Source organism: Ursus americanus, chromosome 2 (assembly GCF_024610735.1).
Source record: "Ursus americanus isolate L20-20 chromosome 2, mUrsAme1.1.p, whole genome shotgun sequence".
Lineage (NCBI taxonomy): Eukaryota > Metazoa > Chordata > Mammalia > Carnivora > Ursidae > Ursus > Ursus americanus.
In genome coordinates this window covers 4152953-4368207 of record NC_142128.1, presented here as the reverse complement: position 1 = coordinate 4368207, position 215255 = coordinate 4152953, and the positions used below count along the sequence as shown (strand labels likewise).

The 215255-nt window shown below is 46.4% G+C and overlaps 2 protein-coding genes and 1 long non-coding RNA gene across 6 annotated transcripts; 1 reads left to right on the top strand and 2 right to left on the bottom strand.

Moving 5' to 3' along the window:
• The first annotated feature begins 34420 nt into the window (after positions 1 to 34420).
• On the top strand, positions 34421 to 179158 carry RNF216 (ring finger protein 216). 4 transcript variants are annotated; one of them, XM_045813391.2, is made up of 17 exons: positions 34421 to 34582; positions 50662 to 50797; positions 56786 to 56919; positions 65219 to 65905; positions 66814 to 66890; positions 74770 to 74872; positions 76473 to 76637; positions 83905 to 84019; positions 87703 to 87842; positions 91834 to 91884; positions 92806 to 92943; positions 94518 to 94666; positions 95163 to 95241; positions 152619 to 152716; positions 161305 to 161527; positions 175451 to 175520; positions 176133 to 179158. In XM_045813391.2, the coding sequence occupies exons 2-17, from the start codon at positions 50731 to 50733 to the stop codon at positions 176450 to 176452; spliced, it is 2616 nt and encodes an 871-aa protein (XP_045669347.1). In that variant the 5' UTR covers positions 34421 to 34582; positions 50662 to 50730; the 3' UTR covers positions 176453 to 179158. The 4 variants fall into 4 exon arrangements, with proteins under 4 accessions (XP_045669347.1, XP_045669346.2, XP_045669349.2 ...); XM_045813390.2 differs by having other exon boundaries at positions 65048 to 65905; XM_087867099.1 differs by lacking the exon at positions 34421 to 34582 and adding an exon at positions 38608 to 39400 and having other exon boundaries at positions 65048 to 65905.
• On the bottom strand, positions 116963 to 123512 carry LOC148110458 (uncharacterized). The gene is made up of 3 exons (XR_015726690.1): positions 122346 to 123512; positions 121594 to 121668; positions 116963 to 119518 (listed from the first exon to the last, which is right to left on the bottom strand). It is a non-coding gene; the product is annotated as an uncharacterized LOC148110458 (long non-coding RNA).
• A 10361-nt stretch (positions 179159 to 189519) lies between the features above and the next one.
• On the bottom strand, positions 189520 to 199186 carry FSCN1 (fascin actin-bundling protein 1). The gene is made up of 5 exons (XM_045813360.2): positions 198218 to 199186; positions 191919 to 192075; positions 191702 to 191823; positions 191346 to 191513; positions 189520 to 190905 (listed from the first exon to the last, which is right to left on the bottom strand). Exons 1-5 carry the CDS (start codon positions 199047 to 199049, stop codon positions 190703 to 190705), a joined length of 1482 nt encoding a protein of 493 aa, XP_045669316.1. The 5' UTR covers positions 199050 to 199186; the 3' UTR covers positions 189520 to 190702.
• Positions 199187 to 215255: the final 16069 nt, after the last annotated feature.

The following is a 215255-nucleotide window of genomic DNA, read 5'->3' as shown; positions in this document are numbered from 1 at the left end:
TGAGATACTGAATATACAAATGGGCAATGGCCAGACCACGTACCGAGATAGGACTCTGACCTACCACCACCGCAACCTTCCCAGAAACCAGCTCCCCTGCCCGCAGGGAACAGCGCCGGAAGCCAGATCGCCATCTCCAGCAACAATCCAGGGAGCTGAACAATCACTTCTGTAACAGTCAGCCCCAGATAACCAGGACTTCATCAGTAACTGAGCTTTCCTAATGTTCGTCCTCACTTCTGACTCAGGACCAGCCAGAGAAAAAGTCGAATAGACACCCCTAACCCATCACACAGGATGCCTCACTTCCATTTAGTCCTCTAGCCTCCAGCCTTCTCCTGCAGCCAGCCTCCAGTGAAGGCGTATAGGAAGCCCTCCTTTTGTCCCCACTGTAAAACTTTCCCGTTCCCCTGCCTGCCTTTGAGCTTCTGCCAAAACGCAAGGAACAGTGACGGAGTCCTTTAACATAGCAAGCTCTGAATAAATAGCCTTTGCCTGTTCTCATTTCGTTTGTGTTTATTTTCAGAGATGTAATTAATTGTCAATATTTTTTCGTAGATTCTGTTTATCCTGGTCAGCTACTCTTTTTGTGTGGTATTCCCCTCATCCTTTGCTGTTAAACATTTATTATTCAAAATTCACCAAGAGAAAGTAAAGGAATTTAAAGGTTAAAACGATGCTTTTTATATGCAGGTAGCATTTATACTGCTAAAGTTATTAAAACATAATGCTTTGGGATATCCTATGTTATAAAATAGTGCCGAGACATTGTGCTGATTTTACAAAGTTGCTGGAACTGCCTACAGAGTTTGAACAACTAAGTATGATATTGGTCTAAAAGAGATATTCTTTACGACATACATGTATTGTGTGTGAGAGAGAGTTCGGGGCAATGAACTTTATCATGTGACTTTTAAAAAAATCTATTAAAAGGATATAAGTTGACATTTTAACTATTAATATATTCAAATAGTAAGTTTCTTAATGAATTCATTTTACATTATTGGATACAGCCTATGAGAACTTTTAAAATATACTGTTAGATTCACTTCATGCTCTTTTTGAAAAAAAAAAAAGTAATCCTATTGTTTTGTAACAAGAGGTTGCTTCTACTTTTGTTTCTACTTCCTATGTCAGTTTTGGGCATGGGATTTGAGTCCTTTGCAGATTCAGCAAAGCTTTATAGCTTTATAGCTTTTGTTCTAGAGAAAGTTACAAACAGTAGAAATTATCCTGCTAAAAAAACATTCAGAAAGATTCATTTGTGAAACTTCTGAGTGTGGAAACTTTTACAGGATAATTCTCTTGGTGTTTCATATCTTTTGTTCTTTTCTTCCTGTTAAACTGACTTTCGTAATCTAGATTTTTTTCCAAATTGTTCTTTAATTCAGTATTTTCAATTTTTTTTACTAAGTTTTTTTTTTTAATTAAGCCTATTACTTTAAATAACTTCAAGTGTCCGGATCTATTTTTTGAGAGTTTTCCCCGAATTGGTATCTTTCTTATATTGATTAGCACAACCAGAAATTTATCACTTATTTTCTTCCCCAAAGACAAGGCTTTGTCTCATACACCCCTCTGGGCAGCTCCAAGGGAGTTAGAAAATTGTGCTCCTTCTAGATTACTCCTCTGCGCTCCCAAGATGGCCAACCCCACACCCCTCCGTCACCCGGCAGTAAGAAGGAAAAGAGAGTGCATAGAATGAGCTCTCTCCTAGGGCACAACCCAAAGGAGACCCAAGTCACTTCTGCACACTTCCCGTTGGACAGGTCTCCATCATATGACCACTCCTATCTACAGAGAAGACTGGGAAATGAAGTCTTTATTCCGGGAGGGCAATGTTCCCAGCTAAAAATTGAGGATTTATTACTTTATTGGGAGATGATGAGCAGTGTCTGCCACTGGAGATAAGAGAGCTCGCAGGATGTCACGGAGAATGCCAGCCAGGGATCGAGGCAGATTGTGATATTAACCACGAGCCTCCCCCCCCACCTCATCCAGTTGGACTGTAGATAGTGTTGAATTTTATTTATTTTCTCCATTTCACCAGAGGACAAAATTTAGTCTTCCAGGGATGGGATTGAAAATGATAAGCAGTAATAGCGAGCCAGATATGCTGGATAGAGCTGGAGACAAGGGGATCTAACTGCTCTGATTATAGATTTTCATGTTTTTCAATTTATTTGAAGCGCATAAGAAATGTATGGTGTAACAAACCAAACAATACAAATAGAGAGAGCTAACACCCCTGCCCCTGTATTCCCAAATAACAAATGTAAACAGCCTAGTGCGTACTCTTCCATACAGTTCTCCCGCCTCTATGTAATCATATAAAATCATACAAAGGCCATTCACAGTTAGTATGGTCATTAACACGTTTGGGCTTAAATCTCTCATCTTGCTATTTGGTTTCTGTTTGTCCTATTTGCTCTTTATTCTCCTTTCTGTATTTCCCTGCCGTTTTTTAGATTGAAAAATTTTTTTTCTTTTTATGATTCCTGCCTTAGACTGTCGGGCTGTTAGAACAGAATGCCCTAGACAGGGTGTCTTATAAGCAGCAGACAATCATTTCTCACAGTTTTGGAGTCTGGGAAGTCCAAGATCAAGGTGGCAGCAGATTCAATGTCTGGGGAGGACCTGCTTCCAGGTTTATAGACTCAGGTCTTCTCACTGTGCCCTCATGTGGTGGGAAGAGGGAGGGAGCTGTCTGGGGTCTCTTTTCTAAGGCACAGATTCCACTGATGAGGGCTCCACACTCATGACCTCCCAAAGGCCTTGCCTCCTAATACAAAATCACGTTGGGGGTTAGGTTTCAACATAGGATTTTGGGCGGTGGGGATGGGAGGGGACACACATTCAGTCTAGAGTATAGAGGCCACTCTTTGGCAACAGGCTTGAGCAATGGAAACCTGAGTAAGGCACAAGGGCCCACAGCGACCACCGAGCTGAACGCAAACAGCCCCAACAGATGACCCTTCTCAAAATCGCCGTAGGCCCTAACTCACCAATGGGGTACTTGGGAGCGGGCATAGGCACCCCAAAAGGGAAATTCCGTATGTTCCCAAACCTCCTCACTTCCCCCTTAACTCTAGCCACCCCTCCTCCACCCCGGCCACCACGTCCTGGCAGACAGCCTCCCCTCTGCTGTCCTGCCTGCTGCTCCCTTGCAGTGTGTTCAGGAAACATCTTTCTCTTTTGTTCTGCCTCAGGTAAATCCTTCCACCACCCACGCCAGCGGCCCCCACCTGATCGGGTCACCCCACATAGACCAATTACACTTTACCTCTTTTGTTGGCTCATTAGCTGTAACTGTTTTTTTTTTTTTTTTTAAGTGGTTGCTTTCGATTCACAGTATGCATTTTAACTTCTCATGAGTGACCTTCCAGTGATATTCTAGGACAAACTATCTAGCGCTCTCTGGCACTCTGTCCTGAGACCTCTAACTACTTTGGTCTCCCTGGGCTCCTCAACTCAGGGACTTCACCCAGGTTACTCTTTTTATACCTAACCCTGAAAACTCTCGCAAAGCGGGGGCAATCGTGGGGTTCCCTCATTGATTCCTCACCCTCAGGAAAGACTGTTCACTGCCTGGTGTCCAATGTCTCCCAAATAATTGTTTCACATATTTTTGTTAGGTTTTGTTGTTTTTTTTCGGATGGAAGGGTAAATCCGGTTTCTGTTACACTATCTTCACCGGAAACAGAAGTTTAGCTTCATTTTTAAAAGATATTTTCACTGGATATAGAATGATAGGTCAACAGAGTTTGGTTTTTTACTGTCAGCGCTTAAAAAACGTCTGAATTCACTTTATTCTGACTTGCTGGATTTATTCTTCTGCAAAGAAATTGCCTTTATTTTTTTTCTCAGTGTAATATTTTTGCAGTTCCATATTAAGAATTTTAGAAAAGAAACAGAAAACTAAACCCAAAGAAATTAGAAGGACAATGGTCATAAGACTGGGTAATAAACTGATAAAATAAAAAATAAATGAAAATAAAGGGGGGGCATGACTTGCATTGTTTGATAATTTCCATGGGTAAATCCTTCCTCCCTGGCTGATCTCAACCACCAACTTATTGTCGACTGACTTGCAAAACTCTTGAAAATGTAAAAGCCATGGGACACCTGGGTGGCTCAGTTGGTTAAGCATCTACCTTGAGCTCAGGTCATGATCCCAGGGTCCTGGGGTCAAGTCCCACGTCAGACTCCCTGCTCTGCAGGGACTCTGCTTCTCCCTCTGCCTCTGCCGCTCCCCCTGCTTGTGCTCACTGTCTCTCTCTTTCATTCTGATTGATAAATAAATAAAATCTTTTTAAAAATAATAATAAAGCAAGCTGGCATGAGCTAGATCCAGCACCCCACGTCCTAGACAGTGGGTATTTTGGAATCTCCTATTTTCCTGGAGTCTTAAACGATTCCTGCTGTCTCGGGCCATGTTCCTAATATGCTGGGATAAGCCCTGGTTACCCCTGTGAGCTTCCTCCTCCGTCCTCACCTCCTGCCCCACCCCCTTCTCCCTGCACTCCCCTCCCCGCCCACCAGTCCACAGCTGCTTCTCCATCCTGAAGTGCTGGCTCCGTCTCCATGAGCACGGCACTTGAGGCGCTTTCTGGAATGATGAGGCTGCACGGCCTGCCTTTGCACAGCTGCTGACTGAACACATCCAGCCTCTGAGAAAAGCCTGGAAAGCCTCCCATGGCTGCAGAGAGAGCTCTCCCAACAGTGTGGGTGGAGGCCACTGCAACTCATGGTCTCTCACTCCGCTGCACTCAGGGGCATTCCGCAAGTCCTCATTTGCCCTGCTCTGTCACATTTCCCACACCAGTCTTTCCAGTGTTCCGTATCTGTTCGTGCCCGCCCATCGTCATCGGACCTTACTTTTCCGTGATGCTCAGGAAAATCACCCATTACCTAATCCGAAAGACCTCATGGTGAGAAACAGACCTGTGTCACTTTGAGAAGATAAAGAGTATCTTTGTGATTTTCTGGGTGCCTAGCTGGCTCAGTCAGTAGAGCGTGTGACTCTTGATCTTGGGGTCGTGAGTTCAAGCCCCATGTTGGGTGTGGAGATTACTTTAAAAATAAAATAAATTGAAAAAAATAAAGTATGGAGCATCTTCACTATTTTAGAATGAGGAAGATGATTTCCTAAGGAAAACACAAGAATCATTAACTACAAAGGAATAGATGGGTAAGATTGCGTCAAGAGTAAGGACACCATAAAGAGGATGAATGAACTAACCATGGCATAGGAGAGAAGATATCTATTATATGTATAACTCACAAAGACTCACCCGAATAACTGAGAATTCCTAAAAATCATTAAGGAAAAAAAAAAAGGAAATGATGCCATGGGAAAAAGAAATGATTAAAAAAAAAAAACCAGAACAAAACCTGAACAGATATTTTCCAGAAGAGAACACCCAAATGGGCATTTCAGGATACAAAGAGATGCTCAACATTAGTAATGATCAAGGAAGAGCAAACTACAAACCACCAGGTTGACACGGGCAGCACCAAGGATAAGCAAGGGCTGCAAAACCACTGGAACACTCATTACTGGTGAGCGCGGATATTAATACAACCACACGGGGCAACGCTTTGGTATGCTGTAGTAAAGATGAGTGTGAATGGGGCGCCTGGGTGGCACAGCGGTTAAGCGCCTGCCTTCAGCTCAGGGCGTGATCCCAGCGTTATGGGATCGAGCCCCACATCAGGCTCCTCCACTGGGAGCCTGCTTCTTCCTCTCCCACTCCCCCTGCTTGTGTTCCCTCTCTCACTGGCTGTCTCTGTCTCTGTCAAATAAATAAATAAAATCTTAAAAAAAAAAAAAAGATGAGTGTGAATGTACACTGTTCTCCAGTAATCTTACCTTTAGGTACATACTGATGAGTGAGTTTTCCAACCTTGGCACTATTGACATTTGGGGCCAAATAATTCTTTGTTGTAGGGGGGGCTGTCCTGTGCATTGCAGGATGTTAGCAGCACCCAGATGCCAGAAGCACCCTCCACATTTATGACTACCAAAAATGTCTCCAGACATTGTCAAATGTCCCTGGAGTGTGTGGGGGAGGGGCAGGGAGGAAAAAGTGTCCCAAATGGAGAACCACTAGTTTAATACAATGAACTAGCCTATGCAAATTGGCCAAGGAGTTATAGCCTCATCACACCAGAGACTTAAATCATGAGAAACTTGAGTCTAGGGTATGTGGCTTGCTAGATAGAATATGTCTTCTTTTTTCCATAGCTGAAGCCTGGGCCATCTTCCATGGGAACTGATGGGGTTCCCACCTTCAGCACCTCCATTTGGGAGCTGGACTTGGAATCCCTAATGCAACTATACAAAAGGGTTTGTTGCTCGTTCCTGTGGGAAATACTGCCCCCGACAGCAGCTCCAGATCTCAGGTTCAGCATCAAACCTCTTTCCAAATATGGCAACTCACCCCAATGAAAAGGTAGCCCCATGCTTTTGCTAGACAACCCATAACAATATAACAAACAGCCAATGACAGCACAGTTAAAATAACACAAAGCCCACGCTAGAAAAAGTCCCAGATTTCAGGATTATGAACTCCTGATATCATCAAGCTTCAGCTGAGGAATTAATATCCCCTACTGAAATCTCCTCCTTCTTAGTAAAATTTAAATAACCTAATTTCTTAACCCTGATTTTAAAAATTCTGCATAGCCCCACCTATGTGGGTCTCGGGTACCTAAATAGAATCTGACATCCTTCTTTAAAGTCTGCACTGTCTTCCATTGAAACTAATGCTTCCTTCAGCATCTCCAAGGTGGATCAATTCTCCGCCGAGGCTATTGCGGTCCCACTTTTCCAAGATCCCGACAAGCCAACTGTATATCTAGAAATACCACAGCAGATTAAGAAGCTTAGAAGTTGCCACCATAGCCTAACAACAAGTTAAAAACTGAGCAAACTAAAAAATCAACAACTCTACTTAGATCCATCAGTGACGTGAGGTCACAGGGCACGCCACTGGCCCCCAAACTGAAGATACACAAGAGCAGGCAGATTCTAAGAATCACAACTTACCGGAGCAGAAACCTCCACATCAGCCAGTCCAGGTTAAGAAAACCTGAACTGTAGTGGATGAATTGCTGGAGGCTCAGTGTCAAGAAGCCCAAGAGTTCAAACCTTGAGTGGGGCACAACTTTCATGATGTTTACCTCAGGAGTTCCACCCGGTGCTCACAGTGAATATGGGAGGAAAATGGCCTCATGCTTCTTGCAGGGGGGAGGGAAATGTAACCATTTTGAAATACACCAGAGCATTCTGGTCTTCTTAACAAGGCTGCCCTCAGGAGAAACTAGTTAACCGGAGCCTAACCTACTGGGGTTTTATCAGAGCCTAATTGAAGGAGGAAGGGAAATACTCATCTCCAGCCCACTCGAGCTATACTATCCCACCCAACAGGGGGAGACAGACTGAGCAGCATCTGAGAGGCTCACAGTCCAGAGGCACAGGCTGGCTAAAAACCTGAGACCTAATCATTGGACTGTAAGTGCGTCCCCTCCCTGACACCTTCCCACCAAATTGCTAAAGGCTCATTGCAGCGGAATGTTTACCAGGTGTGTCATATCTAGCAATCAAGACAAAATTACAAGGCATACTAAAAGGCAAAAAAAAAAAAAAAAAGTTTGAAGAGATCAAGAATCCAGTAAGGCAGAAAGGTTGGCTTATCAGACCAAAAAAATTTAAAAACTGTGATTAATATGGTAGGGACTTTAATGGAAAGAGCAGACAAGATGTAAGAACAGATGAATAATGTAGGCAGGGCGATGGAAGTTCTCAGAAAGAATAAAAAGGAAATATTAGAAATCAAAATCGCCACAAATGAAATAAAGAATGACTTTGATGGGCTTATAGGTAGACTGGAACTGCTGAGCTTGAGGACATCTCAGTAGAAATCTCAAAAATTTAAAAACAAAGCAAAAAAAAAAAAAAGAAAGAAAAAGAAAAAAGAAAAACCAGAATGGAATATTCAAGAACTGTGTATATAAAAATGATGTAACATATATGTCATGGAAATATTAGGAGGAGAAGAAAGAAAGAAAGGAACAGAAGGAATATTTGAAACAAAAATGAGAATTTCCCAAAATTTACGTCACACACCAAACCTCAGATCCAGGAAGCCCAGAAAACACCAAACAGGATAAATGCCAAAACAGACAAAAACAAACAAATAAAAAACAAAAAACTATATCTAGGCATATTATATTCAAACTTCAGAAAATTAAGATAAAGAAAAAATCCTGAAAGAAGCCAGAGGAAAGAGTCAGCTTACCTATAGAGGAACAAAGATAAGAATTAATCTGACTTCTCAGAAACCATGCAAGCAAGAAGAGGATAGAGGAAAATATTTGAAGTGTTAAAAGAAAAATAACCCACCAATTTAAAATTGTGTAACCTGCAAAATTATGCTTCAAAGGTGAAAGAGAAATAAAGACTCTCTCAGACAAACAAAACTGAGGGATTTATTGTGAATCCACCCACCCTGCACCCATATGCCATTAGATAATCACAAATTAAAACAATGACAAGATACACAACGGTCTCATATCTCTGAGAATGGTCAAAATCCAACACTGAGAACACCAAATACTGGTCAGGGGATGTGGAACGATAGGAATTCTCATTCACTGCCGGTGGGAATGCAAAACAGTGCAGCTGCTTTGGAAGACTGTTAGGCAGTCTCTTATAAAACTGAACATAGTCCTACTGTATGATCCAGCAATCACGCCCTTTGGTATCTACCCAATAGAGTTGAATACTTATGTCCATGTGGAACCTTGATTTTTATAGCAGTTTTTATTCATAATTGCCAAAACCTGAAAGCAATCAAGATGTTCTTCCATAGGTGAATGTATACATAAGCTGTGGTCCATCCAGACAGTGGGAAAGTATTCAGTGCTAAAAGAGAAATGAGCTATGAAGCCATGAAAAGACATGGAAGGACCTTAAATGCCTACAACCAAGTGAAGGGAGCCTGAAAAGGCTGCATAGGGTATGATTCCAACTATGTGACATTCTGGAGAAGGCGAAACTATGGAGACAGTAAAAGATGAGCACTTGCTAGAGGTTAGGAGGGAAGGAGGGATGAATAGGTGGAGCACAGAGGATTTTTAAGGCAGTGAAACGATTCTCTGTGATACTATGGTGGTAGATATATGTCATTATACATTCAGTCGAACCCATAGAACGTATAACACCAAGCGTGAACCCTAATGTAAGCTATAGACTTTGGGTGATTCTGATGTGTCGCTGTGGCTTCATTGATTGTCACGTGTGTAGCACTGTGATACAGAAAGGCGATAGTAGGGGAGACTACGATTACATATAGACTACTAGTATATGCGTGTGTGGGAACAGAGCATATATAGGAACTCCCTACACATCCCATTCAAGAGGCTGTGAACCTAAAACTGCTCTTTAGAAATTTCATCAATTAGGGGCACCTGGGTGGCTCAGTCGTTAAGGGTCTGCCTTCGGCTCAGGTCATGATCCCAGCGTTCTGGGGTCGAGCCCCTCATCGGGCGCCATGCCCAGCAGGAAGCCTGCTTCTTCCTCTCCCACTCCCCCTGCTTGTGTTCCCTCTCTCGCTGCCTCTCTCTCTGTCAAATAAATAAATAAAATCTTTAAAATAAATAAATAAAATAAAATAAAAATTTCATCAATTAAAAAAAAAAGTTGCAGGATACCTGGATGGCTCATTCAATGAAGCATCTGCCTTCGGCTCAGGTCATGATCCCAAGGTCCTGGGATCGAGCCCCAGGTCAGACTCTGTGCTCAGCAGAGAGCCTGCTTCTCCATCTCCTGCTTCCCCTGTTTGTGCTGTCTCTCTCTCTGTCAAATAATAAATAAAATCTTTCAAAAAATAATTTTTTATAAAAGGATGACTTTGAGAAAAAAAAAAAAACCACAGCACAAGCCCCCCACCCACACAATCAAGAAAATGCCAGCAAAGTGACCGTCATCACAGCAGCTTAAAATCTGACAGCCAGGGACACCTGGGTAGTGCAGTCGATTGAGTGTCGGACTCTTGATCTCGGCTCAGGTCATGATCTCGGGGTCATGAGATCAGCGGGGAGTCTGCTTGAGATTCTCTCCCTCTCCTTCTGCTCCTCCCCCATCTCTGAAATAAATAAATAAATCTTACAAAAATAAAATAAAAATAAAATCTGACATCCAAATCCCCTTTTGTAGGTCAAACAGTGTCCCATGAGCCTGCCCCGCCATGTCACGCACCAGCATTCCTGATTCACATGCACGGATTCCTTCCTGAGCACCGGCTGCTGGACCAATGGTCTCCACGCAGGGTTTGTTGGATTCTCACTAGGACCTGCGAGACAGGTATGGCTAGACTCTCCGATTTACAAATGAGGATCCTGAGGTTTAGAGGGAATGAAATGACTTGTGCAAACTCACATAGTTAGAAGCCAAGATTAAAAAGTCAGCCTTTCTGAATTCACAGCCAGCACGCTGAAGGACGGTGCTCTACAGTTTACACCTGGATTTTCACCCGTGACCCAGAGCAGAAGGGTAGGAGAGTAGATAGAGCAGGAGCAAAACGGAAAACTTTCTTGGGTTCCTCTTCAAGATACCGGTCATCTAGGATTTCTAACCTACGAACTTAAAACTCATTTGAGGAAAATACACCTTTGAAAGGTTAATGGTGACCAGGCTTCCCCCATAAGCATGTGGGAAGGAGCCGGGGTTGGGGGCAACACCCACGCACGTATTTATCAATAATGCTCCTTGAAAAATTAACAAATGTGTAACAGTGCCTACTTTCTCCTGCTTAATGTTCTTTCCCATATAAACTAGGCCTTTCAGTCTCTGTTCCCACTTTAACTCGTTCTCTGCACCTGAATGACACTGAGTTGCGTGTGGATTTAATCTAGGAGCACCTCCCTGGTACACGCAGGGTGCCTTCAGTTAAATCTGGTGAGTCTCCATCAGAAAGGACAAAGGGGAACTAGCTACCAAAACAGGGATATTTTGCAAAATGGTAAGACACTAGTTTATTTTGCACAACTCTATGCAAATAAATTAGAAACCCCAGAACCCTATGCAAAGATTAGGAAACCTACAAGAAATTTATGGTTTTCTAGAAAAATGCCATTTATCAAAGTTGACCCCACTGGAGACAGAAAGCCTGAATAGATCAATTACCAAAGAAGAAACAGAGGAAAATAATTGAAAAGCACTTGGTCCACATTGTTTCTTAATAGAGAAATTATACCAAACCTTTAATTAAAAATAATTTTTTTAAGTAGGCTCTAGGCCCAATGTGGGGCTCGAACTCACAATCCCAAGATCAAGAGTCACACGTGCTACCTACTGAGCCACCCAGGCGCCCCTACACCAAACCTTTAAAGATCGCATGATTCCAATTGTTCTCAAGCCTTTTCAGAACATAGAAAAAGTAGGAAAATTTCCAAAATATTTCTATGAAGCAAGTATGTCGTTTACGCCAAATGCTAACAAAGATTACACACCAGAGAGAAACTTTCAGACCCACTTTGTTTCCGAAATAGTCTAAAATCTTAACTAAAATATTAGTAAACAGAATCCTATTTTAAAAGACATTGGGAGCTCCTGGTTGGGTGGCTCAGTCAGCTAAGCATCTGTTCAGGTCATGATTCCAGGGTCCTGGGATGAAGCCACATGTCGGGCTCCTTATCTCTATCTCTATCTCTCTCTCAAATAAATAAATACAATATTTTTAAAAAGGAGCATTTTGTAAAAGAAGCAAGTATTAAAACCAGCATGCAAAAATCTATATAAACATAAGTCATTCAAAAGATATATTGGAAGAGGGGCGCCTGGGTGGCGCAGTAGTTGAGCATCTGCCTTTGGCTCAGGGCATGATCCCGGTGCTCTGGGATCAAGCCCCACATCAGGCTCCTGTGCTAGGAGCCTGCTTCTTCCTCTCCCACTCCCCCTGCTTGTGTTCTCTCTCTCGCTGGCTGTCTCCCTCTGTCAAATAAATAAATAAAATCTTTAATAAAAAAAGATATATTGGAAGAAAAAAGATATAATGGAAGAGATGACCCTAATGGTGATAAAAAAAAAAAGAAAACATAAGAATAATCTTAAAAAGAAATATCTAAAATTCATATAAGAAGCTTGTAAAAACACTTCTGAAAGGCAAAAGGGGAGCTTAAATGAATGAAAAGTTGTGTCATATTCCTGGATAGGATCATCATGAAGATGTCAGTCCTCCCTAGGTTAATCTATAAATTTAACAAGATCTCAAAAAAAAAAAAAATACCATTAGTTTTCTTCCCCTGGAATTAAAAGCAAGGAGATTATAATTTGTACAAGAAGAAATAAGAATGGCCACATAGTGCTTGAAATACAGCCAGATTCCAAGTTTATTCGAACATATATACAGCCTTAGTCATTAAAATGAGACACTGGCCTAGTCACAGGCAGAAGGGCACAGAAACAGAAGAGAAAATCCAGAAGCAGAGCCAACTACAGATGCAAAACAAAGTATAAGAGACACCATTTCCAATCAGTGAGGGGGATAGAGGACTTTTCAACATGAAAAGCTGGGACAGCTGGCTGTCCTAATGGAATTAGATATAATTAGATCCATTCCTCACACGATACACCCAATAGATTTCAAATGAATCAGAGATTTCAATGTCAAACAAAAAACGAAACCATATGAATATTAGAAGAAAACATGAGGAAATTTCTATGTAGCTGGGAATGAAGAAAACTTTCCTATAAATATGACTCAAAATCCAGACACAATAATGGGAAAGATTAGTAAATTTGACCAAATGAAAATAGAAAACATTTACAAAGCTTGAGATACCACGGCCAGGGTAGAAAGGCAAATGATGAACCAGGGAAAATATTTGTGATACAGATCATAAAAAAAGAGTTGCTCTGCCTAACACGGAAAGAGATCCTAAAAATTAGAGAAGAAGAAGACAAAAACCCTATCTAAACATGGGTACTAGATAGGAACAGTTCACAGAAAAAAAAAAGTAAGTTCCCTTAGACATATGAAAAATTGCTCAACCTCATTCATTATAAGGGAGATGTGAGGGGAGGCCATTTCTCACCTGTTGGATTGACAAAAACCCATGTTTGCCAACACATTAAAAAAATATTTATTGATTATCTTTGGAAGATATTAGAAGACCAAGTCATTATTTTTTAGAACGGGTATATATAGGAGGAGAAATTATCTTCTCATTCCTATATAAATAGTACCCTTGGGTAACCAGATAACTGATGGGGGTAATCTGTAAATTCAGAACTGTTCAAATCATACTAGTTATCATTTTTGTAATCCCTAATGAACCCTTAGGTAATGATCACCAACCACTGCTGACATCTTTAAAAAACAAAACAAAACAAAACAAAAAATGAGAAAGCCAGATGTTCCGTTCATCTATATGGTCATAAGCTACATCAGCTGTGAGTAGTCCTGAAAACAAACTACAAACCAAACCCCCCCCAAAAAAAATCCTGGCCAACCCTGTGGCTCTAACTAGTCACATTACAGGAAAAACAAGGAGCAGCAGAAATATGTGTCAGGATGACCCCACGATGAGACAATCCACAAAATCCAGGCTGTGGGAAATTCCACAGTTTCTTTAACACTTACATTCACTTCTCCACTGCCTTCCTCTCCTCCTCCGAATTTTTATTATGGCGCTTTTCACTTCACAGTTGGTACGCCGAGGCTCAGAGAGCTTTGGCACCCAATACTTGGAGATGTTGGAGAAACAAAAGAAGGACTTGGTCCGATCATACAAGATCGGAAGTGGCAGAGCTAGAATGCGACTTGACCACCTTGTTCTAAAATAGTCCCCCCTGACACACACACACACACACACACACACACACACACACACACACCTGATTCGTTTCTTGATTCCCCCCCAACACGGAAGCCACGGAGACTCCTGAGTGCCTCAGAGCTACAAGCATTTTACGTTGCGCCCACTGTTTTCAGGTTGGGCAGCCTCTGGTCCACTCTGCTGCAGAGCTCCTCCTCTCCTTGCTGCAGACTTCCAGCGTGCTTTGTCCCCTCATGGGGGGCCCTGAGCTTCGGTAGCCCCATTGTGCACCTGGGTCAAACGGCAGCCCAGAGAGTTTAGTGTTCGGTGAATTAGTGACCAGATGGGGACTAGAACCGTGCTCCCCTAACTCCTACTCCAACGCTATGCCCTCCCCACAGACACCTTGCCCCATGGTCTGGAAGGTTCTGACACCTTCTGGAGCACTCGAGCCTTCTGGGTCCCGCCGGCAGCTAGCATGATACCAACAGGCCCCTGTGAAATGGCAGTCACCGACTCATTCCCCGGCACTAGCTTTCTGAAGACACCTGCCACCAGGCCATCCACGGTTCTGGCTGTCACCGGGGACCACCCAGGTCAGCCAGCAGGTGGAATTTTTCATTGCCTGCAAAACCTCCCACAGAGCTGATATTCCCTTCTCTCTCTCTCGGCACCTGAGGCCCCACGCTTATTTTGTCCCGTGGCTAATATCTATGACAAAGCCGGCCCTGAGAGAGAGGGTGCAGATGCCCTTGATTACCTCGGCAAGAGAACATGCCGTGCGCGTGAATCATGTAATCCCATCCCCATGGCAACAGAGAAGAACAGACTCACGATCCTTTGGGGCCCAGTGGCAATAACACCCACTTTAGTCCAACCCCTTAGATTAAACCAGAAAAACAACTCCCCCCCAAAATGTCATTTACTGTTCAGATAGCCTTCATGTTCTTGTTCATAGTCTTTGGATTGTTTTTAATATGAAGTGTTGATTCAGAGAGGATAAGCCTGTGAGTGTCCATTTTGGCTGCTGATCTGGGGGCTGATTTCAAATCCAAAGCTTCGTCCCACAGTCTGAGGAACAAAGGAGCGTGGTCTGATTGATGGAGGCAGACCGAGTCTGCCAGAGAAGAATGGAGATACCCTGATACCGAAGACCACAGAGCCGAGGCAAGAATTTCTCGTTCATCTATCTCTTGATGCGTCTTCCTACGGAAGACGGCATCGTCCTTCTGCCATCGAGGTTAGTGTGCAGGGAATGACCTTCCCTTTTATCAGCTGGAGGTGCCGATAGTAATGGGAAAATATTTCTCTGCAGTCAGAACACCTTGGACTCCTGGCCTCAAGGCAGCTCTCCAGGTCAGGGGATGAGTCAATCTGAAACGTAAACAGGGGATCTGGGGAGGTGACACCTCCCCTTGGTATCTGTTCTGCCTCGTCCATGCATCTGGACCTCGTTCAGTACCAAGAACTCGGGAGGGGGCCGGTGTCTCTGGGCCCTGTGAGGAGCCCGCTGTCGGCTGAGATTTACAGAGCAGGGAGCATGGGAGGTTGTCATTTGAAGGATGCATGCGTCCCCTCCAGGCACCCAGGCAGGCGAGTGCCAAATGGGAGGGACAGGGTCTTATTCGCTGCTGTATCCACAGTGGTTAGCCCAATTGCTGGCATGTATTAGGCATTGGGGGAAAATGTTTTTGTGTGACAGGAGCCTGGGGATAGGTTGGTTTCCAGTCTTCCCGCTCCTAAAGAAGTGAACAAAACCAATGAGGATAGTGGGGGAGAGGGGACCCACCAACTGTGTGTTTGATACCCACAAACTTCCACATTTACATAAAGGAGGACAAAACTGCCTAACACCATAGGGATAGGATTCTGCTTTCAGTCTGGCACGCCAGGAGCTTGGAAAGTGGTATTCCATCCTAACAAGTAAAAAGCTGAATGAACTGGGGCGCCTGGGTGGCTCAGTCGTTAAGCGTCTGCCTTTAGCTCAGGGCGCGGTCCCAGCGTTATGGGATCGAGCCCCACATCAGGCTCCTCCGCTGGGAGCCTGCTTCTTCCTCTCCCACTCCCCCTGCTTGTGTTCTCTCTCTCTGGCTGTCTCTCTCTGTTAAATAAATAAATAAAATCTTTTAAAATGAATAAATAAATGAATGAATAAATAAATATTTTTTTAAAAAGCTGAACAAACTGAAAACAACAAGTTTTCTTAGGCCCATGAGAGAAGTGAGGTCATAGGGTAGGCTACTGCCCCCCAAATCAGACAGACACACAGGCGAATGGGGAGAAAGAATAGAGTTCACCCCAGCAGAAACCCACAAGCAGGGATGTTGGAATCATCAGATCGGGAATTTACAAGGACCGTGATTCATGCGCTAAGGTTTCTAATGGATAGAGTAGACAGCTTATATTACTCAAGACAGTGCAGTATGGCCGAATAAAAGACTAGTTATTATACATTTTTATCTCCTACTGTTGAGAAGGAGCATTTGATAGGCCTCTCCAGATTTGGGAGACAAGCACATCACTCATGAGGACAGTGCTATAATTTGTTTTTTAGGTGACTCAGAAGGCCGACATTTATGAGTGCTGCCTCAGTAAGAGAGAGCTCTGTCGCAGGTCCAGGCTGGGGTCCAAAGGCCCTACTGCCTGAGCCTTTGACCTATGTGACAGGTCATGGCCCATGGTGCTCCGTATACCCACGGTGGGCGCCATGATGCTAGAGATGGCAATGGTGTGTGGAGCCTCTAGCAAGCCCCGATGGAAAAGCCGCAGCCCAGATACTTAGGATCTCTGCTATCTTCAGCACATTCATAATTCAAAGGCAGCTCTGTGCATGCTACCGGCTCCTAGCAGAGACTAAGCCCTTGACCACAGGGCATCAAGTGAGTAGAAGACCAGAGCTGCCCATCAGGAGTTGTGCATGACCAGACCCACCAAGGGATAAAATTGGGTGGGCAAAGCCACAGTCCATTCTAGGATGGAAATGCTATTTTCTAGCATTAGGCCTGAGCAGGTCAACATCGCAAAAATAAGCTACATGTATAAGGAAGCCAGACTGACTCCCACGTCACCTACTTTTGTTGCAGCAATGCCCGTTGCTCAACTCATCTATGGCCTAACTGGCGGATCACTTAAAGTGGATGATGGAGGGGGAAACACTAAGCCTGGGTCACTGTTGATGCCATTTGAAAAAGGACCACCGCCCCACTGCTGTGTTGTTCAGGGGTGACCCTGAAATCAAGCAGGGATGGGAACTCCACCGAGTGAGCGGTGTTTTGGGCAGTGCATTTGCTGGTAATGGGGTGTGCAAGGAGCAGTGAGCAGAGGTAAGCATTTACACGGACCCCTGGGAAACAGCAAATGGCTCGTCTGGTCAAACAGGAGCCTGAGGGAAGTAAGTTCATTTTATGCTATATGACTATTCCCTTAATTAAAAAAAAAAATGGATAGGTCTGCAAGCCAAGGGGTAGAAGTAGAAGAGACCGGGGACCCGCTTGCAGATTTGTGCTTTCTGTCGCAACAGTTTTAGACTCTGCTGGACTCTAGGTCCTGGCTCCTGGGAGCTGGGGTGTAGAGGTGTTTATACCAGGGTACGTAGTGAGGATCCACTTAATCAAAAGGTACAACTGCCACCTGGTCATTTGGGGCTCCGTATGCCAACAGACCAGCAGGCAAAGAAAGGACTTCCTTCGCTGGCAGGGACCCTAGGCCCTGATGACCCTGAGACATAGTTACTGATGTGTGTTGGGAGCAGGAAAGAGTGTATGCACTGGTTCACCTCTTTGGGCTTCTATGCGGAGCGATAATCAGGAAGCAGCAATAACAAAGGCCTGACAAGGGTGTGGTAACCAGGGCTCGGACCTCTCTGGAAGGAGAGTTACCCTACCCAGCAATTAACGTTCACCAACAGACGTGCTGGCTGGAGATGAGGGATGGGGTGGAAGAAGAGGGAGGCTACAGATGTCAAAACACCCATTGCAGTCATAGAGATAGTAGTCTATCCCAATAATCCCATTTTAAGCCTTTTTTTTTTTTAATAAGGTCATGACCAGCTACCACTTTGAAGAATCAGTGACAGGATCAAGTGTGACCTGAAGGACGAGCTGTCTGTGCTTCACCAGCGACACATCGACATCCCCTTCTGTGCTCTAAAGGCTGCGTGCCGTCAACAACCTGCAACTCTCCGCCTCCCAGCCATTCTACTGGCTTCTGGAGGGAACGCGGCTAGACCACGCAGGAGAGAAGATGCTGGAGATGCTGGAAAGAAAATGCCCCTGGAAGCAGCTGGTGCACAAAGACAGGTGGTGAGCTGGTGAATAAAACTCCCAGCCTCTTCTTCCTTCAGGCGGGCTAACTTTGAGATGCATTCTGCGTCGTCTCCCAGAAGTCCCTGATGGGGTGAAGCTCCGGGGGTAATTGGCTTGAGAGCACGCTCTTTAGCCTTCCTTCCTGTCCCACCTCCCCACTTCCCGGTGGGCATTACTTCAGATCACATCCCAGGGGCGCCGGGCTGCCTCAGTGGGTTGGGCATCTGCCTTTAGCTCAGGTCATGATCTCAGGGTCTCGGGCTCTCTGCTCAGCGAGGAGCCTGCTTCTCCCTTTCCCTCTGCCTGCTGCTCCCCCTGCTTGTGCTCTCTCTCTCACTATCTCTCACTATCTCTCTCTCTCTGTCTGTTAAATGAATAAACAAAATCTTTTAAAAAGGGACTCCTGGATGGCTCAGTCTTTAAGTGTCTGCCTTCAGCTCAGGTCATGATCCCAGCGTTCTGGGATCAAGCCCCGCATCGGGCTCCCTGCTCGGTGGGAAGCCTGCTACTCCCTCTTCCTCTGCCCCTGCTTGTGTGCTCTCTCTCTCTCTCTCTCTCTGTCAAATAAATAAATAAAATCTTTAAAAAAAAATCTTTAAAAAGAAATCACATTCCAAAAATGCCACTGGCACTCCAATCCTTGTCTCGGGGTCTTTGAGAAGAACACAAACCAAGATAGCATGTTCTCTAAATTTTCCGGTTTACTTATACATATGTATGAATACCTATAATTTATATATTATAATTAAATAGTATACATTATATTGTTATTATAATATAAATATATAAACTATATATAAAATCATAGATATACATAGATATAGGAATATTAATATATATATAAACTTATAGATGTACATAAACATATATAAAAACATATGTATATAAACTTCTATTGGGCTATAGTTCATTTGCACCTAAACTCTTCTTTTCTTTTTTTTTTTTAAAAAGATTTTATTTATTTATTCGACAGAGATAGAGACAGCCAGCGAGAGAGGGAACACAAGCAGGGGGAGTGGGAGAGGAAGAAGCAGGCTCATAGCGGAGGAGCCTGATGTGGGGCTCGATCCCATAATGCCGGGATCACGCCCTGAGCCGAAGGCAGAAGCTTAACCGCTGTGCCACCCAGGCGCCCCGTAAACTCTTCTTTTCTTGATCAGAGTTATGTTCATCTTAATTTTTTTTTCCAAAAAAATCAGTTTCAAAGAACCTTTTTTTCTTCTGGTATCTCTATGATTGATCCCTGAGTTGACCCTATCTTTATTATTTTTTCTTCTTGCTGCTTTGGGTTTGCCTCTAGAGTTCATCATTTAGCTGTTTTTGTTTCCTCGTACATGTGTTTAAACAACTGTCATTATGTAATTGTCTGCGGTGTTGCGCAAACGTTGACCTGAAGTGGCTTTTATTCCCATTCTGTTCTAAATATTGCTCGATTTCCTTTGGAGTTGCCATCATAATTCTTGAATTTCAGATCCAGAAATGGAGGCCACTTTAATGATCTCAGCCCCAGAAATTCTACTTGGTTAATGATGGCCACCAAGAAGGTTATGGTGGAGTTAGCTCAAGCCTCACCTGAGGCAGCAATGGGAAAATTCACACAGAGCAGGAACATGGCTCAGACTTTATTGAATGGCAAGTGAGAGAAAGATCTGGAAATGAGCTAAACAGTTGGGAGGTCAGTCATTGCCTTGAAGGAAGACCACCTGATGATTTAATGGTGCTAGTAAGAGTTTAACAACTGGGGCACCTGGGTGGCTCAGTCGGTTGAACATCCAATTTTTGGTTTTGGCTGGGGTTGTGATGTCCGGGTCATGGGATTGAGCCCTGCATCAGGCTCCGTGCTGGGTGTGGAGCCTACTTAAGATTTTCGCCGTCCCTCTCCCTCTGCGCCTTCTCCCATCTAAAAAAAAAAAAAAAAAAAAAAAAAAAACACCTTCTCAAAGCAGAAGGATAGGGAGTGATAGTGGGCCCTTCTAGAAATCTATGGGGAAGGGAGTCTATGCAGGGTATCCCAATACAGCCTTTCAATTGACGTGAATTAGATGTGTGATTTTCCTGAGCATCATGGAAAAGTAAGGTCAGATGACGATGGGTGGGCACGAACAGATACGGAACACTGGAAAGACTGGTGTGGGAAATGTGACAGAGCAGTGACAGAGGACAAATGAGGACTTTGTGGAATGCCCCTGAGCGCAGCGGAGTGAGAGACCATGAGTTGCAGTGGCCTCCACCCACACTGTTGGGAGAGCTCTCTCTGCAGCCACGGGAGGCTTTCCAGGCTTTTCTCAGAGGCTGGATGTGTTCAGTCAGCAGCTGTGCAAAGGCAGGCCGTGCAGCCTCATCATTCCAGAGAGCGCCTCAAGTGCCGTGCTCATGGAGACGGAGCCAGCACTTCAGGATGGAGAAGCAGCTGTGGACTGGTGGGGAGCGGGGAGAAGAGGGAGGGGCAGGAGGTGAGGACGGAGGTTACCCACAGGGTAACCAGGGCTTATCCCAGCATATTAGGAATATGGCCTGAGATAGCAGGAATCGTTTAAGACTCCAGGAGAATAGGAGATTCCAAAATACCCACTGTCTAGGCCATGGGGTGCTGAATCCAGCTCACACCAGCTTGCACGAGTTGGCTTTTACTATTTTTTTTAAAAGATTGATTGATTTGTCAGAATGAGAGAGAGAGAGAGAGCACAAGCAGGGGGAGCGGCAGAGGCAGAGGGAGAAGCAGACTCCCCACTGAGCAGGGAACCCGACATGGGACTCAATCCCAGGACCCCAGGATCATGACCTGAGCTGAAGGCAGACGCTTAACCAAACAAGCCACCCAGGCGTTCCATGGCTTTTACATTTTTAAGAGTTTTGCAGGTCGGTCGACAACAAGTTGGTGGTTGAGATCAGCCATGGAGGAAGGATTTACCCATAGAAATCATCAAACAATGTAAGTCATGTCCCCCTCCCCGCCCCCGCCCCGCCACCGGACGGCAGGTTGTTAAACATTTCCCAGCAAACCACTATGCTCTGGTACAAAGTTGGCCCCGGAAAAAGAGGAAGTGTGAACGTGTCAGGAAAAGATCCACATCTGATCGTAGCTGGAGAAAGCCCCCTCTGTCATGTGCCTATCACAGCTGGGGAGAGCCCAGAACACATTGAGGGCGGTGACCGGGGGGCTACGCCCAGTGGGAGCACACGTGTGTGCCTGCCCCACACTAGCTCCCGTGATCCAGCCAACCCTGCTGAAAGAGTAAGCGTCCAGGAAGCAATAAAACACAATGCGGAGTGCGCCCCTAGGGGAAACCCTGGAGATCCCGGATGAAAAGGGCTGCGTGCGTGCTCACAGAACAAACTTCGCTTCCATGACCCAGCCTTGGGCATTACCAGCTTGGCCCATCCCTACAACACGAGCCTGCCAGAAAATTTAAGAAATCAGCCCTCTGCTGAAGCGTTGATACTGGCCCTGAATCTTCTTGGGTCCAATGACTTAACTAACCTTGTCATTGGCATTAGGACCCCAGGCTCCCCGCCCCCTGCCCCCAATCTTGTTGATTTCATGAGCAATCTCCAATAAGAATCCCCCAACTCTGGCTTTGGGGGTGAATACGTCTCTCCCTTAACCCCGGACCGGCATCCCAGCCAACGCATCCTCAGATCACCAAGACAGGCAAGGGATTGTGCTGTCACAGGGGAGGCATTCAGTCGTTCTTCCAGGAATCTAGTTTCAGAGTTCAACCTCCCTTCCTTGACAACATTTTTAAGATGACCACTGTGCAGCGTCCCTTCTGTGGCATTCTGCTGGTCTCCAGGCCAGCCCAGATCCAGGGACAAAGTCACCCCACAAATTGCATGGACATGCAATTCATGGGGGTGGGGGGTGTCGTTATTCTAACAACCTGCTACAGCCCTTGATTTCCATTTCCATAGCTGAGCCCACTCTTGGAGAAACTCCCCAGGTTCCAGTATCCTCGATCTGGCTCAGGACCTGGCGTTGTCCTCAACTTCCGCTCTGGCTGAGCGCTGTTAGCCAGCGGGACCCAGAATTTTAATGATGGCCTTTCCCCCAGGTAACTGGAAAAAAAAATTAACTGGAAATAAATCCTTTTTGTAGTTAAAATTTTACTTTCATAAAATGTGGTGCAGCACGATTTCTCAAACTTACTTGCTTCCTAAGCCCTTTACCCAAATTTTGAGACCCCAAAGCCCTATCGTGTTTACCGTATTAGGAATTGAAACTGAGAGTTCTTTAAATGTTGACTTAATCAATTCATTTAGCAATAACAATGATGAACTCATACAAAACAACAAAAAATAATAATGAACTCATTGCAGAGTAACATAAATTTTTATTGCTATGGAAAATAACTGTATTTTCCTGAATAACCCCCGTCCCCAAAAAAAGTATTAGTGAGGAGAATGGCATTGTTTTGTATTTTCTCAAATCTCTTTAATGTCAGATTTCGTAGGAAGCAGCTGTATTCTCATACCTCCTTCTGCATTCAGTCTGTTGCAATATGTTGTTTTAGTTGAAGTGTGTGAAGAAATTATGGCCTTACACATGTATATATGATCAGAAAGGAAAGGAGTGTTTTAACAGCCACGTCAAATAATTGTGTATATTCTTCTTTGGTATCTTACTAAAACTTGACAAGTGGTAAAGTTTCTTACAGGTTAATTGCAGAGTGCCTGGCTGGCTCAGTTGGTAGAGCATATGACTCTTGCTCTTGGGATCATGAGTTCAAGCCCCACGTTGGGAGTAGAAGTTACTTTAAAAAAAAAAAAAAAGGCTAACTGCAGCAAGTAATCTAAAACCATATCCACATACATAAATCTTTTGGTTTATCTCGCATTTTGCAATGGATCTCTTACATATGCATGATTTTGTCATATCAGGCTTTGCTCATTTAGGAAATATTTGTTCACTGAGTTATGCAGCTTTCCCAAATGTTGACACATTTCATAAAGTAGAAGAGAATCACATTCGTTAATACCGCCACCCATCTCATCAAAACATTTTTTTTAAGTATTGGGAAACTGTCAAGCTCATGGTGGCAGATACAAATGTTCTAAAATTCTAATTTTCTCTTGGAAGCTCGAGTTTTATTGCTGGCAATAAATACACGGTTATTTTCTTTCACTCGTTTTCGAGAAAAAGTCTGCCAAGTACTCAAGTCTGAAGAATCATACTTTGTTGGCCAGTTGTTCTTAAAAGATGGTGTTCCATTAAAAAAAAAGGGGGGGGCGGGTGGCCAGTGCAGCTCATGACAAATGATTGTGCAAAGGCTTTTCTTCAAGACAACCACTGTTTTTTTTTTTTAGTACATGCATCACTATCTTTATAAACGAAGTTTTTCCCATGGGAGCACTTCTCATCGTTTCTTTTGATTAGTACTGCCAGTTGCCTGTATTGGTACCATCACAAGTACACACACTGGGCAACTTAGGCAACAGAAATGTATTTTCTTACAGTTCGGGAGGCTGGGAAGGCCAAGATCAAGGTGTTGGCACATTTGGTTTCTTCCGAGGCCTCTACCCTTGGCTTGAGATGGCCACCTTCCCTCTGCGTCTTCTCTTCACACCGTCTTCCCTCTGTATGTGTCCGTGTCCTGATCTCTTCAGTCATCGTGGATTATGGCCCACCTTGATGACATCATTTTCACTTAACTACCTCTCTAAAGATCCCATCTCCCAATACGGTCACGTTCTGAGGTCCTAGAAAATTAGGATGTCAACATATGAATATTTGGGGGACACAACTCAGCCCATAACATCATCCTACTAAGAACTTGACACTAAGCTTATTATCAGAGATGATGTACCGTGTTTACCTTCTGAAGTCTAACACAGGATGTCTGTCGCCTATATTAAATTCAAACCAGAACATGAAGGAAATCACTTCTGCACCTCTCAGGGGCCTTGTTGGCTCTCAAGGTGAATAGGGTGATGGTGATAGCTCTGCAGAGTTTCTCAGGGGCAGGCAGAGAGCATGGGAGTCACTGGTGTACTGTCGTTCTCTGGAGTAGGCGGTTTGGTGTTCTAGGCAGCAAGCCCCTCACGTGGGCCTCTTCCTGTCTAGGTACTTTGAGTGCCAACAAGAAGGCTTTTGTCTTTCGGAGTTCTGTATCCACTTCCTCTCCTGCTTACCCATGGCCAGTGAGCAGGAAGAGTCCCAAGATCACTGTCGGGATGCCAATCTTCATGGCCTTTCTTTGAGAGATGGTCCCTCCATCTGGTGCTACATGTAAAGATTGCTTCTTTGGTTCTCAATCCTTTTCTTCCCCCGGTCTTGAGCCCCATGATAATCTCGAGTTTGGATTTCCGGTGGGTGGTCTCTGATGGCTGGATCTCAGGGCAATACTGAGCCTCACATCCCCTGGTGACGTCAGCTAATTTGGGGCTTGAGTGTGGCCTGGCATTATTCCAAGGTGGTGACTGAAAGATAGCCGGCATCGTCTGCCCTGGAGGGGGGTACGGGACCAGACCTCACGTACTGGGATCATTTTGATGGATCTGGGGACGTGCTCGGCAGCTTCTTTGCTTTTTGGATTGCAACCAGCAAGTCCTGATCAGATCTTACTCGGGCATCTCTTTGAGACTTTGAGTGGTTTACAGCTTCTCTATGGATGCTATCTTTACCAAATTTATTCAACAAATATTTACTGAGTGGCTTCTATGTGCTAGGCACTGGGCACTGGAGGAAGAGTGGGGAGCAGAGAAGAAAGAAAGAAAAAGAAAGAACCCAGCCCAGCACCTGTCCTCATTCAGTGTGCTACAGTGGAGGAGAGAGCATTACTCAAACAATAACTAATCACTAACCCGTACGTAATAACAAATGGTAAATGAGCTATAAAAGAATGTTTCAAAGGGAAAACTGATCTGTCAGAGAAGGTTTCCATGAGAAAAATAGCATTTGATCTAATAACTGAATGATGAACAGGTAAGGCGTAGGCACTCAATACACATTTGTAGGGTCTAAATCTTCCCCTCGAAGCTTCCTTTGTAAAAGTGTCGTTGTGAAAAGAGATAGAAAAAGAAGCAAGAGCAATGGGGCGTGGAGTGTGGGTTGCAGGAGAAATCATCTGGAAATCGGAAGACCTTCTGGGTTTCAGATCAGAATCAGACATTAATAGTCTGTGTGACCTTGGGCATGTCACTCACCCTCTGTTTTCCCCCGATTTATAATACTTTGAGATTATACTGGCTCCGGCTTTTCCGAAGCAGACACATCTGCCACTAATGCTAGGCAAAATCATTGTAACTGGTACATGTTTGCATGTTAATAGCTCTTTATTTTAGGGGTGCCTTGGTGGCTCAGTCCTTAAGCATCTGCCTTCGGCTCAGAGCGTGATCCCGACGTTCTGGGATCGAGCCCCACATCAGGCTCCTATGCTGGGAGCCTGCTTCTTCCTCTCCCACTCCCCCTGCTTGTGTTCCCTCTCTCGCTGTCTGTCTGTCTCTCTGTCAAATAAATAAATAAAAATAAAATCTTTTTAAAAATAGCTATTTATTTTAATATGAATACAAGCAATATAAGTACAACCTAAAACCCATGATTTCAAAAAACAGTATTGCTCAGGAGAAGAGTAAGGTAAATAGCACTAAGACTTCCACTTCCTAAGTTGGTGAGTCATCTTCCCACAGCAAACAATTGGAAAACTGGAGAGATACATATATACACACATACATGAAACAGCAGTTTTCAGACATTGGGAGCATGCAGTGCAGGACTGGGTACCCAAGAGTAGGATAACAAATGAGCTGAGCCCTATAACCACCCCAGCTTCTGCCTGGAAGCAATTTCCGGACCCGAGAGGCATGAGGAGGGGAAATCTAATCAGAATCCAGGCGCCTTATTGAGTGGAGGAGATAGAGATCAGAACTCAGAGACTCATGCAGCTAGAAATCAGAAAGCATGATTTTAGAAAGGGCAGAATCGTGGAGTTCATATTATATGTGGAGGTAAGAGCACAAAAGATGGAGGGAGAGATGGTAGTATATCCTTGTAAGGGTCTCAGATTAAGCGTAAAGAGGTATGATGTTCGAAGAGGGGCTGTGATAAGGTCAGCGTGCATGTTATGAACCTCGGTGAAATCATTAAAATAGTAATATGAGCAAGACCAGCTAATAAGCCAATTATAAGGGAGAAAATGGAAATTTCAAAATTGCTCAATTAAATCCAAAAGAAGGCAGGAAAAAGGAAGCAGAGGGTCAAATAGAGAACAAACACAAGACCGTCTAGATAGATTTAGACCCAATCGTTCCAAGAATTATATTAAATTAAAATGATCTGAGCACTTCCATTAAGTGACAGAGATTGTGAGACTGGATAAAAACGCAAGACCCAACTATATGCTGTCAACAAACCTACAGTTCTAGTTGGAGTTTTCAAGACTCGACTCTCACTAACTGCAAGAACAAGAGGGTGGAAAATCAGTAAGGATGTAGATCTTCACATTGACCCAGTTGACATGCATGGAATGTTCCACCGAAGGCTAGCAGGATACACATTCTTTCCACATGTACATGGGAAATGCACCAAAAGTTCCCCAGCCATGTGACGAGTCTTAATGAATTTTTAAAAGTTGGACAGAATACAGAGCATGTTCTCTAGCCACAAAGAAATTAAATTAGAAATCAATGAGAGGGATGCCCGGGTGGCTCAGTCAGTTAAGCATCTGCCTTCCGCTCATGATCCCAGAGGGGCCTGGTTTGGAGTCCCGCATCAGACTCCCTGCTCAGCAGAGTCTCCTGCACCTCCTGCTTGTGCCCTCTCTTTCTCTCTCTCTCCCTGACAAATAAATGAATAAATTTTTTTTAAAAGAGCATATATTGATGAGGGCATTCTTTTCTTCCCTGCAATGCCAGCTGTCCTCTGTCAGGTTTCCACTTATGCATGGATTTGTTTCTGGTCTCTCTGATCTATTCCACTGGTCTGTTCCTCTATTATTGCCACACTGTCTTACTCACTGTGTATTTATAAGTCTTGAAATCCAGTGGAGTAAGTCCTCTTACCTTATTCTGCATCAGAAGTGTCTTGACCTTCTTTTTTTTTGCTCTTCACATTATTGTATAAATTTTGTAATCGGCTTCACCAATTCCTCCCAAATCCTGTAGGGATTTAGTTTGGAATTACACTGTATCTAAAGGTCAATTTTGGGGAAAACTGATCTTTAGAATATTGGATAATCCTTTACTTGAACATAGTATGTTCCATTTATTATACCACTAATAATGCTTATAAGTACTGTTTATCAGAGGTTTTGGTGCTTGCTTTATGATCTAGTTTTCATAAATTAGTTTTCATAAATATGTATTTGAAAAGAATATCTCTTCCTCTGCTGTATGCAATATTCTGTATATGTTCGTTAGATCAAGCTTGTTAATTATGTTGCCCCCAAAAAAGAAAGAAAATGAAAAGGCAAGAGAGTGAGAGAAAATATACACAATACTAAGGACTCATATCCAAAATATAAAAAGAATTCTTACAACTCATTATAAGAAGACAAACAACTCAATTTAAATAATGAGTCAAGGGGCCCGTGGCTGGCTCTGTTGGTGCAACGTGCAACTCTTGCTCTCGGGGCTGTGGGTTCGAGCCTCAGGTTGAGTATAAAGATTACTTAAAAATAAAATCTTTTTAGGGGGCACCTGGGCAGCTCAGTCAGTTGAGCGCCTGACTCTTGATTTTTGCTCAGGTCATGATCTCAGGGTCATGAGATTGAGCCCCACGTGGAGTCTGCTTGAGATCCTCTCTCTCCCTCTGCCCCTGCCCCTGCTCTCTCTCTTCCTCCTTCTCTCTCTCAAATGAATAAATCTTTTTAGAAAATCCAATCTTTTTTAAAAAAATAATAGCCCCCCCCAAAAAAGCCCAAAAACTTCACAAAAGAAGGTGTAAAAAGGCCAGTAAGCACAAGAAAAGATGCACCACACAATTAGCCATCCGGGGAAACTCAAATTAAAAACCACACCAATACACCACCGTACATCCATTACAATGGCTGGAATTAAAGACTGTGATGAGAATAAGGAGCATCTGGAACTCTCTTCCTTGCCACTGGAAAAGTAAAATGGTACAACCAGTTTGGAAAACAGTTGGACGCTTAACACATGACTCAGCAATTCCACACCCAGAGAAAGGAAAACACATATTCACCCCAAAAATCATGTACATTAATGTTCCCAACAGCTTTATACAAAATAGCCCCAAACCGGAAACAACTCAATGCCCATCCATGGGTGCATGAATAAACAAACCGTATGCAATGGAATTCCACTCAGCAACAGAAGGAATAAACTATTGACACATATAAACGACACAGAGGAACGTAAAAAGCACATGCCGACATAGCCTTGTCCGATGAAAACTACAAAACATTCCTGAGAGACATAACCAAATGAAAACACATTCCATATTCATGGACTAGAAGCACTAATACTGTGAAGATGTCAATATCACCCAAAGACATTTACAGATTCGATGCAATCTCTATCAAAATCCCAGTGACGCTTTTTTAAAGAGACAGAAAAACCCATCCTAAAATTTATATGGAATCCCAATGGACCCTAAATAGCCGAAGCAATTTTGAGAAAGAAAAACAAAGCCCAGAGGAGTCACACTTCCTAATTTCTTCTTTTTTTTAAGTTTTTATTTATTTAATTTGAGAGAGAAGAGTGTGTGTGAGAGAGTGAGGAGGGGCAGAGGGAGAAAGAATCTGAAGCAGACTCCACGCTGAGCACAGAGACCAGTACGGCACTCGATCCGATCCCATGACCGCAAGATCATGACCTGAGCTGACACCCAGAGTTGGATGCTTAACCAGCTGAGCCACCCAGGCACCGCCACACTTCCTAATTTCAAAATTCACTACAAAGCTACAGTTCTCAAAACCGTGTGGTCCTGGCATAAAGACAGACATAGACCAATGGGATAAAGGTCCAGAAATAAGTTCTCAAATATATGGTCAAATGATTTTTTTACAAGGATATCAAAACCACTTAATGGGGGAAAGGAGTCTTTTCAACAAATGGTGCTGGGCAAAGTGCATATCCACATGCAAATTTAAAAAAAATGAATTACCTAATTCCATATATGAAAATGAACTAAAAATGGATCAACCTAAATGTAAGATCAAAAATCATAAAATTAGGAGAAAACATAGAGCAAAAACTTCATGACATTGGATTTGGCAGTGATTTCTCGGCTATGACACCAAAGGTACAGGCAACAAAAGAAAAAACTGACAAATAGGGCTTCATGAAAATTTAAAAATTGTGTGCATCAAAGACAATATCAACGGGAAAAAAAAAGGCAACCCACAGAATAGGAGAAACTGTGGAAATCATATATCTGAAAAAGGATTAATATTTAGGATATATAGAGAACTTCTGAAACTCAACAACCAATAAACAAACAAATCCACACAAAAATGGCCAAAAGATTGAATGGACATTTCTCCAAAGAAAATATACAGATGGTCAATAAGCACATGAAGAAATGCTAAAGATCATCAGCCATTAGGGAAATGTAAATCAGAACTACGAAAAGATATCATCTCACACTCATTAAGATGGCTACTATCAAAAACCAGAAAATCATGAGTATGGGCCAGAGTGTGGAGAAATTGGGACCCTTGTACACAGTCCATGAAAATGTCAAATGGTGGAAAACAACATGACGTTTCCTCAAAAATTAAAAATAGAATTACCGTATGATCCAGCAATCCTACTCTGGGTATATGCTCAGAAGAATTGAAAGCAGGATCTTAAAGAGATCATTGGACACCCATGTCCACAGCAGCATTATTCACAATAGCTAAAACATGAAAGCAACCGAGTGTCCATTGACAATGAAAGCATAAACAAAATGTGGTAATGCACATAATGAAATATTATTCCACCTTAAAAAGGAAGGACATTCTGACATATGCTGCAATGTGGATGAACATTGAGAATGTTACGCTAAGGGACGTAAGCCAGGCACAGACAGATACTGCAGGGTTCCACTTACGTAAGGTACTTAGAGCCATCATAATCATAGTGACAGAAATCAGAATGGTGGTGGCCAGAGGTTGGGGAGGTATCGGTCAATGGGTAGAGAATTTCAGTTTTGCAAAATGAAAAATGTTATGGACACGGATGGTGATGATGGTTGCACAACATATGTTAGGAATTTATTTAACACCACTGAGGGGTACTCTTAAAAATGGTGAAGCTTTAATATTTTGTTATGTGTGTTTTACCACAATAAAAATAATTGAGAAAATAAACATATGTTGAGCAAAAGAAACCAGACATGAAAGTACATGCTTTATGATCTCATTTATCTGAAACTACAGAAAAAGCAATTCTGATCTAAAGTGGCAGAAAGCAGATAAGTGGTTGCCTAGCACCAGGGTTGGAGGTGGTGGGTCGACCATCACAGGTCGAGGAAAGAGCACCACAGAATATTTTGGGGTGATGGGAATGATCTCTATCTTGATGGTGGTAGTGGTTATACGCGCAGGCATATAAATCTGTCAAAACGCAGAAATGTGCACTTAAACTGGGTGCATTGTAATGCATTTAAATCATCCTGCAATAACAGTGATTAAAAAAAAAAAGCAATGTGCTAGAATAGCAGGAAATTACTGCTTCTGCAAGCAGATAGAGTTCAGGAATAATTTCCTCCGTGGCCAGACTAGCACAGCTTCATCTAGATAAAACTGACGGCAATCCTTACAGCCCTCGGGAACAAAGTGATGATGATGGAAATGGCGGTCCTCTATGATTATGGACAATTTTACAGGTGGCAGGCACATTCAACTAATTGTAACCACAAAATGAAACAAAGGTAGCAGTCTTGTGATGACTCACAGAGGTGTATGGGTTATACCCCAGCTTTCTGGAATGCTCAGAGCGCTCGTAGGTTTCACACCTTCTGCCATGTCTGCGTGGAAGCCTAGCCAGGAGACACGATACGAGTTTCCATGGATGGAATTCACATGCTTCTTCCCGGGAAAACAGCAAAGCATCGCTTCTTGACAATAGTTTTGTCTGCAGGCAGATATCTTCTGCCCTTTTGGATTGTTTGGTGCTGCTTAACATGACAAGAAGGAAAAAAGTGACCCCTCTTATTGACACTGGATTTCATTTTTCCTTAAACTAAAAACAGGGAGGGAGAATCCCTTTGCTTCCGGCTGATCACAAACGATGCCATCCTTCTCTCTCTCTTTTTTTAATTAAATTAATTTTTTTACTTTTTAAAAAAGATTTTATTTATTTATTTGCCAGATTTATTTGCTCCATCTTTTTTTTTTTTTAAGATTTTATTTATTTGTCAGAGAGAGAAAGCACGTGCACAAGCAGGGGGAGCGGCAGGCAGAGTGAGAAGCAGGCTCCCTGCTGAGCAAGGAGCCGATGCAGAAGGGGATCCTGACCTGAACCAAATGCAGACACTCAACCAACTGAGCCAGCCAGGCATCCCTGTTTTTTGTTTGTTTGTTTGTTTGTTTTATTTTTTTTTTTAGGTATACTCTACACCCAACGAGGGCTCAAACTCACGACCCCGAGATTGAGTCGCATGCCTTACTGATGAAGCCAGCCAGGTGCCCCTAATTTTTTTAATCAATCCCAGGACCCTGGGATCACAACCTGAGCAAAGGCAGACGCTTAACCCACTGACACTGAGCCACCCAGGCATCCCTATCATGGACTCTATTTTTATGGTCACTTTCTGCTTATTGAAAGTGAGACTTGTTTTCTATTTATAGAGTGATAGAAGGCTTCCTTTAAAAAATAAATATATTTTGATGAAAAATGAATCCATCTAAAGGACAAAATATTACGTATGAGTAATAGGTGGCTTAGGCAAGCAAATATTGTGGTATTGCTATATTGCTCATATGTTTGAGGTTTGTTAAAGACTGTCCCCTTTCCTGCTCTGCTGCCTTGTGGTTCAATGAGAGGGCAGGTGTGGGCTCATCTGTGGCATCCTGATAAGATGGAACAGTGCCAGGGACACCTGGGTGGCTCAGTCGGTGAAGCGTCTGCCTTTGGCTCAGGCCATGATGCCAGGGCCCTGGGATGGAATCCTGCATCGGGCTCTCTGCTAGGTGGGGAGTCTGCTTCTCCCTCTGCCTCTGCCACTCCCCCTGCTTGTGCACGTGCTCTCTCTCTCTGACAAATAAATAAAATCTTAAAAAAAAAAAAAGATGGAGCAGGGCCAGCAAATCAGCAACAACAATGACAATTAACTGAATCTTCAGAAGCATGTGCCATCAGACCATACCAGCCCCTTCCCTGTGCAACTGGTCTTTCCTTCTCATTCATTGAAGATTTTAGGACCTGTCTTATTCCATGCCCTGCCCCCATTTCTGACATCTTTCTTGATGATTTAATATCCTTTTAAATAATCTATCTACACCAAGGCCTTAGTTTCTTGATCCCTCCCCTTGGATGATGTACATCTCCTCTCCACCTCAGCCACTCTCATAGTCTCACCATGGGCTTCATCATTACCAACAAGTGCATCATCTCCAAAATCTCGGTGTCGAGCATACCCCTCTTTGACCCCCTCCTATGTCTCCAGCTCCTTTCTTTCCCCTGCGTCTAAGCAGGTTGCTGGAGAAAGACCCACATCCTTGCTGCCTGGCCTTACTTTAAATTTCTGATCACAGAACTCCACTACTGCATTCGGCTGGTCATTTTGCTCTCTGCTCTCTCCTTCACAAAACTCCCAGATCTTCTCCTGACCTCACTCTCAGCTAACGTCCCTCCTCGTTTCCATGAGGTTCAGTTCCATCATATTGCGTCTCTGAGCAGCATTTGGCAACGCTGATCATTACCTTCTTGTCGAAAGACTTTCTTTCTTTGGCCTTTGAGATACCGTAACTCTCCTGGTTTTCCTCCTCAGCATCCTCCTCTAGATTCCAAATGGTTAAGTGACCCTGAACTCCATCCTCAGCTTTCCTCTACCCCTATCTACTGGCATGAGTGTAGCCAGTCCCATGGCTTTACACATTATCTCTATCTCCGTGATCCCCAGTTTAAATTCCTAGCCTGAGTTATCCTGATTTTCAGAAGCTGCAGACTCAAATATCCAACTGCCTATTGACGTCTCTACTTGAAGGTATAGTTGGCAATTTCACGTGTCCAAAACATGTTCACTTCTCCCTACTCTGACCAAACTCTGTCCCTCCCAATTTCCCCCCATATTTGTGACTGAAACCACCATTCACCCAGTTGCACATGCCAAAAACCTTGCGGTTACCCTTGATTCCTTTCCCTCTCACCTCACATCCGATCCATCTGCAAATCTCTCTATTCCACCTGAAAAAAAAAAATCCCTAATCTGATCATTTCTCCCCACTTCCTTCCTGACCATACTGGTTAAAGTCACCATCGAGTATCATTTAGACTCCTGAAATCTCTTCCCAACTAGCGTTACTGCTTCTACTCTAGCTCTCTAGGACCAGAGTCCTCTTTGGAAAAATCAACCCACGCCCCCACTCCCAATTCTCTAGTAGTTTCCCATCACAGAATAAAATCCATATTCCTTATTAAGACCTCCTCTGTTTTGGCCCCCCCCCATTCCCTGGCCCACCCCCATTCCCTACCACTCTTTGTCTCACTCACTGCACTGCAGGAACGCAGTTAACACGAACACACCAGGCATATCACCACTGCTTGAAGTGTTCTTCCTCTGGGTGGTCGCCATAGCTCACCTCCTCATGTCATTCCGTTTTCTGCTCAAATGTCCCCTCTTCAGAAGACTCCCTGACCACATTGGCATCCCCATCTACCCCTTCCTCTGCTTTATTTCTCCTGTGGGGTTTTTTTTTTTTTTTCTTCCCCTTAACACTTCCTGCCTCAGCCAGTATTTCGTCTGTTAGTGAGTTCACTAGTTGGTTATATACTTACCCACTAAAACATAGCTTTGGGAGAACAGGGACCCTCCATACCGTTGTATCCCCGATTCCTAGAACAGTGCCTGGCACACAAGAAGCTCTCCAAAAATATGTGTTGAATGAATGACTTGCCAAAGGCAAGGGGTGCAAGTAAGTGCATATCCAGTAGATTTCATAGGCACCTGCTCCTCCCCAACATCCCCCCACACCTCTCCTTTCATCTCTAGGGAGACGGCGACACTTCCTGGGGTTGGGGGAACGGCACCTCAGTTTCCTTCGTCCTCCCACCTCGTGGGGGAGTCAAGACTAAGTGGGCGGTGAGCGGACAGAGGTCCTTCTCTATGGTCTTACTCCCCAGGCCCCTCCTCCCTAGCACCCGGCGTGCCTCTATGGTTCTTCCTGTCATTAGTCGGGAGGGGGCGCTGTGCGCAGGCGCGGGGTGAAGCCGCGGCGGGGCCGGAAGGAGTGCAGCGGCAGCCTCGGCGGCGGCGGCGACGAAGCTGTCGGCGGCGGCTCCTGGTGACTAAAAGCCGTGGCGACAGAGGCCGCCGAGCCCGCCTGGCGAGCCCGCGAGCTGAGTGGCGAGTAAGTGTCGGCCGCGGGGCGCACCCGGCTCCTCGGCAGGCCGCGTGAGGCGAGTGGCGTCTCAGCCCGGCGCCTCCATTAAGCCCCGGGGTGGGGGCGGGGGCCACGGCTGTGAGGGGCGGCGGGGCCGCAGAGTCTGGGGCGCGGGCCTGGCCCGGCGGCCGCCCGAACGCGAGCGGGCCCGGGGCCACGCGGGGCGCCGCCAAGCGCCGGGCGGCGCGAGCAGCGGGGCCGGCGGCGAGGCGGGAGCCACAAAGGCGCAGGCGGCCGGCGGACCCTCCCCCGCGCCCGCCACTTCGGGAAGTTTCGCGGGCCGGTCCCTCGGCCTGCTGCGCGAGGGCGAAAGCGCCAAAAGACCGATTTTCCCCGGCGGGAGCTCGCGGGAGGCGGCGTCGGTGGAGCCGAGCGCGGCCTGGAGCGCGCGGGCGGCGATGCACTGTGACTCTGAACTCCGGCGCCCCCGGCCAAGGGGCGCCGGGCCTCAGTCCCCAACCCTCCAGACTCGGGTCAGGAGGGCTGTCTCCTCGAGAAAGCCGACGACTCCCACCCAGCCCTCGTGAGGACATCCAAGTGCGTCAAAACCCTCTGCAGCGCGGGGAACGCGAACCCGACAAACGTGCCTGGAGCGCCGCGCAGTGAACGAGACTGGCGTTCCCGCGTGGGATGTGGCTGGAGACTGCGTGGAACGATTGTCTCAAAACTTTGGGCCACTTCAGTCCTGTGCGAGACCCCTCTCTCCCCGAGTGCCTGCGGGGTCCAGTGTAAACCAGCCAGGGGCCTGTAAATAACTTGAATACGTTGTGATAAGTGCCTGGGTATGGCTGGTTCTAGGTACTTTGCTAATGCAGAGAGATTTATTTACCCTTCTGGGAGCTGGGAAGGGACAGGGAAGATTTTAGGACCGACCTCAATTTTAGGACGCTTGCCTGAAGAAAGACTGCCAAGAAACAGCCTTGCTTTGTTGTGTTTATTGTATAGGTAATTTATTGGGCCTGGAGGTAGGGAGTGATGTGAATCTGAGGAAATAGCTGGAGAACCTGGGGCCAGATTTGGGATCTCCCCCGTAAACCTAAATAGAGGCTAGGGGGAAGCAAGTAAAAAAGCCGCCTTCCAGCCTCTGTGGAGGAATCTAATAAAGGAAGTTGAAATATGAGTCAGGGAGACAAAGTTTATGAAATAAGGTAGAGGAGAGCGCCTGTGTTTGCTAACTCTGATGGCTTCTATTTAATCAGTGTTTGTTATATTCTAGGCTGTGTTAGGGTCTTTTTCAGACCTTATAACTAATTCTCATAGATGGCAGTGTTATTTTATCTTCATTGTCAGTAAGACAAAACATGATGCTAGTAACTGTGTACTGATAGTGTTCTAAGTATTTTTTATGTATTAACTCCCTTAGTTGTCAATGATAGGGGTTCTGTTATCCTTATTTTAAAAAGGAAGAAAACAAGGTACTGAAAAATAACTTATGTAGTCAGAAAGCTTGTAAGGGTCAGAGCTGGGACTTGAACTCAGTTTGGTTCCATAGTTTATGCTCCTAATTATTTTGCTGTACCTGCGAATGATATTTCTTGGAAAAGTTCTGGAGTATTTACTTGGTGCCAGGCAGTATGCTGTGTCCTGTGGTTATGGGAATGAATAAGATGCGGGGTCCCACATCCTTAGAACTTGTTTTGCAGAGGAGATAGCTATTTAACATAGCTTCCTGAGTAATTGTAGATTATTATCGTGCCAAGTACTCTGAAGGATTGAGATATGTTGTGTGAATGAACAGTGGGGGTGGTCAGGAAAGGTTTTTCTGAGGAGGTGATATTTAAGATGAGAAACTCAAGGATGAATGGAGTTAATTTGGTCAGAGGCAGTGAAAAATAATCAGCCAGCTAGAGGGAAGAGGAAGGAGCATGGCATGTTGAAGGGACTGAGCCATGCTCCCTGCTTAATTGTGAATGGGGGAGAGGTGTAAAGTGAGTCTAGCTAGGTCAGCAAGGGTTCTATGAGGCAACGTTTCACAGGCCATGAGATTTTGGTTCTACCATGAGATTTTATGATTAAAAAAACAAACCTCCGTGCTGTATGAAAATATGTCAGAAAGTAGGACCTGTAGGCACTATTAGGATAGAAGGAGCAGTGTATCATGAGTTCACAGAGGATTCACCTGTAAAAAGATCGTTGAAAACATTGATTTTTTCCCCCTTGTGGATGAGGATGTGCTTACTTATTCCACTTTCTGAACCAGTTTTCATTTGACATTTGAGGAGCATCTTAAGGTTATATGTTAAACTCTTTAGCCTACCCAGTGAAGATTTCGAGTTTAATTATTGGTTTAAAATCTTTCCTATTGTAGAAAGACACTGATAAGAGGATTTTTAGAGTTCTTTCAAACTCTGCTTAAACTCCAGACTAATTGTCCACATAATTCTGTCTGTAATTATGGATGCTTTTTTATCTTAGTTCTTTCATTTTGTCTACATATTAAAATACACACACATCGCATTCTCTTATTCTGAACTCATCACTCGCCTTGTTCTTAACAGTATCGCCATCCTCCAGTCACCCAACATCTAGGTGTCCTCAACATCTAGGTCAACTTTGACTCCTCCTCCTTGCCTCATGGCTCTTCACATACAAAAATCCCATTGAATCTAACTGTAGTTGGCATCTTGTATCTTTTTCCTCTCCCTGCTTATTATCTCTAGTTCATACTTCACTGCCTCTTGTTTCCTGGGTTTTCTGCTACCAGATGTTTTTTTACAGTCTTACGCATTGCAGTTAGGTTGATTTTCCTAAAGTACAAGTCTCTGTATTGCTTCTTATTGGTTAGAAAATAAAATTTGAGCTGTACTTCAGTTATCCATAGATACATAGAGCAGGCCACCCCCAAACTTAGTAACTTAATATGACAATTTTGTTGACAATTTTATGAGTCAGGAGATTGAGAAGAACTAATCTGGGCTGTTTTTTTCTGATCCACATGCTGCTAACAGAGGTAGTAGGGCTGGAGGTTCCACTTCCAAAATGCGTTTTCACTGCCATGCCTTCTCAGGGACTGCTGGGAGGCTGGGCTCAGCTACATTTTCTTTCTCCAGGTAGTGTCAGGGCTTTCCATGTGATCTCTCCATCAGGAGTCAGATTTCTTAGTGGTGATTCTGGGTTCCAGGAGCCCTGGGTGGAAGCTGCTTAAAGTTACTCTCTTAAAGGCAAAGTTTGGAGCTAGCACAGCATTCAGTTTGGCTTAAACACAGCTATCTGGGCTAAGCTTCCCTGACTACCTGCCCTCTCCCAACTGGAATAGTGTCTTTATTGTGCTAATTCTTTATATTTTATAGTGTACTTAATTGTGTGCAGAGTTTCTCTCACTAATTGTACTCCCAAATTTTTTGAGGCAAATTTTTTGATCCATGTTGGATTTTCTATGTATGTATTTCCCATGATGTGTAACACAATTTTTTTTAAGGTTTTATTTATTTGAAAGAGAACACAAGCCCGGGGCGGGGGGGCAGGGAGCAGCAGACTCCCCACTGAGTGCAGAGCCTGATGGATCCCAGGACCCCCGGATCATGACCTGAGCCAAAGTCAGACCCTCAACCAACTGAGCCACCCAGGCGCCCCACAACTGTTTTATACCACGTGGCAAGACCACAATAAATATCTGCTGAACTCTTTAATGTATTTTAATTTTAAATAATAATGTAGGGGCACCTGGGTGGCTTAGTCAGTTACGCGTCCAACTCAGTTTCAGCTCTGGTCTTGATCTCAGGGTCCTGAGTTCAAGCTCCATGTTGGGCTGCACGCTGGGCATGGAGCCTACTTAAAAAACAAAATAGTAGGGGCGCCTGGGTGGCGCAGTCATTAAGCGTCTGCCTTCAGCTCAGGGCGTGATCCCAGCGGTCCAGGATCGAGCCCCACATCAGGCTCCTCTGCTGGGAGCCTGCTTCTTCCTCTCCCACTCCCCCTGCTTGTATTCCCCCTCTCGCTGGCTGTCTCTCTCTGTCAAATAAATAAATAAAATCTTAAAAAATAATAATAATATAAATAATTTCAGTTCAGTATAGAAAAATCAGGAAATATAACAAAGCAAAAAGTATAACTACTTTAAACTTATTATTTAGAAATGACCATTAACTTTTTGTTGTGTTGATTTATTATTGATTAAACCTTAGTATAGGCTTACAACGAATGGATATCCAAATAATGGTTAAGATGAGGAGCTAGGATTTGAATGAAGAGCAATAGTCACTTATAGTCACTCAGAAAAAGATGTTGGGAAGCAGTGTTGTGGAGTGGTATGACGTGCGCACGTCAGCTTCTTCCAGCTTGTGCCTGGCTCTGCTTTGCCCACCTTTCCCTGGAATATTCAAAGAGATTAACTCATTAAATTGAAAACATCTTTTATTACCCCAAGATCAGTGTTGCAGAAGTGACAGACATATTTATGGAGATTACTCTGGAAAGCAGGAACACCACAAAACCCCAGGACCATGCAGTATTCTGTCAGGAGCACGTGGAAGGAAAAATGGAGATAATAACACAAATAGAAGGATGAGAAGAAATTTATAACTGAAGAAAATCCTGATAAACTGATTGTTGTCACTTAAGCCATGATACCTGGCTCTGGCTATATATAGCTCTGATGAACAGCTCCAGTTTCTGAGGGATGAAGATGTTTTTGGAGCCACTCATTCATTCAGCAACTGTGCAGGACACAGGAAGTACAGCTGTGAATAAGATATAGTCAAGGGCATATGGAGAACACAATTCAACTGTGAACTTTCTCATGTGTTGATATATCCATCCAAGGAAGAGAAGGGGATTTAAAAAAAGGTAATGAGGACAGTTGTAGGAGGTAGAAGAGAATATAGAATTGTCCCCTCATTTTTCTTAAGTTTTTACAATATAGTACTACATACGATTTAAGGAAGCGATAAAATGTATGCTAGTTTTCCTTTCTAATTTGGAAGCGTTATCTGATATATTGACTATAGAGTATTATAGTCACAAATGTACATGTGATAATTTTTACGTAAAAGGAAGAGGCAAGAACTAGTTTCTGTTAGGTAGCATTTCCCATTTCTGGATTCCACATTTGTTTAGCTATTTTCTTCAGCTGTCTGATGAAGAAGCTACAGCCAGAGGAAAAATGAAGTTTCTTATAGAAGGAAGTAAAAGTTTAACGGTGAGTAGTTATAGTAAAATTAGCAAAAAGTAACCTGGAAGAGGAAAATAAAGCCCTCCCCCCACATTTGGCTGTATTGTCAACTTACTAATAAACACTGTACATCTACTGTGTACTTTTGATAACAAGCTCCTGTTTTGGTGGCATTTACCATTTACAGAGTGGCTTCTCATATTCCAACACAGCCTTACAAGGTAAGAATAGCAGTTTCCATTTCATAGGGAATAATAGTAGTCATAATGTGACATGCACTATGGTACATACTTTATATTTAATTCAGTTAATTTTAAAACTATTCTCATTTTACAAATAAACTAAGTCCAAGAGATTAGGCAATTTATGCAGTCACTGATTACTAAATGGTGAAACCAGGGTTTGTGCTTAGGTAGTTTGATCTGAAGCCCAGATGAGAGGAGTGAATGTCAGGGATTGAATGACCTTTAGTCATTCACTAGAAGCTAGTCTGGAGTAGAAATCCCCTTGTCAGACTCCTTTTCTCACTGAAGCTTGGAGCCATTGTATATACCACTCACTCATGAAGAATCTTGCTTTTAAAGCACCAGTAGTAATCTGTTGAACTATAAGCTTGACATGCTAACTAAATTAAGTAAATGTAAAATGAATCACACTTCCTTTTGACTTCCAGTATAAAATTGAAAGAACCTTGTTGTGGTAAAAGAAGGAACAAGAAATGTGTCTAGTGGAATTATGTTCAAAATACGTTTTAAAAATTGTATTTGAAAGAAAAGTTTTGAGTACAGTTCAAATTTGACATTAGAGCTCTTTCTACCGTGCTATTTATAAATGATGTTATTCATTATTGTTATTTCAAGTGAGATTTGTAATTTTTAAAAATCGAGATACCTTTGTCCAGTTATAGATACCAGAAAGTTTTACTATAAAACTTAAATTAGTCTTAACACACAATTTAGTATTCTCTAAGTTGGAAAAATGCTGATGTTCCTTGACTTTTAACTCCTCATAGACATTACATGAGAAGCCAGAGTCTGGGGTCTACTTTCTCTAAGGCATGTGGTTTTTCCCAGGAAGGCAAAGAAAATTGAGATTTTCTTAGAACCAAAAACATTGGTTCTTAGTTATTATCATCAGAATAAACAAGAAAATGGTTCAAGAGTCAAAGTACTACTGTTTCACAGAGGCAGCCACTTCTTTTCTCTTAGGATGGCTTTTGTTCCCCTTACTTTCCCATTTTGAATCAGAGTACACACAAAGAAGTTTGACCCCAAACTAAGTTTAGGCCTATGCAGCTTCATCTTAAGTCATTCAAGGTATATTCTCTTACGTTTGGATTCCTTCACTCAACCATTATGTATGGCTTAATAAATTATTACAAGATGCTTATATCCACCACCCAGTTTAAGAAGTAGACCATCTCTAAGCCCCATCCATGTATCCTATCCTGATCATAACTCATTCCTTCCCCCTAAAATTAACTATTAGTCTGACTTTTATAATCATTTTCTCGTATTTCTTTATCACCTAAGAATACATCCCGAGATATTGTAATCTCATTTAAAATTTTTGATACGTTTTTTAAACCTAAGTCTCCTCTTCCATTCCTTTTCATTTTTCCTTATAATTTATCTGTTGTTGAACCTGAATCATTTAACCTGTAGTTTCCCAGAGCTTAGCTAGGTGTTTGTCAGACTTCTAAAAAATTATTCCCATATAGAGCCTTTTTAAACATTTTTTTCTAATCCTCCCTCATTAAATACTAAGGAATAAGATTTTGCTGGATGGGACTGAATTTTGGATGGTCACAAACGACTTGTATCTTAAGGTCTTTTCACACACTTGCAAAAGCACTCCCATTGAGAGTACATGATCTGGGTTGCATACTTATGGTGCGATTCAGAAATTTAATTTTTCCTCTAGCCTCTATTCTCAAAAACTGTGGCTGGGTCCAGATCCTTGTCCAAACTCTGGTTCCATCTCTTTCACAAGACTATAGATAGCAGAAGGCGCTTAGTTCATGTCTCTATGACGTTAGCAGCTGCCAGTGATATCCAAGGTCTAGATCCAGTAATTCATTGAGGATTGCAAGTGATACTTTAACTGGATTTTTAAAATTAATACTGGAATATTTTTTTAAGGTTTTATTTATTTATTTGACAGAGAGACCGCTAGCAAGAGAGGGAACACAAGCAGGAGGGAGTGGGAGAGGAAGAAGCAGGCTTCCAGCAGGGGAGCCCGATGTGGGGCTGGATCCCAGAACGCCAGTATCACGCCCTGAGCCAAAGGCAGACGCTTAACGACTGAGCCACCCAGGCGCCCCAATACTGGAATATTTTTATAAAGAAATCATTTTCTTGTCTACTATTTGGTTATCCAGTGACATATAGTTCATATAGAAAAGGCAAGAAAGTATCTGATTCTTCGCCTTTATTTTACCTACTTATTTATTTATGTATTTATAGAGGAGAGACAATCTTAAGTAGGCTCCACACCCAGCACGGAGCCCAGCATGGGGCTTGATCTCACAACCCTGAAATCCTGACCTGAGCCGAAATTGAGAGGGACACTTAACTGACTGAGCCACCGGGGCACCCCTGTTTTACCAGTTTTAAAGATAATGCATTGGTTGATATCCTTTGAAAATGACCTTTTTAAAAATAATTATGAGCATTTTCATTTGTGTGTTTTCTTAAAAGAGATTCATCCCATATTATCTTCCTTGGAGCTCAAAATATCCTGTGTTTGGCCAGTGGAAGCCTCTTCAGGATTTTTTTTTCTGAGTTATTCTGACAGAACCCAGTCTTTGATAAGTAGTTTTTGATCGCTTCCTTGATATCTGATATGACAAGGTGTTGTAGGCTCATTTTGTAAGATTCTTGCCTCCAGAATTGGAATTAGTAATTTCTCCAAAAACGCCCTGGTTTCTTTTGGTGGGAAATAGTATTTCAAGACCATAATATAGACACTATGCATGTTCATTGCTTCCGTATTATAAATAAAATTCCTTTTTTTTTTTTACACTGAAATTCTTGATTCTCGGGGGCACAGGGATTAGTAGAATTAGAATATTCCATAACTGTTAATCTTTTTAACTTGTTAAACACAAAAGTGTCAGAATGAAAGTCTTAGAATGTCACAACCATTATGATTACATGACTTTAAAATTTTGCATATGCTTCCTTTCCCCATAATTTTTATAATTGTACTGTATACGTAATTTTAGTTCTCCTTTATTATTTTTTTTAAAAAAGATTTTATTTATTTGTTTGACAGAGACAGCCAGCAAGAGAGGGAACACAAGCAGGGGGAGTGGGAGAGGAAGAAGCAGGCTCCCAGCGGGGCAGGGAGCCCGATGTAGGGCTCCATCCCAGGACTCCAGGATCACGCCCTGAGCGGAAGGCAGATGCTTAATGACTGAGCCACCCAGGAGCCCCTTAGTTCTCCTTTAATCTTTGTGCTATAAGTAATTACATATGTAATGTTTACTGCCAGTCTTTGTGTTGGTGTCTTTAGTCATTTTGGTTGCCTGAAGTTTATTTTTCTGTCAAATTCCATCCTGTAAAAACAAACAATAATCCATAAGTTCTTGTATGTTGATAAATTTGTTTGTGCTCCTTTTCTTTGAAATTATTTTTGCTGGTTACAAAATCTCTGGCTCATATTTTTTTAAAAAGTATCTTATACCATTTTCTAATGGCATAAAGCATCCCTATTAAAGTCTGTTAATAATCTAATTTTCTTTCTTTTCAGTGTCTCAGGCCCAGGTCCTAAAAGGATTTCTTTTCTTTAAAGTGTGTGTGTCTTGGTAGTTGTCATTTGGGGTGGTTTTTGTTTTGGTTTTTTTTGGGGTTTTTTTGTTTTTTGTCTTTTTAGATACTTAACTGCATTTTTTTGGAAAGATAGTCTTTACATTTTTATTTTAGGAAAAAAAAATTTTCTGTCACAATTTTTAGCATTCTCTTCCCTTTCAATTTATTCAAGAGCTGCTGTTTGTTATGTTGGACAGTCTTTGTCTTGAATATTTGTTCCTTTATCTCTTTATTTTTCTTTTTTTTTAAAGATTTTATTTATTTATTTGACAGAGATAGAGACAGCCAGCGAGAGAGGGAACACAAGCAAGGGGAGTGGGAGAGGAAGAAGCAGGCTCCTAGCGGAGGAGCCTGATGTGGGGCTCGATCCCAGAACGCCGGGATCACGCCCTGAGCCGAAGGCAGGCGCTTGACCGCTGTGCCACCCAGGCGCCCCTATCTCTTTATTTTTCTATTTAAAATTTTCCTCGGGACGCCTGGGTGGCTCATTCGTTAAGCATCTGCCTTTGGCTCAGGGCATGCCTGGGATTGAGCCCCCATCAGGCTCCCTGCTCCGTCGGGAAGCCTGCTTCTTCCTCTCCCACTCCTCCTGCTTGTGTTCCCTCTCTGGCTGTCTCTCTGGCTGTCAAATAAATAAATAAAATCTTTAAAAATAAAAAAAATAAAAAAGTAAAATTTTCCTCCTTTTACCTTTCAGGTCTCTTAAGCAGTATGTGTTGTGTTGTATTTACGGTTGTGTTCCTTCTAATTTAGTCCTCACTCCTGAAACTTTTTAAATTTTTATTTCTTTCCTAAGATCTTTCATTCCTTTTCTGAGTTTTCTAGTTCTGATTTATAGTGTTGTTTTGTGTCTTGTAGTATTTTCTTAGTGTCCTTTAAGTTGTTAAATCTTTCTGGCATTTTTTCATTGTTCTAGGGATGTTGTTTTGCTGCTGCTTTTTCTTATAACTGTATAGGAGTTCTGACATCAGTTCTTTTCTTTACTCATTTTTATTTTTATTTTTCAGCAGAAACTTTGCAAGCCATAATCTGCTCATTTTTAATGAAATTAGTTTTCTTGGACTTTGAAGGAGGGTAGTTTAGGATAGCTTTTCTAACTTCACAGAACTCCCTTTTCATGCAGTGTTCAAAATATGACAGCTGCGTTTTGAGATTTCCTGGCTTTGTCCTCTATTGTTATGTAGACCTGCCTTCTCTTTCCTTTCTTTCTTTATTTTTTTTTTTAAGATTTTATTTATTTATTTGACAGAGAGACAGCCGGTGAGAGAGGGAACACAGGCAGGGGGAGTGGGAGAGGAAGAAGCAGGCTCCCAGCGGAGGAGCCTGATGTGGGGCTCGATCCCAGGGCTCTGGGATCACGCCCTGAGCTGAAGGCAGACGCTTAATGACTGAGCCACCCAGGCGCCCTGTCCTTTGTCTTTGTCTCTGTCTTACTCAGTTTCATTCTTCCCACTTTTTCATCTCCCCGTTGTGGGGCCCTGTCCTGCAAGGGCGCCCTGCTAGGTCAGGTTTGAAACTTCATGGGTCCTAGACTGCTTCATTCTCAGATCTTAACTTGAGTTCCTTGCACTCACCTGCTATTGAACTGAGCAAGCCCCTTCCTGGTGTTTCGCAGCTTTCTCAGATTGGCCTGTGTGCTTTTCAGTGAATACCTGTTGGTTGGTTGGGGGTTGTCCTCTTCTCAGGTCTGAATGATTCCCTGTGATTTCTGAGGCACAAATGGTACTTCAGAGATCTCGTGGCACTTGATGATTTGTCCTCAAGGGTTCGTATTTGGGACTTTGTAGTGATTGTTTCTTAGGTTTTTTTCTAATTTGGAATTTTTTTGTTTTTAGATGAGAATTTGGGTACATTCAAAAACTATGGTGCTGCTGTCTTCCCAGAATTCCTTGTGGTTTCATTTTACGTTCCTCTGATGTCTCATAATGTTGGGCACTTTTTCATTTGTTAACTGGCCTTTTGGGTTTCCTCAGGGTACTCAACATTGGGAGTTCAAATCTTTTAGCCCACTTTTCTTCCTTTAAGTTGTCTGGTTTGTTTGTGTGTCTTTCAGTTACCATGTAAGCATTCTTTATATTTGTTGGATAGGAGCCTTTATTATATATATTGCAAATTCCTTCTCCCAGTGGCTTGCCTTTTCACTCTTAATAATTTCTTTTGTGTATAGAAGTTTTTATTTTTAATGTACAATATTTCAGTCTTTTCTGTTATGGGTAGTACTTTCTATATCCTATTTAAGCTATCTTTCCCAACCCCAAGTTTGTGAAGGTATTTTTTTAGGGTATCTTAAAGTCGTTTTTGTCTAAGGCATGAGAAAGAGACCTAGTTCCTCATTCTTCTTGCCCCCCCATACAGCTTTCTAGTACAGCATCGTACAGTAAAAACATGTTTTCTACTGCTCTGTAATGCCACTTTTGTCATAAATCAGACATCCATGTTATGAATGAATCTGTTTCTGGACTCTGTTCCTTTGGTCTGTTTTTCTCTTCTTTTGCTATACCATGTGGTCTTAATTACTGTAGCTCTGTATTAATAAGACTTGCTTTCTGATAGTGTAAATTTTCCACCTTTTGTTTTTCTTTATGAATGCCTTGGTTATTCTTGGCTCTTTGCATTTTCCTGTAGATTTTAGAATCATCTAGTATATATCCACTTTTTAAAATCTGATTAAGGCTATATTAAATCTGTAGATCAATTTGGGAGGAATTGACATCTTTACAAAATTGAGCCCATGAATGTGGTATGTTTCTCTCTATTCATTAGTGTTCTTTGGTTTCTCTCAGTTCTTTGGTTTCTATAAAGAGGTCTGGCACATCTTTCATTGCATTTATTCCTTGGTATATGATAGTTTTTGATGCTACTCTAAGGAGTATCCTTTCAAAATACTATTTTCTAATTGTTTCTTAGTAGTGTGGTGTTCCTTTTTTTTATATTGGCCTTGTATCCAGAGACTTTGTTATTCATTCCACTTACTCATTACAGTGGTATTCCTATGTACAGTCATGTATACAAATATGTATAATTTTGTTGTTATCTTTCAGTATTTTACTGGTTTATTTTATTTTTTTTAAATTTTTTAAGTAAGCTCCATGACCAACGTGGGGCTTGAACTCAAGACCCCAAGATCGAGATCAAGAGTCGGACACTTAAGCGACTGAGCCACCCAGGTGCCCTTGTTGTTTTTTATCTTTTGATAATCCATCTGGAATTGATGTTTATGTGTAGTATAAGGAGTGAATCAAGGCTCATTTTCTTCCTATATAGATACCCACTTGGCCCAGGAATGTATATTGGAAGACCATTCTTCCCACTGCATTGCAGTAGCACCTTTGTTTTTATATGGATGACCAAATGTATATGGGTCTGTTTCTGAGCCCTCTATTGTACTTTCCTGTCTGTCTTTGCATCAGTATACAATCTTATCATCTGCAGATAATGCCACTTTAATTTCTTCCTTTCAGCTTGATATTTTATTTCTCTTTATTGTCCTACTCCACTTGCTACAACCTCCACTACAGTTAGACAAGAAATGGTGAAAACTCTCCTCAATTTCAGGGAGAAAGCTTTTCAGTGTTTTACTATTATGTGTGAGGTTTGCTCTAGTGTTTTTAAAATGTCTTTAACTTGATGAAGGAAGTCTTTTCTAATAACCAATAGGCTGAGAGATTTTAATCATGAACGGGTGTTAAAATTTTAATGCTTTTTCCCCCCAACCTACTGCAATGATTATATAGTTTTTTCTTTATTCCAGTTATGTAACTTACTTTGCTTTGGTTATGATTTTGTGTCTGTGTTCCTGAGAGATATTGGTCTCTCTTGTGCTGTTCTTACAAGCTTTTAGTATCAAAATTATGCAGACCTCATAAAATGATTCAGAAATAATGTTTGTTCTTTTTCTGTTCTCTGAATTTTTTAAATATTAATTACATTTCTTCCTCAGATATTTAGAAGACTTTACTGGTTTCAGGGCTTTTACAGTATTCTTTGTGGGAAAGTTATTAATTACTGATTCAGTTTCCTTATTTGGTAGAGTTCTGTTCCGATTTAAAATTTTCTTTGTTCAGGAGCACCTGGCTGGCTCAGTTCACAAAGCATGTGACTCTTGATCTCAGGGTCGTGAGTTTGAGCCCTACGGTGGGTGTAGAGATTACTTAAGTAAGTAATTTATAAATAAATGAATGAATGAACAAATAAATTTTCTTTGTTCAGCTGTGATAAATTGTATTTCAAGGAGTTTGTCCATTCACAATTTCAAATTAATTGGCATAAAATTATTCATAATATTCCTTTTATATTGTAGAATCTTTTACATTCCTGGTAATGGTTATTTGTGTTTTCTCCCATTTTTCCTTGATCAATTATGATATTTGTCAGTGTTTTTAATCTTTTTAGAGAAACAACTTTTTGTTTGGACTTTTCACTGTATGTTTGTATCTGTTTTGTTGATTTCTGTTGTTAATGATTGCAATGATTGCCTTCTATTTTTCTGGTTTGATTTACTGTGCTTTTTCTAGCTTCTTGAGATCGAGGCTTCGAGCATTGATTTCTTGGTCCTTTTTCTTCTCTAAAATAGCATTTGGATGTATAAATTGCCCCCTAAATACTGCCTTAACTCCAGCCTACAACTTTTGATGTATTTTGTTTTGATTAGCGTTTGGTTCATCAAGTCAAAATACAGGAGTTTCTGATTTTCATCATAATTTCTTCTTTAACCCGTGAGTTGTTTAGTTTGCTTAATTTCCGATATTTAGAAATTTCCTGGTTATCTTTTTTTTTACTGACTGTTGTTAGCTAACAATATACTGTATGATTTCAAGCCCATGAGACGCTTATGACTCAGGATACAATCCGTTTTGTAAATGTTCCTTATATACTTGAAAAGAGTATGTGTTCTACAGTTGTTAGGTGGAGTGGTCCATAAATGTCATTGAGGTCAAGTGGTTTGATAGTGCTATTCAGGTCTTCTGTCCAGCTATAAATGTGGATTTGTGTTACTTCTTTAAGGTCTGTCAGTTTCAGGTATACGTATTTTGAAGCTATGTTATTAGATTCCTAATATACATTTAGTATTATCATATCTTCTGTGAGTTGACCCTCTTAACTGGAAGAAATCTCCCTACTCATCTCTAATACTACTTATGTCAATTTTGTCTGATACTAGTCTATTCATAGACTTTTTTATGGGTTTTATTGTACCCCTTCTGCCCCCCCCAAAAAAGGAAAAGATTAAATAGTTGAAAAGAGAGCTTTAGCATAGAATTGGAGTTTATTTTTAAAAATCAGATGGACATTTTATGACTGAAAAATAAAGTATCTTATGAGTTGTTGATGTTCAGTATATTGCTTTCCATCCTTTTACTTCAAAGCTTTTTCTTATACTTAACAGCATTTATGTTGTCTGTTTATGTAATACAATTTCCAGTATGATTGTATTTAAGTTGTATGGGGTAACGACTTATGTAAATTGCAAAGTGATTACTTCAGGAAGTTTAGTTTAGTTAACATCCATCATCTCATATGGATAACCTCCCAAAAAAGAGAAAAACATTTTTTTTCCTTGTGATGAGATCTTTCAGGATTTACTCTCATAGCAACTTTCAAATACACCCTACGGCAGTGTTAATTGTAGTCCTCATGTTGTACCTTATGGCCCCATTACTTATTTATTTTATAACTGGAAGTTTGTACCTTTTGACCCTCTTTATCCAATTCTCCTACCTTTGGTAACCACATGTGATCACTTTCTAAAGTTTGGGTCTTCGAGGGTTTTGGGTTGGTTTTTTTTTTTTGGATTCCACGTGTGAGATCATATATTTGTCTTTCTCTGTCTCATTTCACGTAGTGTATAATGCCTTCATAGTTCATCCATGTTGCAAATGGCAGGATTTCCCTCTTTCTTACAGCTTAGTAGTAGTCTATTTTCTAGCATTTCTTTTTTTTTTTTTTTTTCTTTCTTTCATTTACTTAAGAGAGAACAGGGGGAGGAGCATAGGGAGAGGGACAAACAGACTCCATGCTCAGTGCAGAGCCCAGTGCAGGCTCCATGACCTGAGCTGAAACCAGGAGTCGGACACTTAACTGACTGAACCACCCAGGTGCCCTTCTATTTTCTTTACCCATTCACTGAATGAACACTTAGGCTGTGTCCATGTCTTGGCTATTGTAAATAATGCTGCAGCAAACATGGGAGTGCAGATACCTCTTCAACATTAATAATTTCTTTTCCTTTAGATATATACCCAGAAATGGAATTGCTGGATCATATGGTAGTTTTATTTATTTTTTATGTGTTGTTGTTGTTATATATATTTTTTAATATTTTATTTGAGAGAGAAAGCATTAGAGCACAAGCAGGGGGGAGAGGTAGAGGCAGAGGGAGAAGCAGACTCCCTGCTAAGCAGGGATTCCCCCCCCCCCCAATGCAGGACTTGATCACAGGACTCTGAGATCATGACCTGAGCCAAAGGCAGATACTTAACTGACTGAGCCACCCAGGTGCCCTATTTTTAATTTTTTGATGCACCCCCATACTAGTTTCCACAGAGGGAGTTTACATTCCCTCCAGTAGTGTACAATTGGAAAGTCCTTTTCTCCGTGTCCTCACCAGCATTACCTTCTTGGTGATAGTTGTTCTAACAAGTGGGAGGCCATAGCCCTTGGTTTTGATTTGCATTTCCCCGGTGATTACTGATATTGAGCACCTTCTCATGTACCTGTAGTCCATTTGAATATCCTGTTGGAAAAATGTCTGTCTAGGTCCCTTGCCCATTTTAAAATTGGATTATTTGCTTTTTGGCTATTTAGTTGTAGGAGTTGTTTATATATTTTGGATTTTAACCCCTTACCAGATACTGAGTTGCAAATATTTTCTCCCATTCCGTAGGTTGCTGTGATTGAGTTTTTAAGTGTATTTTATTATTTCTTTGTACGTTCCATCTGTTCTTTGATCCTTTCTTCCTCTTCTATTATTCTTCTCCCCCCTCCCCATCAGCTTTTTAGTTATGCATTCTTTTATTTTTCCCTTTGGTGGTGTTTTCACCATAAGCTTAGAATGCCACCTTCACCAAATATTTGGAAGAGTTTTGACAATCCTTCCTTCTTAATGTTCTTTTTTTTTTTTTCAGACCCTTTTGAACAGATAGTCACCATGTTTAGATATTAAGAAGTACATATGTGTATGTCTGCATTTGAAAATGGCAGAGGGAAACAATAATGAAGAAGTCATTCACTTGAACAACTTTCACTGCCACAGGGGACAAGGTAAGTGTTTGTTCTCACTTTCTCCCTTTCATCATTGCTTTTTCTCTTTATGGTACAGTCATAGTTTCTTTGAAATGAACCTGTTTTGCACCATGTGGAACCCAGAAACATTGCATTTTTAGACCTCAGAACATCTGGTGTAATGGACTCATCAGACTAGAATTTTGTGTCAAGTGGTGACACGTACTGGCATGAATGAAGTTTAAGAATCTTTCATCACAAGTGGAATATTAAGCTATTAATGAGCAAGCCAAAATAAGCTGTGAATGTGCAGTCACTGGATCTCAAGAGGTGAGAGTTTGGGATCTGTGGCAGTTCCATTTTTGAAGGGGAATCGGGTCTTCAAAGGAGTGCTCCTCCAGGCCTGTTTGATCTGAAAGTGCTGCTATAGCATTTTTACCCCTCATATGATGCTTAATTTATTTTTTGCCAAAAGATTCTTAACACGGAATTTTAGAACACATATTCTTTCATTGTACAGTGTTTGAAATTTGGGGAAGTTCTTGATTCAAAAAGGGAAGGGAGCCTGCATTTCTGTGACATTCCTAAATGCATATGAAATTTCCTATCAGATCCTAATTCACATTCACACTTAGGCTGAGAGGAAAAAATTCATGCTGCTGAGTAGGAAAAGTATTTTTTGCAAGTATAAATTCCATGGAAGGGGACATCTGAGTGGCTCAGTCAGTTAAGTGTCTGCTCAGGTCATGGTCTCCGGGTGCTGGGATCAAGCCCTGAGTCGGGCTCCCTGCTCATTGAGGAGTATGCTTCTCCCTCTCTCTCTCTGTCCCCTCCCTTCCCCACTTGGGGATGTGTGTGTGTGTGCTCTCTCTCACTCTCTCAAATAAATAAAATCTTTAAAAAAAAAATTTCCATAGAAGAAATTATACCATTTTTTTGGCTTTTTCCCCCAATAATATTTTGTGCTTATGAAGATGATTTTTTTTCCCAGCAGAGGGTAAATTATATACATTTGGCTTTCAGAGAGCATTTAAAATTTAGCACATTTTATTAAGCAAATAAATTGAGAAAAATAAAATGCTTAAACTATGCAAATTATGAGTGCAAAAGAAGTACTAACTTTTTAAGGATTTTATTAATAGTTTAACTTGGTAGTAAGAGAACCATAATTTATTGTGACTCAGAAAGTTTTAAATCTTAGCTGTGATTTGTATATGGGATCATTTCCAAATTTTTTGAACATATATATCAAGTTAATGTTGTAGTTGTTTTTTTTTTTTTTTTTTAAAGATTTTATTTATTTATTCGACAGAGATAGAGACAGCCAGCAAGAGAGGGAACACAAGCAGGGGGTGTGGGAGAGGAAGAAGCAGGCTCATAGCGGAGGAGCCTGATGTGGGGCTCGATCCCAGAATGCTGGGATCACGCCCTGAGCCAAAGGCAGACGCTTAACCACTGTGCCACCCAGGCGCCCCGTTGTAGTTGTTTTTTAACTGGATTTTAAATATACTTGAGCAGAGTTTCAGAACAGCTAATTCCTTTGGGGAAACTGTTCACTTTGGAGGTATATTTTTCTGTTAGACAAGTTTTGTGTATTTTGCACCCAGCATGAGTTATTTTTATCAGGCATGCAGAGTTATTTTGTTTTTATGATCTATATTAATTTTATTGTGCCAACCCCTGTAGGATTTTTTATTTTTAAATCATTTTTATTGAGGTATAATTTACTTAAATGCACACATTTTAAGCATATAGTTCAATGAGCTTTGAAAAACGAATATACCCATATAACCACCCCCTCTACTCATGATGTGGAACATTTCTGTCATCCCAGAAAGGTTCCTTTATGCCTCATTTGCAATCAGTCCTCACCCTACTCCTAGTCTAAGGAAACCACTGATCTGCTTTTTGACACTCTACAGTTTCATATAAATGGAATCATACAGCGTATACTCTTTATGCCAGAATTTTTCTGCCCAACGTAATGTTTTGAGATTCATCCATGTTGCATGTATCAATTAAATCCCTTTTATTGCTGAGTAGTATTTAATTGCAAGAATTCCGTACCTAGTAAAAATAGGCTAAAAATGAAGGTAAAATAAATAAAGGTTAAAAGTACAGGAATGAAAAAAGAGAGGTTATGCAAATAGCACAAAAAAGAGCTGGTATGTCTGTGTATTATGAGATAAAGTGGACACGTTAGAAGTATTAATAAATAAAGAGTTCATAATGACAAAGGGGTCAGTGCACTGGGGGGATAAACAGTTCTAACTTCTATATACTCAGTAACATGTTGTCAAAATATAAAGCAAAAATTGACAACTAAAAGGAGAAATGGATAAATCCACAATTATAATGCGAGATTTTAACATGTTTCTTTAACTGACAGAGAGGAAGCATATACAACATTTGTATGACTATAGAACACGATCAACAAACTTGACATAAAAGACATAAGTGGAATACTGCACCCAACGTATTTAACAAAATTGGGCATATTTTGAGCCATAAAACAAGTTCCAGGTTTCAGAGGATTGAAATCATATAGGTTATATTCTCTGATCATGTTGGAATTAAGTTGTAAATCAATTACAGAAATATAATTAGAAAATCCCTGTATGTGTGGAACACAGGAATGCATTTCAGAATGACTTAATGATTCAAAGATGAAATCACAGTGGAAATCAGAAAATACTTTGAATTGCATGATAATGAAAATACAATCTGTTGAAGCTTATGAGATGCATCTAATGTCATGTTTGAAGAAAACTGAATAAAGGAGGACTCAGCAAACTTTTAAAAGTCAGTCAGTCACCATTTTTGCCTTGCAAGTCTTGTGCTCTCTGTTGGCAGTTACTCAGCTATACCATTGTAATGTGAGGGCAGCTATAGATGATAGATAAATGAACGAGCATGGCTATGTTCCAATAAGGACTTAAAGTAGCAGGTACCATCCCACCCCACACTGCTGGTGGGAGTGTGTATTAGCACAATTGGGAAAATTGTTTGGCGTTGTCCACTAAAATTGAACATAACGCTTTCCCTATGGTTCAGCACTCCCACTTCTAGCATGTACCCAACCTAATGAATATACCAAGAGACGTGTATAAGAATGTTCAGGACAGCATTAGGGGCACGTAGGTGGCTCAATCAGTTAAGTATCCAACTCTTGATTTTGGCTCAGATCATGATCTCAGTGTCGTGGGATAAGCCCGCTTTGGGCTCCGTGCTAGGCATGGAGCCTGCTTAAGATTCTTTCTCTCCCGGGGCGCCTGGGTGGCACAGCGGTTAAGCGTTTGCCTTCGGCTCAGGGCGTGATCCCGGCGTTATGGGATCGAGCCCCACATCAGGCTCCTCCGCTATGAGCCTGCTTCTTCCTCTCCCATTCCCCCTGCTTGTGTTCCCTCTCTCGCTGACTGTCTCTATCTCTGTTGAATAAATAAATAAAATCTTTAAAAAAAAAAAAGATTCTTTCTCTCCCTCTCCTTCTGCCTCGCTCTCTTTCTCTCTCTTTAAAAAAAAAAAAAATGTGTTCAAGACAGTGTTATCCAAGACTGGAACCAACCCAAATGTTCATTGACAGAAAAAATAAATAACTTGTGATGTAGTCATACAGTGGATTACATACAGCAGAGAGCTACAGCACATGCCACAGCATGGATACATGGACCTAGTATTTACAAGAATGCCAGAAACAAATGAATGTGTACTCAAAAAACAAGCAAAACTAGTCTGTGGAGTTAGACTATTAATACGCTGCAAATGTTGTATTGACTGACCTTGGTGATGGTCACTCAGGTATGGGCCTTTTGATCAATTCATAGAGTTATACATTTGGTTCACAGACTTTGTTCCACTTTAATTTTTTAAAGGCTAATATATTTATATATGGTGTGTTGGGGGAATATCTTGTCAACCGTTGGGCTTCCACTGTGAGGTGATAGGTTTCAAGCCAGCTTTTTCACTGGGTCTCCCAAGATTGTCGGTAAGTGTTCTTTTCTTGGGCCAGTTCTTCCAGAGAGGAATGTACTGTTTCCTGCCTATGGAATCTGAGACTGTCTGCCAGCATTCTGGGAACTAAGCAGCAGAAGGCAGCTGTTCATTGTGCTGTTTCACTGGCACCCCTTTCCTCTCTTGACCCTGTGCCTGGTGTCTAGTGCCTCTGCCTTAGTGTCTCTTCATAATGGACCTCCACGGGGTGGGTTTTTTTTTGGAATAGCTCACTGAGCTTGGCAAATTCTCTCCAAAACTAGTAAAATTAGATAAAACTCTCCGGAGCTCCACTCTGCTTGCTAAATGGGGTGCTGCCCAAATCATGAATTGGTTAATAAAGCCAATTAGATCTTCCAAAAAAAACTAGACAAAATTGTCAAAAACAACCATTTAATACCTGGAAATGACCAAAGGAATATAATGATTGGGAACATTCAGGAAAATCTGGAATTCTGTCACATGAATTAAGCTAACTCTGGTTGGCTGTCTCCCCTGCAGGCTGTGGGTTTGAGACTTCTCCCCTCAAACCATCACTGTTAACCTTTTTTTTTTTTTTTTAAAGATTTTATTTATTTATTTGACAGAGATAGAGACAGCCAGCGAGAGAGGGAACACAAGCAGGGGGAGTGGGAGAGGAAGAAGCAGGCTCACAGTGGAGGAGCCCGATGTGGGGCTCGATCCCATAACGCCAGGATCACGCCCTGAGCCGAAGGCAGACGCTTAACCGCTGTGCCACCCAGGCGCCCCTGTTAACCTTTTTTTAATGTTGAGGAAGTGGATGCTTGTTGAGTTAGGTAATAGCATCATGTGGCTGGCATATGGTGGAGCGGAGACTTGAACCCAGGCGGTCTGACCTTAGATTTAACAGACTGCTGTCCCTGGCTCACCACAGCTCTGTTACAGGGTTGAAGTGAGATAATTGACTTTAGATTGCTTTTCAAATTGTTGGATGCCATAAAAATAAATGAGGCATTAGCCTTGAGAAAGATATTAGAGCTTTAATGGAGAAATTTCAACATTTATAATTGATGATGTCTCTTTTCTCATTGTGGTTTTTTTCCCCCTAACCTTTTCTCTAGGACCCTTAATGCATTTTGTCTTCATTGCCTGTTTTAACCTTTAACATTCCCATGAGCCAAGCAGGAAAAAATTAACAGTTTGTGTTATCCAGTAATTCATATTAGACATGCTCTTTTTTCAAACGAATACAAGAAGTTAGAAACTTTGAACATAATTACTATATCCAGATAGTTAACTTAACTCTAGTTATACTTAAAAGGATGGGGCACCTGGGTGGCTCAGTTGGTTAAGCGTCCGACTCTTGATTTCGGCTCAGGTTATGATCTCAGGGTTCTGAGATCGAGCCCCACATTGGGCTCCATGCTCAGCGGGGCATCTGTTTCTCTTCTCCCACTCCCTCTGCTCCTCCTGCTCAAGTGCTCCCTCACGTGTGCGTGCACACACACTCTCTCAAATCTTAAAAAAAAAAAATTAAAAAATAAAAGGAAATTAGGAAGGTTCTGTTGTTTACGGTCATAGATGTTAAATGGGTGTTTGAAACACTGAACTATATGTAAATTATATTTAAAGTTTATGCCTAAGGTGAGCAAATTGGTATTTTAAATGTTAAATGAAAATTTTACTAGTTTTGAGTGAAAGTTTTTTCAGTTTAATCAGTTGAATAAAACAATGTTTTATTCCCTGGGAGGAATAGAGATGAGGTGGGAGACCATGATTTCACTTTTTAAAAATTGGCAATCAAGATTTTACCAAGAGATTTCTCAGACCTAGTATAAAAAAAGTTGATAATGTTATCAGATTTTCTCTGGTGATCCCCAAAATGCGTTACGGCCAAGGCTCACCACGGAAACCTGGCTGTTAATACTTGGGTGCAGGTGTTAGCTTACCTAAGCTAACACACCAGTAGCCATGAACTTGGCTTTAGGCTTGACCCTTTTCGTGCCAAAATTGAATTAAAAGACTGAATGTGATCATGCTCATCTCCTGGTAACCATGTTCTCTGCTTCCTTTTAGACTGGATCAATCTCAGAGATGGACCCATCACCATATCTGACTCCTCTGATGAGGAAGGGGTTCCTATGCTGGTCACCCCGGCTCCTCAGCAACACGACGAAGAGGACCTAGATGATGATGTCATCCTGACAGAAGTGAGTTTTCTTAAACTTACCATGATGAGGCATTCTTGCAAGTTAGTGATCTGATTCTTTGGCCCTGCAGCAGTGGTTTTTGGGGCCTCTTAGGAACGCTGAGAGCACCACTTCTGTTGCACTGTGGCTCTCTGTGTGTGCTGTGGTCCTGCATCTCTGAAAACAGCCCCTTTCTACCTTGATAATGCCCCTGGAGCTTTAGATGCCGTAGGTTTGGTCTGTTTCTCGACTTCTGCACTATTGCTCTGACTATTCATGCACTAGTCTGCATGTTGCAATTACAACAACCTTATTGTGTATCTTAATATCAGGTAGTGTCATCTCCCCTTTTTACTCTACATTTTTCAGAATCATCCTGGATATTTTCGTGCTTACTTTTTTATATAAATTTTGAGCTCAGCTTTTCTGATTCCAATAGGTAGATCAATTAATTCAAAACAAATCTTACTATTAAAGAACAATTTTTTTATAATTTGGACCCTCTCTAACTTTTCTTCCATCTGGTCTAGCCTTCCTTTATATCCCTCAGCGAGAGCATTTTGAATTTTTCTTAACTATAAATGTTAAACATTTTTTGTTTAGTTTCTTCCCGGTTTTTTTATCTTTTCTGTCACTTTTGTAAGTGGTATCTTTTCTTCCACTGTACCTTATAACCTTTGTTTTTTTAAATTTAGGAGTCTTTTGGTTTTAATAGTAATTTTATATTAGTTTCACATTATCTTTATTGTCTGTAGTTGTTTTTCAGTTGACCCTATGAACTTCTCAAGGGATGGCATCTGATCTATCTGCAGATAATGATACTTGCAGTTTCTTCCTTTCCAGTTTTTATATTTGTGTTTATCTTGTTTAATTATATTAAATAATGCCTTCTCAAAAATTTTAATAGTGGTAATAGGAATGAGAAAAAAACCCACTGACATAAATGGGAATACTTGTAATGTTTCTTCGCTAAGTGAGATGGTGGCTTTTTGCTTGAGATACCTTTCTTTTTTTTAAGATTTTATTTATTTATTAGAACAAACGGGGGAGGATCAGACTCCCCCCACCCCACTCCCCCAAGCAGGGAGCCTGATGTGAGGCTCGATCCTGAGATTCTGGGATTGTGACCTCAGCCGAAGGCAGATGCTTAACCAACTTGAGCCACCCAGGCGCCTCTGAGATGCCATTTTTTTAAAGTATGTTAAAGAAGTAGACATCTACTTTAAGTTTTTGTTAGTGAATATAAAATTCTATCAAATTCCATTTCAGTATCTGTAGAGATTATCATATTTTTCTTCGATCTATTAATTTAAATTCTGTTCTTCTCTGGATCGATTCTGCTTGGTAATGGTATTATGATGTAATGGTAATATGCCCTTGGATTCCATTTGCTAAGATTTTATTTAGGGTTTTCTCCATAGATCTCATGAGTGAGATTGGCCTGTAGGTGTATGTGCGTGTGCCTGTGCTGTCTTTGACAGGGTTTTTATAAACATGATTGATTCTGATTTCGTCAAAAGAATTTAGAAGTTTTCTTTCTTCTTCTTTGCTTTGATATTACTATTTTAAATAACACTGGAGTTACCTGTTCCTTACAGATTTGGTAGAATTTACCCTACAGGCGTTTGGCCTGTTGCTTTACTTGGAGGCCAGTTCTTTGAAACTGTCTCAGCTTCCTCTATGGTAATTAACATGTCTAGATTTTCTGTCACTTTTTTTTCTTTTCTTTTTTTTTTTTTTCAAGTAAGCTTTACACCCAGCATGGAGCCCAACACAGGGCTCAAACTCAACGACAGTGAGCTCAGGACCTGAGCAGAAATCAAGAGTCAGACACTTAACCGACTGAGACACCCAGGCGTCCCCTTCTGTCGCTTCTTTTTTTTTTTTTTTTTAAGATTTATTTATTTTAGAGAGTGGGGGAGGGGCAGAGAGAGAGAATCTCAAGCCGACTCTGCGCTGAACATGGAGCCCAACGAAGGGCTCAGTCTCACAGTCCTGAGATTACAACCTGAGCCGAAACCAAGAGTTGGATGCTTAACTGACCAAGCCACCCCAGGCACCCCTTCTGTCACTTTAATATCAGTTCTGTTCACTGATATTTTCCTACAAAATAATTTCTTTAAGGTTTTTTTTGTAATGTATTTGATAAAATTAAATAAAATAACCTGTTGTTTTCTCTCTGTCCTCTGAGTCTGTGGTTCCTCCATTTTCATTTTCTATTTTGTGTACTTGTGTTTTATCCCCTTTCCCTGATTTGATGACTAACATTATCTTCCTTCCTCCCCTCTTCTTCCTGCTTCACTAAAGAAACCACTTTGAGAATCGTGTTATAGTGCTCCCGTTTGTTTTCTTCCTAATCGGTTTCTGCTTTTGTCTTGAATGCTTTCCTTCTGCTTTAGCATATTTAACATGCTTCTTTGGCATTTATGGTCCCTTTTACTGACTTCTTGAGTTATTCATTCTTCATTCTTTTATATTATTATTTTACTCATTGCCATGTAACCTGTCACCTCAAAACTTAATGGCTTAAAGCAGCTGCAGTCATTTGTTTCTGTGGATCAGGAATTTAAGAAGGGCTCAGCTGGATTGTTCTGGCTTGGGACATCTTGTGTGACTGTTGTCAGATGGTGCTGGAGCTGGGGCAGCAGGGGACCGGAGCAGCTGGAAGCCAGCAGCCATTGCTGTCTTTGGGACTTCTACATAGGATCGCTCTCCCTTTTTAACACAACTTTCTTGAGATATAATTCACATACCATACAGTTCATCCATGTAAAGTATACAGTTTGGGGCACCTGGCTGGTTCGGTCGGTTAACTCTTGATCTCAGCTCAGGTCTTGATCTCAGGGTCGTGAGTTCAAGCGCCACGCTGGGGTGCACACTGGGCGTGGAGCCTGCTTTTTTTTTAAAAAGTATATGGTTCAGTAGTTTTTCATGTATTTACAGAGTTTTCCAACCATCAGCACAATTTTAGGACATTCTCATTATCCCAAAAGGAAACCCATTATGCCCATTAACAGTGATTGCTAATCCCTAATTAGTAAACCTGATTTACTAATTGCTAATTAGTAAACCACTAATTTACTTTTGTCTGTATACATGTGCCTCTCTTATGGACATTCCGTATGAATGGGATCATACAGTATGTGATTTTATTAGTGACCGGCTTCTTTCATTCAACATAACGTTGATCTACATCTACATCTGTGATGTAGCATAAATCAGTACTTCATTCCTTTTTATTGCCAAATAATATTCCATTGTATGGATGTATCACACATTGTTTATCCATTCATCAGCTGATGGACATTTGGGATGCTTCCACTTTTTCACTGTTATGACTAATGCTGCTGTGAACATTCATGTAGCAGTTCTTGTGTGGATGTATGTTTTTTTTTTCTCTTGGTTATTGTCTTAGTCCATTCCAGCCACTATAACAAAATAACGCTGCCTGGGTAACTTATAACAACAGAAATTTATTGCTCACAGTTCTGAAGGCTGGGAAGTCCGAGATCAGGGTTCCATCATGGTTGTGTTCTGACGAAGGCCCTCTTTCTGGTTCAAAGCTAGCACCTCTCACTTGTGTCCTCACATGGTGGAAGAGGGTAGGGATCTCTCTGGAGCCTCTTCTACGAAGGCACTAATCCCATTCATGAGGGTGGGGGAGGCTGACCCAAACATTGAGACCATAGCAGTTATACCCCTAGGAACGGACTTGCTGGATTGTATGGTAACTCTGTTTTACTCTACCAGACTGTTTCCCACAGCAGCTGCACTGTCATACATTTCCACCAGCAGTGTATGAGGGTTCTGGTTTCTCCATATTCTCTCAAACAATTGTTAGTTTCATCTTTTTTATTAACAGCCATTCTTGTAGATGTGAAGTGGTATCTCATGGTTTTGATTTGCATTTCCCTACAGCTAATGATATTTAGCCTCTTTTGATGTGCTTTATTGGACATTTGCATATCTTCTTTGGAAAAATGCCTATGCAGATCGTGTGCCCATTTTTAAACAGGATTGTCTTTGTACTATTGAATCTTTATATATTCTGGGTAGTGTACCCTTATCAGATACCTGGTTTGCAGATACTTTCTCATTCTGTGAATTGTCTTTTCACTATTTGATGGTGTCCTTTGGGGCATAAAAGTTTTAAACTTTGGTGAAATTCAGTTTATTCTTTCATTGTCAGTTGTTTTTGGTGTCAGGCCTAATACATATGATCTGTTTTAAGGGCTTGTTCAGGCTTCCTCACATCACAGAGGTGCCTCAGTGCTAATATAAATTTAGCACTTTAAACTCTTCCTGGAGAAAGACTTTAGAACACTTTATAATTCTATTTATTCACCTCCCAAGTGAAATACTGTTCTTTAAATATACTTTAATTCTGTATACTTTTTTTTTTTTTTTTTTTTTTAGAGAGAGGTGGGAGAAGGGGCAGAGGGAGAGAGAGAGAGAATCTTTTTTTTTTTTTTTTTAAGATTTTATTTATTTATTTGACAGAGATAGAGACAGCCAGCAAGAGAGGGAACACAAGCAGGGGGAGTGGGAGAGGAAGAAGCAGGCTCCTAGCGGAGGAGCCTGATGTGGGGCTCGATCCCAGAATGCTGGGATCACGCCCTGAGCCGAAGGCAGACGCTTAACCGCTGTGCCACCCAGGCGCCCCTGTATACATTTTTTTTTTTAAACCCTACACAATCTTTTTTGTTTTATATGATCAGCATCCACTTCACTTCCTCCAAATATTTACCTCTTTCTGCACCTTGCAGATTATTTTTCTTCTACCTAAAGAACACTCCTTAGGATTTCCTTTACAGTAAATCTGGTCTTTTCACTGAGCGTTAAATTCTATGTGGTATTTCTTTTCTTTTAACACTAGGAACGTATTATTCCAGTGTCTTCTGGCTTTCATTTTTGTGTTGAAAAGTCAGTCTTATTTTTTCTTTTGAAAGCAATACGTGCTTTTAAGAACTTATCTCATATTTGATTTCTGAAGTCTTCCTGTGCTATACTTAGGTTTCTGTTGTGTGGGGTTTTTTAATTCATCCTGCTTACATCTTCAAAACAAATCAAGCCACTGTCCTTCCTGAACATTTGTATTTTGGTCTTCAAATATTGCTTCTTACCTCTCTCTTTCAGAACTCCACTTGCATAGTTGGTAAAACCTTTTCACTGTAGTCTTTATTACTGCTATTTTCTTACCTAATTTTCAATCATTTTGTATCTATGTCTTATTTAAGCTGCTTCCTTTTTTTTTTTTTTTTTAAGATTTTATTTATTTGTGAGAGAGAGTGCACATGTTAGGGGGAGGAGCAGAAGGAGAGGGAGAAGCAGGGAGCCAGACATGGGACTCATCTCAGGACCCGGAGATCATGACCTGAGCCGAAGGCACATGCTTAACCGACTGAGCCACCCCGGCACCCCTCACATTTATTTTTCAAACAAGGTTAGGGGACGAGCAATTTCAGATGGAGGAATTTAAACTATCCAAACTAGGATTCATTTCCAGAGAGGTCCAGCATATTTCCAGTTCAGCCTTGAGCTTGAGATTTACCAGAACCCTTCCCGATGGTGAGTTCTGAATTCCACCTTTGGTGCCTGTAGCTCCTCAGTAATGATGTCAGAGTGTTGTCTTTCCTCTTCAGTTAGGTCTGCGATAGCAAATGCAGCTATAAGAGAAAAGTACTCCAATGTGGGGCTCATTTTACTGGACGACTTCTTCCTGGTTCCTGTCCCCCTATATCTCTGAGGCCTTCAGTTAGATGTTGGATGTTGCTTTGATATTTTGACCAAGTTTTCTGCTTTTACTCAGTAGAAGGTTGTTCAAAATGATCTAGCATGTCATTGCTAGAAACAGAAGTCCACTTTTGTGTCCTTACCCACGTCCTTTCTGAATCACTGTGTGCCAGTAACTTGGTTATGTGATTGAGTATATGTTTGGATTTTGCTTTAGGGGTTCTTTTTAAAGAGAATTTTAAATTTAATAGGGGAATTGACCTTGTTTATATTAAATTATTTATTTAATCACTACATCCAAGGTAGAGCTCAAACTCATGACCCCGAGATCAAGAGGTGTACATTCCCCGGACTCCAGCAAGGAGCCCCTCATTTATATTTATTAATGTGACTGTTACAATTCGTTTTTAGTTCTCTTATAGTATTTATTTTGCTTTACATTTTTACTGCTTTTAAAAATAATCTTTCAGAGACACCTGGGTGGCTCAGTCATTTAAGCATCCGACTCTTGATTTCAGCTCAGGTCACGATTTCATGGTTGTGGGATTGAGCCGTGTCGGGCTCTACACTCAGGAGAGAGTCTGCTTGAGGTTCCCTCTCTCCTCTTCCTCTGCCTCTCTCCCCCCAGCTCATGTGCTCACATGCTCTCTCTCAAAAATAAATAAATACATCTTTTTAAGAAATAATAATCTTTCACTGTATATTCCCTGCATCTTGGAGGTTTTGTTTTTACTTACTTTGGGGCCGTGTTCTAGCTGATAATTTGAAGACTTTTTTTTTTTAATTTTTCTCTTTTTGAAAGCTTTTTATCCTTTGTTTTATTCTTTTTAGTTCTTCTTGTATTGCTTTTATAGTTTCAAATGCTGTCCTTACATGTATCAGTTGATTTATCAGCTTTAAGTGTATTTTTGGACCCCTGGGTTCTTCACTCACCTTCCAGCTTTTGATGATTACCTTATTTCTACTCAACAATGATTTAAAACATTTATATTAAAGAAATGATTATTACTTCTTTGTGTCTGTGTTTCTGTTTTGTCGTTATTTTACCCGCTGTGTAGTACTAATTTTCTCATTGTGTTATTCGTCTGCCTTTTCTTTTTTTAGAAGTTGGGTATCTTTATATAGTTTCTAGTTGGTTTTTATTACTCAACTATGAATGCAGCTGAAGTGTTCCTGGACCAGCTCTTTGTAGGCAGTTTTGGGGAAAGGCTCAGGTACCGTTGTTGGCTCCAGGAGTTTTCTCTTACCAGAGGGTATGTGTGTAGGCAGGAGGTGTTCTGCACATGGACTTACATTTATTTAGCCTTCTCTTCTTACGACCTGGCAGAGATGGCTGGTTCCAGAGAAGCCCATTTCAGAGTTTCTGTCCATCCTGTGTCACTGACAGCCTGCCCCCCCCCCCCACAGAGGTGTTTGTCCCCTTATAGTCTAAGCTCCCCTGAAACTCCTGTCAAGTAGAGTGGTAGTTCCCTTTGTTCCAAACAGGGTATTGGTCTTATCCCCCCAGGGCACATCACCATCTTTGGAAAACTTTCTGGCTTTCTGAAGCTTTTTCTTCCTTGCCTGAAATCTGTGGTGGTACTTCTATCACTGCATTTATTGGCTCCTCCTCTTAGATGTTGTGATTTGGGATTGCACATATCTGTTTGTTTCATCGAAGATTCTCAGTTCTGTGTCTCATTTCTCCCTGGATTGGGGTGATTTCAGAGAAGAGAAAGGTCAGAGGCATCTGTATTGCATTACCTTTTAACTACTCTCTTGGGCGTAAACTGTGGAATGTCTCCGATTTTTTTCTTTTTATGTTACAAGCAATGTGGCAGTGAATATCTGTAATATATGTGCCCTTTAGATACATAAGGGTTTGTAGAATAGATGTAAAAAGGTTACATTGATAGATCCTAAGGGTATACATTTTTAATTTAATCAGTAATGTCAGATTGCTCTCCTAAATTCACCCGCAGTGAATGATAGCCTGAGAGTTTTCCCACATCCTTATCAGTGTTTGATATTATCTAACTAAAAATTCTGCCAGTCTTGGGGCGGGGGTCTTTTTTTAAATTTGCATTTTGCTAATTACTAATGAAGTTTAAATTCTTTTCGTTTTTTGAACAATCCTCATTCCTTTGCTGTTTTGTCGTTCTTTCATTCTTTGCTATGCAGTTGTTTTTTAGTGGTCTCAGGTGAAATTATAATTCAAACTGTAACTCAGGTTCCAGTCTTTGAATGGTTACTTTGATTCTTAGAGTTGTGATCAAATTTCGATGTTAAGAGAAATGTTGAGAAGAATAGGTTTGGTGGGGTAGGATGTTTTGGGTTGTCTTTCTTTCCTGTCCTGTCTCCGAAGCTCAACATAAGTACACAAGGAGACATAGACCTAGGAAAGAAATTGAATTATTAAAATTTCATTTTTTCTTAGACAAATAAACCTCAGACATCACGACCCAATCTCATCAAACCAGCTGCCCAGTGGCAAGATCTCAAAAGATTGGGAGAAGAAAGGCCTAAAAAGTCTAGAGCAGCCTTTGAATCAGATAAGAACGGCTATTTTTCAGTGTGTAACAGCTCATTGTTTGATTCTGGGGCACAGGATGATTCTGAGGAGGACTACGGTGAATTTCTGGATCTTGGGCCTCCTGGAGTTTCTGAATTCATGAAGCCAAGTGGCCAAACAGAAAGAGAACCGAAACCTGGACCAAGTCATAACCAAGCAGCAAATGACATCGTCAACCCGAGATCAGAGCAGAAAATCGTTATCTTGGAAGAAGGTGGTCTTCTTTTACCAGAAGGCGATCCTCTGGACACTGAGAACCAGTCATCCGAAGATTCAGAGACCGAGCTTTTATCAAACCTTGAAGAATCAGCTACTATCCTAGATGATCAAGCCATCGGAGAAGACTGCTGGTTAGACCATCCTTACTTCCAGTCCCTAAACCAACAGCCCCGTGAGATAACAAACCAGGTTGTTCCTCAGGAGCGGCAGCCTGAAGCAGAACTGGGCCCGTTGTTGTATCAGCATGAACCCCCGGGGCTGGCTTTTCCAAGGCCGGCTTTTCCAAGACCAGAACCCCAACAGGATGGGATTCCAGGCCCCTCTTCTCCTCAGCCTGCCCATCCTCTAGGAGAGCTTGAAGACCAACAATTAGCAATAGATGATGAAGAGCCAGGGCCAGCCTTTCCACTGCAAGGATCTCAGGAGCCCAATTTGGAAAACCTTTGGGGGCAAGAAGCTACTGAGGTAGATCAAGAACTCGTTGCACTTTTAGTGAAAGAAACAGTAAGTTTTATTTTATTTACGTGAATAATTAGACACTAAATGTACTGAGTTTTCTTTTACTGCAAAATCACAGCGGGGTGGGGGTGGAGGCACTTATTTTCCTAGGGGATCTATAGCTGGATACATAGAACAGAAGAAGAAAGACTCTGAAGATAGGAAAGTTAAATCAGGATTCCATAATCTAGCCTTAACCCCCAGCAAGCCCTCTGGGATTTTAGCTGCAGATCATAGGTACCCTGGTGCTGTCATACGAGCAATCCCCCTGGTTTTAAAAGGATTTTGCATTAATTCCAATTCAAACCCATAAGGCAGCTTTATAAGATTATCTGGAGCTGCACTGTCCACATGTAGTTTCATGTGCCTGTTTAAGTGTCTTACAATTAAATAAAATTTAAAATTCCATTTCCAGTGGTACTAGTCACATTTAAAGTGCCTGATAGTCACATGGGGCTGAAGAGCTACGATACTGGAAAGCACAGAATAGAACATTTCCATCATTGTATGAGGTTCTGTTGGGTATCCCTGGTGTAGTGTGGTGCAGGGCTGTGGCTTCTGGCTCAGCTGCTCATTGCCTTTGAACAAGCTTTTAACCCTTCTTTCCCCAGATGTTTTCATGTGGCACATTAACTCATGGTAGTGCTTTACTCCTTTTTGGACTCCTTTTGCCTAGGCAGAGATGTTCAGCATTAATTGAAAGAGTGAAGAATGGCTATGGAAAGTGGCAGAGGACCAGACAATCTCTAGGTCCTTTCTAGAGTCCACAGTCTGTGTAAACACATAAGTCTAGGAACGGACCTGCTGTACAGCTCCTTTCTTGTCTTTAGTCATTTTACTTTTTGCCATCTGGTTTTTATTGCAATTTGAAGCCATTCTAGTGGATGAAAAATAATGTTTTTATTCCTTTTCAGGAAGCAAGATTTCCAGATGTTGCAAATGGCTATATTGAGGAGATAATTCATATGAAGAATTATTATGATTTGAATGTGTAAGTATGCCACATGCCTTTTGTTTTTCTTATTGTAGTGAAATATACAGAATATAAAAATCTGCCGTTTTTATCATTTTTAAGTATACAGATCAATGACATTAAGTATCTCCACGTTTTTGCATAACCATCACCGCCATCTCCAGAACATTTTCATCTTCCCAAACTGGAACTGTCCCCATTAAACGTTAACTCCTTACCCCCCACCCTCCACCCCCAGCCCCTGGGACCTACACTTCTACTTTCTGTCTCCTCGAATTTGACTACTCCGGAGACTTTATAATAGTAGAATAACACAGTATCTGTCCTTTTGTGACTGGCTTATTTCACTTAGCATTATGTTTTCTTTAATGATCCTGTTAGAAGAGTTCTGATTTTAGTCATGTACAGACTTTTCTGGGTTTTACTTAATTCTGCATGCTTATGGAATTAAGGTGTTTTGTTAATTCTGAGCATTGATACTACCTGTGTTTTGATCAGGTTGTTAAGGAGTTTTTCTTCCCTGTATTTGTAACAGAAAGTGTTCTGCAGCCACTCTGCCTGTTTGGAGAAGTGTATGGAAGTGTTTCTTTAGTGTTTATCATAAAAATGATAACAGTTTTTAAAAACTTGAAGTGTGCCAAAGAAAACAAAATAAGTCCTTTTCCTTTTATATTCTTTCCCCTCCCTCTGGTCTGCAGAGGTGAAACAGTTGTAGATTTGTGAAGAACGGAATATTGAAACTAATAAAATTTTCAGTTAATTAATACAGATCACATCCGTTGAACAGAAGAGGTAGTATACCTAAACCTCTGTGCTCAAAAGATTATGCCCAGTATTGTAGTCCTCAGGAGTGCAAGTGAGAGCTGTTCCCCACCACAGCCAAGCGGGAGGAGCCCCATTTCCCAGGTCAACAGCCAGAGGAGATGCTCTTTTCTAATTCGTAGAGACACTGTTGGTGCCACTGGCCACCCCGTCTGTCGCCCTCTATCCAAGGATAGCCACTGTGACCAGTTTTTTGTGTGTGTATGGTTTTTTTTAAAGATTTTATTTATTTTATTTTTTTTGAGAGAGAGAGAGAGATAGCGAGAGAGAGCACGAGCGGGGAGGAGAGGGAGAAGCAGACTCCCTGCTGAGCAGGGAGCCCAACGAGGGGCTCGATCCCAGGACCCTAGGATCATGATCTGAGCCAAAGGCAGTCGCTTAAACGACTGAGCCACCCAGGTGCCCCTGTGACCAGTTTTTAAACCAGAATTGAGTCAAAGTTTCATAATGTGTTTATCTCTTTAGCTTCTTAATCTAGAACAATCCCCCACTTTTTTTTTTTTTAATGTCATTGATTTCCTCCCCCCCCCCCCAGTATTTTTAACATAGGTTGAAAGATAAACAAGGAACACCCATATATCCACCACCTGGATTATTATCTGGCATTCTGCTGTAAGATCTTGTGCTTTTACTTCTTTTTGCTCTTTTTCCAAGTTACTTTAGACTTAACGTTTTTTTATAGAAGTGGTATTTTACAATCAGTTACAACCTTTTTTGTTTTTGCTACTGAATTATCCTAAGTTTGACCGATAGGAGCCTCTTAAGATGCATCTGTGTTATTTTGACATGACCCTGTGAGTCTGAGCATGTCTTGGCTTTCTAAAACACAGAGTTAACCTGGGCTTACTTTAACGTTTCTACCCTAAACGTGGAATGTGGTCATTTCTCCCAAGAAATCCAAGGTTTTGCCACTAGCATGTCATCACTAGTTTGGATGTGCATGTTTTCCTTGTGCATTTTGTAAATTTTAACTGTAAGCTCATTTCTTGGGGTTTTGACAGAAACGGTTCCTTCGGGGAGGATTCGCTTTCTTTCATCATGTGCCTAGGGGCAGTGTCGGTCTAACACTACTTTATACTTTAGATTGTTGTCTGCAAGGTTTTGGGTCATCGAGATAGTAAGAATTTAGTCTTGGATGAGGACTGGGTATAATCTTCACCAATTCTCAGAGGGCATTTTGTTTTCCTCTCCATCCACTCGTCGTCAGTATTAAGGCATGTTTCTCCTTGTGGTCTGTGAGCTTTGTCTGTGTGCCCTGTGAGGTAAGGGCTCGAGAAGATGATGATTATTATCATTATCATTATTTTCTTTTTGAATATATAAATGACTTGATGAGTGCACTCAGGAAAATCTTGCTTCTGTTTAACTTACTCCTCTGGGGTTTCACCTGCACTTAGGTTTGGACTCTGGGAACTCCTAATTTTAATTCGATGTACTTTGCAAGTTCTATTTTAATATTCAGAGTTTTTTAAACCTTTTTTATTGTGGACTATAACACACATACAGAAAAACGCACAAAATAAAGATAGCCTAACAATTTATTACGAATCAAACATTCATATAACTACTACCTAGAAATCCTCAAAAAATAGAACATTGCCACCATCTTTGAACACTGTTTAAAGATTTTGTGAAGATTTCATGTTGTCTCTATTCTTTTGTGACTGGCTTCTTTCACTCAGCATTATGTTTCTGGGGTTTACGCATGCTCTGTATAACTGTAGTTCATTCATTTTCATTGCTATGTGGTATCCCATTTGTATCAAAGTACTGTAATTTTTCCCTCTAGTTAGAATTTGAGTTGTTTGCACTTTTTGGCTTTCACAAATAATGCACCTTTGAACCATACTTCCACATGCCTCCCGAGCCCCCAGTCTTGACCAAATATGGCCTTCTTTGCCATCCTGTTGGCTACTGCTATTTTTGTTGTTGTATGTTAAGATTTTATTTATTTACTTGAGAGAGAGAGGAGTGAAAGAGAGCATAGAGGGAGAGGGAGAAGCAGACTTCCCACTGAGCAGAGAGCCCAACACAGGGCTCAGTTCCAGGACTCTGGGATCATGACCTGGGCCGAAGGCAGATGATTCACTGAATGAGCCACCCAGGCGCTCCTGGCTACTGATATTTTCAAGCAGAAATTTTTCATTTCTGAATTTTTTATCTTGTTTCTCATCTTTGGGAAGATTGGTCTGCCATTACTAAAAATGAAAGTGCCGTTTTTTTCTAAGGTTTCAAAATATTTTTTGAATATATAAATGACTTTATATTAATATAAAATAATATATAAAATAATTACATTTTTAGCTAATAAACTTTTTAGAGCATTTTTAGATTCATAGCAAAATTGAATGGAAATAGCTAGTACATTTTTACAATAAAAAGTATCTCCTAGACTTCCCCTCAATTAAAAAACAACTAAATTTATTTTTATGTAACCTTTTAGTTCTTCTTGGAATACGAACACGATTTTTTCAGAGGGTAAATGCAATGCTGGATATCTTATTTATGAAATAAGCAAAAAATATTTTCCATTTTTTCTTTATGATGTTAATGATCACCTTTAATAACAGTTTTATTGAGTTTTCCTTTTTGTTAAATACTTTGTTCATAGTTTTCACCAATGTTCTAATTTGTCTCCATATGGCACTTTGCCTTTTCTTTCTGTATACTCGCTACATGCTGAAACCCTAAAAGTTAAAATTCAGGGTTGGACATTATAAACAGATTTATGGTCGTTGAAACATATTTCCAAATAGATTTCCAGTGGAGTTGTACCAGTTTATGTTGCTGTTGGAGATGTATATGAATTGCGTTAGCAATTTCTCAGTGATAACGCAGAGTGGTGGCGTTAACTAGGCATAAAGTAGTTTACTATTTTAGTTTATTTCTTTGATAATGGGCTGCATGGCTATTTTCATATATTTGTTCTAATTCTATTTCTCTCCTATGTGAATTGTTTGCACCTTTACTCACTGAATTCTTTTGTTGTTCATGTTTTCCTGATTATGAAACACAATACTTGTTTGTTCAGTTTGGAAAATATAAACGATTAAGTATAAACCTAGCACACATAGCTACGCATACTGTAGAATATACAGAAGAATGTAGAATACTGATTTGAATAGGAAATGCCAAGTTTAAGTATTTTTTAATAATTTATAGTAAATATTAAGTAGCCCTTTAGAAATTTAGTGTACTTTAATGTTTCCCTCTCATTTTACAAATGAACATATCATTTTTCAAGTATTTGCAAGATTAATTTCTGTGAAATATCAGTAAAATGTGATCAAATTGATAGATTCTGTGACAGTTTGTTCTCTTACCTCCTGAGTTTCATACATACCCTTTTTTCTAGAGACTTTCTGATTCCATGCCTTTCACATCACTTAGATGCAAATATTCATTCTTAAACATATAAAAATTCTTGTGAAATCCAAAGAAAGGGGACTGTGCAGTAATTTTATTAAATCTTTTCAGACCTGTAGTCTTTTTTTTTTTAAGATTTTATTTATTTATTTGACAGAGAGAGAGAGAGCCAGCGAGAGAGGGAACACAAGCAGGGGGAGTGGGAGAGGAAGAAGCAGGCTCATAGCGGAGGAGCCTGATGTGGGACTCGATCCCATAAGGCCGGGATCACGCCCTGAGCCGAAGGCAGACGCTTAACGGCTGTGCCACCCAGGCGCCCCCAGACCTGTAGTCTTCTGAGTTTCCTGACGTGACTTTTGTCCCTGGGCTCTTGGGACTGAGGTGTTCATTCCCACAGCTAAGCTAAATATTGTTAATGTAGACCCAGAAGGAGGCACAAAGCAAAGTTGAGCAAGCTGGCATTGTGTGTGGCTGACTCTCGGTTACTTTATGTGTGTCTTTAAATCACCTTCAGACATAACCAGCTGGTTATCTTAGCAGGAGGGATTTATTCACCAGAGAACCTCCTGTGATGGTAATCTCTTTGAGCTGATTACTAAGACTTTTCACTCACATGTGATGAATCTTAAATTGGATCAAGGCAGCAACAACTATGTAAGGAATAAAAGCTTGGAACACCAGCCTGGCTCTTTTAGCAGGAGTGCTTTCTTGTGACCCTTCGGCTTGTCAGGTCAGATCGGGTATGAAATAATATACATAGGTGGGCAGACTTGAGTTCTGACAAGCCTCCCACTGCCTTTTCCCCCGGGCGGTAAATATTGATGTCTTCGGTTATAGTTCATTTCTATAGAAGAGAAACTTTGTATTTAATTACCTGAGCCACTGAATGTCATTTAACCTCCGGAAAGTTCTGTTGGTAAGGGTAAAGATATTAAAACAGAAATGACTTTGGGGCGCCTGGGTGGCATAGCGGTTAAGCGTCTGCCTTCGGCTCAGGGCGTGATCCCGGCGTTCCGGGATCGAGTCCCACATCAGGCTCTTCCGCTATGAGCCTGCTTCTTCCTCTCCCACTCCCCCTGCTTGTGTTCCCTCTCTCGCTGGCTGTCTCTATCTCTGTCGAATAATAAATAAAATCTTTAAAAAAAAAAAAAACAACACAAATGACTTTGACAGTTCAAAGAGAGCCTCTGGGGGCGCCTGTTTGTCTCAGTCAGTAGAGAGCCTCTGACTCTTGATCTCAGGATCGTGAGTTTGAGCCCCACGTCAGGTGTACAGATTACTTTAAAAGAAAAAAAAAGATTGCATCTTAAACAGATTTGATTGAGATTGAAACATAAATATGTAACAGAACGAGAGCCTTTGATTTCTGCCATGTGGAATTCCTTATCTTGCAGTGTTTCGGTATGTGATCTTCTTAATATTGAAAATATAAAATGAATTGGTCAGAGAAGAACCCCTAAAATATGGTTGGTTTTTTATTTTGCTTTGTTTGCTAGAAATTACAGCTACTTTTCTACCTCTGTGTCATATACTGTAATTCTGTATCATATACTTTAGAAAATAAATAAAAGTAGAAAATTTTAAACGATGAGATTTTAAAAAATAGGAGTTGTAATACTTTCTTCCAGTACCCTAGCAGATCATCTTCCGTGGACCCCATGTGGATACCACTGGCTTCACTCATGGGTAGCCATTCTCTCAAAGAAGATTCTTTACTGAGTGACCTTTTTATCTTTCCCCGAGTTCCTGATGTCTGACAGTTTATTGGGTTGTGGTAGCCACACTTATCAGAACATTACAAACAGGCATGTTTGAAATGGAGGAGCTGCTCCATGTCTGGCTTGTACTTTGTCTGGACGTGCATGTAAACAGAGTTGTTTAGACCTTGAGGCCTTTCCCCATACATCCTGGATTCTTGATGGTGGCTAATTCTCAGGTCAGCCTGCAAAGATCTGTATAACCTGCAGAAGGGGTTGCAGAAGAAGCATGCGTCTCCCAGGTTCTGTTCCCAGACACTCTGCCCCATGGGTGAGAAGGGGAGTGCTTTTTCTGTCTTCTTCCTGCTAGACCTGTCCTACTATTAAAGGTTCCACTGTTGGCACTGGACAGGAGAGACCTGGGAAGAAGGAGGGTTTCAAGAATCATGGGATGGAGTCATCCTAAGAACCTGTAGGAGCAAGGAAAGGGAGAAAGGTGGAGAGGGGAATTCCCATGGCCCTTTGCGCCAAGAAGTTTTCCTGCTACTGCAGTGGCTAGTGCTGCACACCCCCCAGGCTGTTCTTATCTCTGTGGAATCATCCCAAGAGTTCAGTATGTTGCTGTATTTGGTTGCTACAGGGTGAAGAACCTTGCTGGTTAACATTTGTTAAATCCGGACATGATACATCAGTGTGTGTTATCTTACTCTATATTCTTACCTTTAAATGTATTTCATAATAGTGAAAGGGACAAGGCTGTGGGTTTGGCATGAAGAGAGTCCATTCTTAAGCAGACGTGATCTGTTCCTTTACCCTTGCAGCTGGGCAAACTGAATGTCACTGAAATTCCTCATGGGTATTTGTATTACCAGAGGGTTACAAAAAGCATTAATGAATTAACAGAAGGTCTTTTATATTTCATCTATTTACTTAGCAAACTTTTTTTGTGTTTTTTTATTTTATTTAAATTCAGTTAATTAACATATAATGTATTGTTGGTTTCAGAGGTAGAGGTCAGTGATTCATCAGTCTTATATAATACAGAGTGCTCTTCACATCACCTGCTCTCAATGTCATCACCCAGTTACCCCCACACCCCCACCCCCTTTCCTCCAGCAACCCTCAGTTTGTTTCCTGTGATCAAGAGTCGCTTATGGTTTGTCTCCCTCTCTGATTTTCTCTTGTTTTATTTTTTCCTCTCTTCCCCTAATATCCTCTGTTTTGTTTCTTAAATTCCACATATGAGTGAGGTCATATGATAATTGTCTTTCTCTGATTGACTTATTTCACTGTGCCTAATACCCTTTAGTTCCATCCATGTAGTTGCAAATGGCAGGATTTCTTTTTTTGATGGCTGAGTAGTATTCCGGTGTGGGTGGGTGTGTGGGTGTGTACCGCATCTTCTTTATCCATTCATCTGTCTATGGACATCTGGGCTCTTTTCATAGTATGGCTGTTGTGGACATTGCTGCTATAAACATTGGGGTGTGGGTGCCCCTTCTTTTTCACTACATTTGTATCTTTGAGGTAAATACCCAGTAGTGCAGTTGCTGGGTTGTAGGGTAGCTCTATCTTCAACTTTTTAAGAAATCTCCATAGTGTTTTCCAGGATGAAGCAAACTGTTTTTAATTGCGACTGTGGATACATTTGCCACCCCTCGTTTGTTACAGTTTTTGACAAACAGTAGATAATCTCCATCTGAATTCTCCAATTCCGTATAGTTCAGCCAGTAAGAATTTCAGTGACTTCATGACATTGACACCTGACTCACAGAGAAGTGTGCATTCATTAGTATGTTTCTTGGTTTTAAAACTAGAAGCAAAAATAGAAATTAAGTATATCTGTCTTTTATTTATTTGTTTATTTGTTTCATTTTTCTGATCTACAAACATTTTAATAGGCCAATCATCACTTATGATGAGACACATTATTTTTTTAGACGTTGTATTTAAATCAGTGGCAGGTGTGGAATTTGGAAGCACTGTGAAAATAACATCATTTATTTTTGCAGACTTTGTAATTTTCTTCTGGAAAATCCAGACTATCCAAAGAGAGAAGACAGAGTCATTATCAACCCCAGTAGCAGCCTGCTTGCCAGCCAAGATGAGGCAAAGGCAAGTGTTGTGCTCTTTGTTTTGCAGTCTGCCTAGAAATGCTCTGCTTTTTTCATCTTTGTGGTAAGAAAGTGCTTCATTGGGACACATTTTTTAAAGACTAGCCAGGAAAATAGAATTTCAGAATGTACTTATGCCTTCCGTGGGTTTTCCCAACCTGAGCCACTTTGGATTCTGTATTTAACTTCTTTTGTTGTAATGCCATGGTCTCTTTCCCACAAAAAGTTAAACCCTCCATGTCTTTAGTCTTACAAAACAAGTTTTTAAAATGAAACAAGAATTGGCCAGGGTCCTTTGTATTGTTTTGGTTGTTTTGTTTTTTCAATATTTTATTATGAAAATTTTCAAACATACAGTAAAGTCAAAAGAATTTTGGGGCGCCTGGGTGGCTCAGTCGTTAAGTGTCTGCCTTTGGCTCAGGGCGTGATCCCAGAATCCTGGGATCGAGCCCCACATCAGACTCCCTGCTCCTCTGGGAGCACTGGGAGCCTGCTTCTTTCTCTCCCGCTCCCCCTGCTTGTGTTCCCTCTCTCGCTGGCTGTCTCTCTCTCTGTGTCAAATAAATAAATAAAATCTTAAAAAAAAAAAAATTTTTACACTGATCACCTATATATCTACCAGCAGTACTATTGAAAGTTAACATTTTATTATATCCACTTTGTCACATATCCATCCCTCTGTCCATCAGTGCATCTCTCTTATATTTCATTATGATGTATTTCAAAGTCACAAAAACAACACACTGTCCCATACATACATACTTTAGCATGCCTTTCATCACTTAGAGTTCAATATCTGTTTATAGTTTTTCTTTTGATGTAAGATTTATATACAACACCTACACCTCTATAGCCAAATCCTGTATTAAAAACAATTTGATTTTTTTTAATCTTTTTTTTTTTAAGATTTTATTTATTTGAGGGAGGAAGAAAGCAAGCACAAGTGGGTGGAGGGGCAGAGGGAGAAGCAGACTCCTGCTGAGCAGGGGACACCACCCTTCCCCACCCCACCCCACCCCACCCCACCCCCCGCCGACGCAGGGGCTTGATCCCAGAACCCTAGGATCATGACCTGAGCCAAAGGCAGATGTCTAACCAATTGAGCCACCCAAGTGCCCCTGATGTTTTTAAATCTTAATCATCGCTTTTATTTGTAATCCTAACTAGCATTTAATGTGTCAAGTGGTGAAAGAAAGTAGATCAGAACTGCTTATGGCTGCTTAATCCTTCTACTCCCCACACGGTCTTTCGACTGTCTGTTTTACATATTCTGTAGCAAGAGAAATGCTAGTTTTTTCTAAACGTTTTGTGGACAGAAGTTGGCTGAAAGATGGGTTTCAAATCCACAGCTATACTTTTTTACTAGTTTTGACTGGCACAAGTAGTTTCCAGACTCCAGACAGCTTATTTAACATCTCTGAACCACCAGTTTCTTCATCTCTGTACAGGACTGGTAACCTCTGTAGAATAATCATGAATACAAGTGAGATGATTCTGTTTTGTAATAAGCAGTTCGTGAAGTGTGATACCCCCTCATGGGAAATGTACTATCTGGCCTCCTAATGTTGTGCCCCTTTCTCTCTCTGTCTCTCTCGTTTCAGTTGCCTAAAATAGACTTTTTTGACTACTCTAAATTGGTTCCTCTTGACCAGCGTTGCTTCATCCAAGCTGCTGACCTCCTGATGGCCGACTTCAAAATGCTCAGCAGTCAGGACATCAAGTGGGCCCTGCATGAACTCAAAGGACACTATGCAATCACCCGAAAGGTGCTCTACTTGGTCTTCCTGGTGGGGTCACACCTCTTGACTACTTCTTCCCGTGATAACAGAATGAAGAGTTCAGCTTGCGGAAATTGGGATGGTTTATGATGGCAAAGAGCTAAGGAATTTGTCAGGGTGAAGATAAATAGACAAAGGTATTTGCTGATCAGGAGGAACTGAATGAAAAGAAATAATAGATTAGAAGCAGGGAAGTTCTGAGGGCGCCTAGCTGGTTCAGTCAGTAGAGCATGTGACTCTTGAACTCAGAGTCGTGAGTTCAAGCTCCACCTTGGGCATGGAGCCTACTTTAAAAAAAAAATGTTTCAAAAAAGCAGCAGGGAGGTTCTGGTTTGTCCATGAAGACATGGAGGGTAGTGAATATGATTGTGGAGGGCGAGATGACTAGGTGCGAAAGTTGTGTTCCAGCGTCCCTCCCTGCTTTCCTCTCCAGCTGGAGGCAGGTCTCCTAGTGAAGGTGGCCTCACCCTTAGTCTAGGCCCCTTCCCCCTTATGTGGCCAGGAAGATCCAGGCAGCTGTCAACAAACTCCTCTAATTGTAGGTTAATCTTAGGTAAAATACTCTGAGGAGAACACAGAGTTAGTGCTTTCTATTTCTGAATCTCATTCCTCATGCCAAATAGGGAATGCTGTGTTGTCACTGAAAAATGAATGAGCTTCCCCCCCCCAAAAAAAAAAAAAAAACAGTGACCGCAACTTCAGGCCCTCCTGGCATCTTCATTGCTCCAGGGCTTCCTGACACCTTTGTTGAGCTCCCAGGGAGCCCAGATGAAGCGGGAAAGGGCAGCAGCAGGAGCCAGTTCCTGTGGCCTGGGGGTGGGTTGGTCCTGTTAGCAATGTCCCTACCACTGTCCTGGGACCAGTAAAAGAAATTTGGCTAGCAGATGCTTCTCCCTGGTCGTCCCACAGCCCACTCATCATTTGGGTGGGAGGTTGTAGGGTTTTGTGGCTCACCTATTATTTATATCTTCCTTACCCCTTTCTTTGTCTTTCTGGTCTGTCATGTTTTTTTATGGTGTCTGCTGGTTTTGGTGAGTAGCTGGAAAATCTACAGCGTTTTGAAATGGGGTTGGGCTGGACCGTTTGAATGAAAGTGGGGTATTTATGGGGAAGTACTGTTTGGCAGAAGCTAAAACCTGTTGCATTCAGTTAGAACTTCTCCCTGCTGTATGCAAATGGTGCCCAGGGGTTCTGCCCTGTGGACGGTGATGCTCTTGTGGACTGGGTGTGGGAAGCATACCCAGAGATGTTTTCTAATTATGGTCATAGCACATCTTCCCTGTGCCACTCCCCAGACATGATGATAGCTTAGTCTCCTGATATATATATATGTGTGTGTGTGTGTGTGTGTGTGTGTGCGCGCGCGCGCGTGCTTGTTCATTCACTGGAGACAGTCACATTTGCCTGGATTTTTTTTCCTTTGTATTATAAACATCAAACACACATAAAATTAGAGATTGTACTATAACAAGTGCCTGCTTACCCATCACCCATCACCCAGCTTCAGTCACTGTCCGCTCCTGCCTAGTTTTGTTTCATCAACCACATGACCCACTTCTTCCCTCCCTGACTGTTTTGAAGCAAACTCCAAGAATTGTTTCATTTTCTTTAAATCCATTAACTATTTTAGGTTTACATTTAAAAGATAGATTCTTTTTTTGAAAAACAATCAAAATACCATTTTCACACCTTAAAAAGCAACATTATTAGATATCTACTCATTTTGTTCAAATTTCTCTGGATGTGTCATAAACCTTTGGTCATATTGGGGCACCTGGGTGGCACAGCGGTTAAGCGTCTGCCTTCGGCTCAGGGCGTGATCCCAGCGTGATGGGATCGAGCCCCACATCAGGCTCCTCCGCTAGGAGCCTGCTTCTTCCTCTCCCACTCCCCCTGCTTGTGTTCCCTCTCTCGCTGCCTGTCTCTATCTCTGTCAAATAAATAAATAAAATCTTTAAAAAAAAACAAAAACAGAAACCTTTGGTCATATTGAGTTCCAAGTAAGATTCTTTCTTGCAGTTCGCTGATAGTTACTTACATCTCTTAATCTCTTAAGTTCTCTTTCCTCCTCCTCCCTTTACTTTTTTTTGCTGCTCATTTGTTTAAAAAAATTGGTTGTTTATCTTACAGGTTTTGACAATCTAGCTTTTGTTGATTGTACCCTGTGGCATCATTAACTGGTTCTTTGGTGTGCTGTATTTCCTATAAATTGATAGTTACATGTAGAATCTTGATCAAACTCAGGTTTAAGTTTTGTCCCCACTTGAATTTTAGTTCCATTTCTCCCAGTTGGATCTCTGATTTTGAGCCTGTGTCTTGAACGTGCAGAGCTTCAGTTCTCTTGGTGAATAGTGCATGTTTTATGTGGCTGGTAGGAGAATTAGGTGGGATACAGTGTAGAGCAAGCCCATCACAGTGCTGTGTGAATCAGGTGTCAGTAACAAGTTCCTTCCATTTGCTAAGGAACAGTTGTCAAGCCTCTGCATTTAGAAATTTCCCAGGAGCCTGCCTTACAGTATGACCTTAAGAGTCAGTCCTTAGAGTGATACAGCAAGAGCCTCCTGTGATACAACCTCCTTAGGTTCACAGTGCTGAATTCACGCTGGAGGGGCCTGCGACCCGAGGGCCTGCTCTGTTGTTCCCAGCCTTGGTATGGAGGCCCAGGGTGCAAGAAGACTCTGCCCCCAGTGTGCGTGTGGTTGAAGATATTTTAGCTCAACTCTTCATGGACGTATCCCATGGGTAGGTTTCTTGGAGGCCACAGTGCAGCTGCAGTAATGTTTCTTTTGGTTGTTAGCTCTGTTAGGGACAAAAGTGCTCTCAAAAATGAGTAACTTTTTAAACTGGAGGGAACAGATCATCCTTAAAATTCATGACAGAAGCTACTTGTTAAAATGAATGTTGATTTTTATCAAAGTAATTTATGGCCATAACTTTAAAAATCAATTAGTGCCAAAACACTTATTTGTAATTTTTTTTTTAAAGATTTTATTTATTTATTTATTTGACAGAGAAGGCAGCAAGAGAGGGAATACAAGCGGGGAAGTGGAAGAGGGAAGGGGGAGAAGCAGGTTTCCTGTAGAGCAGGGAGGCCGATGCGGGGCTCGATCCCAGAACGCTGGGATCATGACCTGAGCCGAAGGCAAGCGCCTAACGACTGAGCCACCCAGGTGCCCCATGTGCTTATTTGTAATTTTTTAAACCACATGCTGAAGCTCCCTTCCTCACCCACTTTCTCTCTTTTCTGGACACAGCTCGACTCTTATCTGTTTTGGTTTTTTTCCTGGTACTTACCTCCACATTTATGAACACATGCTTATGCTTGATTAGTTTTAGAAATTACTTTAGTTTTCTCCTATGGTAGATGGGGCTCTAGATGTTACGCACCCATATACATTTACCTTTTCAATATACAGTTTTTGTTCAATCTGTTTTTAAAGTTTTTATCATTATGACTGGAAATGTTCACTGCTAGGGCAAGTAAGGTGTATGATAATGTCTCCTTTCTTGCGTTTTCTTTTTTTCTTGGAGTTAAAATTGGTTGCCTCCATCTTTTCTTTGCTTTTTTATTTTTGTTTCTTTGTTTTTTGATGCTGTGGCTGTTTTTTCGTGGCCGGCAACTCTAAAACACTGTTCTCATCACAGTTTGCCTGTTGTCAAACCTGTCCATCAGTCCTCAGTTCATTTTTTTCTCTTCCTCCTCCATGCCTGTGTATAGCTGTCCACTTGGGAGTTCCCTTTGCCTTTGGACAAAGCTTGATTCTCTGTGTTTTAGATCCTGACAACTTTCTCTGTCTTGGTTTACACACTCAAACTTGGCTAGTAGTTCCCCTGGGTTGAAAATTATTTCTCTGCCAAGTTTTTCCTCAATAATCCTGCCACAGATGTAACTGTCTCTTTCATTCAGACAGCATGTTGAGTGCCTACTGTGGGCCATGCACTGGGAAAATCACAGTGAACAGTGCCAAGGCCCCTTCCCTTGTGGAGCTTAATACTAGTGGACAGTGTCCTCTACTTTAATCACCCCTTAACTTCTGTTCTCTGACATGTGCTCATTCTGAGGGTCTGCACTCCCCAGCCTCCCCAGATTTCTCCCTTGTGTACTTTAATCATCACCTCCGTCTCCTTACAGGTGACAACATCTGCATTTTTGGAACTGACACCTCCACCAGGCTCCACAGAGGAGTCTGTGACCACTCCTCAGCTTTTGTTTCATCAGATACGCATTGTAGTATTTCTAGGTCATCCCTTAAAGGAGTTTTGGCCATCGTCAAGATATCCTAGCAGACTGTATCCTTGGTTCTCAGAACCAGTACCTTGAGTGGGGATTGATTTGGGAATGTGAGCAAGCTGGAGGGAGAAATGCCAGATAAGTGTAAAAGGAAAAATTATCTTCAGTATCTGTTGTTCCTGTGTTCCTCCTGGTAGGTTTTTTTGAGTACTTTGTGATAGTTTTCAGACAGACCCTGAAGACAATGGCATCTGTAGAACACAAATTAGCTTCCTTCCAAAGAGCCTTCAGTCCATCTGAGAAGATTAAAACGGTGTGACGAGTGTTACAAAAGAGCAAATAAAGGTACATGAGAGCACTAGGAAAGAAAGGAGGGTGTCATTTGAACAGGATCTTAAGGGAAAGATGTTTTCGCTAGAGAAATCTTACGTGCAGAGGCAAAAAAGAGTAACCATGTTGCCTTTGGGTAGGTGTGAATTATAACTAGCAGTTCTCGAAAGAGAAGAACTCTGATTTATAATTGTATTTGATCTATTTAACTAGATCTTTAGTTAAGATAAGGAATGGTTGTCGTAACCCCTGAAGTAAGATTTTGGAGGCTCCTTTAAGTTGTCGGCAACATTTGTTTTAAGATAAAATTTTCCTGACAAAGGGCCAGTATGGATTTTTTTCCTTCTAACTAGAAATAGTATTTAAATGGGACCAAGGTAATGACCTCATTTCATCTCCAGACAGGAGGGGAATGTGGTTGAAGACCCAGTGGGCTACCAGTTACAAGCTCTGAGTTCACATTCCTATTTCTTTAGTTGCTGATAAATGACATTTACCCTTTTAATCACCTCATTTATAAAATTCTGGTTATCATAACTTGTCCTGCCTTTTTTCCTGGGTTTTTGCAAATAGACCTGGTTCAAGGATGAAGTGTTCACCTCTAGGTAAAACTTGGTAGAAATTAGTGGTCTTGCCGCAGAGTACAAACATATGACTTTAAGATTGGGACCTAAGGGTTTGTGGGGAACACTTCGGATAGTCCGCACTCCAGAAAGAAGAAACAAAGCAAGGGAGGATGTTGATCAGGGAGATGAAGAGGTAGTAGGGTGACTTCTGTTGGCCGCCTCTTGGTGGGTTTCCCTGAACCGCTCTGTGAGGACAGGGTGATGTCAAAGAGAGGAAGGAGCCTTAGTTCTGCGACTGGCCTGAATTCGTATCCTAGCTTTAATTAATTTGACTGGGGGCAGGGTTCTTGTCTATAAGTCTTGCTTCCCTCTGCTGTGAAAGAACCCCTCCCTAAGAGGGTTGCTGTGAGAATCACATGACCTGAGGGGTTGCCAGACCCACACAGAGTGCTTCACTCACAGAGGTATATAAGCACATGGTGATTCCCTTCCTGTTCCCAAACTTGAGAGCTTTGGAAAAGAGGGGATAGAAGGTAGATGAAGATGGAAGGATGAGCTGTCCCTCTTCTCTAGCTAAAATACTTATTTTCTCTTGCTTTCATTTTACCAGAGGGACACACAGCTGTTTTCCTAAGATAAACATTCAGAGTGTGACTTACTAGCAACATTCCTGTGACACATAGATACCCCTGTAACGTTTTATTACTCACCATGAGTATGAAATGCAAACCATGCAGGTTGCCAGGGATACAGCCTGGGCTTTGGTCACCTTCTCTGTCCTCCAGAAGCCCATCGTCCACTGGAGGGGATGACATGAAACAGAGTCAAATAAGTGTATCATTACTGTTATCAGCCTTTCAAACAAAAAATGTAAGGTACTTGGAAAGAATGTAGCAGGAGGACCTAGGGTGGACCAAAAGGCTCCAGGAGGGCCTCCCTGAGCAAGAGACATTTAACCATAAACCTGAGTGTTCTATAAGTAGGAGTTCAGTAGGGGAAGTTTGAGGAGTGTCCTTTCCTGGGATGAAGAATACTGTAGAGGAGCTAATTCGGAGGGAAAGGATCATGAATTCAGCCTGGGAAGCATTGAGTTGCCAGCCTGTTCAGTGAAGCTTGTGAAACATCCAAGTACAAAGAATTCATTTGGGTGCTTGAATGGCCAAAAGAGGTGGGATCGTGAGGGTCATCAGCAGATGCAGGGTGACCTCGCCAGCCTGGATGAGGTAGGCACAGAGAGAGAGCCGAGACTGCCTGGAGGCCTCCCAGCATGTAAAGACCAAGTGGTGAAAGGGTGGCAAGGAGGAGTGGGCAGAGAGGAGGCAGGACGCCAGGAGCGGGGAGCAGTCAGTGTTATGAGTAGTGCCTAGAGACCAGGTGAGATGAGGACTGAGACCTAGGGGCTGGAGTTTGCCTCCTGTTCCCAAGTAGATAAGCTAGTGGCTTCAGTGGCCGATTGGAGGGAGTTGGGAAATGCACATAAGGGGTGATGAACAAACATGGACAGATGGCCCCTTTGACCAGTTTGGGCTGGGGTGTGGTGGCTGGTACCTGAACGGGGAAGGAGGCTAGGGGAGGAGTGATTTTTTTTTTTTTTTTTAAGATGGCAAAGATGAGCACATTGAAATGTTAATTGGAAAGATTTAAAAAAGAGAGAAGCTGAGGGTACAGAAGAAAAGGGATTATCACTGGCATAAGACTTTTGCCCTCCAATGTGCTGTACAAAAAGGGGACGCAGTGAAGCCACAAGGAATATGGGAGTATTGGTGGAAAGCGGATGGGGGAGTGTTGGCCAGAGGTATGCCATTTAGAGTCTGCCTGTAGAGTCTGACTCGCCAGCCATCTCTTCGGTGACCTACCCTCTACGTAGCCAAGGAGGGCTTGCACACTTGCTGTTTTCTTATGTTGCCCTTTGTCAGTAAGCGTTTGGTTCTGCCCTCGTAGCAGTTTATGAAAGTCAGAAATAGAAAATAACAAAACACTCCCTGTTCGTTTTGCTGCAGCCTATTTCTGGTAAGCTATGCAGGGGACCTAGCTGAAACTGAGTCAGAATGAGATTTGGGGTTGCCGGGGTTTCCTGTGTTCTTGTGTCGCGTTTACAGCAGTCACTTTTCTGTTTCTCAATTTTTAGGCCTTTTCTGATGCCATTAAAAAATGGCAGGAGCTATCGCCAGAAACCAGTGGAAAAAGAAAAAAGAGAAAAGAAATGAATCAGTATTCTTACATAGATTTCAAGTTTGAACAAGGTAATGGCCAGCCTTGAGTTTTGCTGACAGTGTGTGAAGCGGCTGTGAGGAGCCCTCTCCTTCCCACACAGCCTGTAAAGGCCGCTGTGGCAGGCCACCCTGCCAGACCAGCCCAAGGACTGACTGCATGGCCTGCTTTGGGGACACATCCGTATGTTTAGGAAGTGGCTGTGGTTGCCACCCTCCTCCTTTCTGCCTAGGGTACACCGTGACCAGAACACTGTGTGCAGTGGCAAAGAACTCACGTGGGAAAGTGTTTGGGGACACACTCAAGCTGAGGGGTGGGGGGTTGGTCTTGAAGGTTTGACAAGAATTAGCTTTATCTCTGGTAAAATTACCTAGACCAGAGATTAATTGCTCACTGCAGAGGTGTCCCTCGTGCACCTGAGAGAGTGGCTTCTGCACAGGAAAAGCCAGCAGCTCCTGAACAGCCGCTCATGTGCTGAACGGTCTGTTACTGATGACATAACTGCTGAGAGCCCTTCCAGAGACACCCCCGGGGTAAACATGTTGAATTTTACATCAAATCTGATCTGAGTTGCTTATGTCCGAGAAGAGAGCCCACTGTAACTTTTTCTGTACATTATGTCATAAATAGGAATATTTTCCTTTTGCTTTCTCTTACTTGTCTTTCTTTTAAATCTGTAGTTATATAACTTGATTTCAGGTTTGACTAAATGGAAAATCTGTGAGGTAACCATAGATTTGGAAAGTTTTTGGGGTTCTCAGCTCCTCAGGATCTAAAAGGAAACCCCTAGGCTCTGACTCCTGAGGTCCCCGAGCTAGTCTGTGGTGCAGTGCTCTCCTGCCCTGACGTTCTCACAGGTCTGCCAAAGAATGAGAAAGTGGGGGCAGTGTGTAGGTGGTTCTTCATTCAGCTAAATTTATCCAGTTTAGACTCGGCATCCCAAATACAGTCATTCCATATTTGTTTCTGTCAGTGGTCAAGAGAAAAGAAAGTATCACTTTGCAAGATGGTCCACTCCTTTGTTGGTCAACTCTGTCTTTTAGAAATTTCTTTCGAAATGGACCTTCCTGAAATTTCTTGCCATGGGTGTAGTTCTTGTCTCTCAAAAGACTTGGAATCTGTTGCTGCTTTGTCTTTCTGACTGCCCTTCTCGTGTGCCTCCTCTAGGTTGTCAGAATCTTTGAAAGTCCGGATGAGCAGAGTACTCCAGATGAGTCTGCTGTGTAGAGACAACACACAGCATTAATATTTACGGCTAACAGACACACTTAACCTTCCTTGACAGCAATTTACAAGTATAAAATAGTCTAAGAGTCCTCCATCTGTTCCAGGAATCTAATTTTTCACCTTTTTGTCCATTTTTCTACCCAAGCACCATTATTTGGGTTATACGTTGCTCAGCTCAAACAAGGAGTCGGGATTCTCCCTTCACTGTCCTTTTTATGGTTTTATGAGCTGACCAGTAGACAGTCTTCTCATGAAGAGTCTGGGTAGAATCTGGATGTAGACTAAGCATCAGTAAAAAATACAACATACCATCTCACAAGGCTGACCAAGAAAAAAGAAGATACAAATTACCAGTATCAGGAAGGAGTTTTCACCTTTTATAGGGGATCTCATCCCTCCAAACAGCCAACGCAGAATACCATGAACAACTTTACACACACAAATCTGACAACTTAAATGGACCAATTCCTCAAAAAACACAAAATACCAAGACTTACACATGTTTAAATAATTTAGATAGCCCTGTAGCTCTCAAGGAAATTGAATTCATTATTTTAAGTCTCCAAAAAAAAAACATTTCCAGCCTCATTTGGTTTCACTGGAAAATTCTTCTAAAAAAGTTTGAAAGAATTAACACTAATTCTACATAGTAGCTTCTAGAAAATAAAAGAGTAGGAAGCACTGTCCAATTCATTTTATGAAGTCAGTATTAACCCAGATAACAAAAGCAAAGACAGCACAAAAAACTACAGACCCAATATCCCTCATGAATAGACATGCAGAAATCGTTAACAAAATATCAGCGAGTAGAAGTTAGCAATATATTAAAAAAAAATATGTGCCGTGGGCAAGTTAGGTGTATTCCAGTGGTGCAAGGCTGGTTTAATATTTTGAGGAACAGTCAGTATAATCCACCGTATTAACAGGTTAAAGAAGGAGAATTACATGACCATATTAATTGATGCAGAAAAGGCGTTTAACAATATCTAACACCTATTCATGATTAAAACTCAGAAAATTACGAGCTTGAGAGGAGCTACTTCAACTTGATAACATCTACAAGAAAACTCTAAAGCTAATATTGTATTTAGTGGTGAATTCTTTCCCCCTAAATCAGAAATGGGGGAAGGATGTCTTCTGTTTACTGCTGTTCAGCATGAATTGGAAGTTATAGCTAATGAGGAAACTCCAAGGAATCTACTGAAAATACATCTTCTAGAATCATTAAATAAGTTCAGTATCATTGCAAGGTATAAGGTCAACCTACAAAAACTGATTATATGTCTACATATTGGCAATGAGTATGTGGAAATAAAGTACGGTACTATTTATAATTACTTCCCCTCCTATTAAATACTTGGTTTATATGTAACAAAACATGTATAAGACTTGTGGTAAAAACTAGGAAACACTGAAGAAAGAGACCAAAGGTAGAAGTCAGTGGAGACCTGTTTTGTGATTATGGGTGGGAAGACTCAACATCGTAAGGATGTAAATCCTCCCCAAATTGATATACAGACCTACCATAACTCTTATGAAAATCCCAGCAAAACTTTTGGGTAGCTACAGGCAAATTTATCCTAGAATTTATATGGAAAGGCAAGGTACTAGAATAGCCAAAATAATTTTTGAAGAGAATGAACTGGGAGAAGTATCAGTAGAACCAGTAGGGTAAATATTAATAAAGCCAAAAGGTTTTATGAAGAAGAGACTTTAGAGAGTGAATAAAAGATCTGCATGGAATAGACAGTTTGCTAGAAAATACAAATGACCAAATCCACAGAAAGAAAAAAGCTGAACAGGCCAATTACATGTTCTGATATTTATCATTCTGTTCTCTTTTATTCTGAATGTTACTTATTGTAGATTTAGATACTACTCTTTCAGCTTTTCTATATGAAGATTTTCAAAGTAAAAAGTTTAAAAAACGTTCATCAGACACACATGCACCTACCAGAATGGCTACAATTACAAGCTGACTGTATAGGTGATGAGGACATGGTATCACACACTGCCAGTGGAGGGAGCGTGTTTGGCACAACTGCTTTGGAAAACTGGTACTGTTTTCTTAAGCTTCAAATATGCATATCTGTGATCTAGCACTTCCACTCCTTCGTGTATGCTCTGCTGAATTACAGACACGTTCAGCAACCCTGTTCATAGTAACCCAAAACTATAAACCCAGCTGTCCTCAGTAGAATGAATAATAAAGTGTGGTATATTCACACAGTGCAATACTGCCAGGATAGGAGGGACCTTCCATTTGGAGCATAACAAGGAAAAAGAAAACATGAAAGTCAAAATATGTGCACAATAAGTTAGGGAGTGATAAGGAGCCGAATTTTCCCAAATGCAGACTCCGTTATTGGAGTCAGAAATGTACTGTTGGGGGGTATGTGGGGGACTGGGCCACAGGAGCCTGGAATGGATGCCCTGGATTCCTCAGAACAGTTGTCTCCATGACTTTGCATTGTCACATGTCTTCTAGGCGACATAAAAATAGAAAAGAGGATGTTCTTTCTGGAAAATAAGCGGCGACATTGTAGGTCATACGACCGGCGTGCCCTTCTCCCGGCTGTGCAGCAAGAGCAGGAGTTCTATGAGCAGAAAATCAAAGAAATGGCAGAGGTAGGAGGATGGGTTTGGGGTGTGTTTCTGGCATTCTGGTTTGCTCTTAGGGCTTAATATAAAACTATCTTTTAAGATTTACATTTTCTTTGAAGCAGTTGGTTTGAATAAACTAATAAACTATAAAGCCTTTAAAAAAACAAAACTGGGTTTTGTAAGGATATTGACCAAAGTTCACCGTTCCATAAATCAGATTTATGTTAGAAACTTTTAATTGGAGTTTAGTGAACATATCTATTTCACCTCGCTCAGCCTCTCATAACAGAACTGGAGAAAGATCCGCTCTTCAGTTAAATAAACTATCAAATGTGCAAGACAGCCTCAGTGTATATGTACTGGTGGGTCACTACATATGTTCTAGACCAGTAGCTTTCACATTTGACCCATGAACCCCTGGGCTCCCCGAGACTGAGATCAGATCTCTTACCCTGATGAGACGTTATTTGCCTGTTTCACTTTGTTGAATTTGTCCCGACTCAACAGCAGCAGTGGTGCCTCACTATAAATGAGGTCGGTGGCCGCAGGCTGTACTAGTAATCTCTCTCTTCACCACCACGCACTCACATTTTAAAAAGAAGTCTGTGTTATCTAAAAATGGCCTTTGATGAGGGGCGCCTGGGTGGCACAGCGGTTGGGCTTCTGCCTTCTGCTCAGGGCGTGATCCCGACGTTGTGGGATTGAGCCCCACGTCGGGCTCCTCCACTGGGAGCCTGCTTCTTCCTCTCCCACTCCCCCTGCTTGTGTTCCCTCTCTCGCTGGCAGTCTCTATCTCTGCCAAATAAATAAAATCTTTTTTAAAAAATAAATAAATAAGTAAATAAATAAATAAATAAAAATGCCTTTGATGAGAGGTGCCTGGGCAGCTCAGTTGGTTAAGCGTCTGACTCCTGATTTCAGGTCAGGTCATGATCTCAGGGTCTCGAGATTGGGCCCCACATCCAGCTCTGCACTGGGCGTGGAGCCTGCTTGAATCTCTTTCCTCTCCCCCTCCCCCCAATGCATGTGCGCACATGGTATCTCTCAAAAAATAATAAAAAATAAATAATGCCTTCGGTGAAACAGTAAAATTTCTTCATTTTATCAAATTTTGACCCTTGAACACGTTACCTTTTCACTGCTCTGTGTGACAAAATGGGAAGTCCGCACAAAGTGTTTCTGCTGCATCCTGACTGTGATGGTGTCCTGAGAAGCCCCTGTGCCTTTGAGTTGCAAGCTTCCAAATGAGGTACCTTCCCCCCACCAAAGAACACTATTTCTACTTGAAAAAATGCTGACGGATAAATTGATTGTCCAGGAGTAGGCATTGGGCAGATGTAATCTCAAAAATGAAGTGATTATTTATGGCCAGTGATAAAATTCTAGACTCAAGCAGAAATTAGAACTTTTGATCCATCTGTCACAGTTACTTCTCATCTGTTACATTATAGTCTCTCGGTGTAGCTTGCACTTCAATGGATTTGGAACACGTGTGATTTTAGCCTGTAAAACACTGATTTGTGAGTTATGTCGGTCTTCCAGATGTTGGCACATTCCATGCACAGTATCAGAACATCGCAGTCATTAATTTCTCATCGGAAAAGTGTTAAAATTTGTGTTGGCAGGATGGTTCTTTGTAGTCATTATCCTCATCCATATTGTTCCATGTCTGGCCAGTGGTGTCCCCTTCGGGTCATTGCCTCTGTCCTGGCCTCAGTCGTTCTTGACCGCACCCCTCCTTTCTGGCACGCAGGGTGACCCAGGTTCAGTCTCTGCTTTTCCTGACCTGAACCTGGAATCACCAACCTCTCCAGTGCGCCTTATTTTCCTTTAGTGGGAATTCATACTGAGACTGCTGTTTCAAATTTGGTTTACGGGGGTTTTTTACTTCTTTCATTTTATATTTGTACTTCCTTTTATGCTAAAAATCTTGATTCTTCATAATATTAATATAATGACTTATTTTCTTTATCCTTTGTTATATACTTAATATTTCCAAAACAGCAGTCCACATTATTACCAATAAGGCTACTGAATACAGTCTAAGATTTATTTATAATTTTCTTATCAGATTATATCAGATTAGGAATATGAAATCAAAATATTATAAAGTCATTTGGAATAAGTCTGTGGTTATGCCATTAAGCTGATAAACCAATGAAGTTTTGATACTATAAATGATAAACAAGTTTTCAAGTTTTAAGGTATTGGTTTTTTTGTTTTAAGATTTATTTATCTGAGGGAGAGAGTACGCAAGCAGGGGGAGGGGCCAAGGGAGAGGGAGAGAGAATCTCAAACAGACTCCCTGCTGAGCCTGACCTGGGCTCAGTCCCAAGACCCTGAGATCCTCGTGGCCTGAGCCGAAATCAAGAGTTGTACGCTTAACCAACTGAGGCACCCAGGCACCCCAGGAATTGGTTTTTTGTTTTTGTCTAATTTTGTTAATTATGTAAAATATTTTTGGTTCTGAAGTCAAAACTATAAAACAAGGAACAGAAAGATCTCCTCTCTGTCCTATCCCTTGCTCCCATGTCCCTTAACTCTCTCTGTACATAACCATTGTTTTTTTGTTTTGTTTGGGTTTTGCTTTTTGTTTTTTTAATATTTTTTTTATTTGAGAGAGAACACAAATGGTGGGGAGGGACAGAGGGAGAGGGAGTAGCAGACTCCCCACTGAGCAGAGAGCCCAACACAGGGCTCGATCCCAGGGCTCGGGAATCATGACCTGAGCTGAGTGTGTACACTTAACTGACTGAGCCACCCAGGCACCCCTTGGTTTTTGGTTTTTAGTTTTTTTTTTTAAGTTTATTTAAGTAATCTCTACCCAATGTAGGGCTCAGATTCACAACCCCAAGATCAAGAACCACATGCTCTTCCGACTGAGCCAGCCAGGTGCCCTTCTAAATATAACCGTTGTCAATAGTTTTGGTTGTCTTTCCTTACTTTTTGTAAAAGTGAATATAGGGAAGTGGGGGGTGTTGGGGTTTTTTTTGGCTTTGCCTATTTTTCTTACCTGAAAGGTAGCACACTTTTCTGCTCTTTGCTTTTATTTATTTATTTTTTTAAAGATTTTATTTTATTTATTTATTCGACAGAGATAGAGACAGCCAGCGAGAGAGGGAACACAAGCAGGGGGAGTGGGAGAGGAAGAAGCAGGCTCATAGCGGAGGGGCCTGATGTGGGGCTCAATCCCACAACGCCAGGATCACGCCCTGAGCCGAAGGCAGACGCTTAACGGCTGTGCCACCCAGGCACCCCTGCTCTTTGCTTTTAAACTTAGCAATTCATCCTGATGGTCACTCTTAAACAAACCAGAGGTTTTTCTTTCCTTTTTAAAACTGCCTAGTGTGCCATTGTCTGCAGTAGCACTGTTGATTCGGTTATTCTCCTTGATTGACATCCGAGGTTGTTTCCATTGTTTTTTGCTATTATAAATAGTGCCATGGTAAATAACCTTGAGCATACCATATTTCCTTTTTCTGCCCCGGAGTATCTTTGGGATACATTCCTAGAAGTGCAATGGATGAATCAAAGTACCTAAATACTTAGGTAACGTGTTATATACTGCCAAGTTTTGTCCATAGTGGTTGTGTTGGTTTGCATTCTCAGCAGCAGTGTGCAGGAGTGCCTGCCTGTGTCACTCTAGCCTCACCAACAAAAGATGTTCTCAAACTTGGTTTTTACCCATTCGATTGATTGTTTGCTTATGCTGTTCTTTGCTATTCAGAAGTGCTTTTATGTACTCTCTTTCCCCTTATTCCTTCTACATTTTGAGTCCAATTCAAGAAAGCTTCCCCCATATTTTCTAGTATTTGTTTGGTTTCCTTTTTTATATTTAGCTTTCTGATGCATTTTACATTTACTCTGAGGTACCTTTTTAAGGTTAGTACTAAACTGTGTAACTGAAGAGATGATTATTCGTAATAGAGTTCTTTTATGTTTATGGAAATAAATGTTAAATGTCTGTGGCATCTTTACTAAAGTTGTATCTGCATGTATTGTTTTTGTTCCTCAGCATGAAGACTTTTTGCTTGCCCTGCAGATGAATGAAGAACAGTATCAGAAGGTAGTTTGAAATCTCACTAATTGATTTATTTTGGATATTTATATGACCTGTTTCCCTTATCACTTCCTGGTGGCAAATTGGTTCCCATATAACCTCCTGTTGATCTGCTGGATTTATGGTTCAGCCAAGTTACAATTGGATGCTTGAATCATGATAGGCACTCCTAACCCCGGACTGGATCAGAATTGAAGCACAGATAACGACAGAGTTGTTTCTCTTAAAAAAAAAAACATTTCCTGGAATCCATTGAATAGATTTATAGAGGAAAATTTAGAATTTGGGGGTCAAAAAGTTAGAAGAAAGAGATACATCTAACCTCAGGACCAGGTGGCTTTTGTCTGCTATCTGCTGTCCTCCCCTCATGGCCTTTTCTAGCACGGTGGGAATGGACTGGGGGCTGGGTCTGTCTCTGCCCGTGAGAAGAGCGGGTTTCGTGGTGCTCACAGTACTGGAGGTTGCTGCTCTAGCCGGCTTCATGGTCCCTTAAGATACAGTGTGGACGGAGACACAACCCCCTCACACTCCTGCCTTCTAACAAGAAGAGCCAAATCCAACCTCAGAAGCTTTTCGGGATAACATCCCTCATGTCACTTGTCCCTGACTCTCATAGTCATATTAGCATCTGATTATAGATGTTCTACTTCTGCTGATAACATGGAACTCATGAGATGATCGCTTTATACAAAGGATGACTCCAAAGAATAAAAACCCTTGAAAATTCTCACTTATCTTTAGTTATATATTAATATTTATACTAGCACCTCAAACTGGATGTACAGAGCAGAAGACAGCTCATTGTTGTCTTACGGCTTCTAGAGGTAGCTTTTGACCTCAGCATGTGTTTGGGCATGGGGGACTGTGAAACCCAGCCGCCCCTCTGGTGCACTGTACGGCGTCTCATGCATCTCTGACGGCCCACAGGACGGCCAGCTGATTGAGTGCCGCTGCTGCTATGGGGAGTTTCCATTCGAGGAGCTTACACAATGTGCAGATGCTCACTTGTTCTGCAAAGAATGTCTCATCAGATATGCCCAAGAGGCGGTCTTTGGATCTGGAAAGGTAAGAATCATGTAATACGTACACACACAGGAAATGTTCACAGAGTATGAGACCCCATTTATAAACAAGTGTAAATGCCTCATGAAATTGCCCTTTCTGGGGTGAGGTGAAACTTTTAGGACATGCTGCTATGTGTGTGATTCCTGGACAGCCACTGGCTGGTGTGATTGTGTTGGTTGTAAGCCGAGCAGATTTCTTCTCGGGGAATGGTGCCGTTCCTCTGTGCCCCCTGCCTACTCCAGGAGCACCGACTTCTTCACTTATTGATCCTTTTTGTAATAAAAACGAAGAGATCCTTGCAGCTGTTTGAATGATACTGCGCTCTTGGAGTTTTTTAAACAAAATTTTTAAAGATTTTATAGTTGTATTAAAATGAGTAAGTATTGGGATGCCTGGCTGGTTCAGTTAGAAGAGCATGTGACTCTTTGATTTGGGGGTCATGAGTTCGAGCCCCACGTTGGGTGTAGAGGTTACTTAAAAATAAATAAGCAAACTTAAAAAAAAGACAAAGAGCTAGAAGCCTTTAAAAAAAATGAATAACTGTCCGAGGTCATATTTCTCTGTCCAAAGTTAGTGTCTATTGATACAAGCATAACATAGTATGAAAAGGAGTTTTGTTTTGTTTTGTTTTGTTTTGTTTTGTCTTAAGGAGCACTTAAAAACCAGAATTACTTTTTGTAAATGCCTGACCAATAATCAAATCATTCAGCATCAGTTATTCTAAAATCAGATGCAGTTTAGTCAAGAACGCAGTAACCGTTATGAGCAGAATGGTATGGTTGGCAGAATAATGGTCCCCCAGAGATGTCCCCGTCCTTATCCCAGAACCTGTGGATATGTTACCTTACATGGGAGAGGGGAATTAAGGTTGCTAATCGGGTGGCCTTGAAATGGAGAGTATCCTGGATTATCCAGGTGGGCCAGTGTAATCACAAGGTTCCTTAAAAATGGATGAGAGAAGCAGAAGAGGAGGTCAGACTGATGTGCTTGAGGACTCCATGTGCTGCTGATGGCTTTGAAGATGACATCCAGGGCCCACTGGAGCAACTGTCCGAGAGGCTGTCTTCCTTTCTCTTGGAAGAGTTTTAGTCCCTTGACTCCATCTGAAGGGGGTAGGATCCAGACAGAGGGTTTTCAAACAACCCCCTTGGTTTTAGGATGTATTCCTGTCAGTCCCCTCTTCTACTGCTTGCCTCCACCTTCCCTCAAGTCTAGACCTCCAACATTTTCAGGGTCTCTAGAGGAAATCAACTCACTCCTCACAAATACCTTCTTTTCAGACACTGCACCATGACCTTCCCTGTTGTTCTCTACCTTACTGTGATTCAAACTGATAGAGGCCCTCTGGTGCTATATCAAAGATGGACTTTGTGGGGTTTTATCATGCTTTCCTTGTTTTGGGCGTGGTCTCTTAACCACTGTTTATCTGCTTCCCGTTGAGGGATGCATTGAACCACTGAGGCTTTTGTTTTTCTAAAAATTTGGTTGAATTTTCTTTCTTTGTTTCCTTTTTTTTAATTTGATTGATTGATTTTATTTTGTTTATCTTTTGCCTCCTGACCTTATAATTCCAGTCAGAACTCAGCTGCATGGAAGGCAGTTGCACGTGTTCATTCCCAACCAGTGAGCTGGAGAAGGTACTTCCCCAAACCATCCTGTATAAATACTATGAGCGGAAAGCTGAAGAAGAAGTTGCCGCAGCTTATGCAGATGAGCTTGTCAGGTGAGTTCTCAGAGAGTGTCCTCTGTCACCTCATTCCCCATTATGAAGACTGCTTGAACACTTTCATCAGATGATGAAAATCTATAACAAAGCTAGATATTCCAGGTCTTCTGGCATTTTTTTCTGAGCAATTAGGGAATAATTTTATTAATGGGAAAATCCACATTTCACATTTTTACTCATATTCCTTGGTACCTCTTAATCAGTTGGCTTATAGGTACAATCATTACGCATTGGGTTGGAGGATGGAGGAAAGGTGACATGTGCAAGGAGTTCTCACAAAGGTGGGGTCTATGTTTATTGAGTGGTTTGCACTGAGGCAGGACCCAAAATGGCACCTGCATCTCCTGGTAAGAGCCAGCACAAAGGAGAGCCTCAGTCCGTGTTTTAATTAAAAATAAGAGGTATGGCTGTCCAGCTTAAAAGTCCATCTTAGTATGAACATGGAACCAATTTAATATTCTGAGTAATATTCCTTGTGCTGTTTTGATTGTAGGTGCCCCTCTTGCAGCTTTCCTGCTCTGTTGGACAGTGATGTGAAGAGGTTCAGTTGTCCCAATCCTCGCTGCCGAAAGGTAGGGAAGTAAATTTTTTTCTAGATTAATTTGAATTTTGGTGTTACAGACTACACTAATGGCCAGATATCTGCTGGTTATCTGCGTGCTAAACTGTGAGAAGGATTTGTGTGCTCTCCTTTTCATGAAAGCAAATGAAGATCAGTACTTGGTGAATCGTGGTTGACATGGTTGCAGAGATGGGGGCCACCTGTGGAATTCCAGTCACAAAGCTCTAGATTCCTGTCATGGGCCGCCTTCCCATGAGGGCAGATGTCATAATGTAAAATATGAAGGGGTAAAGGCCTGGGCATCATGGTAGCAGCAGTTCTGTCACATCTGTCACACAGTTATTATTCACTAACTGTTCTTGTAAGAACTGATTGTGTTGGGTGCCAAAGCCATCCAGTCACCTCGCTGCTAAAAATCATCTTTTTAACTAGACTCCCCTGTGAGCTAAGACTGTCTTAAAATGTGTCCGCTATTTACAAGCCACTTAGAATTTTTAAGTGCCTGGCATCAACCTAGACAAGTATGTTTTAAGCCATTGTTCTAAAATAGCATGACCAGGGCTCCTGGGTGGCTCAGTTGGTTAAGCGTCTGCCTTCGATTCAAGTCATGATCTCAGGGTCCTGGGATCAAGCCCTGCATCAGGCTCCCTGCTCAGCAGGGAGACTGCTTCTCTCTCCCTCAACCCCCCCACCTGCCTGTGCTCACTTCCCTCTCTCTTTTTCTCTCTCTCAAATAAATAAAATCTTCAAAAAGAAATTAGGAATTAAAAAAAGGAAATAGCATGACCACAGTTGAACATTATAAAATCTGTGCCTTATTGTGGGAATGAAGAAATGAAAAGTAGTCATTGAGAAAGGAGGAAAACACTCAACTAATGGACTAAATTTTATTCCTTTTGTTTTCAGCATTCACATTTCTTTGTAAAATCTCGGTGTATTCTTAGAACTTATGTGTCCATTTAATAATTTGTCCCCACCCTCAGACTGTTGCTATAACAGTTGTCCCAACAGTCTGACTCATGGAACTAAGTGGAGCCCCTGACTGCCCTGTGTGCTCCCCATGCTCCCAGCACTGGAATGCCTGGGGAGGCAGTAGCCAATGGAAGGAGCAGTAGGGGTGGGAGAAAAGCGAAGCTATTGGAATGTTGTAGGTCTGAAGATCAATAGCATCCTGAAGGCTCACAAGTTTGGTAGGGCCAGGTTATGCAGGTCTTGAACACCAGTCTAAGGTGGCAGAGGGGGGAACAACAAGGGGACTGAGATAACAGGGAGATCTCTTTGGCTGTTGTAGTCCAGATCAGAGGTGCACATCACTGCCACCTCCTGTGGAATCTCCATGAATTGCTAAGATGGAGCTGGGAACTACCATCTCCTCCGAGAATTCCAAATTAGACTCTACTGATAAAAGTGCTCACAGACTATTTGGAAGGCCAAAGAGAAAGTGAGGCCATTATTCTCCAAAGACAGTTACAGGTGGTCAGAAGGGCACACATGAGTCTGAACAGTGTCCTGTGTGTGTCTTCAGAACATCAACCTGGGATGTCAGTGAAAGTGTCCCAGTGACTTTTAAGATCTGAAGCAGAAACATCAAATATTTGGCTTTCTCTCTGTGAAAGAGATACACATACTTTGTTGAACTTGGGGGTGACCACGTAGCTTCTTTTGGTCAATGAAATGTCAGTGTGGATAAGGTCAGTCGCTTACAGAAGAAGTGGTAAAAACATGATTTGGGGTGATATCAACAAGTAGGCAGCCCCAGACCCTCCTTCCCCAGCCCCCTGCAGAAACACTGATCAATAGTACACAGACCAGTTCCCTTCGGGAGAAGTTTAGAAACCCGTTAAGAGGCTCCTGCATTCTGGACAGTGCAAAGCCAGCTACATTGAAGCCTGTAGGAAGATTCATGGAACTCACTTCCCAGGGACCCTCCCATCTGCATGTGCAGAAAACCCCTAAATCCTAGCTCCCCCCCACCCCACCCCGGGAGAGGGAAAGGGAAGACTTGAACATAATCTAGCATTCAGACTTCTTGAGCAGCTACCCAAAGGACTGGCTTTGGTCTTTCCTGACTCTAAGCACTGACAGGAAGGGGCACCAGGTTGGAGATTGCTGAGAACAAAGACAACGTTCTGTTTATTTACTTATTTTTATTTAAATAAGCTCTATGCCCAACATGGGACTTGAACTCATGAGTCATATATTCAACCAACTGAGCCACCAGGTGCCCCCAAAGGCAACATTTTAAGCTAACATATACTTGCCCACCATTGCCCTTCCCCTCAGTTTAGTGTGCAAAGAACTGGAGAAAACCCCCAACTCCTGGCTTCTTCCCTGGGCGGGAAAGAGTTGAAGTATGTGTCCGGTATTCTGGCTTTTGGGAGTACTGCCTAAAGGGCTAGTTATTGTCTCACCTGACTCAGTGCACTGACAGGACCCTGCGTACTCTAGATGCCTGCATCCCTCTGAGAGCATGAGAGCTGGGAGGCTTGCTGCTGCCCCAAAGGACCCACAGTTCAGACAAAGGCAGCGTTGATAGGGCTTGGCAGCTTCTCCCTTGGGGAGAGGAAGAGTGGAGCATGCACTTAGTGTTCTAGCGTCTTGGGGGAGGAGGTTTTTGAAGGTTTTCTCTCTTGCCCACCTCAGCACTGGTGAGACCCACCGTACTCTAGATGCCTGAGGGCTGCTGAGAACAAAAAGGATTTGGACTGCTTACAGCAGCTCCAGAGAACCTGCAGTACTATAGACAGACACCAGAGGGAGAAAGAGATTATACGCTCCTGAAAAAAGAAACTAGCAAAACTTCTCTAGCTAGGAATTTACACATGTTAAGTCCAGAGAAGACGCTTCCAAAGTAAAGGCTCCTGGAGTCTCTAGCTAGGCTGACTGGTAAAGGTGTTTCCCTGTACAAAGCCAGTGTGTATAGACGGGGAGAGGTGACTATTTCTTCAAACGTATAGATCCTGCCACAAAGCAACAAGGCACAGGAAGAAATCTGGTACAACCAAAGGAACAAAGTAGATCTCCAGAAAGGACACTAAAGAAAAGGAGGTATGTGAATTACCTGACAATTCAAAATAATCATCATAAAGATGCTCAACAAGCTCAGGAAAATGATACGTGAACAAAATGAGAATATCAGCAGAGAGAAAATATGGAGAAATTGGAGCTGAAGAATACAATAACTGATGGAAAATTTCACTAGAGGGATTCAACATCAGATTTGACCAAGCAGAAGAAAGAATCAGTGAACTCAAAGACAGGTCATTTGAAATTACCTAGTCAGAAGAACAGAAAGGAAAAAAAAGAATGAAGAATAAGGAAAGCTTGAGGCACCAATGGGAGGGACACCATCAAGTGAACCAGTGTATGTGCTATAAGAGTTTCAGGAGGAGAGGAGAGAAAGAAAAAGCTTATTTGAGAAAATAATGGCCAAAAACTTCTAAAACCTGGGAAAGGAAAATGGATATCCGGATTCAAGAAGCCAGATAGGCCCCAATTTAAATGAACCAACCCAATATCAGGGAGAGTTAATATTGTTAAAATGTCATACCTACCCAGTGCCACTTAGAGATTTAATCACAATCCCTATGAAAATCCCAACTGCTTTTTTTGAAGAAACAGAACAATCCTAAAACCCATATAGAACTGCGAAGAATCCCAAATAGCCAAAACAGTCTTGAGAAAGAACAACAAAGCTGGAGGCCTCATACTTCCTGGCTTCAAAGTATATTACAGAGTTACAGTAATCGAAACAGGATGGTACTGGCATGAAGACAGACCTACAGACCAGTGGAAGCGAACAGAGAACCCAGAAGGAAGCCCACACCTATGCGGTCATGGGCACCAAGGTTACACCATGGGAGAAAGGTCATTCTGCTTCACAAATGGTGCCAGAGAAACTGGCTGCCTGCCTGCAAACAAATGAAATTGGACATCATACACCACAAAGATCAACTCAAAGTGGATTAAAAACTGAAACATGCAATCTAAAATTCCTAGAAGAAAACACAGGAAGCTTCCTGACATTGGTCTTTGCAGTGATTTTGTGGATCTAACACTAAAAGCACAGACAACAAAAACAGAAATAGACAAATAGGACTGCATCAGACTGGAATATCCTTTACACAGCAAAGGAAACCATCAACAGTGAAAAGGTAGCTTATGGAATGGGAGAAAGTATTTGCAAATTATTTCTCTGATAAAGTGTTAATATCTGTAATACACAGGAATTCCTATAACTCAGTAACAACCAATCAGAAATAAGCCAATTTAAAAATGGGCAAAGGACTAGAATAGGCATTTCTAAAAAAGAAGACCTAGAGATAGCCAACAGGTATATGAACAGGTGCTCAGCATCACTCATCATCAGGGAAATGCAAATCAAAACCACAGTGAGGTCATTTCACATCTACTAGGATGCTCACTAACACAAAAACAGGAAAAAAAATAGTAAGTGTTGATAAGGATATGAAGAAATTGAAACGATTGTGTGTTGTTGGTGGGAATGTAAAATGGTACATCCCCTATGGAAACTAGTGTGGTATGTCCTCAAAAAATTAAAAATAGGGGTGCTTGGCCAGCTCAGTCAGTGGAGCGTGTGACTCTTGATCTCAGGGTTGTAAGTTCCAACCCCACATTAGGTGTAGAGATCACTTAAAAACATCTTGGGGCGCCTGGGTGGTTTAGTTGGTTGAGCATCCGACTCTTGATCTCAGCTCAGGTCTTGATCTCAGGGTTGTGAGTTCAAGCCCCACACTGGGCTCCACACTGGGTGTGGGGGTGGGGGTGGGAGAGGTAAATAAATAAAATCCTTTTTAAACATTAAAAAGTAAAACTACCATACAATCTAGTAATCCTTTCTGAGTATTTGTCAATTGAAAACAGGATCTTGAAGAGCTATTTGTACTCATTCATTGCATTATTGTTCACAGTAGCCAAGATATAAAAGCAACCTAAATGTGTATCCATGGATGAATGGCTAAAGGAAATGTCTGTCCACACAATGGAGCATTAGTCAGGATTTTAAAAGAAAGAGATCCCGTCATGCTACAACATGGGTGAACTTGAAAACATTATGCTAGCAAGATAAGCCTATCACAGAAAGACAAACACCGTGTGATTCCACTTACTGCACTTACAGAGAAGCAGGAAATAGAATGGTGGTTGCCAGGGGTTAGGGGAGGCGGAAACAGGGAGCTGCCATACAATGGGTGTGAAATTTCTGTCACCCAAGAAGCAAAAGTTCTCAAGATCTGCTGTATAACAGTGCATAGCTAGTTAGCAGTAGAGTACCATACACTGTAAGATTTGTTCATAGGGTAGATTTCATGTAATGTGTTTTTTTTAACACAACAAAAAAGAGCTAGTGATTTATTGTCTCTTTTCCTTCTGCCAAGGTGGACATGTAGAAATAAGTCTCTATTTTGAGCTACTGAAGTTTGAGTTTGTTCCAACAGCATAACCTAGCATGTCCTGACTGATAAAATCATGAGAACCAAACGGATGATGAGGGTGGAGAAAAGGAACAGATTTGAAAGATAATGGGGAGGGGCGCCTGGGTAGCTCAGTCGTTAAGCGTCTGCCTTCGGCTGGGGGTGTGATTCCCGGGGTCTTGGGATCGAGCCCCACATCAGGCTCCTCCGCTGGAAGCCTGCTTCTTCCTCTCCCACTCCCCCTGCTTGTGTGCCCTCTCTCGCTGCCTGTCTCTCTGTCAAATAAATAATTAAAATCTTAAAAAAAAAAAAAAAAGGTAATGGGGAGATAGGATTAGAAGGAGATATTCTGACTGTAAGGGTGGGGAGAAGTCCAGATGACTGACTTCTCTGGCTTGGGCCACTAAGTGGGTGATGATGCTATTCACATACAATTGCAAATAGAATAGAAAAAGAGAGGCGCCTGGGTGGCTCAGTTAGTTAAGCGTCCAACACTTGATTTCGGCTCAGGTTGTGATCTCGAGGTCATGAGATTCCGTCCCATGTTGGGTTCTACACTGGGCATGGAGCCTGCTTAGGATTCTCTCCCTCTCCCTCTGCCTCTTCCTTCCTCTCTCTTAAAGAATAGAAAGGGATTGCAGGAGAGAAGAAGGTCAGTTGATTCTGTTTTAGACATGTAGAGTTTTGAGGATGGAGGTGTCCAGTATGTGTATGTTTTGCTAATGCCTGCCACATAGTAGGTGCTCAGTAATTACTTAGAAAGTGACTAGGGTTGGGAACATGAGGCGAGGTCTAGGCTAGAGGAAAATTTTGTAGTTAAGAGTAAGAAGCATTGGGGCACCTGGGTGGCACAGCGGTTAAGCGTCTGCCTTCGGCTCAGGGCATGATCCCGGCCTTATGGGATCGAGCCCCACATCAGGCTCCTCTGCTGTGAGCCTGCTTCTTCCTCTCCCACTCCCCCTGCTTGTGTTCCCTCTCTCGCTGGCTGTCTCTATCTCTGTCAAATAAATTAATAAAATCTTTAAAAAAAAAAAAAGAGTAAGAAGCATTGAAAGAAGGGAGCCCTGGGGACAGGGAATGCAGCTGGGAGCACAGACAGCGTGCAGCAGGGCATCTAAGAAGTAGGTCACAGGAGTTAGTGCTGATAGCATTTTGATTTAGAATCTCATCAAATTCATAGATGAGTTTGGGGAAATTATTATCATTAAAGTGAGTCCTGATAAGTTCAAAGTATGTATGTCCATTTATTCAGATTTTTTTATGTCCCTCAGTAACGTTTTCCAGTAAAGAGAATGCATCATAAGGCATTTTCAGTAACAGTGCTTCAGAACTTGACCCTCCCTGCAGATGAGAGCATCCACGTTCTGGACACTTTCCACCATCAGGGTAAGGTCTGCAGCGTTTGGCCCACCGTGGAAAATAAAGTGAAAACTGTCTCTTGGGAACCTGATTCAGGTCCAGCAGGTTGGGAAGTTCTCGCCCTGTCCTTCAGAGGGCGGGGAGAGCTAACTTAGGTGTAAGCTGGTCCCTCCTTATGGAGGCGCTATAGAGAGTCACCACTAGGTGGCACTGATACTCCATGAGGAACGGTTTTCCTGTTAAGCATTTCAGAAGTATGTCAGTCAGCAAGACAGTGTCTCATAAACACAATTCTTTTAGGCTTAGTATGAAAGCAAACCACCACGTGCATTCAGAATTTAATATCAGAGATATCAGTGTTTTTAGAACCTGGGTTTTTGCCTTTTTCATTTAAACGAATTCTCCTCTGACATTGTTTCTTTTCAGCTAGATGGCTAAACCAACCGTTAATCCTTGAGGATTGCTAATGTTTGAGAAATGAGCCACAAACTGATTTTTGGCCTGTGTGAGACTAAGGGCATCTGTTTCCTCATTGCAGTGTCTTTGCCAGTAATCTAAACTCCGGTTAGATTTCCAGGAACTTGCCACTCTGAGATGAGGCATTTATATTAATGCATTATCTAGAGGCGGGCTTGAATGCCTGGAATCATTCTTCTAAAATCCCTGAAGAGGATAAGATACTGTATCTTTGATGAAATGGGGAGAGAGTCTTTGTTTCATTGATATGATGGAATGCTTTTGTCAAGGCCCTCAGCGCCCTCTGTGTTTGCAGATAAAGAATTCATCAGTTTGTTTTCAGCATGGTGCTTTTAGGAATGAATCGGATGTGTTTGGTATGGGACTGTGGAGTGTTAGATAAAAGGAGATTTGAAAGCGATGCTTCTGGAATATTTATTCTGAGGGTCAGAATTTCCCTGTTGAGTCTTTCTCTACTTTTCCAGAATCATAGCTTTTCTTAATAAATTCAGAGGTTTGTACGTAGAGCTTTACAGAAAGGTAGCCAGAACTACAAGGTGGAGGTTTAAGGCTATTCATGAAGTAGGTGCTAAGGGAGGGAGACCCATCAGGTGGTGAGACTTCAGTCCCAAGAACTGTGAAGGACACCTGGCTTGGTGTTCCTTAGTGAAACCAAGAGGGTGAGTGTGGCTGTACAACCACACGTCTTTTCCCAGTGTCATTTGGACTTGTTTTCCTGTGCCTTTCTCACCCTTCTTTCCTGTGTTTCTCATTTCTCTTCTCTACTCCTATTTTTCTACCGTTTCCAGGCCCCATCCTATCCTTTGTAGCATTCAATGTTATTGACTCTACAGCAGTGAAATATAACCAAAATTCACATCTGCAATGAACCAGTTTGTTGCTAAAAAACAGGCATCTGCAGCAGCCTACCGTAGCCGGAAGGCTGCGTGAAGAGAATGTGAATGAGCCTGGACCAGCTGTCAGTGCCAGGGCGGCTCCAGCTGTGACAGCGGACGCTTGGCACTTATTAGCAGCACTCTAATTTGAGGCCCAGCCAGTCAGCTGACTCCTGTGCTGAACACAGGCGTTTACATTTATCTAGATATGAATGAGGCTTGATCCTCTTGTTCCCACTTTATTCAGGGAGGATCTTTATTCAGGAAGTTATGTTGACAAGAACCGAATGTTTGGGTAACAAAAGGATTTTTTAAGTCCCAGAATGAGCGCTCATTCACTGGGTGGAAGTCCATGCTTCATAATGTAAGTCCACAAAAGAAGTGGGGTGGGGTGGGAATTCCCTCCGGGCGATTTGGCCTGCCCCGGCTCACAAGGTGAGTCACTTCCTTCAGAACTGGAGGGTTCTGGAGGGTTCTGGCAGAATAGCTTAAGACTGCAGTCTGCATAGTATGCAGGCATGTTGGGTAGGTGCCTCTCAGGGCTCTCAGCTCCCAGCGTGCCCCCCAACCACCCTAAAAAGTGGCCTCTGGTGTGTGGAGTGGAGTGACAGTATTTACCCAATGGTGAAAACCCGGAGGGAGGCCTCCCCACCTCAGACACAGTCAGAGTAGATCCCAGGCAACATCCCTGTGAGCCGCCCTCGTCTGGCAGTGTGGCCATGAGGTTTCAGGATCTAACTCTATTTTTAACTTAGTATTTTTGTCATTTTCCAGTTTTTAAAATTCTTCATAGCAAACAGCACAGTGAATGTGTTCATCATAGGCTTCTTGAGCCTTGGAAGATTTTGGTTGATAACTACACTTCGTTACTTAACATCTTCACATGTCTAACACTACGATTAGAGAACCTGGTTCTTTCTCTGTGTGCGTGTATATATATGTGTGTGTTCTCAAGAATAAAAACAACAAAAGCCAAATATTGCTTACCCCTCTTCCTATTCTGCCTTCCCAATAAAGCCACATAAATACCATATCTGCTGTTGTTTGCAGCACTTATTTAAATGGAAGTAGATACCCACCCAAGGGGAGGAAAAGTAAAATACATACATGGGGGGGCTCTTGGCAGGCTCAGTTAGTAGAGCTTACAACTCTTGATCTTGGGGTCGTAAGTTCAAGCCCCATGTCGGGTGTAGAGATTTCTCAAAAATACAAAATCTTTGAAAGTACATATACACAGGACTCCTGGGTGGCTCAGTTGGTTAGGTGTCTGCCTTCGGTTCAGGTCATGATCCCTGGGATCATGTCCTGCGTCAGGCTCCCTGCTCCACTTCTTCCTCTGCCTCTCCTCCCACTCATTCTCTCGATCCCTCTCTCTCACAAATAAATAAGTAAAATCTTTAAATATATATATACACACACGTATGTATACATAAGTATACATGTACAGGTTAAATGAAAAAGCTAATTTGAATAAAACAGTTATTTTTGTTTCCCCTTAGTCCTACAGGAGTAGTTTTTATTCCTATATTTCATCTTCTCTGTCCCCCAATACTGGGCACTGAGTAGTGAAAACAACTGCCTCTCTTTCCTGGCCTGCCTTTGAGGAGGCTGAGAGGATGGTGAGCAGGCACGGGCCTTGCTGCGGGGCGGCCTCCAGCCGGCCGGTGCAGCCCTCACACTTCTCCCCTGGAAACTCAGGTCGGCGCTGCCTCTCCAGCTGGCAAAGGAGTGCATTTCAGAGCCCAGGCTGTCCAGACAGGCTGAGCTGTTGGTGTGGACTTGGGTATTCGCCGTATTTCCTTGATTCCTTGTCCCCCAGAGAACATTCCGGTGCTTCTTTTCTCACCCAGGGAAGCTGCTCTAGATGGTTAAAATGTTGCCACCTTCCAGGAGACAAATCACAGAACTTCCTGTTCAGAATGAAGAGGCTTTTGTGTTCTCCCCGTCAGCAGTGCTTGGAACGGCCATTTGTGCTGGGCTTTATTAGTGAGTTCTGAGTTTTGCGGGTTCTTTCAAAGATTGCTGTGTAAGAAGCATTTGCTGACATGCTGCGCTAGACCCAGCACTGAGCTGGGCGCCGTGAAGCTGCAGAGAGCAAGGTGCCTGCGGCCAGTGCCTGCGCGGCAGCTCAGAAGACAGTCTGGCGTCACGGTGAAGACAAGGGATTTTGATGTTAAACCGGCTCATGCTTTCCTTCCAGCTCTTCCACTTCTTGGCTTTGTGATGTAGGGTAAATACATCTCCTCCTTGAGCCACAGTTTTGAAACCTATAAAATGAAAACAGTTGCACCTACCTCACAGATCTCTGGTGAAAAGTCAGTGGCGTGTCACTTGTGTCTCGTAAAGTGGGGGCGGAGGAGGGAACAGTCTAATGTAGGGGAAGCGCTTGCCGTGCCAGGCACGTCTCAGGTCAGGAAAAAGTAGCTGCCACACAGGGAAGGCAGAGACCGATGCCAGCAGCGCGTGCAGGTGAGGCATTCCTGGAAAGGGGGACCTTCTCCCAGATTTCTAAAATCTCCCACAAGAGTGTAGAATTCCCCTGAGGTGGGCGGATGTAAAGTCCCATCAGGGACCAAAACATGACTCCTCACATACCTTAGCTTTTCAGATCATGTACTTAGAAAACTCTTTTCTTAACTAGTCTGCCACAATGGAAAGGGGATAGATTTTTTTATTTTTTATTTATTTTTTTTTTTTTTTAAGATTTTATTTATTTATTTGACAGAGATAGAGACAGCCAGCGAGAGAGGGAACACAAGCAGGGGGAGCGAGAGAGGGAACACAAGGAGGGGGAGCGGGAGAGGAAGAAGCAGGCTCATAGCGGAGGAGCCTGATGTGGGGCTCGATCCCATAACGCCAGGATCACACCCTGAGCTGAAGGCAGACGCTTAACCGCTGTGCCACCCAGGCGCCCCGGGGATAGATTTTTTAAGCTAAATTTTGTGCTGATATGTTCTGTAAGAAATGACTGCTGTCACTTTAGCCCACATTTTTCAAGTTCAGAGAAGGACCCATGCTGCCCTGGGGAGAGCTGTGTCCTAATGAAGGCTACCTGTGGGTCTGCCCTGCGAGTCTCAGTTGCTTGGTCCGCAGCACTGCTGTGTCCCTTCTTTTGGATTTCTCATTGGTTTTTTTTTTTTTTTTTTAATCCCTTTCTCAAGGATTGGCATCTCAGGGAATAATATTTCAAGAGATGAGTATAGGAAGGACCTAGAAAAACGATAATACATTTTGCTAGAGAACTCAGTATTAGTTACAAAGTGAAGATAAAAATCCATGGTTTGTCTCCGTGACTCATGGGTTACGTTTTTTCTCTTCTTGGGAAGGTGCTGGTCTTTGAGTCTTGACCACCCCACCCACCCCCAGTGCAGCAGGCAGCCCTGGAGGCCGGGGCTGCTCAACTTTCACTGTCCTTCTGGTGAAAGGACATACCTCCTTGTCTCTCTTTTGTCTTTTGGGTTTCTACTAAGATACGTTGTCTATGGTATGTAAAGAGCCTGTGAATTTTTAACAGACTTGGATGGGCACGTTATTAAAACTGAAACTCTGACCCTGTCGCATGGTTTTTGTGGCCACGGTGAGCCATTGCTTATCAGACTCACCACAGCCTAGCCCTGTTCACAAACCATAAGGGGATCATAAGCTTTGAGTGCCTGTCCTTCTGGAAACCACACATTATTTGTTTAGTGCCTTCGTATGTTTTGTTAAAATAACTTAATGGTTTTTTTGTGTGTGCCTGGCCTCATTAAAGGAGAGATGCATTTTGATCCAAAGTCTTTAGAAATGTCACGTTAAAAACCCCTCAAGAATTGACATCTACAAAATATCTTTTTGTAGTCATTTGCCTTCTTTTTGTCTGTTCACTAATTGTGTGACCAGGTGTCAGCAGTTTAATTTAATTCGTTTTACTGGTTCTCATTGCAATGTCCTTGGAGGAGTGTGTGCGTGCATCACACGTGCATGTGTGTGCATCATGTGTGCGTGTGGTATGCACATATGCACGTGTGTGTTGGAGCGCAGAGCCTTCGTGTCCCCTCTGCGTTCTCAGCACAGAGCACTGCAGGGCTTCCACCCTTGCAGGTAGACGAGAAATTGTTGCTATGGTAATAACACAGGCATGAAAACACCCCATCTCCCTGTGGGTGTCTGTGTCAGGGAGGAGGAATGTGGGCAAGGGAAACAGGAGCAAAGAGGAATGCTTAAAGCACAGAGCGGAGCCGTCGCAGGGTAGAATTTCTGGTGCGTACTGTTGGATTCAAGGTCATTTTCCTATTGCTGTGTAGTGCGTGAGCAGTGTAAATGGCGTTTTACCATCAGTGTCCTCCCTGACTTTGAAACAAGCATACAGAGAATGAGGAGGGCCTCTTTCACCTCTCCAGTCCCCAGAGGCTGCATGGCCCTCTCCCAGACCACGATTAGAAATGCATGTCTGTATCTGTGGGCCAGTTTACCGTTCTAAGTGGGATTAACTGCCCAGACCCAAAACCCATTGCCCTTCGTCTCCACGGTAACAGGCTAAGGAGCCAGTCCTGCCATCTCTTGAAACGGAATGGCAACTGTGTGCTCTGTATCTGCACCACATACCAATGCTCCTTGAGGAAACGGGCTCAGAATGACCTTGATGACTAGGATCAGTGCTGACAAACATAAGTCCAGTCTGCTGAGGTCAGGGTAAGAAGCATGGCCACAGTTCTGGTGCCATTCTATCAGAAAGTCAGAGTAAAAGCTGTCAGAGTCCTGTGAGGTGGGGGTTTAGTACCTTAAATAGGGAGGTGTTGAGGGGCCTGTCTGTGGAGCTCTTACCAGTAGCCTCTTTTAGGGACTTTCTGCTCCTTGTCTGCTCAGTCACAGCTAGCAGGGGACATCAGGAGTCAAATCCAGGACTACCTTACTTGGTGTTAATGTGGTTTTAAGTGTGATTTGGGTAGGGTTGGCTGGTTTGAAGAGTCCTTATGTTTTGGAGATACAAACTGAAATGCTTACCAATGAAATGATACATCATCTGGGATTTGCTTTAAAATTACACTGGGCAAAAGAGGATGGGAGAGTAAGAGGGTATACAAAAAGCTGATTGGCCCTGAGTTGATAATTATGAAACCTGAGGGTTGGGTATGTGGGGACCCATCACTCATGTTTATTGCTTACCTTTTTATATATTTAAATTTTTTCTTAGGAAAAAGTTTATTTTTAAAACACCATCTGAAAAAAACCTAGTTTCACTTAACTTTTCTATATCTGTGTTCTTACCTACTTTATTGTTTGAAGGCATCTCAGTTTTGGGAACTGCAAAGACCCGTACTCAGATGTCCAGTTTTGTGGCATGGTCACCTTTTTAAGAGATGAGGGAAATTTGTTGCATAATAGGGAAATGTCAGGAGCTCTTTGTGGGAAGATGAAAGTGTGGGTCATCTTGGAGGGGGGAAGGCTTCGTGTGTGTGTGTGTGTGTGTGTGTGTGTGTGTGTGTGTGGTTTCTCTATTTGTATAAGATTCTTTTGTAGGAGTGGTCGTGACTTGGTGTTTTCCAGCTTCCCTGAGAAAAAGGACTGCAGCTACCCAGAAGGGATCCAAGATAGATCACTAAACTATACTGTAACCAGTGAAACAGGTTTTGGGAACCTGGGGCCCTGTGCCGAAGCCCTGCTGGGGGCTTTTGGACAGCTATGGATAGTCTCCTTTCTCTGGAATGACTTCCAACATATGGTGCAGCTTCAAGGCCAGAGAAGAGACCAGATGACCTTTCGAGTGTCTGTCCAATCCAGAGTCCCTGGTTTTCAGTACTGAGGGTTTTCAAACTGGTATTGGTATTTGCTTTCCAAAGAGAAATAAGCTAATCTGAGTTTCTCAGATCAAATCCCTATAGCCGCATAAGCACTTTTCAGTTTTATTTTCCATCAGAAATTCATATGAGAAAAGCGTTTTAAGTTCCCTGTACCTGAGAAGCTGATTGAGATTCTAGCCCAAAGAGAATGATGTAGACACAATTTTTTCTTCTCTTGTCTTTGACTACAGTTTGTCCTTTCCCCTTCCTCTCCCCTCTTCAGTGAGAATTTCCTGCTCCAAACATCTCCAGTTGCTACAATCCTCTTAGCTTCCAGATCCTCTCACCTCCCATAAAAGTCTCCTCTTTTCTCCCAAGGCCGGTACCCACTCTGACCTCCCCTTAGCTCTCCCAGAATGGACCTTCTCTCCAGGCAGACCCCATCCCCTGAGCCCTCTGTCACCATGGCCCTGTGTGCTGTGCAGTGCTTCCTTCTCCCCTGCCTTCTTCTTTGGACTCATTCCTTCCTAAAACTTTTGCCTTGCTGTCTTAGCTGCTCCCTCAGAATAGGCTTGTGCCAACACAGGCTGGTTGACTTTGATTGAAATTTGGTCATTAATTTAGCAGATTTTTATTGAGTATTGCTATGCCTGAAGAAATACAAAATAGGCAGTGACAGCCCTACCCTGAGAGGTCAAGGGAGGCCACCTCCCTATGCAGATGGCTAAATAGTGAGATGGTGATGGGAGCTGCTGGAGGGAGCCAGAGGTGGGAGGGGATAGTCACTGTGATTGGGCACAGTCTGGAAACACTTTGTGAAGGAGCTGGATCTTGGCCTGACAGAGTCCTAACGGGACCTGATGGGTGCCGGTAGATCCGTATTCCTGGCCAGGGAGTGACGCAGACAGAGCTGTTGAGGGGTCAGCCAGTAGCCGTGTGTGACGGAACAGGAGGAAAGTAGACTAGAAGGATGGATGGACTTCAGTTCAAAAAGGGCTTTACAAAGCAAAGGCCTGACTCTTACTCTGGACACCCCAGGGAGCTGGTACCAAGCCTGATGTAGGGAGGGTGGATCTTGTAGAGCCACAAAAGAGGGCATGGGTGGTGGGGAGAGATTAGATACGGGGGGTAGGGGGGCTGGAACATCTGGTCATTTCTGGTGACCTAGCAACTCAAGACCTGGAGATACACAGTGTTCTTGTGGTCCTTGGTTAACAAAACTTCCAGTCCCAAAGCCCATTTGTGCAGTGCTGTGGACGTTTGCTAGCACTCTCTTAAGCTTCTCCAGAAGGCTTCGGTGGAAGTGAATTGGCCTGAAGAAACACCAGTCAGAATTCTGAGGGCTGGCTGGGGGCCGGAGGGGAGAGGTGGCTGCATTCAAGAGCAGCGGTAGAGGCAGACGGTCCAGGGTTAGCAGTAGATCCCGGGCATACGTGTGCAGGAGGCCGGCTCTCCCTGCAGCATACCCCTCTGTTGGTAGAGGGGATGCTGAGGTGGAGGGGTCCACAGTGCTGGTTAAAGGAGAACCGGACATTTCACCCCTCATTTAGTGCTTGTTACTTTGCTCCAGTTCCGTCGCCAGTGGTTTTTTTTTTTTTTTTAATCTTTGAATGCTTTAAATATGGAAGAAACCATGTAACCATCACAAGTTTTTCCCCACCCATTTAAAAAAGGCTTGTTTTCCAGCTGAAAGCATGTTGGATAAGCTTAATTTCTCTCACTCAGATAAGCTTAATTTCCCTAACTCCGATGTGCATACAGAGAATTGCCTAATTCTCCTTTTGCAACATGTTTTCCCAGCTGCTGGGAGGCCTGTTTTTTTGGGGGTTTTTTGTTTGTTTGTTTTTTGGGGTTTTTTTTTTTTTCTTCTGTGAGCCTCCTGACAGAAATGCAAACAATTTAAGGCCCCCTGTACCAACTGCAGTTTATTACCCCAGGGACTTGGATATTGGTGTGTTTTCCCAGGAATGTATTTATCTGGAGTCGGTGGCGACTCCCCCATCCCTCTGAGGCTTTCGGGGGACAGGGATCGGGCTGGGCTGGGCTTCACCAACAGCTGCAGCCCCTCCTTTGAGCAAGGTCACCTCCCTGCCCAGCTCCAGTCCCACAGATTCGTTGGGCAAGGAAATGAAGCCGTTCCTGGGATGTGATCTGATTGGAACCGTGTTTTCTGGGGCACCTCTGCTTAGGTCTTCCAGCAGAACACAGACGGCCTTTTTATACCTTGTTTTGTAAAAAGTGCCTTTCCACCAAAATAAGGTTTGACACTGTTCATAAATAAACACATCCCTTTGCAGGCAAGGCGAGGAAGGAATGCATCTGGGAGCAGTTTGGCTATGGTTTGCTTTTTCCCTGCTGAATGCCTGGCGTGCACTGTCCATCCAAGGGTGGCTGAGGGGAGAACGCTCTATTCTGTTGCTGCCAAAACCACAACAAATGACAACTTTCCGTTCTGTCATCTCTCTCAGCTCCACTGCTGGGCAAGCAATTCATTTTTCTACCATAAAAGGGCAACGAAGCTTGTGTAGAGCCGTGGTGCCTTCTGCACTGCAGTGAGGAAGCAAAAGACAGCCGGGGAGAGAGCACGGCCGTGCTTTTGCGGAGCACACCTCCCGCTTAGGCCGGGCTGCAGGGTGATGGTAGCAGTCAAGAGCAGAGAGTGGGAGGCGTGCCATCTGATTGGGCAGGGTGAGGTCAGAACAGGCGTGGGTATCCTTGGCATCTCATACTCATCTAGTGGGACACATGAATGTGTGGTTCAAACCCTGTTGGGAGGAACCGCATGGAGCCTGCCCAGGTGGTTCTATTATACTGGCATCTGGTTTTCTCGGTTTATAATTGCAGGTGCTGGATTTATAAGGGGTACCTGGGAGATCATATGACCCTGACACCTTCACTGTACAGATAAAAGGAAGAGGATAAGTGCAAGGTTCATGTAGCTTGAGGAAATCCTCCAATTTCTGTCTTTCAGTTATACTTGGACTCTGAATTCCAGGATAGTTCTCTAATCTGAATATGTCCTCAGTTGTCCGTTAGTATATAGTTTGCCTCAGTTAATGGTGGGCTGTAGAGACCTGGACTAATAGAAATACAGTTCTTAATTGGTGGGATTATGTGTCAGTCAGCCAGGGCCTTCCAGAGAAAGTATTCTTTGTAGTGTTGTTAGCTATAAAATTCATGGACCCTTTAGGTGATTGTAAATAAATGTTGTTCAAAATCAGTATAGGAGTCTAAGAAAGCAAACATTTAGCTATTCTGACAACATTAGAGTGGCTGCAGAATTCCTGCCCCATATAGCCTGGTGAAGAAACCAGAATACCAACTCAGCACACATTGAGCAGGACCCCCATGCCGCAACATGGCCACCTGCACAGACCTCTGCCCTGGGTCTCTGCCTTCTCTTGGAGCGGCCACTGCCCTGGAGAGAGCAGGTTCTCAAACTGAGCCAGGAACTGTGCCCACATCTTTTTGCCTGGCTCCCTTGAAGGTTTTCCTATAAAGAACTAAGATTTGTCGTTTACACTTACCTTAACTCTTTTTTTTTTTCTTTAAGATTTTATTTATTCATTTGAGAGAGCACGTGCAAGAGCAGGGGAAGTTGTGGAGGGAGAGGGACAAGCAGACTCCCCACTGAGTGTGAAGCCCTATGCAGGGCTCTATCCCAGGACCCTGAGATGGAGTGCTTGATCCCAAGACCGTGAGATCATAACCTGAGCTGAAATCAAACGCTTAACCGACTGAGCCACCCAGGCACCCCTACACTTACCTTAACTCTTAATCGTACATCTGCTTTCATAGTGGATGCTGGACCTGAACCAAGCACATTCTTCAGGTAATAAAAACCATGTCCAAGAATCTTGCTGATCTGGAAATTTGGGAGAAAAGCAAGGGTTTTCAAGTTTAAACTTTATTACCCCAATAGTACTGGTGGTCAGAATAGATTCTCAGCTCATTGGCTCGGAATCAAAAGTTAACTCAGAAGTCATTCCTGGAAGAGAATATCACTGAGTAGAGATGGCAGAAACAAGCACAGTATGAATGATTCAATATCACATTCCTAGACCTTGTTGGAAACTGTAAGATGAGCTTAAATCTTACCATTCCAGCAAATAAAGCAATTGGGTAGGCAGTGGTAAAATGGAGCATTTACACAATTCTTTTTTAGCATGACCTGTCTAAATTCTTTTTTTCTCAATAGCAGAAAACTAAATATTTTATTAATCTATTAAAGAGCTAATTGGTATATTTTCCCCTGGTACTTCTCAAGATCTTCCCTGCCCTTGTAATAAACAGAATATCGCCCAAAAGAATTTGTCTCCACCGCCCATCTCACACAGTCTTTCCTTGTAGAAACCTTTGATTTGTTGTCAGTAGCAGCAAGAGAATTCCGTCTTAGAGAACATTTACTCTTATTAAGTGTAATTTTTGTAAGACTAATTTCTCAAGCACATAGCATTTCCTTCTTGGATGGAGCCTCTCCCTCCCCATCCATCACTGTCTACGCATGCCTGGGCGTCCTGGCCATGTGGTGACCAGCTTAGAGACATCAGCCTGCTCACTTCCTAATTTGGTCACAGTATGCTTCAGGCAGCCTTGCCAAACTTAGAAAAACACAAACACAGGGAGTAGCTTTGATATAGCAAAGGGGGATTTCCTCTTATCAAAAGACCTACAGTTCGCCTCTTGCTTCCTCTAAAAAGAGGAAGTGACACTTTGGGAGGTTATAGCTCACCCTGAAGTTCCCTCTTTAAGCCTCCTCCTCCATGCTGGCCTCTTCCCAGTTAGTTCCTGCTCTTCCTTTCTTCAGCTTTCTTAATGTTTCTCGGCATTTGCAGAGTTTAATTTTATTCTTAAGGAATTTTAAGGAGTAAGGAAATTTTCCACTTGAATGTCCATCAACGGGAAACAGGTTAAGTACGTTTTGGTGTAGCTGTACAATGGCATACACCAGGGGATGGCAACCTTTTTCTAGAAAGGGCAAGATAGACGGTTTAGGCTTTTCCAACTACATAGTCTGTGTCGCAGCTACTCCGTCTTGCCGTTGTAGCGCACACGTGACACTAGACGGTGCATGAACAAATGAACGTGGCTGTGATCCAGTAAGATTACGTTTATAAAAACAGGCAGCAGGCCAGATTTGGCCCATGAGCTCCAGTCAGTCAGCCCCTGGCATACACAATAAGATTTAAAAGGATGACATGGATCCAGTAGTGCCAACACGGAGCTGCCCCCAAGATGTTAAGTGAAAAAAGCCAGGTGTAGAACAGTGGGTCCTTATGGTGTGTTTATATTTGGGTCTCAGATGAGCAGAGGAGAGGTGTGCTGACATGTTGGGAAAATCCGTGTGGAAGGGCAGTTTCTTGCACTGGTCCCCGGGAGTAGCTTCAGGGGAGGCCCACGGAGGTGGGGGATGGGGCAGTTGTGCCTGTATTACTTTTTCAGTTCAAAAGATAGTGTATTCATTTTCATCAACCCAGTCAACTCCGAAGTTTTAAAGCAAAAGGATTTTGTTTTGTTGGTTTTAAGGGAACTTGAAAAGAAGGTAGAAATGTGATTTTTTTTAAATTGTGCTTATGTATTTTCAAGCCCATAGCCATTTCTCTTGGATCATTGTGACGGCTGACTTTACCTCCCTCAAAAAGTGTGCATGGCCTCAGATTATAAGTGAGGTGGTGGGGTTTCAGGGCAAGCGGAAAGGGCTAGAACTCGGCAGCTCCGCCTTTCTTCTCACTGGCCTTTCTGCAGGAGCCCCATCTACAGCACGTGCCCAGGAGCTGCTGGACAGTACGCAGCCAGTGAGAAAACCATGGCCCCAAAGTCAGCCCCATGGGGATAAATACAGCTTTCATTAGTTACTATTCAAGACTGCTTCCAGCTGCTTCCTTTTCCCACAGAGACTATTTCTGACTCACAAGTAAGAATGGGTTCTGATTCACCTAAGCATTACGATGACCAGTTTTAAAAATGTCTGCTCTTGGTTGTGAAACTAGCAGATAAAGTTGTTACTTTCCTAGTATGTAAAACAGCTCACTTTTGGTATGAGAGGGACAAATAAAAGCTTTAGTAGCAAATCCTTCTCTGCTTAAAAGACAGTGAAGATAGGAGCAGCTCAGGAGTCACGGATGGCGGTCGGCCTTGCTGTGTGGCCCTTCCCCCACCTACCAAGCAAATACTTCTCAAATAGCTGTTCTAATCCTTTTCCATGTATAATTTGCAGGCTTGTGTGTGGTCATTCAGTTCTTCTACGGAGCTCTTTGCAGGAATGTCGGATATTGTACCTTTTGAAATCCCCCTTGGAGCCATGGTGGTGTGGGGAATTTGCAGAGCTGCGGAAGCAGTTGTAACAACGCAGTCTTGTCTTCCATGAGGGAGGGCCTGGCTGCCAAACCCAGAGCCTGTTCCGCATCACTTGTCTTGACTTTCCTTTAAAAGCATTAAGTGGGAAGGTACCAGTTCTGCTGAACAAGCAGGCATTGCCTTTTATGAGAGAAGTCATTTAAAACATCGAAAATATGTTTGAAAGATACTCGTGTACTTTTCTCTGACCTCAATTTCATACACTAGTAACTCTCCCATGCCAGAGACTTAGCACGACACACTCCCTGCCAGGTGGCCAGAGACATGTATCCACTCCAGAGGAGAGAGTGAGCTTGATTGAGGACACTAGGAAGTTGTGCTTTGCCATACCTATTGCCCTAAAGGGAAGCTGCGCATTTCAAAAAATAGGTTTAAATCTCTCTCTTTCTCTCTCCCTCTTCCTTCCCCCCCCAAACACATATCCTCTCCTCTTCCCCTACCAACACCACCTGCACACCACCACCGCCACACCCCCGCCATTGCTCTCTCCATTACTGCTTTTAACCTTGAAACCTCTGTTGTACACTTATGCATCCATCCTTTTCCTGCTCTTGCATTATTAATGGGCCAGGAGCAATCGAGCCAGAACGCTGACATTACTAATTACTGCTTATAACCGAGAAGTAAGGAGCAGGGAGTAAAGTGGGTCACAAGACAGTGTCATAACAATAAAATACTGCTGTCGGGCAAAATTGCTTGGTGTCTGTACTCTGTCGTTCGGGGTGGAGGTGGGCTTTCACCACAAGCTGACCCGGTAGAGACCCTGCTGGTAGGAGGGGAAATGAATGCTCTTCCCAGGCTCTCGCTGTCTGTACACGGGGTTAGAGAAGGGGATTTGTTTTGTTTCTATCAGTACGTAAAAACCTCCAGAATTCTTATTCTAACCGAACAGGCTTTTGAAAACAGACTCTTTGCCCTGGTGGTGTGAGCCAGAAGGAAACGCAGCAGAGTTGTGGGGAGAGTGCAGAGGGCTGGCTTCGTCCTCTCAGGGCCATGCGCTGTGCGCCCTGTGCCTCCACCAGCCCTTCACCTCCAGGTCTGAGTCTGCTCATCTGTTAAGTCCCCTCCAGCCCAACTCGGTGAGTTAGTACGCTTCCGTGCGCTGTCTATGCTGTGGGGGACCAAGCACATGCACTTACCCGTCTCACAAAATATGGGAAGAAGAGCATCGTCAGAGGAGAAAGGTCCTGAATTTAACTCAGCCCTCAGCTAGCCAAGGCCCTTCCCGCCACCTTTCCTCTGTGGAGTGAGGATAACACCAGCCCCGCTTACTTGGAAGGGTGGTTTGGTGCTGGCAGATGTATGTAGAAGACATGGGTTGACATGCCCGACGTGAGCTGTGGTGGCAGTTTCCTTGTGGTGAGGGCAGCACCTCCTCCTACGGTCTGAGCGGTGTATATTTCAGGGAGAGGAGCATTTCACTGCGCCCCGGCCACTGACAAATCTCAGGCCTTTATTGTGACCTGGGGACCTTAGCCAAAACCCATCTGGCTTCTGAGGAACACTGACTGTGTCTTCTAGAGGAACAGGAATTAGAAAGGGACTTTAAAGATGTGAGTAACATAAAATACAAACTTCCCTGCCCCTTCACATACCACTTTCTTGAACTGTGCATATCTAGATTATTTTACTCGTGTACTGTCATGGAATTACAGTCCTGAAGCTAGATTTCTTAGCGGTGAAAAAGTTGCTTATAGAAAGTACAGGAGGAAAGGAAAACTACTTTGAAATAATATTTTCTATTTGTTTAAAAGCATGAAAGATCATTTTTAGAGGACACATAGCTTAGATTTTTCTTGAAAACAGCTTCATGAAAGAGGAATTATTGATCACTTGATAGTAGAACTGAGAGGAGGTAGATTTCTAGGTGCCCTACCTCCTGGTCTTGAGATGTTTTGTCTTTCTCTTTTCTTCTTTTCCTCCCTTTTTTTTTTGTAATACTACAAATGCGGCCATAGTTGACAGAGTATTGGGGTAAGTCACAGTTCTCAAAACTGAAAGTAAATCCTGTCGCTTTTTCCCACGTGTCACACACCAGCCAGGTGTTTGAAGCGGGCTGTGTGGAAGGGTGGGCATCCCAAGGCGGCACTGCCCTGCGGTGGGCTCTCCAGTGCACGTGCACACTGACAGCCGAGCCCCGCACCGGGAACTGCTGTCTCCTCGCCTTGTCCTCCTGTTCTGCCGCGAAGAATGGAGCCACAGCAGAATCCTACATACCCTGAGCTTTGTAGATCCATTTGATGAAAAAGGCTATTTCCTTTATTCAGTTCTTTGAACTCTTTTTCTCGGTTTCCTCGTTTAATCAACATTCGAGTTCAGAGTCTATTAAATTTTATTTTGAAAAGCACAGTGATCTGTATGGTATTGTTAACCATGGTCATTTAGGGGCTTGTATCATACTTTATCAAAAGCAGCCCTTTTTCGCCTGGGTGGCTCAGTCGTTAAGCGTCTGCCTTTGGCTCAGGTCACCATCTTAGGGGCTCTTGGCATTGAGCCCCACCTTGGGCTCCCTGCTCAGCAGGAAGTCTGCTTCTCCCTCTCCCTCTGCCTGCTGCTCCCCCTACTCGTTATCTCTCTCTCTCTCTCTCTCTCTCAAACAAATAAATAAAATTTCTTTTAAAAGAATGTGAGATAGATAAATTGAGAATTACCCAGTGCTAGAGTCACCGACAAAATTTTACATAACCCATCCCAAAAAAATAAGATTGATCTGTAGGTACTGGTCAGGAAACCTCTCCAGAAAATGCACTATAAGGTAAAAACAGCAAGGTAAAGTATGTGCAGTGTGAGTGTTTGGCCCCTTTTGTATAAATGTGAAGGGTTTATCTGTTAAGTATGTGTATTATTTTTTTCTGGAATGAAAGACTGCCGAAGGAGGCTTAAAACAAGAGGAGTGCACTTTGTCTTCATTTATGCCTGTTGTGTTTCTTAGTAGCGTGTACATGGGTGTCCTTGCTCTCACCAGTAATCTCTGTATCAACAGAGATTAAAACAAAACAAAACACCCAACAACTCCGGGACAGAAAACGGGTTTTAGCCAAACCCCTTCTCCCCCTGACATTCAGTCTGTCTGGAATGAACCAGTCAGTAGCTCCTGCTTCCATTCCTTTGTAGCTTTTGGATACGTATCTGGTATTATATACAGTTTTCACCCTACTTCAATAACTGTCTGCTTTTTATAGCTTTTTACGCTCTTCTCTCTATGTAAAAGAATTGAAAGAAGACGAATCATTGCTGGAAGTGCCCTTCAGTTTTTCACAGTTCTGTGCTTTTAACAGCAGAACGAGAGCCTGGTGTCCTCGCTGCCCAGCAGTAGGAATCCAGGACTTGGAGCAGGAATGTCTTCTGTTAAGAATACTCTCGTGACTCTTCCAGGAAAGCTTGGCAGAGCTTCATGCAGTTTCGATGTTCAAAGTTCCATCTTACTCATTTGAACTGCTTGGCTCCCTCCATCTATTAGACCTAGACTTGTATCAGGGTCCATATTGGTAACCGTGCAGAAGTGAGATTCACGAAGTAGAAACTTTTGATACTAAAATCTGTGTTGTAAGTTTTCTCCGGGAACACAGTCAATACACGGAAAACAGACTTTGCTGATTGGATGTACCCATTCCTCTGATGTTTATTTACTGCTCGAATCACCTCTCTAGTTTCATTTCCAAAAGCTAGTACCTTCCATCAAACATAAATAAACTCATCAGAACAGCTGCTTTTTTCCTCCTGGAAAACCGAAAACAACAGGATGGTAGTATGCTAATTATGGAATGACAGTAAGAATTTTGGGCATAATCTGTGTCATCTAGACAAGTTCTTCATTCTGTTAGTAACTTGGTTTCCTAATCTGTAGAATGGGTAATGGTGATGCCTGCCTGTCTCACTGGGTCGTCTGAGGTTAAAGAAAGGGATGTTTGTAAGGTTCTTAGGTGGCACCTTTAATCTTCAGAAGTTGGATATCTTCCCTCTAAGACACAATAGGTTGGGGTGACCGCAGTCTCTTCAGTGGTTGATTATCAAGGAGAAGGTTATCCCTGGAAGATGACACAAATCGATGTTTTAACAAGAAAATAAAACAGAAGAGAGGATCCCAGGACAACAGAAGCAAAGAACTTTCCCAAGACTGGGAGGGAGGTATTCCTGCCCTGTCGAGACCCAAAGGGGTAAGGACCAGGGAGAGTTAAAACTAAGTGGGGATTATCAGTGGGCAAATGATGTGGAGCCTGAAAACAGTGAAGATGTTTATCAAGGCTCATTTTTCTAAAGGTCAGGATGGCCAGAGATTGTAGCTACATTCTTTCTGCCATGTTTTTACAACGTGTACTTCACTGAATTTTTCACATAGTTTTCTACAAGATCAGTACTTAGAACGCATTATAATGCTATGAATGTAAAGAATTCACATGTTGAAAATGTTTTGCTTTTGTCCAAGCCTTCTTAACATACATATTTAATTACAAGGCGTGAGGATTAATGGGGCTTTGAATATTTAAAGCTCTTTTCCCAAGATTAATTTGATTTAATTACCCCTGAGCTCAGCGTTTCCAGCCTTGGTGACTTGCTGTTTGGATGTGTCTGTGAGAGGAGGGGGCTCAGGCATGCTTCCCTACCCAACAAGCCCCTCCCCGTTCATTTTCAGCTCCTCACTTTGTCCTTTCAGTTGGGGGAAGAAAGGGAAAGGTAGTAGAAGTTGCCTCTACAGAGCTCATCTTAGAGCTTGCTGTATTTTCAGAGTAGCAGTATTTAGTGTGCATCCCTTGGCATCCAGGACAATAAAATAACAGAACAATTTCTATAGCCCTGCTCTTCCAGAGACTTAAAAATCCTGTCTAGCACCCTGGGTCCTTCAACCCTGCTGGCCTGTGTGAGGAGGAGGAATAGGCACAGGCCGCAGCAGAGCTTGACCCCAGACAGGGGCCAGTGGAAGTCCCCTCTCCTGACATGGATCGCAGTTACCCATCTAGTTGTGAAGGCAGAGGAGGCCTGAGAGCCTGTGGGGCAAAGAGAAGGAGGTGTCTGTGTTCAAGGCGACTGTGTTCTTTCCACCTCCAGCTGCCACCCTTGTGTCCACATCTGTGGTGGATGACAATTGTGGGGGGCTTTCCTGGTTCCTGCAGCCCGGGGCCAGTCACTGAAGGCTCACTCTCTTTCTCTGTGGTCTGGCTCCCTGTAAGGGGCAGAGTGTGGAATGAGCAGCCAGGAACGAGGGTGGCGGGCTTGAGTGGATGCACAGGCGTAGCCAGCAGAAGCCGGCTTCCTCCGGTGTGCCACCCACGGCAGCAGGGGTGGGCGCTTGGGCTCAGCCTGAGCAGGTCAACAAAGTGTTGAGTGATGGCCCTTCCCTGCACAGCCTGAGCCTGGGCTTGGGGAGCAGCAGTCTGCCCCAGCAGTAGTTCCACGTTTCCTTCCTGCTACAGGAGAGTACCCTACAAAAGCTAAGGGTGTGCCTTGAGCAGTAGTTGTTTGAGAGCCCATTGGAATGGCTGTTAAGGTATCAGTAGAGGCTGCCCTGTTCCCTCCTCTCGGCAACCAGGGCACAAGCCCCAGGGCCTTGAGCAGACCTGAGAACACTACACAACTCCTGGGGGTGATCTTCGCAGCCACTGACATAAGCCATGCTTTCTTTCCAGAAACCCCAGGGGCATCACACTCCGGGAGTGGTGGCTGGTGCTTCCTGCAGCAGGTCAGGAAGAACGACGACTGGCAGTAGTTTGAGCATCAGGATGGTTTTCTTTATTATTGTTTTTGCTTTTTAATGCACAGGCTCAGCTTAGAAAGCCTAGCTAGTGGAACCCCATGTTCGGCCATCACAAATCAGTGTCACATACTGGCCAGGCTGAATTGCTTTTCTGCCCCCTTCTTCACACGTCACCGTCTGCTTTTATCTAGTCCTTATCTCAGCCACGGCCAGCCTTCTCACTATATGTAACTTGTCATATCATAATGTTACTGTTTTTCCTTAAAAGCTTCCCTTGCCCTGTCCTGTACCCCACATCCCCCCACAATAAATGTACAATTCATTGATTATCTGCTGCTGTGCTAAGCTCTTTAAAAACTATCCCCAGGCTTCATAGTAATTCTGAAAGAGATGTCATTACCCCCTTATTACCAGATGGGGATACTGAGGCTTGTGGGGTGACCCGATCAGGTGGGGGCCGCTGGCGCAGGTGGTGGAAGGATTTACCTGAGGCAGAACAAGAGAGAGAGATGTTTACTGAGCACACTGCAAGGAAGCGGTGGACAGGACAGCGGAGGGTAGGCTGTCTGCCAGGACATGGGGGGGGGGGCTAGAGTTAAGGGGGGACTGAGGAGGTATGGGAACATACGGAATTTCCCTTTTGTGGTACCTATGCCCGTTCACAAGTAGCCCCTGGGTGAGTTAGGGCCTACGGCTATTTCGAGATGGGTCGCCTGATGGGCCTGTTTGCATTCAGCCCGGTGGTTGCTGTGGGCCCTTATGCCTTACTCACGTTTCCATTATTCAAGCCTGGTTGCCTAAAAGTGGCCTCTACCTGGCTCAGAGGTAAGGTACACACCATAGACGGCAGAGCCAAGATTGAGGCCAGCACATCTGTTTAGAAGGTTCTAGTGACAGTTAAGGGTCCAACTCTTGGTTTCGGCTCAGGTCATGATCTCAGAGTCCTGAGATTAAGCCCGGAGTCAGGCTCCACGCTCAGCATGGAGTGCTTAATTAAGACTGTCTCTAATTCTCCCTCTGCCCCTTCCTGCATGCACACTCGCACTTTCTTTCTTTCTCTCTCAAATAAATAAGTAAATCTTTAAAAAATAAAGTTATGATGCCCGGGTGCCTGTGGCCAAGGTTACTTCTCCCAGAGAGCAAGGAGATAACATTGCACCTACCTTGGCCTGGCGAGGAATGTAGGAGGCCCCAGCTGTCCCTCTCATCGCTGTGTGAGAAGAGCAGCTCTCCTTTATGGGGTGCACACAGTTTCTCATTTATCTTTGCGGGGATCCTGCCAGGTACTTGCTTTCCCCATTTTTATTGATGAGGAAGCAGAGGGGGCAGGACTTGCTCAGACTCACACAGATCCTTCTGGTCCCCATCTCCCTCTTCCTGACGTGAGATGCTGTATCTTCAGCTTGTGGTCTCTCGTTTACTTTTTGCCACATGATCGTAATTGCTCCATAAGTACCGTGTCATGCCAAGCTTTTTTTTTTTTTTTTTTTTTTTTTTTCACTTAGCCTGATAGAAACACCTTCTGCGTTCTTAAACTGTTTGTAAACCTGCGTCCGACAGATGTGCTTTGGTTGAATGACATGTGCCCCGAGTCCAGGGTATAAAGTGTTTTCCACTTTTGCTGCTGCAAATAATGCAGTGCAGGGCTTTATACACAAAGCCTCTTCTTTTTTAGAATTATTCCTTAGAATAGACCCCTAGAGTAGAACTCCTGGGTCCAAGAAAATCCATTTTCTTGAGACTTCCAAAAATTCTTTCCAAAAGGGTTGCACATAGTTCTCTTTCCTCCAGTACATGCTGCTTATTTTAAAAGGAAAAGTGTCATAGTCTGTTCTTCAGCTCAGACTGGCTGCCCTTCCAGAGGGACACTGACAGCTGTGAAGGGCTACTTTGTGAAGTAGCTTTGGAGGTGTTTCCAAAGGATTTCAAAACAAAATAGGAAGTTTTAGAGTCCATGTTCGAGCAAAAGCCAGTGTGGGCCAGCCCTGAGGTACAGAATCCACGAACTTTGCAGTTGAGAAAGGGGAAAGCCCGTGCGGTTTGTCCTGGCAGCACAGCACCTCCTGTGCTCTCGGCTGTCCTCTGAGTGGACAGGCATGCTTGCTGTTTAAGTGCGGGCATCTCTTGACTGTCCCTGCCGTGAGGAGAGCAGCTGCTGGGGTGACGAAACAGTGGGAGAAGAACAAAGACAGCTGTGCCCGTGAAGCTGTGTCTTGAGAGCGTGAACATGTTCCCTCAAGGTGGTTGGTGGTGGCACAGGGAGTCTGTCACCTTCCGTCACCTTTGTAACCTTCTTTAGAAGATCCTGCATGCATACTTTGAGGCCACTGCCTTGGCTCTGAACTTGCTTTTGAGTGTGGTCTTTTCCCTTCCCACTCTGGAAGTGTTTCCCATTGGTAAACTCAGAACTGAAGTGTGGCACTTGATTGGACGCCCGGGCCCGTGAATAATGTACTCAAGCAGGCCAGTGGGCTGTCTGTGGCATGTGGGAGTTGTGACCAGTGAGGCTTGGGCCAGCTCACCAGATAAAACTGTCCCAAGTTGAGTTAACGAAATTTGTCGTTGACGTTACCCAAGTAATGTGCACAGAGAAACATTCATGATGTGGTCAGTTGGTAGACTTAGGAAGGAGGAAGACACCCACCCTTGATGCTCAGGGTCCTGTCTGACCCTTGAGGCTTTGAGAAAACCCTTGGAATAAGCTAGAAAGAGATGTGCGCTGGAATAGGGCTAGTGGTTTTCCTCCCAGAAGGGTAGAAGCTGTTGGAGACACGGTGGCAGGCCCTGGAGAGATAGTAAGAATCAAAATCTAAGCTCCTTCTGTGGTCTCAGCCAGAAATGGTGGTGGTTTCAGGACACAGGAGTGGGGGGATCTCAGGTGGAGTTGGAAGGACTAGCTAGTGGGTAGTAGTGTTCTTTAGTGTTACAGGGGAGACTAAGAACAGCTTTGTGGGGAGGCAAGGGGATCCCAGGTCGTGTTTCAGAAATTTGTAGCTAGGTGGAGCTGCAAGCTGGCTGCTTAGGGGAGCCGTCAGAGCCTGGCAATGGCAGGGATGGGGAGGGGGGGATTGCTGACTGATTTTGCCTGGGAGAGTCAGATATCGTGGAGAAGGAACTCCAGGACTGGACCTAGAAGGCTGCTGTAGGGAGGGACAGAGGAGTCGGAGAGGCTCCCAGAAAAGGATGTGGCATATTGAAAGTGTTTCCAAGGGTGGGTGGGGAGGTGACGTGGCTGGGAGGGGGACGGTCCCTGTGGGAAGTCCATCCAAGGTGGGAAACCGGCGCGACGTGATCACATTCAGTGTCTCAGAAGGATATTCTGAGAGCAGTTTGAAGGAGGGACTGGAGGTGAGAAGAGGTTGGAGGCGGGGAGAGCAGTGAGGGCAGCTCGCGGCATGAAGACAGAGTGTGCACCTCGTACAGCCTCACTGCACTGCCGCCCTCATTGCGGGACCATCTGTCACCAGCAGAAAGGCAGACATGGGCGGGCTGGCCTGTGGAGCTGGCGGGGAGCGGCTGGCTTTATCAGAGTGTGATGGGGGCTGGCTCTGGATTCTGTGTGATGTTCTAGCTGTTCCTGGGCCAGTTGTTTTTTGTTTTTTGTTTTTGTTTTTTAAGTAGGCTCCATGCCCAGCATGGAGCTTGAACTCATGACCCTGAGACAAGACCGGAGCTGAGACCAAGAGTCTGACACTTAATGGACTGAGCCACCCAGGCGTCCCCCCGGGCGAGTTCTAAAGGCACTCCTGTGGCTGTTCCCATAAGACCGGGTGTTTTAAATGCACACACAGAAATATGGTCCTTCTCTTGGTGCTTTGCTTTGCTTTTGCTTTTGCTCACTTTCTTCTTTAATTGCATCCTGCAACAGCACATTTCACTGGCGGATTCCATGACAGGAATGTTCTTTCACTTGCTTGATTTCAGTGGATTGATTTTGTGATCCATTGCCACAGCACCTAGAGCTCAGGCCTTGTCAAATAACTGATTATGTGGTGCAGACGTCAGCTCCCAGAAACACCAGGCAGGGAGGACTGCTGAGGGGCTCTCTGGTCAGCTTCCCCTCTGTCGGAAGGCCTCGCCCAACTTTCCCTGGCGTCCTCACAGCCTGTCCCTGGGAGGTGGGCCAGGCAACAGTGTTCCCTGTGCAGCTCCATTCTGGGCCTGAGAGATTGGCCCAAAGTCCCTAGGTGGTGGCAGAGCAGGCTGTCAATCTGTCGGTGGACTCGGCAGGAACAGCTCTGCCCGTGTTGAGACCCCGGCCCCTGTCTCGGTAGCAGTGTGGCATTCTGCCACCCACCTCACCCTATGCCAGTCTCCTCATGTGGCAGAACGGGGAGGAGAATACCACCCTTGCGGGGCGGGGGACGGGGGGGGGGTCTGTTACCAGAATTGAATGACTTAAGGTAAGAAGGTGCTTAGTCCATAAGCATTCATCCAGTGCTGGCCTTCGTCACTCATCCTGCTGCATTATCTAAGCTCCTCCTCTCAGATTCGGCAACCTTACTCAGTGTTCTTTTCAAGATCCTATACTTGGGGCTCCCATACATTTCCCTGTTGCTCTGCTCAGGGCCATTTCCAGTCCGGGGGATGGGGGGGTATTGGAAAGCAACCAGTAAACCCCCGTGCCACCCATGTCTCCAGGTGCTCACACTCTGCTCCCCTGCAGTGTCCGGTCTCCTCGGCTGTTTCTGCAGACCTGCTGTCCAGTCCTTTGTCACTCTCAGTGCTGTCAGCTCTTGGTCTCCTTCTGTTTTTTAAGTGAGAGAAGCCAGCTCTCACTTGGTGAGCTAGTGTCCAGAAATAGGCTCTGTCACCTTCTGTGTGAGGGGCCTCTCCATCCTGATTGCTGGAGATGCCCTAGGGCATGGTGTTCTGCAACCGGGCGGGAAGGGCAGGGCGGTGAGCAGGTGAGCAGTCGTGGTAGCGTCGCAGAGCAGCAGCTAACACGGACAGTTACTGCTGTGTGCCGCCACACTGTACGTGCTGCCCGTGAGTTCTCATTCAGTCCCGTAGCCCTGTTACATCCCCTTTTATAGATTTGGAAACCGAAGCTGGGGGAGATGAAGCACCCACCCACCTGTGGTCACCATTTAGTAAGTGGACGAGTCAGTGGACTCAGACGTACCCAGCATTCCTGACCACCGGTTATGTGGGGAGCCCTGTCACACTCATCTCTCTGAATACCACTTGTCTGTGTGACAAGATTAACCTTATGTAGTTGGTGAGACAGTGATGCTCATCAGAGGATTATCTCGGCAGGCAGACCGTTGACAGTTCTTTCCTTTCCTGAGACTAGTCACAAGATATTGTTCTGCAGATCCTGTTCATGAGATGTGGATAAAATATTTACATTGCAGGAGCTCAGATGACATAAAGCTGTGTTGTGTTTCTCTGTACGTGGATATTTTAAGTGAATAGAAAGCCTTGTCGATGGCCCCAAGATGGGTAGTAGATTTCCAAGAGTGATTTTCGTACTAGTCTAGTGAGGAGTTAACAGTTACAGAAGGCAGCCAGCAGAGGGCCCCAGAGCCTCACAAAAAAAGCCTAGATTCTGGCCCCAGGCTGGATGCTTGCCAGTTCTCAAGCCAGCGCCCTTTGGCTCAGTAGGGATGCATTTAGGCAAGCCTGCACTGGAGAGCTCATCTCTGAACTGGGAGGAAACTCCAGCACCTCCAGGATCAAGATAGGAATCAAGCAGAAAGTAGACATTACAGTTAATTATAGAAGAACAGTTGCAGAATCTGGTGACCTGGTAGTCATGTGTGGTTTTGCTTTGAGGGTGGGGCGTGAGATTGTGTGCTGTTGTGTGTAAAGGAGTAATCCACTGACTTCTGCTGGAACCAGGAAGGGAACAGGAAATTAATTGTCCAACTCCTTCACATTGTAGTATCCCGTTGCTGTGATTTTTCCTGGGTTCTGATTCAGTAACCCTAATGGCCTCCGCATGTATGACCCACCCTCTGGGCAGATTCTTTCCTGGAATGTGCTGAGCAGCTGTCCCAGGACCCTGGACAGTAAATGGTAGTGAGGTAATGACAGACACGCCCAGAATGGGATTAGCTGTTTGGCTTCTTAACCCTCAGTATTAGCAATTGAATGGCCAGATTCCAGACTGGTTCTTAGTAATTTCTTTCCACCCAGAGGATCCTGATTGTAGGTGCTTACAACAATGCCTTTATAAGGGTTTGTTATTATTATCATCTGCTAAACACTGTATATGGACATTTCAATCATGGTCTACATCTTATTTTTTTCTTTTTTAGATTTTTTTTCCTTTATGGTAGAAAGGTGGGGGAAATGGTAAGAAAGCCAAAAGAATGGTTATATCATTAGCAATCACATCCTATGACGGGTAGGACTTCTGTCGCGCGCACCTTTAGTGAGATTGAAGACATTGACGCACATACAGCAAGTAGAGCACGTAGCGTTCGAAGGCAGGGAAGTGATGAGTAGAAATGTGTGCTCAGCAGTCTCCCGAGTAATACGTGCTTGCTCTGAAATGAACACCCTGACAGGTTAGAAATAATACAAAGTAAAGTCTTTTGCAGCTTTCCACACCTTAGAAGCTCTTTCAGAGTGCTCTTAAAATGTTGGGTGGGGGGGCGCCTGGGTGGCACAGCGGTTGGGCGTCTGCCTTCGGCTCAGGGCGTGATCCCGGCGTTATGGGATCGAGCCCCACATCAGGCTCCTCCGCTATGAGCCTGCTTCTTCCTCTCCCACTCCCTCTGCTTGTGTTCCCTCTCTCGCTGGCTGTCTCTATCTCTAAAAAAAAAAAAAATGTTGGGTGGGAAGGCTGTGCACATTTAGATTCTGTAGTGGTATTTTATTTAAATTGGGCCTCTGATTAGGTTTCTTCTTAAGGTCATTTAACAGGACACCTGGGTGTCTCAGTCAGTTAAGTGTCTGCCTTCGGCAGCTCAGGTCATGATCCAAGGGTCCTGGGATTGAGTTGCATCTGTCTCCCTGCTCATCAGGGAGCCTGCTTCTCCCTCTCCCTCTTTCTCACCCCCCCCCCATACTCACGCTCTCTCATAAATCTTTAAAAAAAAAAAAAAAATAGAAGGTCATTTAACACGGCTTTACTTGGTTTGTCTTTTAAGAAGCAATAACCCCAGGATACCTGAGTGGCTCAGTTGGTTAAGCATCTGCCTTCGGCTCACGTCATGGTCCCAGGATCCTGGGTTCGAGTTCCACATCAGGCTCCTTGCTCAGCAGGAAAACAAAATCTCTCTGACAAATAAATTAAAAAAAAAAAAAAGAAAAAGCAATGTAAATAGAACCTTGGTGAGATTGTGTCCTGCATGCAGTCTCTTGTCCCGTGGGAGCAGCCCAGCTGGACGCACACCTGGTCCTGGGCCCAAGGTCAGCCTTGAAATCACAGCGTGGGACAATGGCTAGAGGGGAAGCACTCTGAGCCTGAGACCTAAGGAAGGCAGGTGGTTTTTCTGTATTTCATGGTTCTCATATTATCCTGTGTGTTTGTGAGTCCTTTATTTTTTTTTTTTTCCAGTTGTTAGGCGTAAAGTGCTGTTCCTCCATAAAAATAAGGTCTTAGATTGGATCAGCTTTTTCCGGCTCAGGGCTACTCTTTCCAGGTATGTCTCTCCCCCCTCCTGTGCCTTCTCAGGGTGTCCAGGGCGTCGGTTGTGTCCCAGGAGCACCACTGAAGCTGGGGGAGCCGCACAGCCAGGTAGACTGGACTGAAGCAGTGAGCCTGGAGCGCCCTGCACCGTTTCTTCTGCGGGAAGCTGCTCACTGGCTCTGCTGCAGGTCTGCCGGGACAGGGCTTGTCTTGTTTTTTTACACCTGCCGTCAACACTTTCACTGCCAGCTTTGTTTTGTGTTAAAGTTTACATAAACTTCTCAGGTACGGGGCTGGGGAAAAGGGAGTTTGTTTGGAACCCGAACTCGATAGAGTTGGTGCTCTTAGCCTCGGGATCTGTGTGCTTCCGCCTCTCCCCGTCCACTGAGACGCAGCCTGGGGCTGCACACGCGGGCCCACGATGGCCCTGGTCTGGCGTCTGAGACAGTGGGCGGGAAGTGCAGGAACTAGCTCGTAACAGCCACGGACTAAATGGCGCCTCATCTGAGTGCTGCAGGACCATTGCTGCTTTCCACGCTGTTATCTTAAAATAAAAAATTAAGCTTTCAGTTAAATTGTGGGAGTTCTACCATGTTACAGCTGAAGCACTAACCGTTTTGCATCCACGTTGCTTTAAAGGCTCCCCTCGTGCTCCTACAAGTGAGTGAGCAACGGCACCTCTTTGAACAGTCTTTCCTAGGAGTCCTGGGGCAGCAGATTTTTCTCATAGGCTGTGGGTTCTTAGGGTTGTTTGGGTTTCTTCTCTTTAGCCAGATGGAAGAGGTTCTTCAGAACCTTCCATCTTCCTGTTCCACCTGGCCCAGAGTCTCATGCTGGACTGAAGCCCTGGTCTTTGGCACTCCGTCCCCCAGTCTCCTCCCTCCTGGCTGCCCTGTAATGCCAAGTCAACCTTGCTATTCCTTCACATCACCTAGGGAGAACCTACAGTGGCTTCTAGAGCTCCAGGCTTCTGACACTCTTTCTAGTCTGGCCCCTTCCTCACTCAATAGTTAAGGAAAACTGCATGTGATTCCTTTACAAAGGTGGGTGAGGAGTGGTGAGGACAATAGGGGACCAGCTGGCAAGTATAGCAGTTTTCAGTGGATGAATGTACAAAATGTACAAACTCAGCTTAGAGCCAAGGTTGTGAATGTTTCCTTGGTGCCAGTAATTGTCCCCTGCTGTATCCAGTCCTAGGCCTGACCCATGACGTGCAAACCGAGAAGTTGTAAGGTAGACACACACACCCGCCAGATCCAGCCCACAGCCATGCTTGTGGAGTCCTCACCGACATTAGGAACTAGTTTTTAATTAGCTTCCGATATATAAAATCAGATTTTGTATAAAATTCCAGATCTCTGGCTTTTCTTAAATTTAAAACTTTGGGCAAACTGCATCTCACTTTTGCTTGGCAGCTGGGTTCTTGAACCTTACCATCTCCTCAAAGTTAGGGACAGAGTCTTATTCGTGGTTTTATTTCCACTTCCTAACACACTGTCTGTCTTGCTTGGTAAATATTTGTTGAAATAGATGTAATTAATCACACCTAAACATCGTTAATTATTTGTTGTTGGTACCGGCGAGAGGATACAGGAAGATGGGTGCAAATTTAATTCAACATGTATTTTGTGAATTCTGGAGACCTCTCTTTGTTCCCAGAAAATATATTCAGAGTCTCATTCCTGTCAAAGTTGGTCACTAGCATAAACTGTCTCTTCACGTTGCAAGCACTCCACTCCTATTAGGTGGTGGGGTTGGTTATTCTAAGGCTGGTTGCTTTGCTTCTTTTTACTAAATTTAGCAAACATAACTCTCCAGCCTGATCATTTTGTAGGGTGCGAGTATTTGACATCATTAGTGAAAACAAAAGTAACTGATAGAGGGGCACCTCGCCTGCTCAGTCGGTAGAGCATCCAATTCTTGATCTCAGGGTCGTGAGTTTGAGCCCCACCTTGGGTGTAGAGATTACTTGTTTAAAATTTTGATTAATTAATTATTAATTAATGGCTATAACTACAAGATTGTTTCCCCAAAGTAAACACATGTTTAGAGGCAGCTACTTCCAGGAAGCCGTGTGTTCATCTGGATTAGAAATAAATTGGTGACATTCTTAGTTTTCTGGGACTTAGTCATAGTCTCCACAGTCTGTGTTTCCCATCTGTCCCCCCAAGAATCATGACTTAGAGTCTTAAGCGTGTACGAAGATCGGAGGGCAGCAGGAGGGGATCACGAGTGCTCTGGAGGCACCGCCATCTAGTGTTTGATTAACGCTGAAGGGCTGCCATAGCCAAATGCCACAGACTGGGTGGCTTAAACAACAGCAACTTATTTTTTCACACTTCACAATTTATTTTTATTTTTCTGAAGTCTGTAAGTCTAAGACCAAAGCGTCAGCAGGTTTGATTTCTTCTAAGACCTCTCTCCTTGGCTTGCAGGTGGCTGCCTTCTCCCTGTGTCCTTCCCTGGCCTTTCCACTGGGAACACGCATCTTTGGTTTCTGGTTTCGCTCTGTGTGTCCAAATCTCCTCTTGCTCTAAGGACACCAGTCAGATTGGATTAGGGTCTGCCCTAAGTACCTTTTGTCAACCTAATCACCTCTTTAAAAGTCTTATTTCCAAGTAGATACACATTCTGAGGTATGGGGGTCAGGACTTGAGCATCTGAACTTACGGGGAGGAGGTACCATTCAGTCCATAACAGCCACAAATAAATGATGTGGGGTTTTTGGTTTGTTTGTTTTTTTGTGTTTGTTTGTTTTTTTTTTTTACTGGGTCAGATTGTTGGGAGAGCAATAAAAAGCAGGACCGGTTATGATTGGGCTAATAATTGAGCCAAAGACAAATCAATTAGAGTATTAGCAAATGCCTCCCCTGTGTATTTCCAGGTCAGCCTTCATCCAGGCACATGGAGCAGTTGCTTCTGAGCCTGAGTAGAGCAGAGCTTGAGGAGCCTGGCAAAAGGCAGTGGCTTCTAGTGAAGTTGTATCCTCTTGTCCATCTGTTGTTATTTTGAACAGTTGCTGTGAGGAAAGAATTAAGAATGAAAACAGATACTAGCAGTGCCAGAGCAGGCTGTCCTCTGGCAGCTCTCTGCGGGGCCAGGTGCTCAGGGGAAGCACTGTAAGCCCTCTAGGAACGTGGATGTGTGACTAGGGCAGTTGCTACTGTGGACCTTCAGCTCTACCTTCCTGGGCTGGACTCTTGCCCTCCAGGAAAGCTGTAGGTGGGGTGCTCGTATGGCCACCGCTGCACATTCCCCCTGTGCAGGCCCTGTAACAGGAACTGAGAGCTGGGGCTGCGGATGAATCCTGAAGACAGCTTGGAAAAGACGGGAGGGAAGTCACATTGGCAACATGCGGTGTTAGAAGACGTACTCACAATCAGTACTTTACTTGCATTTCTGCTTCCAGAGGTCATGTTTAGGTTTGAATGAAGAAACTAATGAAAAAGTAGGAGTAGGGATTAAGCATGCTTTAGAATCAGAGTGGTAGGGACTCAGTATTGATTTCATTTCTCCCTTATCAAACTTTTGTGACAGTGTTTGAGATAGTGGCATCCTAAGGTTTGTCTTAAAGCCACTCTAGCTAACGGGACCCAAAATGTATACTCAAGAATAAGCAAACAAGACAATAAAAGATGGTTTGTCTTCAGACAATCAGCTCAGCATTCTCCCTTGGGCCTGAATATCTCCTCTTGGCAGCTGCCCCAGCATGACATGGCAGCAGGCAAGCCTGCCTCCCCGCATCACTAGGTCCTTGCATCGGCAGGCAGCCACAGTGCTCAATGCGAACAGTTTATATACAGTCCTGAAGCTGTGTCAGCATCGTTTACAAGAGTGCTTTCCAAAATGCATTGGTATTTTCATTTTCACAGTATTTTCATTTTCAGCAATATTTGCTAAATTTGATAGTTGTCTTTGATTTACAAACATGAACAGTTGTAGACTTCACTGCCAGCCCTTTCTGACACCTCACTCTCTAATACGTTTCTGGTGTCTTACTGCTGGACTCTTGCCCTCCAGGAAAGGGCTTGTTGATCACCTTCCATTTGAAGCAAGATGGAGTGATGATTTCAGGGGCGTTGAGTACACGAATGGATAATGATTGAATATAGTCAACTTCCCTATAATTGCCAATAGCAAAATCTGACCTTCTGAAGAGCCCAGGTTGTTCTGCACGTACCCAGGAGCTTGTGTACAGACATTGCTGCTTATCTTTTGAGGAGCAAGGGACTAGATAACTGTCCCTGAGGGGACCATCTGTAGCCACCTGCCTGCGTTAAATGTTCTCCAATATTCTTTATAGTATTATGTCCTGCAGAACTAAAAATCGTTGATTAAACAAACCGCTCCTATTTTGAAGAAGAGGACTAGTTTTCAACTGGAGAAAGAGCCATGTGAGTAGGAATGTAAGAAAGGTGTCCGGAGACCTCCGGTGGGTGATGTACTAACCAAACAGTGTTGTGCTATTTTCCGTAACAGAAATATGTGAAAGACAGTCATACCATAACCGGAGTTGTCAAAGCTTATGAACTGGGAAAATAAAAGGAATAGGGGATTGGAAAAGTAGTGGCATGTCCATGCTGTTTATCATGAAGTGTTTCTCTATTGAGACCAGTGTCGGTGGCCCTGTTGCTGTGCCTTCCAAGCTGGGCATCTCCCCCGCGCGCTGCTCATCATGCCACAGTGTCAGGCTAGCATTTTGTTCGTCCCTTCTCTGACCCGCATACTCCACTCATACCTCCTGTGCCCCAGAGAGACTCCTTTTTGTCGTACTTCAGTAGTAGTAGGAGGGAATGACCGAAAGCCCAGCTCTAATGTTTACTCTGAAGAGGGTTTTTTTATTTGTGTGTGGTTTTTTTTTTACAGGGCGGGAGGGTTGTTTTGTTGTTGTTTTTTTTAAGGAGAAGGTGAAAAACTACCAGCATGGGCAGCAACATTCTTTTTGCAAGCCTGCTGCATAAATGGCACTTGTGAAGAATGGGATCACCTTGACTTCCAGCTAAGGTCAAGGACAGGACCTTCCTTCCAGCACTAGAGGAAGGGGACTGTCGTCTGCAACACATCAAAAAGCCGTGTTATTCTTGGTTTTCTTAGCCTCCTTGACAAGAATTAAACAGCCCATCATTATACCTCCTCAGTTGATACCAAACCAGAATTAGTGAATTTTGAAGTGGCCAAGAAGGATCAAAAGTGATTACACCTTTTTTTTTCCCCTAAGTAGGCCTCACACCCAGTGTGGAGCCCAGTGTGGGGCTTGAACTCATGACCCTGAGATAAAGACCCAAGCTGAGATCAAGAGTCGGATGCTTAACCGACGGAGCCACCCAGGTGCCCCAAAAGTGATTACACTCTTAAATTTGCTTTACCTTTGTTCTTTCTGGGAAGACAGAATTCTGTCTCCTTGTGATAAAAATTTGGGAGAACTGTGAATTCTTTGGAGGAAAGTCATCCTAAAAACTTTTACAAATGTGTGGTTCCCTTGATTTCCATCCCTTTTCCAGGAGCTAGCTGTGTGGCTGAGGGCAGGTGAATGGTTTATAAATGGCCTTCCACTCCCTGGGCAGTGAGCAAGGCCCTGAACACAAAAGAAAAGGACTTTGTGGTCAGATGTAGTCCAAGCAGAGTATTGCCAGGGTTCACAGCTGAAGGATTAGGCTCTTATGTGGGGCTGTTGCTAATATTTGAAGCCTGAAGAGAGCATACAGTTCGATAACATCAAGCACTGCTGATGACACCCTGCTCTCTGCTTCATCCTCAGCGCGCACTTAGTAAACATTGTAAGTGGATGGTGTCATCGTAGAGTCCGCTGTGCAAACCATGAGGAAAGAAAAAGAAAAAAAAACAGGCATATACCCAGATTGCACTACATGCAAGTATAGAAAACAAGCCCCAGGGAACATGAGGCTTGTTGCTGATGCTCTAATCCTTCGGGAGTTGGAAACAGAAATGGCAGAGTCGTCAGAGGTATCTCGGGAAAGTGGAGCCCACTCGTGACGGCAGCAGAGGGACCGCTTCTGAGTGCCAGACATCATCCCCGAGGGCACGTATTTTTTTCATTTTGTCTTTATACTCCTCCAGGGAGATCTGAAGAGTAAGTCTTTGAGAAGAGACCGGGGAGCCTGCCCATAGCATAAATAGCAACAAATTGTCTTAATGTCTAAAGCCTGGGCTCCTTCTGCTATATTATGTTGTCTTCATTCCTTTCAGGAGTTGGGACAGCAGGTGGGGAAGGCTGGTGAGCTTTAAAAATAAAAATGGAAAGAAGTCCAAGGGGACTTTCCAATTACCAGCCCAGAAGTGCACCTGAAACCACACTCCAGAAGCCATTTACTTAATTTCCTACATGTCATTTTTTCCTCCATGCCATCAACCCAGAGTGGTGAGCCGTAAAATCCTTTCAGCAGGACATGTTTATGTCTTTCTCCAGGCACAGGAACCAAAAGGCAACTAGAGAGATTGCACTGGTCAACAAAGAATTAACGCGGGCCACGTTCAAGGGAAAGGCCTCTGCCTCCTCACAAAGTCCAATTCGGAAAGGGGCAATGAGCATTATTAAAGGACCAGGATTGAAGGGTCAGCAGGGAGGGTATCGGGAAGACAGAGAAATGCAGATGCACAGGGCCTGTCCCAGGAGTGCCGGAGAGAAAGCAGTCGCCACAGAGAAGGGATGTAGAGCACTGTGCGCCTCCCCAGCCCACTTTACTGTTCGCTTTGGTGGTTTCCCACCCTGACCTCCGCCACTCCTTTAAGAACCCATTCTCCTGTTCCCAAGTTTTCCAGAAGTCACTGTCCAAATTCGGTATCAAAAAGGGTCATCATGTAACCCACTTTTAACAACTCTGCGGAGGCTCCATTCTTCCTCTACATCCACTCCCAGGTACGACTACCTGCCACAAGGCCAACCATACTGGAAAGAGCATATTGATACATTCCACCCTGAATGTCTACCTAGGAGTTCCTTGTTTAGTTAGAGCTGAAGTTGGTGGTTCTGGGAAGCTGCTACTACTGACTTGTGATCTTATGTTTCATGAATGTTGCAGTTCTAGCCCATTGATAATTAAGAGAATCTGAGCCAAGAATCATCTGTGTTATTTAGTGGTGGGATGGGGCTCAGAGTTAAGTCAGTTACTTGTACCTCCTCTTGGTTCCAGGAAGCTCACCACTTGCAAGGGCTTTGGATTCTGTCACTCTAGGACTACAAAATGGTAGAAATTCTGTCTCAGATTTTACAAGACATCACCAGAGAGAAATGTAGGTAGGATGTGCCTCACTACTCAGGCTGAGAGAGAGGGATGTAGAGTTACAAACTAGCCCAAAAGATAGAGCTTGCCAATCCATGGTGCATATCCGTTTCCCTCGCTCCCTCTTTCCTTTGTCATCTTTCCATTTTAGAAACCCATTCTAGTACCTTAAATTACCCCCTCACTGGGAAGCTTCCTGGTCCTCCCTTTGTCTGCCCTGCACACCACTCCTGGAGCACCCTGGGGCTCTTACCTGTGCATCTGTCCCCACCTGCCTCAGGTGATCTCATCCAAACTGTGTCTTTAAACACCTTCTACATGCCAGAGCTGCCCACATCTGGGCTCAGACTGTACCTCCCAAGCAGTTCTCAAAAAATCCCCCGCATGATCTCTAAACCTGTCATGCTTTCTTCAAGAGTAATTCCATTCTCCTTGAGTCCTGGGGAAAAACATGTCCTCATTTTGCAAAGGTAAGTTATTGACTTTATTTAAGTTAGAATTGTGTTAAGATACACTTCATAACAATCTAGGGTTATTTTGTGGGGTGTTTTAAGGTGGGTCAGATATCCCCAGCTTATTCTTCCATTTTATCAAATGAGAGAATACAGATAAATCCAGGCCCTGTTTGATTAACCCCATTAAACACAAATTTGCTATCACAGTTCCAGATACTGCGTATCTGTACTGTCTTTAAGGCTTTATTTTCTTGACAGAGGGCTTCATTAAAGTTCAGGGACCCTAAAAACTAGGGTGAATATAGTGATACCTGGGCACCAGATCTAAAAAGGCTTGTAACATTTCTGGGTCTCCCGCTGCACTAACCCCGTGGGTTGGGTTTCATGAGAAAGCCTGTTGATGAGAACTGATTGAATATGTCCTGGCAAGACGGAAGCTTGTCGTCTGGTAAATTATGAAAACATAGGCATCTTTCTTCACCGCCATAACTAAAGAGTGGTGTTGGTCTGAATGGCGCTCTGCCTAGGCTGGAAGATCACCCTCAGAGAAACAATACAAGGTGAGGGGATTGACCTAGTACCCCCACAGTCCCCACAGACATGTCTGCCAAGGCGGAGAGTACCATCCCCCCACAGTGTTGGCCCAGGAGGTGAAGATAATCAGGTTAGGAGAGGTCCATCAAGGTCAAGCCAGAGCAGCTTTTAAAATCATCATTTTTGAGAAGAATTTTCCACAGCTGCCTTTTCTCATCTTCTACACTGAACTGGTAGCAGGAGCTAATCTGAAAAGCCTTTGAAGCATCCAAAATAGTTAGCATTACAGTCTGTGATGCTCTGTCCTCCAAGGTGAACACTAGAGATTTGCCTTTAGATCAGTCTATTCTTATTTGAGACCCAGTTCTAAAATGCATAGTTATCTGGTTTTCAGCTCTTTAACAGATAGATGGGGAGAAAGAAGAAGCGTGTCAGGTTAAGCATAGAAACAGCAGCAAAAAGGGGTCACCTGAAAGCAGGGAAGAAACCATCCAGCCAAACGGAAGACTCCAAGGGCCCACTGGCCTGGGGACATTTGGGGTAGGGACAGACTGCCCAAACATCTTGATAGACTCCAGTGGCTTTCCTGGTTACAGCTCAGAGTCGTGGATGTACCACAGGACCATAACTGTGAATAATCAGGAAAAGATTGGATTATGTTCCCTCCACTGTAAGAATTCCATCCCAAATGGTTAAGGGGGGGAGGGGGAAGCTAAGTCCTAATATCTATAAAGCTGTCCAAAAAATACAGAACCATGTGTATCCCAGGATCAGAGATTCCATGAGGTCTTCTCACTTGTCAGGACCCATCTTTCTGAGTATATACTAATTCTTACTAGTTTGATTTTTTACTATCCAGAGTTTTTTCAGGGTTTTTCAAATTCTAAAACTGAGTCATTTTTAGACTAAGTCGATGAAATAAATCCACAAACCTAACCAAAATAGACGCACTAGTGAAAGATACACCCCAGAATACACCTGTACTTTTGTGCTTATGCCCTGTTGGTAATACTCTGCCTTTCAATTTGTGAATATGGAAGTTAATCCAGTTATTCTACACCTGTTTTTAAAGCTAGGGAGGATGAGGACAGTAACCCAGGGCAAAGGGGGCAGTGTGTTTAGTCTGGGGGTAAGGGCTGGAACCAAGTCTGCGAATCTGAGTCAGCCACACTCCTTCTTAGGGTACACCATCAGAATCAGCTGTGCAAGAACCCCTGTCTTGTTTTATTTTCTTCATCTCTCAATCCCTGCTCCTACCTCCATCCCTGAGACACCCGCTTTAAGCATTTTGTATACATCCCCAAATGTGTGTACGCCTTGAGAAAGTAGTCTGAGCAGTGTGATTGTCATTTACATGAATGGTGTGTGCTATAGGTCTCACTGTTTCTTTTTTCATTGTATTTTGAAATACATTTCACTGGGATGCCTGGGTGGCTCAGTCGGTTAAACATCTGACTTCGGCTCAGGTCATGAACCCAGGGTCCTGGAATCAAGCCCCGTGTCGGGCTCCCTGCTTGGCAGGGAGTCTGCGTCTCCCTCTCCCTCTGCTGCTCTCTCTCAAATAAATAAAACCTTAAATATATATGTATGTATGTATGTATGTATATTTTGCTACTTTTTAAACCCAGCTGTACAGATCTCCCAGCTTGTTGACAGACCAGGTGCGCATAGGAATGCCAAGATGGCCTTCATCCCTGCTTGTCAGGCCTGAGTGTCAGGGCCTGGTTTCTCTACTTTGCTCATTCACAGCACATTCTCAGACCTTAGGTTAAGATAAAAGTGGACAGTATGTACAGAAGGCCTTTTTTTTCCCCCCTGACTTTGGCAAGGAGGAAAAAAGTGTCAAAAGTGTATGTAGTATCTACTCAGACTTCATAAAGGGACACTGAGCAGGCTCTTGGGTATGGGACATTAATTAGCATTTATTTGCTTTTCCCTTGTGGGAAACCAACTCCGTGAGGGAGCTGTAGTCATGACTGTCCCAGAGGAAAGCCCCCAAGGCAAGGCCTCACAGGGAGGCAGTGCTGTAATGGGGCGGGGCTTCCTAAAACACCATCTGTAAGCCTGCACTAACAATATCCCAAGAAGTTGGTCTGTATGCAGGTTCTTGGACCCACTCGGGTCCACAGTGTCGGGATCTGCATCTTTCATTGGCAGCCCTGGTGAGCCTTGTGAACACAGAGAGTGCCAGGGCCAGGGGTTTGTCTGGCACTATTGGTCCAGAAGCTGAATTTCCTCCCACTGACCCAAACCAAATCCACACGTTGAGGTTGAGAGACAAACCAGAATGCTAGTTCAGTCACAGAACTATCACACACTCAAGTTGGCCTTCCGGCACATGCCATCTGTCCCCGCATGCACGTCTGAGAGGGAGCGCATGGCTAGTTGTTGTCACTGCTGCAGGATGGTAGCTGTGACAAGGCCAGAGATGCTCAAGCTGGCCGGTGCCCTCCCTCTCCCTTGGAGTGTGGTCAGACTGGCATATTCCTGATTTCCCCTTTTTCTCGCCTCAGGTAACATCTTCCCATTCCTCAGATTAGGTGGAGCTGCACAGGAGGCTGGAGTGCTCATGTTAACTCTGAGAGCAAGGGTAACTTCTCTCTGAGGTCTGGGCTGTGAGGGCCTGTATTTTTATTGTCTGCTTCCCCTCAACACCCCTGTCCCGTTAGCTAACAACATGAAAATAAGAGATGTGGTCCTGAAGCATATTGTGGGGGATACGTCTTTTGGTTTTTCCTGGAATCTGAGCAGGACAAGAGCTGGCTTTGCTGGCTGCTCCTGCCAGGCCAGGATTCCCAGAAGCTCCAGGAAGCCCAGGAGAAGCCCTTGCAGTGAGCAGAGATGAGATGTGCTTGGGCTTATTTCTGCCCAAGTCCTAGCAGTGTTTATTTCCGACAGTTTGAGATGATCTATTATTAGATTCACCACTTCCTAATACGTTGCTTTGCTACGAGCTCTCATGAAGGCTGTTGTTCTGCACTGTTCCTCACTAAAAGCATTAGCTCCAGGGTAAACCAGAGGTGGGGCCATTTTTAAATTCCTCAGTGTTTCCTGGAAGCTCCTGTTGAGAAAGAGCCTCTCATCCTTTAAAGAAACTTTTTGGGGGCTCCTAGGTGGCTCAGTCGGTTAAGTGTCTGCGTTTGGCTCAGGTCATGACCCCAGGGTCCTGGGATCAAGTCCTGAATCAGGCTTCTTGCTCAGCAGGGAGTCTGCTTCTCCCTCTCCCTTCCCCCCCCCCCAACTCATTCTCTCTCTCTCTCTCTCTCTCTCTCTCTCAAATCAGTTAATTAAAAAAAACTTTTTGGTTCAGGGTGCCTAGGTCACTCAGTTGAGCGTCCCAACTCTTGATTTCAGCTCGGATCATGATCTTGGGGTTGTGGAATTAAGCCCCGTCCATGTTAGGCTTGCCGCCCGAGTGGGAAGTCTGCTTGAGAGTGTCTCTCTCTCCCTCTCCCCCTGTCCCCCCCTTCCCAATGCCAGCGCCCCCCCACACACACACATGCTCCCCAGCGCGTGGCACGCTGTCTCTGGCGCTCTCTCTCAAATAAATCAGTCTTTTTTAAATAATAAACTTTTGGGAGGCACTTGGGTGGTTCAGTCCGTTAAGTGTCTGCCTTTGGTTCAGGCCATGATCTCAGGGTCCTGGGGTTGAGCCCTGGGTCAGGCTTCCTGCTCATTAGGGAGTCTTCTTCTACCTCCCCCTTTGCCCCTCCCGCTGCTCTTGAGCTCGCTTTCTCTCTCTCTCTCTCTCTCTTTCTCAATCACTCAAATAACTATAATCTTTTTAAAAAATCATAAATTTTTTGGAATGCCTGGGTGGCTCAGTTGGTTAAGCTTTTTGCCTCCGGCTCAGGTCATGGTCCCAGGGTCGTGGAATTGAGTCCCACATTGGCTTCTTTGCTCCACAGGTAGCCTCTGCCTGCCGCTCCCCCTGCTTGTGTGTGCGCTGGCACTCTCTCTCTCTCTTGCGCAAATAAATAAAATCTTTTGAAAAATAAAATAAAAATAGAAAGTAAACTTTTTGGTTCATGAATGAATGAATCCTAAGTTAATGGCTTTCAGACTGTTTCGAATGACCCCTAAACCGTAAAACCAGTATGGAAGTAAATATACTTGTATATAACCAAAACAGTAGTTTTACAGAACAGTGACCTGACATGTGGAGTGCACTCCAGTATCTTCTTTTCTGTTATAGTTTGAAAAATAAACAAACAAATAAACACTGGTAATAATCTCCTAAAATGATTTCACAGCCCATCCAATGGGTTGCAATTCATAGTATAAACATCATACCTATAAGTGACTTTGATTCCACAAACTCGTACTATTGTGTTGAGCATCTTCTGTGAGCAAGCCCCTTTGGACTGGGCTTAGTCACGACCCCTGCTCTCCTGCCCACCTGCCCTTTCAGCCCTCTCAGAGACAGAAATTGGAGGCAGGAGACCAGGGCCCTAGGACAGGATGGCTCAGAGCTTTCCATGAAAGGGGTGCCCACACATAGGGGTTCTTTGGGACTCACATACTCAGGCCCTTGTAGAGAAAATCCTCTTCAACTCAACCTCTCTTTATTCTGGGTACATGCCACAGTCCTCGTCATCGCCTACCAGGCCCTGGACACCCCAGTCTCCTTTTACTGGCATTCCCACCTCACTCCTTGCTGTTCCAGTGGCCTGGAGTCCTTTCCCCCAGACATCATAAAACTCATTTCCTCACCTTCCTCAAATCTTTCTTTAAATTCACCTTCTCAGGGGGCGCCTGGGTGGCACAGCGGTTAAGCGTCTGCCTTCGGCTCAGGGCGTGATCCCGGCGTTATGGGATCGAGCCCCACATCAGGCTCCTCTGCTATGAGCCTGCTTCTTCCTCTCCCACTCCCCCTGCTTGTGTTTCCTCTCTCGCTGGCTGTCTCTATCTCTATCAAATAAATAAATAAAATCTTTAAAAAAAAAAAAATTCACCTTCTCAGGCCTTCCCCAACCACCCACTTTATAATTATGAACGATCTCTGCCTCTCAGCACCCCAGAATATTCTTCCTTCCTATAATTTTCTCCTTAGCACATAAAATCCTGTCTTACATGTATTTCACTGATTTAACGTAAAGTTACCCCCAGTAACTCCATGAAATTAGGGGTTGTATTTGTTCATTTTTCTTCCCCAGTGCCCAGAGCAGTAGTCATAGTACCTAGTAGGAACTCACCTATTTGTCTCGAAATTTCTATATAAACATCCACCTCCTGGTATTGATCTTGTCCCAGGGATTCTGTTAAATGGGCATTCGAGAGAAGCAGTCATCAGTATTTGAATAACTCTGTAAGGGAATTGGTATTTTTGTTATTCTGGTAAAGGTAAAATTAAATTAAACTTACCTTTATTCCAGGAAGCCTTTACATCCCACTTTATCTCAAAAGCCCTGGTCCCCATAGCAGAGTGAAAAAGCAGGTCGCTGTGATCATGATGTAGCTGGTTTTCCCAGTCTGGATTTCTCCTCTCCCAGGCGGGGCGACTCCAGAAGTCTCAGTGCCTTTTTAACTTTCTATCCCTAGGGGGCAGCATTAGCACAGAAACCAAATTCGAAGCCACCATTGTGATTTGTCACCTAATCCCAGTGAATCTAGAAGAAAGGAATGCTTGGCTTCTTTCTAATCTGCAGGAGTAAGGTTTAGAGATTTCTTTTTTCAAAGGCAGCTTCTGTATCTCGAAGTGGGAGGGTATGCATCCAAAGCACACATGTTTAAAAAATTAATTTAGTGTGTGTATGTATAACCATCAAAAAATAAGAACAGTGTGAAATCTTCCCCAGAGAAGTCTATTCTTCGGTACCATTGCCCAGAGGTGTTGCCTGGCCACGCCCGGATTTGAATTCTGCCTTTAGAAATCCAAAGGTTCTTCTGCCTTTGAGGGAAAGAGAAATCCCTGTGAGGAGAGCATGACTTCTTGTGGAGATGGGATGTAATCAGATAATTACAGGACCTCATTAAAAGAATTAATGCTCACATTGTGTTTGTTCTTAAGAAAAATGGACCCAGGCAGGCTGGACTGTCTTGTTCCGGTGGGTGGGAGCCCTAGGAACCTGTGGTCTGACCTCAGGTGCTAACTGACCTTCTCAAGCCCTGAGTGGGGGAGGGAGAGAGCCAGGCTGACAGATTTTTCAGTCCTGACTTTCTCACAGGCACGACCTAGTAAGCACTGATGTTTGCAAAGCACCTCTCATCCGAATCGAAGAGAGATGTTTCCACATATTGAAGTTATAGGTGAAAGCCAACAAAGAATATTGTAATTTGAAAAGATGCAGCGCTTTGTCAAGCACCATCTGCCGGCATTTGGCCATTAGCTTCTTGGTAATAACTGGTCTTTATAGTTTTGTGCATTGGATTGGGGAAAGGAATTAGGGGGGAGCAAAGAAAGAAACCACCGTAAGAAAGACATAACCTGTGTCCTTAAGGCACAAGCTATAATGACTTAACCTGAAAGTTTTTTTTTTTATGTAATATTGATTTCTTTTAAGTTTTATTAAATCCAGTTGATTTTCTTTTTTTTTTAAGTAAGCTCTGTACCCAACATGGGGCTTGAACTCATGACTCTGAGTTCGAGAGCCGTATGCTCTACCAACTGAGCCAGGCAAGCCCCCCCAATGAAAGTATCTTATATAGAACTTGATTTTCTCATGAACTCATTGTACTTTGCATGATTATAAATATGAAGACCTGATAAGGAGGAGATAATGTTCTTTGGAGAAGGGGTTCATTTTACTAAGAGATTTCAAATGCCTTTTTTACATATAAAATGCAGAAGTCCCAGGAGTAAGGGTGGGATGTGTGTTTGTTAACTCCACATGAAGAGGAATGTGCTTTGTGTTGCCAGCCTTCATCTTGGAAGTTTTTTATATATTCAGTCCCTTGTGTGGGTCAGACCTAGTGCACGGCCCTAGAAATCCAAAAGACACCTGAGACATTGTGTGCTAGGCGGTAAGCACCTTGTGATCCAGAATTTTGCTGGTTTATTCACCAGTGCATACCCATGTGACGCAAAAGAGGCACTCAAAGGGTAACTTTTTTAAAAATAGATTAATTGAACCTTCCATTCCAAGTCTGTCTGTAGTAGTCAGCAGAGCATAGTCTTTGCCTGCAAACAGGGCTTGGCTCCTTGGAGATGTGATGTAATCTGATAATTACAAGACAAAAGTGCTGTAATAGAGTGGGAGCCAAGTGCTCTAGGAGTCCAGGGAAATGGAGCCAACTCTTGCCCAGGCCATTTGGGTCTCCCAGAGCCCCTAGTGTTTGAAATGAGAACTGATGGGTAGGTGTTGCCAGAAGAAAAAGGACATCTAGGCAGAGCATTGTGAGGTTAAGAGTGTCAGGCGTGTGTCATTGACTGGAGGCCAACTGTGCTGGCCCCGGAGGCTGCTTCTCTGAGCTCCTCTCCTGCTCTCCCAGGTGACTTCACCCCCCAGCTTCCACCCTGCCCGATCCCCTTCAGGTTCACACTGGAATGCCACCCAGACACGAGGCTATCCTTCACACTAGTGTCAGATGGCAGCCTCCCCGCCCACACTCGTGCCCAGGGTGTTCGTGGTCTTCCTGCAGAGTGGACCTTTATCTATTTGTCTGTCAGAATGTAGACTCTATGGAGTGGGACCTCATTTGTTCAGTGATGCTTTGCTGGGAATAGAGCCTGGTCGAAGGGGCAGGCTCTCAGGAGGTGTTTGTTGAAGGCGGCAAGAGAGGGAAAGGGAGAGTGTTAACCATTCCTTTCAGCGCAGCAGTGTCTCCCTTACCACTCTGACTGGGAACGGAACTTCACGCGGAGCAGTGATGGTGGGATGATGGTCTCAGGCACTGTCATTAGCAGGTCTCTGTACATCATTGTCCTGGCTCCCTTTGGGGAAGTGAGTGGCAAGTATGTACAAATGAAGGCCCTGGGGCTGGGTGACAGAAGGACCAAGTGATACTTGGTTCTGGTGTGGAACACTCACTTTGAGCCTGTTTACGCATCCAATGGGAATCTAAAAACACACTTCCTCCGGTGCCCCACCAGACATGCAGCTGGCCACAGGTAGCGGGAAGAGCTACTTCCTCGTATGTGTCCAGTCTAAGATTGCAGTGATTAGCAGGCTCCTATCATCATCATTAAGAAATGGTATCCTTGGGTTTCATCGTAGCCCATCCTGCCTCTTGCTGGGTTATTCCCAGCTCTCCAGGAAGCACAGGGAAGCAGGCATCCTGCACAGCTGCAGCTGGCCGGCAGCGCCCTCCAAACCCTAGCGCCCGCTCTCCGCGGTCTTGCCGCTCTTTCATCTGCTCTCACACAAGATGCCCATTGTAACCTCAGGGCTTGTCTCATAGCCTCATGCCCTTGGGTTTTCCAGTAAACAATGACCTGTTCTTGCTAGCAAACACCACGCTGGGAAGCAGTGAGAACACAGTGGAAAGAGCAAGTGGATTTGGAATCAAGCAGACTGAGTCCATAGCTTCATGGCCTTAAGTTAATTTGCCTCTCTCAGCCTTCCTTTTCTCGTTTACTTTTTTAAAAAAGAATGAAGGGGTGCCTGGAAGACTCAGTCGGTGAAGTGTTGGCTCAGGTCATGATCTCAGTGTCGTGAGATTGAGCCCCACGTCTCAATTCCCTCCCTCCCTCTCCCTTACCCCTCCCCCCTCAAAAAATAAAAATAAGTTTAAATTTAAAAAAAAAAGCGGAGATAATAACGGTCCAGTACTTCCTTGTACAGTTGGTGTGAAGATGGGAAGAGCTGTGTGTGTAAAGCACTGTGTAGAGGAAGATGTATAGGTTTGGAACGTTGAGTCAGTGCTGTGGGGTAGCAGGAGGGATGTGTGAGTTCAAGACGCATGTTAGAGATGCTCCCTTCCTGGGGCGCTTGGGTGGTCCCGTTGGTTAAGCGTGTGATTCTTGGTTTTGGCTCAGGTCATGATCTCACGGTCATGAGATCAAGCCCTGTGTTGGGCTCCTCACTCAGCACAGCGTCTGCTTAGGATTCTTTCCCGCTCCCTGCCCCTCCCCCTTCCCCTAGTGCGTGCTCTCTCTTCTTTGTATCTCTCAAATAAACAAATCTTTTTTTTTTTTTTAAGATTTTATTTATTTATTTGAGAGAGAGGCGTTAGAGGGGGGAGAGTTAGGGGGAGGAGCAGACTCCCCGCTGAGCAGGGAGCCTGATGCAGGTCTTGATCCTGGGACTCCAGGATCTTGACCTGAGCTAAAGGCAGTTGCTTAACCAGCTGAGCCACCCAGGCGCCCCTAAAGCTTCTTTAAAAAGAGAAAAAAGATGCTCCCTTCCTGAGCACCTGGCTGACTCAGTTGGTGGTGCATGTGACTCTTGCTCTCAGGGTTATGGGTTTGAACCCCAGGTTGGGTGTAGAGATTGCTTAAAATAAAATTTTGGGGAGGTGGGTGGAGGTGGCCAAATGGGTTGGCCATTAAGAAGGGCACTTGTTATGATGAGCACTGGGTATTGTATGTAAGTGATGAATCACTAAATTTGCTCCTGAAATCAATACTACACTGTATGTTAACTAACTTTAAGAAAAAACTTGGGAATAAAATTTAAAAAAAAAAATTTTTTTTAATGATGCTCCCTTACGTATAAACAACATTTCAGTGGGCAACTCCTCTAAAGAGCCAAAACTGGAAATCTGTCTATCTGCTTTTCCAAATAAAGCCCCTTTCTGAACCCATGTTGGAAAAGTGGTTCTCTTATTCCTAACAAGAAAAGATAGGCCCATTGCCATTTCCCCAGTCACAGGCCGGCCTTACCCCTGCCAGGCTCAGTGTTGGCACAGCCTGGTTCAGGAATTAGGTCATAGCCTTGTTGGTGGAGGGCTATGAAGAAAGTCTGGCCAAGAATCAAATCCAGACTCTAGGGCTTGTTCCCCTAGGAGTTATTTACTTGGCCCGAATTTTAGTGAGGAGATTGCTGTAAGGTCCTACAATCTAGTCTCTACCATCAGGAGCCATTCTCTGCTTGCGCAAACAGCAACATCTTTGTAAATGTAAATCAGATCATTGCATTTCCCACCCACGCCCTGGCTTTCCAGACTCTTCCTTCCAGCCTTAGTGCCTGCAGCAGGAAGTGGCAGGAAGCAGGATTCACGGGCCACTCCAAGCGCTGCCCCTTGAGCTCCAGCCAAACCAACTTCCTCTGTGCTCCTCCAATGAGACAGGTCCTCTCCTGCTTCAAAGCCTTCACACCCTCTTCCCTCTGCCTGGAACACCTTTCCCCCATAGCTGGCTAACTTTGCACACCCTTCAGGGCTCTGCTTTCCTGTCACATCCTCAAAAAAGCTTTCTTGGTCTCCAAGCTAATGTAACTGCTGTTTTACCCCTAACAGCACTTAGTGCTATTCGTCTGAAATGTTCCCCTTGCTGTTGTAGCTGTGTCCTGTTTGTTTCATATTTCTCTTCTTCACTGAAACATACACTTGAAGGGGGTATTACAGAGAGCGGGGGCGCCTGGGTGGCTCAGTCAGTTGAGCGTCTGAGTCTTGGTTTTGGCTCAGATCGTGATCTCAGTCATGGGATCAAGCCCTGCATCAGGCTGCACACTCAGCACAGAGTCTGCTTGTCCCTCTCCCTCTGCTCCTCCCCCCCTTCACTCATATGATCCCTCCCTCCCTCTCTGTCTCTCTCTCTCAAATAAATAAAATCTTTTGGGGGAAAAAAGGTAGTGGGGTGCATGGCTAGCTCAGTAGAGCACGTGACTTTTAATCTCAGGACTGTGAGTTCGAGCCCCACATTGGGCATAGGGCTTACTTTAAAAAAGAAAAAAAGAAAGAAAAAATAGAAACTGAGTCTAACTTGCTTATTGCTTTTTTTTTTTTTTTTAAGATTTTATTTATTTATTTGACACAGAGAGAGACAGCCAGCGAGAGAGGGAACACAAGCAGGGGGAGTGGGAGACAAAGAAGCAGGCTCCCAGCAGAGCAGGGAGCCCGATGTGGGGCTCGATCCCAGGACCCTGGGATCACGCCCTGGGCTGAAGGCAGACGCTTAATGACTGAGCCACCCAGCTGCCCCAAACTTGCTTATTGCTATCCCCAGCATCTCACACAGCATATGACATTAAGTGTATGTTCATTTCATTGTTGAGATGTTTGGCAATCTGGTTCCACATTTTTGATACTTGGCTCTGGTGGCTGTTGTAGCTGGGGAGGCACTTCCCAAAGAGATCTCAGTCCTGATGGGAGGAGTACTGTGTTGGTTGCCTGGGTGTTCTCATCACTCGTGATATTTGTTTTATTCAGTCCCATGAAGATGCCAACTCCTCAAAGAACTCTTGTCTGACTTAGCTCCTCCCCCTCTTCTTTGCTGTCTTTGTTACGTTACACTTAACTCCACTGTGTTCCATGTGGGCTCCTCACTTACATGACTTCCTTAAGAGATTGTGTGCACCCTTACCCTGGGAAAAATAGAAGTTCTTGGATTTCCTTAAAGGAAGGAAAGGCCCTGATTCTGCTGAGCTTTAAGTTTGCCCAGTTTTATTGATTCTCAAGGGTTCCAGCATCGGTCTCCTGGTCTTTTTTCCTGTCTTGAAATCAGTCTCTTGCTGGACTAAGTTGGTGTCCATGTGTCATTTGGACCTGGAGATGGGGAAGAAACAGTGACCTTGACAACTCAGAGACATGTGTGGTCTGAATGCGCATGGCCTTGTGGCTCCTGGAGTTTGCTAAGCATTTGTGAAGAGATAGGTACCCGGGCCTCATCTTTTGATTTAAGGGTTTGGGGATTTTACAACGCCACCGTTTTTGGAGTGCCTGAGATGGCAAAGCAGAGCGCTTGAGCTTCGGAGATTCTGTTTGAATCAGCCGCAGCTCATGCCCCATATCTAGGTCATCAACTTCTCTACGGTGAAGAGTGGATCTAGAAGTTTCTCTAGAGGAGCCATTTAAAAATAAGTGAGCAGTTTCTATGTTCCGCTTCCTAGACAAGGCTGAAAGTCCAGCAGGTAAGATGCAGGGTGCACAGAGAGCCAAGCGACTTCAGAGTAGGCCTGGAGGGGTGGCGAGCAAGGAGGACAAAGTCTGGTGACTTGGACTCTTGGTTTCATCTTCTCTTGGGTTCTTTTCCAGCACAGGAAGCTCAGCCATGCGTAGACAAGGTGATGACCAGGGTGGTGTTCGCTGGTCTTTGAGGAAGCTGTTTAATGAAGAACTCTCAGCTCTCTGACAGGGTCATCTGAAACCGAGCTTAATCTTCTGCCTTGCCCATAAAACAGTATTTAAGCAGCAGAAAGTGGGTGAAGGGAGGCTATGGTGTGTTTTCTTTACATTGCAAAGCTGAGACCTCAGTGAGTAGTCCAAACACCTTGAAGCATCTTGAGGACTGAAGGGGCAGCATAAAACTTAACCAGAAATCTCTTTTGCCATGAGGAACCCAGACCCACAGCAGTCCTTGTGCTGATCACATCTGATAGCCGGGATATGCTTGTGCTGGGTGTTTTGAAGCTGCATGCAGAGTGTACTCTGCCGTCCAAAATGGTCCTTGGGACCTTCTCATTAACCTCACTTTGAAGAATGTAATTATCTTTGTGTTAGAAATGTTCAAGAACGTTTCTTCTGCCTAATGTTGTTTAAGCATTTGTTGAGTCGAGGAACAAAGCCTAGCTGTACTTGAGAGAATTACAATTCAGAGAAATACGGTGTCTACAAGAGAAGGGTACGTTTTAAAGGAACAACACAGAAAGCTCCAAATGTTAAATTTACCCAGATTGCTATTCTCCTGCCTTATTTTAATTATGGGTTTCAGTGTTTAGCTGGTTAGTCTCCTCAAAAGACATTTCCGTTTTATTCTCTGAGACCCCTGGGCCCTTCAGTGAGAAACACCATGGCTGAAAATCCACCCCTGGATTTTCTGAATCACAGAACTGCTGTGATTTTAGAAGTCAGTGGTAGCGTCCTCTGACCTCTTGCTCACAACTGACTCCATTTGGCCAGGCCATCTTGCTGTCACAGATCCTGTGTCGCTTTGAAAATGGATTCTTCCTTATGAAGAAGGTCCCATGAATTAATAACTGCATCACCAGAAACGCTAAAAAAGCACTGTTTAAATGCTGTGCATTGTTGTCAAGCTGTTATTCCTGGTGGGTGGCTAGGTTAGTATTGTTTAAAGGTTAGGATCCAGATACCAGCTCATCTATTCTCCAGCTGTTGTTTATCCTCCAGTTTCCCAGAATAGTCAAGCACAAAAGTCTTTTAAAAACAGGTGTGGGACTGCTTTACATTTTGGTGTGTAATAATTAAGTCACTACTGATACAGCCTCTGTTCGCTGGCAGGGAAAGTAGGTAGGGGACCAAAGAACATCGCATCCCTTGGAAGCAGTGGTGTGTAATGCCAGATTCCTAATCGGCTCATCTCTACCCTTACCCACCTCATTCCACTGATCGAAGCCTGTTTACAACATCCACCAAAGGATTGCTCGGGTTCTCAGCTCCCCAAGCAGTCTGCTTCACTTCTCTATAATGTTATTTATTTTTTAATTAGATAGTACATTTATATAGTATAAGATTCAAAAGATGAAAAAAGCCTGCAGTAAGAAGTCTCACCCGTGCCTTCCAGCCACTCAGGACAATCAGCACTACCAGTTTCTTAGGTAACCTTTCAGGTTGGCTTTATAGGTCACCGTATTCTCCTCCACCACCACCACCGCCACCTTTGTTCTGTAGAAATGGTAGCGTCTATACCGTACATACCATCCTGTGCCTTGCTGAGTCATCTCAGTAGTATATGTAGAGAAAGTTCAATAAGTGGCAAGTACACCAATGGGAGTGTTTCTAGAATTGACGTCAGGATATAATCTAGTACGTCTCCCGGCGACCCCTAACCCGGCCACTCCCAAATGCTAAACAATGATAACCAAGCTCACTGCCAGACATCGCCAGTGCTGTCCCACAGGTGGACAGGCCAAACTTTTTCCACTGTTGCCAAGCTCCATCTGTGTCTTGGGTTGCACGAACCGGAAACCAAGAAATCCCATCCTTGACACCTTCCTGAGTTTCTCTCCAGTCATTGAACCTTCCTTCTTGCCCTCACCTACCTCCCTGGTCTGCGCCTTCTCAGTCTCTGTACTGGGTGACTTTACCAGCTTCCTGACTGTCTTTGGCATGTCCATTCTTTGCTCCCTCCAGGCTGTTGTCCACACACAGTGATCTTTTAAACCACATACCTGATCATGGTGCTTCCATGCTTGATGCCTCTTGAGGCCTTCCTGGCACTCTTAAGACAAAGGCCAGACTGATGGTCGCATCCACGTTGTCTGGTCCCTGCAGGCTTTACCAGGCCTGTTTTCACTTTGCAGTCCAGTGCAGGAACCAGACTTGCCCAGCTTCGTCTGCCAGAGTATTCTCTTTCTTTTCCTCTGTCTGGAATGCTAGTCTCCTTTCGCTATCTTTGACTCATCTTTCAGAACTCAGACTCCACTTCCTCAAGCCTTCACCGTTCCCCTCCCCAAACTAGATCAGGTTCCCGGTTAAAGCTGACAACACCCAACTTTTCCTTCATTGTACTTATTAAGGTTGTAATTTCCACTTACGGAAATTTAACTGGGTTAATGTTTCTTTAAATTCTTGTTATAGATGTGAAATAGTTCCTGACACACATAAATTTTGTAAAGTAGGAAAGCTTCTGGAATAAATAGTAATTTTTTTTAATTCATCTTTATAGATGTGCCACCTGGGTGGCACAGTTGGTTAAACGTCCAACACTTGGTTTCAGCTCAAGTCCTGATCTCAGGTCATGAGATCAAGCCCCATGTCAGGCTTGGCAAGGAGTCTGCTTGAGTTTTTCTCTCCCTCTCTCCCTCCTTCTCATGCGCCCACCTGCTCTCTTTCTCTCCCTCTCTCTCTCTCTCTCAAATAAATAAATCTTTTTAAAAATTTATGTTTATAAATGAGGTTAAGCTGCTTAGGTTGATATCTGTGTTTATGAGTAAGGGATGACTCGGGGGTGTCTCCTATAAGGACCCCTAGTGATCCTAATCTAGACCATTCTTCAGTTCAACAGATGAAATCTATGCCTGACCAACACTGGGCACGGGGATGACAGAAAATAATGAGATCCAAACAGAGCCTGCCCTCAAGTGGCTTACAATATTTCATTTTTAAAAACCCAAGATCAGGGACGCCTGGATAGCTCACTCAGTTAAGCGTCTGCCTTCAGCTCAGGTGATGATCTCAGGGTCCTAGGATCGAGCCCCACGTAGGGCTCTGTGCTTAGTGGGGAGTCGGCTTCTCCCTCTCCCTCTGCTTGCGCTCTCTTTCAAATGGATAAATAAAATCTTTAAAAAAGAAAAACTCAAGATCATATGTCTGTCTGCTGTATTTTGTGGGTTTTTTTCAGGTGGCTCCTGGTATTTCAGATGGCCTTTTACCAATTGGGTGATGTGGTAACGCTTTTTTTTTTTTTGCCCTAAGGAGAACAAATTTTCCCCCATGCTTTCTTCTCACGATTCTTATCTTTTCTCTTGAGAGCTGTCTTTAGAAATATCCCTGCTGAAGGGGAGAGCCATCGTCAGAAAAAACTCAAGCCACATGAAGCCTGTTCCGCATTTCTTATTGTTGAACAAAAAATTGTATGATGTCTCCTCACCAGGAGCTGTTTTTGTGTCTCTCCTCTATCCCCAGGAAACCTGTAGGAAGTGTCAGGGACTCTGGAAAGAGCACAATGGCCTCACCTGTGAAGAGCTGGCAGAGAAAGATGACATCAAGTACCGAACCTCCATGTGAGTAACCTCATTCAGGGCTTGTGACTGGTTCTTAGCTCCCCTGTTAGCCTGCTGTTTGGCCAGGGAAACAGTGAATGTTGTGGGAAGGACAAGTTCTCGGGCAACCCCGATCTAGAGTGACCTCAGGAAGTGACCCTAACCCCCTCTGTTTCCTTGTCTCTTTGGCCTCATAGAGCAGGGCCTGGAGTCATATATGATACAGTCAGTGCCTGGCATTTGCGAATTCAGTAAATGTTAGTTCCTCTTCTCCTTATGATCTGAACGAATAAGCAAATCATACATTTTAACTAGATTAGATTGCACTAATGTTGCTTATATCCATGTTTCCTAAAGGATACTGGTGGCCTGAGACATTAAGCAGAATTATAGCCTCCAGAATGCAGAATAATGCAATCAGTAATAATAAGCACCATTACTGTTTAGCACTCCCTGTGTGGCTAAGCACTTTACAAATATTAACTCATTAAATACGTTGGCTTAAATAATACAGAAGCCCATTTCTTTCTCCTATAATAGCCCAGCCTTACCAGGCAGAGCTTTCCCATGAGGTCATTCAGAGACCAGGTTCCTTTATCACATTGCTTCACCATTCCCTGAGGTGGTGTTCCCATCTACATGATGGTGACTGCACTGTAGCCACATTTACACTCCAGCCCATAGAAACGGAGAAAGAGACAAGCTGCCAGCCAGGCAGCTTTTAAGTTGTAAGCAGGGTGCGTGCATGCGTGTATATGTGTGTGTATGACTTCTCCTACCCTATTGGTCTAGACTGAGTCATGTGGCCACAACCTAGCTTCAAGGCAGACACCATATGTAATCTCTAGCTGGGTGATTTTATGTCCAGCTTAAATTCGAAGAGTGAGAAGTAGGTTTTGTTACTAAGAGAATGAAGTGGGAAGTGACTATTAGGGGCAGTTAACAGTCTTCCAGTGTGCACCACAAGTAGGTACGATTATCCTCGTTTTACAAAACGATACAACAGGCATAGAGCCCAAGAAACTTGCACCTGATCCTACAGGTAGTAAGTGGCATAGCAGGGTTTTAAATCTAAGCAAATGGTTTCCCGACTGTTCTTTGCCACAAATTTGGTAGGCAGACTAATGACCCCCAAAGATGTCCCTGCCCTAATCTCTGGAACCTGTGAGCCTGTTACCTTATATGGCCAAAGGGGCTTTCCAGATGTGATTAAGGTTATGGCCCTTGAGGTGGACAGATGATCCTGGATTATCGAGGTGAGCCCAGTCTAATCACATGACTCCTTAGAAGCAGAGAGCCTTTCTGTGGTCAGATAGAGGTGTAGTGATGGGCAGACCCAGAATGATGTGAGGACTCCACCTCTTGCTGCTGGCTTTGGAGATGGAGGAAGAAGGCTGTGAGCCATGGAATGTGGCCGTTTCTAGAAACAAGGAGCAACCTTCAGTTGCCAGCCAGTAAGAAAACGGGGATCTCAGTCCCACAGCCCCAAAGAATGAATTCTGCTGACAGCCTGCAGGAGTAGCAAACAGAGTCTCTCCCCCAGAGTAGGTGACATAGCCCAATGACACCTTGATTCTTCTCTGTGGAGACCTGTGTTGGATTTCTGACCTACAGATTAGGTAGGTCACTTGTATTACATTAAGCTAATAAAATTGTGGTGTGCTACAGCAGCAGTAGGAAACTAACACAGATTTGGGGGCCAGAAGTGGGGTGCTGCTGTAACAAATACCTAGAAATGTGGAAGTAGGTTTGGAATTGGGTAAAGGGTGGAGCAATTTTGGAAAGCATGGTAGAAAAATCCTAGATTGCCTTGAACTAGTGGAAGTAGGGATTTTAAAAACCTTCCCCTTGAGGGCTCAGAAGCAAGTGAGGAGCATTATGGGCAAAGCCAAAATTGCCTTGGAGAATACTAGAATCCCCACGAACAGACTGCTCGTGGAGCTGTGGCCGTAAAGGTCTGCCGATAAGGCCTCAGAAGTAAGCGCAGAGCGTGTTCTCGTTTTGGTGGCAGGAAGCTTAGCTGGTTCGTCTGCAGTCGTGCAGAAAGCAGAAGGTGTAGGTGATGGGTCTGGACATGTAGCTGAGAAAACTTGTGGGCTGAGCGCTGGCGAGAGGAAAGTGCGAGCGGAAGGAGAGATTGAGGGGCAGAAACAGGATTTGGTTGTTTCTGAAACTGCCATCCCGTCCAGGTGACAAAAGACTCCAAAATTAAGACTTAAGCTGTCAGGAAAAGCATTCTCTTAGAAGACCAAGGATGTGTTCCAGATGTCAAAGTCTTCGGTCATGTAAAGCGAGGAGGTCAAGGGGGGGAACACTTCAGATCCCTTCAGTCAGACGAGGGAGCCTCTAGGAAACTCAGGCATCACCCCTCGGCCATCTCAGGAGAAGCCTGAAAGTAGAGATGGGCTTGTCTAGGCACCAGGTGTGGATGAGAATGCTCGTGTCAACAGAAACACTGCCAGCTTGGACTGAGACATACAGTGTGTGTGGAAGGAAAGAAGTCCACCAGATGCCCAGAACTCTAGAGAAAGGAAGCAGGTTGACTAAAAATTGCTCGGCTGCAAACATGCTACCTTTCTTGAGAAAAGGAAGGTGTGCTCAGTAGCACCATGACCACAGAGGATTCTCAGATCTGAAATCTGAGGGAGTTTGCCCAGCTGGATTTCTAAATTGATTATAAGTGATGGCTCCTTTTTTTCTTTCCATTTTCTCCCTTTTTGGAGAGGAAGAATGTCCCAGAATGGGTCATATCCAGAGTCTTCACCTGTACTTGATTTAGATGGTGACATTTGGGACTCAGAGCTGACACCATGGTGATTGAGACCTTTGGGTCCCGGGCTGAGATGACTGTAGGGGTGTAGGGTGGGTATGAATCTGGAGGCCGGAGGGCAGACTGTGGTGGGCAGAATGGCCTAATCCCCAGAACCTGTGAATATCTTTACCTGACATGGCGAAGGGACCTTGTGGATGTGATTAAGTTTATGGCAACAATCAATGACATACGTAGTAATCACACATGCCACTCCAACTAGAAAAGTCTAGCGTTACTTCCTCAAATCTAGGCTTACCCCTAGCAGCCAGCCTTTATGATTTAGAGTGGCCACCAGCTGCCCAGTGGCATGGCCTTAAAGTGATGGCCATGTCCAAAATTACTCTTTCTTCAAAGTATTCATCTTGTCAGGCAATATACTTAGTCCAGCACTTGAGCTATTGCAAGAACACTCTAAATTTGTCGTTTGGAGTTGTCTTTCAGCCAGTTCATGAGCCATTGCCCCAAAAAATTTGCTCTTGTTACTGTGGACAAGTTATATCTGGTTTGGATTAGGAGAAGCAGAGGTTTTCTTTTGTTGCCCCCTGAGCCTTTGTTCTGCCCCTAAGAAGGATGTCTTACTGATAAAGTCAGTACAGATTTATTGAGTGATCTCTATGGATAGCTGTAGTTAAGAACCTTGAACAAATTTTTTAGTTATTCTTTGCCTCAGTTTTTCTTCATCTGTTAAGTACAGAGCATACTTGCATCTACATATTATGAAGATGAAACTGCCCAAGTGCCCAGAATGATTCTTGGCACCGAAATCTCCCATAAACATTCATGGTTGGTTGGTTGGTTGGTTGGTTGGTTGGTTGGTTGGTTGGTTGAAGCAGAAGGCCCTGATTTACAGACATGACACAAGCACTTAAACGGGTGACTTCTTGCATTTAGGACTCCTTCAAGTTATATGTATTATACTCACAGTTGGAGATGGAGTATTGTCCAGCTCTATAAACCGGTTCTCCATGCCCCGTGGTCAGCCATTTGGACTACTCCAAGACTTGGTCACGGGTCAGGAGATGTTTCTCAGCAGGAGAAGAGTTGGTTACTTTTGGAAGCAGAACCTCCATCCTGATTGTCCTGTCAGTTCCTGCCACCAGCATCATTCAGGGTCTTGATCTGGGCCCTAATTAAACCTGGCAGCCTTTCGTATCAGCAGTAAATGGAACAGATTGGCACATCCAAGTGTGATTATATGTTAATAACAAAACCCAGAAAGGCCTCCCAAATGTCTCACTTCTTTCTTCGTGGTAGGGGATAGAAGATACAGTAACGTGCTCAACTTTGGATGGAGTAGCCTCATACACACGCGTGACCTCCACACCACTGGAGCATCAGAGAGATTACAGATCTCTGTATTTCCAAGGGATTTATCTCCCATCTTCTGGCATGCATATACCATATTACTGTATCTAGAGTACCTGCTACTTTTATGCACCCCGGTTCTATCTGCATGTTATTTTAATAGTAGACCAGCGTATTGCCCTTTTGGACGATAGATGATCAAGGTCCTTGTCACCTGCTTCTGGTGTTCTCTGTGTATTGGACAGAGAAAGCATGTTCCAGATCAGAAGCTGCATACAGTTGCCAGAGGCTGTGTTTATTTGCCCTGGTAAAAAGACGTCTGGAACAGCAGCTGCAGGTGGGGTCAGCCCCCAGTGAGGCTTATGGTAATGCACATTCTCCAAACAGAACATACAGTACGGTAATGTTCTCCAAGACCCACTCTCCGTACAGGTAAAACAAGTAAAAGGAGATGTGTTGAGAATCAGCACTACTGCGCCTTTGAAGTCTTTGACTGTGGCACCGATCTCAAAGATGTCAGAGGAATCTGGTATTTCTGTAGAGAGGGGGTCCTCCAAGGCCTTCACTTCCTTTCCCCACCATGTAGTCCTTACTCCCTGGCTCTCTGCCAGTTGCCAAGTGTGAAAAAATAGGAAACAGCAGGGTACACACAGGGGATTATAAGCTGTTTACTGTTGCTGAATCATAAAATACAGCATAATAACTGCTATGAGATGAGGCAGGTATTCCAACAAAAACTTGTACATGAATGTTCCTAGCAGCACTATTCACAGTAACCAAAGAAGAAAGCAACCCAGGTGTCCTTCAACTGATGAAGGGTAAACAAAGTTCAGTATCCCGCAGAATGGCATATTATTCAGCCATAAAAAGAAAATGAAGGTCCATCCTACAGCACGGACGAACCTCGGAGACCTGCTCAGTGAGAGGGACCAGACCCAGGATGCCACAGCTCATGTGGTTCCATTTATATGAAAGGTCCATAGGCATGTGGATGATTGCCTGTGTAAAGAATAGACAAGTCCATTAGAGACAGAAGGCACATTAGGGGTTGCGGCGGAAAGGGGAGCATGGAGAGTGACTGCTTAATAGGTGTGGAGTTTTCTTTGAGGATGATAAAAATGTTCTAGAACTAGATAGCAGTGATTTGACAGCAAGAGAGCAGAAGCAGGGGGAGCCGCAGGGAGAGGGAGAAGCAGGCTTCCCGCTGAGCAGGGAGCCCGATGCGGGACTTGATCCCAGAACCCTGGGATCATGATCTGAGCTGAAGGCAGAGACTTAACTGACTGAGCCACCCAGGCGTCCCTAAAACGGAATTTTTATGTGCGTTTTACCACAGTAAAAAAAAAAACAAAAAACAAAAAAACAAAAACATTCACAAAGGAAAGCCATCTAACTTTTTGAATAGTGTATGCCACAAAAAATGAAGAGTGCTCCCAAACAGAAATTCCCAACATACTTAAAAGTGGTGAGAACAAATACTCATGGAGCTCTAAGGTCTAGAGTGGTTATGTAGGGGAAGGACTGAACCTTCCTGTTTGAACACAAGGTCAGGAGACACAGCTGCAGCTCAGGCTTCTCTTCCTGTCCTGCCCAGAAACACATCCTGTGGGCTGTTTGTTTCCTGCCTAGTTCAGAATCTAGTTCCCAATTCAGTTTTCTCCCAAAAGAATCAACTGATTTCTCCTCATCCCATTTTGCACTTTTTGTTAACTGGATAGGTGGTCACCACAGTCCATGAAAGCTGTCTTTTTTTGGTACAGAGTCATTCTGGCCCTGCCTAGTACTCGTCGTATGAGTGCAGAAATGAGGCCTTGAGTGGATATTCATGTACTGTTGAACATCTGTGTGAACTTCAGAGCAATGTTGAGTGGTGGGCACTCTACATATTGCTCCATTCATCTAGGAGTGCCTTTTCTCCCTTCCCATATCCGTTATTACTTTGGTGACTGACAGCTTGGTGGAACAGAGCAAGCAAGTAAATTCACCCTCTTCCCAAGCCTTTAGGAAAGGACTCCGTAACCTTGGTGTTTTTTTTTAAGCAGGCTCCATGCTGGGCATGGAGCCCAGTGCAAGGCTCAAACTCATGACTATGAGATCGAGACCTGAGCCAAGAGCAAGAATTGGACACTTCACTGATTGGGGCACCCAGGCGCCCCAACCTTGGTTCTTTTCATCCACTTCTCTCCCACACTATAGCCATAGCAGCTACCCAGGGAAAAAGCCAGCCCCAGGCCCCCAGAGCATGACAGCTTAAAGCCACACATCAGTCTTGAAGATGCTCTTTCACAGAAACCTTGTGCTATAGAAAACTGCAGTTGTGTCTTGAACACAGGTTTTCATATTGGAAACTTTTGCATCAGAACCTTATAAGTCTTAACAGGGAGTATTGAGAAGTGTCTTCACAGTTGCTGATAACCGAATCATGAACATGTGTGCTATATTATTAAGTTGACAATAACAAATTCACTTTATTTAAACTTTGTCTCCTTGATGATGTTTCCTATTCAGCAAAACTTAGAACTCATTTGTTCTTCTGTAACTTGAACTGGGTTTAAATTCTTTTCAAGCCAGAGCCTTCCTGCATTTTGGGCCATTCAAAAGTTAGACCTAAATGAATAGCAGCCAATTTTCCTAGTTCATTTTTCTATTTTTAAGCACATGATCTAGCTTCTAAGAAGCAAACTACAACAGTCTTCTAAATATCAGTAATTAAAAACACTTGGCTGACCTTAGACTCACCTGGCTTCCCTTACTTAGCAGAAACCCTGGGAGCCGTGGGAGGAAGAAGCTGTTTCTCAGTGTGAGGGAAGAGCCTGCAGGTCAGAACTCATCCCCAGACTGTCGAGAGTCTTTACAGGGAAGCACTTCTCTGGCCACCACTCTGGGTTCCTGCCTGGAAAGAAGAGAAGTGCTCAGAGCACTGAGTTAAGTCCCAGTTTCAGTGCTTCTCCACCTTTGGGGTCATTCCTGCCTTCCCTAGTCTCCATAGGCATGCTTTTTGACACCTTCAAGGAACTCAGCTTAGTAGAGGAAGACACACACAGTTATAGGCCAGGGTAGCAAGTATTATTTTAGAGTTAAGAACAGTGCACTACAGAAGAAACTAATTCAGCAGTGCCAGCTCTTGGTAAAGAGCCAAGATGTGTCATTTTGGCTCTAGTCATCTGCCCCCTCCATATCAGTTAAAGTGCTTCTGGAAACAAGTAGCTTTCCTACAAGCTTTCCATTGGCCAGGGCCAACTCCTCCTTAAGGGCAAGCCAATACCATCACTAAAAGGGAGTCTGGGAATGTGGGATTTTGACATGGAGGTGGGGACTGCCAACAGGAAAAAGTTACAAACTGGCTGTTGGATTGTCCCCAGCTGTGTCTCCCCACTCCACACTAAGTATTTAAAATCCAAGGTGGGGGTGGGGCACCTGGGTGGCTTAGTTAAGCGTCCAGCTCTTGATTTTGGCTCAGGACATGACCTCAGGGTCGTGAGATCGAGCCCTGCATCAGGCTCCACACTGGACGTGGAGCCTGCTTGGGATTCTCTCTCTCCCTCTTCCCAGCCTCCCCTCTTCCCCCCACCTCTTAAAAAAAAAAAAATGGGTAAAATCCAAAGTGTATACGTAACTAAGGTTTAGGCTTACTGGCTCTTTGTTAGCCAGCTTTTTGTATATTAAACACATTCTTAAGGAAGACCCTGAGTTTTTTTTCTCTCCGTTTTAAGCCTTCAGGGACTCCTTTAACAAACAGAATAATAATTTTCTGAGTGGTAGGTGTCAGGCACTGTGCCAGGGTACTTTCTATCTTATCTGTAATAATCCTCAAAGCTTGATGAAGAGGTTCGCCTGGGTGGCGCAGTCAGTTGGGCAGCTGCCTTTGGTTTGGGTTGTGGTCCCAAGGTCCTGGGATTGAGCCCTGCGTGGGGCTCCCTGCTCAGTGGGGAATCTGCTTCTCCCTCTCCCTCTGCTGATCCCTCTGCTTGTGCTCTCTTGCTCATGCTCTCTTTCTCAAATAAGTAAATAAAATCTTTTTTTTAAAAAATGATGAAAATGGGGCGCCTGGGTGGCACAGGGGTTAAGCGTCTGCCTTCGGCTCAGGGCGTGATCCCGGCGTTATGGGATCGAGCCCCACGTCAGGCTCCTCCGCTAGGAGCCTGCTTCTTCCTCTCCCACTCCCCCTGCTTGTGTTCCCTCTCTCGCTGGCTGTCTCTATCTCTGTCAAATAAATAAATAAAATCTTTTAAAAAAAAAAATGATGAAAAAAGTTGGGTCTAATTTAAAAATGAGGGAACTGAGTCTCCAAGCAGTTGAGTACTTTATCCACGGTCATACAACTAATGAACTGAATGTAGTTCTCAGCTCCAAAGCATAGGTTCTTTTCACTCTCGAGATGTCACCAAAAGGGCTTAGGCAGTCACCCTTGGGAAGACGTACTTAGTGCCCAGAGTACTTTTCTTTCCTTGTCTTCTTCCCTGCTGTCTCCATTCATGTGTTCTTTTCTCAGTGAAGAAAAAATGACCGCAGCCCGCATTAGAAAATGCCACAAGTGTGGGACTGGCCTCATCAAATCTGAAGGCTGCAACCGCATGTCTTGCCGCTGTGGTGCCCAAATGTGCTACCTCTGTCGAGTATCTATCAGTGGATATGACCATTTCTGCCAGCATCCTCGCTCACCGGGAGCCCCTTGCCAGGAGTGTTCAAGATGCTCTCTCTGGACCGACCCCACCGTAAGTGAATGCATGGCTACTTATTGCTTTGTAGAGGAATATAGTGGTAAGGTGATGTAATGAAAGGGATTTTGCCTATACATAACACCTCGTGACTTATGAAAATATAGGAAATTACATGGATCAGTAACCACAGGGAAAAAATGACAAAGTAATCAGAAAGCTATTCCTCAGAAAAGCAGCATGCCCAAAAAGTTTATGGGCAAATTCTTTCAAGCATTTAGAATAAAGTCCTTTAGAATAAAATTTTTCTGTGCCATCTGAAATAAGTCCCAGAGCACAGACAAGAAAAGATGGTTTTATATACGTTTGTATAAAGCCAACATAATGCTGATACCAAAACGTGACAGAGATAACCCTAAAAAAGAAAAATACAGATCCTTCTAACTTAATATAGGTTTTAAATTCTCTAAATAAAATACCAGCAAATAGAAACTATGACCAAGTGATGGGGGCGCCTGGGTGGCTCAGTTGGTTGAGTGTCTGAATCTTGATTTCGGCTCAGGTCATGATCTCTGGATCATGAGATTGAGCCCCACATGGGACTCTGTGCTCAGCAGGGAGTCTGCTTGAGATTCTCTTTCTCTACCCCCCCTCGCCCGCTCAATATTGGTCTCTCTCTAAAATTAAAAAAAAATCTGAAAAAAAAAAAAAAAGAAAACTATAACCAAGTGAGATTGTTCCAGAAATGCAGGGATGGTTCCATATTAAGAGCTTTATTAATATAACTCACCATATGATATCTTTAAATGGGAAAAGATGTAATAAAATCAAATATCTATTCTTGATTTAAGATTAAAGAATAGTACTAGAAGAATGATTTTTTTAAACCCCATATTTGAGAACAGTCCTTAGCATGTTTTTAATAGTGAAATACATAGAAGCATTACCAAAAAATCAAATATAAGACTATTACCACTGTTTTGTTTTGGAACTGCTAGTCAGTTCAGTTAGCTAAGAGAATAGAACATAATTGCCAGTGTTTATTGGGCACCCACTGTGTTTCAGACACTGTTGTAAGCACTTGTATATGTAATAAGGAAAGGGAAATCTACCTTTATCAGCCTGAGAAAAGAAAATAATCAACTGGAAAGCTCTTAGAAACAGCAGAAAGATGGCTAGAAACAAAATAAATATACAGAATGTTATTCACTGTCATTCACATTATATCACAATGTAAATCATAAAATCCTAGAAATTAACTTTAACAAGAAATATGAAGAAAACTGTTAAACTATATTGAAGGACATCAAGAGACATGAACATACAGAGAAATATGCTTTGTTCTTAAGTTTTAATATAAACTGTATCAGTTCTTCTTAAGATAATTTTTAAGTTTGCAACTCGCTATAAGGATAGCAGTGCAGTATGTGCCAGGATTTGTTCTACCAAAAAGATTGAGTATAAGTGAAAACCTTGCTAACTTGGAGCAAACAAAAGGCCTGAGGAAGTCCACCAAAGTGCCCTGGAGGCCTGGTGACAGCCAGTGACTCCTCAGCTTTCCTAGGACAAGGAAGATGACCTGATCGTGGAGAAGACCCTTGTCCCTCAGAGGGAAGACTTGGTATTGCAGATACATCACTTCTATCTAAAATCTAGACATTTGCTGCAATTCCCATTCAAATTCAGTAGGGCTTTTTTTTTCCTTGAAAAATTTTCTCTAATTTTGAAAATGAGACTAATTTTTACTAAGCTACACTAATCAAAACCATGTAGCCAGTAACTAGATCAGAGAGACAAAATGACCAGAAACACATTAATTGAGAATTTAATGTGTGATAAAAAATATCATTTCTTTCTTTTTTTTTTTTTTTTTTTTTTTAAGTAATCTCTATACCCAACATGGGGCTCAAACTCATGACCCCAAGATCAAGAGTTGTGTGCTCTTCTGACTGAGCCAGCCAGGCGCCTCTAAAGATATTTCAAATCACTTGGAGAAACGATAGATTCATTCGTTCTTTTATTCTTAACTATTCAGTGTTGCCAGAACTAGTCTAAGCAGAAAAGCCCTCTCATCGTAGAGTTGGCACTCTGAAACAGGTCCTTCGTCTAGTTACTGCTATGTAGGAGCAATGAGAGGAAGGCTGTGGGGGGTGGGTGGAGGGAGGGAGGTTGCCTTTAGATGGAGTTGCCCAGAGCCTGGGCAGGCTCTCTGGAAGGCAGCATTTGCAGAGAGGCCTGCCTGAATAGGAAGAGCAAGACAGGCCAGGGAAGCCAAACAAATTCAGCCTGTTCAGGGAACAGAAAGAAGGCTGGTGTGACTTGCAGGTAGTGAGCTAGGGGAGGAAAGTGAGAGAGGCGGGCCCAGCCAGACCTGGTTGGTGGGTCTAACCAGGTACGGTGGGAACTATTGCAGGGCTTACATAGTGGGGTGACTTAGCCTAATTTAAGTTTTCAAGATCACACTGGCTACCATGTGGAGAGAGAAACCTTCAGTAGTTCTTTTGGAACACTGGGCTAACCCTTCGGAAATACTTGAAGAAAGCAAAAGAAAATTACTTGTATCATTCCCTAGGAAGGGAAGACCCTTCTTATTGTTACATCAAGGCCAGACTAAAAATACTTAAATCCTGTTTGGCAAAGGGCACCATAAACAAAGATAAAGGTAAATGAAAAACTGGGGGAAATTGTTGTAACACGTATATGATACAGATAAACATTAATATGTAAAGAGTAGTATGATTCATTAAGAAATTAATAAACATCGCTATAATAATAAGAATCCATTTGACTGTGAGTTACAGAAAGCCCAAAATAGCAGTGGATTAGACAGGATAGAATTTTATTTTTCCTCACATGTAAGTACCGCAGTGAGCAACCCGGGAGTGAGAAGCTCACGTTAGTATTGTGTGCAGCTGTAAGGAGGGATGCTCGGGGCACCTGGCCGGCTCAGTCAGGAGAGCATGCGACTTGACCTCTAGATCGTGAGTTTGAGCCCACATAGAGTTGGGGTAGAGTTTACTTTAAAAAAAGTTTAAGTGATACTATATATCTGTATTTTAAAAGGTGGAAAAAAACGTGGGAGGGTGCCTCAGTTGGTTAAGCAGTTGACTTTTGATTTTGGCTCAGGTCATGATCTCAGCGTCCTGGGATCAAGCCCCATGTCAGGTTCCGAGCTCCTTCCTCCATACTTCCCCCTGCACATGTGCACGCGCTCTCGCTCTCATTCTCTCTCACTCAAATACATGAAAGGATTTACACATAGCACACCAACAACATGTAGCTGGGGTCTCAGACCCAAGTTTCCACAGAGGCAAATAGTAACGTAAGTGATTGGAGAGGGGCGCCTGGGTGGCTCAGTCGTTAAGCATCTGCCTTTGGCTCAGGGCGTGATCCTGGAGTCCTGGGATCGAGCCCCACATCAGGCTCCCCCGCTGGGAGCCTGCTTCTTCCTCTCCCACTCCCCCTGCTTGTGTTCCCTCTCTCGCTGGCTGTCTCTATCTCTCTCTGTGTCAAATAAATAAAGTCTTTAAATAGATAGATAGATAGATAGATAGATAGATAGATAGATAGATAGATAGAGAATGTAAAGTGGGCCAGGTCTGGAGCAATAGGATATGGTGAGGGAGTGGCATACCGGAAAGGGTGTAGGCCCTGACCAAGGCTGCTACTCTGTTCCCACAGATTGTCGCCAGGTGAGATTGTACTCGTGGTTACCATGGCTTTAGATTCTCCAGAGAAGGTGGAAATCTGGACTTGAATATCTCCCGATTTTTCAAGATTGGCCATTAATCCAAGTATCTTTAAAACATGATTCATGCCAGCACTTCATAAGCCAAAGCATAGGTCGTTAGTCATCAGACTTTACCCCTGGTTTCAAATATCTCCAATATGCCCAACGAGAGGAGGTGTCAGGGTAACCACAGCGAACCATTCTCCTGGCCTAACCCTAATCCTGGGAGCTCCCAGTTTTGAAAATCGGTGAGCCCTCAATGGAATCCAGGTGTGTGACTGTCAGGAACCACCTCCTCACTGGGCAGAAAATTGGGCTGAGGGACCTAGGAATTGCTCTGCCACCCGCTGAGAGTCTCAGCAAGCCTTCCTCCCTACCCCCACCGTGCCCCCATCACTGAAGGAAAAGGCAGGCTTTGTAAACAGACAGGTCATCCTTCTGTTGTTGGTTTGGTTCAGTGGAAGGCGGTACAGCCCACGGTGGCAAGTGCTTACCAGGGTGTGATACATGCTGCCTTTTGGGACAAACCTTCCCGGGACCTGGCAGTTCTGCTGACTCACTTCCTCAGTGCGGCGCAGCCAGCATATGGGGCCTGAGCATCTCTAGAATTTACATGAGGAAATAGGATTCTTTTTCTTCAGCTGTATCTCCTACAAAGTTCTCTTCCCTCTGCCCCCCCTCTCCCCGAGTTGCCTTCTGGAAACAAAGAGCTGAGTGGAGTTACACGCCAGAAGGTGTTCAGCGGTTCAGCCGCTGGCCTCTCCTCCTCGGCCAGCACTGTTTTCCTTTCTCCTCCCGCTCGTTCTTGTTCCTTCTGCCACCTCCCTTTTCCTACTATGCGTGGATTGGTTAAAGGTTTTCTGTGTCCCGGGACCTTATTTGGGTGCCGTAAGTTTTCTTGTTGAATTGTCGTCCACCCTGAAAAAGGTTCTGTATTTGCTCAAAATAAAGTTCAAAAGGAAGGTCAGGCAAATACAAATCCCTCCGATTTCCTCAGGCAGCCACAGCCAGAGATTTGGTTCCATTTGTCCCATTCCCATCAAATCTGGGATCAGCCCCGTTTCCTTGATTCTCACCAGGAGACTGATTGGATTCCAAGCCAGCATCTGTTGGGGCTTCTGAGAACACAAAGCCATTCAGAAGTTCAGGGAAACAAAGCATGCCCTGTCATCCAAGCCTATTCTCCGGCTTAATTAACCAGCAAGGCCAGGAAGAATCTCTTCGTCCCTTCGTGGTTTGGAAAGAAGTTGAGTTTTATCCCTTAATGACTAGAGATTGCTTGGGAACCTGAACGAACTCCGTATGAGAACTAAAATGACGAATGTAACTTGCCTTCTCTGTCACTTATCAAAATGAAGCCAAAAACATTCAACCACAAGTCTTAAAAAACAAAATGTGTTTTTAAAAGGAAGGACAAAAAGAAGCAAACCACAGTTTTCTGACTGGGGGGCAGAATGCAGAGCCACATATGAACACATAAGTGAGCAGACGTCGTTTTGCAGTGGAGGGAGAGGTACCCCGGTGCTTGACTGGATCCAGATCCACTGCGGCTGACTGAGCGGCACGGGCTAGCAAGGCCTTAGTCAGAAGAGCAGTCACCTGGCCGTCTAGATTCAAGAAGTGGGGCAGAATTCTTAACAGCATTTTTCTTCTTTAAATACAAAACAAAGTCAGTGTCTATCTTGGGTGTTGGTTACCAGAAACTGCACAGAATTATTTTCCATAACTTCTTTGATTTTTGAAAATAAAAGATTGTTCGATTCAAATAAAACCCTGGAGCTTTTACAACCAGTTTATAATTTGATACCATTACTGCCTAGCCATTTGGTGAGGAGACTTATTTATTTTTCCCAGGCCGACATTGAATTGAACCTGACATTGACCTGTGCTAATATATTTAATTCTGTAATCATTCTCTAGGGCAGACGTGTCATCCCACTTCTACAAAGACTGTGGTCCATAAACGTGGCACGGGGCTCCAGCCAAGGCTGTTTCTCATGGCGTCTTTAAGCCACCCGCCTGGCTGCTCCCATCTGTGGCTCCAGCACCACCCACACTACCCTGGTGCCCAGCATCTCCCTGCGGGGCCAGTGTGCAGAAGATACTGCACAACTCTGAGACCCGTGTTTAAGTGGCCAGGGAAAGGTGGAGGGAGTGTTGCAGGAATGGAGAGGGGAGGAGCATTTCAGAGTGGATCCAGGAGAGGCAGAAGGCCCATGGGAAAGGTAGACCAAAGGTGAAGTCATTAACTGGATTTTGGCTTCAGCATTGTTTCCTTAACTTTTTATTTGTTTGTTTGTTTTTAAGTAAGCTCTATGCCGGGGCGCCTGGGTGGCTAAGTCAGCAGCCTGCTCAGCAGAGAGCCTGCTTCTCTCTCTCCCTCTGCCTTTCTGTCTACTTGTGCACACATTCTCTCTATCAAATAAATAAAATCTTAAAAAATAGGGGCTCCTGGGTGGCTCAGTCGTTAAGCGTCTGCCTTTGGCTCAGGGTGTGATCCCAGGGTTCTGGGATTGAGCCCCACATCAGGCTCCTCCGCTGGGAGCCTGCTTCTTCCTCTCCCATTCCCCCTGCTTGTGTTCCCTCGCTGGCTGTCTCTCTCTCTCTCTCTCTCTCTCTCTCTCTCAAATAAATAAATTAATTAAATAAATAAATAAAATCTTTTAAAATAATAATAATAGTCTCTATGCCCCATGTGAGTCTTGAACTCCCGACCCTGAGATGAGGAGTCACATGCTCTACCAACAGAGCCAGTCAGGCACCCCTGTTTCCTTAACTTTTTTAAATGTACCTTCTACGAAAGAAACAAAGATGGTAATGTGAGCCCCCTTGTTGCTCCATCAACCCAGCTTCCCTCAGCATCTTATTTCTGGTCACTTTTAAATACCCTCCTTTCTGTTACAACATGGAGACGGGACTACTTTCCCGGTCCACAGATGAGGAAAACGAGATTCGGTCGCTTGGTAAAAGTGGCATGCAAGCCCAGTCTTGGACCAGATGTCAGCTCCTTTTACTGTAGAAGTCTCCACGCCCTGGAGCGACAGGTCACAAATTTGGCAGCTCACCAAGTAGGTGCTCGTCGGGGTCCCTGAGCCCAGCGAGCTAGCTGGGCCTCCATAGAGGGGTAGAACCATCGCTGGACCCTTTCCCCATTGAGCAAGTCGCCAATGGTAGAAGGGGGGCCTGGCATCTCCAAATCTTGACAGTGTCCTTGATCAGATTTAGGTGTCACTGAGGACTTTACCAAGGAGGGTGGCAGCATGTAGATAAGTGTCGTCTTCAGCGAATGCCAGCAGGCCCCAGGCTGAGGACTTGACCCTGACAGGAGTCAAAACATGACCACATTCCATGCTTCCTCCAGGTCCCTGCTGGGGAGCTCTAGATGGAACGGCATTTGGGTGCTGGGTCTCAGTGACCTAAGGAGATAGCTGCAGAGGCCAGCCAAGAGCCCAGCTGTCTTTGCTCCTCCCCAGCACGTCGTCCAGCCCCCCACTGGCCCATTCCAGACCACAGCTGCACAGCATGTGCCACTCTGAGCTGTGCCTCACCCTCCTCCCCCCAATTTCCTGTTGCAGGGGGACAGCTGGAGCTGGGGGTTAGGGTCTGGTGTTGCTCGCCGATCTGGGAATAATTTGAAACTAAATCCTCAGCCCTTTGGAAGCCTTTTATGAAATCATTGCAAGTTTATTAACAACAGCTGTAGCCACACATGACCTGGATCCCAGCCTCAACCCCCCCCCCCCAAAATCGCAGGAGGGAAGCAGCAGTTGACTTGGAATTCCCAGTCACCTTTTTAAGGGGAGAAAAGTTAAATGAAGAAGAAAAGTCACCCATCCTTCCTCCGCAGTCACAGGAGGCTGGACAGCAGGCAAGCAGGCGGCCAGCCACGGTGATCAGAAATGTTGAAGAAAACAGGCTCAAAGGGACTTTTCAAAGCTTTGGCAAGAGCAGTCTGGAGCCAATCGTTCACACGTCTATTTTAGGGCCCTTCAGCCTGTGCTGGCGATTATTGTCAATGTCTGATTGGCAGAAACCTCCTCTTTCTCAAACCATTTGCAGCTTCTCCATTTCCTCCTGTCCAGACCCTGCTGCTCGGGCGGAGCTGCGAAGCTTCCTTATTGAGGGGCAGGTTACAGAGTCGAGGTTTGGGCTGTTTTTTTTTAATTAAAACCTCTCTGGCGAGCTCTACCTCACTTCCTGCCAGCGACTGCCATGCTGAGTCTGTGTTTTGGAGAAGCCCGGCCCCTGCCATCAGCCTCGTGCCCTCGCCGTGCTCTCCGCCGCCTCCATGTGAAGCAGGCGTGTCCAAGTCCTCTGAGTCAGGCCAACACTTTGTGTCCTGCTGAGCTCAAAGGAATTCAGGGAGAGGAAATAAAACCTTCTTCCTGTTAAGATGCAACCCACTCATTTCTTCCTTTAAAGTATTCGTCCAGATCTTCGGGGCAGTGAGACTCTACGCCCCATTCTGCTGTATTCCTTTATCTTCACACTGCATTTGGGGAGCACTGGCCCACCGTGGGTGCTGTGTTCCCTTCACAGTCCTCGTTGCATCTGGCTGTGGGCTATGGGCTCCCTGCCCAGAGTGGCCATGGGTAGCGATAAAAACTGCTTAGGTGGTTCTCTTAAACCCTATCCGGGTGTTTTGTTACACTCGGTCTTTTGAGACCCGCCCATCCTGGGACATCTTGACTGCCACCGACTGGTGTCTGCTCCTTCCTCTTTCAGCCTAGCCGTGCTTATATGCACATTCCATGGATCTGTGTGGAAATTTTCACCAAGATTAGGAGGGGCCGGAAAGCAGACAGAGAATGGAGATCATCCAGGCCTGCTGGATCCATCTTAAAGCCCATGCCAAAGGCCAGATGGAGGAGTGCAGGAGGACATGTCACCCTCAGTGGCCGTTCGCTAAGGCCGCTTGGGGTGCCTATCGCAGTGACTACTGACAGAACCGTCTGTTCCTCCCACGGTTCCCAGCTGGCCCGGATGGGCAGGGTGTGAAGGGGAGCTTGGGTCTCAAGAGGGTCCAGTTTGGCCTTATAGAGGGCAAAGGAGCTGGAGTGGAGGGGCCCTAACTGCCCGGGCACCCTGGGGGCTGCCAGCCCAGAAGGAGCAGCAGGCTCTGTGCTGGTCCTGATTTCACCTCTCATGACTCTGTGATCTTCAGCATGTAACTGCTTCTCAGAGCCAGTTTCCTCGCAGGGAGAATCTCTGTCAGCCCCTCGTGGCTGGGAAAGATACGGCGTGTGCATGTGAACTAGAGTAAGACACAAGGAGGTAGGACCTGAGTGTGCAGAGCTGGCCTTCCAGAAGAGAACCTTGGGGGGTTTCTGAGTGAGGTGGGGATGCAAACACAACCAGTGGGAAGTGGGCCAAAACATTCCCAGGAGTCCTCTCTGGAGAGAAATTACTGGTGACTTTTTTATTTGGGTGTTCATTAAACTTTTTTTCCCAAAATTGCTTTAATGTGTATGAGAATCAAAACACTGATCTTTTGTGGCAGAAAGAGAAAATTCCTTGGGAAAACTGTGATATGCAAGTAAGTTGGTAGCCTCAGGACAAAGCATATCAGGCAGGGAAATCTAGAAGTGTGTGTTCCCACTCTGGAGATGGGCTAAAAACGGCGGCCCTGTCAGAGGGAACAGGAGACCCTGCCGCTGTGGGCCAGTAAGTCCTTTTGGGCCTCAGTGGTAGAGCCTGGCCTGCACCTTGGGCTTCTAGCTCCAGAGGTGACATTTGTGGGCTCTGGAGCTCCTGGCTCCGTCTGCGTGAGAGGGGTCTGCTGGCTTTGTCTCAAAGGCCAGCTGCCAAGGGAAGCCAGTCAGACACTGGCGAATGAATGTTTTTTAAGGGATGTTATGTGCACTTCTGGGTGAGCTGACCAAGAAAAGAATTCCCTAAAAGTTGCCAGGAAAGTGACCCCCTTCTCTGCTGTGTTGGCTGTTCATCTTCTTGAATGGAGGTATTTTGTTTTGACCTATTCTCGTGTTGTATTTAGTGGAAAAAGGAGATTTCGGAGTTCTGCCCATCCCAGAGAGTAGGAATCCTCTTGTATTTCAAGGAGGATAAGATGCACTCGTTCTAGAACAAGGCAGGGCCTCCGACAGCGCTCAGGGCCGGACGGGCCGAGTTCCAGGGGCCTTGCAGTCCCTGCTCCAGAAGCTCCAGTTCAGAAAGCTGTGGTTTATGTGGTGAAGAGTCTCTGTTTCCCCATCTGTCACACGGGGATTAATTAATAGGGCCTTACTAGTGGGGTGGTTATGAAGATTCTGCCTCTGTGAAGTGCTTACAACAGAAGCTGGCACGTAGTAAGCCCTCGATAAACATTAACTTCCATTCTTGCTGTCGCTGTGCTTGGCCCTTTGTAAAAGAGAGAGCATTTGCCTCTCACAGTAACCCTGCTGTGAATGGGCTCCAGGTCAGGTTGTAGAAGGTAACAGGGTCCTCAAGCCCAGCTCTGTGGAGCCCCAGAACTGGAGTTCTTTCATCGCACCAGCTGCCTGTCCGTCAGGAAGCCAGTGCTGCTTTAAGATAAGACTTGCCGCAGCCGGCTGCTCCAGCACGCCTGGATTTCCTCTGCGTGACTCAGCCCCTTCCGGGGGTGCTGGAGGTCAGGTACTTCGGCGACCCAGCTCCTGCACCCGGCTCTCTCATCTGCTTTCCTCCTATTGTTCCCCACTTCCAGCAGCCTAGGTGTGTCCTAGATTTGCAGAGCGGCAAGCCTTTTTCGCAGGTGTCCTGGTTCACCATGAACGATGACACTTAAGGCGCCTAGAATGTTTCCCAAGGGAACTCACCTCCAGAAGGGCCTCGGGAGCCCATCTGTCCCTCAGCCCAAACCCAAGGGGACCAGTCTTCATGTTTTATCTCAAAATCAACCCTAAGCTTGCCACATTCACTCTTTTTGTTAAAGTTCTTTTTAATTATGGTAACATATGTATAAAATAAGATTTGCCATTTTTAAAGTGTATGATTCAGTCTGCCTTCACTCTTGACTTGAGGAGCTTTAAATGCTTAAGAGAAATTGCTTGGGAAGGAACCCCCACCCCAGATGAAGTAAGAAGTATTCACCTTAGAGTCTAACATGTTTGGCTAAAAATGTAATTTAAAAATACATGGGGCGCCTGGGTGGCTCAGTCGGTTAAGCATCTGCCTTCAGCTCAGGTCATGATCCCAGGGTCCTGGGATCGAGTCCCACATCAGGCTCCCTGCTCAGCGGGGAGCCTGCTTCTCCCTCTGCCTCTGCCTGCCGCTCCCCCCCCCCCCTGCCCCGCTTGTGTGCACGCACTTTCTCTCTCTCTGGCAAATAAATAAATTAAATCTTTTTAAAAAAATACATATATTGAAAAGCGTTTTCGTTGTTAGTTTCTAAAGTGTCCTGTGACTCCAGTCAGTCGGAGGAAGTTGAAATCTGAACCATCTGACCCTTATTCTAGATGCAACTGACAATTTACTCAGTGGCCGTAATTAATACAGTCAGGAAGCCCAGTACCTGCCCCATGAAGAAGCCACAGAGGCAAATGTTGGGGGCATCTCCCAGTCTTTACCACTTTTTCTTGAAGCTTCTCATCTTTCTAAAATCTTTATTTCTGGGACACCTGGGTGGCTCAGTTGCTTAAGCATCTGACTTCGGCTCAGGTCATGATCCCAGGGTCCTGGGATCAAGTCCCATATCGGGCTCCCTGCTCAGCGGGGAGCCTGCTTCTCCCTCTGCCTCCTGCTCCCCCTGCTTGTGCTGCATCCTCTCTCTTCTGACATAAATAAAATCTTTTAAAAATAAAAGCTAACACTTTAGGGTCACGTGAGTGGCACCGTTGGTTGTCTGCCTTCGGCTGGGGTCATGATCTCAGGGTCCTGAGATTGAGCCCCAAGTCGAGCCCCTGGGTCAGCAGGGAGTCTGCTTCTCCCTCTTCCTCTGCCCCTCCCCCCTGCTCATGTGCTCTCGCTCTCAAATAAAATCTTAAAAAAAAAAAGTCTTTATTTCTCCCGTTTTCCATGACCTTCCTGCCTTTAATAGTGCGTGCTCTGTGCCAAGTCCTTTACATACTTGAGTTCATTTCGTCCTTACAGCAGCCCATTTTACAGATGAGGTATTGAGACTGAGATGTTCAAGTCACTTAGTGGGAGCTACCTGCTCTCCCACCTGATAGTTTTCTGGATCGCTTCCTTTTTTTTTTTTTTTTTTTTTTTTTTTTAAGATTAAAAATCTTTTTTTCCTGGACCTTCCCACTGGCACCAAAATGAAGAGGTTTGTCAGCTTCTGTAGATAATTGGTAGCATGTCTTTACATTCTCACAGAGACCTTCAGACTGTGCCCACCAAACTGTGCTGAGTTAGCGAAGCCCTTTGCGTCAGTTGGCTTAGTGGTTCTTTGTAGAGGAATCTGTTCCCTCCTTTGGAATGTTCACAGAGAGGCTAGATGACCATGTCTTGGGGTTTTTAATAGAGAATTTGCATGTCTTGCATTTGTGTGTCTGGGAGACAGACATGGCGTCCTCGAGGGTTCCTCTCAGCACCTGGTAGCTCTCTCTCCTCTTCCTTCTGCTTTGCTCTGAACACCTGGCAGGGTGAGGCTGAGAAAGACTTGTGTGTTAAGAATTTCCAAATGTCAGGGGGCGCCTGGGTGGCACAGCGGTTAAGTGTCTGCCTTCGGCTCAGGGCGGGATCTCAGCGTTATGGGATCGAGCCCCACATCAGGCTCCTCCGCTATGAGACTGCTTCTTCCTCTCCCACTCCCCCTGCTTGTGTTCCCTCTCTCCCTGGCTGTCTCTATCTCTGTCGAATAAATAAATAAAATCTTTAAAAAAAAAAAAAAATTTCCAAACGTCAGAAAGAATGCGGAAAAAACCTAGAAACCATTGAGTTAGGTCTGTCATTTGGTGCCTGAGGGTGGGAGAACGTCAGTGAATTTAACAGGGCCTCCCGCTATTGCCCACAGAGCCCCCCGCTATTGCCCACAGAGCCCACAGCCTGCAGTGACTCTGTCCTAAGATTTTTTTTATCTACCAAAGGGAGTATGTTACATAACTATTTACTCATGACTTTTAGACTCCTTGTTGATCAGAAGTTTAACCAGTAAACTCAGAACCGTGTCTAGCACTAGGAGGTGTCCAATACACGCTGATTAAAAGCTGTTCCTGACTCTTGAGTCCTCAAGGTTCATAAGTGTATGGTGAAATCCCTGACTGCAGTCTTGGCAGTGACATTAATAACGTGCTAAGTAAACATGCACACTGTCCATCACTCAGGTGGGACCACCACGCTCTCCGCTGGTCCAGGGAGGGTGCTCTCTCCAGCTCACATGCCTTTTCTATGGTCCTCCATTCACATCTCACAAGTTCCCTGGGTGCCATCAGTTGGTCAGAGCCTCAGGTCAACGTGAAAAATCCAGAGCTATCACTGAAACCGTTCCAGCCTGGGACACACCTGGCCATGTGGGGAGGCTCCAATGCCTCGTCTAGGAAACACCTCCTTGAGTACTGGACTGTCTCTGCCCTCCTGCCCCCATACTGCGAACCAGTGCCCTCCTCACACTTCTCCCCAGCTTGACTGCTGCTGACTCCTGGAGAAGCAGCTGGAAGACCCCAGGAAACAAGCCTGCCTGTCGTTAAGTTCAAATCCACGCAGTTGGTGATGTTCTACTCCCTTCACCTCGCTCTTGAACTGCTGTGTTCTTCCTCCCACACACGGGCCCCCACCCCGACCGCCATTCTGCTGGCAGGACACAGCTCCTTCTACAGCCTACCAGCTGTCTAGAAGCTAAAGGCCAGCTTCAGGGCTCAGCTGGCCTGAGTAGGCCTTTGTCCACCTGAGGTCAGAGAATCGGCAAGACTCTGCTGGGCTTTGCACAAAAGGGTGCCGTGCTCAGAGTTTGTAGACTCTCGATCTGAAACTCCTCAAGCCCTGCCCACCCCAGACCCACCCCCTTCCCAAACCCTTGGGTTATCAGTCTGCCCACCCCGAGCTGCAGAAGGTCCTCTCTCTGCTTGCTTTACAGCTGAGTGAACAAAGCAGGCTCTTGCCCCTCCCCAACGTGGCCACCACTGTGCACAACCCCACTCCTCAGCCATGGCCTTTCAGATGGGCTTCCTTGTGGGAGCCTCATCCACTGAAGAAGCAAGGAGACCCTCAGGGTCTGGGAATGAGTAGTCTGCTGACTGGTAGCAAGCTGGCCTCCCCCAGGTCCCATTGGGGTCTCAGCACCGCATGGAGCTGGTTGGAGCAAGCTCACCATCTTGTTACTTTTCTCCTAGGAAGATGATGAGAAGCTAATCGAGGAGATCCAGAAGGAGGCTGAAGAGGAGCAGAAGAGAAAGAATGGAGGCAAGCGCTCCCCCAGCACGGGGCCCCGTGCCTGGCGCACTCCATATGTGGGGCGGGGGGCGGGTTTCATGGCTAGCCCTCCACTCAGCCGGGGACTGGCCAGGCATCCATCCAGCTCCACATGGGAGAGGCTATGAAGCGTAGGAGAGTTTCAACATCCCCCTGATGGTCAGGAGGTCCCAAGGGATGGTTTGAACTTACGAGGCAGACAGAACCCACACTGGACAGTAGGCCCACCCTGGCCTCTCTTGATGTCACAAAGGAATGAAATGGAGTTTCTGGGAGTAGCCTTCCAGGCTCTGGCTCTGAAAGAAAGTCTTTCATGGAATCCACCACCTTCCAGGGTGATCACTGAGTTAATACTTGGTCTGGACAGCTGAGGGGGGTTGGTATGCACGCACACGGTAATCGGCCTCACTGTGGCCTGGCCACCCCTCCTATGTCCATAGGTAAGAATGATGCTGAACGTGAGACATTCGTGGCTTGGCCCCATGTTCTAGGCTCTCAGCTTGGGGCAGGTGGGACTGAGGTCAGGATATGCAGCCCAAGTCCCAGCCCACATGCAAGCACAGTGGGTTTTGTTTTCTCTACTAAATCCCATCTCCTGTTCAGAAAACACCTTCAAACGCATCGGGCCCCCTTTGGAGAAGCCTCCAGAGAAAGTCCAGAGGATCGAAGCTCTGCCAAGGCCCGTCCCGCAGAATCTGCACCAGCCACAGATCCCCCCCTATGCCTTCGTGCACCCGCCCTTCCCCCTGCCTCCCGTCCGGCCCATGTTCAACAACTTCCCTCTCAACATGGGCCCCGTCCCAGCACCCTATGTGCCCCCTCTGCCCAATGTGCGCGTCAACTACGACTTTGCTCCCGTCCACGTGCCGCTGGAGCACAACCTGCCTATGCACTTTGGCCCGCAGCCACGGCATCGCTTCTGACAGCTCTGTGTCCTGCCTCCTCCCCAGAGCCCCGCTGCTGAGCAGCCCAGCCTGTGCAGGGCGGGGGGGGGGGGGGGGGGTTCCGTAGATACCCGCCTTGCCCCCAAGGCCATGCCTTCTAAGTAGGGATCATGCACTTGGCTCTTAAAAGGATAGGCTGGCTTTTTTTCCTGCTCCTTCCTGGGAAGGGCTACTGTCCCTCGAAGAGCGGTTGGGGGGCCAGTGCCCTTAGGTGCCTGTGAAAGGATTGGTCTGGCACTTGCTGGACCAGAGATAAGGGGGCAGTAGGGCCTCCCTGGAGAGTTCCACTGTCCAAGCGGCAGTGCAGGGACCCTCACCACAAGGTAGCCCGTCTCTGCTCTGTCCTGTCCCTGCAGACGGAGATGAGGGAAGTGTTTGTGTCCGTCCCTTCCCCTCCCCCTGGCAGACCTCACAAGTCTCTCAGTTAACCACGTAGGCCTTCCTTACCGCAGTACAGTCTGATTCGTGATAAAGCGGAAGTCCCAGTTGGAGGGAGTTTGGAGTTTGGAGAGAGCTGAGCCATCTGAACCATGTCATGAAGGCTGGGTTCTGCCCCCACCTCCACCCCGATACTGCAGCCCACCCCGAGTGAGTGCACCCTGCTGCTCCAAGCCAGTTGGTCCCAGTGAGGCGGTGGCAGAGCCATGTCCAGGCCTAGGAGCACCACTCAGGGTGGGGAGGCTGCAGACTATATCCCCCAAATCCAGAACCCCAGGCCGCCGCCACCATGACTATTCAGGTCTCTCTTGTCCTTGGCCCACTCAGATGAGACCACAGAGAGCCATCTCATGCTATCAGTTCTGTTTTGTAGTTTAAAGAAATATTTGCTATTTACTCACTTTGAACTTACTGGGTTTTCTGTGGCCTACTAGAGTTTCTCTCGTTCAGTCTCTGGAAAGTCAAATCTGTTACCCCACGCCAGGCAGCCAATGAGGGCTGGATGGTCCTGAGTCTTGCCAAACAAAAGGTCCTTTTGAGGCGGCTGTGACAGGCTTGGTGGTTCTCCCAGGCAGCCCAGTAGTCAGGTAATGAGCAGCTTCTCCCCTGAGGTTTGGTGGTGGCAGTGGGTTTCCACAGGGGGACAGAGGACCCAGACTACACCCGGCACCCGCCCATGGAGCTGCCCCTGCCCAAGGCCAGGTGAGTTTAGCTCTGGGTCGGCATGGGGGTCCCTGCCCTTTCCCGCTCACCTTTTCCTGTGCAGCCCCCGCTCACCCGAGGCTCTGCCCCATCGCTAGCCACCGCTGTGCAGAGCAGAGGCCTCCGCGGGGAGTGACCCTGCCTGGCTGCCCAGTGTTGGCCTCTGTCACTGCTGCTGTATCTCTGATGGCTGTGGGGTTCCCAGAAGTTCCCAGCGCATGTGCACAGACCTCGGAAGGGTGAGCCTAATGACCGATCCCCCATCTCTGGGGGAGGGCCGTGCCCCAGGACCATGCATTCTTGTGCACAGCCACCCACTGCCATCAGTTTCTCATGTATTTCAAGGATTAAAATGGGGAGAAATCTGCTAAGTTGACTGTTCTTCCTCCTGCTTTTCCTCCAAGGGAGGGCTTTGCAGAATGCTCTGGGCGTGGGGCGGGACACACAAGGAGGGGCCTGCACTGCTGGGAGCCCGCATGGCAGTGCCTTGGGAGAGCCCTGCTTGGGGGTGCACTGCAGGGCACAGTGACAGTTCTAAGTATCTTTACAACGTGGTCCCCGTGCATCCCCAAGGTGGGGGGAGGTCTCAGAGCAGTTGAGCTTCCAGCGAACATCCCACCCCATGGACCCACCAGAACCTCCTGGGCCCCCTGAGCCAGTGCATCCAAGGAGGGAACAAACCAGTCCACCTCTGCCCTGTAGCCAAGGCACAGGGCTCTGTGGGGCACTTTGGACAGCTGAAAGGACAGGCCCCAGGTGGGTGGCATGTGAAGATCCCCTGGAACAGAAAGGAAGAGACCAGAATAATGGGCTCCCCCCAAGGCCAAACTGAGGACTTGTTCTTTGAGATGAATTCTAGCTGTTTATAGCCACACGCAGCTGCTAGGGAACCGAGGGCCCCTGGTTTCTGACGTTCCTCCTTGAGCCAGACCGTGCAGCAGCTCCCAGGCCCACAGCAGCACAGTTGCTGTTTGGGCGAAGGTCATTGCCTCGAGTTCTGATACTAGCATGAGGTCCCACTTGTCTGTGAAGTGATCCTTTAGGTGCCTGTGTCCCAGAGGACCCCAGGCTTCTTGAGAAGCAGTCTGCACTAGTGAGTGTTCAAGGGAGAGGAGGCCTTAATCCTCTGACAAACCAGCAAGTGGCTGCAAGGTGTGATGACAAGAGACCCACAGACAGAGACCAGCCAGTGGCAGGGACGAGACAGGAATCCCAGAGGCAGCCTGGCACCTTCCCCTCTCTGGGCGACAGTGTTTGCTCCCCCAAGCCAGAGACTGCCCAGCGACAGTCCCGTTCTACTTGCCTTAAACTGGAGAGAGGAATCTAGTATTTGCACTTAGCAAAAGATTTTAAAACTTAAAAAAAAAAGTGTGCATGACCTGTCACTTTGTATAAAAATAGCAAAAATTATTAGTTTATTAAATTTTTTTTTCTGTACCTTCTGGTAGTAAAAATACATCAAAATAATTCTGTTTAAACTACTGTGTGTAAAAAGCCTGTATCATATGTACCTTGGACTTTTTGTAAATAAATGTTTGTGCACTATGCCCCCTCCGGTTTCGTCTGTCCGCACGGCACCACCAGGCAGGCCCCGCCACCCCCACGAAGTTACAGGGGCTACGTACACAGGCGACAGATTCCCAGGGAGTGATTGGGCCTACGATGCCACCGCTCCCGGGGAGTGGACGTCGGCTCCCACCAGAGAGCTGCAGAGAGAAGTGAGACCCCGTCTCCCCTCCCCAGAAGGAAGATCAGGTGATGTTTCATGCTGACCCTGCTTGGGTGGCTACTGAGGCCCACATGGGCACAAAGGGGGGGGGTGTTGTTTTTTGGCACAGAATCCGCTTCCAGAAAGTGCTCAGCCCCTCTTTCAGGCCTGGGCAGCAAGCCACTGACTGGCCTGGAGAGCAGCCTACAGAGGTTGGGTGAGATGGGAAGAAGCTCGTGTCCTCCCTCCAAGACCAAGTTCCTGAGAACGGAGCGTCTGGGCAGGGAAGCCCAGCATTGAGTCCCTGCTGCTGACGGGGACCACTGCCCTCAGGCACAGCCCTCCCCAGCAGAGTCCTCAGGAGCCACCTGCCTGCCCCAGCAGCCCTGCCGCGAGCCAGGCCAGCAGACCACAGCACCACTGGGCTCAGACTGTGCTCAACGTTTTGATAAAACGTTGGCTATCCTGTCCTGCTGTTTGCAATTTTATTGAGTGATGCTTTTTTTTTTTTTTCATTTCTGAAAAAAGTATACTGAAATAAATCCAAGACAAAAGTTACCTGAATTCCCAGGGTCGTAAGTTCAAGCCCCACGTTGGGCGTGGAGCCTACTTTAAAAAAAAAAAAAAAGATTCCACACCTTTCAAAACGGGACTTGTTTTTCTCCCTTTGCAACCGTGGAGCGCCCTCCGGTCTGATTAGTTCTTTTTGTGCCATCCTCATGGAAAAATTCCGGTGCTTTGCACTTCCTGCCACCCCTCCACACCTCAGTGAGCACCCTCTTGGATATTTCAAAGGATGTGTTTTCCGGGAGCAGAGTTGTGCGTAAAAGGGGTGGGGGTGCGTATTTCTGTGGCTTTTGCCAGATGCCTTGACAAAGCGGTGTCAACGCCCCCAGCCCCCGTCCTGGGCTGTGTTCTCACCCTTCGTTGGCACATCTTTGTCGCCACGGGCCCTCAGCTGTCCTAAGACCCCCTCTCCTGGAATCTGACCTCATGGGGAGACTTGAATGGACACATCTTCCTTTAGAGGGAACTGCTGTTAAGGTGAGGTGCATTTGTAATTGTCCAAACTTAATGTCTCCATCCTTGAAGTGATATACACATATACACATTGGCCAATTATAAATGTTTAAAGTAGAAAAATTTGAAAACACAGAAAAGGATCAAGACAAAAGTGCTGTTATCCAAAGGTAACTACCGATAATATTTTTTTAAGATTGATTTATTAGAGAGCACATGGGAGAGGGGGGGGGCAGAGAGAGAATCTTAAGCAGACTCCCTGTTGATTGTGGAACTTGACTCGGGGCTCCATCTCACAACCCTGAGATCATGACCTGAGCCGAAATCAAGAGTCACATGCTTAACCCACTGAGCCACCCAGGCGTCTCTACTGATATTTTTTTTTTTTTTGATGCATTTCCTTCCAGGTTGTTCTGCTCTGTGATATATATAATGTCTCACAAAAACAGTAAACCAGATGTGCAGGTTTGCATCCTATCGTGAGCATTAGCAAGGTATGAGCAAGTGTTTCCAAAATATGATTTTTAATTAGCTCCTTCTAGAACCTCTTGCCGCAGGCTTGTAAGCTTTCTCTTTGGGCTTCTTGTGATCACGTTTCTGCAGGCTGGTGCACAGCTGCCCCTGTCCAGCCTGCTGTTCTTTGTTCTCATGACCCATGGGGGGACGTGGCCCCACCCAGAGCCCCATCTGTGGGTCTTCTCTCTCAGGATTAAGTCGGAAGCAGCTCCTCTCCTTGCTTCCTCCACCTTCATCAGCACATCTTGGCAAAGACAGTCCAGAACTGATCACTGCCTCCTCGGCTTGGCTTTGCCTTAGACGATGCCAGTTAAGACCCTCACTAGAGGAGCAAAAGCCAGCACAGGCTGTCACCAGAGTCACCAGGATCCCCAGGACCTGCCTCTTCCCTAAGTGGGGGTGGGGCACTGGGCCTGAGGCCGTCCTGCGGGTTCTGCAGGTGAGGAGCTGAGGGGCCCCGGGGAGGTCCCTGAAGCCAGCTGCTTGAAGCAAAGTGGGGATAATCACAGCACCTTTTCGTCAGGCTGAGAGAATTCGAGAAAGCTGGAAAAGAGTTTAAAGGCTCTCATGATGAGAGTTGTTGTTGGGTCCCCTTCCAGCTGCCCTTTGGCATCGACTCCCAGAGGCGGGCCTGGGTTCCAGACCCAGGCACATCCCCGGACGGCTGCCTCTCACCACTCTGCAGGTCCAGTGCCCCCCACCCACCTGCTCTGTCCGCAGTGCATCTGGGGCTGCACCGAGCCCCACGCAGGAATCACCGGCGCACGTGCCCCACGCAGCTGCATGTGTGCACCCAGCGGGAGCTGCCTGGGCTGGACCCGCCACTCAACTGGGAAACAAGAGGCAGCTGGGATGGGATGCGGTGGGCGTGACCCAGGCGCTGGGAAGGCAGCATGGTGCCCAGAGCTGAGATTGGGGCCCCAACCTAGCTCTTTGTCCTCCTTGCCTGGGGCTTGACCACATGCAGGCTGCAGGGCTGGTGATGCTGGTGGTTCCTGGGAATCTGCATCTTCAACAGCTCAACACTGGCAGAGTTCTGGGAGGGGAAGTTTGGGAGGAGGCCGCTGCCTGGCCTCCAGGTGGGAGCCCAACGGGCAGGAGCATATCTGGGAGGGTTCTGGAGAGTCCCAGGGGAGCTGGCGCCAGCAGGGACTTGCAGAGAGGAGGCTCAGGCCCCATCATGGCAGTGGGTGGAACAGGGGACCAAGGCACTCTGGGGCGGAGTGCGGAGGCCATGTCTTTGGTCCAGATGGTGCGTTTGTCAACGAGTCGTCCAACTGCAGACCCAGTCCTGAAAGCCTGGGGATGGCACAGCAGGCCAGGCCGAGGCCCTGAGGGCCACCCTGATTACAGGACAGGCAGAGGGGCAGTGGGGGCAGCAGGGGGAAACCGTGGGGTTCATGTCTGCCAGCTGGGAGGACAGCTGGTTCCCCCGTGGGAGGACCCGGCACTGGGTTAAAGTGCCCACCTGCAGCATTCTCGGACCTTCCTCCAAACCTTGTCACAAGCCCTCCAGTTCCTCTGGTCCCCGGGAGGAGCACCCTGTGTCCGTGCTGTCCCTCCTTCCCTCCCCTCAAAGCCCCACCACCTTCTCCTCCTCCAGAGCCTTCAGCTCAGGTCATGATCCCAGGATCAAGCCCCGAGTTGGGCTCCCTGCTCAGTGGGGAGCCTGCTTCTCCTTGTCCCTCTGCTCCCCAATCTCCCTTGTGCTCTCTCCCCCCTCCTTCCTTCTCCCTCTCTCAAATAAAATCTTTAAAAGGCAGGCGTTGGGTGTGGGGGGAGCACAGCCCACAGTGGCAGCCTGGACAGCCCAGAGGAGTAGATTCTGACAGCGCTGCAGTTTGTTGGGTTCAACTAGGCAGCTCTGCTCTCAGCTGCGGTTCGGCTGAGACTGCAGCCCCCAGATGGCCTCCCCGAGGGCTGCTCTGCCCCAGCCTCTCACTCGTGGCCGGAGCTTCCCTCCAGCAGGACATCGACCTCCAAGAAGCCAGTCCTAAGTGGGCACAGTAGCTATCCACGTGGATCCTCCTGGCCAAACCCAGCCATGGGCTACCCCAATGGGGGAAGCCCTCACCTCCCAAGCAGAGACAGGACCACAAACCACCACTCCCACCTTGCCCCAGACCAAGCCCTGGGCAAGCAGCGTTCATGGCCTGAGAGAGGGGGGCTATGCACCTGTGCCCAGGACGTCACCGCAAGGAGATCAGGGCTGCAGCCTTCTTAGGGGGCTCTCAGTCTCTCATTTCTCTGTCCCAAGTCTGGTTCTCCCTCTCTGTATCTCAATCTCTCCTCATTTCTATCAAGATTGAGGCCACTTACCAAAAAATACCCATAATAGAAAACAAGCAAAAAAACCAAACTGGAACAGAAGCAAAGCTACAGTATTAAAACAAACACAGTGCAGGAAGTGGGGCTCTGAAGCCCGCCCCCACCGGGCAGCCTGGCCCAGTCTTTTCAAGGTGGCTTCCGCCTTCCCGGCAGCTCACGTGGAGAAGCACGTGAGTTATAAGGGTCACGGTGTCCATCAGGTGAACACGTGCCCGTAGCTCCAAGGAAGGGTGCTCCGCAGGCGGCACACACCTCCATGACCTGCTGGAGGCCCCGGGGGCGGCCCCCTGTCCCAGGGACCTGGGGACCCACCTCAAGGAACAGATCCAGCTTGGCCGTAGCCACTGTGTGTGGTGGCCCCAGGCCCCGATGGGCTTCGGGAGCCACCCGCTCACTGGGGCTCTGGGGAGGCCTGGGCCTGGGGCATTGAGTGAAAGGCCCGCATGGCTTCCCCGTCCACATGGCTGCCCTCACCTCAGCCTCGGACCTCAGGCGACTCTGACGCCTCCCCCACAGACATCTCCTTTCTCTTGCCTCTGATGGGGAACAAGGCCATAAAGGAAGGCTGGAACATCCTGAAGGCTGGGGGTACTGAAGGACGTGCGGGCACACGGTTCCTGCCCATCTCTGCCCTTCCCCGGCTATGGGCCACTGGCCAGTCCTCTGTGCCTCTCCTCCCGAGACATCTCAGGCCCGTTCCCTACCGTGGAACAGTCTACTCTGGGCCTGCCTCCCTGAAGGACCAGGAGCACCATTCTGCTCAGCTCTGCGTCTCTGGCACCCAGTCAGGGCCTGGGGTACTCAGGAAATAGTTGTTGGAAGAATAAATCTATGAAATGAGACCAAAAATACCCACCTCAGAAGGAGGTCTGCAGGTCACTGAGTGAGCTACGGAAGCCACACAAATGTCAGCTTAATTGTGTTTGGAATCAGAAATGTGAGCGAGTGCTTTTTCCACCTGTGCCGTGGTGGGCAAGTCACCTAACTGGAGCCTCAGTTTCCCCATCTGTAAAAGGGAAGGTTTGGGCTGCATAGCCGGAATGGCAGAAGCCTGGCAGAGACTGGCGGCCTCCCTGAGTGGAGAAGACAGACCTGAGAAGTCGGGGAGACTGAGGATCCACAGGGCAGAGGCGCGGAGGAGGAAGTGGTCCGGACAGGCTGCTCAGGGTTTGTAGATGGGGGGCCTTGTGGGGAGGCCCTGGGGCTTGGTGGGGAGCAGCCGATCACAGCATGGGCCACTGTGGAGCCCCTACAGGCCCACCTGCAGCTGCAGGGACCAGCTCTTGGGGGAGACTTTATCTGGGGCCCTGGGAGATGTGGCGGCTTTTATTTACATCCCCCCAAATCTGCCATGGTTCTCCAGGGTAGAAGAAAGCCAGGTGGGCAGGACGAGGTGGAGAGCCCCCTCCCAGCTTAGGTGCTCCCTGTTAGCACGGACTAACCCATGGGAGGTGAGCCTTGCACTACGGACCTATGCAGGACCCTCACTTTCACCTCGGCCTGGCAAGAAGCTTCCAGAATGAGTCCATCCAGGAGGGGGAGAACGTGAAGACACACTCATCCACAGCTGGGCAGGGTGGGGAGGGTCTTTGGGGTGGAGATCTGGCCCCATCTATCAAAATGTCAAGTGACTCAAGAATTGCCCTTCCAGAAATTTCCACGAGAGCCTCGTAAAGTGTCTCCTGCCCACCGTCGTTCCATTCAGCAGCATGCGCCGCTCAGGACGAGGGAGAACAAACGGGAGTGTCCGTGACTGGGGCACGAGATGGATAGGATGGGACAGGGCAGGACAGACCTTGAGAAGCCAGAGCGAGGTCTGCCTATGCAGGTAAGGAAAACGCACACGTGTCAGGTGACAACTGAAGGGAGGGGGCCGTGGGAACACACGATCCCGAGTGGGCAAAAAAGCAAACTACAACCCCCACTCACTGTCGCTAAGCATGTAAAGTGGTGCAGCCACTGTGCAAAACAGTGTATGGAGATCGCTCGAAAAAAAATTGGAATGACCCTATGAAGCAGCAAGGCCACTCTAGGGTATAATCCGCAAAGAACAGAAAGCAAGGACTCCAAGAGAAATCTGCACCCCTGTGTCCGCAGCGGCAGCATTCACAAGAGCCAAAAGCTGGAAAAAAGCCAGTGTCCATCGGTCCATCCGTCCATCCCGCGAGACACGAGTCAGCCGTAACAAGGAAGAGAATCCTGACCCACACCACGACTCGGGTGAACCTCGCTGACACTGGTCACAGAAAGATAAGTACCCCACCCGCTCATGTTCCCCCCTCCCTGTTCCCTGGGGTCACCTCCCAAATAAGCCACTTGGCCTTGAATGTGCGTGTCTGTTTCTGGGGGAACCAGTCACATGTGGATGAGTGCGTGCTTGCGCAGACAGGTTACGTTTCTATATATAAATCCCAGCTGCACCCCGAGCCGGGAGCAACTTACTTAACCTCCCTGAGCCTCAATTTCTGCAGCAATAAGCAAGTAGCCGGACGCACTCCCCTGCAGGACTGAGATGAGGGCGGTAGTAGTAGCTGTGGGCTCGGGTGCCACAACCTAGCACACTTTCCCCCGGCCCCGCAGGCGGGCAGTCCCAGACACGGGTGTCAGAAGGGCCGGGGTCTGCCCAGGCCTCTCTGCGGCCTCCTGCCTTCTCTCTGCGCACATTCGCCCCCTAATCTCCTCTTCTTACCAGGACACGGGCAGACTGGAGTGGGGCTCACCTCAGCGACCTTTTTAAATCTTAATCAGCTCCTGAACTACCCTGTCTCTGCACACAGTCACGTCGTCGTGAGGTTCCGGCCTCAGCACATGAATCTCAGGGGGACACAATTCGGCGCATCACGGGGACAGAGTGAGTTAAGGGGTGAGTACCTGGCACATAGCCAAGGGCTATAGATGAATACTTGTACATAAAAACAAGATTTTCTGGACGAGTCAGCCACTGCCAACAGTGTCCCCTGGGTGGGAGGGGATACTGGGGCTGGGGCATCCTCTGACACCAGACTCCATGCTTTTATTACCTTAATTCTTAAACTAACAACAATGATAAAGTAGTAACCCTCTCAGAGCACCTACCAGCGCCTGGCACCAGCTGGAGGTGCCTGGAAGATGGGTCTCCTTCTCCTGTCCTGGGGGTCAGGCATGGGTCCCGGGGAGGGGGAGGGGAGTGCAGCTCCCACCTGCATGTCTGTGCAGGTTTTGTCTCCATTATTCACACCTCCTGGAGGATCAGTGTCCTCCTGGTTAAGCCCAGGGGCCCCACGAAGGGGCTTGGGCCTCAGGCCAAATGCTCCACCCGACCCACCCCACCTCTCCCCTCCCAGGCATCTCTTGGGGAGGGGGGCTTCTCCAGGCCTCCTGCTGCCTGAGGAAACCGCATCTGCTCCCTTCTTTCTCTGTCCCAGGGGTCTTAGAGCTCCTTCTCCAGCTGGACAGTCTTGCCCGGTAACCAACTGCCCATTGCTCAAATGGGGGAAACTGAGGACAGAGGGTCCGCAGAGAGTCCAGATCCCTCTGCAGCCTCACCTACATTATGCTTCAGTGTGAGGTCATTGGAGGTCACTTACCATCCCTTCCAATTCCGGAAGATGCTGCTCTGACCCTGGAGGAAGTGGGACCAACCAGCTCTGGGGTGTCCTCCACTGAGCCCCAGAAATAAACGGGGAGGAGCCTGAGCTGGGGAGGGGACCTACCTGGCAGGGGTGTCCCAAGGAGACACACTTGGGAAGCTCAGAGGCCTCCCCCAACAGAGGGACAGCTCCACGGCCCCCCTGCAGGGCTTGGGGTCCCATCACAACAAGGGTCCTACAGGGCCATGCGTGCAGGGACCCTAGCAGACAGGAATGGGATGGTCCAGGACTGGAGTGCAGCCCTGGGATGGCCTGTGTCCTCTGGCTACACCGCTACCTGTTTGCAGCCTGCCTGAAGCCATTTGGCCCACAGCCACCTTCTGCCCTGACAGGGCAACAGGGCAGACACATGGGAAGAACACTTGTCTCTCTTCTCTTTTTTCTTCCTTATAAATTTCATTTTTTCTTCAATCATGATCTTTGGGGCTCACAATTAACTGTGATGTGTAACTCAGAGCACCACTGCCCCTGCCCAGGCTCACTGGGCATCTGCTAGGTCTCAGTTTCCCCATCTGAGCAATGGAAGGCTGGACTCTTGCTCCTCCTCCATGGCGGGCTTGGAGAGGACCCACCCACTTTCTCAACTGCAGGGTTCCTGCTGAGTCCTGACCCAGCGGGAGGCGAGGAAGACCTGCCAGTCGGGGTCTGGGCCAGTGGAGGGGAGTGGGCACCCCTGAGACGCAGAGGCCGGGCCCTCTGGGGATACTCAGTTCATTATTCCCGGAAGCTGGTGCGTGTGTCTGTCTGTGCTCGTGTCTGTGTGTCCATGAGCATGTCTGTGTCTGTGCACGCACATATGTCTATGTGCACAGGACTCTGTGGTCACACCTGCACACGCCCACACATGTGCATAAACCCGTGCGTATGCAGGGCAACATGTGATGAGCCAATCCCTTGTGAATGGGGAAACTGAGGAAGCTGCTTCTGGCAGGAGTGAGAATGGCATCTTGCACTCTGGAATCCACGTCCGGGCCCCAGAGCCAGTTCTGACAGATGGACCCAAAGGTCTGGAAAGCCCCGGAAACGGGGAGCAAGGCTGACGGTCCCCAAGACGTTCCTCATGTGCCCCCAAGAGAGTCTCCCGTCTCTGAAGACGCCCGTTGCCTCCAGGTGGGTGTGGAACCAACCAGCCTCCCTCGCTCAAACCCAGTCTCCAGCTAGGATGGAGGAGGCTCCACCGGGTCTCCTGCCGGGCTTCCCCCTGCAGGGCCTTTGCTTATGCTGTCCCCTCTGCCCAGACTGTCCCTCCCGGCCCTGTACTGTCCTCTTTCCCTAGGTGTGAGCATCTCCCCAAGCACACCGTGCGCCTGTCACCCACAGCCCCCAGAACACGCAGCCACTGGCTGGTGCCCATTTTTGCCAAACGAATGGTGAATTCAGAATCTGCCTAGCTTGCCTGGCTCGGACTAGGCTCGGATTCGGCTAGAGGACCCTGGGGTCATTCCAGGGCAGTTCATTCCTGAGGGAACCACCTCACCCTGCAGGATCTCCAACTGCCCCCCCCCAGTCCCTTTCAGTGGGCCTCCCCGCTCCCCCATGGTCTGGAAGAACTTGGCTCCGCCGGATTCATCTGTTCCTTTCACGTAGCTGAGACTTTTCTGGCTTCCAGCCTGGCTTTAACGGGTGGGGGATTGGTCGCCAGGACCCCGCTGGGGCCCCAACAGCCCTTTGTGGCGCCATCTGCCCTTGTCAATCTCGAGACTCCCGCCTCCAGGGACCACCAATCACAGCACAGGCATCCCGGTTTCGTCACCAGCAGCCAGTCAGCGCTTCCGCTGACCCCTCGGGCAGCAAGGTGGGAGCAAGGCCGCTCCAGCATCCCCCATGCCCGGGGCCCCACCCCAGAACCCCACACGTTCCCATCCATCCTGTCACCGTGTGCTTATCGGACACTCATGGGCCGCCCCGCTCCACCCGTGGGACTGTGCCTTGCTGCTCCGAACCTCGGTCTCTTCCCTCTTGGGAAGTTCCGGCTTCAGTGAGATCCTGCAGTCCCTGCAGGGCTGGCCACATGGAGGTCTGCCAGGGGCCGAGAACACGGGGTGGGCTCAGGGCTGGCAATTTCGTCAGGTTCATATCTGCCAGATGGAGAAGTGCCCCCCAACTCCCAGGGCTGAGCCTGGGGGTCCTGCTTTGATGTAGGCACCCATCCTGGCCCCCAAGCTTAGCCCATCTGATGGTGGACTCCTTTCAGGATCTGCACCCATCTCTGTGCTGGTCCTCAAGAGGGCCTCTTGGACCACACAATCCCCAGCCCCTGGGGGACCTGAGCCTCGTGTTCGGGGGTGTGTTTGGGGCCTCTTGCAGTGTATGAAGAGGGCCCCATACTTCCAAGTTCTGGTCAAGGTGCATCTGTGGGGGCAGGAGGAGGAAGCTGGATCTGTGGGTTCCTGTCACCTCGATCTCTACCTCCTGTGCACACAGGCGTGCAGTGCATGGGCTCAGCCCAAGTGCATTCCTGTTCCAGGCCTCCAAATACCGGAGGTGGGAAGTTATGGAACCAGATTCAGCCACCTCCTTACCCAGGAGCTCCCACTATGTGCTTGGGACACTGGTGGCCCCAGACAGGTCTCTAGGGTCAGAGTCCACCCCTTGCAGGGCCCTCCTCCACTCCTAGAGATGTCCAGGCTGCTCAGAGCACCCACGGGATCCTGGGCCCACCCCAACCCCACCTACCTTCATCCCCAAGACACACACAGGCCAGCTCAGGGCTGCACACTCGCATTATTTTATTTTGCTTTTCCAGTCTGAAGCTACTATCATGGGCGTTTAGTTATACAAATGACACTTACAAAAAATAAAAGACCAAGACACCCAGAGTGAGATGCATGGCAGAGATGAACTGGGGGGCGGGGGGGAAGGGGGTTGGCAGGGGCAGGGCTGGGAGCCAGGGGCCTGGGGGCTCCCCATGGGGCTCCCGGTGGAGGGTGATGCCCAGCTTCATCCCACCCCGAGACCCGAGGAGTCCAGTCGGACAGGGAGCACCGATCACACCGGGGGCTCTGGCTGAGGCGGTGAGGGGCTCAGCACCAACCAGATGGGGACACAGGCCTGGGCAGGCAGGAGGGAGAGGGCCAGCGAGAGCTCCCAAGGAGGTAAGGGCAGGTTCTGGACTCAGGGAAGCACCGTGCCCCCCAAACACACAGCTAGCAGACAAGGAGGGCACCGACGCCCAGAGATGCTGTTTCAAGATTCCCCCACAAGACCCCTTGAAGCTCACTCTGGCTACCACCAGGCTTGCCTGGGTGCCTCCAGCAATAATGCTTCATTAAAAAAAGAAAATTAAAAAAAAAAAAAAAATACTGATTTGGTCATTTTCTGCTTCCAGTCAGGCCAGGGTGAAAAGAAGAGAGACAGCAGGGCCCCAGCCCAGGGCGGGGTGTGCAGTGGGCAGGCCCTCTTGGTGCAGAGGGGCAAGCAGCCGATACACGCTGGTGTCCCCCCTCCCCCTCCTGCAGCCTTCCCCTGACGCAGGATGGTGTGCCAGGGGGGTGCCGATAGGCTGGGGGCAGGCACCCAGTTCCTGGGAAGTGGGGGGCAGAGGCTGTCGGGAAGGGGCAGGAGATTCCAGTTACCCCACCAGGCCCAGGGGCTTGGGAAGGCCTCCCAGCACCCCCACTCTCCTCGGCCACTTTGGGGAAATAAGGCTCAGAGTCGTCTGAGGTCAGAAGAAAGGGGTGCCAGCCTCGCCCACGGCAGAGAAGAGAGGACAGAGGGGTCTGAGATCCCTCCAAGGACCAGGCACAGGGCAAAAGGTGGGGGCACCGTTTTCTCTGGGTTTCCAGTCTGAAAGGCAAGGGGCTTGCCACCATGCCGGAGCCCTCCTGGAGAAGAGAGTTATTAGCAGAAGGGTCTGGGCAGGGCGGGGACGGGGTGCTGGGCGGCAGGCTAGTACTCCCAGAGAGTGGCTGGCTCGATGGTCTCGGCGCAGGCCTTCAGGACCCCCGCGTGGTCCCCTTTCAGGTAGCGCCCGCCCACCTTGATGGCCACCTTGTTGTAGTCACAGAATTCGAAGAAGAAGTCCACGGGGGTGTCGCTGCTGCTGGTGACCGACGAGTCGCTGCCCACTGTCCAGTACTTGCCTGTAGAGTCTGTGGGCGGGGGGGGGGGGGGTGGCGAGACCTATCAGGCCCCACCCTGGTCCAGCTCCCCACCTCGCAATCACAGCTTCTGGAGTTGGGGTGGGTTCTGTGTGATGCCCACCCAAGCCTCCCACCCCTGCTGGACAGGGGTCCACGCCTCTTCCCCCCACCCGGAATTTAAGTCCCATAACTCAGGTGCGGGACACCTTCCCTGCCCACCCTTTCCAGAATCCTGTCTCCCTCTCTGCTCTCCTCCCCCTTCTCTAGCTTGGGGGCCGGGGGCAGGGAGTCCTCCCTCCTACACAGAGAAGAGGGGAAGGGGCCTGGTGGTAACAGGATAGCCAAGTCACAGGACAGCCAGGCTGAGCCCCGAAGTAGAACAAGGGCTTCAATCCCTGTGCCGCCACACTGGCCCCTGCACCCCCCTGGGGCCACCCCCTCAAACCAACCTTTGATGTTATAGGCACCGTCACTGAACTCCAGCTGGAAGACGTCATAGCTGGAGCGGTTGGCATCCAGTGTGCCCGTGACCTTGCGGCAGCCGATGAAACCATGCTCCCCGCGGAACACGATGATGGGGCGGTTGATAAGCTTCATGAGGAAGAGCTCCGAGTCCCCTGTCCCAGGAAAGGGGAGGGGCGGTGAGTCTCACAGGGTGGGACTGGGATGATCAGGGGGCAGCTTAGGGAGGGCAGGGAGTCTGGGGTCACCCAGCACGTCAGCGCTGGGACGGCGGTGGGGGTGGTTACGAGGTAGGCAGACCCTCCAGAGAACTTGGGAGTGGGGTGCGCCCACAGGTGGCTACCTGCTGTCTCCACCGAGGCAGCCAGCTGCCCGTTCTTCTTGGCTGTCACGAACTTGCCATTGGACGCTCGCAGTGTGATCCGCCGATCACGCCACTCGATGTCAAAATAGCAGCTGGCGTTCCTGGGGGTGGCGGGACAGGGTCAGGCGGGGCTGCCCCAGGGTCCCCGGGCCCCGACCCACAGGAAGGGCCAGCCTGGGCGCGGCAGGGCACTCACTTGGTGGAGGCAGTGGACTGCACGCCCCCAGTGGCCGTCAGCGTCCAGTACTTGCCCGTGTGGGTGCGGAAGGCGCACTTTTTGGTGTCGCGGTCGATCTCCAGCTGGAAGGTCTCCTGGTCGGTCTCCTCGTCCTGATTGGCTGACAGGTCCATACCTGCGGGGAGAGCTTCTGACTGGCACGGGGACCCCCGCACCCCGAACCACGGCCCTGCCCTCACACACCACCTCGGCAGGGCTGCCGAGACGCCTCAGGCTCCACGTCAGGGGGCAGGACCCGGGACCCCAGGCAGGGCCAGGCAAGGACCAAGGCCGGCTTCCTCCTCCCTCACATCATTTTTTCAGAGGCCAGAATACCTTCCAAACCAACCATCTGCACGAAGACAATCGGGAGAATCTTAATGTGGCCCAGGATTAACTATTAAGGATTAATTATTGTTAATCATATTGTAGTTATGTAAGAAAATGGCCTCATTTTTCAGATACAGACAAATATGTCGAGATGGAATGCCCTGATGTCAGGGATTTGCTTGAAATACCATCAAAAACAATGACTATAGGGACAGATGGAGCTAGATGGCAGAATATCGCCTCTGGGAGAAACTGGTAAGATTATATCCTTCCTGCTCTGCTCCTGTACGTGTGTAGAAGTTAAGAGTAAATGTAATAGCACACGTTCGTTTCAGAAAATTTACAAAACTCATAAATGGATAAAAATGGAGTCACACAGGGGCGCCTGGGTGGCTCAGTCGGTGAAGTGCCTGACTCTTGATTTCGGCTCGGATCATGATCTCAGGGTCGTGAGATCCAGCCCTGAGTCTCTGCGCTGAGCTTGGAGCCTGCTTGAGATTCTCTCTCCCTCTCCCCACCTGTGCTGTCTCTCTCTGGGGTGGGGGGGGTAGGTCACACAGACCCCCATGCCCATCACACTGCAGAACACACTGCAAACAGCAGGTGACACCCTCCTTGCCGTTTTACCGGTTCAGACACACCCATTTTCTCTACGTCCAAGTGCATGCAGGCCACAGATCTCGATTCCCACGTGATCTAGGCAACATGCCCACACACGTTTCCCTGTCCTTAAATCATCCCATGTGACCACAGGGGGCTTCCGTGCTCCCACGCACTGTGCCCAGGGCTGATCTCTGGCGCCCCATCTGCGTGGCCTCTTCCAGCTACAAACTGGAAGTAGGATACCTGGTTCCAACAGAACAAAGTCACATTGCCCAAGCGCCAGGGTTCTAAGAACCGCAACAGCAGGGACATCCGCCCACTCTGCTGGCTGCCCAGACCCAGGACTCGAAAGTGTGTCACCGTTTGGGTCTGGACACCTTTAGGAAGATGGGACCACAGTGGGGGGTGGCAGGTGGCCCTTCAGATGAGCAGATGGAGGCTGGTGGATGGGGGAGCCCCGGTTCCCCTCCCGGGACCCACCCATAGTTCTCCAGCACCAAGCAGAGCGCCCGAAGGGTGTGAGCCTGCCTTAACCCCCATCAGCACCAGGAGTGGGGACCTTCACCTCCACTTCACGAAGAGGGAGACTGAGGCAGAGGTGGTATGTCCTTGCCCAAGGTCACCCAGAGAAAAACTGATGAGTGCTGGTGAGCCTCCGGAGGGGAAGTGGGCAGACTCAGGCCTCCTGCCATGCTCTCTCTATGAACTGGACGACCCAGGGCCCTGAAGAGCTCCCTGAAGAGCTCCTCTCGGAACTCCTCGGTCTCAAGCCTCCAGGCCCACTGGGCCCCCTTAGCCCTGTCAGGGATCTGCTGGGAGGCAGGTAGTGAGCCAGACCCACCATCATAGCCCCAGTGAAGCACGGGGTGACGATGAGGGTCCACAGGGACCGGGCCCTCTAGGTAGCTGAACCACCAAGTACGGGACCATCCTAAGGGTCTGGGGAGCGCAACATGGGGCCGGAGTCCCCCAAAGCTGGCGGATGTGCCTCACCCCCACTGCTGCAGAAACCCACCCTTGAGCCAGCCTGCCCCAGCCCCGTGGCATCACCTACCCAATGTGCGGTGCACTGGCTGACCGGAAGGAGGGAAGAGACAAGAGGAAAGACCCCTACGGCCACACTCCAGCAGCAGATAGGACCAAGGGGACCTCAGAAAGAGGGGCAAAAGGGGCAGGGAAGGGACCTGGATTAGAAGTCCAATCTCTAGCCGGAGGTAAAGCGGAAATCAGGAGGCTCCTTCCCAGGGAGACTTAGCCAGGGGCAGCCCTGTGCCCCTCGGAATCCATACTGACCTCCTCCTCCCACAGAAAAGAGACAGAGGCCCCGCCCCGGGCCACACAGCCGCGGCCATCTGCTCGGCTGCTCAGCCCCCATCGGCTGCTCGTGTCCAGTCCTGGACATGGTCTGATGGAAAGGCCTGGGCCAGCTAGGGAGCCACCCAAAGTGGGGGCCAGGCACCCTCGGCAAGTGCCTTCCCCTCACTCAGCCCGTATCCCTATCAAAGGGTCTCTCCATTCTGCCAGGAAGTTGGAAGGATTCAGGGCCCTGGTGTCAAGCTGACACCAGGTCTTCCGACCCCAACAGGAAGGAGTATAGGGGGTGTCTCCCCAACATCCAGCGGGGCCCCTCCTGGCTCCAAGCCCCTGCCCAGACAGGAGAGGCCCCACTTGGCCTTGGAGTCTCTAATTAGAGCTGGGTTACTATGGGAACAGGGTTTTCTTTGGGATTTTTCTTTTCATCAACAGCAGCAGCAGCAGCACTGAGTCACAGGCCCACAGGAGCCCCAGGGAGGCAGATGCGGGGCTGGAAGAAGCTCATCTCCTGCCTCCCCCCTTCCCCCACTCTGCCCGTTCCTCTGCCTCATGGCTTTTCCTTTCACCAGCCTCTGAGCCATTCCCTATGGTGGCTCTGAGAGGGCACTCCATCCCCCTCCGACTTAGCAGTTCCCAAAGTCTCCTGGCTGTCCAAAAGAGGCACTCCCCACCACCCCATTCAGTTTAGGGGAAGGGGCCTGGAAGCTTCTGTGGCCTCCCTTCCCCTACCCCCTCTCTCCACTACCTGACCACCTCAGATCCCTTCTCCATCCTTGCACAGAACTAGGGCCTGAATTACCTCAAACGCCCTGCCTCTTCAGGAGAGCTCTTACACATCCTGAAAAGCCCAGCCTGACCAGCCCTTTCTCTGCGGGCCAGCCAGCCTGGCCTCTGAGTGCCTCTAAGTGGCTGGGACAAGGCACTTCTGAGCATGGAGCCCCAGGGCACAGCTGGCCAGACGCAAGCAGGCTGAGAGACCAAGTGGGAAATGTGAACCCGGCGTGGCTAGAGTCCAGGGCAGGTGAGACTTCAAAGGAACACCGGGAGACACACACACACACACACACCCACTGGGAAGTGCTGCTCACCCAGCCACCCTGCCACCCTTCATCCCTGCCCAAGCCAGGCCCTCACCAGTGACGTGGTCACCTGGCTTCCAAATGCCTGTCCCATCAGTCCTCAGGCACCGGGACCCCACTGCCTGGTGGCTGAGATGGCCCCCTTCCGACAAACGAAGCCTGGCTCAAAGAATTAGTCCAGGGCAGCCCGGGGCCGGCCCTTTACAGATGGGGAAACTGAGGCCAGAGAGCAGGTTGCAGCATCAGCAGGGAGCACCCCACCCCCACCAGGCCAGGCCTGTGCAAGCCTGTGGGCATGATTCACATCCCCCCTGCCAGCTAAGCGCAGGATCCTCCTCTTTCCTGGCTGGCTTTTCCCAACATGTGTCAGAAGCACAGACACGGCCTCCTTTGCCACGCAGGCCTGTGCAAAATGGCCTCTGAGACACGCCCCCAGCCCCGGAGCAGCTCCAGGTCCTCTGGTCTCCTCCCATCCCAGCAGGAAGCCTTGCTGTCAGCTAACACGAGAACAAGATGATGACCCCAAGATGCGAGGCCCAAAGAGCCCCAATCTCAGCCCCCAAAGACCCCTCCTCCAAAGAACCCTCCTTGTACCTTTAAACTAGTAGCCAACACTTCTCCTGGCCCAATTTCGGGCTCCCCCTGCCCCATCAGCCTGAATCACACTGTGACACTCCCAGCAAGCACTAATAAAGAGGAGAGGGCATCTGCCCAGACTCGCTCTGCTCTTCCTGACCCCGAGGGCTGGGGCCAGGGCCACCCGCTCTTCCTCATCTCCCCCAAGGAAGACACCGGATGCAGCCCGGCAGGCACTCGGCATGCCTGCATGGGTGGGTGCCCATGGTGGCCCCACTGGCGGTTCCAGTCCCACCTACCAACCTCACAAGCTCCTTCTCAGCCATACTGGGCTTTCTGCTCCTGCTCGCCTCAGAGCCTTTGCACAAGCTGTGCCTTTTGCCTGCAACACTTCCACATCCCGATACATGCTACCTTGTGTTCACCTTTCAGGTCAGATCCACTGTCCTCTTCAGAAGGTCTCCCCCACCCCGCAGTCTAATCTGAGATCCTGATGTGCTTTCTGGACCCCAGGCCTTTGCTTGACACCTCTGGGATACTGATCCTGTCCCAAGAGGAACATCAGTTACAACAGGGAAGGGTCCAGGCACAAATGCTCATACGTTCACCAATGAACATCTCTCACCTGGAAGGGGCTCAATGTTTGCTGAAGGGGTGAGTCCTGCCCCACTTACACTGTGTGAGGGGGGAGAGACATCCTGTGCCCTGGAGGCTGGGAGGCATGGGGCGGGGTCAGAAAAGTGCCTATTCTGTAGTCAAACAGAGCCAGTTCGCATGTTGCTTACTTGCTGTGTGACCTTGGGCAAATGGCTTCACCTCTCTGGGCCAAACAGGCTCATCTGTATAACTGAAATAGTACTGCCCAAATCAATCAGCAGACTCAGGCACAGAACAGCCATTACCCCACCAGGCCTCCACCCACTGCAAGCCCCTCTCCACAGTCCCCGCCAGAGTCAGGAGGGTGGCCATCAGGATATAGGCAGGGAAGTCCACTCTACCAGGAGGGCGACACTGACTGGGCTCCCATCCAGCCATCTCCAGACGCTAGGGCCCAACTTCCCACTCAACAGAGCAAGACCCCCACAGGTCCCTCCAGCGGGGCCTCCGGCTGCAAAGAATCAACTCTCTTCCTTGCCAAAGGAGGCACGAACGCGCCAGAAGGAAGAGAAACCGCCCAGGGGGAGAATCTAAGAAGGGAAAGAGGGGGGCTCACTTCTGGCGCGCGGGCCGGTAGGAAATGGCCAGGCCAGCGGGAGGCCCGGGAAACGACGAATCGAGTTGCACTCAATTGTTCCAGGAGGCATACTCGGGGTTGGGTTCACCCGAGGGTGGGGGCTTCCCGAGGGAGCGGGGCTAGGGTCTCCTGGCTCACGCTAAGTCCGCCCTCCCGACGCCCGCAGAGCAGAGCGCACCAGACCGGAGACGTGCGGCGGGCGCAGGGCGGGGTGCCTGGCAGGGCGCCATCCGCGCCACGCCGTCCCGGGACCCAGGCGCGAGGAGGGAGCCCGCCTCCAGGAAAAGCTCCGGACTGGGGCACTAGGCCGGGGACGGCGCGGGGGGTCCTCAACAGGGGAGACCCGCAGAAAACCGATCCCCTCTCCCGCCCCTCCGCATCTGGTTTTCCCATCTGCAGAGACCGAGCAGGACAAAGGGGGCGAGGGAGGGCCCTCTGGAGGAGCCCGCCCCCCTGCTCACAAAGGCCGCGGCCTCGAGCGCGGGGCAGACGCGGGAGGAGGGGTTGGGGGGGAAGGGCAGACACATGGGACGCACCCCCCAGCAGAGGCCCGACCCTTCGGGGCTCAAGTGGAGGTGCAGAAAGGCCCGGAGGGCTGGAAGGTGGAAGCGCACCCTGCGGAGATCAAAGGCTCCCCCATCCCGCCTGCGCTGGGAGGGCCATGGGGGGTGGGGGTGCGCCCCGCGCGCGTAGCGACCCTCCCCAACGCCCGTGAGCTACAGGCCCGCTGACTAGGGAGGGGCACGAGGAAAGGGGGGAGGGGCGTTTCCCCCCTACTCGGGACTGGGCCGGGCGATCCGCGGGATTGGCGCGCGTGAAGAGTCCCAGGCAGGGGGTTCGGAGGGTAGCACACAGGGCGGCGCCTACGCGGGGGTCCAGGGAGCCGCAACCCCAACGCGGGGTGGGGGTGTGCAGCGGTGCCCAAGGACGGGCAAGGCCCCACCCCTCGCCCCCTCCTCCCGGCCCAAGCGCACGTCCCGCGACGAGGCTGGGTGGCGGGCGCGCCTAGCGGGGGCGCACCGGGCGTCGCTAGGGATTGTAGCAGCGCCGCGGGCGAGAAAGGGCGGGAGGCTGGAGGTACGGGGGTGGGGTGCGCTTTGTGCACGGACCGGGAGAGGAGGGGGGGCGGCGTCCCCACTCACCCTGGCGCGTGGACACGTTCCTCTCGTTGGCCGCCTGCAGCACGACCTGGGCGCAGCTCTGCTCCAGGGCGAAGAGCTCGTCCTTGCCCACCTTGGTGGCCTTGCCCGCCTTGAGCGTGCCGCTGGGCCCCGACGGCGCCAGGTAGCGGCCCTCGCAGTCGCGGAAGGCCACCTTGCCGGAGCGGAACTCGAGCGTGTAGCCGGTGGCGGGCTCGGGGCGCGCCACCAGGCGCCCGTCGTGGCGCAGGAAGCGGTGGTCGGCGGTCTGCACGCTGTAGCGCTGGTCCTGGAAGGCCAGCGTGATGAGCGAGTCGACGCCCCAGGGCACGTCGCGGTCCACGGCGATCTCGTCCGCCGGCCGCGCGCTCAGGTGCGCATAGCGCTTGCGGGTCAGGCTGTAGATGTTGACCTGCGGGTGCATGGCGATGTGCACGCTCCACTTCTCAGCCGGCGACACGGTCTGTGCGAAGCAAGACAGGCGGTCCTCGGTGCCGCCGAAGTAGCGCCGGTGCACCTCGGACTGCAGCGACCAGCGGCCGTCGTCGTGCGCCACGATGAGAAAGCGGCAGTCGGGGCCGGGCACCTCGCGCTCGCAGGTCACGTTGCCGTCCTTGTCCGCCGCCAGGTAGCGGCCCAGGTGGCTGCGAAGGCACACGGCCGCGCTGCCCGCCTCGTCGGGCGGCTGCTCCAGCGTCCAGATCTGCTTCTTCTTCAGGCTGCTGGCCGACGCGTTCACCTTGAACCCGAACGCCTCGGCCGTCAGGTACTTGTTGCCGCAGTTGATGAGGCCGAACTGGATCTGCACGGCCTCGGCAGTGCCGTTGGCGGTCATGGTGGCGGCGAGCGGGAGGGCCCCGGCGCGGCCCGGGAGGTCGGTGGCGGGTCCCCGCGGCGGCGCCCTGCTCCTTTGTTCGCGACCACGGCCCGGCGCGCACCCTCCGCAGCGCTCCACAAAGCAGGCCCGCGGCGCGCGAGCCCCTTTCTAGGCGGGGTGACGTCAGCGCCGCGAGGCCCCGCCCCCGCCCCGCCCCGGGGCTCGACGGGGGAGGGGGCGCAGGGAGCGCGCGGCGCGGGGACCGGAGGGGCGCGGGTGGCGGTTCCGCTCTCAGCGTGTCCCCGGTTCTGCACCGCCGGCCTCTGCAGCGCCCCCACCTCGCGCCGTCGCCCGCTCCCCCCTAGTGCCAAGGCCCCCCACCCCGCAGCGCCGCTGCCTGAGGATCCTCCCAGAGCTCGGGACCCTTCGGAGGCCCCCCATCCTAAGCCTAGCGGGGAGGAAGGGTTTGAGGTTGTGACAGAGACCGCAAAGACCACAGAACACATCAGTACTGGGTGGAGACGGTCCGGAGGCTGCGCGGAGGAGGTGGCTTTAGAGCAGAGCTTTAAAGGAGGGAGGGTGCACTCATCCACCGCGCAGGGGCAGGTGAGTCAAAGAGGGGTGGGGGGTAAGCCAGGAGCTGGGGGAGGGGCCTGCAGACCCCAACTCACCCAACTCAGGCCTTGCATGACACTTCCCTGAAGGCCACCCAGACCCCTCCCTGTGGCCCAAGCACCCAGCCCCGCTGGCCTAAAATAGTCCTTCGAGGTAGTGGCAGAGACAAGTGACTGCTGTTCCCATTCTGGGGATGCAGAATCCTCAGGGTTCTGGTCTTCCGGGCTGTGGGGTGGGCTGTTCAGAGGGGAACCACTCCTGGCCCCACAGTCTGAAGGGCGGGGGCGGGGCTCCAGGACCAGTGCGCCCTTCACTTTATACCCCAGGCTCCCACTTCATAGGTGGCTGAGCTGGTAGAAGCCCTCCTCCTTCAGGACCCCAACTCTCTACCGTCCTCCCTCAAAGGGGACACTCCCTGCAGATGCTCACCCCCACCCCCATCCTCCCCCTTCTAGGAACACTTCCCTTTTCTAAGGCCAGGACTTTTGCTGGGACATTCCCCACATGCCAAGCAAGCCCCTGGAATGCCAGCATGACCACAAGCTGCCCACAAGGTCTCGGGGCCAAAGGCAAAGAGCACTGAACTAGCTCCCCAACTGGTTGGTCTGGGCCTTGTCTTCCCCCAGGCAAACCCCTCCAGGGATTTTTTTATCTTCCAGGGGAAGATGGTGTCCCCTTCTCACCATTGTGGCTCAACTGTGTTTACTGGCAGGGCCTGGAACCCCAGGCAGGCAGTGGCCATAGCCTCCCCTCCCACAAAACCCATCCCTCAAGAGCCAGAACATCAAAAGTTACTCATTTTGAGGTTATCTATTAGGCTTGAAACCCAGGATCTCACTGGCTGTGTGACTTTAGGCAAGCTGTTTAACCTCTCTGGGCCTCAGTTTCTATTTTTTAGAAGAGATACAAATCCCCGATCTCAGGATGGTCTGAGAGTCCCTGGGGGCATGGAGCTCAGACATGTCCCTGTCCACCCTCAGGAGCCATTCCAGTCCCCAGGAAGCCGTGCATCTAATTAGAAAGACCCCAAACCTCTGGCCAACTTCCAAGGCTCAGAGGAGAGGCGGATGAATAGCTGTAGGCATTTTCCAGAAGGCTGTGTGGTGCCTGGCTTGCGGCTGGCAGCGGGACTGGAGCTTGCTGAGACCCGCCTACTGGGATCAGGGCTGGGCGGCCCCTCCCTCCGGTCAGCAGTTCCCTGCTCTGGCCCGAGGCCCCCGTCCTACAGCTTTGCAGCCTGGAGGCCAGGAAGGGGGCTGGGGTTGGGGGCTCCTGCCTCCCAATCGGGTGAGAGGTGGGAGCGGGTCCAGGCATTCCCAGGTGATGCTTCAATGGGTAGAAAGACTGGCGAGTCCAAATGGTTTGGTGGCAGTCTGGGTTCACATGCACATCTCTGGCTCTCGGCTTTGCCATCTCTAAAAGGGGCATGGTGACAGCACCTGTCCCAGCAGAGCTGCCGAGAGGACAGTAGAAGCTAAAGTTGGTGACTCGACATCAGGCGCCTCGGAGACAGCGGCTGATACGTGGTCAGTGCTCAGCAAACGCCGGCTGTTTTAATTCTTCACTGACAACATTGACAGGAGGATCCTGGGGTCGCAGACGCGTCTCCTCTGGCCCCCAGGGTCCCCAGGAATCTCCAGGACACTAGTCCTGTGGTCAAGCAAAGGCGGAGTCTGTGGGAAGCTTTAGGATGCATCATCCAGAACTCTGAGCCTTGTGCCTATTTGTTGAGTAAATTAAAATCGAATGGTGCAAAGGGCACAGGTGGGAGGAGGAGGAGGAAGGACCCCTGGGACCTGCCCACAGGACGAGGACAGTCCCAGTGAACAAAATCGAGCCTGCGGGTTGCATAGTCCCAGGACCTCGCCAGGTCAGCTGGGGTCTGTATAAGAAGCATTGAAGTGAATTTGAAGTGATGTGGAACTAAATTACTAGTATTTGTTTTGTTTTTTTTTTTTTTCAGAATGGACGATAGGTTCTCATGGTTCAAATATTCAAAACGTAAAGCGGCCTCCCCCACCCCACCAGCTCCTTACTTGCAGTTAGATTTGTTTCTTATGTGTTCCTGTCTTTCTACAAACATGCGTTTATATTCTTCTCTCCATTATTTTCTACCCTTTTATCACTTGATGTATCTTTTTTTTTTTAAGTAGCTTCAACACCCACCGTGGGGCTCGAACTCATGACCTGGAGATCAAGAGTCGCATGCTCTCTGGACTGAGCCAGCCAGGCAGGCCCCCTACTTGGTAAGTCATGACACTGTTTCTGCTTCAGTGCAAAAGTGGCTTCCTTGTTCTTCTTCCCTGTTGTATAATATTCCACAGCAGGAGGGGCTGTGTGTGTTTAACTGGTGAGGTATGGATGGACTTTTGGATCGTTGCTGTTGATGCCCTGCGTTGGCCAGGACCCCCTCCCAACAGTGCAGCCCTCAACCACACACCAGCAGGTTTTTGTGCATCCCCTTGCCCAGCCATGGCCCATGCACCATGGGGAAAAAATTAAGGCTGTCCAGTCTTGCCTTGAATGCCTCTGGTGATGCAAAGCTCACTCCGTCCTCTGTCCAATGCCAATGTGGGTGGTATGTATTTGCCCTGCACTAGCTTGGGTGAAGATTTGGGAATGAGGGAGCCCTGGCCCACAGAAGCTGCCAGGAGAGAGGGTGTCCAATGGACAGGGCAAGCGACCACATGTCTGAGTCTCATAACCACAGATCCTTGGATGGAGGTGAGAGAGGGAAGCCTCTTTTTTTTTTTAATTTGTACATTTATTTGTAAGTAATCTCTACACCCACCGCGGGGCTCAAACTCCCGACCTTTAGATCAAGCGTCGCATGCCTTTGTGACTGAGCCAGTCAGGCCCCCCGGAAGCCTCTTTGTTTTAAGAGATATATATTATTATAACTAATTATTGTTGGGAAGCCAATACAGGAACAAAATCTCAGGCAAGTTTAGCAAAAGAGCATTTTCAAAAGTCACCCACTGCTCTGCGCCCATGCCGTGTGCCCTCCACTGGCCTTCCCCCCTCCGTCTCGGTTACACTGGGCACCTCTATGTCCAGCACGGTCACACGGTGCTGTGTGCAGACCCTGCCTCGGGTCCCTCTGGGGAAGGACAGGAACACGGTCGCTGTGTCCCCGGGCCCCACGGGAGCCCAGGTGCCACCTGAGCTGCCCTGGAAGGAGGGCATGGCGGGAACCAGACCTGAGCGGCTCCAGGGCTGGCCACCTTGTGGCGTGTGCCTGATCCAGGGAGGGAAATGAGGCCACTGGGAAGGGCTGCTCAGCTGGCCCCAAGTGCAGTTCCCCAGGTAAGCATGCTGAGCCATGGAGACCCAGACCCCTTCTCCCCAGCCGAGCAGCCTCGGGGGAATCCCTGCACCCACCCCTGACGAGCAGGGGCTTCCTGAGACGAAATCCCAAGGTGCGCCAGGCACAGAAGTCAAGGAGGCGACACTGGAGTCCCTGGGGTCCTGGCCCAGCCACATACTTGCCATGGGACCTTCAGTGAATTACTTCACTCTGGTGCCTCAGTTTCCTTGCCTGTCAGACGGGAGTAGTAGCGCCTGCAGAGTATCTCAGGAAAACGCAGAGGGAGATACAACCCTGGCACAGTGTCCTGTAAGAACAACAACAAAATATCTTCACCTTCGCTCCCGGAAGCTCTGCCATGAAATGGCAGGAATGCCTGGGATTTGCCTTAAAATAGTCCAGACAGGGATATGTGTGGATATGTGCAGTTCCCTACGTGATCGTCTCTACCTTAATAAATGTTTGTGGACATTTCCATAATTAAAGGTTTTAGGAAAACCTACCAAAAATAAAAATAAAAAATAAAATACCCAGCACCGCTCCAAAAACATGGTGTGGGGGGGAGTCCGGGGGGGGTAGATGGAATGCGATTTCTGTGCAGGGACAGCACAGGCGGGTGCACTATACTTCAATGTTTTTTACGCATGTGTGAAGTGTTCCATAACAATAATAAAACTGGCAGACGTTGTAAAGCCCTCGTTTCACCTGTGCTGTAGCTCTGTGTGAGAGTCCTGCCCGTGGGGTTCCGACCTCTGCCCACCAGACCGACCTCTCTATGATGATTCGGAAATATATTAATAGAGGTGGAGAGATGATAGATAGATAGATAGATAGATAGATAGATAGATAGATAGATAGATAGATAGATGAAGTGGATGGATGGATGGAGGGATGGATGGACGGACGATAAGGTGATAGATGGGTGGATGGTGGATGGGTAGATGGATAGATAGATAGGTAGATAGATTATAGGTTGATAGATGTATAGATGGTTGAATGGATAGACAGATGACTGAGAGTGGATGGATGGATTGATGGATGGATGGTGGATGGATAGATAGATTGATAGATGATAGGTGGATAGAAAGATGGATGATAGATGATAGACAGATGGATAGGTAGATAAATAGATGGATAGATGGATGGGTAGATAGATAGTAGGTTGGCGGATGGATAGATGGATAGGAGATAGTGATAGATACTTAGATACAGAAATGCATAGCTTTATTTCCGAGGGTCTTGTTTATAGATTTGGCTTGGCTATTGCTTCTTTCTCTGCATCTTGCTTCCGTCCCTTGGCAGCTCTTCCCAGCGAGCCTCCCAACCCGTCACCAGGGCTGCCTGCACCCCTCCCTGCACTGGGCATGTAGGGAGTCATGACGTTCCTACGGGCAGACGCTTGCAGCTCAGTCCGGGGCAATGACTGCCTGGACCAGCCGCAGGCTCACCTCCACTGCTCCCTGAGCTGAACCTCGCTATCCAGGGCCTCCTGCACCCCAGCTCCCCAGGGGTCCCGCTGGCAGGAATCTTCCCCAGACTGAGAGCTGGGCACTAGCTTGACCGGCCCCTGGGGACCCTCTGTGGACTATGCCGTCACGGGGCACAGAGTGTGTCTGGTGGGGGAGGCTGGCATTCATTCTCCTAAGAGCTCCAGGCATTGGGCTGAGAGCTTTCTCTGCTTTAACCTTCCAGCAAGCTGGATGTCTTCCCCATTTCCCAGATGAGGTGAAGGATCACACCCCACAGAAGGCGGATTCGGGGTTGCAGGGGAATGGGGAGGGACTGCTTTGCGGGTACAGGGTTCCTTTTGGGGTGAGAGAAATGCTCTGGAGGTAGGGACAGCTGCTGACGAATGTAGTAAAGGCTACAGAAGTATATACTTTAAAAGAGTAAGTTGTATGTTACGTGAATTTTACCTCAATTTAAAAAATCCATCACTCTTACGGGAAAAAAAGAACACAGCCAAATCACACAGCAGTGTCAGTATGAGGACCCGAACTCCAGCCCTAGACTGTTGACTTCCAGCTCACGACCCAGGCACGCTCGCAGAGCTCCTCCTGGCTACTCCCTCCTGGGCGGCTACTCTCCCTCCCTGGATGGGGGAAGGGTCACTGCCTCCCTAGCCTCCCAGTCCCCAGCCTCCTCACACCTCTCTCCCAGGGCTCCCCCTTCACACCCAGCTTGGCAGCCTCACACCTCACCCAGTGAGATGCTGGAGACCTCACTCCCGCCCTGCCCAGGCCTCTGCCAGCCTCTCTTGACTATCACCCAGAGACCAGGGCTTGGGGCCCCCACGGTGGCCCTGGGCTCCTCACAGCCTCCTTGAAGCCTTGGTTCCTCGTCTGCGAAAGAACATTGGCATGAGGTAGTCCTGGGAGCTCTGAGCCAGCAGCCCTCAGAGCTGGGTGATGGGGACTGGGCTTCCTGTCCCTCAGAAGGGGGGGAAATGTGGCCCAGGCATGCATGAGGGGCCAGAAGGGCTGTCCACGTCACAGACACACAGATGTCCACAGCTCAGCCCACCATAAATGACCTGCCTGGAGGCCGGAGCCTGTGAATGGCTTCCGTTGTTCTGTGGTGGCTGGGGGCCCCTCAAGGCAGCCTGGTACGGCCTGCGTCCCTCCAGGGTGCCCTGTAAGGGGGAGGGAGCGATTCCAGGGTGGGACTCCAGGACAGCTGTGCCATCCAAGGCCACAGGCTGCTCCCTAGCACCGTCGGGACAGAGTGGAGGAGGGCACGGGGGCCATCGCCCCCTCACCCCATCTCTGCAACACCCCAATCTCTGTCTGTCGCGCCTTCTGGTTACAAACAGGGCCACTGAGGCCTGGGCAGAACAGAAAGGCTCTGGTCCAGCTCTAAGGAGGGATGGGCCGTTTTCAGGGTCCCAGGCTTGTGACTCTCATCAGACTTGCCAAGAGATTTGTGACCCCCAGCCCTAACCTATAACTCCTGGAAGGCAGGAACCAAATCTGTGGGTGCCCAGGTCGTGGCCCCAGGGTGGACTGTCCTGGGCAGGGGGCAGTCGAGAGTTAACCCTGAGATCCAGGCGGGCTTTCAGGAGGAGGTGATGCCCACTCTGAAGAGGGAAGTTGAGGAGCACAGAGGCAGGCAGGGCTGGAGCACAAGTCTGGAGGCTGGCCTGTCCCGTTTCTGCTCCTGGAAACGTGTCCCTAGAAATCATTTTAATTCCTGTCATCCTCCTGGATGTTGATGTCCTGACAGGCTGTCTGGATTGGCCTCAGCAGGCTGCTCAGAGGCTGTCCTAGGATGCCTCACCTGGCAGGAGGGCAGATGCGGGTCCGGCCCCGAGGCCCAAGCGTGTTTTGCAAAGTGAGGCTGTGGCGGCAGGTGCCTGGCAAGAGCCTGGCTAATTAAGAGGGCATTAGCACCCCGGGCAGAGCCCCGCTCCTGCCAAGACGTCCGTGCCAGGAGCGGGCCCGGATTCCTTGGCCACGGAGAGGCCCCTGGCTGGTGGCAAGCCTCCGCCTCCTCGCACGGGCCACCACCCCACTCCTGCTACGAAGGGCCTGCGCCCTCCAGAACTCCCCCCACCCCCCACCCGTGCTGCAAAACCTCAGCGAGACAGGCCTGTCTGTGACCTCAGCAGCCATCCACTGTTGCCGGAGCCCGCGCGGAGCCCATCTCGGGCGAGGAACAAGGCGTCCGCTCTTCCCTGGTTCCGCGAGGTCTGAGCGTTGTTCTGATCCAATCCTGATGCCCGGGGTGGCGGGTAACAAGCATGTCTCCCTAGCACAGCTGCCTGCAAGGCCTCCAGCGGGGCAGCCGGAGTGGCTTCCAAAAAGGCAAGTGTGATTGTGCCCCTTTCAGCTTAAACGTCTTCCGTGGCTCCCCAGTGCTCAGCGTCCAGAATGTCAGGGTCCCTGATGGTCTGGCCTCGGTCCACCTGTCCTGCCTCCCCTCCTGTTCCACACGGGGCTGCGGTGGCTCAGCCCTGGCGCCAGCGTTCACACTGTGTGCACCGCCGGCTTCGCCCTGCTCCGCGCAGCGGCCCTGAACTGTGTGGGTGCACCTACACGTGGATTCGCTGAATGTGTTTTCTCTTCTTCGTGATTTCTTTTAAAGATTTATTTATTTGACAGAGAGAGGGGCACCTGGGTGGCTCAGTCGGTTGAGCGTCTGCCTTCGGCTCAGGTCGTGATCCCGGGGTCCCGGGATTGAGCCCTGCATCAGGCTCCCTGCTCAGCGGGATGCCTGCTTCTCCCTCTACCCCTCTCCCCTGCTCATGCACTGTCTTGCTCTCTCTCAAACAAATAAATAAAATCTTTAAAAAGTGCTTTATTTATTTATTTGACAGAGAGAGAGAGAAAGAGAGCAAGAGAGCACAAGCAGGGGGCAGAGGGAGAGGGAGAAACAGGTCCCTGCTGAGCAGGGAGCCCGACACAGGGGAGCCTCTGGGGAGCCTCCTGGCTCCTTCCCTGAGCAGCCCTGGAGGAGGCTGTGTCGTATCCCTCCCAGGCCTAGGTGTCCCAGGGGTCAGGACAGGCATCTGGCCCAACGCCAAGCAATAGAACTTTCTGCCATGATGGAATGTTCTAGAATCTGCTCTGTCCGCTACGGGAGCCGCCAGTCACACATGTGGCTATTGAGACTTTAAAATGTGGACCGAGGAACTGAACTTTTCATTTTACATCACTGAAATTAATTGACACGTGAAAAAAAAACATATGTGACCAGTGCCTACTGTATCAGTCAGTGCAGGTCTGGGCAGCCCCCAGGAGGCTGGAGCAGAATCTGGGGACTGGAGGGACAACCTGTGAGTCGACAGATGTGCCAGCAGGTGTTGGGACCCCCGGAAACTGTTGGTGACTTCTGCCCTCCTGGAGCACCACTGGGCACAGCTGCGTCCATGTCCGCTGCCGCCACTGTGGTGCCCCCGTCAGCTTCATGGAGAGCAGGGCTGCACGAAGCCCCGCCAGTGCATCCTGAGCTCCCCCCTCAAGCTGGGCAGCCCCAGAAGAGACAGACAGCAACAGGGAGGGGCAGAAAGGGGCGGCCAGGCCAGGAGGCCAGACCCTCCCTCGCCTTCCCTGCTCCCCAGGCCTTTCTTGGCTCAGTCCTCCCTGGCCTGCAGAACTTCCAGACTCCAGAATGCAGACCCCGACGCTTCCATCAGTGGGCATGTGACCCCCCAGACCGGCACTCTGACTGCTTCCCAGAGAGAGCCTGCGGGCAGGGTCCTGGGCACAACAGCCCCGGATGTTTGAAATGCTCATATGGGGGAGGGGCAATCTTTCAAGACCTGCTTGGCTCAGGGCTCCTGAGCTGGCACAGTCAGTCCTTCGCGTCCCCCCAGGGCATGTCCAGGACACTGGACAAGGGTCCAGGCATCGATGGGGGTGCTCAGATGCAGATGGGGCCGAGGGCAGCTTTGGGGTATGAACGAGAGGTACATCTGCAGGGTGGTCCCTGGCAGAGCGAGGTCCTCACGGGCTGGGAACAAGAGTTGCAGACTGTGGATGCAGGCCATTTGTGGGTCTCCCTCAAGGGCAACCCAAGTGCCTGTGTATGAGAACAGACTTCTGCAGGCCCCGCCTTTGACACATGGCCACGTGCCCCTTCAGAAAGCCCACCTGCCCTCCTCAGCCTGGGGGTCTTCTTCTAGGACTTCCATGTACAGTTGCACAGTCTGTACCCTACACAAGAGCTGCATGGGGGTGAGAGCCAGCTCAAGCCCCCCTCCACAAGCCCTGCACCCTCACCTGGGGGCTGTGTCAGCCTGGAAGAGAAAGGGCTTTTATTTTGGCCCAAAGTCACAGCCCCCAGCTAGAGCACTTTTCATGTACCCAGAGGAGCACATTTTTCTAATTCATGCAAAGGCTCTGAAGGATTCTGTCCTCACCCATCTTTCCCTAGGCCGTTCCTGGACCCCTTTGGAAACACCCTCTTTCAGTCACGGTACCATCAATGCATAAGAAAGAAAATCCTGACTCAGCTGGCCAAACAAGGAAGCTATTAGTTAATGGGAAGAAATGAGAAGCCCCAAAGAGGGGAGTTTCCAGGGTTGGTTAATTCTGGTAGCAGCTGGGAAAGGACCCTTAAACTTCCCCCACTCCTCACTCTGCCATTCTTAGTGAGTCAGCTTTACCTGCAGGCTAAGCCCCTCAGAGTCAAAAGAAGGCTGCCAGGGCTCCAGACATCACATCATCTTCCTAACATTAGCTAAGCCAGGCTTTTGACAACTGATGAACCCCTTCTCAGTATCATATTTTTAAACAGTTAAGGCAAAATACATAAGATTACAAAGGAAATCAATTACATTAAAGTTTTCAACAAATTGTTTAAATGTGATATGCTAATATATGTCCTTCTTAATGATACACTAAATAATAATATCTAGTGGTGGATTTAAAAACTACCATGACTTGAGTCTAAATGATATTCTGAAATTTCCACAATAAATGAAACATGGGCTGAACCCATCAGTGACACTGTTGGTGACCAAGGCCTAGGCCCTGGGTGTGGTCCTTGCTCACTTACATAAAGGAGGGAAGTGCTAAACGCAGCACATGATGATTTCCCACCCATGTTCACAGACTCCGGACTCCCTGATTCCAGCAGCTTTTTGTGGAGGGCTGTTTTTGTACATCGAAGACACACTGGGGCGCCTGGCTGGTTGGGTTGGTAGAGCACGTGACTCTCAATCTCAGGGTCGTGAGTTCAAGCCCCAGGTTGCACGTGGAGCCTACTTTAAAAAAAAGAGAGAGCAAGAAACACTTTCCCAGCCCCTTCAGCATATCTTCCCTGACTTCTCTCAGCCAAGTTGCAAAACATGCCCCTCTCTGAAACCACCATGCCCCATAGAATGACCTTATGACCCAGCAATTTCTCCCTGGATCTATACCCCATGAGTTGAAAGCAGGGCCTTCCAGATTTGTGCGGCCATGGTCACAGCAACGTGACTCACACTAGCCAAAAGGTGGGAGCAACCCAAATGTCCGGTGATGGATGATGGACAAACGGAATGTGGTCCATCCATAAAGAGAATATTATTCAGCCTTCGAAAGGAAGGAATACAACGTGGACGAGCCTTGCGGACACTGTGCAAAGTAGGCCAGATGATGAAGGACAGACGTGGCTGCGCCCGACTTCGTGACTTACCCTGGCGCCCAGGAAATGAGACAGCGCCGTCCTCGTCCTCGGAGAAGACGGAAACACAGACCCCTGGAACAGAATTGCGAGCCAAAACCATAGAAGTCAGCGCACAGACAGCCTCCGAGTGGGACCGTGGTTCGTGAAAAGGGGGCAGTGCTGCGTCCCCCACAGTGTGGTAGGGGAATGTTCCGGAAAAGGGGATGCACCCACTGGAGACAGCAGGGAAGCAGGAGGAGTTGAGAGGCAGCTGGAGTTAGATCTGGGGTGCCGAGCAGGGGAGACAGGGTTGCAGAGGCCAGACCTGCAGGCCTGTGCTCAGGGGTTTATCCTGAGAGCACTGGGGAGCCATGGGAGGCTTGAGGGGGAGTGTGCCCTGCTTCTGTTGTCACCTGCAGGAAGATGGTTGGGAGGAGCCAGCCCGGGGCTGAGGGTGGGGAAGGAAACGCAGCCTGCAGGAGGGGACTCTCCTTAACAGGGCTGGAGGCCCTGATTCTGAGGGCCTCAAGGGCCAGCCAAGCCAAACACAGAGGATGTGCCTGGAAAGCAGTTTCTGTTTTGGGGACAGAACGGACACCATGAGAAGGGCTGTTAGTAGGGAGCGTGAGCAGGGCCACATAGGCCCCCCGGGGGCCTCAAGCCTGCTCAGGTCACAGCGAATGGTTACCTTGAACAGTTTCCCTCCTGCAGACCCAGCCTCCGAACAGAGCGGGGACCCCTCTGTCCCTTCCTCTCCCGCTGCTGTCCAGGGCCTCCCAGCTCTCTCTCACCCCCGCCCCCTAGGCTCCGATGGAGGAGGAAGGCAGCTGACGGGAAGATGGGGGTGCAGAGGCTGGGAAGGGCCCACAGAGTCGCCTTCCCTCCCCTTAGCTCCCCCAGCCTGGGGGGGGGCTCATGGGGGACAGAGGGCAGCGGCTTCCCTGGCCCAGTCTCTGCTCTAGTCACGGGGCTTGTTGGTAAAAGCGACACAAGGCCAAATCCTGACAGAGTGTCTTAGAGGCCACTGCCCCGGGGCGCTGCAGGCTCTGACCGCACAGCAGTTTGGGTGATGGTGGGGAGACTCTTACCTCGTCTACACCACCCAGGAGCCCTGTTCTTCACAGACAGTGGTGTTCGGAGAGCTGCACTGACCTCCCTGGGGAGGCCCAGATAGTCAGAGCTGAGCCCCAAACCTGGGCTCCGTGAGGACCTCTCGCTCTCTTGCTCCCAGTGCCTTGGTTTCCCCTCTGTTGCCGGGTGGGTGAGGCTGCAGGGGCTCCCCTCCCGCTCCATGTATGAGTTTCCTGGCGCTGCCAAAACAAAAGTACCACAAGCCGCGTGGCTTAAAACAGCAGGAATTTTCCCTCGGTTCTGGAGGCCAGAAGCCAGAAATTGGGCTGCGCTCCCTCCGGAGGCTCTAGAGGAGGGCCCTTCCTGCCGCTTCCAGCCTCTGATGGCCACCAGCCAGCCTGGGCTGGTGTCCGCGTGGCTCCGTCTCTCCCCTGTCCCCACGTGGCCGCGATCCTCATGTCCCGCTCTGCCCAAATCCCCCCTCTTTCCCTCACAAAGACGCTGCCATCCATAGAATTTAGGGCTGTCCACAATCCAGGACCTCACCAGAGATCCCTAACTAGTGACAGCTGCGAAGACCTTATCTCCAAGTGAGATCACATTCTGAGGTTCCAGGTGGATACAGATGGGGGGGGGGCAGCTACAGTTCAACCCCATACAGTCCGCATGGGGGCCTTGCCCAGCTCAATTCCTCCTTCCCCTCTGCAGCCCCTGGGACCCCAGGCATCCTTTCCGTCATTTGTGAGCTCCCCAAGGCAAGGACCCAGTGTTGTGGTGGCCACTAGGTCCCCTTGTCCCATCCAGGGTCTGGATTAGTAAATTCCCAGTGAGCGTGCCATCACACGAACGCCACAGATGACTCTTGCAGACAGGAAAGAGCCCTTGCTTGTGACCCCATTTACCTGCAGTTCAAGAACAGTCAAAGCTAGTCTGGGGTGACAGCAGCAGGTGACCTCTGGGGAGGTGCTGACAGGGCGGGACTCCAGAGGGCCTCGGGGGGCTGGAAACTTTCTATACCAGCCACAGATGTAACCTGAATTGAAGCAGCCACATTAAAAAAGAAAAATTAAACAAGTGAAATCAATTTTTAATAATATGTTATTTAACCTATTAATGTGCCTCAGATATGATCATTTCAACATATAACCAATATAAAAATTATTGAGACATTTTGGCTCCCCCCCACCCCCCGCCACCTCCCCTCAGCCCAAGTGCTCCCCACCACGGGGGCCATCCTGGGCTTCACCGGCCAAAGTCCTGGCCCCAACACACGGCTCAGCACACACGGAGTTGTAAAGGTCTGTGCACTTCAGGTACTGGAAGCCTCAGTCAAAACACAAAAACAAAAAAAACAACTAACTAAAACTAAAAGAAAATATTCTCCTTGAGTGGCTGAGTCCTGGAGCCTAGGCAGGGCCTCAGCACCTCCTTTTCTCAAAGGCCCAGGGTGATGGAGACCAGAAGCCCTGCAGGCTGGGGGGTACAGGGGGGCAGCCCCAGGGAAGCAGCCCTCTCCCCTCCCCCTGGCAGCAGACAGGAGGCCAGGATTCCCTCTGTCCGCTGTCTTGGCCCTTATCTCCCGTGGCAGAAGGCAGCCCATTGTCTGGGGAGGAAGCTAAGAGGATAGGAGGCCGCCTGCCCAGCCCAGCCCTCCCCCAGGGCGCCCCCTCCCCACCCTGCCCTTTCCAGCCCTCCCCAGCGGCAGCCCAAGCCCTGGTCCTGGAACTGCACCTCCCCCCATCAACTCTACTGCAGGTATGCTGAGGGGGGGTAGGGATAGGGTGTCTTTTTTTTTTTTTTTTCTTTTCTCAACATTGCTTTTATTTATTTATTTTTAATGTTTTTTTTATTACATTATGTTAGTCACCATACAGGGATAGGGTATCTTTTAAAGCAAAAGGAAGTGCATTGATTATAAATTGCATACTTTTCATGAGTTCTCAAGATAAAGCAAGAAACAGAGGGGACCCCTTCCTCTTTGCCCCCTTCTCCTTTTCTTTCCCTTCTGGAACAACTGAGTCCTAAAGCTATTTGCTGGGGCCATTAGCTGGGGCAGAGCAAGGCGGGCACCCCCATGTGGCGGGGGCACTGTGGCTCTGAGCAGCGGTCCGGGCAGGTGGAGAGGGCTTCCATGGGGGGTGTGCAGGAGTGGGGGCTCAGTGGAGGAGGAGAGCATCTCCAGGCAGGGGAGGTGAGGGGTCTCCAAGCCCACATGGAGTGAGGAGGCAGTGCAGGTGGGGTGGCAGAGCAGGGGAGGGAGACCTCTGCAAGGTGGTCAGGGCACCAGTGGCCACGGGAGATGGGGTGCATCTGGGGGGCTGAGAAAATAAACAGGAACATTAGAATAACGGCAGCGGGGTTCTCGCTGGCAGAGAAGGTGAGCTATCAATACAGAAAGGGAGGAAACCACAAAGAACCCCGAGATGCATCAGTGTAAACTCAGGAACTTCAATATTGATCAGTACACACAGGAGTTGATATATATGTGTGTGTGAATGTGCTGCGTGTGTGAACACGCTCACATTTCCTAGCTCATCCCCCAGGGCCTGGAAGCAGCCACACCTCGTGCCTACATCCCTCTTCTCCACAAAAGGGACCGGAGCCCCTGGGAGAAATAACTGATCTCTGCTGGGACATCTTGTGTGCAAACCAGTGAGGACCTGTCAGAGGGATACGGGATTCCCCAAAGATGTACAAGGGGTCAGCAGGCACATGGAAAGATTCTCCCTCTCATCAGCTCATCAGCCGTCCGGAAATGCAAATCAAAACCACAGTGAGACATCACGTCACACCCACTAGAGTGACCCTAATAACAAAATAAGAAGGGAAATAAGTGTTGCCGAGGACGTGGGGGAAATTGCAGCCCTCCTAGCTGCTGGGAGGGGAGGTAAAATGGCGCAGACATTGCAGACCAGCCTGGCGGTGGAATGACCATGCGACCCAGCATGTCACTCCTAGGTGTATGCCTGGAGGCACTGAGAACAGGTGTTCAAACAAAAACTCGTACACAGGTGGTCATAGCAGCACTCATATTCACTGCAGCCAAGAAGTGGAAAGAATGCAAGGGTAGATCACAGGGGGAAAGGACAAACAAAACAGGGTGTATGCACAGGCTGGAATAGTATGCAGCCATCAAGAGGGCTGAAGAGCTGATCCGAGTTCCGGTGTGGATGGACCTTGGGAACAGGATGCTCGGTGAGAGAAGTCACGCACTGAAGGCCACATACTGTAGGGTTCCACTTGAGCAACATCTCCAGAATAAGTAAATCCACAGAGACATAAAGCTGGTGGGTGGTTTCCAGGGACAGAGGGTGAGTGGGGAGCGGGGAACGACGACAGAGATTCTAGAGAGATATAAATACATGAATAAATTGAAAGTTTGAGAAGGAATGTAGTATCTTACAGAATTTCACATCCCCAAAAGACTGATTATTCACCAAGGAAAAAAGAGAAGCTTCCATGGAGAAAACCTAGCAGAAACTCCTTTAATCGAATCATCGGAGCGAGCAGTATCAGGAAGGGGCAAACTGAGAACGCAGCTTCACCTCTGTGATGTTCCTGCCAAAGAGGCAAAATCAGAAAGAAAGCATGAAGAAAGTCAGATAAACCCAAACCACTCCTGGCCTGGAACTGCTCTGTAACCTTTTAAAATGCCAAGGTCATGAAAGGAAAGGATGGGTTGAAGAAGGGATCCAGGGGCCCCTGGGTGGCTCAGTCAGTTAAGCGTCTGTCTTTGGCTCAGGTTTTGATCCCAGGGTCCTGGGATCATGTCCCAAGTTGTGCCCTCTGCTCAGTGGGGAGCCTGCTTCTCCCTCTGCCTGCAGCTACCCCCCTCCACTTGTTCTCTGTCAAACAAACAAACAAACAAATAAATAAGGTCCAGCAGATGCGAGCCAACTAAAGAGACCCACAGCTAAAAGCAATACATGCCTTGGATTTTTTTTTTTTTTTTTTCCAAACTTGCCTGGGAGGGGGAGGTGGGAACAAAATCTGTCCAGGCTCTCTAAATACCACAGCCAAATTATCTTATTGAATTTCCCTCCCCCAACCCACAGACTGGGTGCTTGCCTGGAAACATCCTTTTCAGCCTGACGACCCCTCCCGAGGGTGGGGCACGGATGATTACCTCGCCCACAGGCTTC

Coding starts and splice junctions, on each gene's coding strand:
- RNF216 (XM_045813390.2), top strand. CDS start 50,731: ATGGCAGAGGGAAACAATAATGAAGAAGTCATTCACTTGAACAACTTT. Junction 65,906..66,813: donor CACTTTTAGTGAAAGAAACA/GTAAGTTTTATT, acceptor ATTCCTTTTCAG/GAAGCAAGATTTCCAGATGT. Junction 87,843..91,833: donor AAATCAAAGAAATGGCAGAG/GTAGGAGGATGG, acceptor TTTGTTCCTCAG/CATGAAGACTTTTTGCTTGC.
- FSCN1 (XM_045813360.2), bottom strand. CDS start 199,049: ATGACCGCCAACGGCACTGCCGAGGCCGTGCAGATCCAGTTCGGCCTC. Junction 192,076..198,217: donor GAACGTGTCCACGCGCCAGG/GTGAGTGGGGAC, acceptor CTCTCCCCGCAG/GTATGGACCTGTCAGCCAAT. Junction 191,514..191,701: donor TGCCTCGGTGGAGACAGCAG/GTAGCCACCTGT, acceptor TTCCTGGGACAG/GGGACTCGGAGCTCTTCCTC.